We start from the raw sequence: 241,047 nt of genomic DNA on the forward strand, positions 1-241,047 counted from the left end.
GGGATCCAGGTCACACTATAAGAACTTAATCTGGAGAACATGGACCGTATTTTCCCTGGCTTGGAGGGTTGGAATAAGAGTAATCATCGTCAGCATCAGACTGCACAAAATAACTGTATCCACACACCACTCCAAAATGAGGTAAGGATTGACATATATACACTAAGATGTATAAAATAGATAACTAATAAGAACCTGATGTATAAAAAATAAATAAATAAAATTAAATTTAAAAAAATAATAATAAATATTTTAAAAATGAGATAAGGGACCGTAGGACACTCAGAAATGCTAAGCGACTGGCAGTGTATTAATTCTATCAGCTACTGAGTCACTCATTCATCAAACATTTATTGAGTGCTGAATGGCAGACACTAAACATACAAGTTCTCAAAAACCTGTAATAGTGCTTCATGGAAAAGCTTTCTCCTGTGAAGCTGTTCCCATAACTGAGTTCACAAGGAGGCTAGTCAAATAGTCTGTAAACCTTGCCAGCAGGCTGAAAATCTGCTTATGGGATTACAAAACCCCAGCCAGAGCTAATGTTTAAAGGAAAACCATTCTTTACAGTCATCTCACTCTCCTTTACTATTGTTTTTTAATAGATGACTGGAGATTTCTCAAAGGATAAGGTAAAAAGAAAAGGTAAGAAGATATGGAGTGCTTTTGAAGTCTTTAAATTTTCTAAAATAAAAATGCCCTGTTATCTTCAATATAAGGAAGGAAACTAGGAATGACACATCCTTGGTAGTGCAAAAAAGGAGAGCCTTCCTTTTCCTAAATACTCCCCTCTGGCCCAACCAGCTAACAGAAGTCTTGCCAGGGAGCATGGGAAAGGCAGCAGTTCTCAACTCCTTATTGGGTCTACTTGCGTGCCTTGATCAGTTATAAAGTGGCTCACAATTAATTTAGTAATAACATGTAAAGCTCCAAAGTTTCCAAATTTTTCACTGAGTTAAAGGAATCTGAATTTTTTTCCTAAAAGAACGTCAGTCCCACTCATTTGTGCTCTGATATGCTTTCTCAGTAGCACGAGAAAGGGGTAGAGTTAGTCCTGAGAATTGAGGGCAACCTGGGCTCTGAGCACGAAGACTCGAGCAGATGCCTTGGGTGGGGGGGTTCCTCCTGAATTCATCACCAGCCCTTCCCTCTTTTACCTCCTAGGATCTGTGGTCTCCCATGGTAGAGGAGAGAGGATGGTAAGTACTTTCCCTCCCCAGGAAAGTTTTGAGAAAACAGTGCACAGCCTATGGAAAATACAAGGCCATTTACTCTGCCCCAGTGTGATCATAAAAAGCAAACCAGTGAAGAACAAAATTTCATCTCCTCGGGCAAACACTTCTGATAAAGCCAAATTCAAACTCTTATTTATCCAATGTTAACAAAGTAGGTGGCATTCCCTCTGCCAACACTAAGCAGGCTTCCATTTTTCAAACACTGGTTTCAAATTTCTCTTAAAGGAGGCAGAGAAAAAGCACATCCAACAGCTCACAGATATTTTCCAACCTGGCTGGAAATGTTCCAGCTGTACCAGTCGTTGGAAAGGGAAGGCTATGATCTCAATTGCCAGTTTTTAGCCATCTAATAAGTAAATAGCCTAGGCCCAATATTTATAGGCAGTTACACCGTGCTGTACTTGATAAATACTCCTGTGTGGCCGCCTTAAAGCAAAACAAAGGACGTTGCTGGATAACAAGGCAGCTGCAAAAATTAACGTTCGATCCCAGAGGAGAATGTAGTTTCAGGATCACAGAAGCAATCCCTGGCAAGAGAGATACCTGTTACGAAAGAGTGATGATTACTAAAAGAGCAAGAAGCCACTGCAGATATATTTAAAGCATCCTGCAATCATTTGTGAGATAAGTAACCCTGCCCGGAGTTGAGCACAGTAAGATAACTGAAAACTACAATTCCACTTTATCATCTGAGAGTCACAGCCTAAGGGAAAGAGCTGCACAAATTACAAACCTCACCTGAATCTTATATCAAAGCCATGCAATTAAACTTTCCATTGTCAGAAGCACGCTTGGTACAAAAGGGATTTTGCAAAAGGATATTGGCCCAAGCAACGGTGGAATTTGGTGGGTTAGACCTTTTTACCTAGGATCTTTTACAAAGCTCAGAGCTTCTTTTTGCAACCATTTGTAAAATCCTTTCCAGAAGCAGGAAAAATCTATATGCTAATCATACAGTTTCCAATGGGCTAGAGGTGAAGAGGAGGGCACAAATCTGACTCAGAGGGCAGAGGGACTGACATGTGAAAAGAAATGATTAAAGGATTCTAAAACGCCCAGCTCTGCTGGAGTAGCAACTAAGAGGAAATGTGATTGCCATCGGAAAGTGTCCACAGAGTGTAAACAACAGTCAGAGTCATTACTGAGCTGAATAGGGGGAATAAGTTGGGGTGAAATTAAGGACAGAGAAATTTAAACTTAATGTCTCTGATGAAAAAAGCTGCGAGATAGTGAAACGTCCCCCCAAGGGTAACCGTCCTCTCAAAGATCAGGCAATGCCGAGAACCAAATGAGCACTTCTCCAGTCCTTTGGATCAGAAAGCCCTTCGTAAAAGAGCCGGATTCGGGACTTCCCTGGTGGTGCAGTGGTTAAGACTCCATGCTCCCAATGCAGGGGGCCCGGGTTCAATCCCTGGTCCGGGAACTCGATCCCACACGCATGCCACAACTAAGAGTTTGCATGTCACAACTAAGGAGCCCTCGAGCCGCAACTAAGGAGCCAGTGAGTCGCAACTAAGACCCAAAGCAACCAAATAAATAAATATTAAAAAAAAAAAAAGAGCAGGATTCTACTTTGGGGAGAAAATAATTGTCTAAGATTCCTCTCAGAGAAGGAAAAGTATACGGTGGGAATCAAAGCAGGGAGCCAGTTTTAGAGGAAGTCAGGTAGAGGCAGAATGAAGAAGAGAGACACAGGTGACCAGCAAGCACAGAGAAGTAAAAACACCACCCTGGGTAGACGCTTCAAAAAGACAGTGGAGGACCTGCCGCCAACACAAGCTCCCACAGAGGTTCTACATTGACAGGCTGGCAGGGCATCTTCTCTAGTTCATCATCACGGCTCCATCTTTCCTTGAAGAAGCCTCAACACTTGGAGCCAATCTACTATGTGAAATGTCTGTGTCCTTAAGCTGAGAAGTAATTCTCTAAAAACTATAGTAAGCGAGTCTTTGGAATATTTCCTGTTTTGTAGTTCAAAGAGTAGTGGCTCAGAATACAATCTTGGCATCAAGCAGATTGGGGTTCAAATTTCAGCTCTGCTCTTCATCGTCTGACCATTGGCCAATTAAGACAACTTTTCCATGACCCAAACTCTCAGCTGAAGATGGGGTAATAATACAGACCTCAGGCAGCCGGTGTTCTTGAATTGCAAGAATTATGCTGGAAAACTTAAGCAGGAATTTATTGGAAGGACATTACAGAGCTCAGAGAATCAACCACAGAAGGGCTGTACCAGCACAAGCCTCCACCTGCCTCTGGCTCACGCACCCTGGGGTTCGGAGCACTCACTCAAGCTCAGGACACCTCTTCCCCTTTAAAGGAGCCACAGGGAACCCTCGCGAGGTCACCTGCGTTGCCTCAGTTGTGAAATGGGCTTTAGAAGCTGGTAAGGATGGAAAAGGATATGTATTTGAAGCACTTAGTCCAGAGTTTGACCTGGAAGAAATACCCTAAAACCCAAGTCATCATTGTTGCCAAAGCACATTTTCACGTAAGAGCCAATATGTTTGGTCAAGCAAGTGAAATCAAATATAGGTTTTTCTTGAGTCTAGGTACTTAATAAATAAGAGTATTCAATAAATACATTAATGGGTACATGCTTGGCATCCTCTTAGCATTGAAGTTAGGCATTTTAAACTCCATTAAGACACACACACACACATACACACACACATACACACTTTAATGAATCACCTGGGAAAATAATTCACATCTATGCTATCAAATAAGATGAGAAAATTCTAAGCATTTCTGTAAACAAATACTTTCTACAAAGATTCTCTTTGTAGAAAAATTCACAAGTCCAGTAGGTCACCAGGCTCCTGTATTTTCCGACAGATCACTACACTTAATGCAACTGTATACATTCGGCAGATCTGAACTGTGGCATCGAGCGAGGAAGCTGTGAACGAGATCCCGGGGCGACCCCTTGCCGAGTCAGTCCAGAGGTCCGGTCTCTGGCTGTGCCATCAGGCTGCTACATCTCTAGATCTTGGCCACCAAATCCTCTCTTTTCAAACAGTAACAGAATTACCAGGGGAGACATGAGCACAGCAGACATCTGCAGAAACTCAGAAACCCAAAGGTGAGAGACTGCTGGTTACACCTCCTCCTCCACGATTTATTCTAGACCGAGTTTCTGAGTGTCGCTTATGGCAAAAGTGTGACTTAATCACAGTTTCCCCTCCAACGATCCGCTTTTAAAATAATTGAATGTTTAATTAATTCTCCAGAGGAATCTAAAATCTGCAGTTTCTGAATTGATTAAAGAGTGAAAATGTTGCAGTTTTTCTATAGCTCTGAATTCAAACCAAGTGCCCCAAAATGCTGATGGTTAGACAGTCTAAAGGATACTTGAATTTAGAGTTGAATGTTAATTATATCTAGGGGACCACGGACGAAGACTTCTGGACAGACTCCATCCTGTTTTCCACAAGTAAGCTGTTCCTGAATTTCAAAGAAAGGGGACTAATCATAATCTTTTTGCAAAGACATGTCATTATGCATTTGAAAATGGTAGTTTGCAGTGAAATTTTAAAAAGCTACACGGGGATATTTTTAATGGGTCTTTGCTGAACTTCACCTGATAAATTTAAAATTCTACAGCAGAAAAAGAAAAACGGTATCCTGGCTCTTACCTAGCTGCAACTGAGCAATCTGACGAACAATTTCCGAGATCAATATCTCGGCTGAAATAGTGGGCAGCTCCAGGCTGATTACTTATCAAACCAGAGCGACAAGAATTAGGGCATTTTTGGGACAATCATGAGAACATTTCACATGTCACAAGGTAACACAATAGCCTCTATTCAGGTACAGATTCTGCTTGTTACAAGAAGTTACAAAACAACCTATACTTGCAGGTATCCTAATGATGGTAGAAATGGTAACATGAGGAGAAAGTGGGGAAAAGGATTATTAAGGGGCAAAATAAAGGGATTAGTTTTCTTTTCACACACCTTAATCAAAACGGGAGCGGGCAAGGAGAGTCAGATTGCGCCCAGGTCAGCAGCAGCAACAAATAGGTCACGGATGAGGTTACAATGCACCTTCAACATCTAGGTGTCCAAACACCCACAGTAATTTAGATACAATGTCATCTCTCTACTTAACAACAAACAGAATATCTTCCTAAAAATTAGCATTTTCACACAAATGTTTGAATACGTAGATTCTACTTGGAAATATTGGACTGATTGTTCTAAAAGTAAAATAATGACAGACCACAGTCTTCCACTGTACAGAGAACATCTCAGAATCACTCATACTCCAAACTTGCCCATCCCACACTGTGACAACCAGCAAGAAAGTTCTGTTTTGTTTCAGATTTCTTGGAAGAAAACTAAAACTAGCTTGGCCCCACAGTTGCCTGGATCCTCCTGGTGGATGGGACCGGGGTGGGGAGCAGGGGGTGCCCAGTGGGGCAGCGGGCAGTGGAGCATTCAGGAGAAGCTGAGGTTCCAGCAGCCAAGCAGGTCGTTGAGGAAATTAATTACCCAGCGCAGACGAAAGCAACACAAGCAAAAGGAAGAGAGACAGAGTCTCCAAAAGAGGGGGCCCGAGCTGTAAGTGCAAGAATAACAAAACCAGGTGCATCAAATTCAGGGGCTGAGAGGGAGATTTTGAAAAAGGGAAAGGAACCAGGAATCACAGGCAGAAATAGGTGGAAAGGCAGAGTTTTAAACTCGCCAAAGGGAATTTTTCACCATGTAGGTGGGGTGCTGGGAGCTGGATATGTGAAGCAAAGGTGCAACATTGGGCTGGACGATGTACAAGCTCATTCAATAAATTGCTTATCAGATAAAGTGCACTGGGAGGTGTAAGGAAGGGGGTTAATATGTTGCAAAATATCTCCTCGTTTTGCTTCCTCCCCAAATGCCACTTAGGAATTCAAGGTCAGGTTTAAATTTGCACTTTTCTTCCCCAAAGCAGATGGAAGGGCAGGATCTTCAGGGTCAGTCTGGAATGTGGCTTGTTCGGAAGTCCTGCTGTCATGCTTAAGGCAGCCCGCTTTTCCAGGGGAGACCAGCTGAGCAGGCGTTTGTCACGCAAAGAACAGAGGCAGAACAGGACCCACGGAAGGAACATTAAAAGCACAAAATCAGGCCACGTGACAATAACCGTGGCCGCGGGGAGCACTGAGGAGAAAGTGAGTCGTTATGAAAACAGGGGATGGAGTCACAAGAAGGAGGGGCACAGAGCAGCGGGTTTTGCAGACAGTCACCACAGCTACCGTGCCTGGGCTGTGTTGCAGACAGACGCTGGAAAAGGCCACATGAAACACACACACACACACACACACACACACACACACACGGACGGACGCAGAGTTCACCCTTCCAACAGACACCACAGAGCGGGAATCAAGGAGAAAAACTTTTCATAACTACGCTTTATAGCCACAAAGAAATGATCTCTATTTTAATGCCATTTTCTCTCTTTGGGAAGCCTTCCCCCAAATTAGTAGTTTGCAGTGAAATTTTAAAAAGCTACACGGGGATATTTTTAATGAGTCTTTGCTGAACTTCACCTGATAAATTAAAAATTCTACAGCAGAAAAAGAAAAACGGTATCCTGGTTGGAAAGTTGCATATTTATCCCATAAGTGCGAGCAGAAGACAAAGATACTGAATCGGAATATTGATGGTGAAGACGTTAAGTACGGATGAGATTGTCTACGGAGCAAATGTGGAGCTGATGGAACGCGGAGGAAGATAACAGCCGAAGGAGACAAAGAAGACAGAGGGATAAGAGGAAAATCAGAAAAGCGGCCCTTCGTGGAGGCCAAGGTTTCACGGAGGACAAAATATGCCTGCCGGATTAGTGACGTGAAGGTTATATTCCGATGACAAAAAGAGCAGAAGCTACTTCGGCGTGTGTTGATTATGGTGGAACGCGCGGATAAGCGGAGTAAGTGCAGACAACAAGTCTTTCAAGAAGTTGGCTGTAAAGGGAAGGCAAGCACTGGAGACAAAGGTGGAAGTGGGTTAGTTAGGTCCATAAACAATCTGAATGGATGAGACGTGGACATACGTCAGCGCTGCACAGAGGGATCCATTAAGGAAGGAAACAGTGAAGATATAAAAGAGAGAATGGATGATGGGAAACAGAACCTGCCTGAATCAGCAGACGCAGAGATCCTGACCACATGCAAGGACTGATCTCGGAGAGGAGGAGAGCGAGAAGGAAGTTGAGAATGTTCCCCTGGTGGCTGCCAGCTCCTTTGTAAAGTGAAGGGCGAGGTTACCCCACAGCTGAAGAGAGATGGGGCTGATGAACGGGAAGACTGAGGCGGGGTGGGAGCCGGAAGAGTCTTGGCAAGGACTGGGAAGCACCTGCGTCAGGGCAGCGCGGATGGATTTCCAGGTGATGCTGAAGGCCGGCTGAAGTTTGCCCACTGTGAACTGGTGGTGGTTAAAACCTACCCCACTGTAAGGTTTTCTCCAGCAGTTCTTCAGCTACCTGGGCACAGAAATGGAGAAAAGGGACAGCTAGGGTTGACGTTTCCTCTGATGAATATGACAAAGGCAGAGACGTGACTTTGGAATCTTGAGAGAGACACAGGGAAATGATGGCTCGTAGACTCTGCGTAAGACGTGGAAGAAAGTAAAGATGAAATAGGTGAATGAGCAGTGAGAAGCCTAAGCCATGAACAGTCGATGCCCACCTGAGTTTGAACTCTGGCCAGAACACGAGGAACCAGACAGGAAGTCTGGAAAGACAGGAGGCGGCAACCAGAGGGCGGGTGGCAGGCTTGTGATCCAGGGGTGGGGGAAGTGTTGGGTGTTCTCAGCTCCAGGCCGTGGCTCAGGGAGTGGAGGGAGGTGATGTGGAGGAGAAAGCTGCGGAGAAAGGAAGTCGAGAAAACGGGGGTCAAGGTGTGGGGGAGGCCATGTGTGTATAGGTGATGTGACAGCAGGAATCAGGGTGAAGGAGCACCCTTCGACCAACATAAATTCACTAGTGAGTGAGTGAGAGAGACAGCGAGAAGGAAGGGAGGCAAGCAGAGTGAAAGGTGTGTTTTGCTCAACGAAGCCTGATTTTCAACGAGACTGTGGAAGTTGTACAGAAACACCAGTGGAGGACGAGGAGGGAGCCAACTCTGCCTCTAATCCCAGAGGCACAGGGACCAGGAAAAATGCGCAGCCTCCTCCTCCTGCCCAAAAGAGGTGCATCCTCAAGGGAACCCCAAAGTCTCAGCCCCCACCTCCCTGGGCCACCTCCCCTGGTCCTTCCAAGTCTACCGTGTCACTCTGCGCTGTTTCAAAGGTTGCATTTTTTGGTTAGCGCAACTCTGAAGTTAAAGCAGTTATTCTAGCAACATAATCTCAGAAGCAAATCTGAATAACATTCCACTTTGTTGGAAAAGTCTAGATCTGAGTTTAACTTTTTAAGGAAGACTTTCAAGGAAAACTCACCAGAAACTCGTGTTCACAACCTCCCCAGTTGGCGTGTTTGGATTTGGTGCTTGGTGTGTCTGTAACAGCATCCTTTCACACTTCCGCATCTCCACAGTTACAGGGTCTTAGTCGTGAGTCATAATGAACTCTTCTTTGGTGAGTGGGAGTAAGATTTGCACGTGAACCTGAGACACTAAATTATTAATAGCCTCCTAAGGCTTTGGATTTTTGCTGTGATGCCTGTAGTGCTTTCATAAACGTTTAAGGTCATTACAATGAAATGTAGGCTCAAAATATAAAACTTTTAAAGCTATTCTTCCCACTCCAGTTTCAATATTTTTCAAGATAAGGAAAACACTAACAATAAAAGGCCCTTTTGAGCTGCTCTTGGGGTAAATATTGAGGCAATGAACTTAGTAATACTTTTAAAATGCTATGGCATGGTACTGAAAAAGAATAAGCTCTGAACATTTTGTTTTCACTCTATGGCATTTATAGCTCATCAGCATGACTTCCTTGACAGTTGGTGTTAGCATTAAACCAATTCTACTGAAGAAAAGTGAAAAATTGAAACGACTGTGAGATTGCCCCCAGAAGACATGCAGTTTTACTGGTTATTGCCTACTTGTTTTCTCTAGGTTCATTGCGGGAGACAGTGCAAGAAATATTCATGAGAAACTTGGATCACAAAGAAGAAAAGTCTTTGCAAAATGCTGAAGAATTTGTCATTGAAAGGCAAGGGGCGGGGAGATGGAGGAAGTCAGTCATAACTGTTACCTTCAAGGGTGAGAATGAAAATAGAAAGGGTCCAAAGGAAACTCGGCCCTAAGAAGGGATTTCCAGAAGAGACGTAGGTTATTTACAAGTTTTTAATGGATTTCCAGTTGTGAAAGAGTAAAAAGAAATAAAACAGGTAAGGATGAACAGGCACGCTCTCTGTCAAAGAAAAGTAACCAAAAGCGTATTTGCTTCAAAAGAAATAGCTCTGCATCTGCTAGAGGAGGAATGACACGAAGTGAGAACATTCAGAGAAGTCATAGAGGAAAAAAACAAAGAAAATGAGAATCCTAGGTCTGCAGTGGTGGGAATCCTTCTGCAGGAGAAAGGAATGCAAAGGGTGTGAATTAGAGAATGGCTATGAGAATGTGAGATGAAATTCAAGGCAGGACCTCAGAGCCAATATGGGAAAGAGGAGGGGGGTTCATAGGAATCTAGAGGTTGTGACAGTCACACAGTCAAGGAGACAGCAGGATGTGTAGCAGGAAGACCTAAACCAGATACCGCGTCTACACACACTCAGAGAGACGGTGAGAGCAGACCACAGAGCTCAGGTATGCTTTTTAAGCCAACGTTTCGAAAATTATAATATTGAGTATGAAAAGATAAAGTGTGAAGTAACTGGCGTCAGGGCTCATCCCAGTGGTTCTGTGAATTTGCTGGGGCTGTCGTAATAAAGTACCACAAATAGGTGGCTTAAGGAACAGAAATGTGTGAATACTACTCAGCCATAGAAAAGAGTGAAATCTTGCTATTTATGACAACATGGATGGACCTAGAAGGCATTATGCTAAGTGAAGGAAGTCAGACAGAGAAAGACAAATCCTGTGTGATCTCACTTACATGTAGAATCTAAAGAACAACAACAACAAAAGAACAAATATAACTCAACAGAAACAGTCGTAGATACAGAGAACAGATAGGTGGTTGCCAGCGGGAGCGTGTGGGTGGGTTGGGTAGAGAAGAAATAGGTGAGGGAGATTAAGAGGTGCAAACTTCCAGTCGCAAAATAAACGAGTCGCAGGTATGAACTGTACAGGGTGGGGAATATGGTCGATAACTACATAGTATCTTTGTACGGTGACATTTCTTAACTAGACTTATTGTGGTGATCAGTTTGAAATGTATAGAAATATCAAATCACTATGTTGTGTACCAGGAACTAACATAGTGTTGTAGGTCAATTAGACTTCAAAAACAAACAAACAAACAAATTCATAGAAAAAGAGATCAGATTTGTGGTTACCAGAGGGTGGAGGGGGGGGGAGGGAGAATTGGATGAAGGTGGTCAGAAGGTACAAACTTCCTGTTATAAGATAAATAAGTACTAGGAATATAAGGTACAACAGGACAAATATACTTAACACTGCTGTGTGTTACATAGGAAACTTACTGAGAGTAAACCCTAAGAGTTCTCATCCCAAGGAAAAAATATTTTTTTCTAGTTCTTTAATTTTGTCTCTATGAGAAGATGGATGTCCACTGTACTTATTGTGATAATCACCTCGTGATGTACGAAGTCAAACCACTCTGCTGTACCCCTTAAACTTATACAGTGCTGTCTGTCAATGACATCTCAATAAAACTGGAAGAAAAAAAGACCCATTTACTGAACATGAACTCACAATCTTATCAAAAGAAGCTAACATCTAAACAGTGATTTTCCTTTGACTTTCAAACAGGACTGACAACTTTCTGTGGCCAAACATATCAGACATTAAAGCAGTATCTTTGTAGCAAGGCTTTTCTTTTTTTTAATGTTTTTATGACATTTATTTCTAGATCCTTTAAAGCAATTTATTATTTTATTACTGTTTTTATATAAATTTTCCTTGCTTAACTGAAGCATAGTTTGGCCAGAGTAAACCTTTGACAAACGTTTATTAAAAAACAAAGTCCTTACCCCCTTGGTAACCATAAGTTTGTTTTCTAAGCCTGCGTCTGTTTCTGTTTTTAAATTAGGAGGTTGGCATTAACATATACACACTACTATATATAAAATAGATAACCAACAAGGACCTAATATATAGCACAGAGAACTCTACTCAATATTCCATAATAAGCTCTATGGCAAAAGAATCTGAAAAAGAATAGATACATGTATATGCATAATGGAATCATTTTCCTGTACACCTGAAACTGACACAATATTGTAAATCAACTATACTCCAATAAAAAATTTAAAAATTTTTTTAAAAAATGAAGACCTAATTCTCTGGGGAAAACATCTCTGGGGACAACATCTATTGTCTCCAATTTCTCCTATGTTGTTTACAGAAAAGGGAAAGAAATATGAATAAAACTGCATAAAAACAAACCAAAAATCCCAGAAATTTACTTTCTCACAGCCGTAGAGGCTGGAAGTCTTAGATCCAGGAGTCGGCAGGGCTCGTCCTCCGGAGGCTGTGAGGGACTGCCCTCGGCCTCTGTCCTGGGCTTGCATGGACATCTTCTCTCCGTGTCCCTTCACGTGGGGTCCTTCCTGTGTGCATGTCTGTGTCTACATTTCCCCTTTTTCTGAGGACACTTGCCACATTGGATCAGGGGACCTCGTGGGTGACCTCATCCTAACTTACCCAATTTCATCAGCCACAATCCTTTTTCCAAATCAGCGCACATGCTCAGGCGCTGGGGGTAAGGACTTCAGCCTGTGGACTTCAACGGGGACACACGGTGGGCAGCAGGGTCACCAGCATAGGCCCAGCAATCGTGGGATTTCTGTGTAACCCAGATGTCATCTGGGGTCTCCTGCTCCTTGACATTGAAACACAGTCCTATTGGACTCCCATTCTTGCCCGGTGGATATTCACCCCCTCTCTAGTACGAGGGGCTTTTCCGGGTGGTGGGGCATCTATTGTCAAGACCCACTGTGGTTTCCGGCCCCTGCTCCGTGTGTTCTCACCCTGCACAGCCATGACCCTGAGGGCCGTACACGCCTTACTTCCGTGATATCCGCCAGAATCACGTGGAATAGATGAGCCCCACTCACCAAGCCTTTGTGAGGGGAATGGACACATGAAAAATCTGAAGGTCATTGAAGGGGACCAAGCAGGGCATAGAGGCCACACACGCAAACAACCTAAAATCACCTGCCGACCTTCCTGCAGCGAAGAGCCCTTTGGACGCATCTGCCACCAGGCTTCCCCGCCAGGGTTGCGTCTTCCTGGGGCCTGGCCAACCCTCAAGCAAGCCTTATGCCTCCTGCAGTCCTCTGAGAGCAGGCGTGATTCCCCGAGGAAGAGGGAGAACCTGCTCCTCTCTCGGTCACATCTGTCACCTTGTCCCCAGAGCAGGGCCACCCGTGTGCCCCTGTGTGGCTGTAGCCCTTGTGATCACAGCTCTCAGCTCCCCTTTGGAGCCGCTCTCTCCACAAGGCTCATCCATGGGGAGTCCCTGTATCAAATCAAAGATGCATCCCAGCCGCCCCTCTATCCCTCCTTCCCTTTCCGCAGGGCTCAAGGCAAAACGCCTCCACTCACTTCAGGCCCATAAACTTCCTACAGCCCAGCGTGTGAGTTCAGACTTGTCTCAATCCCAGAATATATTTGGATAGGGACTTCCATTTCATTTGTTTATTAAACTTCCTGACATGGGAGTTCTGGCAATGAAAAACAAGAAAATTTCTGTCAGAACTGAAAGAAATTGAAAATGTAAGAGAAGTGATCTAGGGGAGTGAGAATCTGTGCTTTCAACATGTCAGAAAACAGGGGAACTGATTAAAATACGATATATAGAAAACGCTCAAAGGAAAGCAAGCACAAAGTCAAAGATTTGAAAGAGCCGAGTAAATACTCCCAACTGCTAGGATATTCATCAAGTACAAGCTAGGAAAAAACAAAGGTAAAATACTGGAGTGAAATGTCAAAAGACAACATCCAAGAGACAATTTGGTCAACAGAGTCAAAACAGGTAAGAGAAGAGGAGAAATGGAGCAAGATTAAAGACATTTCCTACATTTTGAGTATGCAAGAGGAGACAGGGTGAGAGTAGGCTTAGGAACTAAAAACAGATGGAAGTTTAGCCAGGAGAAAAGGGGGACAAAAGGAGCACGGCATAGACTTGTTTCCAGAACAAGTCTAGAAAGGACTGATTCTGAGGGCAGTGGTGGATCCTGGGGTGCACCCCACATCCCCTCAATGAAGCATCTTAAGCACTGGGGATGCTGTGGGCCTTCAGGGATTGCCGCAGACAGAAAGAGGGCCTTACCTGGGCTCACACACCTTCCCAGGGCAGCCCGCAGCTGGTGACAGTCTAGGTCGGGGCAGACAACCCTAAGGGCCCTGCTAGTTCCACAGCCCCCTGAAGGCCCTAGGCCCTAGGTCCTCACGGCTCCTCCCCTGCCATGTCCTGCTTTCTCCTCTCCTTTTCTATGTGTTGGTACTAAAAGCATTCCTTAATTGATACCCTGCCCATGAAACTCCATCTCAGAGTCTGCTTTCCTGGGAATCCAACTTGTCATCCAAGATATCTATTCTTAGCAATTCATTTGCTTTTTCAGATGAATTTATATGAGACCTTGAAAATGAATGATGTCATAGTCTGTCTGGACTGCTATAAATAAAATACCATAAACTAGGTAGCTTATGGACCACAGAAATTCATTCTTCATAGTTCTGGAGCCTGGGAAGTCCAAAACCCAGGTGCCACAGACTGGGTGTCTTGGTGAGACCCAGCTTCCTCATAGACAGCATCTTCTCGCTGTGTCCTCACGTGGTGGAAGGGGCCTCATTTATAAGGGCACTAATTCATTCATGAGGGCTCCAGCCTCATGACCTAATTATCTCCCAAGGGCCCCACCTCAAAGTACTATCACACTGGGGATTAGGTTTTCAAAGAGTGAAATTTGGGGAACACAAACGTTCAATCTCCAGCAAGTAGTATGGAAAAGATGCTAAGCAGGGGAAGAAATCCTGCTTTGTTCTTTGAAACTTCAAGAACTGTCTGGGAAAACCTGGTTTTTAATGTCATATGCAAGAAAAGTCAATAGTTTAAAGAAACAAGTGTATTATAAATAAAGAGTTAAAGAGAGAAAGGAAAGGCAATTCTCACTTGAGGCCACTAACACTGTTGATAAATTCCTTATATGAGTCTTATTGTAAAGCCTGGTGTGTTTGGCAGAAATATGATGGACAAGGCACAATATTGTGCCATAAAGAGACGATAGCTGCCTAGTGATTTAAGAGAAATAAAGAAGCAAGATAGAGAAGGGTCTATGTTATATGCCAGGGGGATGTATTAAACCCGCAACAGTGAGCAGCCATGATCCACAAGAGGAGCAAAGAGAGAGATGAAGGGAAAGTCCTGGTGAAGTTTAGGTCCTTAGTCTTAGTCTATCTATAAGCCCTGCAAAGAAGAAGGATCTCCAATGTTGGCTCGGGAGAAACAGTAGGTTTTGCAAAAGAGCTTTCATTTGAAGACACTCTCAAAGAAGGGGTGGGTAACATAACTAGAAAACAGTTTTACACTGAAGAAGCAATTTCTGGGGCGAACTTTCTCTTCCATGGTTGGTTCTGCCTACTATTAAAAAAGTGTGTCGGGACTTCCCTGGTGGCACAGTGATTAAGAATCTGCCTGCCAATGCAGGGGACATGGGTTCAAGCCCTAGTCTGGGAAGATCCCACATGCCATGGAGCAACTAAGCCCATGCGCCACAAATACTGAGCCTGCACTCTAGAGCCCACGAGCCACAACTACTGAGCCCGTGTGCTACAACTACTGAAGCCCATGCACCTAGAGCCTGTGCTCTGCAACAAGAGAAGCCACTGCAATGAGAAGCTCGCACACCACAACAAAGAGTAGCCCCTGCTCGCTGCAACTAGAGAAACCCCGCATGCAGCAACGAAGACCCAATGCAGCCAAATATAAAAAAAAAAAAGTGTGCCATATCAATGGCAAATTAAAGCGTGCTATAATATTGTATTAATTAGCATGAAAAGTAGTCAATGACATAATGAAAGAAAATTTCAAAACTGCATGCTAGTGACCTCATTAACATGAAATACTGTGTCTCCATGTGTGCATTTATGTACGCAGTTATCACTGGGTAATGGAACGTTGAAGGATATTTTATATACTTTTGTACTGGTTGAATTTCCTGTGACATCATACACAATCCATACAATGTTTAATACTGAGTAAATGATGAAATCAAGGAAGATGACAAAAAAGAATCAGTCTTGGGCCAAAGACTTTCCTGTATAATAGAAATGTGAAAACCGTTACGTGCAGAAAAGAAGAATTTGTGAAACATGGTAAAACATAAAAGGACAGAAGTTAAGAAAATCGCAACATTTTTAGATGGGAAAAAATTAAATGTTTGAGAAACGGGAACTGTTGGGAGACAGTTCTCCATGGAATGCTTGCACTCCTGCACTGCCTAAGCCTTCTGAGTGAAGGCCAGGTTTGGAGAGGGAACAGCCTGAAAGCTGTTCCTCCAGAGAGGTTTAGAAACGGATCTCAACAGGGACATCCCGGGGCAGCAAAGATAAAGCCCAGTACTTCCACCCAGAGACTTTGGCTAACAGTCCAGGATAATGAGAAATCTCCCTCTCTCCAGGGGGGAGAATGGGCGGTCGTCCCAGCAACCCCATTTAGCTCAGAATCTCCTCGTTGGGGATCTGCTCCTGGGATGTACTCTCACTGATTGCGTAGGTACCATTGGGCCCTCGTCACATCACATCACTGTGGGGACAGGGATGCAGGAACTAGTACGTAATGCCTCACTGACTGCTGATTTGCTGTGAGTAATAAATGGTCTGTGTCTCTGACTTTGGGGTCTTGTATCCTGCTGTCAGGACACTATATATATAAAGCCGGGACAGGCCAACTTGTCATCTTTCAAGAAGAGTAAAATCTTAGACCCAAGTGTAAATTATGTTATTTCCTTTGGTGTTGGGAAAAGAACCGTAAATATTTTGAATTTAATAACACTCTGATAATCAAATGGGAGCCCTGATAGTTGAAGACCCCGTGCAGATTTCAGGGCACAAGTTCAGTGACTCATAACCTTAAACTCAAATATGATGGACGTTGGTAGCTTTACGTCGTTCAGATGGGATACATCCCTTACCGAGTTCCTGCTCAATAAATAGCTGCCAGATTTGACGCTTACGTGCAGAAATACAAATTGCACATTTATGCGTCTACATTCATAGGATCATTGTGCTTCTCTTCAGCCTTCCTGTCTGCTCTCACTGGATGTGGCTTATTTTACTTTGTCCCCACCCTTCCTGCCCAATGCTTGCCCACCATCTTTTCACCGTGTTGTGAATGTTGCCTCACGTTTTTGGCACCTTCCCTTGCTCTGAGTTTTGAGATGTTCCTATGCTTTATTTGTCTGCGAGGCGTGTTTTTTCATCCCTAAAGTTTATCAGTTTTGTCCTGTTTCTCAGAAGGGCAAACAACAGCCAAGAGCCACCACTGACTGAAGGGAGGCAGGGCTGTCTGTCTGTCCACCAGGCAGCCCCCTTTCACTCTCTCCGATGACCTTGTTCCAAAGACTCCCTGGACCTTCAGGTTTCTCTCAGGTGCCCCACGAGATAGGGGCATATATTGGGAACTTGAATTAAACGTCAAGAATAGCTCTCCTGATAGTGCTCTGAAAAGGTTCCAGATACCCTGGCAGTGAAACCAAACAGTTGAATTCTCTTTACCTTCTTCATGTTTGGTCAAGCTGCTCCCTCTCAATTGCTAGTTTTTCAATTTGCAGTCTTATTGTTCATTATCAGAACAAACATTTTTGATTGCTTTATTCAAAAGGTCCACATCAAAATATGCTCTAAAGATGTTTCCGGGAAAATGGACTATTGTTGCTTAAATGCACACTTACCGGAGAGCTCTTAAGAATGCCTAGTAAGTGCCTACATTTACATAAGATTCATTTGCATCATAATTACTGCACTTTGAATGCCTTTCTTTTTCTTTCTTAGTGTTAGTTTCTTAACCTCTTCTCTTCGCTGCATTCTTTAAGACCTCAGCACTCTCCCTGTGTCAGTGCTAAGACTTGGGTGGAGTCTTCAGGAGATAATATTGCCTTGTCTCTAGGACGAGGGTGGGTGCTCTTGTCTAGCGGGGACGTCTTGCACGTCTGAGTCTCACCCTACCCACGCTAAATATTCTAAAACAAAGTCTTCCCTCTTTTGTTCTGCTACTTAGTTTAACCCTCTGCTGCACAGTAGAGAAAGGAAGAGGGATGGAGAGGAGAGGTGAGTCCCTGAAGGCAGGAAGGAAACCTGTCTTAGAAGAACAGGTGTGTGCAAGAGATATTATCTACATCAAGATAATTCAGGGAACTTTCTTTGAAATATCTATTCGGATTAGGCTGAGACAGGTTTTTCCGAGGCACACCTTGAGTTGCCCAGTCGCAAAAATTTCCCCTTCTCCAATGCACCACAGAGAGGAGAGAAGTGGAGGGAAACAGGCATCTTGGAGGCTATGGTCCAGGGTTGGGATTGGCAAAGTACTGGAAACCTGAATTGAGATGTCAGGGCATCAGGTCCTAGCTGAGAGTTAAATAAATACATCTCCAAGTTCACCTGGACTTGGCTTAGGGACCAGCAAAAGAGAGGAAATAGTGAAGGGTGATGACGAAATTCAAGTGCCTTTGTGAGGTCTGGGTTGGGATAAGATCAGGTGGGGCCTTGAGGCAGGAAGGATGTGGTAAATGACGCAGAGGCAGGGCTCTGGGGACAACCAGAGCGGGTATGGGGGAGGGAGGCTGGCAGGCGGGAATCTTCATCCTGCTTTGTTGCTGCTACACTCATTTCTTTCCCTCTAGCTCTCCTTCTTACAATTACTCCTTCAGCAAACAATCACAGAGCATGTAGGATGCCCGAGACATTGTACCAGGCAACATGCAAATCAGATATTCCTACCTTAGTAATTACCCTGTTACAGGGGATCGCGGTCTAGGCCTCCATTTCCTAAACTATGTGTAAAGCATCGTAATGGTTTCCATAAGCTACAAATAAATATTTTCTGACATTTTGTTTCTGTAGTCGAAGAAGTTTGGGAAAAGCCTATAATATGCCACTGCTGGATAATCACATTGTATATCTGCACGGGAAAGGCGCTGACATATCCAGCAATACAGAAATTTTTCAAATCATTATTTCATCAATGTTTGATCACAGAATTCAAAAGTATGAGAACTCAAAGTATGAGAACTTTGTTTCTCAGAACAATTTGTAATATTTTAAACGAGGGGTATTCTTCGAACATATTTTCAATGGTGATTTAAAGTCTTTGTCTAGTAAGTCCTCTGGACTCCTCGGGGACAGTTTCTACTGACTGCTTTTCGTCCTGTGAGCTAGGCTTGGCTCACAGGTGGGCACCTTCAGACAGAGAGAGCTCTGAGTCAGGTCAAATAAAGGCCAGCTTGAGATGGGGCTGTTCGGTGAGGCGCTGGACAAGTTGGGAAGTGACAGTTCTCTGGGGACGGGGCTCCAAGGCAGTTCTGGCCCCTCCAGGGGTGGCAAGTCTCCTGGAGTTCACAGCTCCCCTGGTTGTGAGCTGTTGGTTTTCAGGGCTACAGCAGACCTTGGAGAGGGTGTGGAATGAGGGCAAGTTAAAATGTCACAAGTCTTCCTGGTTTTTTGAGGTTCTGCCATTTTTCTTGAATAAACACTCCTTGGTTAGTTACAAGCCTGTGGCTAATTTCCAGAGTTCTGAAAAAGTGGATTTTGACAGTTTTTGCCAGTGTTCCTACTGCTTTCACGGACGAGCAGATCTTCAGAGGTCCTGACGCCACCATTCCTTGAATGCACTTTTTGGATGCCACTGTGCCTTTATTTTTGTTGCCCCCCCATGCTAGGAATGCCCTTGTCTTCTGTTTACGCTGCTTGGAAATTTGTCATTTGGATGTCAGATGTCTCATGCTCAGTGTAGCCTTCACCGACCTCCTTTTCTTCCTCCCTCCCGGGCAGGATTACTTATGCCCCGTATGACTTGTTCATGCATTTTACAGCAGTCATCACGCAGCCTTGAGCAGAGCTGTTGCACTATACACTCAGTTCTGGATGCTATGAACCACGTGCCCAGGGCGCACGGCTTACAGACATCTCGAAGTCGCCCGTGGAGTTACACAGTGAACCATCCACGTGGCCACACCTGGGTGCCTTGCGTCCATCACCACCAGCTAACACGAAACACTTAAGACAGAAGTAAGGTCTAGCTCAAAGTTGTTCACCTAAGATTAAATCTAGAACTTCTCTAAAGTACATACTTAATCATTTTTAAATGAATGAACGAAGACATTTATGTGGAAGACAATTTTTCCAAGGACCAGGGCGGAGGGGATGGTTTTGGGGATGATTCAAGTGCATTACATTTATCGTGCACTTTCTATTATTATTACATTGTAATATATAATGAAATGATTATACAACTCACCACAATGCTGACAGGAGGTGGAGCTCAGGCGGTAATGCGAGTGATGGGGAGCAGCTGTAAATACAGATGAAGCTTCTCTCACTCGCCAGTTGCTCACCTCCTGCTGTGCGGCCCGGTTCCTAACAGGTCACGGACCGGTACCAGTCCGTGGCCCCGGGGGTTGGGGACCCCTGTTACAGATCATAGATAGACTCTTCCTCAGAAAAACTTATCATGTAGGATATAAACAAGAAATAAAAAATAAGTGAACTAAATAGAGACCTATACTGCCATGGGTTAGGAATAAAATTCCCATTATTTCCACAGCAAGGGAGAAGGATTAGCAAATTCATGCATTAACCTTCTGTTTATTATGGGATTTCTACTTAATTCATGCTTTAGGCCTTAATTATACACGTTTCCATATGTCTTATTAAGAAATCCTTAGGCTGCGAGAAACAGAAGCTGCCTAGAGGTGGCTGAAGTAATGAGCAATTTTTGTAAGGAATCAGAGGTATTTCACAGAAACCAAATGAACAACTTGACCAGGGCCCCTGAGGAGACAAAGTCAGAACTAGAAGGTCCACAGCTAAGGTCACTCCTCCCTCTCTGAGACCATGCTCTCGGATTCTCGTTTCTCTTCTCTGCACATCTGCACATCTGCTTTCTTCTTTTCTTTCTAACAAAGACCTACTTTGTTCTAGGGCAGCATGCAGAAGGTCACCACAGCCGAGGCTTCAAATACTCTGTTAAAGCATCTCATCAAAACTAACCAGAGTTGCTGAGTCCCTGTTTTGAATTCCTACGAGAGTGAATCTGCGGGACAAGCCTGGATCAAGGGGGAACCACTTGGCTACGTGGCTGTGCTCGGGGGCAGGGTTATGTGGCTCACTTGCTAGCGACTTGGCCACGTCTGTGGGAGCTGGCTCACTGGAAGGAAACGGGCAGTGGGGACGGGGCTGCAGGTGATGGGAGTTTACCTGGATCGACACCTTTATTCGTCTGTTAGGGCTGCCATCACAGAATACCACTGACTGGGTGGCTTAAACAACAGAAATTTATTTTCTCACAGTTTCAGAAGGTAGAAATCCAAGATCAAGATGCCAGCAGGGTGGGTTCAGGTGAGACCTCTCTTCCTGGCTTGCAGACAGCTTCCTTCTTGCTAATCACTTGGCCTTTCCTCTGTGTGCCCTCGGAGAGAAACCTGGGTTGCCTCTTCTTCTTATAAGGATACCAGTCCTACTGGATTAGGGCCCCACCCTTATGACCTCAGTTAACTTTAATTATTTCCTTAAAGGTCCTATCTCCAAATATGGGGGTTAGGGCTTCAACATATGAATTTCAGAAAGACACAATTCAGTCCGTAACAGCATCCCACAAGGTACCCACTATGCCATCGAAAATGATATCAGATTTTAATGTCCAAGCGTAATGCAATGGCCACTAATGGACTAGAATTGTTAAAGTCTTGTTAAAGAATAATTCATGAATTATGTTTCCTTCTACATGGCCAATAACCTCATATATATGTATGGAGAATATGTGGTCATGTATATGCAATTCTCAATTATCCATACTAATGAAGATGTAGAGTGTATATTCAGATGACTGAGAAATGAAAAGTACTGTGGCAACTGCTCTATTCTAGTAATCAAATGTCCTATAGGAAGGAACAGTACCATTTGGAGAACATAGGGCATAACTTTGCTGTGCCTTTCTTTTCTTAATTGAGTAGGAAGAGCTGCCCTACTGGAGTCACGTAGCTCTCTCCATCCTGTTTTACTGAGTAAGGGAGAGGGTAGCACAGAAAGCATGAAAATGGGCCTCAAAATGACAGAAGTGGGACTTCCCTGGTGGCACAGTGGTTAAGAATCCACCTGCCAATGCAGGGGACATGGGTTTGAGCCCTGGTCCGGGAAGATCCCACATGCCGCGGAGCAACTAAGCCCGTGTATCACAACTACAGAGCCTGCGCTCTAGAGCCTGTGAGCCACAACTACTGAGCCCACATGCTGCAACTACTGAATCCCACACGCCTAGAAGCCCGTGCTCCGCAACAAGAGAAGCCACCTCAATGAGAAACCCATGCACCAAAATGAAAAGTAGTCCCCACTCGCCATAACTAGAGAAAGCCTGCGAGCAGCAACAAAGACCCAACACAGCCAATAAATAAATAAATAAATATTAAAAAAATAAAAACAGTAAACTGATTTAAAAAAAAAAAAAAGACAGAAGTGAGTAGACCTGGCAGAAAATGAAGAGGACTCTTTATGGGATGCAGAGGTCAATTTAAACACATTGTACTTATCGTACCACTCAGAGGATTGTATCTGAGCTTTAATGGGGGCAATACCATCCCCCTCTAAACAAGTGCTGCTCCACTCTGTCTCTGAAATCCATTCACTCAAAGCCAAAGACTTATTCAGATACCACTTGGGTGCCGCTCTGAAAGCAAACATCCTAATATCGTCTCCGGAGCTTAGGGATACTGTTCTGCTCCCGGGAAACACTTCTATGCCCTTTCGGTCCTCAGGAAGCTAGTAATCCGGAAACACAGTTAAATCTTGAGTCATTCAGAGCCTGCCCTGCGGAGTGCTACCCTGCCTCCGCTGTGCCCATTCTCTGCCAAAACAAGGGAAGGAAACTAACACAGACCGAGCACCTGCTGTGCAGCAGCAATACGTCATCTTACCTACTCAGTTCACTCTCATTTCATGTAAAGCTACTACTAGTCAGACAACTCCTTCAAATACAGAAAATAAGAAATGACTAAAATCTAACATATATGTCAGTAAATTACTATTTATAACTTTTATGGTCTAGAGCTCTAGCGTACATGAAGTGTAGAGTCGTGGTTGGGAATAAGGGCTCAGGAGTGCAAATGTCAAGGTCCAAACCCCAGCTCTACCACTTCCTGGCCGTGTAACCTCAGACAAATCACTTAAGCTCTCTGTGCTTCAGTGTTCATTATCAAAACGGGGATAATAGTAAGGTCTACTTCATAGGATTGTTGGGAGGAATAATGAACAAATGTAAATGCTTGCAGAATATATGGCACATAGTGCTATGTTCGTTTTGCTCTCATTTCAATTTCTGTTACTTCCATGTTAGCTACTATGGCAGGCAGACTCTGAGAGGGTCTCCGCCATCCCCACTTCCCGTATTCACACCCTGAATAATCCCTTCCCTTTGAGTATAGCTGGGACCTGGGCGTTGCTTCTAACCAATGAAATACAGCAAAGGTGATGGATGTCACTCTTATGATCAGATTAATAAAACTGAGCTCCCTACGTTGCTGGCAGACTCTACAGCCTTGTTGGCTTGCATTAATGATGCAAACTTCCACACTGGAAAGGCGCACATGGCAAGGAGTTGAGGGCAGTGCCAGCCAACAACCAAGTGGGAAACCATGTCCCCAGTCCAACAGCCCCGGGAGCTCAGGAGCAAATCCTTCCCCAGTGGAGCATTCAGATGAGACCCCAGCCCTGGCCAACACCTTGACTGCAGCCTGTCAGAGACCCTGAAGCAGAGGCTCCACCTAAGCTGTGCCCAGGTTCCTAGCCCAAAGAAACTGCATTAAGAAGTGTGGACTGTTTTAAGCCACTGCATTTTGTGGTAGTTTGTTTTGCAGCAGTGGATAGCTAATATACCTCAATAGTGCAAAACACAAAGTGATTGCTCAGATAAATATTCATTCTCTCTCCCTTCTCAGTTATAGTTATATGTATATTTTCTAATGTGATTTCTGCCTGGAAATCATTCTTTAAAGCATTGGTGATTAAAACACACTGCTCCAAGTTGGCTTATATCTCTTGTGGTAACTGTTATTTTCTTGCTTTGATTCAGTTTCTTCAACAATACTAACAACTCCTCAGGAAGTACCTACATGTGGCATTACCCATATTATCTAATCAGTTTTCACAAAAACCCTGAAAGGTAAGTGTCATCACCTCCCTGTCACAGGTCAGGACGCTGGTCTTCTGAAAGAGTAAACCCCTTTTCCAGGGCTATAACTAGATGCTCTAAATTCTCCAAAAAAGAAACAAAAGGAAAAGCCACCCAGGTTTATGCTCATAGCTGCTCTCAAGATAAATACAATTTGCATACAGAGAGTGCGTAAAAACCTCCAAGGTGCAATTTCTCTTCTTTCTTCATTTCTTTCACCTAGAAAATCCTCATGCATCAATGAGGATTCAATCTGTCCTTCTCCGCATATCACTGCAATCAGGCAATGCTCTTGCTGAAGCGGAGTGATATCTACTAGGTGTCCTGTGTCAGAGGACATCTTCAGACACAACTCTATCTGAAGAAAACTAGCACCAGCTCAGAGTCGGGCCAACCGCTATCATTACAATATGCAAAGAAGCCTCCAAAACAGTTTTTCTGTCTAAGTTAATGCTTAGGCAGAAACAGAGCTGAGATTTATGCCCACAAATATCAAATTCAAAATTATGGTTCCCATGACAGTCATAACTTACCCTCAAGCACACAGGTAGTATTTTTAGTTGTTAGGTTATAGTGGGAATGCTGCAGCCAAAAATATACGTGTGATGTGTTCAGATTACAGCTAATACAAGACTGGTTAATGGAGAGCTCCTTTACCCTAAAGTTGTTTATCTTTACATGTAAGCTGATTCACTGCAGTGTGATTTTGGCACTTAAAGAAATGTGCGTTTCAAATTCAAGGGGGCCATAATGACTTGCAAATTTAAATTAGTTAGAGCTTAAAACAGGCAGTGTCTGAGCTCAGCACTCAACGACAGGTAGTGGGAATAAGGTAACCTCAGAGCACATTCAAATATTTAAGTTAAGGAGACTCAGGCAGAAAGACTAGTCTTGTTTATACGGTAGGAAGAAGCCTCGAGGTTAAAATAAACCACACATATTAAATGGTACACATAGAATATGCACATTATACTTTGTGTCCTAATGATCCAGTTACACGCATGCAAGTCTTCCTCTAAATACATTCACACATTTACAGTCATTCTTGAAAAACAGTAGAAAGTGGATATGAACATTTAATCTTGAAAACTAGCATGTCATCGTATGTCTGGGCCTGAAAATAAATTTGGAAGAAGAAACAGGATACAAGACAAAAGGAAGCCTTATATATTTAGCCTTCCCCTTCTGTTTGGATTTCTCACGTACCAGTGGCTACTTGGGGAAAATGGCTTGGCTTCAGTGGATGGTTAAATTATCTGAGTCCATCTCAGACAGTGCTGTAGAATGTGCCCGAGACACAGCACTTTGGGGCTTTTTATCCTTATAGAAATGCAGATTTCTGAAACAGTGTTTGGATATCCAAATTCTTCTTTGTCCATAAATACTACATGATCATACATGCAAAGATAATCAAACTAGGCTCACACACAGACATAGCAGGGTTTTTTTTCTTCACTCAGAATTTGAACTATGTGAAAACACTGAGCTCTGGAAGGGAACGAGAAGAGATCACTCAGGAGTGATAGAAAGATCTGGAATATTTTAAATGAACAGGAAGCATGGAGGGGGTAACTTAAAATGAGCATTTTAATTGGTTTTCCCTTCAGCTGTGAATCCCCAATTATCAAAATCCTGGGTTTCAGAACATAAAAGGTTGTTTAAAATGAACCAGACTTCTGAGATTGGATCCACACGGTAAACTAATCACATGCGCGCACCTGTTTTCCAAAGGTGCATTAGATGAAAGACGTATTTTAAAGCAGTGGTTCTCAAGGTGTGGTTCCCAGAACAGCAGCTTCAGCCTCACCTTGGAACGTATTAGAAACACAAATTTCTCCAGCCTCTTCTTGCATCTACTGAAATACTGCACATCTACTGAAATACTGGAGGGCAGGGCCCAGAAATCTGTGTTTTAACAAGACCTCCAGGTGACGCTGATGCAGGCTAAAGTTTGAGAACCCCTGATTTAAAAAAAATAAATAAATCCAGAGTAGCCCTGAAACATAAGAGAGAGTACCATCCGCAGACAAACGTGTTGAGATGTTTCTGATACAGAAGACAGACTGGATGGACGCTGAAAGCAACAGTAACAAGAGAAAACTGCACATCTTATCACATGCGGGAGAAAATGTCTGCTAGGGCAGCAGCAGTTCAGGGAAAGGATTATCTTATCAAAGAAAAGTGGTGCGAGTGGGGTTTGGGAATGGGGGAGGAGGGTGGGGAGCGTGTGGTGATTAATCCGGTGGTCGCCTCGGCACACCCGGCCAGGGCTGACCACTCCCCTGTGTCCCTCCCTCAACCCACTGTTGCCAAGCATCAGGCAGCGGTGGCCTTTACCAGTTATAGTGGAGGGTTTGGGTTGTACCAGTGAAGCAGCGCTGGGCCCCAGCTGGCTGCTAATGGGAAAGATAAGTGTCCCACACCAAGGACAGGCGGCTGCCTCCCCCCAGCAATCATCATTGACAAGACAAGGTCATCTCTACAGGTAGGCAAGCAGGGATTCTTAAAGAACAAGAATTAGAATCACTTGAAGAAAACCAACACCACGAGAGGAGAACCAAACTCAATAAGCAGAGGACCTAATAAAAATAGTAGAAATGAGCTAATAGAGCAATCAGAAGAGAATTTCAGACTCAGTTGTGTTTATCAGGGATGGCAAACGGCTTTGCTTAATAGAAAATCCAACTGAATCTTAGAGGTTTCTTTTTTTGTCATATAGAGAGTAGGATGGAGGGGGTAGCCCGAGGCTAATGTAGCTATTCGGTGATGACTTCAAGGATGTGTGATCTTTCCGTCTTTCTGCTTTGCCACCTTAAAGAGTGCCTTTAGTCCTAATGGTCACAAGACAGCTGCTGAGACCCCAGACCACATAGCTGCATCCAATGAATGAAAAAGAAGGAAGTAAAGAAGACAGCACCAACAGACTTGGCCAGAATTATATTTCATAACCTCAGCCAGGTGCGAGGTTTTATAAATTACAACACCTAGAATAGAGAGACCAAGGTTGTAAACCTACAGAGTACCTGCCACATAAGTATAATTATTATATTCGGAAAGATTTAAGAAGATATTGCATCTGCGAAAATTTTATATGTAATTGACAAAATTAAAAACTCAGTCAATGGACTCAATAGCAGAACGGACAGAGCCAAGTAGTAAATTAGTGAGTTAGGAAATCAAAGGGAAGAATGTTAGAAAAACTCCCAGAGCTGAAGTCTTTAGAAAGACTCTGAATTTCAAGCAGGAAAATTGAAAACTATTCTTGGAGGAATTTCAGAACACCAAAGATCAAATGAAAAAAATCAGAAAAGCTTCTACAGATACAAAGCAGGTTGCTTATTCATGTTAGCTGCGAATAAGTTCCCTCCATTGTCTGTCCCTCTGCTCTGCAATCACAAGTTAGCAACGCAGCCCCCCAGTCCAGGACTACATGGGTTGATTAAAGATTTCCACCTTCAAGCAGATGGCTGCAACAGTACGGTTAATACCTAGATCCTACGTGAGCTCTGCATAGGATAGGAAACAAAGAGCAAGTGAACCCTTTCGCTGATCTCTATCGTGCGGTCTTTCCTTTACTGAGTCAAAACCATAAAATTATGACATGAACCAGAGAGATGTAGGTAGCTCTATGTTTAGCAGACATTAAAGCAAACAAAAGTACACAACATGGCAGGGAAAAAAAGGCAATAAAAAGATGTAACAGATTTGTAACAGACTAAAAGAAATTAGATATTGCAATATTAATATTAGAAATAATAAAATGTAAAGAAAGAAGCATTTGCTGGCTTTAAAAAGGAACACATTTTTATATTTATAGAAGATACAAACCACAAGGAATATATAACAGTAGTAAACTTTTGTGTACTTATAAACACAACTGTGAAACCTATAAAGCAAAAGCTTATAGTAAAATAAGAAATGTGAGAGTTTGATATATCTCTCTAAGAAATAGACCAAGGAGACCCAAAAGAAGGTAATAAAGTTGATCTAATTTATATTAGTTCTCGTTCTCTCTCTCTCTCGTTCTCACTCCATTTCTCGCTCTCACTCTCTCTATATAAATAAAAGCTAATGCACTGGAAAGGCCAATAAAATAAGCAAAATTTGGAGAAGAAAATAAAAGACACAAAATAAACAGCATTAGAAATTAGAATGTAGCATGTCTTGCATATAGACAAGATTTTTCTTTTATTATGAGAAGATAATTTTGCTCCAATAAACCTAAAAATCTAGATCTCATAGATGATTCCCAAGGGAAAAAACTGACTCAAAACTACACTGAAAACCTTAAAATATCAAAAGCCGTATGGAAATTTTAAGATAAAAAAAACCCCTAAAGTATACCAGGACTAGGATGATTTTAAGGCAAGAAAAGAATAGATCAAGAAAAGAATAGTTCATTTCTACACCACATAAACCAGTCTAGAGTGTAAAAAAAAAATATGAGAAAGTTGGCAGCTAATTTTGACACCAAAGCTAGAAAACACAATACAAATTAAAATGCAGGTTTATATCACTTGATGAACAGGCCAGAGCAAGGGGAACCTTCCAGCTTTTGCCATTGGTCTGGATTTGGCAAAGGCTAAGACATAGAACATGTGACTTGGGGAGCGAGTGAAGCATGAAAGGAACTTCTGGGGATATGAACCTGGGCAGTTTATCCTCCTGTGTTTCCAGCGCTGATTTTCCAGCAAAATGAAAATAATAACAATAGTGACGATGATAACTCCTCGAGTTTGGAGACCATTACCCGTCCTCACAGAGTTATACGTGAATGTTGGGCCCCTAACAAAGAAGGAATTTTCCAAACACAAATACGGCTTTCCATTAAGCAGGCAGATTCAGACCTTGAACTCAGCCTAGAGTCCATATTACAGCAAATCATTTGCAGATGTCTGTGAGTCGGGGATGTGTCTAGGAAGGAGTGATGACAGCCTTCTCTGGGATGCATCACCTAGTTGGGCTCGTCCAGCGACAGTCTAGGCCTCCAGGTATGGCCTCAGAGCTGGGAGTTGTCCTGGCAGGGCTGCAGCACACAGCAGCTGCCTGGAGAACAGATTCAGAGCACGGACAGCTGTTTGGCTCAGAGAGCGGCAGATAGGAAGAACCCTCTGCCTGCCGCCAAAGTCAGCTGGGATATCTGCTATCCTTGCAGATATCAGGTCTCTATTAAATATGTAATTTCAGGGCTAAAATGAAAACTGAAACGAACCCACAATTTTTTGGAACAGTCTTCAAACATTCCAATCATAGCCGTGCTTGTTTTAATACAGCCGGCCATCTTCTGAGGCTCAAAAGGAATTTCCTCTGAGCAGGAAAAGTCTGAAAGGGAGTTCTTCAAAGATCCTTGGGGAAAAACTCTGTTTGCTAGCAGGAAAGGCAAGTTCAAGATGCCTCAGAGACCACACTGATGAAAAAATACTCTCACCTGTCAGGGCAAGGGGAGGTCATCCTGGGTCGCAGTTTGAGTTAGAACTCTTGCTCAAAACTCAAAGAGCAAGAAGACCATTAAAGACATCACCTTCCGCAACAAGGACCCAAGAACACACATCCACACACGGAATTCGTTACGTGTGTGTGCACGTATGTTAGTGCAGGGATGATGTCCAAAATATTTCACTGCTCTCACGGCATAGGATGACCATGCCTCCTGGTGTGTCTGGAACGAAAGGGGTTTCCAGGGACATGGGCCTTTTGGTGCTAAAACTGGGACCGGCCACGGGGGGTTAGATCACCCTGTGTCAGGGCGCTAACCACCCGGAACAGATGCCTGCTCTACACAACCCATGTGGCCTTACTGGTGCCATATCTGACTTCTCATCCTTAGGATCGGAGGATCTGAGCTCTGGGCAACGTGCAGTCCTGGGTTCAGTTCCCCAGATTTCTCACGCTTTCTCCTGCCTCCGTGCCTTTGCACAAACTCTTCCCTCCACCTAGAAAATCCCTGTAACTTCCTGCAAGAAGACTTCGTCACCCTTCAAAGACGGAACGGGTCCATCTCTGAAGATTTTCCCTAGGACTCTAGACTTTCTCCTATATCCAGAATGTGAGGGAAAAGGGGAGGCAGAAAGAATTCCACGGAAGCAAGGTTGCTCCTATCAATTCACTCATCAACGAGGAAGCATCGCTGAACATCTCTCCAATTGCCCACTCCCCAAATCCTGAATCAAAAATCTCTTCATCACAGTCGGTAACATTCTCCAGGGAGCCACTAAAAGCTATTATGGGCTTCTGTTCCTGCTGCCAGGGCCTGAGGCAGGGTGGAAAAGAATCTGAACCCGATGATTTGAGGTCCAGTAATGAAGACCCGCTGTTTCTGCAGGTCTGGGCCCCAGCCCTGCTCATAAGAAAAATCGTTTTCATTCAGATTAGATTACATCACGTTGTCTCTGAGCAAACAACTGGCGTATGTCCTTGAGAGATGCAGTCAGTTACGGAGGCTCCGGTGACCAGAGCCCTCCCGGGTCCGGGGATTGAGCCAGACCTGGAAGGACTTGGTGGCCCCTCCCCCGCTCCCAAGGCCCCGCCCTCCCAAGGCCAGCTAGAGTCTGCAGGCCCCGGGGAAGAAGCAGAGGTGAACACTGTCCTTCTGGGGAAGGACGCAGACGCAGATGTTCCTGCAGCCACAGGAAGAAGGCGGGATTGTGACCTGAAGATAGAACCAGGTCAGGGTTGGGGGAAGGCCCACAGGGACTGGATCAATTAGGGTCCCAGCAGGAAACAAATGGCCCACTGCAGAGCAGGGAAATTCAGAGAGTTTAATAAAAGGTGTGTTTACAAAGGCGTGGGCAGGGCGTAGGGAAACCAGAGATCAGTGCGACTCCCCGGGCTGGCCAGGCAGGTGTTACCACCCTTGGGTGAAGGGAGGGTGCGGTTACCAGAACCCAGAGACAGAGTGCTGAGTGAAGGGAGACAGCCACGTGACAGGGGGTGACACCAGACACCTGGTCGCACAAAGCAGAGTGGAGAAACGCAGGGAAGGTCTGCAGGGCAAACCGAAGGTGTCCGGCACTTGGACACACAGGGTGAAAGGCTGGGTCTGTGGTCCTTTCCTTCAAAGGTACAGAGAAAGTTGCAGACTACTTCGAACTTGAATCTTGGTCCTTTTCTTAAAATTTTATTTATTTATTTATTTATTTATCCATGGGGGCACACGGGCTATCCCAGTTCCCCAGCCAGGGATCGAACCCATGCCCCCTGCACTGGGAGCGTGGAGTCTTAACCACTGGACCACCAGGGCAGTCCAGAATCTTGGTACTTATAATCTCTGTTAAAAAGCATCAGAGAGACCGCCAAGGTGAATATCCTGGCTCTACCGGGAACTAACCGTGTCACCCGTGGCAAGTTCTCCCCATTTCTAAGACCTGGCTCACCCACCTATCAATAGGCACAATAATAATACTTATTCAAGACTGGTTGAGATTCAGCAAAGCATCCCCCATAGTGAACGGTGCTTAATCAATGTTAACACTAATTTTCCGGTTATCGCTGTGACTGTGTTTTGATAAATATTCCATATGCTATGTCATCTGATGTTTTCCTATTGAAAAGGCTAAAGGGCCAAGGGAACAAGGAGGAAAGTAACAGAGGCTTCTCTGCCCCGTTCTCTCTGGCACCAAGAGAAAGAGGAGTGGCTGGGTGACCGGATGTGCTAAGACACAGAGGCCATCGAGGCAGGCGAGAGGCCCAGAATGTCAGGCACCAGAGGGGATATTTGCAGAGGCATTGTAAGGCCCAGCTTTCCAACCGACTCTCGTAGGTTCAAGCATCTAACCCCCAGGAAAGGGCTGGGAGGCTCACACATCCCTGTTATACTTAAAAAGGGAAATAGACCAGAGAAATGAAATTGAATTTATGTACAACAATCTATGCATTATGCAATGACATGAAAACTCTACAGCAATTCAGTGGTGATCTTAGCACATGTCTGGGAAGACAGGAAAGAAGACAGGAAACTTCTGACAACAACAAAAAGTCACCGTCTGCACGAACTTTCTTTTATGTAACGACTTGGGAGAAATGTCATTTAACTGTTCCCTATAGTTTGGAAGCACAGGATTTTCTCCTCTATATCCCACCATAAGTATAATCTTTTAGGACCTACTGTATAGCACAGGGAACTCTACTCAATACTCTGTAATGACCTATGCAAGAAAAGACTCTAAAGAAGTGTGGATATATGTACACGTATAACGGATTCACTTTGCTATACACCTGAAACTAACACAACATTGTAAATCAACTCTACTCCAATCAAAATTTTTTTTAAAAGTATAATCTTTTATAGTAAAACTTCCTGTTTTGACAAACTGACGTAGCTAAGTTAAAAACAGAGAATGAGTACTGGCCAGCTGCTAGCATTCTGTGGGTCCACAGATCACTTCATTCAGCGTCGGAGAACAAGGCAGATGCAGAGAAAGCAGAACAGAATTTCTGCCAGGAGATTAAGCATGAACTGAGAGCACACAAAGAACTAACACCAAGGACATGCGTGCCGCGAGCCCTGGGCTTAACATTTTAGTCTTTGATATCTTAACTGTTTTGATTCCAGAAACTTAAGCGGACATTGGTAAGTTGTATGCTTTTTTTTTTTTTTTTTTGGATGGTTGGTTTTGGACTTTTGGCTTCTTTAAAATAGCAGCTTCGTTGAAATAGAATTCACAAAGCATACAATTCACCCACTTAAAGTGTACAATTCAGTGGTTTCACAGGAATGTGCAACCATCCCCGTTGTCAATTACATTGTCATCACCTCAAAAAAAAAAAAAAAATCCCATCCCCTTTAAATATCACTACTTTGCCTCCACAACTATGCCTCTCCCCAGCCACAGACAACCACTGGTCTATGGTCTGTGTATACAGATTTACCTGTTCTGGCCATTTCATATAAATGGAATAATATAACATGAGCTCCATTGTGACTGTCCTCTTTCACTTAGCATAATGTTTTCAAGTGTATCTGTGTTGTAGCATGTATCAGTGCTTCACTTCTTTCTACGGCAGAATAACATTCCATTAAATGGATATCCCACATTGTGTTTACCCATTCATCAGCTAACGGACGTTTGGGTTGTTTCCACGTTTTGGCTGAGATGAATAGTACTGCTATAAACATTCATGTATGAGTTTTATTATGGATATATGTCTTCATTTCTTTTGGGTAGATTTCTAGGAGTGGAATTGCTGGGTCATATGGCAACTCTATGCTTAGCAATTTGAGAAACAACCAGGCTGTTTTCCAAAGTGGCTGCACCATTTTACATTACTATGACTCCTTCGTTTTTTTCTACCACTCTTAGAATGGTTACGATGGTAATCAACCTAACAGCTAAGTGAAAGTACAAAATACTGGGCTGGCGTCTATGCCAGTCACATCCACAGACAATTCTTCTCCGGAATGAAGATTCTATTCTCATTTCCCCACCCATTCCCATTGACCAGCGAGTCACTGTGAATCTTATGAAGATTCAAATAAGAACTGTGTAGTCCTTTGTAGTATCTCTGTGAGATGAATTCATCTTATTTATTTTATTTTCAAAAAACAAGTGAGGGTGCTTCCCTGGTGGCACAGTGGTTAACAATCCGCCTGCCAATGCAGGGGACACGGGTTCGAGCCCTGGTCCGGGAAGATCCCACATGCCGCGGAGCAACTAAGCTCATGTGCCACAACTACTGAGCCTGCGCTCTAGAGCCCGCGAGCCACAACTACTGAAGACCCCGTGCCACAACTACTGAAGCCTGCATGCCTAGAGCCCGTGCTCTGCAACAAGAGAAGCCACCACAATGAGAAGCCCACGCACCGCAACAAAGAGTAGCCCCTGCTCACCGCAACTAGAGAAAGCCCGTGTGCAGCAACGAAGACCCAACGCAGCCAAAAATAAAATAAACAAATAAATTTATAAAAAAAAAAAACCAAGTGAGATAGGCAGGAAGGGCATGACTATCTCCACTAAACTAATCAGGAAACAAAAAGAGGGGAACATTTATAACCTGTCCTAAGACACATTTCAGTGATGATGCCAGGGATAGTATCACATATTTCAATCTCTTCCCTCCAGTAGGAAAGATGATATTAACATAAATCATAGCAATGCAAGATGTATGTGCTACCAGTCAAATGGGTGACAAGAGCCAAAATGTAGTAAGAGTTTGTAAAAAGTGATAGCAGTTGGAAAGGTACTGGGGAAAAAGGAGGAAGATACAAGGAAGATTTCCTGGAGGAGAAGAGAAGGTGGTACTGAGCTGGGCCTTGGAGGACACATAGGAGTTTGAATGGGTTGAGGTTGGTTGAAGACACTGCTGGCTTACATAGCAGCAAGACCCACAACTTGGAAAATAAAAGCAGAGTCAGGGAACGTTGGGTAGTCCAGTTTGAGAGGAAAATATTCCCTCATGTTTAGTTGAGCAGTAATGGGTGATGGGTTTGAATACAGATATCAGTAAAAGAATCTGGTCTCTATTCAGTAGGCAGTTGAGAAAAATCAGCAAATTTTTCTTACAGGATTTTCGCCATCAATGTGGTGCTTTAATGACACTATTATGGCAGTACCGTATGGGGAAAAAAGTAAAAGGATTGGTAATGGGAGTAGAAAAGCTAGTTAAAAGACGATCAAAACAGACCAAGTGTAAGATAACGAATGCCTATATCAGAGGTTCTCAACCAGGAGGTGTTCTGTCCCCCAGGAGATATCTGCAATGTCTGGGGACATTTCTGGTTGTCACACAGTGTGGAGCACTCCTGGCTTCCATTGGGTGGGGACCAGGGGTGCAGCTGAACATCCTACAATGCACAGAACACCCTACAACAAAGAGCCATCTCTCCCACAATGTCAGTGGTGACAAGGCTGAGAAAACCTGGTCTGAATCAAGGTAGGGGCAGTGAAAATAGAAGCAAATGACAGATAACAGAATTATCTTCATGGAAGACGTTATAGGATTTGATGATGAACTGAGTCTGGAGGCAACAGAGAGGGAGCAGGTGGTGTGTAACTTTATGATTGACAAAATTATAATAGCAAAAGCAAAACTGTTTCAGGAGGGAATTCCCTGGCAGTCCAGTGGTCAGGACTCCATGCTTTCACTATGCAGGGCCCACGTTCCATCCCTGGCTGGGGAACTAAGATCCCACAAGCCACGTAGCCAAAAAAAAAAAAAAAAAAAAAAAAAAAATGTTTTAAGAAATTCCCTGGTGGCGCAGTGGTTAAGAATCTGCCTGCCAATGCAGGGGACACGGGTTCGAGCCCTGGTCTGGGAAGATCCCACATGCCGCAGAGCAACTAAGCCCGTGAGCCACAACTACTGAGCCTGCGCGTCTGGAGCCTGTGCTCCGCAACAGGAGAGGCCGTGACAGTGAGAGGCCCGCGCACCGCGATGAAGAGTGGCCCCCGCTCGCCGCAACTGGAGAAAGCCCTCGCACAGAAACGAAGACCCAACACAGCCAAAAATAAATAAATTTATAAAAAAAAAAAAGAAATTCATAGGAGAAAGGAAGAGTGTATTGAATATGTTTTTATCTTCTCATTATCCCTTTCTTTGCAAACAACCTCCTTCTCAAACTGTAATGTGATTTGGGTGGGGAAGATCACACCCTCAACCCAGTCCAAGTGGTACTTTCCTGACCTAAGTCTAGCCAATCAGAATCCACCATAGACTCGGTCTTCCCAATGGTTCTCCAGATGGGGAGGTGACCCAAGCAGACCAATCAGAGCTCTTCCCGGAATTCTACACATCACACCTGAAGCCAGAATTAAATTAAACAAAGGCAAGCAGAACAGAGCAAGGAGAGAGATAAGACGCAGAGACAGAAACAGAATTTAGGTGATATCATTCGAGCTCCTGGATCTGAGTGTGCCTGAAATACGAGATTTAGATTTCCCAGTTAGATTAAGCCAATACATTTCCTATTTGGCTTAAGCTAGTTTGTGTTGGATTATTACCTCAAATAGAAAACAGCTAATAACAAGAGGATGAGATTAGTTTTCAATGTGTTAACAGATGGAAAATTCATTAAATAGGTTATAAGTGGGGGAGCAGCTAGAATTTAAAGGACTGGGTTAGGTTAGGAGCTATATTCTGGAAATTATTTCTTTACAGGTGACAGTTAGATGCCAGAATGGTTGTGATCCTTTCGAAATAGGCCAAAGCAAAGAAATAAGACTTGGCATTTATTTTATAATTTATAATAAAATAAAAGGAATTTGAGTTACTGTTTAAGAAGTCTAAATTTTTAAATGGTGGTCATTCAGAAATAGTAATCCTAGTAAAAATATTGGAAACAAGTAATCTGTGAGTTATTTTGAACTATTTGTAGTTTCACCACATGAAGAATAGCTTTAAGTTTGTTTGATTCTGGCCTATCAGTGTGGTAATCATTTGCCTATTTGTTCTTAGATCTCTTTCCTCTGCTTCCCTTGCTCTGTTTGTACCACAGAGGGTTGACTTCTGCAAAACACACTGCCCAGGTTCTTTGCCAGTTGGCTTCTGGTCAGTTTGGCCAGTAAGAGTCATTGGCAGGGGTGTGGGGTATGGCAGGTGGGGAGAAGCCAGAGCTCGCCTCCCCTTCTTTCCCTGCTTTGGCCAGTATTTCTGGCAGTGGCTGTGCCTCTTCCACAGCCCCGGCTTCCCCCAGGCAGCTCAACCTTGGTGGCCCCCATTCTTGCCAAGCCACCCCCTCTCTTTGTCCCTCCAGCCCTGGAGCTGCTGGCGACGTCTTGCTGTTACTAATCTCTGGCCTCACCATTTGCCGTTTGCCCTTTAACTCTTCCGACACCCTTGTAACCAGTACCCCACGTTAAATCCTTTCTATTAAACTGCCTGGTTTGGGTTCTTTTTTCCTCACAGTACTCTGACCCTTCATTGCCTAGTATCTTAGTCAGTTCAGGCTGCTACAACAAACATACCATAGACTGAGTAGCTTAAAAGACAAACATTTATTTCTTGCAGTTTCTGGAGGCTATAAGTCTAAGATCAAAGTGCCAGCGTGGTCAGGTTCCTGGCGAGGGCCCTCTTCCTGGTTTACAGGCAGCTGCCTTCTTGCTGTGTCCTCACCTGGTGGAGAGAGACATCCTGTCTCTCTTGTGTTTCTTATAAGACCACTAATCCCATTAATGGGGGCTCCACCTTCCTGGCCTATTTACCTCCAAAGGCCCCACTTCCAAATACCATCACCCTGGGGGTTAGGGCCTCATTATGTGAATTTGGGGCAGGGGCCAGCAACATTCCTTCCATAGCACTTAGTCTCCAATTCAAATCGCCAGAACTGCGGTGTGAATGGGGGGGGGGAACAAAAGGAGCCCATTGGCAATTTTTGACTTCAGTTACATAAGACGTACAAAACTATTGTGTTGCTGATGAGGGATATAAAATATAGTTCATAAAGAGCATGAAATGTAAAGTCATATACGAACAAGATAAAAGTGTGAAATGGCAGAGACCTAAGTTTCAGAGTTCAGAGGAGGGAGCGAGGGATGGGAATCGCAGCATCAAGAGAAGGCTGAGTGGAGGGGGGAAGACCAGGGCTGCTCTCCAGAGAGAGGATGGACCACAGGGCAGCGGACCGCAGAGCCACAGACAGTGTCGTGCGGGGAAAGGGTGGAGCGCTGCCAAGAAGCAGGAACGAGCACGGTGTGTTCATGGCCGGAGGCACTGACGGGTAAACTGGTTCAAATGAGCAAGGAAAGGTCACAGTGCAGAGGGCCTTCAATAGCAGCCGAGCACTGCGGGGTCTGAGGGGTCCGGCCCAGGAAAACTGACGGAGCGACGGTGTCCTTTTGATCAAGGCTGTAGCCCCTTTTTCATCTAGCTAATGGAACACAGAACAAAGATTCCGGAAGCTGGCTTTTATTCCCACTTCCTGACCCACTGTATAACCTTGAAATCTCAGACTTTAGGTCTCAGTTGCCTAATTGCAGAGGAGTCAATAAGATGTAAGAGTCATCCAAAAGTTAAGATTTCTGTTGTTTTTCGGAGGGCAAAGTATTTCTCAGATATTTACTCTGCACCTAACCTTGTGCTAAACCTAAGATTACAAGGTCAGATTTATTTTTTTCCAATGCCAAATGTACTGCTTCATAGTAAAGAAAGTGACTCGATGTTGTGGAACAGTAACCAGAAAGAAGGGGGTTTTCCCCAGCACCGAGTTCTGAATTGAGTGGTTGCTCTGACCTTAAAAAAAAACAGACCGGAAGAAATGAAGCAATGATTTAACATAGTCTATTACTTGCTTTTGAAAAGTGAAAGTACACATAAACCCAAGAAATAGCATGTCATTCAAAATCTGATGTTTTTCTGAGAATGAAAGTGGAAAGAAACATTAATGCAAAGATTAAAAATTATTTTGGAATTTATAAGTGGGTTAACTTGACAGGTGGCTGATGAAATAAAATTCTACATCCCAATTTATATTAAGGTGAATTTGTTTTGTCATGTGTTATTATAATTCCCATTACAAAAGCTAGTAATCATTCTGCTGTTATCTCCACTTTTATTGTGAGAAGAACCTGCAAAAGCAAAATCTTAGCTCTTATCCAGTACCAGGAAGGAACTGCAAGTCAGAACAAACAAAAGACTTAATTATAGCCTTGACGTGAAAGCAGGAATAGCACGCGTGGAACTGAAATCTTACCCAAGGCAAATTATTTAAAAGGTGGGGAGGAGGAAATTAAAGAAGTGAACTGCAATTTTAGCTTTTGGAACAAGAAATCAAACTTCACGTCTAACCTCCTGTAAATTGATACTGGTAAAAAAAATTGATTGGCACTTTGAGTCTTTCAAAGGATTTTCCACCGATTTTGAGTTGGTTTTGTTAACTTCCCCCAAAAACAGTATTTCAGTGCTGATAATAAAAGGATTACGCTAGCTATCGTCAATATAACTTTATGAAATAAAGACAAATGTGAATTGAGCACAGTTTACAAAACTGTGTAATTTCACTTACGACTTAAGCTGGGAGTAAAGGGCTCTCAATAGAAATAAGCCTCTTAACGGAAGGCAAGTCAAAACTTACTAGAGTCCCACGGTTGTGTCCTTGGGTAAAACGAGCAGGCCAGGAGGTGAGGAAACAGGAGTCCACCGGGCGGTTCCAGCTCTGAATAACGACAGGGCACAGCACACCACGCCGGCTTAGTTGTGGCACCTGCACACGATGAGGATTCGGAGCACTTTCCCGAGTTTAACGTGATTTTCAGCTAACCCTTAATTGTTAAGGCGTTACAGCTGCTGTGTCATCCCTGCTAGAATTGCTCTATAGGCTCTTTTCAGCACCTGTTTTGCATTTACTGTTAGTATTAGGAGACAACACAAATGTAAAATGAGACTACTACTTCTGAAAGGTGCATGTATACATTTGTTATCAAACATTTTTTTTTGTTGTTGTTGTTATCAAACATTTTTAACCACACACACACACAAGGAGAATGATTTCTTAATGCTGCATAGATGAGACCAGCTCTTTGAGTTGGGAAGGTCAAAAATTGTAAACACAACACAGGAACGGCTACAGAGAAACTCATGCATCGGTCCGTGAGCAATTTCATAAAAACCTTGAAAAGAGAAGAAAGCACCATTTTTCCCATGGGCACTTCTCTGCTGGGGAAGAGGATTTGTCTCCATGACCACTGTACACCCCTACACCTCCTAAAAAGCCTGCACCCCAACGTTACTTAGGTGGCCAGACCTGCTGCCGGCCCGACCTCACGGCTCACGGAAAGGCTGCAGCAGCGAAGCTGGGGAAGTCCCGGCAGCCGGGGGCCCCTTTGCTGCCCATCGCATCGCAGCCTCGGTCCCAGGCAGGCTGCTTGTGCTGGGAAAGCCCTGGGCACTCACCTTTTCACATTCCTGCGTTTTCTCTAAAAATGACATCACTCCTTACGTGAACGGGTTTACCCTGAGCATGTGCAGAGAATTCACAGGAACATTTTGATCTCTGCTGATTGGAGTGGAGGTTTGTGAAACCACAGAGCCTCCGCTGTCAAAGCCGGCATCTCCCGTGTCGGTGCTCAGAGCAGGTCGTTCCCGTCACAGTATTAAAACATTGATGTATGGGCCAGGATGTAGCTATGAGATCCACGTACAGGCCACTTTGAGCTCTCCTCTCTCATCCGTCTCTGGAGGGACAAGAAAATGCCTGCAGGCTGACCGCTGGGTAGAGGCACGGACCTGTGGGGCTGTTGACGGCACGTCTGCGAGGGTAACTAAGTTCCGCTCCGGCCAGGCTGACCTGACGACCCACAGCTCCGTTAGCCCCGTGCCAGCGACCACCTTGGTGACGACGCCCAGGTGTAGGTGTGTAACTGATCATCCGCCGAGGGAAGGCTCGGAAACCCTCTGATACCGAAACTCCCCAGTGGCCGGCTGGCCTCCTCAGGCCTGGAGCTGATGTTATCTTGTTTTAGCCCTGATGTTTCAATTCCTTCTTTAACATGAAAGCACAGGGGATCAATGGGAGCTTTGAAAATCTGTTCGTGGCAAGATTTATCAACTCTAGTCCGTTTCATCGTCACTGGAGAAGAGATTAGCAAGTATACCTTCCAACATGAACAATCTAGCAAAGAAGGGAGTTAAAATTAACCGCTTAACAGGGGCATGACGTTAAAGGAAAACATGAAGGCCTGCAGTGGCTATTCGGGATCTAATTTTTTTTTATATGGGTGACAAAAGATAATAGAGAATGATGTCAGTAGCTAAAAGGGGATACACCGTAACTGAGAAAGGAAGCCATAACACAGCTGATATCTGAAAGTAAATGGACTTGTGATCCTTAAAAATAAAATTAAAATTCTCATACAAGAAAACACTATGGTGAGAGGTCTCAAAGATTTTTTTCTGTTCTTACTGTAGTAGATAAAAGGCAGTGTATGTCTTACAAGAGAGAAATCAATGCACAGGACACCAAGAGGGTTGAGAATTGTTAAAGGTTACACAGCAAGGCTGTTCTTGATTTCTCGACAGCAAATTTCTCGACACCACCCTAACCATATTACTGCACAGTTGCTTTAGACGTCATTTTACACGTGAGCATGTTTTCTTCCGTTGCCAAAGAAACAAAAGATTCTGCTAGATATATTGGAGCAGGTTTAGGTATTAGAGGAAAAAAATAATCTCTCACTGTTTGCTGTAGTTGACTTAATGCCCTGTGGTCTTTTTTCTTAATGCTACACGCCACTAAAATGTGTTACTTTGCACCTTCTTTGAATCCAGTTGAAAGCCAGCAGAAGGTTTCTTTCCCAACAACCTTGATCGGCTCTTTTTCTGATCTCTAACTCTGTGATGGATGAGGTATAATTTTTAACACAAAAATTGTATGGCCGACTATGAGGATAGAAGAAAGAAACAGGTGTTGGGGTGATAGAAAGACACAGACAATCAAGTTAGACATGAAACACCATTTCCACTTTTTTTTCTGACTTGAAAGCCAAGAAAGAAGCTTGCTCCCTGCAGAGAGATTTTTTTTTTCTTTTTTTTTTCTGCAGAGAGATTTTGAAGATGCAAATGCAAAGTTGGGGATTTCAGACTAAAACTGACTCTCCATCACAGAAAGATGCATGCGTTTTATGGCTTTTGGAGAAGATTAAGAGAGATGGGTATTTGAGAAAGGCCTGCGAAGGATATGAATTGTTCAGATAGAAGAGTGCAAGTGTAGCAAATTCTTCTACTCTCTGTGAACAGCATGGAAAGACATACATAATAGTATCTGTGGACTTAAAAGGCACTCTAAAGATTTATGACTTAAAATGAACGTAAAATATGAGTCTAGCAATGTCTGCTTTTTTGCAAGCTACTGCAGGGTTTGCTTTGCAAATGCATTTGATCTGGAGAAATGGCACTTGGTAATTTATCCACTGGCGTAATAGATGATCCAACATTCATTTAGCTCCTTTCCCCACACTGCTAACAAAATGTATTATGATTTAGTAAAATTACCTGGTATTTGGAGCAGGGGGCTATGGAGATTCGAGGTAAGAACGGGTTCTATTAAAGAATGGTGTCTTCTAGGAAATAATCTTGCCTTAGGGTGATATAAAACGAACAACCAGCGAAGGCAGCTACAGAATATCTCATATTTGTTTGTTCGGTTTTTTTTTTTTTTTGTCCGGCTGAGCCCAGCAACACTTGTTGGCTGGCGTTATCAGTACACACACACAACTGTATTGCATTTCCCTTGGTTTTGCTCTCATCTTATTTAATATTCCTTCATAACTTTTCACTTAAAACACAGTGAGGATACGTAGAAAGAAAATCATACGGGTGCATAAATAATTCATATGCACCTGAAGGCCTAAATATCATGCTAGACAAAAACAAGTAGTAAGAAAGGTGAACAAGAAGTTAAATTTAAATGCTGTTAAAAAAAAAAAAATTCCGGTGGAAAGCTGACTGAAGGAGTCTGAAAACTAATAACAAATGACACTGCTCGCTCCATGAGGATGCATGTAACCTCATTCCTTGGCCCACATAATAGTAATTGAACTAATTAATCAGGGATTGCCTTGAACTTGAATAACTTTTTGGAAGATTGTTCATGTTAAGGTACTGAACTGTCAGCTCAATTCAAAGAGGTTTCCAACTCTATTTACATAGGATTCTTCTTTACCTTCTAGGAAAATATTCTGAACTCTGCCCAGGCTTCATAGGAGCACTTGTTTAAAACATAAAAGTACTTTGAGGGAGAAAATAATTGAATAGGCTTAGCTTGGCGATACTTAACAAAGCATGTGACCATGTTGCATATATTTCTATAGAGTGGTAGTATTTAGTAGTTTACTGTCCTGTAACTATTGAAACATGTACAAAACTAGAAAACAAAAACAGTACACAGTAATCTAAAACCTCAAGAAAATTTAAGTGCACAGACATGAAAGCCAAATGACCTTCTTATTTATTAGTGTTACACTTCCCTGTGTACATATGTCCTTTTATTCTATATAATGATAGATTAATGATGATAAGAATAATGATTAACATTCATTTACTACTTATTGTGTGTCAGGCCCTATGCTAAGGAAAAGATTAAGTAATCTTAAAAGATTTATCCCATTTATCCTCCCAGTAGCCCTAGGAGTTACCTCCAATTTACAGATGAGGGAAGCTAGGTAAGAAACTTGTTCAAGGTGACAAAGCAGGTAAGTGATGGAGCTGTAGTCTAGCAGTCTGAATCCTGAAAATATTCTCTTAAATGTTATGTTATCTTCTGGGCTCATCAAAGAAGAAACTGTCACTGGCCCTATTGTTATGAAGCAAAATTAGGTATGTGTTGAGTCTGTCTTAGCTCCTCACTGATGGATCTACTGAACGGAAAGAACTTCAGTTTTAAGATGGTTTCACCTCTCAAGCAATTGTCTCAAGATATGGATATCAAAGATTATGAAACTACAATGGCCTGTGTCATCATTATCTCCCAAACATATAATATCATTTGTTTTTATTCAACAAGAATTTGTCGATCACCTATTAGGTACATAATAGGCTTTTTAAAAATAGTAGGAAGGATGGCACAGGCGATAAATTACACAGATATTTCATCTAGGTAGACATCTTTCAGCAAATTTTATTGATATGTATGGGCTCACCTTCATTTACCAAATAATCAATGCTATTAACGACAGAATTCTCTGGAATCCAGATCCACAAGACTTTCCCTCTGCCTTCAACCTTTCTTCCTTCCTCATAATGAAAGGTGCCTTTAACCAAGGAAAAGGGAGATGGTTTGCAAGTGACTGAAAGTTGACCTTCTTATCTAGAATTTCCTTCCCTGTGATGGCTTTGGTTTGTCTCTTCATCACCTTTGGTTTGGGGAATAAAAAATCAAGGCGATACAGTTGCAGTTCCAAAATCACCCCAGACTCCTCACAGTACTGGAGGGTCAGTGGGGCACCAACTGGCCTGGCCTAAAGGAAGTGAAGAGTAGAAGGAGAGAGAGGGGGCAAAGGCAGCCTGGATATGGCCCAGCTCTGCAATCTCTCTATCCCGTTCAGGGGCAAATGCTTTATGTTAGTCCTCCTGTGCTCTCTCAAGGATGAAAATATTCTTCCTAGAGAATCCTTGCTTTATAAGAGTAGTTGCTATTCTAAAGCAGAAACTGGAAGTGTATTTGGGAAGGAAGGGGTGGGAAAAGGAAAGGGGTATTATTCCCCTTAAAAAAAAGCAGTAAGGCATCGGAGGAAATCTGAAAATAAATACATCTTACACACACACACACCAACAAGACCACGTTAAAAACTGCTTAAACCATTCCCCAAAGTAGGACAATCTATGGATTCTAAGATTTCTTGTTAACCGATGTCCGTTCACTTCTTTGGGAAGGATCGAGGAAAGTAATAGATTCTCTTTGTTCTATTCCAATCCTGTTGATGGTGGATGCTTGAGATTATATTTTGATTTTTCAGAATGAATGTATTTCTGACCAGGTTCTGGAAGCTTCAGAATAACAGGGCAGTTTTCTAAGAAAGGCACTTGTAAACTCTTAGGAAAACGACTGAACCTTCTCTCATGGAAATGGGCTTTCATACACATGCATTAATAGTTAGTCCAAAATACCAATCCCTCCTAAGAAAATTCATCTAAGAGAAACAATATCTCTAACAGAATCTTCCTGTGCTTTTTACATACTATACCATCATACTCTTGAAGTTGGAGGTAAAGCAGAGGTCGTCCAAGCAGGAGTCTCCTCTAAAACTCCCTAAGAAGTAATCACTTGCTAAACACCATCTGGACAGGAAATTCTACCTTCATAGATAACCGTTTCTTTCTTATTCTGAAATTGAGTCTGTCTTCCTTCACAATTCCACTCGTAAGTACTAGATTGACCTCTTGGAACATCCGAAACTTCTACTCTCTCTGCCACACAAGGGTCCCTTAACATCTGAAGACAGTTATGGACACATAAGCCCTTTCTGTCTCCCTGTTTGCAGAGAAAAGAACATAGGATTTGGGCTCAGTCCTAGATTCAAACCTGGCTGTGCCGTTTCCCACTTACACGGACCTGGATGTAACATTACATGTCTCTAAGCTTCAGTTTCTGTATGAAAAGGTACAAGAAATAATACCCATCTCAGACGGATTCCATACGTTCAATGTATGCAAAGTGCCTGACACGGGAGGTCCTGAATTAGCTGTGACTAGAATAACCATTATACTGTGCCTTTAAGCTCCTCTGTCCATTCCAGTGGTTCTCCTGACACAACGGAGCTGAGCTGCATTTCAAATGTGCCAAAATACCATCATTTTCTCTGGGTGTCCTGGTCGTGGTGTATGTGAGAAAGAAAGCACCATATTCATTTTCATGTTCTCTCCTGTGTACTGCGGTCGTTTTTAGAATTAAAGAAACTCTCTCTCCCTTGTAATATAAATACTCTTTCATTATCAGCATTTAAACAACTTCTGTTAGTAATAAAGGATCCTCTAAGAGAAATATGTTAGTTCCTCACAGCGTTTTAGTCCTTCGGCCCTAAGAGTGGCCCAGGAAGGCTTTTATTTACCCACTTGTATTCTACAAATATTATCATGTTCTGGGGTCACCATGGTGTCAAAAACAAGTTAAGGAAGCTCTGCAGTAGAACTTATCAATACCTGTCTTGGTGTGTGATAATAGAATTAACTAAATATTATACTCCAGAAGGCTAAGAAGAGTAGAATGAATTATATTTTCCATTTGTCCTAGACCTGATACTTCTATTATTGAAATTCAAAATGATACCTGAGTTTTGGGAGAGCCACATCAGACTGTTAACTAATATTGACCTTGCAGATAATAAAAACTTCTAGCAAAAACATAGATTCATTCATTCATTCAAAAACTATTTTTGGTCTACTTATTCTGTACATTATTCTAAGTACCAGGGACATGGCTTTGAACAAGATCAATAAGATTCTTTCCCTCTTAAAATTAGAAAAATAATAAAACTTTTAACTGAAGTCAATGGTATCTATAATATAAACTGAATTTTAAAAATAGAGAAAAAAAAGAACTCCCAAATTGCTGCCCTGGCTCATTTCTGGTCAGGCAGAGCCCAAATCAGAGCCCAAATGGAATGGGAATAAATTACTTTAAAAAATAATCACCTAGTATTTTTCCTCTTCATTTAATATAAATAAATGCACACTAGGCTGCCGACATGGCTGGTATTCTTCCGGCTACTATGTGTTATAAGATACACCATCTACCCCTACTTCTCCAGCCACACGTTTATAATTTTCATATAATGGACACAATTTGGGATAGCTTTCTCCTGGCAACTGCTAGTGGTTCTTTTGATAGAACAAAACAGAATTGAGGCCGACAACCTGTCTTGATTTCACTCTTCATGATATGATTCTTGTATACCTTTGTATGTGGTATTGTGACAGGTAGGTAGGTTGTGACACAGTGGCAAACTCCAAAATCTCAGTGGCTTAAAGCACACATTTTACTTGTTTCTTGTTCATGCTCTATTTCTATTGCAGGTTGGAAGCAGGACTCTGCCTTTGATAATCCCTCAGGGGTCCCAGTGGCTGAGAGGCTGCCATCTCAAATATTGTGAATTTCCAAGCAAGAGGAAAACCGGATGTGGTGGAGTAGACACTGCCCTGTGGAGCTTTCACTTTCTGTAGCAGAGGAATGACCTGCCACACCTAATTCCAAGGGCACAGGAAATACAACCTAATTCCAAGTGCACAGGAAATACAAGCCATGTGTTGAAAAAGAGACAGCGTGGAATTTGCAAACCACCATAATGATCACCACAGGAGCACAAGTCACTAATTATTTTCTTCTCTCCCAAAGCAATATGACTTTCAGGTGTTCAGAATCCTACTTTGACATTTATGCTAATATGATCAATTGGTACAATCTATAATAGTGCATTAAATTTAGGAAATTCTTATGTTTCCTGGCAGATGTCATCATACATCTTGAATATATTCTTTAATTAGACATTTCACTTTTTCAGTGTCAAAGTAGTATATCATTTTATACTTTTGTAATAGAGTGATATTCATGTAAAATACTTAGGTCTCTGAGGGGTATGAAGAAGTTTAGAATGATATGGGCTTCTCACCTAGGGTTGAAATTTTCTCAAATGCTAAAATGACATTAATTAACTGTGATTTTTAAAAATGTATAAAGCAATCTGTATACCTGATTCACTTTGTTATAAAGCAGAAACTAACACACCATTGTAAAGCAATTATACTCCAATAAAGATGTTTTAAAAATAAATAAATAAATAAATAATAAAAGGTACAGATTTTCTGACCATAATTCAATAAATTAACACTAAAATTGAAGAGCCAAGGAGAACAATAAAAATAAAAAGCTAAAAAAAAAGCCATCTGGAATTTTTCTAATATACCTTCAGCTATAATCCATCTCATCTATATTTTCATGAGAAAAAAATATGAGACGTTCATGGTTTTTCAGTGAATGAGGCTGTAGGGATTACTTGACTGTGGATGATTTGGGTTGGCCTGAATGTGACAGTGGCAAGCATTTTTGTGGAACTCTCCTGCTCAGTGCTGTATACAGTACTGCTGGAGTCCTTACAAACGGAAGCACTATCCAGAACTTAGTTTGTGAAGAAGTGTCTGGCCAATAGGCTATTCCAGCTTATCTTTCTTTTTAAAAAATTCTGTTGCAAATAACATTGTGTTTTCTTGATACCATTCACCTCTAAAGAACCTGATTTTGATCTCCTTTCCCTTTCCTACAGGCTTTCTGGCTGACGCCTGTTTTATTTGTGTTGATTCTCTATTGCTTTGCACCTTTGATAGGAGTGAATATTTTTCTCTTATTCTTTGTTTAATACAGAAGGCTGCACTTCCTATACTATCCTCTGTTACTTGAATGAATTTCAAACAGTCTTTCAGAACTCCCACATGGGGATGACAATAAAAGTAGTAATTATACAAACACATGGAGGCTAAATAATATGTTACTAAATAACCAAGAGATCACTGAAGAAATTACAGAGGAAATCAAAAAGTACCTAGAAACAAACGACAATGAAAACACGATGACCCAAAACCTATGGGACGCAGCAAAAGCATTTCTAAAAGGGAAGTTTATAGCAATACAATCCTACCTCAAGAAACAACAAACATCTCAAATAAACAACCTAACCTTACTCCTAAAGCATCTAGAGAAAGAACAAACAAAACCCTAAGTTAGTAGAAGGAAAGAAATCATAAAGATCAGAGCAGAAATAAATGAAATAGAAACAAAGAAAACAATAGCAAAGATCAATAAAACTAAAAGCTGGTTCTTTGAGAAGATAAACAAAATTAATAAAGCTTTAGCCAGACTCATCAAGAAAAAAAGGAGAGGCTACAAATCAGTAAAATTAGAAATGAAAAAGAAGTTACAAATGACACCATAGAAATACAAAGGATCATAAGAGAGTACTACAAGCAACGATATGCCAATAAAATGGACATCCTGGATGAAATGGACAAATTCTTAGAAAAGTACAACCTTCCAAGACTGAGCCAAGAATAAATAGAAAATATGAACAGACCAATCACAAGTAATGAAATTGAAACTGTGATTAAAAATCTTCCAACAAACAAAAGTCCAGGACCAGATGGCTTCACAGATGAATTCTATCAAACATTTAGAGAAGAGCTAACACCTATCCTTCTCAAACTCTTCTAAACTATCGCAGAGGAAGGAACACTCCCAAACTCATTCTACGAGGCTACCATCACTCTGATACCAAAACCAGACAAAGATATCACAAAAAGAGAAAATTACAGGCCAATATCACTGATGAACATAGACGCAAAAATCCTCAACAAAATACTAGCAAACAGAATCCAACAACACATTAAAAGTATCATACACCATGATCAAGTGGGATTTACTCCAGGGATGCAAGGATTCTTCAATATATGCAAATCAATGTGATATACCATATTAAAAAATTAAACAATAAAAACCATATGATCATCTCAATAGATGCAGAAAAAGCTTTTGGCAAAATTCAACACCCATTTGTGATAAAACTCTCCAGAAAGTGGGCACAGAGGGAACCTACCTCAGCATAATAAAGGCCATATATGACAAACCCACAGCAAACATTATTCTCAATTGTGAAAAACTGAAAGCATTTCCTCTAACATAAGGAATAAGACAAGGGTGTCCACTCTCACCACTATTATTCAACATAGTTTTGGAAGTCCTAGCCATGGCAATCAGAGAAAGAAAAGGAATCCAAATTGGAAAAGAAGAAGTAAAACTGTCACTGTTTGCAGATGACATGATATTATACACAGAAAATCCTAAAGATGCCACCAGAAAACTACTAGAGCTAATCAATGAATTTGGTAAAGTTGCAAGATACAAAATTAATACACAGACAACTCTTGCATTCCTATATACTAACAATGAAAGGGCAGAAAGAGAAATTAAGGAAACAGTCCCATTTACCATTGCAACAAAAAGAATAAAATATCTAGGAGTAAACCTACCTAAGGAGGCAAAAGACCTGTACTCAGAAAACTATAAAACACTGATGAAAGGAATCAAAGATGACATAAACAGATGGAGAGATACACCACATTCTTGGATTGGAAGAATCAATATTGTGATAATGACTATACTACCCAAAGCAATCTACAGATTCAATGCAATCCCTCTCAAGTTACCAATGGCATTTTTCACAGAATTAGAACAAAAATTTTTACAATTTGTATGGAAACACAAAAGACCCTGAATAGCCAAAGCAATCTTGAGAAAGAAAAACGGAGCTGGAGGAATCAGGCTCCCAGACTTCAGACTATACTACAAAGCTACAGTAATCAAGACAGTATGGTACTGGCACAAAAACAGAAATATAGATCAATGGAACAGGATAGAAAGCCCAGAGATAAACCCACACACATATGGTCACCTAATTTACAACAAAGGAGGCAAGAACACACAATGGAGAAAAGACAGCCTCTTCAATAAGTGGTGCTGGGAAATCTGGACAGCTACATGTAAAAGAATGAAATTAGAACGCTCCCTAACACCATACACAAAAATAAACTCAAAATGGATTAGAGACCTAAATGTAAGGCCAGACACTATAAAACTCTTAGAGGAAAGCATAGGCAGAACACTCTTTGACATAAACCACAGCAACATCTTTTCTGACCCACCTCCTAGAGTAATGAAAATTAAAACAAAAATAAACAAATGGGACCTAATGAAACTTAAAAGCTTTTGTACAGCAAAGGAGACCATAAACAAGATAAAAAGACAACCCTCAGAATGGGAGAAAATATTTGCAAACAAAGCAACTGAAGAAGGATTATCCCCAAAATATATTGAGCAGCTCATACAGCTCAATATCAAAAAAACAAACAACCCAATCAAAAAATGGGCAGAAGACCTAAGTAGACATTTCTCCAAAGAAGACATACAGATGGCCAACAAACACATGAAAATACGCTCAGCATCACTAATCAGAGAAATGTAAATCAAAACTGCAATGAGGTAACACCTCACATGGGTTAGAATGGCCATCACCAAAAAATCTACAAACAATAAATGCTGGAGAGGGTGTGGAGAAAAGGGAACCCTCTTGCACTGTTGGTGGGAATGTAAATTTATGCAGCTACTATGGAAAACAGTATGGAGGTTCCTTAAAAAACTAAAGGTAGAACTACCATATGACCCAGCAATCCCACTACTAGGCATATACCCAGAGAAAACCATAGTTCAAAAAGACACATGCACCCCAATGTTCATTGCAGCACTATTTACAATAGCCAGGTCATGGAAGCAACCTAAATGTCCATCGACAGAGGAATGGATAAAGAAGATGTGGTACATATATACAATGGAATATTACTCAGCCATAAAAAGGAATGAAATTGGGTCATTTGTAGAGACATGGATGGACCTAGAGAGTGTCATACAGAGTGAAGTCAGAAAGAGAAAAGCAAATATCATATATTAATGCATATATGTGGAATCTAGAAAAATGGTACAGGTGATCTTAGTTGCAAAGCAGAAACAGAGACACAGACGCAGAGAACAAATGTATGGATACCAAGAGGGAAAGGGGTGGGGTGGAAGGAATTGGGAGACTGGGATTGACACATATACATTATTGATACTATGTATAAAATGGACAACTGATGGGAACATGCTGTTAGCACAGGGAACTTACCTAGTGCACTGTGGTAACCTAAATGGGAGGGAAGTCCAAAAGGGAGCGGATATCTGTATACGTATGATATCTGATACATTTTGTTGTGCAGTGGAGGCTAACACAACATTGTAAAGCAACCATACTCCAATAAAAATTAATTTTAAAAAAGTAGTCAGTAATTGTTGATGAAAGCTTTGTAACTTCTGCATTGCATAACAGGATTGAATTGGGAGGAACAAAAGTGGGGCCCCCATGCTCCTTTGTATTCTGAGAGAGCTTACAGGAAGTACAGGTAGAGTCTGAGTCTGTTATTCTCCCAATTTAGCAAATGCAATGCAAGACCCAACCTGATAAAAATTAACAAGATGATTTGACAAACTGAATCTTTAGACAACTAGGAAGTATTATCTATGACTGATAGGTCTGGTGTTGTGTCTCTGAGATTATAGGGTGTTTAGATGTGCCAAAACTGAGTTAGTTGGAAAAGATTTACCTGTATTGCATTCAGTATTGCCAGAAAGTCTCCATAAATTATCCATTTTCTAAATATTTATTTATTTGTTTGTTTGTATGTTTATTTTTGGCTGTGTTGGGTCTCCACTGCTGCGCACGGGCTTTCTCTAGTTGTGGCGAGCTGGGCTACTCTTCGTTGCGGTGCACGGGCTTCTCACTGAGGTGGCTTCTCTTGTTGCCGAGCAGGGATGCTAGACGTGCAGGCTTCAGTAGTTGTGGCACGTGGGCTCAGTAGTTGTGGCACAGAGGCCCTAGAGCACAGGCTCAGTAGTTGTGGCGCACAGGCTCAGTTGCTCCGTGGCATGGGGGATCTTCCTGGAACAGGGCTCAAACCCATATCCCCTGCATTGGCAGGCGGATTCTTACCCACTGCACCACCAGGGAAGCCCCTCCATTGTTTACTATAAAATTTTTATAATGTTTTGAAGGCTCAGGTTAGAAATACTTACCTGTTGGCAGCATAAGCTGAATCTAATGTTTTGTTCAACTTTTTTATTTATTACCTACCCCCTTAGTTTTGATGTAATTTACAAAGATACTAAAGTACAAAAAGAAAACAATAATTGAGAAAATTCAGGATATAAGAAAAATATGAATGAGAAAATTAAGGCTATGACAGCCATCAAAACCAAGAATCACACACACAAAAAAAGTGATCTTGGAGCCAGATCTCTGACTGTGTATTACTAAGATTTGCACCAAAATTGCCAAAATAATGAAGCTTATTAAGTCACATTACTCTCCCTAAAAATTCTTCTTCATAGTATAATACTTAAGAGAAAGAGAGAGAGAGAGAGATAAGTTCACAATGTAGTCAAATTTTCTAATCTTTTCCTTTGCGATTTGCGATTTTTGTATTTTAATGAAGAAATTCTTCCAAGGTCATAAGGATAATCTCTCCATCTGCTTCTAAAATGCTTAAAGTTCTACCTTTCACACATAAGCCCTTGATTCATTTGGGTATTTGTGTTGTTTTTTTTTTTAATGTTGTGAAACAGAGATTCACTTTCATTCTTTTTCTACATGGAAAAATCAATTATCCCTAGTCATTCTAGTTGAGGGAAAATGAGTGGGAAAGTAAAATGACCACTGTGGCCAGACTGAGACAATTCAGTACCAATATCTGGATTCCAACCTCAGTGAAGCGTGGAGAACACTGGTGCTGTAACCCTGGCAGAGACACAGGCTGCTCAGAACGATCGCCTTGACTCAGAACTTGGGGTTTTAGCCTTTCCAGCACCCTCACACATAATAAAGCTTCCTTATTTGGAGCTTCACTAATTCAGAATTGTTAGCATTCAGTTACTCTGTTGAAGTTTAACTCTACCAAGAATAACGACAGAGATTGCAAACAATCTTAGGCGTATAAAGAAGGATGTTCACAAGAAAGAAAACTATCTTCAAGGACTTCAAAAGAACCTGTTTGTTTACAATGTTATGCTTAAATATATGTTTAAGTCAGTCCACCTCTTATGAACTTCTACTAAGCAATCATCATGTTTTTACACATTGATAGAAAGAAATAATAGTTTTTAGACTAATTTGAAGTAGCTTTTTTCCCAGAGTCATATCATGTTTTTAAATAGAAGCAAATACACTGCAATACTGTTTAATGAGTTCAATAAAATGGAAAATAATCCTTTAGTTACACTGGTAATCACATGTTTTACTCAAAGGAATTAATTTTGAGGAAGACAATTAAGATGAAACAGAAATGTCAAAACTTGTCAAATTGTGTGATTTACTAATCATTCACCCATATTAGTTTTATTGATTTTATTTTATATGCTATGTGGTTGAATTATCTAATGTGTAACAAATTACCCCAAAACTTGGCAGAGTAGCACAAAGCAACAAACATTCGTTATCTCGCACGGTTCCTGAGATTTAGAACTCTGGATGGCACCCTTGGGTTCTGGCTCAGCTGCCACTTGAACTGCCGTCACGGAAGGTTCAGCTGTGGGAAGATCTCCTTCCAAGCTCACTTACCTGTTCGTTGGCAGGCCTGGGTTCTCGCTGGCTGTGGGTCTCAGTTCCTTGTCACAGGGGCCCCTCCAGAGCTGCCTGAGTGTCCTCTCCCGAGACGACCTACTTCCCCAGAACGAGGGAGCCAAAAGAGGAGTGTGAGCTAAAACCCGAGGACGTGCCATCACTCCTGCTGTTCTAGGGCCACACAGACCAACCCTGCTACAAAGTAAGAGGGGATTACATGGTGGGGGGTGAAGTAGGAGGCGGGAAAGATTGGAAGCCATTCTGGTGGCTTTGCTGTTACACTGTGTTATTTTAAAAAAGAATATAGAAAAAAAAAGGGAAAAAACACAAATATAGGGAGCAGGAGATGTCCATTCCAATAGAAGGCTCAGAAATATCCCCATATATATAAAAACATAGTACACACAAGAGCGGCACTTATAGGGACTTCCCTGGGCTAGCGGTTAGGATTCGGGCGTTCACTGTAGTGGCCCAGGTTCAAGCCCTAGTCGGGAAAGATGCTGCAAGGCACGTGGTACGGCCAAAAAAAAAAAAAAAAATCTCCGAGGAAAAGAGTGGCATTTATATATACTTCTGGGTATTCAATTATGCTTCTTACATGCTTTGGGGGCTTCTATTTCAATCCATTGGTCTATTGTGGCATCATCATTATTCCGGTTTTGATTACCAGACCATTAGAACATATTGCAATATCTGGTAGGGAAAAAAAACACAAAAGAAAATATTAAACTAGAACAAAATTACAATTTTTTAAAAACTGGCTTTTATTTTTATGCTAAAATAATTGAGCTTACCTTCCTCCCCTTGCAGATTCATTAATGTCAAAGAAGTGGCTATCAACAATTGATGAAAAACAGAAAATACTTTTAACAACTTGGGAAAGGAATGCAGGATAATGAAGCTACATAATCATAGAGGAAATGTGGAGGGGACACGTGAACAATTGGTTCCCAAGGGGAAGGCAGCAGCTACATGTCTGGGGAAAGGTGACACAGACATGTAGACCTTGGAAGAAAAAAACGGATGATCGCCAAGGTATTCAACTGTAGCTGAACCTTAATATATTGGCTTAGTAACTTTTTGTTTATGTTGTGTGGGTTTTTTTTTTTTTTTAATATTTCTATATTTGGCTGTGCCGGGTCTTAGTTGCGGCACGCGGGATCTAGTTCCCTGACCAGGGATCCAACCTGGACCCCCCCAGCCGTGGGAGCGTGGAGTCTTAACCACAGGACCACCAGGGAAGTCCCCTGTCTGTGGTCCTGATTTTGCAATTTGCATGTCCACACAGAGCAACGTGGCATGAGCGGCCAACTGTAAATCAAGGATACCTGCTTTCTCATTCTCCTGGCCACCATCGCCCTTTACACCTGTGTCATTCGTCGTGTAATAACTCCTATGACAACCCCAAGCCTCAGGGGTGTAACGCAGTGGAGGCTAAGTTCTTACTTGGCCCCAGTCCAGAACGAGTGCAGTAGGAAGAAGAGGGGGACTCTTCCAGCCCACTGACCTTGTCTTCCCCTGAACTCTGTCCATCTGACGACGGGCAGAGGACTGTGTGCGCTGATGATCAGGGGCCGGGCCTGCAAGTGGTGTACGTAATTTCCATTGGCCAGAACGCAGTCACGTGACCCCCGTGCGAGGGTCTGGGAAACGCACTGAAGCCGTGCTTCCGGAAGAACCGGGCGGAGTTCGGCGAACACACAGTGGTCCCTGCCTAGCACCCCCACTGCCCCCTGGGGGATGCGGATGCGAGCTCCGCTGAAACCCCGCCCGCAAAACTCTAGCGTTCAGTCCTTCCATCTTTCATTTTCTTGTACTTCATGCCTTGAAACGGCTATTCTTCGAATTTGTAGAAATAAGAAGGAACTTTACTACCCAATGAGTTTTTAAAAATTCTTACTGGAGTATAGTTGCTATACAATGTTGTGTTAGTTTCTGCTGTACAGTAGAGTGAATCAGCTAAACGTATACACCTATCCCCTCTTTTTTGGATTTCCTTCCCATTTAGGTCAGCACAGAGCACTGAGTAGAGTTCCCTGTGCTCTACAGTAGGTTCTCATTAGTTATCTATTTTATACAGAGTATAGTGTATATATGTCAATCCCAATCTCCCGATTCCTCCCACCCCCTCTTCCCGCCTTGGTTTGAGCTGGGTGGTGGACGGTAGGTCTAAATGAAGGCGGGGGGCTAGTCTGGAGCTGCTGTGAGTGGTCGGGTGAGGCTGTGCTGCTCTGAAACCACAGGGCTCATACTGCAGGGGGTCAGTCAATGCAGGTTGATGGAAACGCTAAGTGGTAAAGTTCCTCTTTTAACTCACTGATGCTAAAGCATGAGAATGCAGATTTTAAATGATGGACAGTTGTTTTAAATGCCTGCTTGTATGCAGGTGTGAATTCTTATTCCCAGCACCTTCTCTCCGTGCAATCAACATTTTTAAAAACCTTTGAAGTAAAACAATCTGCACTTTAAAATTTCCATATAGAATACAATGAATTCAATAAACGGTCACTTGAGACTGAAGAAAAGAGAAAGGTAATGAGAAATTCTGATTTCTAATGCTGAGATTTCAAAATTAAAGAAGCAAAATAAAATTTAAAACCTCAGATGCAACAGATTTGAACTATTGATATTTTCCCCCTTGATTGATTTGCTTTTGTTATTAAGCATTAAATGACTCACGAAATCAGACATCATATACTCCTTTGCAATCATTTATTTAACTGACCTATTTCTAGGCAAGAGACACAGTTCAAGTCGCCTGGTAGACTTCACAAGAGGAACTGGTGATTGAAATTTTATTTAATGTTGAATTAAGGAATTGTAATAAATTATTTCCTCTTGCTAACACATCTGATTTAAGATTCTCTCAATCCTTAGCTTAAGCAATTGAGGATTTTCCTTAGATTGCATTGATGGATTATTAACCTCCTGTTTTCTCAACTTTGGTTAAAAATAATTCTAATTTGTTGCACAATTCTAGTTCTAGTTTACTTTTTCTCTTTTCTGTGCTCCCAGATTGCTGCTCCCCCAATTTTTTGTTTCAATTTTTTTCTTTTCTTAACATACATTATACGTAAAGAGCTTCATGGGTAGCTATGCTCATTAGCGTCTCCTTCCTTCCTTCCTCCCTCCCTCCTTCCCTCTCTCCCTCCCTCCTTTCCTTTCCTTTCCTTTCTTTCCTTTTGAACATAAGGCATCGACTAGAGTGAATCATGGCAGTGAAACTCTTGATAAGTTCATGATGTCAGCCATTATGGCATAACACTGAATGACAGGTACCCAGAAAAAGAGTGTTTTCACACAATTCTAATAGTAAAAAGGGATATTTGAAAATAGTTATAAAATAGAACGTTAAATTTTTAATTAAAGGTAGTAGTGAGAAGAACGGCCAAGCAAAAGAAACACTTCCTTTTTTTTTTTTTTAATTTATTTATTTGTTTTTATTTGTGGCTGCTTTGGTCTTTGTTGCTGTGCGCGGGCTTGCTCTAGTTGCGGCGAGCAGGGGCTACTCTTCGTTGTGGTGCGTGGGCTTCTCATTGCAGTGGCTTCCCTTGTTGCGGAGCACGGGCTCTAGGTGCGCGAGCTTCAGTAGTTGCGGCACGCGGGCTCAGTAGTTGTGGCTTGCGGGCTCTAGAGCACAAGCTCAGTAGTTGTGGCACACGGGCTTAGTTGCTCCGTGGCATGTGGGATCTTCCCGGACCAGGGCTCGAACCCATGTCCCCTGCATTGGCAGGCGGATTCTTAACCACTGCGCCACCAGGGAAGTCCAGAAACACTTTCTATTACCATTAATCATTCCATTTGGATTTCCCAGGCTGTAAGCTCCGTAAGAGCAGGACTTTGTGTCCTCAGTCTGGCACAGTCACTCAACATGTGTTGCATGAATGTATCAATGAAATCATATGTGAACGGTGAGGCTTATTATATACCCTCAAACGTTTCAAATACAACCAGAATCCTTTCCATGTTGAGATATGAAAATTTGTGCATAGTGTGTAAGAAGAAAGTTATACAAATGCTTTTAATACTGCGAATAGATTGTCTTTTTTAAAAAAGAAAGAAAACTGGACAGTCATAATATTTGCAGGGCCTAGTACACTGGTTGATGTTCTCTGATCCGTGCTGATGGAAAACTGTCAAATCACAATGAAAATGTCTCCTTGTGATGAAAACAGTTTCATTTCTGGAGTCAATCTGCTACCTGCTCCTTTTCTGATTTAGAAAATTTTAAAAGAAAACAAAAATGTGTTGGATTTCAACCATCTTATTAAAAATTGTGTCCACAAAAGAACAATGCAGGAACAGCACTGCTTTCGTTCACCTTCCCCAGGTTCACGAAGTCATCCCCGTGACTGTAGCTCCTTTTCTAGAGCACAAGCCACGGTGATGCGTTGTCCCTATATCTGTAGCTCCCGCCCATTTGTAAGCTCCCCAGAGGCCAGGAGCAAGGTCCTCAATTCGAGTCCCTGGTATAATGCCTGGCATATGGTAGGCACTCATATTTTTAAGCAAAAAGTAAGTTGGTGGCATAAAATTGAAATTTGTTCTTAATCTTTTTTAAAAATAAAACCCCCAAATTCGCTTACTCTTGGAGGTAATCCTGAGATCAACTTGGTTATTTGTTAAAATGTTAAGCAGTCTGCCTAATAGCTGTTTGTAGATGGGCCCAGCTGTTGCGTTTTGTTTTGTCCTGTCTTCCCATCAGATTGCTGTCAGTGAGGTGCTCATAAGCACCGCTCTGAATGTAATGGGTAAGCAGACACCAGGACATATTCACTTGCTCCGTGAGTCTGAAAAGTGCCTAGTACAGGTATTACATGCCCTTGAATGCAGCAGCTGTCCAGCAGACAGAAATTGCCTGAACTGAAGAAAAGCGCTGGCTTCTCTTCCTTCAGTCTACTTTTAGGAAAATAAATATATGTGCATTCTTAACATTATCTGGTAACGGGAGGCGAGAGGCTCTAAGCTGAACCACGTGGACCCCAGGCTCTCTGTTGCTCTCAATCCACAGCCACTGTGGTCTGTTTGCCTCCCTTTCCTGTCGTCCTTAAGATTATTTCTAAAATCCTTGGTTTAGCCATCGTGCACCGTGGACCGCTCACGCCAGCCGTAGGACTTCTTTCTGTTCCTTTATCCCCCTCAGCCACCTCCTTGGCTGGGCGATACCTACTCCTCCATCGGTCTGCTCTTCACGGAGGCCCTCTGTGATCCACCGGATTAGGTGGCATGAGGCGCCTCCGCTGCATCGTGTACTGAATCTGAAGTGGGTCTCATCATAACACACCTTACATAATTTACTGTCCGCCTTCCTTCTGGGCCTCTAAGCTCTGTGAAAGCACGGGGATCTTCCCGGCTCATCCAGCACCGTGTCTCCAGCGCCCACGCTCAGTGTACGACGACTTAATTAAATTGAACAAATGATTCATGTCTTCAACTTGATATAGGAGCTTCCACCGAGTAAAGGAAACCTTAGATTGGGAGTTTGTAGAAATGGGTTCAAATCTTATTCGCAGCACGGTGTGTTCTAAGGCCAGTTTCTTTGACCCTGGTCCCCCTCTTCCAACAAAGCAAGTAAAATAGCTTAATTTAGTTTGCCCCATCACAGTTTGTGAAGCTGAGACAGTCTTGCACTATGATAAACTCAGCAGAGGTACTTTGGTCCCCTGAAGATGACCGTTATGCATGCAACGTGGCTGTAAAGACCAGCAATCAAACAACAGTCCTTCCCTCGGGGCAGGGCAAGGGCTGTCCTCGAGGCACAGCGGGGACTGTCCTGCAGCTCTGCCTCTGGGGCCACACTGCCCGGACTCCGCCAGCTACTGACCAGAGTGGGTATCTGTCTGCTGTTTCCCCAGAGTCCACGCAAGACAGAATCATTTCTATTATTTTATTTGTGAACTCTACCCATTATTGCTCAGCGCCAGGACAACCGAAATGTACCTTTGTGGGTCTCTGTGATTCCCATTTAAAGTCTAATGAGGTCAGTCAAAAGTGAGGCCAAATTCACCATTTATTATTTATCATTTGTATCCAGCTTCCCAAAAGAGGAGAACAGGCGTTTAAATCATACCCCAAGAACAGGAAAGATCAGGGTAACTGGAGTGGTGGATAGTAGGGGTTAGGGCTCAAGCAGGTGACACACGGGGTAAATGGGACATCGACTACAGGCCCTTGATCAGGAGTGTTTCATCCCTCTGTTTTCTTGCTCTTTCTCTTGGAGATGCAAGAATATTTCTTTTTAGACGTCAAAAGAAAAAACAAAAGTACTTCGTAGTTCCTGACCTGTAGGTCGATGCAGAAGAACTGGTGTTTCTTCTTAGGTTTCCTCCTTTCCAGTTACTCACGTCTTGGTTCAATAATTAAAATACACCCGCTGGATGAATCACATGGTGGGACGATATATGTAATGGAAACTCAGCCATATCCAATTGGTAAGAGTAACAAACAACTCAGCCAACGTGTCTATGGTCCTCGGTACTCAGGAAAAGGCTTGTTCTCAAAGTCTGTGCCCCACAATGAGCGTGAATGTTCATCAGTCAGCTCCTGTCCTCCGAGACTCTCCAGTCTCTGTAGATGGGATTTGTGCTGAAGATTTTTGTTTGCTTTTTAAAACGCAGGAAAAGAAAATCTTGTAGGTTTTTCACCATAACCTACCTAATGTGACCTATTAAGTCATCCCCTTGGCTATGGATCTCCGTTTTATTTTGCTGACTTCACCCTGTCTTCCTGGTTCCCACCTCTTTCTTAACTCTTGGTTTTTAAAAAGTGAAAAACTTAATAACCACAAAGCCAGGAACAACCAAGAAACCACAGCCTTATTTTTAGACAACACATAAATCATCCCGAAAAAGGTCTCTATCCTAAGGATTTCCCCAGATGTAGATTCTACAATTCCCTCTGTATTTTTAGTTCAAGAGTCACAAAACCCAAAGTTTGTATTCTTTGTCATTCAAAAAAGAAACTTGCACCCAAAGTGTGAAATTAATGGCCAGCTTTTGCTGTTGTTGTCATTTATCATCTCTGGGAGCAGGATTATGATCTTGAGAAACAGTAACTACCTTTCTATTTTACTCATGTGAGCTATGTGCAAACCAAAGAACTCTGGTCTTTAAAAAATGTTCCATATATTAACTAACTTATTTTTTTTGCCTTAGAAACATTCTGTGTTGTACCAGTGGGATTCCATTACTGGGATGGGTGTGGGGAAGATGGAGTATTCATCGTTTAAAAAAAATTGTTAAAAAAGTAAGTTAACTTATATATAGTACCTGTTAAACATTCACTTTATGTTCACCTAGACACGAACATAAATCACAAAATTAGAGCATAATTCATAAAACTAGATATTCTGTCAGGTGGCCAAAACCTGTATTGTTCATGGAAGCTTGAACCTAAACATTATAGAAGCTTGAACCTAAAACATTAAATAGATAAATATGACATATAATAGGTCAGTTATTTCTAAAGTGTAGTAAAGTTGGGGTTAAAAGAGATGATTAAGTAGAATGTGAATTTTAAAAATTTTGATAGTTATGCATTAATTTTAATAAGTGTAGAAAAATTAATACCACAATCCTGTGATTTTACTAGTATCATTGTTTAGTACAAAGCTAAACTTAACTTTATAAAAGTATATAATTTTAATGAAAAATATTAAGCAATAATATATGTACTACTCTAGGTATGACTAAAGATGGCATAAACAGTACCAAGATGAATAAAGTTCAGGAAACACTAACACAGGTAACTCACTAGTATTGGTACCACATGTACTATATGACTTAAGTGTTACAAAACTGAAATCAACTTATCATAGAAAGTGTGGTCATTTGGCTCACCTGTTACTACATTTACATAGCATCATTAGGGAAATAACAGTTCCTTAACATTTTGTTCTTAGGCTTTTTCCACTTAATTACTCTATTCAGTCAATGAATATGGTGAATCTTTGAATACGTATTAAGCGTCTACTATGTTCAAGGCCTCTGATGGGTAATTTCCAGGAATATAGAAATCTTTTAAAGACACACCACTTTCTTTCTTTAAATTTTTTTGATAAGGTTTATTTTGAAAAGTAACACTTTCATGATCAATAATTTAGATAAGAAAGAGGAATATTGAGAAGATTCCCAACAATCCCACTATTGAAACAGAGATCAAAATGTTAGTGGGTTATTTCCTTATAGGCTTTTTTAAAAGAAAATATATTATTTATTTTATTAACGAGTTAGAACCGGAATGCACTTACTTTTGTATCATATTTTCCCCCACTTACTGTTTCCATTCTCCCATGCTACTAAATATTTTCTAAAACATGATTTGAAGGACCAAATACACCATTTAACTCTTCACCTACCAATACATGTGGCTTAGTCCTAGCCAATAAAAGTGATCAGAAGGAATGTTCACCGCTCCAGGCCTGGCTCTTAAAACACATCACAGAGGATCCTGCACCTGCTCTCTTTTTCCCTAAATTGCCAGCTAGATGCAAAGAATCCAGTGGAGGACTTGGGTTCCGCAGGGGATGGGAGATCCACTGAATGGGAAAAGCCTGGATCCCTACTGGGCTGGGAGGGGCGGAGTCCCTTCGGTCCCCGCAACCCGCAGAGAGGATGGGGCTGTGATGTGATACATTTTCATTGTATGAAGCCCCTGAAGTTGTGGGGTTGTTTGTCATAGCAATCAGTCTACCCTCATTCATTGATGTTCTTCCTCAAAGTCTTAAAATCTTCCAAACTCCTGTTCCCTGGTTTGGCAGCACCTTTTCTATGGGCCTTATTTTGACTTTTTCAGTTTGCTTAATCTCAGCTGAAGCCGTTTTATCTGGTCATCAACTGGATGTGCGAACGTACTTTATTTCACTTACTGCCACTTCTCAAACCTAAGCAGGAGAACAGGTTGCTGCGCATGATTTTGCCCTAGAAGACGAATGTTCTACTGAGGACTTATTTAAGAAGGTCCTGCAGGATCTTCTCCTTCTCCACCATCCATCTCGTTTTCTAACACTCTGTACCAAAAAGTCCATGGAACCTACAATCTTTAGGATGTACTTAGCATAGGTATGCTTCAGTATCTCATTTGAGGCCATTATACTTCCAGGACACAATGTAAGGTGACCACTAGAGGTTTTTGCTCCAGGGGTGATATCGTTGAACTTATATTTTAGAAAAATAATAGTAGTGGTAGGTAGAATGGTTTTAAGAAATAGGAGATTAAACGATGGGAACATGGTAAAGAAACTGCAAAGAAATGTGAATCATAGCAGTGGGAACAGATGCAAAAGCAAACATCAGTGATGGGGTGGTCCTGACTTGTTAATGATGAAATCTGGAAGGAAAAGTGGAAGAAACTGTGAAAGATGTCTTAGAAATTTCTTTTTTAAGTGTCAGTGGCTAAATCAGGAGCCTAGGAAGAATAGATGATTTGGTGGGAAAATAAATGAATTCCACTTAACGGAGCTGAAACCTTGTGAATGGGTCAGTCCACACAAAGATTCAAAACTGAGGAAAAGAAAAAGAACTAGAACTGAATTCTAAACAATGCTGTCTTTTTTTTTTTTAAATAACCCATTAACTTTAATTAATTAATTAATTAATTAATTTTTGGCTGTGTTGGGTCTTCGTTTCTGTGCGAGGGCTTTCTCTAGTTGTGGCAAGCGGGGGCCACTCTTCATCGCGGTGCGTGGGCCTCTCACTATCGCGGCCTCTCTTGTTGCGGAGCACAGGCTCCAGATGCGCAGGCTCAGTAGTTGTGGCTCACGGGCCCAGTTGCTCCGCGGCATGTGGGATCTTCCCAGACCAGGGCTCGAACCCGTGTCCCCTGCATTAGCAGGCAGATTCTCAACCACTGCGCCACCAGGGAAGCCCAATGTTGTCTTTTTAGATAGCAGAATTTGTGATGAGACTGACAGTGAGTGGCCCGAGAGACAGGAAAACAACCAAGCGCCCAGAAGCCAAGGGATGAGAAAATTTCAGTAACAGTTCTACTATACTGTTTAACCCGTCCATTAACTTAGTATTTTTTTATTTCTGGAAATTAGGTCTTTTCTCAATTTTACTCATATTTTCAGAGCTCTCTTTTCACTTCTTGAAGTGTATTAAATGTGATTATATTCTGTGTCTGGTAATTCTAACTGCTAAGTTTTTCAGGCAGCCTATTTTGTAGAATATTATTTCCCACCCAGGGCTTTGGGAGTTTAGTGATTTTCAACTGTGAGTGACCCATCTTCTTAGGGACACAGGAACAGGACATTTTTCAAAGCCTGAGGTGATGAGAGTTCTTTCAAAAAGGATTCACATTTGCTGTTCAGATGCCTTGTGACACCATTAGTCTGGGATCACTTTAAGTTCTTGGTTTGAGGTTTTTCTAAGCATCCAGGTTGTGTGAATTCTGACTGCAAACCAGGGTCAGGGCCACATTATGATGACTAGTTTCCTAGTTGGATGGTGTGGGGTATGTGTAGAGGGACGTTTCTCTTCAGGGTGAGAGGAGTGGGTTCACTCTAGTTCTCTCTCACCTTGGGGATGGAACCCTTCAGGGATCCTAGTTTTTGAGGTCCTATTAGGCTTTCCACTTTGGGGTGGACCCTGAATTTGTTTTCTGTTCCTAAATCCTTGAACTCAGGATGTAAAAGATACTCAGGCACCCTAGGTTTGGCCAAAGCCCTAAGGCAAAAGCCAGCTTCCGTACTCAGCTTACCTTGTCTGTTCAGTCTTTGACCTTAGTATTTATTTTCTTGTTACCCATGGACGCATTTAGAAAGATTGCAGAGGTATTTCACCTGGCACTTCCAGTTGTTTTCATCAGCTCAGGTGGCCCCGCACCTAAACTGCCACTGTTACTTGGGAGATTCTATCTCCAAGTACAGGTAGTTCCACTTGAGAATATAGTGTACACATGAAAATCTAAAGCAAATTGCCGAGTATTCACTTACACACTTTCTTTAAATAACGTGTGCTGCCAGAGCCTTTAAAGAGTTTGTTTTACAGGTTATTAATTTAACTACTTACAAAGAGCCTGGAAGCAGCACAACAACTTCAATGATTTGGAACCATAATAGTTGAAGCATAGTCAAAATATACCCATATTCTGACCTATTCTAACCACCTCCACGGTCAGAATCCTCGTCCAGGCTACCATGAGCCCCTGTCTGGATGATGAAAATAGCCTTCTAACTGGTCCTTGCTTTTATTGTTGTTCCTTTCCTTACCAAACCCAGAAGCCAGAGGCTGTGGTCCTACTTGGATGTGAGTTAGATCAGGCCACCCCACCCACACTTCCTCAGCCAAAGCTCTCCTCTCCTCCTTGCTTTTCCTAAAACAAGCAGGAATGTTCTTGCCTTTGTATCTGCTGCCCTTTCAGCCTGAAGCCACCTCCGCTCAGGTAGCCATTCGCCCTGTTCCCTCAGCCCTTCAGGTCTTGTCCAGATATTATCCCCTCAATGCGACCATCTCAGACTCTTTAAAACTGAAACCTTCCCTCACTCCTATCCGCATTCCAAATCCCACTTCCGTCCTTGATTTCTTTCCACAGTATTTATCTTCTACTACACCACCTAAGTAAATGAGTTATTCTTGTAAGCTCTTAGGATAATTCTTGGCACATAAGTGATATACCAGCATCGATAACGATACATAATCATTTACATACCTTGTTTATTGTCTGACTCCATGACCACAAGGATTTCTGCTCCTCTAGTTTACTGCTGTTTCCCATCATTTAAAACAATGGCTAGCACACGATACATGCTCCAAACACTGTTGAATAAATAGAAATATCTATAAATATACAATAAAAGATCATAAAAAGGGATTGTTAAAAATCTTTTTACAGGGACTTCCCTGGTGGTGCAGTGGTTAAGAATCCGCCTGCCAGTGCAGGGGACACGGGTTCGAAGCCCTGGTCCGGGAAGATCCCACGTGCCGCGGGGCAACTAAGCCCATGCGCCACAACTACTGAGCCCGTGTGCCACAACTACTGAAGGCTGTGTGCCTAGAGCCCATACTTCGCAACAAGAGAAACCACTGCAATGAGAAGCCTGCGCACCGCAACAAAGAGTAGCCCCCGCTCGCCACAACTAGAGAAGGCCCCTGTGCAGCAACGAACACCCAACGCAGCCAAAAATAAATTTAAAAAAAAAATTAAAAAAAAATCTTTTTACGTAGTTTTAGAAATAGAAGCCATCCCATAAGACCAAGACCTCAAAGACCGTTCTCCAAAAAAAAAAAAAAGGAATTAAAATTCAAATTTCAAAACTCTTTGCAATATGCCAAAAGGTACATTTATCTAAACGACAGTATTGTTTTATGCAAAAAGATCTATTTCGCACTGCCTTGACCGATAGCTCTAAGAATACCACACTTCACTAAGTCTCGATTTGCATACAGGTACCACAATAACACCCATGCGTATCATATATCCTCACAAGTGAAAAGTCACAAACCAAAGTTTTTAAATGACAGTATTTTGAGCTCCTGTGAAGATCAGCACTCTGGGCCCACATCTCCCAGGTGTGGCCCTCCAAGTAGTGATTAACATAGAGCCACACGTTCAAATAAAGAGAAAATGTACTGTTCATTGTTCAGTCTAAAAAGATGAAATTTCTGGGCATCAGCAAGGTGAAGAATGACATCGTTGGAAAACATAAGGCTTAGAATGACCAGATATCTACTCCCAGGCCAGCCTCTAATTCCTGGATCATTTAGGATAATCTCCCTGCATATACCCAGCATACACCTCAGTTTCATTCGTCTGCAACTTTGCTTATCTCCTTTGAAGAGTCAGAAAAGGCTTCTAGGCATAGTCAATTACTAAAAATAACCCAATCTTATTATAACTAGTCAAAACCATTCAGAAGATGGTGCAAAGCGCTTCTTTGTCGTTCCCATCATGTGCCTTTTGGGCTGCAGGTTGCCTTGGACGAGCAGGAGAACGTTCCCTCCTCCTTGGCCCCTTTCTCCTGCTGCACACCTCTTCAGACCTCCCTGCAGAGACCCTGCTCATCCAGCTACACCTATTGTGGTCCAGCCAGAGAGAGGTTCGGCAAAATGCATCACCTAGAATCTCACGTTCTTTAATATGGGAACCTGATACCTTCAAGAGAAACCAGCCTCTGTTTTGCTAATACGGTTGGCAGTCTGCTGACAGTGGGTTCTATGTCCTGAAAATACTTGGAAAAAAGAAAATTCCAGGAAGTTTCAAAAAGCAAAACTTGAATTTGTCACACTAATGGGAACTATTTAAATAGCATTTACATTGTACTTAACAACTATTTACATAGTATTTACATTGTATTGGGTATTATAAGCAACCTAGAGATGATTTAAAGTATAAAGAAAGATGTGCATAGGTTATATGTGAATATATATCATTTTACACAAGGGACTTGAGCATACCCGGATTTTGGTCCGAGGGGTCCTGGAACCAATCCCCCTCAGATAACGAGGGACAACTGTACTGATAATCTCTAGGAGCATAACTTTGATGCAACAGAGGTGGAAAAGAAAGAAGCTCTGCCAGTAAGAGGCACCAAGAACCCACCTATCATACATAAAAATGAGAGTTGGCTAGACTCTCATTTCTAATTTCCCTTCAAGTATTAAAATTTCATGAAATTAGAGTATGAAATTCACTGGAGAAAGACTCAAGTTCTCAGCAGAGTGTGGTTAAATGACAGGAAAACAGTCTTCAAAAGTGAAATTTGTCAAGGTATTACTGTAAGTCCTATGACAGTTTGTGCATATAAACTTCCACATCAGTGGGCAGATAGGTAGTTTCAGTTTATTATCGAGGAATTACAGCACTCATTTTGGTCAGATAAAAATGTAGAATGGTGCACCCTCCTTCCCCAGCCCCTAAATGAGGGCAAAGCCACCTACTTCTAAAATACTTTTGCAAAACATTTAGATATTATCGCCTTTTAAGATCTATTGATTCAAAATGATTAAAGCATGGGGAAGAAAAGTACCTCAACCTCTATACACATTATCAAGTCATACAAAGACACTGAAACTCATAAAGATTAGGGCAAACTGAGATAAAGAATTTCATAGCTGAGGTGACGTGGGGACGGTGACTTGCTTCGGTTTCTAAGATTTTTATTTTTTAGCGACAGAAGTACCTGATATAATTTTTATTAGCTATAAAAAAGATTGGGGTATTTTTAGTAATGCACTGTACCTAGAAACCTTCTCAGACATCTCAAAAGAGAAATAACAGAATTGCATACAAACAAAGAAACTGAGGTATAGACGGCAGAGAGCTTATGCAGAGAGTTTACCCTAAATGATCTGAGAATCAGAGGCTGAACAGGAAGTAGATACCTGGTAATTCCAAATCTTTTATTTTCCAACTCTGCCATACTGCATCTTGCTAAGGCCTGGAAAGTTCACCATTTTTTTAATTTGCATTTTTAAAATTAATTTTTATCGGAGTGTAGTTGCTTTACAATGTTGTGTTAGTTTCTGCTGTACAACAAAGTGAATCAGCCGTATGTATACATCTATCCCCTCTTTTTTGGATTTCCTTCCCATTTAGGTCACCACAGAGCACTGAGTAGAGTTCCCTGTGCTATACAGTAGGTTCTCATTAGTTATGTATTTTATACATAGTAGTGTGTATATGTCAGTCCCAATCTCCCAATTCATGCCCCTCCCCCCGCCCGGTATTGTCTGTTCTCTACGTCTGTGTGTCTATTTCTGCTTTGCAAATAAGTTCATCTGTATCATTTTTCTAGATTCCACACCGGAAAGTTCATCTTTTCTTCAGTTATCTTCTAACAACTGAGCAAAGAACAAGAACATTTTCTCTTCCTGTACATATATGCAGTATATCTTCTATCACACAATGCTTCTAAACTTGCTTAAACCATAGAGGGAGCATGTGAAACACAGCACATGTCAACTATGCTTTCACTCCTTCTCCCCCAACACAGCAGGTCCTGTGTGCTAGGCACTGTGAACGTCTGGGAAGATGACATCAAATAAGGACATGGCCTGATGGGGGTGACAGACCACTAGTAAGCAATAACAAAGCTGAGCCCTACATGCCATGACCGATGTGAACAGGGGGCTCGGACAGCATAGGGCAGGGCTGGGGTCTGAAGAGAACGGAGGAATCTGGAGGAACTGATGTATAAACTGATTCTGAAGGATGCTTGGCAGTTTGGTGGCAGGTAATTGGTGTTGAAACTAAGACAGTGTTCTGGGTAAGGGAATAACCTGTGTGAAGGCCTAGAAGGGATAGAGAAGTTGGTCCATTCCAGAAACAGAGAGAAGGTCAACGTAGCTGCAGTTTAGGTTGGAAAAGAGGACTCGTGGCCCCGCTGAGCCTGTGGAAGTAGCAGAGCCTGGCTCGCAAAGGTCTTTGGAATAAATTGAGAGGCTTGGGCTTAATTCTGAGAGCAATGGGAAGTTGCTGAAGGGGTTCCAAACAAGAGTGTTAGGAGACAATGTGTTTCAGTCGTCGCTTAAATAAATGGCCAAGTCAGAAGAGCACTTCTGAAATATGGGAGTCTGAAAACAGTACAGACTCCTGGAGAGGCAGTGTTCCACGGCGTTCAATCTAAAAGAGCTTTTTTTAAAAAAAAATAAATTATTTATTTATTTTTGGCTGCGTTGGGTCTTCGTTGCTGCTCGCAGGCTTTCTCTAGTTGCAGCGAGTGGGGGCTACTCTTCATTGTGGTACACGGGCTTCTCACTGCGGTGGCTTCTCTTGTTGCAGAGCATGGGCTCTAGGTGTGCAGGCTTCAGTAGTTGTGGCACGAGGGCTTCAGTAGTTGTGGTGCACGGGCTCAGCAGTTGTGGCTTGCAGGCTCTAGGGTGCAGACTCAGTAGTTGTTAAAAGGGTTTTAAAATAAGCATTTCTGCCATCACAACAGTATAGGAGACCATTAACCTCATCAAATGGAAGCCCTAGTGACAACAGTCTTTATTCCAGATGAGCACAACTCAGGAATTATCCATCTCTTTAAGCTTATTACAGAAATAGTAATCCATGCCAGAAAAAAAAAGTATAGAGGCAGAATTTGACTTGGTTGTATTCTACACAAGAGTGTAAATTTAAAAGTCTCAACCATCTATTAACATCACAGGACAATCAGAATTTCAGAATTGGAAGGGGTGTTCAAGATTCTTTGGCCCAACACCTTCATTTCAGAGTTGAAGACAGTGTACAGAGTATTTCTTTGCAAGATAATCAGAAATGAGCAATTACTTAAGATCTGGATTCCTTTTGAAAGACTTCAGCATATCATAATGGTAACCGAAATACTACAAATAATAAATGGAATAACGAGTATTCTGATTTCCAGTGTTGTTCTTAAGCCTCCAAAGACCCTGACCTCCTAGGATTCACAGCCTTGTGTGGCCCCCTTCCACACGGCACCAGACCACAGCTTCTGGACCCCTGTCTCTCTCTCTCTCTTTCCCTCCCTCCCTCTCCCAGATCTTGTTCCCTGCAGGAAGCCAGCTGCCTTGTCCTGAGCAGCTCTGAGACAAGGAACTGAAGTGTCCCTCAGTAACCCGTGAGGCCTGCCTGCTGGCCTGGGGAGTGAACTTGGAAGCAGGTTCCTCCAGGCCCACCTGACAACCTGACAACAACCTCAGGAGAGACCCTGGGCCACAGCCACCCAGCTGAGCCACTCCTGGATTCCCGACCCTCAGAACTGCATGAAACAGTAAAAGTTTGTTGCTTTAAAATGCTACATTTGGGGGTAATTTGTTATGCAGTAAGAGATAACTAATAAACACTGTCCAAAATTAATATATTCTTAACAAACTTAAACTATAACAAAATTTAAATAGCAATTATTTTCTAAACGATATAATACTTTTTTTTTTTTTTTTGGCCGTGTGGCTTTCGGAATCTTAGTTCCCTGACCAGGGATCGAACCTGGGCCCCAGGCAGTGAAAGCACCAAGTCCTAACCACTGGACCAACAGGGAATTCCCTATAATACATTCTTAACTTAAAAATACTATCACGGATGTCCTTCTTTGAAAAGAGGTGATCAAATGGTTTACAGAATAGGCACTAGGATATTTAACCAATAATTTATAGGTCACTGAGGCTAATTTAACCTGAGCTCTTAACAATCACATATAGTTAAAACTGAACTTTGGTTGCTGACAGTACTTGCCCATGGCTATGTGTTCCCATTTCAATACAATTTAATTCCTTCCTTCCTTTCTTTCTTCCTTTTTTGGAAATCTCAGTAGACACAATAATCTGAATTTAAATTAAAAGTATCACTTCCTTCTTGGTCCTGAGTAACCCTAGTAGGATTCAAAGTGAGGGGAAATAACGGTCTACCAGCTGATGGTGATAACCACGATACCTAAAATAATCACCTTTCTAATTCAACAAAACCCCCAAAGTTTTATCCTTGGAAGGAGAAGCTCCAGGTAAGGAGGACCAGCAGTTGATAAAGTCCTGGCCTCTCTTCTAAGTTTCATCTTCTGTTTATATCCTCAATCCAATTATTCATTATTTCACCAAAAAATATTTATTGAACCCTTTCTACAAACGGGATACAAGGATGAACTGGACGGACAAGGCTCCGTCTTCACATACCTTATGTAATTATCAGGGAGGAAGAGGTAGAGCACCCAGCAGGGTACCAGTCCCAGTGTGTTGGTGGGGAGGGCCCTGGGGGATGGGAGGGATTCGGGAGGAAGCATGGGAAAGCTTTTGTGTCACTTCAGGCAAAAAGAATCCCCCCACCCGGAAGCAAAGGGAGTTCAAGACACACTTAGAAACTCAGATGTTCAGCTTGGCTGCAGGATAAAGAAGGAAGGGAGGAGTGGTTAGATCCCCAGAGCGGGCATCTCACCTCTAAACAGCAGCCCCGGCAAGGGCGCAGCTCCTCGTGGTGGGTTCCCCTCGGACAGAGCAGGCAGGGGAAGAATTTAAAACCAACAAATCTTGAGGCCCTGACCTTTTGCATCCTAAGAACACATTTATATTCCGGGCCCAGAAGGCTAGCCCAGCTTGGCAAGGAGTATGGACGCAGCGACACGAATTCTGAGACTAGAAATCTAATCTCTAAAAATCCGATTTCTCTAGAAATCTAGTCTGCTTTGAATCCCAGCTTGAGAACAATAGTGACGCCAGCCCCGCTCACGGGCAGTAAATGCAGTAACACGCGCTAAGTATCCTGCACACACCAGGCCTTCAAAAGAATTATCTTTCCCCCGTTACTTTGGAGGCCCCAGCTGAAGACACCACGTCACCATCTGCCACATGAGACCCCATAACCTGACAGAGGACAAGGCTCTCTTGGCCGTCCCGTGTCCCTCCAGTTAAGTTCTGGTCTCAACCCTCTTTCCCAGCGAACCCCGGGTTAGACAAACCAGAAGTATTCCCCTACAACAATCCCTGTCATATGGTAACTGTAGTATTCATTAAGAAAAAACGAATTACACCCAGACACACTGAGACTTGCCCCATCACTCTATCTGTACTTTATATTTGCATATGTACTTGACCTCCATTATTCCTTTTGATGATATTGTGAGGTGAGTATTGCAATCACTGTTGGGCAGATAAGAGCCCAAGGTTCAGAGAGGTTAAGTGACTGACCATGAACTAAGCTTTGGATGCGCGTAGCTCCTCATTTTCTAAAGAGTTGGGTCAACTCTGCTGAGGCTGCCTCCTTGCAAATGCTGCAACAGGCTTGTATTTTATACTTTTGAGTTTCTTTTAAACATTGTTAGGACTCAGAGGAGCCTGGGCTTTTACAACCATATACCCACTGGTCAATTTCTAATTCTGTGTCCTTTCACACGTATTTTAAGTTCTCTGTGCAAAACTTAAAGGGGGTGGCAGGGTCATCTCTCAATACCATTTCTGCCCAAGAATCCTTCTGATTGCCTTAGGGAGTGATAAGGACCACTTTCAATTTGCACACCTGCCCGACTATGCTCATAAAAGTAAAAATAAAGCTTCCTATTTTCTTAATAATCAAAAACTGTCTCCTCTGTGCAAATGAGACCACAAACAGAAGGTTTCATTACTCCTGGTGGACTTCAGCTGCTGATTTCAAATGGAATTATTCCCTCAAGTAATCGGAGTAAGATCCCTTGAAGGTCACCTCCTCCAAGCCCAGTCTCTGTCTAGGGACGTCTGCTTTGTAAAGGAGTCCTCCCCACTGTGAACAGCCCAAGTTGGGTCCACAAATGAACTTGTTCCTGCTTTCCAGAGTTAGCTAAATAAACATTTCCCCAAGCACCCTTTCCTTTCACTGTTTCTCTGAAGGTGGTGCACAGATGAGCTGGGTCAGAATCACCTGGGTACAGGTGATGCCTGGGTCCCCACATGGACCTGAATTGACCCAGGAGTGGGGCAGTAGCTTTCTACATTACCCAGCCGGTTCATACTTTATCAATTAAATTAAAGTCCAGGTCTTTTTCATCAAAAAAAAAAAAAGGTCTTCGGCAGTCTCCCTCGTCCTATGTGAAAAGCAACTGGTTTTGATTTAAGTAGTTGATAAAAATGCTGAGTCAGACAGTGACTTGTATTCAACCCATGACAGCCCTCCAGGTGCTGTATGTATTGGGCTTACATGCATTACTCTGCACAATTATCCAGCCAAGAACAGACCTGAATGGCTGAATATCGTCAGCCATCCTACACTTCCCCCTATTGTTCACTGGCAACATTTTGTGGGAATTCTGAAATGATGGCATCTACAGAAATCCCCAATATACTAGGTAGTGTAACTCAAACCATGAAGCACATTGGAGTTGGTCTGGTACAATTCTTTATCTATCCTGATGATGCAAATTCTCTATTTCATTCTAGAAATTTAAATAACCGGGTTTCACTTGTTTTAAAGTACCTGCAGATAAGAGACAATATTAAGGAAGAAGGATCAACTTTTACCATCCTAAAACTTAGGAGAAGATATTAAACATTCTGTTCAACTTGAATTAGGCAGATACGAGGTCACACTGATAACGTAATCACGTGCACCTAGCAATAGAAGCGACTGACATCTTTGTTGGGAGATATGGGCACAAAAATTATTTCCTCCGGCTGGGGCATCTGGCTAAACATTTCTCAATACCCTTTCCTGTGTAATGTAGGTCTCAGGCAGAAAGGCTTTTGAAAAACAGAAATCAAGGAACCTCCATCAAGCGGCAAAAATCGGGTCTGAAGGAGGCGACGAGGGTGGAGTATTTTTTTTTTTTTTGAGTGTTGTTTTACAAACCCCGAAATCCTCGGTCCTAGGAATAGAAACTTAGCCCTTGAACAAGGTTGGTATTGCTTATTCTCACTAGGTTGGCTTTCTTCTAATTAGCTCAAGAGACAGCGACGTACTACCCGCTTTCCAAGTAGAGCTCCTGGGGTCCGGTGATATTTGCACATCACACCTGGGCCTTTCGGTTACAAATCCGGCTCCTTAAAGAGCCGTGTGAAGAAGCGAGCACAATCAATAAGGAAAAATCCTCCCAGCTATAAATCAGCCACGTGGAGCTGCGGCAACGGCCGCCGCGACTTCCTGGTTTCCTTTCCGCCCGCCCCGCTGCGGGGGCCGGGGGGCCGGGGGGCCGGGGGGCTGGCGTTAAGGCCTGAGTTACGGCCCCAAAGGACAATAAAAGTTGGGGACCCGGGCAGCTTTAAGGGCTGAGCGGTGGGGCCGAGGCTGAGGACAGACCTGGGGAGAGTGTAAGTTAGTCGCATGGTAGCAGGACCTGGAGGGGTCGAGGACAGCGGCGGGGAAAGGGCTGCGGACCGGCCGGGGGCCGCCCGGCGCGGGCGTGGGGGCGGGAGCGGCCCGGGGAGGGAGGGGAGAGCGGGGGTGGGGCGGCCCGCCAGGCGAGGGGAGTTCCGGATCGGAGGCGGGGAGGGCGGCCGCCGGGCGGCGGGGGCGGGAGGAGGAGGCGAGCGCGGAGGGGGAAGGAGGGAGGGGAGAGCGGTGGCGGCGGCTGCGCCCGGCTGTGCGCCTCTCGCCGCCGGAGGAAGATGAGGCTGAAGATCGGGCTCCTCTTACGCAGTTTGCTGGTGGTGGGCAGCTTCCTGGTGCTGGTGGTCCTCTGGTCCTCCCTATCCCCGCGGCCGGACGAGCCGAGCCCGCTGAACAGGATGAGGGTGAGTGACCCGCCCGCCCCCTCCGGCGGCGGCGACCTGCAACTTGTTTTGTTCGCGCGCCTGGCGGGGGCGGGGGCGGCGGGTCGGGCGCGGGCTCCGCAGGTGGCGCGGCGGGCGGGTGGGGGCCCCGAACGCCGCGTCCGCCCCGGCCCCTCCCCGCCCCGCGCTGCGGCGGGGGCTCGGCGGCCGCCCTCCGCACCTGGAACGCGGGCTGGAGGAGAGAAGGGCCGGGCCAGGACCGCCGCGGCGGCGGCCGGGGACGCGGGGCTGGTCCGGGCTGCGGCCTGTGGCGCGCGCATGCCTGACGGAGGCGAGGGGCCGCGGCCGCCGCCACCGCCGGTGCGGACCAGGCCCCTGGGTCCGGCCGCCCCCGCGCGTCCGGGGCGCCCCCCTCCGCCCGGTCTCGGGCGCCCCCGGCTGCCAGCCCGGGTGGGAACGCGCGGCCCCGCCCCCGGCTCCGCGGAGAGCGCCGCCCCATCGGCTTCGGCGCCGAGACAGGCGATGCGCGGCCGAGGCCTCGCCCAGGACCGGCCTCCCTCCCCCTCCCTTTCCCGCTCCCCCCTCCCCTTCCTGGCGGCCGCCCTCGCCCGCCTGCGGACCCCCGCCCCGGAGCCCCCTCCACCGGCCGCTCCGTCGGGCCGGAGCCCGCCCCTCCTCTCCTCTCCCCTCTCCCCCCCCACCCCCCCCCGGTTGCAGCCGGGCCGCAGGGCTGCCAAACTAACTTGTGCGGTCGCCGCCCGCGCCGAGGGCTCCTCCGGACGCGCTGTCCGCCGCCCGACTCTCCCGGTCGGTGGGGCTCTGTCGGCGCCCCGGGACGTGGGTGACCGGACCCCGGGCTGCGGCCCCGCTGACCCGGCCGCGCCCCCGGCCCGACCTGCCCGCCGTTACGGCCGCGCCCCTCCTTCCCCTGGGACGCGGGAGCCGGGGCCTCGGGGGCTGGGGAGCTGTGCCGCTTCCAGCGCCTTGTGCAAGCAGCGTCTGCATTGCATCCGAGGGGTCGCCTTTATTAACTTTCCTTTTGGAAAGTTAGCGTCTGGAAGTAGAGGGAGAAGGCGTCCTTTCAACACTAAGAATCGTAGGAAGAGATTTCCTTATCTGCGCCTGCCCCTGTGATGAGGGAAGGTTTACTCTTGAGATTTACTCTGAAGTTTTAGTGTGTATTTGAAGACGTGACGGCACTGGAATCTCTTTATAACGTATGGGGTGGATTCCCCTCTAAGTCATCTAAATTAATGGTAATAAAAAGTACCCAGTTTTCCTTTTGAATGTGTTTGTGGTTTTAAGTCCCTCAGCTCTCATGGAGTGATGGTGACCTCTTTATGATTTTGCTTCAAAATGACTTATTGACAAAGGACGACTGAATATTGCAGTTGTTTGAAAGCATTTGTGATCAAATGGCCTTTTACCGAGAGCTAATAAAGACGTAAAGATGCCATTTCCTGGGGGAAGAAATTGAGGAAAGAGTGACAGAACTAGCCATATTCAGAATGTCCTGCAGTTCAGATGACAAGTCTTCTAAAGGGGTGATGGAGCGTCAGCCCCAATGCCTATTTCCTCTGAAATATTATATTAGTGCTGATACAAGTACTGAACCACGAGCTCATTTAATAGCTGTAGGAGGTGGTTATAACTTGATTTTTGGTCCAACTTATTGGATAAAGTTTGTCGGTGGGTCCAGGGTAATTTCTGTCATTTGCCAAAGACTGAAGCTAGCTTATTAAGACTTTCAAACAATTAACATTAAGAAGAATGCTTTATGTATGTGGAGAGCCAAACCCTTTTATTAAGTTTGCGGGTAAATATTAACTAAGCAAGTTAAGGTATAGCTTATAAATCATAAGAGCATAAATAAGGGACTATTGCCTCCCTTTAATAAAAGCTAACCTAAATGTTTGTGAAATACAGCAGTAGAAGGGCATCTCCTTTCGGGAAAATTCTGACTCTTTGATTATGATTACACATACTCCACCCACTGTGAAACACCTGCCTCTCCTTAACACTAATCCATGTATAGGGCTTTTTTGGATTCTGATAAATGGCCTGAGATAGTCTAGGACAATCCCATTTACCAAGTACAGGTTATGCTTCTACTCTAGCACGCTGGTCCTGGTGGGTCCGCCCTGTACAGCTTTTTGCCTCATACTTTCAGTGTTCCAGGCACAAAAGTCTGCCGTAGCCTGGTGCTTTTTTTTTCCCTGGACTACTTCCTCCTTTAGATCTGCCCAGCAAAGTGCGTCACCTATGGTCAAGACAAGAGGAACACATTTCTTTTCGCTTTCCCATCTCCGGGCCTCTTGCTGTTTCTCTGATGTGCATGATGTGAAAAGTGATCTTACCGTTCAAATTGTACTCTGTTGGATACTATTTGATTTATTCAACAAACATTTTTGAGTACCTCCCATGTCCCGGTGCTAGTTGTTAAGGAAGTACTCCTTGCTCCTAAACTCGTGGCTCTTGTAGGCTAGTGGGTCAAAAATCACATTAATCAAGATTTCACAAATGTGTAAATAAAAATTGTGCCACCACATGCTATGAAAAAAAAAAAACCCACAGGGGGTGAAAAAATGGAGGAACTTGGTCATAAAAGCCTGACCTGAAGAAATGGCTTTTGAGTTGAAATCTGAAGATTTGAAGAAGAGTCATTGTTGATCTGGGTATGGGAGGGGGACACCCCTGAGAGGGAGAAGTATGTGCAAAGGCCCTGAGGTAGCAGGTAGCATGGTGAGCTGAGGAAGTGGAAGAAGGCCAGCGTGATTAGAAGATGGAGGGCGAGGGTTCAAAGAGACCATGCCAGGAATCAGGTCTTTAGAGCAGCCATTAACTCCAAGGATGGAGCTCGTCGAAGGATTTTTAAGTAGGGGAGAGGTGGGCTGAGATTTGTGCTTTGAAAAGACCACTCTAGCTGAATTGGTTTAGAGCCAGAGCAGATAGGAATCCTGTTGGAGGTTATGATAGCCCAGGTGGAACGTGATGTTGATGGCATTGGCAGGGTGACGGTGGAAGGAGAGAAAAGTCAGTTGGTTCAAGAGCTATTAAACGAAGATGCAGAGGCACCAGGACTAGGTGTCTGCATGTGGGAGTGAAGGAAAAGGAAGGTGTCCAGAGGCACCCGATAGGTGGTAGAAGGATGACAGATTGTTTATTACATGGAAGGTTCTGAAGACAAAATCCATACATTCTGATGTTATGTTTTATGGTTATAATGGGAAGGCTTATCATCTTAGGCTTTGTCCTCTGAATATTTTAAGGTCAGCATTTATTAAAACCATCTGTTTAGCACTTGCAAAGTGTAGACAGTTCCTTTAATTAATAAATTATAGCATCTCCCAGACCATTTCTCCCGGGTTTCGGCGCTGAGTGTTCAATGTTGAATCATTAGCCTCTGCAAATAAAGGTCTGGAATGGAGATGTTGCAAGACCTTCAGTGGCTCTTTAATAGCAAATTCAGTACTCGTGAGAAGCTGCATGTAAACCGGCAGCTCTCTGTATGTGCAAATGTTACTTGACTCAGACTATTAATGCCACTTAGGCTCAGAGCATCCGTAGTAGGACTAATTCAAGAACCATTGCTAGATGGAGAGGTTTTATGTGATAAGCTAAGACCAGTGTAAAGGAACACTGCTTAATGAGGCTGTGACTGAATTGATCACCCAGTCAGTCAGGTTCTACCTTAACAAAGCCTTTTATCTCAGCGATGATTGGCTGCAACCAGAAAAGCTCTGCCCTTGACCACGAGATTTCTGTTTCAAATGGAAGCTCGTTTATTAGGGATGGAGCTATCACTTAGAAGAAATGTAGTGTCTTAAGAGGTCACTGTTGTTTCGGTTCCCCAAGTGAAATGCCCTGGGATTAGTTTTTGTTCCATTTTGCTGTCCTCCCCCACCCTTGCAGTGAAAAAACTCCCTTATTACCAAGTCTAAGAAATTTGGGCTCCATAGGCCTCCTGAAATTAATGCTGAGTTTTGCATACACGTGTGTTCTTCTGGGCGGCTGAGAAGCAGAAGCTTTCACGTTTCTTAAAGGTACCTGCGAAGCTTAAAGGTACCTGCGAAGCTTAAAGGTACCTGCGAAGCACTGAGTCCTTGGGAGACAGAATGCCTGTTTCCTGCCCATGGAATTTCTCCCTCGTCTTCCATGGTGCTGAAGCACTCATTACACCCTGGAAATGCAAACATTCCTGAGAACTGCTGTATCTGTCGATTCTGTGGAAGTGTTTCCCATCCAGTGTTGGAAGGTCAGGCATCAATCCTGTTACTACCACCACCCCCCCTCCCCCACTGAGAATACCAAGATGGTCTCAAGGAAAAGTCCCTGTTCTAAAGGGATCCCATCCTAGTTGAAAAAAAGGATGCAGCGCCCACATGGCCTGGGTTCCTTCCCCATCCTTACTCTGGTAGCTGGGTAAGGAAACCTCGCTATGGGAACTGTCACAGGACGTTTCCTTAGCAGGTGGCGAAGGCTGAGAATAGCCATTCAGGGAGTGCACAATTATTAGTAAAGAAAGAATGGAAACTGTCGAGCTGTTGAATCTGGGTAACTGTTTTGTGATGGGGCCGGCTTCATGGAATGGGAGATAAGGTGTGGGCTTCGATCTGTTACTAGTGAATTAGAGACAGGGAGAAAGAAGGTAACGCATCGTGAATGAACATCACGGTTCTGAGCCTGGGCCATTTGTAAACAGAATATTTGTAACTTCTAACTTGATTTGTTAAAAAAAGGTTGGTCAGCAAGATTTGAACAGCTGTTGAATATTGGAACATGGTTGTGATTATTCAGCTCCAATCTCGACGATTGTCTTTGTTCATATTTTAGATTCTAATTTTCATCCCTGAGGAATGAATGTACAATCTGACAGAAGGAGAAAAGCAGTGAAATCAAGAATTTAAAATTTCTAGAGTAGAACGGACACAGCCTGAGACTATGAAAGGAATGATTTTATGGTTGGAGTTTGTGTGGTGGAAGAGGGAAGGGTGAGAAGGTAGAATATGTGTTAACAATGTGGACAGAATTCTGTGAGAATTGGGAGAGATGTATTTGTACTGTAAACATGGCAGTCATTCAGTCAACAGACGTTTCGATATCCGTCGAGTGTTTACTAAGCACGATCCATGGCTCTAGGCGTCGGAGAGGCTATGCAGTAGAGGAAGTAGAAAGCTTTGGCGTAAGGAAGATGCTACTCAGGTCATGACCTACTAACCACACAGAAGGTGTGGAACTGGAAGTTGGAAAAGTACGTTGGGGCCCTATTTTGAAGGTACTGAATGGCAGGCTGAGGAAGTGGGTTGGGGTTTTACTGATTCAGCAGTAAGAGCAGCTTTTTGGAAGCTTTTGAAATGGAGTTAGGGAGTGGTGACGTTCAACTGCTGATTCCCTGCTTCAAAGATTTCAAACACCTGTTGCCTACGAAGTACCATCTACTGCTCTAGACATTGGAGGTACTATAAAGTAGTAAAAAACGCTGTGATAACAGATAACATCTGTGAATCCTTTGTGCCAGGTCAGCATTCTGCGTGTGTGGTGTTAATTGTAGCAGTAACCCTCTCATGCGGTCTGATGTAATCCTCACTGAGTTACAGAGCCTTGAACCCTGCCCAAGGTCATTTACACAGTCAGTCTCAGGTGTCCTGACTTCTGCTGTGCCCTCTGACCTCCCGCAGATTTTAACAACACAGATGAGCTCGTGTGGCCCCCATTGAAGGGGGCCGCAGAGACGCTGGAGAGGTCATTTCACACAGAGAGAAGCATGTGAGGCGGTGCAGGATGAGTGGAGGGACAGGGGCCCAGGACCCCGCGGGGAAGGCGGGGAAGGTGATGGCTGAGCTGAGTCCCGGATGTAGCTCTCAGGGAAGAGCCTCGCCGGCCGAGGGGACAGGCAGGTTTGCCCTGAGGGTGGAGGAGGCCGGAATGCATGAGAAACAGAAAGAAGGCCATCGTGGTGGTGGTGGGAGCTGAGCCGGGTGCGTCTGGAGGGAGGGCAGTCCTTGATGAGCTGGCAGGTGTAAGCAGGGGATGCTCTGGGTTGGGTGATAAATTATGTGGTCATCGCACCGGGCATGGTCCTAGATAAACAACACGAGTGATTACCTTTTCGCCACAGGTTTGCAGGCCAGATGCACAAACAACAGTTGCAGGGGGTGAGAGGAGGGTCGTACTAGCTACTGGGTCCCCGGGTCACAGGGGAAGCAGCATCCGGCCGCGGGGTGGGGTGCGGTCAGAGCGGTCCCCGGGAGGGCAGGGCGGAGGGTGAGCGCGGGGACAGGGCCTGGGCACGCAGAAGCAGGAAAGGGCCTGGAGGGATGGAAGAGAGCCCGGCGAGAGAAACGGAATCTGAGCCCTGAGACGCTGAATACTGTGCATGGTTCAGGCTGGCTCCGAGGAGGGATCCGGGAGCAGTGCCCAGGCCAGATTTCCGTGAGGAGAGACATGTCCCCGTAGCTCGTGCTGAGCCTAAACCAGGAGGGGGGCCAAGAAAGTGAATATGCGGGGAGAGAGAGACGGTGACGGTAGACTTAGCGGTGCGGCTGGTGGGAGGAGGAGCTCTGCTGGCTGGAATGGGCCGGGAGGATGCTGAAGCCTCAGCAGGAGCAGAACCGTCTGAGGCGGCAGTTCTCAGCCTTGAGCAGGAATCAGAGTCGCCCAGAGAATGTCTTAAAGCCCGGGTCGTCCGGCCTCCTGCCCGCGCTTTCTGATTCAGGAGGTCTGGGGCGGGGCAGAGAATTGGCGCTGCTAACTGTTCCCAGGTGACGCTGCTGCCGGCCCGGGGACCAGACTTCACGAAGTGCTGGTCTAGAGCACACGTAGCGCTGGGGTCCGTGAGACAGAGCATTTGTGCGGTTTGGGCATAAAGTGCGTAGAGGCCACAGGCCAGTGGAGTGGAGGTGTCTGCCGGGTAGATGGAGCCCGGAACGGGCATCAGAGCTGGATGCGAAGTGTGAGCTCCTGGGCAGGGGCCCAGCTCCAGTCTGGGGCCTGGGTACTGGAGTGGTGGCTTAGGGTGTGGACGTGGGCATGAAAGAGGAACGGGGGAAATGCCGGCAGCAGGAGAGATGAAAGAGGGTTCAGGCAGAAGTCAGATGACTTGGGGAGTCTTGCCCGACCACCAGCAATTCCAAGTGCTGCAGCATTTGAGCAAGAACTGATGAGAACGAAGGATGTAGTGAGCGGGCGGCCGTGGAAGCAGGAACACCTGCCGCTGCGCCGCCCCCTGGCACCTGGGGTAGAGGAGGGCCTGCAGCGCGTCTCGGTAAATGCGATGCCCAGAAACACTGGCTCAGGTAAAAAAAGAAGTTCAAGTGGTGAACACTCATCTTCCCTGGGGGAAAACTACAAATCGAGAAAGGGTTTTATTAGAGAGCCATGAGTACCGAAGAGGACTTCCCACATTGGGGTTATCTCTGTTCTGCCTTAATTAGGCCTCTAACCCCCACCCCGTGTGTGTATAGAGACACATGTGTCCATGTATTTTAAGCTGAACCACAGTCATGTAATTTTGATAATATAGACTGTATATACTATACACATTGTATTAAAATATGATAATACATATTAGGCACTTGGGGCATTCTTTTAGTCTGAAATCCAGTTAACTTGGAAAGCTGTGATTAGAACAATATTTTAATATTTGAAGTTGGGAAAGTAATTTTATCCTGAGAATATTAGGCAATTTTTAGTTTTTAATAATACATTAATTTGGCTGATGTGTAACTAAAGGAAGAAACAATAGCAAAACTGTAGGCTTAGCATTTCAGTGATGTTAGTTGTTTTTTTTTGGTTTTTTTTTAATGTCTGTATTATTTTAAATTTTTATTTATTTATTTATTTTTGGCTGTGTTGGGTCTTCATTTCTGTGCGAGGGCTTTCTCTAGTTGCGGCAAGTGGGGGCCACTCTTCGTCGCGGTGCGCAGGCCTCTCACTATCGCGGCCTCTCTTGTTGCGGAACGCAGGCTCAGTAGTTGTGGCTCACAGGCCTAGTTGCTCCGGGGCATGTGGGATCCTCCCAGACCAGGGCTCGAACCCATGTCCCCTGCATTGGCAGGCAGATTCTCAACCACTGCGCCACCAGGGAAGCCCCAGTGATGTTAGTTTTTTGAAATGAGGTCTACGGTTTAATTCTGGTTCAGTGCTATGGTCCCAAAAGCAACCCTGAGACAAGTTGGAACTGCACTTACCCAGGGCTTCGGTCTTTTTTGGAGAGGGGAGAAGTAACTTGCAGTTGCTTCATTTGCTAAGAATCCTGAATATGTCAAAATGAGAAATGTTCTCATTTTTGCTCCATTATAAATTCCCTTCTGGGCTCCCCGGCCTTTGTAGTGTTTTAAAGTGTGGCTCTCGAGAAGCATTTAAACATGCCAGTCGGGATGCCTGATCCAGCTCACTGAGTGTAAGAACGGCTCCGCCGAAACTGGAGGAAAACCTTAACTTTGCATTATCTAATTAGGTTTGTAGAGTTGCTGTAGAACAGCCTGGTTTCCGAAGTTTAGAAGGTACAATTAGCTGCAGTATTACATCAGTACCAACGGGCCTGCTAAGGGGCTTCTGTGCCAAGCAATTGGAATATGTTATTACCAAGGATGTTTTAAACTGGGTGAATTAAAATTAAATCACATACTATTGGGAGCAGTTCTGTATGAAAATAGAATAGCAGAGATGACCTCATCTCTTTTTTTTTCCCATCTTCAATCTTTTATTGAGTCCCTGGGTTTAAGAGTACATTTGGGCCTCAGGCAGATGCTGTTCTCCTCAGTAGTAAACTACATGTTCAGTGATTATCCGGCTTACACATAGTTTTAGCATCTGTAGTTCTTATCTTTATAAACTATTTTATAAGGTGCTTTAGGATTGAGGTATTCACTGGTCATGTGTACACCTTATGAAAAGAGTTGGTATTTAAAGAGTAAGTATGTCTTAGAGAAACATTAAGTGAGAAGTTGCCAAAACTTCTTTGTCACTCTTATGAGACGGTGGGAGTGCCAGCATTTTTATTTACGAGATTGTCTGTAATTATCCTTTGACTGTTGATTTTCCCTTTTGATAAAAATACCAGAAGAAGAAGAAAACCCTGTGAGAAGACACTCTGATGAGTGTGAGCAAGGCTGGCAAGTAGCCTCACGAGGGTGTGAATGTCTGACTCTTCCAGCCGGAACCCTTCATTTCGAACCAACCCAGCTTCTGAGTCCAGCTACTGGAGTGAGACAGTAGCCTCAGGTTCTTAGTGCAGGTCAAGAGACACTTCTGAACAGTTTTACAGAATTTTAAGAATTACACTTGTTGAGAAGTGACATCGTAACATGAACGCAATATCTTTATGCTTCTGTGAGAACTTTTTTGATAAATTCTTTAGAAAGACTAAACAGAAAAAAAAAGATAGAATAAGTTACAATAGTATGTTAACAAAGTCCCTGGTTATGCTATTTGAATGTGCTCTAGGGGTTCTTTATTTGTCAGCATTTACTATGGTACTTCAAATAATTTTATTCTGCTGAATTTAAAGTAAGTATTTCGTATACATATTATTAACAGCTCTTATTGGAAAAATAGTTCCCTTATAACCCCAGCAGAAACCAAAGTGTTCCATATAATTGAGTCATGTGAGCCTCATTTTGCCAGAATATATCAAAGATACCTGGATAAAGATGTCCAGATACAGAAAATCAGAAGGGAGATTCCACTGCTCTTTAGATTTATGGTTCATTAGGCACTTACATAAACGTTTCAAAAATGACTTAGGAAAGACCTAGTGGGGTTAAGTCAATTAAGATATTTTTGTTTGCTTGATTGTTTAATGCTGCTAAGAAAAACATGTTTGTGATGGGAAATATTTGCCTAGAAAAATTTATCCTGTAATATATTATACTGGACTGGAGTTGTTGGTCAGTAATGGCCCGTGTACCTGAGAAATCAAAGGTTGACTTTATACAGCCACTTGAAAACTTGTCTTAGACATTTTCTACAATTCTCGGCTTCTTAGGTGTAGGTTTTAATTCTGCTTACTTGGGGTGATTTAAATCCAACCCCTTTCTCCCAATATTTCATCTTGCAGTTTAATATTTTACCATGCAATTCTTATTAGACAATTTGATCATCATACTTCTTAAAATTTAACTAATCTGACAGAAGTAGCCTTTTAGTCTCTAGTACAGCAAGGTGTCCCATGTAAGTCTTAGTATTTGTTACCTTGACAATCTGTAGGATTTTACATCTTTTCTTTTAAAAGAAAGTGTTTAAAACCCCCTATTCAAAAATCTGCTAACTCTTGCCAGGGTGTTTAAAATGAATAAAAAAATCCATTAGATTTTTTGGCAAATAAGCTCTCAATTATACAGAACAAATGACTACAAAGTGCTTTTTAGAGTAATGGAATGGAAATGACTAAAATCTCATTAATTTACACATGCAGATTTTTCTACTCTGGTAGAGGGTTTAGTGTTTTAAGCTAAAAGATCACTGTCAAGATTGGAAATTTTGATCACTTAAAATATATAATTACATTTTAGCATTTAAGCAAAGGATTGATAGAATGGGGAAATACAGGCATGCGGTTTCATTAACTTGCTCTGTGTGATGATGGACTCGGGGAAATTCAAAGTCCAGTATTTATCAAAGAAATCTGGGGAGGACTTCCCTGGTGGCGCAGTGGTTGAGAATCCGCCTGCCAATGCAGGGGACACGGGTTCAAGCCCTGGTCCGGGAAGATCCCACATGCCGCGGAGCAACTAAGCCTGTGTGCCACAACTACTGAGCCTGCGCTCTAGAGCCTGCGAGCCACAACTATTGAGCGCATGCACTGCAGCTACTGAAGCCCGCGTGCTCTAGGGCCCGTGTGCCGCAACTACTGAGCCTGTGTGCTGCAACTACTGAAGCCTGCACACCTAGAGGCCGTGCTCTGCAAGGAGAGAAGCCACCGCAATGAGAAGCCCACACACCGCAATGAAGAGTAGCCCCCGCTCTCCGCAACTAGAGAAAGCCCGCACGCAGCAAGGAAGACCCAGTGCAGCCAAAGAAAATAAAAATTAAATTAAAAAAAAAAAAAAGTCTGCAGGAGAGTGTTTCTATTGTGGTGGCCAATTAAAATAAATTTGCTTGCAGTCCACGGAGATCTTAGTGGGTAGTCAAGAGAAAAATACTTTTAGCAAATAGTTTTCTAAAATTCTCTATTCTAAAAATGTGCTAAAAGAGGATGCTTTCCAAGTACCTTGGTATTTTAAAGGAATACATTTTCTGTATGAAATTGAGATAACTCTTACTCTTCTTTTTGTAGTTAGCATTTAGACTCCAAACCATGGCACATGTAACTTCTATTTTAAAATAAACGTAGAGCACACGTAAGCACAGTTGTTAACCTCGAAAACTTTGAAGAGCGACATCAAACCTGCAAAGATGATAGAGCCCCAAATGCCAGGCTTTCCCCAGGTTCTGCTTGCTTCCCAGCTTGAGAAAAGAAGCGCTGGCGTGGCCTGAAGTATGGGTCAGAGGGCGTGTGTTCTACACGGGTATTCTCAGATTCCCTCTCCAGCGTCCCCTTTGAAATCTGAGGAAGGCTTTAATGAACGTGGTTTCGTTTTCCTTTCCATGAGTTACTGCCGCAGGAGGAGTGCCAGCCTGTACCTGTGACTGAATGGAAGAAAATTGCAGCCAGAGTCTAATAAATAGTTTCACAGTGTACAGTCCTGTTTCCTAAGAGGCAGTTGTCATCCTTGATCTCTGCTCAGTTAACTGGTAACACTAAGAGAAAAGTAAATGCTAAAATCTTTGTTCTATGTTGGCAAAAATCACTTCTTGAAGATAAAGTGAGTCGCTTGCAACCTGTGTTCTGATTTGCATCTCCTTCTTTAACTTAAATAACAGGTACTTGTGTTTGAAAGCAAACATCTCATGTGTAGTGACTTATGGCTTAGAAGGATAGATACAATGCAGAAGGAGTAGCCAAAAGGAAATTGTCGTGACAGTTAAGGAATAGATGATTTTTAATATTACAGAAAAGCAAACTTAAGGTAACAGCAAAGGTAATATATTTGTGTTTGTTCAGTATTTTTGTTTCCTAATGAATTGCCATACCTTTCCTACAGTTTTTTCAGTTCTTCATGAAAACTGAAATCTGTTCAACTACTTTTTCCTCCCTTGGGACAGGGCATTTCCTTCTCTGGTTATGAGACATTTATGGAGTGGTTGGTCTGTGTCTGTGGGTCCCAGTGGGTACCAAATGTGACAATAATTCCTTCAAGGTTAAAAACGTCAGTCATATATTTTATTGACCACAGAGTAGCTAGAAGAATCCAGCCTGCCATTTGGGCACCCAGCATGTTGCCTCTGAATGGTGAGGCCAGCAGCTTACTCAGAATTTTTTTTAACACACAGAGGTTGCATTTTCTGAAAATACCCAATTCTTTTAAGTTAAAGATAACTGAACCTTCACAGTCCTCTGTTCTACCCATAACTCTTGTGATGAGTCAGTGCTAATGAAAAAATAAAATTTCATTTTTAAAATTAGAGACAATGAAATGAACCTTTCTCTCTTTTTTTAACCTTTTTGCTCTGTTACTGCTGTGCACCGTCTCCCCACCACTCTTACATGCCTCACAAGATGCTCTAAGAAGCTGTTTCATCTTGTGAACTATTGACTTGGAATGGAAGTAACATTAGGGATTTGGTTTTCTTGTAGGAGATTCCTTTCTGCCAAAGGACTGCAGATTTTCCTTGGTTGGCATGGGCTTAAAATTTTAAATTGCCTTATATATGCTGTGACAAAATTCGAATCAAATTTAAATTACTAAGTGGAGCGTGCAACATTACTTGATAACATTTTTGAAAAAAAATTTTAAACCATGCTATTGGTACTTTGACATGTTAATACCCTGCAAGTGGAAGTTTCATTCGACTTCTCTCCATTCCCACCATCTCTCATCAGGTGACAAAGTATCCATCCACTTGTCAGAGTCCTTAGGTGGTAAAAAAAAAAAAAAAAAAAAAAAAAAAGATCAGAAAATGTGCAGTGCCGTATTAAGCCAGGTCCCTGATTTATTTCTAGTGCCTTCCATTTAGATACATATTTGATTTACTTACTTCCTAAATCCATGGGCCAGTTCTGCTACTCCTAGCTGTTTTTATTTAGGATATCACAGGTGTACGTTTAAAAACATATTTGTAATAGATGACTGACACCCAGAAAAGTAAAGCAACAAACAAAACCAGCAGGCTTTGACTGGTTTGTGGTGAAGCAGAAAGCCAGAGGAATCTGCGTTCCGATCTGCTCGCCACCACTCGGAATCCCCTTTGCCCGCCCAGAGAATGTCCAGTGTGTTCAGGGAGTGGACGGCGGGTCCATCGGGGGCCCCTGGGGTGTTGAAAGGACCCATCTCTTAAGATGCCAGACTTACTGCTGCAGCGAAGGTTAGTGAGTCTCAGAAAGAAAGGTGGGAAAACTCAGTTTGGGGAGGGAAAGCTAGTGTCCTGTGGGATTTATACGACTACAGTTACTTCTCTGAGAGACTTCCCTGAGGTTCTAAGGGTACTGGGCCTGCATCTATATGATTCATAAGCCTGCGTAAATGCTTCCTGTCTGGGTGGTGTAAGGAATTAAAATGTATTGGATATTTGGCCCAAGCAGAAGAGACCTGAAGCCCAGGAATACTCAAGTTAGAATTTCGCCCTGTAGGCCAGTCACCAGGAGGTAGTGGAGGTCACGTCTGTGCTGCGGGGAGGTTTACTTCCTGGTGCAGCCTCAGAGCCTACCCGTCTCCTGATCGTCTCCTGATCGTCTCCTGATCGCAACGCTTCTGTCCTGTAAACTGTGTGCCAGGCAAGTAAGGACAAGCCCTGTTTAGGGCCCAGACATTCAGCAGCCTGGTGGTTTTGAAATAATCTGATACTTCACTGGTGGTTTCTTCTGACTCTGTCACTGAGATTATGAAAAACCCAAATCAGTGCAGAATTTATGAGAAAAGATTCCTAGGGAAGGCGCGTTGAAGTGGATTACAGCGTTCCTTCCCGGGCTTGGGGCAGGGCAGAGAGTGTGAGGCAGGAGATGTGGGAAGACGCGCCACGGAAAGGGGAGGCGTTCTGCTGCGGCTCAGGGTCCGGGGCGCGACCTCGAGCCTGGGCCGTGACGGGGGGAGGGGAAGGACGGCCCCCCCCCGCCCCCGCCCCCGCCCACGTCCGTGTTGATAACTATGGATGTTAATCCCCGCGAATACTGAATATCCTGGGGGAATTCTGCTGATGCTTAATTTACCTCCTGGCTCTTAGAGCAGGAAGCTCCGCAAGACAAGCTGGCGATTGAAAGCGAAAGCTGACATCAATCCGTCCATCACATGGTAAAAGTGGCACGTGGACCCTGACGTGGGTTGAAAGCCCGTGCAAACACTGTCACCAGCACTGGTGGTCTTGGCCTGGGGACGGCTGCTCCCAGCCCCCTTTCCCTCGGCCGGGAAGTAGACCCAGGATCTGCCCCAGCGCTGCCCTTGGGCTTCCGTCAGGTCTCCTGTGTCGGAGCCCCCGGGGCCGGCTTAACCTGCAGTGTCGCACATTTGTTCTCTCTTCCTTCCTTCCCTTCCTCCTCCTTGGAAGAGCATAATAATTCCTGTGTCGCTGCGAGAGTGCTTAAAAGAATGATAATACTTACATTATGCAAATTTGTTATGAATTCCTTATTTTGAATGATCAGTGAAAAGGGGATGAGTATCCTAGACTTTAGACTTCTGCCTTAAAAGTTATGCCCTTTGGTGAACTCATATTCTAAAATGGGGAGGGAGGAAAACGCTATCATTTATCTACTTCTGAGTCACACTTTTCTCCTGAAGGAAACGTATGTTCACGTACCCACATTTTCACCGTAAGCAGCTTCGCTGTAGACTTCTTTGCCGCATAACAACTGGCCGTCAGGCAGTTTTACCGTGAATGAGAAAATAACTGGTTGGCAGTTTTTGGTTTGATGGTTTGGTTTCAACTGGTTGAAATGTGGTAGCAGTTCTTCCCGTTAGGACCACGTTGGTGGTCTTAAGCCGACAGAGGCCGACGATTTGCCCTGAGAGATGGCTTCTTACTTTGATGCACACCACGGTTGACACGAGATACAACCAGTTATTTGAGCAGTATTGCCATGGTCTACACACATTTTTAATATACTCAGATATTTTGTATTTCACAGTAAAGTCTTTCTAATTTAGTTATTCACTTGTCACGTTTCACTGTCTTTTTTCATGCCACTCTTGGGGTTTTTTGCTATTTTTGTTGTTTTTTGTTATTTTATGTTCTACTGCAAAATGGCCAATTAGCTATGAGGCAAAAATGTTTGCAGCAGAAGTACCTAGAACCATACATTTACTGTAGAAAATATAAAAATGTGAAAGAAAATAGGAAACTAAAAATCACCTGTAATCCATCTTGCTCAAAGCTAATTATTATGATCTGTCTGGTGTATTCCTTGCTCACTTTTAAGCGTTTATAGGCAAAGACCTTATATGTACTACTTTGTGGATTGCCTTTTTTTAATTTTACTGTAGAAATATTTTAATTTATATATTGTTTCTAGGATATATACTGTTTTGTAAGGTAATCTTTTAGCACTTGGTCATTTTAGCGTGGAGGTGATTTAAGGAAAGAGGACATTAGGGAAAAAAGAAGTCCCAGTATGCTGGGAATTGCAGACCCTACACTGTCTTGTGCATCACATTTGCAAAGTTGTTTTTCCACCTGCCCCTTCCAAAAAAAAAAAAAAAAGGCATCGATATGATTCTGAGTTGTGTTGGATGGTTTATAAAAGTTGCTGTTTAAGCTAATTTTGGGTGCGTCCTGGCTAACCCAGCGGTTAAATGGAGCTGGACGAGCAGCTGGTCTGTGCGGGACACTCATCCCACGTCTCTCATACTCTCCCCAGCACCATCCACACTAGTTTTGAGTTGTGGCTGCTGAACGCTCTGAGCGTTTAAACCTCTACTTAGTGAATGAGTAGTAAGAAATCGAAGTCACTGCCCTGGGGTTAATTATGAGGCTTAGTAAAGACATTGTTAGCTTTACTAACCCTGATCCTATTGTCTCTGAGCTGTGAACACTAATTTTTCTTTTTACTGATTCAGCTCTGCTGCTTCTGGATCTTTGTCAAATACTCTTCTCTATATTAGGAACATTTAAAAATGAGAATTATGCCCTTTTAATCCTTGCATAGTTGGACTACACCTTTCACCGTGCAGTGATAAGGCTCTTCTTTTCTATGACCTTATATGACCTATGACCTTATCTTATTTTAAGCACACACATACATTTTGTTTATTTGTGTGTGTGTATGTGTGTATGTATGTATATATATATATATATATATATATATATATATATATATATATAAATATATATATATAAATAAAATAATAGGTCAGCACTGTCTCTCCTTACCCAGAATTCTAGTCTGAAAATGGATTGGTGAGCATTAAATACTAATCAGGAACGTTTATTGAATTCTTACTATGCCCCGCTCTAGGCTTGTCCACATTCTCTATTTAATCCTCTGACATTTTACAGATGAGGAAATTTGTGGCTTAGGGAAATTAAATGCCTTGCCCGAGGTCACTGGCCTTGTAAGTAGTGGAACCAGAGTTCAAATCCAGCCCACCCTCTCCGGTGGGATCCAGTACCACCCAGTGGCACTTCCTGAACTGTGTACTGTGAACCAAGATGTACTAGCAGGAGTTACTTCCAAGATTTCTTGGGCCAATAAGGCTGAGAACTGTTTCATGTTATATCAACCCTTAGAGGCTCACAGTGTGCATAGGATTGTTAAAAGCTCTGAAAAGTCCCATAGGAAGTAAACTTAAAGATTTCATCTCGTCTTTCACAAAGGGACCTGGTCACTGACTCAGTCTCTAGAGAATGCTGGCATCCGGAGAGTACAGGCTGCTGGAGCTGGATCCAAGTGACAGAGCTCCCAGGGGACCAGAGGGCCAGTGCCCGTCCTCCAGGAAGGACCCCTCCTCCAGGGAGCACTCGGCACTCGGGCTTGCCCCTGTGTTGCTTTCCGGGGGGACACAACTCCCTGATCTTGCTGCATTATTCAGCCAACATGATTTCAGTTCTGTTGTAAATTCTCATACACAGCATGTATTTCACAATTACAGAAAAATCCTACCGATCAGTTCAAAGAGGTTTCTTAGAACAGCCATGCTTGGCCGTCACCGACGTCTTGCCCCATTGCCTGAGCAGCCCAATGAGTCTAAGTATTTATATTTAAGAATTTCTTTTATCCAGGGAATCCCAGCATAAGTGGTTCTTTGACTTGGGTTGTGAGACAAATGGTTTTAAGTATAACCCATATTAGATTGCTATTCATGTGGAATTAGATGTCCAGTGTATAAATTATGTTTCAGCTACTGGAAGCTCATTTCATATCATGAAAATATCAAAGCAGGTCCCCTAAACCAAATAAACTGCTTTTACAGACATTTTACAGGCACAGAAAATCAAAGATGCATCATATTTGTTTTGTGGATAAATTTTTCTGCACAGGCAAGGTTGAGTGAAGCTTCTAATTTTAAAATATGAGTCTAATAAGGTTCACACTGAAAGTACTACCTTTTCTTTTGGAAACTCCCTGCAGTAATCATGGATAGTCTTCCTTTGCTCCGGGGAACTTCTGTGTACAAAATTAACATCATCTGTCTTGAGCACTTTCACTGCGTATTCAGTGTGCATAATGCCTCCGGATGTCTTTGAGACAGAGGATTCCTGCCACCGTCCCAGCCTTCCCTGGGGAAATGGGGGAGGGCAGATCAGAGGTTCAAGTGTCAGTGGGCCCCCCTGGTTGCATGTGAATGTGAAGCCATGGTGATTAGCTATTTGGGGTCTATATCAAAATACAGATTTGACTACTGTAACAGAAATCTAAAAATTTAGGGGTTTTCCTCCTACATAAATACCCAGACTGACCGGCCATCCTTCGTGGTCCTGCGTGACATCATTGGGATCTGTGCCCCTTCTGCCTTGTTGCTGTGTCATTCCCTCGTGGTCTAGAATGGATCCCTGCAGCGGGAAGGATGGAAACAGAGAGGGCTTGCTGCTCCATCTGTAGTATCACCTTCAGCTACATTCCACGGGCCAAATAGCCTCACTCTGAGGGATGTTGGAAATGTATCTTTATTCTGGGTGGCCACATGCCTGGATAGAGCTCTGAGGTTAGGAGGTGGTTAATTATGAGAGGGAAGAAGAGAAAGGAAATTGGAAATAGTGGTCTTTGCCACAGAGTAATAGCATGTAAGTTTTTTAATGGTAAAGTTGTAAATCAGGGATCAAAAGCCCCTTGTCACTCAACCTTTGGCTCTACCTAACTTCCCCTTCCCTGGAAAGATCACCTTGGTTTTGGTATCTGGTGTACGTTTGGTCTTCTTACCCAAACTTAAAATCTGTGACTCTTTGTATCACTTGATTAACTGTTGGTTCTGAGACTCTCAGGCTTGTCTGCTAAGCTCACATCAAGAGGAGAAAGTTTTAAGTTCCTCTTATGCACCTGTAACCAACAAGCGGTACTTTTAACATAGTGTTATCACATTGAATTACTGTGGTAATTAATTTTATCACATCAAAATCCTGTTCTTTTGTTTGTTAGATTGTTAATACATTAAATGGTTTCTTGGTCTTTTTTTCTGCTAACGGGATCAGTCCCCCCTCCCTGCATCAGGAGGGATACTTTATCCACTGTCAGAAACGTGGGGAGGATGAAAGGGAGAGGTGGGAGTGTCAGAATTTAGCAGCTCACAGGAGGGGAGGGCCCGGCAGTTGGGGTTCAGATCTCAGGGGTGGCCTGGTGAGGGCCCTGGCCTGTTGTATCTCTAGAACGTCATGAGGCTGTTTTGGGGGTCAGGGCTGGGTGGGATAAATGCTGGAATCTGGAACCACACCAGCTGCCGTGGTGAAGGGCCTTTACTCGGAGAGCAAGCAAAGGAGGGATCTCTTCTGCCAGCCTTCCTGCCGCCCTCGAGCGCTTCCTGTTGGCAAAGCCTAAAGGGAGAAGAGTTTGTAGAGGTCCTGACGCCAGGGTGGAATAGAGCAGGGAGGGTTGGAGCCGAGAAGACAGTAGTTTAATGACCAGCACGGTACTTCCTGGATATAAAGTCTTCCTTTGGGACCTTGCTGCTGGAAGGGTTTGGGCCAAACAGCGCTGAGAGAGAAATCAGGGAGTAGGTCTGCACTGGCCCCGAGGTGGATCTGACTTGCCAGTGAGACAAGAATAGGCTGTCTTTTCCAGGTGCCCTACCTGCATGCACACGTCTCGCGCTGTCCCACACCTGGACCCCGGTGTGTTTACGCGAGAGAGCCCACCTCCCTCCTTGCAGCCTCAGAGTTAAGGATGCAGCTTGGAGTTTCCTTTCTTTCCTTTCGAAACCTGTTATGAAGCTACTATTTATACATCTCCTTGAGTCTTTCTTGAGTTTATTTCCAGGGTCTGTGGCTCATTTAAAAACGACTTGAACTTTGTCGGTGTCTGGCATTTTGCTGGGCCTTGAAACAGAGATGATGAGGCTGCAGGCTCCGCCCCCAGGGAGGTAACAGCCTAGTTTGTGGGACAAGGTGAATGTGAAGAAACGAATATCACACGCTCAGTATTAAAATAGAATGAACTGTGCCTGGAAAGTGGAAACGAGAGGCTCGTGGAGGAGAGTTGACTTCGGGGCTCATCCGCAGAGGTGGGACTTGGGCGGGCGGGATGGGGAAGGGCAGCAGGCAAGAGACTCGGCCTCGGGGGGGGGGGGAAGGAAGTCGTTGCGAAGCTGGCACGTGCCCTGTACGTACTTTACGTTACGGAGAAGCGTTACTCAGTTGTCCTGAAAGCGTCCTCGTTTCGGCTTTAAGGGGATCTTCTTGTTTCAGAATTTTGAGTTTGACAGGCCTCCTCCCTCCCACCCTGTCCGTTAAGATTTTCTGTCCTTCAGCCGTACTCTTGCTGAGATGTTCACTTTTATAAGCAAGAGTCCTGTTATTTTTTCCTTATCTTCAAGCTGATGCTGTCTCATCCCGTTTTCATATTAGTTTCCGCACCCCCCGCCCCAGAAGAGTTTCTAGTTTCCATATGTGGGACCTGTCTTGATGGGTATCAGAATCTCCAGACACTGAAAGCTGCCCCAGCTGCCATGCCTCGGGGAGGGGGCACTTCTGTACGTGCAGGTGAGCTCCTGAGTTGTCGTCAGTGCCTTGAAAGGCAGCAGAGTTAAATTGCAGGGGGGCAACCAAAGGGCGTCTGCCTAAACCTTTCTCCCTCCGTGTTCCTCTTTGTGACAGTGTTTAACGTCATCCTCTGCATAACATTCTGTTTCAAAGGGACCTGAAACCACCTCCTGGTGTCTGCCCCTGTCCCACGGACACAGCTGACGGGAGCAGAGGTATCTAAGCTAGATCACTTACAGCCTCGGTCCTGGGACCTTTGAGTCACGTGGCATTGTCTGCTAGAGGTGGTCTGTTAGGCACAGCACCACGGTCAGCTCCTTAAACATCAAACATACAGGGCAGAGGTTGGGGAGGAAAACCTGGAAGTCTTTCTGAGGAAACCAGTCATCAGAGAAAGGAATGGGGTGGACTTTCTCCCCAGAAGCAGAGGTGAAAGAGGTTATAGAGAAGGACAGGCACAGGAGACAATTCTCCTTCTGCCTGAGAACCTTCTGACTTCCCCAAGACCTACCTGTTCTTCCTGCAGATTAGGTTCTGTGACATTTGCCTGCATCCTTATAATAAATGCCATTTTGCTTAAGCTAACTTACATGGGCTTCTGTAACTTTTATACACAAAGAGTAACATGCGCCCCATACAGAAATAATCTTCTGCTTCAAGCCAAATGAATTACTGTCATGGCAATTATATATATAAACCAGAGAAGGTTTCTGGGCAGGACTCTCAAATCCCAGACAGGAAGTTGCTCCTCAGCCCCCATGTCTTCTGTTGCTGCCTCTTGTCTTTTTCTCTCCCCAGACCTCACCTTTGGGTCTGAGTTGTGGCCATCAAGGAAGATGAAGTGTGTTTTTGTACAAGAGTATAATCTGTTTTTCTATAATTTTTTAAGATGTCTGTCTGGCTTTCTGTTGATCTTTTTTGACAAAGAATCATTAACTGTGATATATAGTATGACTATATATAATATGAAATTTGTAGAGATTTCTGTTTAAATGAATGATAACCCAGAAGGCAACAAAGTAGAAGAAAGGAATTACCTCCCAAATTGTTGGCAGTTAGTAAATAGTGCTAATGAGTAGTGCATTTGCTTTAACTATAATCTCAAAAATTAATTTTTTTTTTTCTGGTTAAGAAAGCGTATCATATTTAGTTGGTTCCTAAAGAATATGCACTTAATGAATTGGGAATAAATCTGTCATTTACTGGGGAGGTGTCCGAGTGGCTTATAAAATCAGATGATTGTACCAAAGCTGTAGACTATTAAGTTTTAAAGACGAGGCTAAACATGTTCAGTTGTTAACAGTATTCATCATTTATTGCTGTATTTACTCTGAGTTTTTGGCTAATATATAAATTTTGTTCACAGGCTATGTAGTTACGGAATTTTATAGTGAAAGCAGTTAGACTTAGTTTTCAGCTTTCTTATTTGTAAATGGATTTAAGGTCTTTTTGATAGTCTAGGAACCAATTAAATATTTCTTTAACGGTTCAACTAATTGCTTCATGACTTTATTATTTATTTTACTGTATTTGCTTAGGGTACAGAGTATTAAAAGCCTTAAGAGCTAATAGAAGGTTAAAGAAGCTAATGATGTAAACTAATTGGAGTCCTTATTGTCAGATTTAATATAACTTTTTAATACACAGTATTTATAGAGGCATGTTTTGTACATGCCTTGAGTTTAGTTCACTTATCAAGTTGGAAAGTCTGTCTTACTACCCAGGGTTGGTAAATACCATATTGCAACTTTTAGAAAATATTTGGAAAGTTTGGGGAACTTTTTTTCTCAGCACTTTCATAATCGCAGTAATAGTCTGTGGCTTTGAGTGTAAATTTAAGGATTCATTATGGTTAGAAACAAGGGAGAGATGATGTTTGCTGACAATAAAATGAAACTGATACTAGGTTTTGAATCTAAGCACTTTTGTGGAGGTAGTTTCATGTGAGCCTTTGATTAGGATTTTATCTTATAAAAGATAAATGTAATCTGGCTTTTAGCCGTGGGTGCGTCCAGACCGAATCTTGACAATGTCCTCTCTATCTTTTGTTGCTGCTGAAGAGACCAGTGAAAGGTTGTGTGAACCTGAGAACTTCCGGCTTAGTTTTCCTCAGCTAAATTTCAGCCCAGAATCAGTGGTTAAGGGGCAGGTGCTAATTTTCAGTGCCCATTTAATACTAAAAACTCAATTCATTCATAAGATTCGGTTTCACATACACGTGAAGTATTTATAAAGCCATTTCTTTCCTTTAATTTCAAGACCAAAATACAAAGTGTGCCTCTGGGATTTGGAATTATGTGTTGGGCTTGATGAAGTGTCATTCAACAAGTCTGCCATACCTCTTATACTTTATTTTTACTTGTTCAGCCTCTTCCCTAAGTATTTGTGACCAACTTTAGTTATTTCTTAAAGGGCATTTAAAACCGTCTGTCAGACGGGTAAGCAGAACAGTCTTCCAAGGATTGAAGGGGGTCTGAGTGACCAGCTCAAGTTCTAGGCTAACCTTGCAGTGAGTTTTGTATTTGGACCAGTTCTCTGGATCTAATGCAATTCCATTCATTCCAGAATTTAAATTTACATGCTTGAGCCGGTTCTCCTTAGGATCATTCTGCAGAGGAACAAAAGTAGCACAGAATGCCCCTCACTTCCCAGGGCCTCCAGCATCTATGAGTGTAAGCCAGAAACATATTTTCTTCTCTAGGGACACTGGGTCTGAAGATAAATCATTTCTCAGTGTAGGAGCAGAGTCGCCTTACCCTGATGAATCTCTGGACAGTCTGATCACCATTACGAATTTTGTTCCATTCCGTGCTTACTATGAGTGTGGTTAGTGAGATGGGGAAGGGAACTTCGGCTTGATGTACTCAGATGTGTGGTCTCTTAGACAGTAGACAGACACGAGATCTGGTGTGGAGTTCAAAGAAGCTTTCAAAAATGTCATGTGGTATTTAATAATGTCATATGGAAAAAATACATATCACCATGTGGCTTCTATTGTCATTTTAATTTAAACCTGAAAACTAAAATGTGCCTCTTATTGATGTTATACATTCAAAAGTGTAGCTGCCTTCAAGTTATATGGAAATTAATAATAACCCTAACTACTCACTTTACTTGCTTTCAGATATGAATGAGATACTTACAGTTATTTGATAGTTCCCTAATTAATAAGAAAAAATTAACCTTTGCACAATGCATGACATTAAGTTATATATATAATTACATTGCAGTTTCCTAGTTCTATTTTAATAATGGAGGGAGTCTGGAGTTGGAATGTATTTAACTAAGGCATTTGATGTATTCCACAAGATCTAAAAACAGCTTGGAGTTTGGAGCAGGCGTAGGCACTGTTAGTTGGTAATATGAGGATTGTTGTTTGGTTGTCATGAAAACAAATTAGTTTAGCACTTAGGGTGCTGTAGTGTAGTAAACCTAACCTCAGAGCCGTTTCCATATTTGGACTTTGCTTTTTGAACATTATCTTCATTTCTGTTGTTTAAATATCAGATTGATGCATATCCAAGTTGGGTTCTTTGCCCAACATCCAGAGGTAGAGGTAAATTTGAGAGGTATGTGTATTTCAGAGGAAGTGAAATTTTTAGATTCTCTTTTATTTTATTTTTTTGCAGGGAAACAGAAGGAACTATATCATTTGAGATTGTCAAGATACGGGTAGTAGGGATCTGATTCCATGACTTCCTTCTTTTTATAAGTTCTGTAAAGTAACCCCAGAGTCTCAGATTCTTATCACTGAAATCATATTCCTGTCTTAAACACAACAATTCTGCTATGCAGGATTTCTGTAACCTGAGCTTTTATAAATTTATACTGCATCTGGAGCCTATCATAACATGCTCTCTTAGAACAGGAAAGAAATTTCATGCATATAAAGCAAGGGAAGGCGTAGGGATGGCTTTGATAAACCCTGGACCAGCTTCTATGAAAAAAGTAATTCATTTCGTAATCAACTTAATTCCAAAATGTGAAAAAGACCTTTCTCTTCTTTCTGAAATCTTATCCTGTAAAGGGATAGAAAATGGTACTACTTGTCACCAGAGATATTCCTATTTTGTTTCAAGCTTAGACGCCATAGTACCTAATGTGATCGAATATTAAAAAAAAAAAAAAGAGTCTCGCCACCGTTCCTTCTCGTCCGGGGATTAATTGTGCCATCACAGTGTCCACACACATGGGGGTGGTGGGACCTGGGCTGTCCTCCACCTCTGGGACATCCTGGCCACCACACCTCACCAGGCACCCTGCGCCCAGACCCAGGAGCGCGGGGACGTGCAGGCCGGGTGGAGGGAGGACGGGAGACGGAAGGAGGGGCAGGGTTTTGGAGCTACCCTCCCGGTTGCCAGGTAATTGGGGCAAATCACATAACCTTTCAGAGCCTCACCCTCCTGATCTGTGAGATGGGGATCCTACCACCCTCAGCGGGCTGCCCAGAGGGTTAACCGTAGCTTAATGCACGGTTACCCCTTACGATTCCTGGCTGGGGGAAGGAAGCCCAGGACCCTGCATGTGAGGAAGGAAAGGGGCACAGTAAGGCGTGGTCTCCAGGAATAAACCCTGATTTCCATACCAACAGGGGACAGGTGACAAGTCCTGTGATGGAAGTAGCATGTTGTAGTAATTGAGGCCAGAGCCAGGCTGCCTGAGTTCAAATGCCAGCTCTGCCGCTTACTTGCTTTAGAACTTCGGGCAAGTTGTTGGACCTCAGTGACTGAATATTCGGGACCCCGGTAGTGCCTCTTTCTGGGAATTGTTAGTATACGTAAGGTTCTTAGGACACTGCCTGGAACGTAGGGACCACCTGCTAAACTAGATGCTGCTCCTGACGATGGTGTGATATTCCTACCCCGTTCATCAGCATGGCCATTGTCCCCGTCATCAGAAGGTGACGGTGACGTCATTCTCATCTTCATCATAGACTCTGCCTGGTGCCTCGCACAGCCCAGATGCCCGATATCCTTCAGCCCCTCCTAATGGTCACCCACCACGTAGACACTGTCCTACACAGGAGATTGAAACCTGCCTCATCTGTTTTCTACCCACGTTTACTTCTAACGAAAAAAAAAAGTTCTTGAGGATGTGTAAGTCTTAAGTTTGGTTATCTTCCTTCTATTTTGGGCAAATGGGGAGGTGGCGATAGGGTGGAGGGTAGGATGGAACAGATCAGAATCTGCAATGAGCCACTTGCTGAAAGGAGATGAGAATCATGGCTCTGTAATAATAGCGAATTATCATACGTGACAGTAAGGCACTGAAAGAGTCATCATGTTCCTTCTGAATCAACAGAAGTTAAAATTTATCTGGAATAGTTTTGGCATTTTATCAATTTCAAATTCTTGGAAGATTTAGCAGTCCAGGTAGAGAATACAGAAGTCTCAGTTGCTGCAAACATTCATAACCCAAAGAACTCTTTCCTTAACGATTTAGATAAATGAGGGGTTTTTATGAAGCTAAGGAAATTATTCAAATTCTATTTGTACACGGAGGAAGTCATTTAGCTAACCAGTTATATTTCTAACTTCTGTCGCAGCCCTTTGGAATTAGTCATATCACGTTCCACTGAAAGGCACTCACCTTTTTGCAACATGACAATTTTATGGCAAGAGAACGAAATGTCGGCCCTTTCCCTTACAGAGAGCCACATTTCTCCTTGATTATTTAAGGCCGAAAGAAAGCCACTCAGGTTAATTGTTTTCAGACCATTTTCAGTTATCTGCATGTGTTATCTGTGTTGCCCTGTTCTAAACCACTTTGTTCTTGGAAGCGCTTTCTAAAATCTATAGGTTTCTACACTTTAAGAAAGGGAAAATATGAGTATCTCACTTGACATACTATCGTTTTTTCCTGGGGAATCCTAATTACTACAGTAGTATCAGAGAGCTGACAACCTCCTACATGTTTTAAGGTTCCAAGTGCAAGACCTAGTTATCTGAATAGCGTATATTCTCTTCTCACTAACAGACGTTTTAGTCCTTTTTAAATTAATGCTGTCTGGTCTGTAGAGGACGCTAAGGGGTGAGAGGTGCCTGTGTCCTCATTAAGGATCTTGCAGCAAATTTATTTTGTAGGATATAGTTGTTTCCCTTTTTTTAGTACAGAGATTCTATAATTCTGAAATTCTATATTATAGAGTGTGTTGAATGTCGCTCTTTATTTCAGTGAAACAAAAGTAATGTTCTCAATGAGAAAGGGATTAGAATAGCATTTCTCAAATATCGCTTTTGAACCTCAGCTTAAAAGAGAGAGATGTATCACAAAAGCTTAAGAGGAAGAGAGAATATTTATGGGACAGCAACTGCGTGCTAGGATGACACTAGGTGTTTTCATAGAGCATTTAATTCTCACAATAAACCTTCAAGATCTGTGATATTATCCATCTCAAATAAATTTGTTCAGATTAAGTATGTTGCCTAATGGCTTTGTAAATTATTGTTTTGACTTCGTTTTAATGTCTTTAAAGTTCAGAGCCAAATTATTTTACTTACTTTTAGCAACTGTGTATAATGCCTTTTAGAATGAAGCTCGTGCTTACCTTTTTTCCCCTTGACTTTACTGCCTTCATTTCTCTTTTCTGCCTGATATTTTAAAGCTTTTTATTTTATTTATTTTTAATTTGGCCGCACTGCACGGCCTGTGGGATCTTAGTTCCCCAACCAAGGACTGAACCCAGGCCCTGGCAGTGAAAGCGCGAGTCCTAACCACTGGACCGCCAGGGAACCCCCTCTGCCTGCTATTTTAAAAATTGTATTTTTCTGGTATGTCTTTAGGTAGACCGCCTCCTATCCTTTTCAGTAAAAAGTAGGATTATTAAATTAACTTATTCACTATTTACAAATTTGGCCAAAGTCACACAGGTAGGATATGGAAGAGCCTGATATTAATATGATTAATTGCAAAATACTTGCCATTCTCAATGCACTTTGCGCCCTTGTGGAATCCAAATAAAAATAAAGAAAAATCCTTAAGTGCTTTGAATGCATTCACAGCTATTGTAGGACTAGGGATACAATCTATTTTGAGCAAAGAGGACTGGGTTAAATTCTATCTCTCTATTTTGAGCAAAGAGGACTGGGTTAAATTCTATCTCTATATTGAGCCAAACTGGGAAGTCATTTTCAGTCTATGGGATTCAGTTCAACATTGCACTAAGTTAACGGAAACGCTTGCTCCCATTCAGAGCAGACGACCAGCCGATGGTATCAGAGAGGAACTCTTAGGAAGAGCACCCTTTTCCTGGTAACTGCAGACTGTGTGCTACAGCCTCCCATGTTAATTGTCCTGCAGGGCCTAGGAATGCTCCAGCCGGCCTGTGCAGATCCCGCAAACATCTTTTCGTCAACTCGCACTCTGATGCCATTTTGCTGCTTTACCTAATAGGAAGGCAGAGGACTGTCAGATCTCTATCTCTCAGCGTTTTTTTTTTTTTTTTCTTTATTGAAGTATTTTATTTCCAAGTTGTTGTTGTTGGTTGGTGTTTTGTTTGTTTTTTTAAAATTTTTATTGGAGCATAGCTGCTTTACAATGTTGTGTTAGTTCTACTGTACAGCAAAGTGAATCAGCTGTACGTATACATATATCCCCTCTTTTTTTGAGTTTTGAGAAAAGTGACAGTCTGCCTGAGTTTATACTTCTAAAGAGAGAAAGAGAGGAAAGAGTCTCTCTGAGAGGAAACACAGCAGATCCTATCTTGGTGAATTGTTAGGAAGTCTAATTTTCAAGTTCATAATATCCATTGATTTTTCTTCTTTCTGATGGTTATCGCTGTTCCATAGCGCCCTTGATAATTGTATGATACCAGTTGTCTTTATTTTGCCAAAGGGCAGCAACTCTTCCGTGTTTCTGAGAACCTGAGAAGCAGACGCTCTTTAAGGCTTTTTTCCTGGTCTCTCCCCAGTGTGAGGCGTGGGGCTGGCGCTGAGCGGGCCTTGCAGACGTTCTCCGAAAGGCAAGCACAGGTGGGTGGGTGCAGCCCTGTACCAGACGTTACACAAGGCACACCCACCGCACCTACTTCTCCCCGAGCTTGGTGGGCCGCCGAGGAAGGAGAGCCTAGTGTGGGGCTGCACCTCCCGAGGGGCTGGGCACCCGCTTTGTGTCCCCTTCTTTCCTGCCCTTCTGCCCCTGGGGACTGAGCCTCCTCTCCTCTGTGGTCTGCACGGACTGGCGTCCATCTCCCCACGGCCCGTGCAGCCCTCTTGCATCGGCCCCCTGCCTTCCAGAGAGGTGCCCTGCCCTCTGCCTTTCTCTTCCCGGTTACGGGTTTCCTCCTTGTACCTTGTCTTTGGTTTAAGTGGGTTCTCAGGAGGTGGAAAGGCGAATGTGTCCAGCCTTGCCATCTCAAGCCAAACCTTACTGTGGCTTTGGATGGATAGGATTTCACATTTTCTTCTGTAATCAGACCTACAGATGATTCCTTTTGAGTGCTACCCCTCTGGTACTACGTTTAGAAACTTATTCCGTTTAAGATCATGTTTTCTTTCAGTGCTTCCATGAATTCTTTCTTACATTTAAATCTTAGTTATTAATTTCCAGAACTTACTTTTGTGTGTGGAATAGTTTAGAGATCTACTCTTTGTCCAAACGGTTCACCGATTGCTCCAGTATCCTTTATTAAATACTCCAAAGTTTTGACGTACCACCTTTATTAATAAATACGAAATTCTTACATACGTTTGAGTCTGTGTCTGAACTTCGTTTCATTGATCTGTCTCTTGTCCACGCTGGTGCCAAACCTTTAATTGTTGTGCTTTCAGAGTCCATCTTAGTATCTACGGGGCAAGCCTCTCCCCACCCTGCTGCACCACTGTTCACAACACTCTGAGCTGCGGCTGCCTCCCCTCTTCTCTTCTTTTTTTTTTTTTTTTTAAATTGAACCATCTTTTTCTCTTTATTTATTTATTTATTTATTTATTTATTATGGCTGTGTTGGGTCTTCGTTTCTGTGTGAGGGCTTTCACTAGTTGCGGCAAGTGGGGGCCACTCTTCATCGCGGTGCGCGGGCCCCTCACTGTCGCGGCCTCTCTTGTTGCGGAGCACGGGCTCCAGACGCGCAGGCTCAGTAGTTGTGGCGCACGGGCTTAGTTGCTCCGCGGCATGTGGGATCCTCCCAGACCAGGGCTCGAACCCGTGTCACCTGCACTAGCAGGCAGACTCCCAACCACTGCGCCACCAGGGAAGCCCCCCTCTTCTCTTCTGTAGAAGAAAGGTTTGCGGCGTCGCACCTTTTGAGCGGGGTTGCTACGGATCAGCCCATCTCTCAGCTCTTCTGGGTGCCTTCCCAGGGGCAGGAGGGAGAGTGGGACTTCTGTGTCACACGCATCCCCTCTCCACCCAGGTTTCGTTCTCACTCATTCCCAGAACTAGGATTGAAAAACCCGAATCCTCTCCGATTCTGTGAACGTTTTTGCGTAGTTACTTGGAGCCAAAAGGAAAATTGCCCCTTAGGCGGGCTCGGCACTGCAGGCGTTCCCACCCCCGGCCCCGCGGTCCTTCCCCGCATCCCACCGCCCTCCCATCTCTGGCAGCCTCGCCCTCCTTGGCCACTGTGCCCCCGGGAGGGTGCAGGCGGCCTAAGGCCCCTCGGGTTGGGTGCCTTTCCCACCCCGACCCGCCAGCCCATCCTTGGCTTCCCTCCCGGGGCCCCCGCACAGAAAGTTCCTGACCTTGTGTGCCTCTGTGCTCAGGCAGAGCTGGGCACCTAGCGATTCAAGAAGTACTTATTTAATTACACTTCCACAGAAACACCACAGCGTAAACATGGCTCCTTCCAGCCAGAGGAATGAGTGCTTGTTTCCTGGCAGGAAGGATGCCAGCAAACCTCCGCTTTGGCGTCTCGGTGGGCTTAGCGCCTGTGTACGAGGAGATAGAATTTCAACATCCGGAGCTCACGTTCGTTGATGGTTTCGTGAACACACTTAGAGCAAAGTAAAACATGGTCACCCCTGCACAAATATCAGAAGACAAGGAGAGCAGAAAATCACTTTTACTTTCTTTTTCCTCTTACGTCTGCTGTTTTAGTCCCATCCTTCTTTTTGATTCTTCAAAAAGCTAAAATGTTAAAAATGAACCGGTTTCTATGGAAGATACTTGACCGAAACTCTATTCTGGTACTGTCCACCAGAAAAATAAATGCAGGTCTCATATATAATGTAGAATTTCTAGCAGCCACAGTAAAAAGTTTTAACCCAGGTGAAATTAATTTTAACATAATTAACTCAATATATCCAAAGTCATGTCTCAGCATGTAGTCAACATAAAAAAAATATTGAGCTTCTTTAATTTCTTCATTGCCTTTGAAATCTGGTGTGTATTTTATACTTAGAGCACGTCTCACTTTGGACCAGCCGCGTTTCACGTGCTCAGTAGCCACATGTGAGATCATCTTCTAAATTTTGGATTATCTTACTTTGTCCTTCTATTGAAAGTAACTGTTTCTAGGAGTTCTTAGCTAGGGGTGCCTCTAGAACCACCTGGAAACTTTCTCAGAATGTGCATTCCTGTCTGTACTCTCATTAGGATCTGGTATGGTAAAAAACTGTGTGTGAGCCTGGGCATGTGTGTTTTGAAAAAAGGTACATAGGCGATTCTGACAAATACCTTTAATTAAAAACCACTGAGCTAGTCCAGTTTCTTCATTTTACCTATGACTAAACACATCCAGCATGACCAGCTTTCCCAGGGAGAGTAAGGGTACACACCTGAGTCTTCCAGTAACAAACCTGGCATCCTTGCTGTACCATGCTCCTTGCTCTTGCCAACATACATGTAAGGAAGGGTACGGATACTGTACGTAGATCTTCAGTAACAACAGAGGGACCGGCAGCAAAGGGGGTCTTCAGATTATTCTTCTGGTTGCCAGGAAATTAAATGTACGACACCATAGTGGTATGCGTTCCAGTGCACATGCACGCGCGCACACACACACACACACACACACACACGCACTGTTTATGTGCTCTTGTTAATGGAAGTTTCATTGTGATGGACATGACTGGGTGGATTTTATATGACCTTCCATTCTCCTGATGTCTTTTAGACATTAGCATTAGTCTATAGCATCGTGGATTGCTGTTTTGAAACTGCTTTTAAAAATCGGTATCAAAATTGCCATCAGTCTATCGAAATTATTTTAATGCATCTCTAGTCATCATGACCTAATATAAAAGTTCTTCAGCCTCTCAGTTTTCAAAGTGTGAGAAACACATTCCGCTTGAGTTTTCCAGGTTAAATTTCCGTATCTTGAAACGAGTGACAGAACTGCCAGATACCAGCAGACCATATGGTTGACTGCTCTGTGATTTTATGGAATTCTCTACCAGGTGTGAGTCACATGGCTTTCTTTTCTTTCTTTCACATAGAACTGACAAGGGCAGCCCATGTACTCCACAGAAAGATAATAAATCTCAGGTCATCCAGAGGTAATGCCAGGATTATTTCAGATGAGTTGAAGATTAGGGAGCAAACTCTTTGCTAAAAAGCAAAATCAGTGTTAAAATAACACTAATTCTGTATGACGTAACTAGAAGGATTATCTGACAGTTTTATTTAAGGCAAGTGAATTTAATAATTAACTATTTTCCTAGTTCTTTGATCGACATCCTTATTAAAAATCAGTAGAAGTCTGTCTACAGAAATTGCAAGTAATTAACAAGGCCTATGAAATAAAATAATGGTATTCTTAGTGCCCTGCAAGTTCCAGAGTGTTTAAGCAGCCTTTTAACAGTAATCAGGATGGTTATATGGCTCCAAGTTGAAAGAGTCTTGAGTCTAGATTATCCAGACTATCTTTGCAAAAAAAGACTTTTTAAAGAGAGCTTTCGGGTTCACAGTAAAATTGAGAGGAAGGCACAGAGTTTTCTAGTAGACCCCCAGCACCCCCCCACGCACGGCCGCCCCCGCCATCGGCATCCCCACCAGGCGGTACCTCTGCTGTATCCGATGAACCTGCCCCGACAGGTCATCACCCCCCGAGTCCGTAGTTCCCCTTGGGGTTCACTCTTGGTGTTGTACGTTCTGCAGATTTGCACAAATGCATAATGACATGTCTCCATCGTTACGGTATCACGGGGTTGTTTTCACTGCCCAGAAAGTCCTCTCTGCTCCACTTGTTCATCCCCTCAGCCCCCTGCCAGGCAACCACTGATCGTTTTACTGTCTCCATAGTTTTGCCTGTAACTCTTTTTTTTTTTTAATTAATTAATTTATTTTATTTTTGGCTGCGTTGGGTCCTCGTTGCTGCGCACGGGCTTTCTCTAGTTGCGGTGAGTGGGGGCTACTCTTTGTTGTGGTGCGTGGGCCTCTCATTGCAGTGGCTTCTCTTGTTGCGGAGCACCGGCTCTAGGCGCGTGGGCTTCAGTAGTTGTGGCACGTGGGCTCAGTAGCTGTGGCTCGCGGGCTGTAGAGTGCAGGCTCAATAGTTGTGGTGCATGGGCTTAGTTGCTCCGGGGCATGTGGGATCTTCCTGGACTGGGGATCGAACCCGTGTCCCCTGCGTTGGCAGGTGGGTTCTTAATCACTGCGCCTCCAGGGAAGCCCCGTCTGTAACTCTTTACAAGTGAAAAATTCAGACTGAGACCCAAAGACATCAAGGGATTAACTCCATGTCGCCCAGGGACTCCTCGCCTGCCCCTGTCTTCTGACTCACCTCCCTTTTTCATGGGCTATGATGGCCTTCTGTTGTTGCAATGCCCTAGTATATGGAGATGTGCTGATTTGCTCTAACAAAATGATTAAAAACATTGTGAGATCTGACTACTGGACTCAACACACAATAGAGTAAAGACGAGCAGCGTGGCTTCAGTGTTTCGGAGTTCCGTCTGTATGTCCTTCTGTCTGCCTGTCCTTCTGTCTGTCTACTACTGGGCATTAGAGAGTGATTATTTCTTCAGGAGTACATTTCATATGACTGAGTACAATAACCAAATTTTAAAAATAACGTTTTATGGAAAATACTAAGACCTGGGACCACAACCCTGCTTTCCCTTTTAACATACTTGATCCCTTCAGGAAAAATTCCACTTTGGAAAGTGAATGTAATATAATAAATAATGCACTGGGTTATATATGGGTAGAGTATGGGTTGCTCTTAATTGACTTCTAATATATTAAATATTTGAGAAAAATGTACATATTTGTTAATAATTTTAAGTTGACCAAACGATAAACAGAAGACTCCTTATTTGGAATGCTCTGATGTGTTTTTAGTATTCAAGGTGCTTAATCGAAATAAGAAGAAATATGATTTCTCTTTTTACGTTCTCCACCTATCCGGCGGCATTTTTCTTTTGATGCCGGACAGTGTTTTTATTGCACAATTAAAACTGACACACCTGATCCTAAACTCCGTGTGCTGTTCAGGTGCCCCGAGTGAGGACCTGCCCCCCGTAAATTAGGGGTTTGTTAACCAATGCCATTTCAGAATGTTAAGGAGAAGTGGGCTGAAAGCCAGCAAGAAAAAGCTATGGCGATGTTTGCAAAACTGGTCAGACAGTGTTACAGTTGAGCTGTGATGGACAAACAGGAATAATCACCGTTGTCTGAGAAGAGTCTCAGCTTGATATTTTTATTACGCACTGTACTTCACAATCAAATAAAGGAGACTGTTTGCACACATCCTTAAAACTATAATCTGATAGCTGTATGGTGATGATTTCTTAGTAATTTTTGAAGGTCTGCCAACCAAAAAACTTGTAATAAAACTCAGTCTTATGAAATTAAAGATTAAATTGAACAATACAACTGTCCCGATAAATATTAAAGCACTGACATGCATGCAGCACACCAAATCTAGTTGTTTTTATCAACTTTAGTTTTAAAAAGTCTTTCGTCTCCTTGAATGAATTGCATGAACAGCCTTTCCTATTATTACTAAGAAGAATTCTTCATAATTCTTTATAGCAAGTTTGATTTTAGACTAAGCGTTTTTAGATACGTTCAAATGGATTCTTCCACTATGCATTTCCGAGATGTTGACCCCTGCGCTTTGCAAATGTTCTGTATTTCACTTCATAAAGTTAATACAGGGGCTTTTCTACCGCTCCAGGCAAATTTGGTAAACCTCAAACAATCTCTGGTTCGCAGAAAAGATCGGGATGCCTCTGAAAATAACACACAACCCAACGTTATTTATATTTTTTTGCAAGACACAGCTAAGATGCAATCATTAGACTGTCTCCTTTAACCTTGATATTTTAGAAGAAGTTCAAGTGTTGTTCCTTTAAAGAATAAAGTTCAGTTCACAAGACAGGATAAGTACAAAGCTCTTGAAAACTCCAGAAGAGTCCACGTCATGATACGTATCACAGCCTTTGGATTTTGAGAAGCTGAGAAGCTTTATGCTGAGAAGTCATCAACTTGTGTTTTGACCCAGATCACTGTGTAAAGGGGGCAGTGGCTTCAGGCTTCTTATCTCTAAGCATCTTGCCCCCGGGACACAGAGTGTGCTCCAGGGGAGAGAGCAGGATCTCAGCTTGAGGGAGAGGAGTCTGCAGGGGACTGAGGGCCCTGAGAAAACAACCAGACTGTGAGAAACCTTCAAAGGGAAAAGGAACGGGCAGACCCAGATGCTCCCTAAGGCAGAGGAAAATGCCGGTTACGTGCACACGTTTTGTGTGCTCTCCATAGAGCGTTTCCTTGCTCCCAAACTCACAGCTCTGTGGGTTTTTTTCATTCTGTTCTTCCAGCCCCAGTAGTTGTCCAGCATTTTCCAGAACGTTACTCCACACCTCTGCCATACCAGAGGCCACACCGGCACATCCTGGCCCCCAGCCTGAGGCCGTACTTAGGGGAACGCTCACTGCCTGAGTCGTGGCCACGTGCCGGTGCCCGGAGCCAAGCTGTGGTTTGGACGCTGCGCCTGTTCCCTCTGTGACCGAATCGTCACTGCCTGCCGGCTCCTCCTCACCCCCAGACTCAGCTCCTTGAAGGCAGATGCTGTGACCCTGGTCTCTGTTCTCTGCTGGGAACACGGTGGGCCCACAGAGAAAGTTAGTTGAAGTTGCAAATCCAGCCGTCCGAGAGGTTCTGAGTTAGTCCCGTCAAATTTCTGTTTCTCTCATTTGAATCCACTTCAGCCCTAGGGGCACTGGTTAGGTAAGGATGAGAGCTGCCAGCTGGGCGGGGGCCCATCGCTCACCCCAACACCTGAGGACGTCCTAGGCATGGGGCGTCCCTTCCAGGAGCATTCTAACAGTCCCTGGGGCACTGGACCCCTGGGCTCCTAGAGAAAGTCTAGAGTTGGTCCAAGGGCTGGGATTACAGCTCCAGCAGCAGTGATATTGGTGTTTTTCTCTAGCTGTAAAAACTGTAAGTCTATATTTAAAACGACAAGCAAAACAAACCAACCCCCAAAAATAAAATAAAATAAAGCCCGTGTGTGAATCTGTTTCTCTGGACGATCTTACAAAGGCAATAAAATTAAAACATGCCAGAGTCTTCGTTGTATGAGAAGGATAAAAGTACATGAAAATGAAGTTGATACGAAAAATTCAGTAAGTAAGGTCCTTTAATTATAGAAAATTTAATGGTCCTTTAGGTTTAGCTATCGTGGATAGGGTCTCAAGACTTCTCCAGGCATGGGATACTGTAAAACTACCTTTTTGAATTAACTAAGGAGCTCATTTCTGGTAAATGAAATGTTAGAATATAGAACCATATAAAAACCACAATTCTGTCAGTTATTTTTGAAACTGTTATTTCAATTGCATCTTCACAAACATTCAGATCCTTGAAACTGGCTTTAATGATTACTGAGAATGATGTCCGTATGTTGTTTCCATGTCAGATGGTTCAGTAGGTTAACTCTTCCCTCCATTAATATTTTTTCAGCCACTGATTTACGTTAGCAAACACTTTCTTCATACAACGTGCCGGGGTAAACTTAAATCTTGTAGCTGATCAACAATTCCAAGTCAGTACAATCTAAATGCACGAAATGTTTTATACATCCTCCTTTAGTCAAAATATATCGTTTTTATTTCACGTGGCAGTAGTCCATTAATTTGCCCTACTTATAACTAGTAAGTATCTGACATCTTTAAGAATGTAAGGTTGAAGTGAAAAGCATGTTTTACTTTGTGCATTTTAAAACAGTTTTCCACAAAAGAAAAAAGCAAATCAAAATTTCCCTGTGCAGCTTTCTTATTTGAAGTGGATTTAATATCTGCTTCACCCAGAGACTTGAGTGTCAGAGTTGTCTATATTTCTTTGCCTTAAGTGATAGGAGGTGGTGGTTTAGCTGTTTGTATTTTTCCTTAAATCTTCATACCCATATTTATCCATATGCTGTACTTAACGACACACAGTGAGGGTGGAATTTAATATGCCTCGTACTTCTGTGTAGATCTGGGGAGGCACGGATATTCTGCAGCCTGACTTCACTCAGACACTCTTTAAGGACTGGGCTGATCAACTTGCCGCCTTGCTTATGGAAGACAGTCCCTACTAATAGGTGCTCCATCTTAAGGGAAAAACTACTAAGGGTGCCAACAGTTGTTTATAAAATACCATCGTAAAGCCATCAGGCTCCAGAGAGCTGGCTGATTAAATTTCATAATAACCTTCATTTCTCTGACTGAGTCAATTCATTAAATTTTCTCCTGGCTTCTGGAGACAAGGTAGGAAAACAGATTAAATTCCTATCCCTTATGCTATCTGTTGGGCTTGGCAGAGTTTCTTAAAAAGTTTAAATGATAGTAAAGATAGATGGTTTATCCTCAAATCTTAGCATAGATGTTTTCTGTAGATTAGAAGTCATTTCATTTGTGAATGAGAAATGGCTTCTGATATTTTTTAAAGAATGAATCTTATTCAACTGCTCCAGGCTTAGAAGAGATTGTTGGAATTTGGGGTTGGGTGGTGGTTTTATTCCAAGTACTTTTCTAATTGAATAAATATGAGAAGTTTTTCTGAAAGCTAAAAAGCTTTATCTTAAAGTAAATTTGAGAGGATTTTTTAAATTATGGAGAACTATAATTACAGAATTATAGTATCACATTTACCTAAAATTCTCTGTGAATATTTTGTTTCCTTTGCTATAGAAACAACACCCAGCAATAGCCGTTGTGAAGGGGGTGTGTGTGTGTGCACACGCTCACGCACGCGTGCACGCGCACACACACATGCACGCATGTTTTTTTAGTGGAGGGCTGTTTGAAGGAAATTCTGTAATGTACTCTAAAGAGCAACTCTGGCAATTTTCTCAGCCACTTAGATTTCCTGTTTCCTTTTATTTTGAGCATTACTGTTCACATTGTGTTGGTTGTAGGATGGATAATATACAGTGCAAATAGTAGTAAAATAATAGTAAAATTTATGTTCAGAGTCAATTGTAAATATTAAAATGGTTTTAGTAGAGAGTGAAAAGCGTATGTGTTCTAAATTTTGGCAGTTGCCCAATGCCCTGATCCATCCATCCATCCATCCATCCATCCCTCCATCCATCCATCCATCCCTCCACTCATTCATTCAATTCTTTTTTTTTTTTAGTTTATTTATTATGTATTTATTATTTATTTTTGACTGTGTTGGGTCTTCATTTCTGTGCGAGGGCTTTCTCTAGTTGTGGCAAGCGGGGGCCACTCTTCATCGCGGTGCGCGGGCCTCTCACTATCGCGGCCTCTCTTGTTGCGGAGCACAGGCTCCAGATGCGCAGGCTCAGTAGTTGTGGCTCACGGGCCCAGTTGCTCCGCGGCATGTGGGATCTTCCCAGACCAGGGCTCGAACCCGTGTCCCCTGCATTGGCAGGCAGACTCTCAACCACTGCGCCACCAGGGAAGCCCCATCATTCATTTAATTCTACAAGCACTTACTGACCCCTGCTGTTTCCAGTCCTGTGCTACATGCTCCGTGTGCAGAGATGAATGAGTCATGGTCCCCCCACTTAAGCAGCCACCAGCTTCCAGATGCTTGGTCATTTCGGTGGTTTTATTTCTTTTCATCCACATCTGTCTTCCTGGAGATCTGCTAGGTACTAGGGATATAGCAGTAAAAGGACAGGAATAATCTCTTCTTTTATGAAGTTAATCTCCAGCCCAGTAATAGAAGTCAACATGAATGAAATAGAGAAGCAACAAATATTGAGCTGAACTTTTCAAATAGAGTAGAACTGTCAGTCAAATTAGTACACAGACATGATCCTTTGGTGAGAAGCTAATTAACATGTGAAATGGAAGTAGAAGGTTTTTTAAAAAGTAGACTATTTTTTAGAGCAGTTGTAGGTTCACAGCAAAACTGAGGGGAAGGTACAGAGATTTCTCATATAACCCCTGCCCCACACGTGCATAGACTTTCCCATTATCAGCATCCCTCACCAGAGTGGTACAGCTGTTATAATTGATGAACCTATAGTGACATATACTAATCAATGAAAATCCATAATTTGTATTAGGGTTCACTCTTGGTGTTGTACCTTCTATGGGTTTGGACAAATGTATAATGACTACTGTTACTGTATCATACAGAATATTTTCACTGTCCTAAAAATTCCTCTGTGTTCTACTTAGTCATCCCTCCATCCCCTTTAACCCCTGTAAACCAGTGATATTTTTACTGTCTTCATAGTTTTGCCTTTTCCAGAATGTCACATAGTTGGAATCACAGCCTTTTCAGATTGGCTTCTTTCACTTAGTACTATGCATTCTAAGGTTCTTCCATGTCTTTTCATGGCTTGATAGCTCATTTCTTTTTAGCACTGAGTAACAGTTCTTAGTTCAGATGTATCACGGTAGATTTATCCATTCACCTACTGAAGGACATCTTGGCTGCTGCCAAGTTTTGGCAGCTAGGAATAAAGCTGCTATAAATATCCATGTGCAGGTTTTTGTGTGAACATAAGTTTTCAACTCCTGGGTAAATACCAAGGCGTATGGTTGCTGGATCGTATGGTAAGAGTATGTTTAGGTTTGTAAGAAAATGCCAAACTGTCTTTGCGTTCCCACCGGCAGAGAATGAGAGTTCCCGTTGCTCCACACCCTCACCAGCATTTGATATTGTCAGTGTTCTGGACTCTGGTCATTCTAACAGCCGTGTCGTGGGATCCCATTGTTTTAATTTGCATTTCCCTGATGACATAAGATGTTATGTGCTTGTTTGCTATCTGTGTGTCTTCTTTGGTGGGATGCCTGTTAAGGTCTTTAGCCGGTTTTTTATTTTAGTTGGGGAGGGTTATTTTTTTAGGAGACTAATTGGAGTTGTGGAACTACCAAGGGAGATGACAAAACCAGATTCTAAAATAGCAGTTTCTAGGCTCAGTCTTGGGAGATTCTTAGCATTTGACTTTTGGAGAACTTTAATATTTCAGTAGATTAACTATTAAATAGTTATTCAATTAACTGTTTTAACTTTATTTGGAAAAGGTAGAAGTCAGATACCAGTTTTATGTTTTTATATCTATAGTTTTTTTTGATGAATTCAGATAATAATTCAAATGATAATAATAATTGAGTACTAAAAAATACAGGTCTACTAATGAGAAGGGTTGAATTCTTTTTTGGGGGAATAACATTTTGCTTAATTGGGATTCACAGTTAGTACTCCCTGTCGTCACAATCAGTTGCAAATATTTACCTGTTAGCGCTGATCTGCAGTGAGCTCCAGCTCTGACTCAAATGTTGGCAGGTGCTGCGGTCACACCAGGCTTCCCTGTATAGGCAGGGACTTTATTCACTTGCAGTTAGCTCAGTGGCGTTCATTTTATTCATATTTATTCCACCGCACCCACTCTTTAATTACTACCGTTCAGAGAGATTGATCTGGTGAGAGAGACACCTGAACTGAAGCAGGAATCATAAACGGGGCAGGCCCTTTGTTTTCCTCACTCCATGCTCTATAGAGCCGCCCCTCAAACCGTCAGTGGTGACAGAACACGCTTGTTTGTTTTTTATTTTTATGCAGTCACAAACCAGTACCTCTGTGCCATGCAATGGAAGTGAATTAACAGAAAAATGGAAATTTGAAAAACATACACAATGCAAACCCGAGTTAGATTCAGAAGACATACAGTTAAGCTGTCAGATTGCTTTAAAGTTTCTAGGTGCTGCCTTTTCCCTTCTTTACCCGCCTCCTTGTGGGTCCAGAACACGACCCCTCAGAGTCTCGTGTCCTGCCCCTCAGCACACGCTCAGCGGTCACGTAAACATCCGCGTGATGCGGCGTGTGTTTCACAGAGAATTCCGCATCATCTTAGCGATCTGTACACCGTACCTCCGTTTGGTATTGATTTGTTTTTAAGCCAGCTAATTTTTAAAGTTGGGGGTATGAAACAGTGAAAACTTACGTGCTGAGCACCTCCTTAGAAATTGTGAACTTCCCCTCCCCCTTATAACCTATCACATTTAAGCAGGACTTTTCTGTAAACTCCCCTCATTTGATCCTTTTGACAGCTCTGTGAGGTTAGACACATTACTTCCCCCATTTTAAAAGTGAGCTAACGCGATTTACCTGGGATAATATAGCTAATTACGGGAAGACATGGGCTGGAAACTGGAATTCCCATCTCCTATTTTAGAGCTGAGACTAACCCCCTTCTATCCCTGACCTCCAATGTTTTAAATAAAATTGCTACTAAGGTCAAAGGGCCAGACTGCTAGTTTCTGGCTCTGGATCTTTTTTGGCCATAGTAGTGTAAATTTCTTCACAGTGAGAAACTTCCTCAAAAAAATCCAAAAAACAAACATAAAAACCCCATCTCAGCACTTCTCTAAATCAGTTCCAGGAACCACTTGTACTTAGATGGAGCTTCCTAAGGGTAAGCAGCCCTCTTGTTTCAACAAGGTGAGCACTTTGAAAGCTGCCTAAGGAGTGAGTTGGAGAGTTTTTGAGCTTTGATACTGACCGTAATCAAAAAGTCAGATCAGGCAGTGTCTGTATTCTGCACTTGTGTTTCAAATGTCCTTCCACCTCTTTTTAATCTGTATCCTGCCCTGTTCTAACCCATGTTAAGTGTTCAATAAATTTGGTGAATAAATTAAGTAGTAGTTTTTTTAAATTAGTACAGTAAGATTTCTAAGCTTGAATTACATTAGTAGTTTAACGTTGATCTAAGAAAAGCAGGTGATACTAGTTCTCATATAAAACAATTCTGTGATCTAGAGTGAGGTATTCAACAGTAAAAACATTGCTATTAAATTTAAAAATTGCACAATGCATTCTGTTGTATATGCGTTCTTTAGGAATTCCTTTACTTCACTTTTGGAGTAAAACTAACTCCCTTAAATGAGACCCCTAGTCCCAAATTTGTCAAACTAAATGATTATCAGAATCATTTCAAAAACATTAAAATGTTACTTTCCCTTAAATTTTTTATAATGAAAATTGTCTTCAAGTATAAAAGAAGTTGAAAGGATAGTACAGTGAACATCCATCCATATGAACACCTCTTAGACTCAACAGTTAATAATATTCTGACAAACTTGCTTTCTCCCCCTCCCTCCCCTCCCCTTCCCACTGTATACACAGACCTCTCTCCGTGGGTCTCGGCTTGATCTGATTTAGGTGAAACCTTTTCGGTAAGAATACTTCTTCATTGTCATGTGTACTTCATGTTAAAGCACATTAGGAGGCAGAGGATGCTAGATCGTTCCATCATGAATGGTGCTGTGTGATCACTCGTTCATGGTGGTAACTGCCAGATGGGTCTCTTTTTCGTAAACAGCAGATGTGCAGGAGCAACGCTTTGGCACCACGTGAACGCTCCCCTGCAGGCTGTCTTCACCTGAAGGTTTCAGCATCCTTCGGTCCCTGCCAGAGTCCACTGTTTCCTCCACAGACTCAGCTGGCATTCTTCTGTAAAGGGGACCATTCCCTCAGCCACTGTGGCTGGCCCGTAGCTCCTTCTAAAAAGCAGGGGTGAATGCTTATTGCTTTCTCTTTAATTGCTATGTTTGGAGTAGGTGTCACTAAATCAAACCTTCCCCTCATTTTTTCAGTTCCACTCTTCTTTCTGACACAACCAGATTGACTCACCTTCTGATTTCCTGCCTCAGACCCAGAATCAGCCATTTCTCCAAACAGCCCCAGTTCCTTGTCGTGAAGGATGGTATTTAGAAGTCAAGAGCTAACGTTAGGTGCCCTCTTTCTACTTCTAGGTCATTTCTTCTAGGCCCTTTCAGTATTCTCAGAGCAAGGAAACATGTGGATTTCTTTTCATCGTGAGTTCATATTGATACTTCCAATTTAAATGTAACAAACTTTTTGAGCATTTTTATGTCTTATTTTGAAAATCTTGCTTCTTACTAATGTATTTACTTACTTCCTTCATATATACATGTTTAAAATTACAATGTCGATATTACTACTAAGAAAGCAACCCTGAGGTTGAAGATTTCTTTGCAGTTCTTTGTGTACCTGAGGAGTTTTAGAAAATACAAGTTTCTATACCCCCAGATCTTTTGAATCAGAGTCTTGGGGGGATATTAGTGTCAGCTGGTAGGTTTGTATTTTACAAATAAATCCGTGCTCTCCTGTCCTGGTCAGTCTTGGGATTTCTGGAATGTGGGAGATCTGTTTGCTTTGGGTAATATTTCCCCCTTTTTTTTTTTTTTTTTTTTTAAACATTTATATTAACATATTTCCATACATATTTCCATACAAATACAAATATGATTTTTAGAAATTTCATGTAATGTCTGAAACATTTATATTAACATATTTCCATACATATTTCCATACAAATACAAATATAAGATTTTTAGAAATTTCATGTAATGTCTGAAACATTTATATTAACATGTTTCCATACAAATAACCCAATGAAAGTTTAGTATTAGTTGTTTTGTTTGTTTTTTTATACTGCAGGTTCTTATTAGGCATCAGTTTTATACACATCAGTGTATACATGTCAATCCCAATCGCCCAATTCAGCACACCACCATCCCCACCCCACCGCAGTTTTCCCCCCTTGGTGTCCATATGTCCATTCTCTACATCTGTGTCTCAACTTCTGCCCTGCAAACTGGCTCATCTGTACCATTTTTCTAGGTTCCGCATACATGCATTAATATACGATATTTGTTTTTCTCTTTCTGACTTACTTCACTCTGTATGACAGTCTCTAGATCCATCCACGTCTCAACAAATGACTCAATTTCGTTCCTTTTTATGGCTGAGTAATATTCCATTGTATATATGTACCACATCTTCTTTATCCATTTGTCTGTTGATGGGCATTTAGGTTGCTTCCATGACCTGGCTATTGTAAATAGTGCTGCAATGAACATTCGGGTGCATGTGTCTTTTTGAATTACGGTTTTCTCTGGGTATATGCCCAGTAGTGGGATTGCTGGGTCATATGGTAATTCTATTTTTAGTTTTTTAAGGAACCTCCATATTGTTCTCCATAGTGGCTGTATCAATTTACATTCCCACCAACAGTGCAAGAGGGTTCCCTTTTCACCACACCCTCTCCAGCATTTGTTGTTTGTAGATTTTCTGATGATGCCCATTCTAACAGGAGTGAGGTGATACCTCATTGTAGTTTTGATTTGCATTTCTCTAATAATTAGTGATGTTGAGCATCTTTTCATGTGCTTCGTGGCCGTCTGTATGTCTTCTTTGGAGAAATGTCTATTTAGGTCTTCTGCCCATTTTTGGATTGGGGTGTTTGTTTCTTTGATATTGAGCTGAATGAGCTGTTTATATATTTTGGAGATTAATCCTTTGTCCGTTGATTCATTTGCAAATATTTTCTCCCATTCTGAGGGTTGTCTTTTCGTCTTGTTTATGGTTTCCTTTGCTGTGCAAAAGCTTTGAAGTTTCATTAGGTCCCACTTGTTTATTTTTGTTTTTATTTCCATGACTCTAGGAGGTGGATCAAAAAAGATCTTGCTGTGATTTATGTCAAAGAGTGTTCTTCCTATGTTTTCCTCTAAGAGTTTTATAGTGTCCAGTCTTATATTTAGGTCTCTAATCCATTTTGAGTTTATTTTTGTGTATGGTGTTAGGGAGTATTCTAATTTCATTCTTTTACATGTAGCTGTCCAGTTTTCCCAGCACCACTTATTGAAGAGACTGTCTTTTCTCCATTGTATATCTTTGCCTCCTTTGTCATAGATTAGTTGACCATAGGTGCGTGGGTTAATCTCTGGGCTTTCTATCTTGTTCCATTGATCTATGTTTCTGTTTTTGTGCCAGTACCATATTGTCTTGATTACTGTAGCTTTGTAGTATAGTCTGAAGTCAGGGAGTCTGATTCCTCCAGCTCCATTTTTTTGCCTCAAGACTGCTTTGGCTATTCGGGGTCTTTTGTGTCTCCATACAAATTTTAAGATGATTTGTTCTAGCTCCGTAAAAAATGCCATTGGTAATTTGATAGGGATTGCATTGAATCTGTAGATTGCTTTGGGTAGTATACTCATTTTCACAATGTTGATTCTTCCAATCCAAGAACATGGTATATCTCTCCATCTGTTGGTATCATCTTTAATTTCTTTCATCAGTGTCTTATAGTTTTCTGCATACAGGTCTTTTGTCTCCCTAGGTAGGTTTATTCCTAGGTATTTTATTCTTTTTGTTGCAATGGTAAATGGGAGTGTTTCCATAACTTCTCTTTCAGATTTTTCATCATTAGTGTATAGGAATGCAAGAGATTTCTGTGCATTAATTTTGTATCCTGCAACTTTACCATATTCATTAATTAGCTCTAGCAGTTTTCTGGTGGCAGTTTTAGGATTCTCTATGTATAGTATCATGTCATCCGCAAACAGTGACAGTTTTATTTCTTCTTTTCCAATTTGTATTCCTTTTATTTCTTTTTCTTCTCTGATTGCCGTGGCTAGGACTTCCAAAACTATGTTGAATAATAGTGGTGAGAGTGGACATCCTTGTCTCGTTCCTGATCTTAGAGGAAATGCTTTCAGTTTTTCACCATTGAGAATGATGTTTGCTGTGGGTTTGTCATATATGGCCTTTATTATGTTGAGGTAGGTTCCCTCTATGCCCACTTTCTGGAGAGTTTTTATCAGAAATGGGTGTTGAATTTTGTCAAAAGCTTTTTCTGCATCTATTGAGATGATCATATGGTTTTTATTCTTCAATTTGTTAATATGGTGTATCACATTGATTGATTTGCGTATATTGAAGAATCCTTGCATCCCTGGGATAAATCCCACTTGATCGTGGTGTATGATCCTTTTAATGTGTTGTTGGATTCTGTTTGCTAGTATTTTGTTGAGGATTTTTGCATCTATATTCATCAGTGATATTGGTCTGTAATTTTCTTTTTTTGTAGTGTCTTTGTCTGGTTTTGGTATCAGGGTGATGGTGGCCTCATAGAATGAGTTTGGGAGTGTTCCTTCCTCTGCAATTTTTTGGAAGAGTTTGAGAAGGATGGGTGTTAGCTCTTCTCTAAATGTTTGATAGAATTCACCTGTGAAGCCATCTGGTCCTGGACTTTTGTTTGTTGGAAGATTTTTAATCACAGTTTCAATTTCATTACTTGTGATTGGTCTGTTCATATTTTCTATTTCTTCCTGGTTCAGTCTTGGAAGGTTATACCTTTCTAAGAATTTGTCCATTTCTTCCAGGTTGTCCATTTTATTGGCATAAAGTTGCTTGTAGTAGTCTCTTAGGATGCTTTGTATTTCTGCAGTGTCTGTTGTAACTTCTCCTTTTTCATTTCTGATTTTATTGATTTGAGTCCTCTCCCTCTTTTTCTTGATGAGTCTGGCTAATGGTTTATCAATTTTGTTTATCTTCTCAAAGAACCAACTTTTAGTTTTATTGATCTTTGCTATTGTTTTCTTTGTTTCTATTTCATTTATTTCTGCTCTGATCTTTATGATTTCTTTCCTTCTGCTAACTTTGGGTTTTGTTTGTTCTTCTTTCTCTAGTTTCTTTAAGTGTAAGGTTAGATTGTTTACTTGAGCTTTTTCTTGTTTCTTTAGGTAGGCTTGTATAGCTATAAACTTCCCTCTTAGAACTGCTTTTGCTGCATCCCATAGGTTTTGGGTCGTCGTGTTTTCATTGTCATTTGTCTCTAGGTATTTTTTGATTTCCTCTTTGATTTCTTCAGTGATCTCTTGGTTATTTAGTAACGTATTGTTTAGCCTCCATGTGTTTGTCCTTTTTACGTTTTTTTCCCTGTAATTCATTTCTAATCTCATAGCGTTGTGGTCAGAAAAGATGCTTGATATGATTTCAATTTTCTTAAATTTACTGAGGCTTGATTTGTGACCCAAGATGTGATCTATCTTGGAGAATGTTCCGTGCGCACTTGAGAAGAACGTGTAATCTGCTGTTTTTGGATGGAATGTCCGATATATATCAATTAAATCTATCTGGTCTATTGTGTCATTTAAAGCTTCTGTTTCCTTATTTATTTTCATTTTGGATGATCTGTCCATTGGTGTAAGTGAGGTGTTAAAGTCCCCCACTATTATTGTGTTACTGTCGATTTCCTCTTTTATAGCTGTTAGCAGTTGCCTTATGTATTGAGGTGCTCCTATGTTGGGTGCATATATATTTATAATTGTTATATCTTCTTCTTGGATTGATCCCTGGATCATTATGTAGTGTCCTTCCTTGTCTCTTGTAACATTCTTTAATTTAAAGTCTATTTTATCTGATATGAGTATAGCTACTCCAGCTTTCTTTTGATTTCCATTTGCATGGAATATCTTTTTCCATCCCATCACTTTCAGTCTGTATGTGTCCCTAGGTCTAAAGTGGGTCTCTTGTAGACAGCATATATATGGGTCTTGTTTTTGTATCCATTCAGCCAGTCTATGTCTTTTGGTTGGGGCATTTAATCCATTCACGTTTAAGGTAATTATCGATATGTATGTTCCTATGACCATTTTCTTAATTGTTTTGGGTTTGTTTTTGTAGGTCCTTTTCTTCTCTTGTGTTTCCCACTTAGAGAAGTTCCTTTAGCATTTGTTGTAGAGCTGGTTTGGTGGTGCTGAATTCTCTTAGCTTTTGCTTGTCTGTAAAGCTTTTGATTTCTCCATCAAATCTAAATGAGATCCTTGCCGGGTAGAGTAATCTTGGTTGTAGGTTCTTCCCTTTCATCACTTTAAGTATATCATGCCACTCCCTTCTGGCTTGCAGAGTTTCTGCTGAGAAATCAGCTGTTAACCTTATGGGAGTTCCCTTGTATGTTATTTGTCGTTTTTCCCTTGCTGCTTTCAATAATTTTTCTTTGTCTTTAATTTTTGCCACTTTGATTACTATGTGTCTCGGTGTGTTTCTCCTTGGGTTTATCCTGTATGGGACTCTCTGCGCTTCCTGGACTTGGGTGGCTATTTCCTTTCCCATGTTAGGGAAGTTTTCGACTATAATCTCTTCAAATATTTTCTCTGGTCCTTTCTCTCTCTCTTCTCCTTCTGGGACCCCTATAATGCGAATGTTGTTGCGTTTAATGTTATCCCAGAGGTCTCTTAGGCTGTCTTCATTTCTTTTCATTCTTTTTTCTTTAGTCTGTTCCGCAGCAGTGAATTCCATCATTCTGTCTTCCAGGTCACTTATCCGTTCTTCTGCCTCAGTTATTCTGCTATTGATTCCTTCTAGTGTAGTTTTCATTTCAGTTATTGTATTGTTCATCTCTGTTTGTTTGTTCTTTAATTCTTCTAGGTCTTTGTTAATCATTTCTTGCATCTTCTCAATCTTTGCCTCCATTCTTATTCCAAGGTCCTGGATCATCTTCACTATCATTATTCTGAATTCTTTTTCTGGAAGGTTGCCTATCTCCACTTCATTTAGTTGTTTTTCTGGGGTTTTTTCTTGTTCCTTCATCTGGTACATAGCCCTCTGCCTTTTCATCTTCTCTATCTTTCTGTAACTGTCTATTTCCCCCCTTTTTATTCCTCCTGAGACATTTTTATAATTTGATTACTGTATAATGTAATCGCTGGATAATTGGCACAGAGAGAAAAATGTAAAGACACGGGAAAGGGATTGCCTGGGAAACATAAGAAAGGTCAGGAATTTGGTGGGAGTTGTGCAGGGAGCTTAGGAGCAACTGCCTTGAGCAGTAACTTTCCGTATGTTCAGAACCTGTTCTCTACAGCCTCTTCCCTACAGTTCTTTAGAGGTCTTGAAGCAGTAATCCGTCTTGAGGAACATTTTAATATCTACTTAATAACAGCCTAACATTTATTGCATATGCGGTGTTGCCTGGCCCTCGGTGTTTCTGTGCATTACCTCACCCCCTCCTTGCAGTGACTCTGTACTTGCTTGCTATTATTCCAACTTTATAGGGGAGGAAACTGACTTAAATACTGTGGTCTCTGCTTGCTGAATGGCTTCTTCAGGAAAATACCAGGTTTCTCTTCTTGGAGGTTGGGTTCTCCAGGAAGCGGGCTCTGATCTGGGGTCTGTGCAGGGCTCTGTTACCGGGGCTCTGGGGGCAGCGGCTTTGGGAGGGAGGGGCTGGCCCAGCTGCACCAGGCTGAGCTGTGACGGGGGTTCTAGAAGTCCTGGCCCTCACAGACACGGAGCCCTGGATCACAGGTGTCCATCCCGTGGAGAGAGGGAGGCTGGGCCTGGGACCGCTGCCTGGACGGTCACTCTGGGCCGCCCCGTCCCGCAAGGAGCCTTGGCCTTGGGTGAGGCAGTCTCGTGGCCGCCGCAGCAGCAGGGGTCCCCGAGGAGGTCTGGCTGCCGGGACCATCCTGCGCCCGGCCACCCGCAGCTGGGGTCAGGGGTCCTGGGGGTTCTCACAGCACCTACCACATCGCCAGTAAATTTGCTGTGGTTTCTCCAAAACAAACCATTCTGGACAAAGACTTTTTTTTTTTCTGTGACTATCCGTTTCTTATTTTTCCTATTGAAGATGTATGTTAAAAGAAGTCAAAAAAGATTGCTCTTGTGTCACTCATCGTAACCCTAAAGGCTTTCTTTTAACCCAATTTTATCAGCCTTGAACCCTTGCCTTGTAGGATACTGGCCGGGCCAAGTGTTTACGTGCAGGCAGCCTGTTACTGTTGTTTGCAAACTTCAGGTGTTTAGCTTCTCTAATCCAGTCCGCAAAAGTTTGTTCCCTCTATAACCATGCTTGAAAGTTTCTCGAAGAAGTCAGTGCCAGAGACAGCCTTATGCTGATGCAAACTAGAGACCCCGGAATCCCAGACCCCTCTCTCAACCTTCATCCTGTGTCTTCCGATGAAGAAGGTGACTCGCTTTTGCTTCACAGAGACCCCCTTCCGGCTTTTCGCTTGGGCTGAAATAGGGTGTCGCTGACCCCCTGGTGTTCCTCTCCCTGGTTCGGGGGACTCAGTGCTCTCAGCAAAGGACAGTCCTGATGGTTTCCTTTGAATTAGGTCAGGCTGCGCGTCGTAAGTTCACTTGCTTTGAGGCTATGTCTGTCTTCGTTTTTATTGGAGGATCTTCTTTTTTAAATTTTTTTTACATCTTTGTTGGAGTATAATTGCTTTACAATGGTGTGTTAGTTTCTGCTGTATAACAAAGTGAATCAGCTATACGTATACATATATCCCCATATCCCCTCCCTCTTGCGTCTCCCTCCCACCCTCCCTATCCCACCCCTCTAGGTGGTCACTGAGCTGATCTCCCTGTGCTATGCAGCTGCTTCCCACTAGCTATCTATTTTACATTTGGTAGTGTATATATGTCCATGCCACTCTCTCACTTTGTCTCAGCTTAACCCTTCCCCCTCCCCATGTCCTCAAGTCCATTCTCTACATCTGCATCTTTATTCCTGCCCTGCCCCTAGGTTCATCAGTACCACTTTTCTAGATTCCATATATATGAGTTAGCATACGGTATTTGTTTTTCTCTCTCTGACTTACTTCACTGTGTGTGACAGACTCTATATCCATCCACCTCATTACAAATAACTCAATTTCGTTCCTTTTTATGGCTGAGTAATATTCCATTGTATAAATGTGCCACATCTTCTTTATCCATTCATCTGTCGATGGACACTTAGGTTGCTTCCATGTCCTGGCTATTGTAAATAGTGCTTGCAATGAACATTGTGGTAGATGACTCTTTTTGAATTATGGTTTTCTCAGGGTATATGCCCAGTAGTGGGATTGCTGGGTCATATGGTAGTTCTATTCTTACTTTTTTAAGGAACCTCCATACTGTTCTCCATAGTGGCTGTATCAATTTACATTCCCACCAACAGTGCGGGAGGGTTCCCTTTTCTACTGGAGGATTTTGAAATACATACTTACAGTATGTTTGTTCTAGAGTTTTTAAAACTTAATCTTATTTCTCAGTACACAAAATTTTGACACCCAGCAACATAATTTGTTGGCTTTATAATATTCTCTAAACTGGAAATGAGGTGTCTTAAAATTATATGTATGTCATATACTTTAGTATGTGGTTAAAAGACAATATAATAAAAAAATGACCTCAAAGTTAATGGTAAAATCCAACTACTCCTTTTAATTCCTAATTTCTAATTTACCATGTGTGTCTACTGCTTTGGAGAGAAAGTAAGATACAGACTTTTAACTTCTTTAATTTTTTTAATTTAAATTTAAAAATTTAACTCCCCTTTAAAGAAGTATCTTAAGATGATGTAACTGGGAGCAGGTATAAGAACAAAGTGTAGTGAAGTATTTATTTGTTCTTATTTTAAAAAGAAGCATCTTCACATTAAGTGCTGTGCAGTGCAGGACGTGGGCTGCTACCTCATGACTGTCTTGTTTTAGAAGATATGACATAATTCTCTCCTTTGCTTTTAAGTGATTGATAATTGATGATTGATTAATAATTGAATTCACCACATTCTGTTTTTTGTGCTTTATTAAAACATTTGCTAAAGCTGGGGTGTTTTGTTTTTGTTTTAATGCTGCCTAAAGTTTGGCTGTGTCCTCAAATGAAGAATATTCCTAGCTGTGCCCTGTGTGTGAACTTTTAGCTTAATCCTTCTGTGGTTATAAGTATTATTTCTCTGAGCCTTCTATCAGCTCTGCTTGTTGTGTATTCTCTCTGATTTATCACTAAATCATGTATGGCAACCTCTTTGGCAATCAACAAACTTTAGAGCTTACTGTGATATACAGCCTCCTTACAGAAAAAAAATCTCAAGTTATTATATGAACTGTTTTCTAATGAGTCAGTTTTTGTCAGTAAATAATTTTTAAAACAAGTTTAAAAGGAAGCTTAACAATTTTTAAAAACCTTATACTAACATATGTTCAATACAGGAACTAAGGAAAACCAAGACATAAGAAATATATCATCTACAATCTCACCACCAGAGACAACTACTACTTTTAACTTTCTTTCCTTCTAGTCATTTCTATGCTTTTCTTTTTGTAAAAAGAGAGCATATGGTGTAAGCAGTATGCATAATCAATGTATGTCTCCTAGTTTTAAAAAACTAACATTATATCATAAGGACTTTCCACAAGAATTATTTTTCTTAAACATTTTTATAGTTAAGTACTATTCAGTTGTGTAAGTGCAGCATTAATTTTCTTGACTAGTCTTCATTATAGACATTCTGTTTGTTTCTAGTATATTTGCTGGTATATGTTGCACTGAACATTTATGCATAATATCCTTTCTGTAATTAGAGTTATGCCCCTAGAATACATCCCACTTTTGAAATTTTGTAGTCAGAAGGAGGGAATGTTTTTAAGGATTTTGATACATACAGCTTAGATGGTTCTACAAAAAAGTCTACCGAAGTCACACTGTTTGTACTTTTTTTTCTCTCCTGAGGAGAGGGTGCGAGATCTTTGTGACCCTAAGAAGTTTAAGAACCACTGATGTATGTTTATAAAAAGAGATTTTATGTTTCTCAGGTTCATCACTGCCTTTTAGCTTTCTAGAAGGCTAGCAACACACATTGCCCAAAGTAGATGTGCAAGAAATTTGGTGAAAATAGGGTCTTGGTGAGACCTCCATGTGATCGAAACCGAGGCTCTGTTTCAGGAAAACAGGAGTAAGGTGACTCGGGCAGTGGAAATGCTGTAACTCTTTCTCAGTGTCAATCTGGAAAACCTTATTGTATTTACTTCATATTTGTCAGTGGCAGACAAATAGAAGATTTCTGAAAACCATTCTGTGTTTCTGTGAAATCAGAATAGGTCCTGTGTGCCAAAGTGAGCAACTGAAAATAATTTATATTTTTCTCTGTAGAAATAAAGTCACATGAGATGAGTATATATTCCATTTTCTTACATCCTGATAGTCAACCTAGGCTAGTGGGCCCCATAGCAAGTTACTACTACTTTTTGAAGTGTTAATTGGATTTCTGGAAGATTACTTCTATGAAAACAGCCCTGTCTGAACTATTTATTACTAATTCTAGTTAATAGCATTGTATTGGTTTGAAACTAAAGGAAATTTTTTTTTTTGTGGCCTTGCTGCGTGGCCTGCGGGATCTTAGTTCCCCGACCAGGAATGGAACTCGCACCCTTGGCAGTGAAAGTGTGGAGTCCTGACCCCTGGACTGCTGAGGAAGTCCGGAAATTTTTACTGAAATGAATGTACTGAAATTGACAGTGATTCTAAGGGCTGTATTTTACTTTTTGCATTTCAAAAATCTTGATACTTATCAATTTGTATAGTTAAAAGGTATGAAAAACTTGTGGATGCCTCCCTCCCAGGAGACAGTAAAGTGGTCCAGAACGTGGGCTCTGGCGTCAGAGACCCTGGGTCTGTGTCCCGCCCCTGCCACCCCCAGAGTGTGTGGCTTTCAGCAAACCCCTCAGACCCTGTGCCTTGGTTTTCCCATCTGCAGAATGGGACAGTGGTGTTACCCAGCTCCGAGGGTGATGGTGAGGATGGCAGGAGACAGGTGCTCTTACATCGTCAGGGTCCTGCCCCCTCCTCACCCTGTCTCATCTTTGTGGTCATCGCCTTGGAAATCAGCTTTCAATAAAACACTTGGGTGAGAAATTGGTTTACCGCTGTGGGTTCTTCTTTTTTTTTTTTTTTTTTATAAATTTATTTATTTGTTTTTGTCTGCCTTGGGTCTTCGCTGCTGCACGCCGGCTTTCTCTAGTTGCAGTGAGTGGGGGCTACTCTTCCTTGCGGTGCACGGGTTTCTCATTGCAGTGGCTTCTCTTGTTGTGAAGCACGGGCTCTAGGCATGCGGGCTTCAGTAGCTGTGGCTTGCGGGCTCATTAGTTGTGGCTCACAGGCTCTAGAGCGCAGGGTCAGTAGCTGTGGCGTGCGGGCTTAGTTGCTCCACGGCATGTGGCATCTTCCCAGACCAGGGCTCAAACCCGTGTCCCCTGCATTGGCAGGCAGATTCTTAACCACTGCGCCACCAGGGAAGCCCTGGTTCTTCTTTTTTTTAAGATTTTTTATTGATTGATTGATTGCTTGCTATGTTGGGTCTTCGTTTCTATGCTAGGGCTTTCTCTAGTTGCGGCAAGCGGGGGCCACTCTTCATCGCGGTGCGCGGGCCTCTCACTGTCACGGCCTCTCCTGTTGCGGAGCACAGGCTCCAGACGTGCAGGCTCAGCAGTTGTGGCCCATAGGCCAAGTTGCTCCACGGCATGTGGGATCCCCCCAGACCAGTGCCCGAACCCGTGTCCTCTGCATTGGCAGGCAGACTCCCAACCACTGCGCCACCAGGGAAGCCCCTGTGGGTTCTTTTTAATTCCTTTTTTCACTCTAAGCCTTTGGAGGCTCTGTGTGAACTTTGCTGCCTTGGGCTGTGCTTTGTCTGACACTTGGCTGCTGTCTTCTTCTCGTACCTCCTTTCCTTCATTTGTAGATACCAAGATAAATGTCTTGCTCACCTTCGAAGTACCAAGTAAAGGAAAGAAATTTCCTTCTTTCAACCTGAATGACTTAGGGCCACCAGAAGATTATGGCAAATAAAACCAAAGTACCTGGGGAGACTTGACGGTCCCCAGTACCACGCAGATTATTTGCCAGCATTCTTCCGATCATCGCGAAGGGCTGTCAGACTTGGTGGCGCTCGCGTGTGACCGGCCGAGGTTGGCTGGGGTGTGTCAGAAAAGCGTCCCTGACGGACCCGCTTCTCCCCGTGGTGGCGAGGTGCTTCCCCTTCCTCACCAGCAGCTGTGGCCCTGCTTCCCACAGAGCCAAGAAGTCGCTCAAATCACTTGTGCGGTGTTCTAGAAAGATGCACTGAGTACCTACCGTCTACACACAGATAACCATCCCGGCCCCCCCCCGCCCCCCGCTCTTTGTGCTGGAGCCACAGTGAGTCCCTGGGGGGCTCTGTAGGACTCTCCCCTCCTCTTTCGACCTCGTCCTGCATAAGCCCTCCTTCTCAGGGAGCCTTCCCTAACTTCGCAGGCTAGACCAGCCCTCACGTGGCACCTCATCTGTGCGATGACTTGATTGCCTGTCTCCCCCCGGAAGGAGAGCTCCCCAGTAGCAGGGGTGCGTTTGCACCGCTGTGTCCCTGGGGCCGGCAGAGTAGGGGCTCAGCACATACTCGACAGCCCATCAGCCGGCCGCTTCCGAGGAATGTCTAGGGCAGAACACGAGGACCACAGGGTGCCCCTAGCACCGGGATGACGAAACAGTGGTCTCTCTCCATCTGCGGGTGGGGAGGAGATAACCGTGGGGAGCCCCGAGGCCTCGGGACCCAGGCTCCTGGGCCTCAGCCGGTGTCGTCGTGTGTCCCGAAGCCGGTGAGTGGGTTCTGCTGCAAAACCGAGCCACCCCTCCGGCCTTGGGGTTCTCGTTAGTTTAACAACACGCCTAGTTTTTAGCCCTGTTGATGACTCCTTTCTTGAAATTCTCTCCTGCATTGCTTTCCCTGGCATTTTATTTCTAAACTGGTTTCTTACTAGTCTGAAAATATCTGGGCCCCTCTCCCCATTCAGATGCTCCCTCAGAGTCCTCTCTCCGGATTTCAGCTCTGCGCTGGCCTGCTCCCCACAAGGCGCCCGCACTTCGCAGGATGCCGCCAGAACCTCTCGGCCTTTAAGAGGCACCGCCAGCATCTCAGCTCCTGCCACCTCCCCACCGGTCCTCTCCACTCCTTACACCAAGCCATTTGCATTCCCTGAAGAGTCCCTGCGTTTTTTATGCTTTGGTGCCTTTGCCTCGGTCTAGAAAGGCTGCCAGGCCCCACTCTTCCCCCGCCATCTCACAATCCTTCCCACCACTCCTGGGATGGGGAGCGTTTGCAAACCCAGGTCATGCCGCTTCCGGCTTCCCTTCCCCTGTGAAGAAGCCTGGGCCGCCTTCTAACACGTCAGAGAGCGCCTGGTGGGTAGCAGACCTATAATAAATACTTGGATAACTAGAAGGACAGTTTTTACCTTTCTTTTTTTTTTTTTAGTTCTTTTACCTTTTAATGACGCATATAAATATTAACCTGAATGCCAAATACCACTCATGATAAACTAGAGGATCCCTGGATAAGCATTCCCTCTTGAGAGCAGGCCTCTTGTAGCTGAAAAGTAAAAGGTCAGAAAGTTTATTACATGAGTAACCCTGATCTACTCTGAGGGTATTTTTCTTTCTCACATAGTTACAATTCCTTGTCACCCCTCCCAAAATGGATTTCTTGTCGACATGGTAGTAAATGGTACTCCACGCTTTGAAATGATACATCTGCCCTGAAAATGTTGAGGTATTTTCTTTCCTGAGGTGATTCTTTTTTCAGATTTGCAAGAGAAGATTATCTTACACCAATCGCAGTGTATGTGTGGTAAAGCCCCACATTGCCGTGCTGTTTTATGAGCTGTTACTTCGGGGCAAAGCCAGGGAGAACTGGAGGAAAGGCTGTTTGATGCACTTCCCTCTGCAAAGTAGCAGCACTCCACGTGGGAGTGATGTGCTCATTCTAGAACTTCTCCCCCGGAGAGATAATAGGACATTGCTTTCTCAGCTTTCACGAGGGTATTACAGACGTTCTCTCCTGACACAGATACCACGTTTGACCTCGTTCTGCTCTCCCTTAGTAAAATGTTTTCCTTAACGTCCTAAGAATTATTGATGATCCTCTTGGTGACATAATTTCCAAGAAAGTTTTCAGGAAGATTTGGAAATCATTAGTGCTTTCACTGGCATCACCAGATGTGAAGGAGAATTAAGAGTTAAACTGTTTGGCTTCGACTGGTATTAGATTATGAAGTGTGTTGTTATACTGGAAACAAGAATCAAAGGGTAGGATTAAATAAGCATGTGCCTGGATTTAAAAAAGAAAAAAGAAGTTTTAACAGCATGGTCCCCAGGTACGGATGTAGGGCTCGCTCTTTTAAAATATTTTAAAGATGATCTGGAAAAGAGAGTGGAGCACGTGTCAGCTCCTCTAGGTAAGAAAGTGGAGTTGATTGGCCCAGGCTGAGAGAGGGTCCCAGAGTACGTGGGTGGGCAGGTGGGCAGAGGAGGGCCAGGCGGGGGCTCATCTTTCACCAGTTCAGCTCTCAGTGGGCCCTCCGGTCTCCACCTGACAGAATGCTGCGATTGTTCCTTCAAAGGGTCTGTTCAGCAGGGTTAATTTCTTGCATCTTATCCTACCAAGCTGTTCGGCTTTTAAATGTATATTACCACTCTCCATCACATACATAATATATATGCATACATAAATTATTCATGTGTTTAAAAATCTTCGCAGGTTTTAATTTACCATCTTTCTCTCTTTGCTTTGATCTTTTTCTCCTCACTCTTTCCCCAAGACTTTTCTTATTTTTAGACAGGTCATTTTGTAGGAATAATGTGGTAGGATATTTATTATGAAATGGTGACAATTTAAAAAAAATTTTTAGAATGAAAATACCACTTAGGAACTCTCTTTTTAAAATTCAGTAATTGCTTAGCTCCCAAACACAGAGAGTTACCCACTCTATCCTTTTATGGTTTCTAAGAGGTATTCTAATCCACCTTTCATTACCTGTGGGAGACGGGGCTTTTAAGTGACATCGGTGTGCCTTGTTCTTACAGCCCTGTCTCGACATCTGTGCTGTTACCACTGAAATGATGGCATAAACTTTGGCAAATATAGCTTCGTCACCTTTTGAAATCTGCTACAAAATGATTTATTGATTTTGTTTTTTTGTTTGTTTTGGCCGCGCCGTGCGGGATCTTAGTTCCCTGACCAGGGATCAAACCCATGCCCCCTGCATTGGGAGCACGGAGTCTTAACCACTGGACCACGTAAGAAGTCCCGATTTATTGATCAGTTGTTTAGTACCTATGTTTGATTCTTAAAATTCAGTTCGAATCAGCTAGAGATTTAATACTAAGTATTCACAATAATAAATATTGTTTTAAACCTGTAAATTATATATATGACTCCGTTAATGAGCTAAGGCATGAAAAATAAAAGTTATTTGGATTTCGTCAAGGTGTTTACATTACATGTTTCATAGACCTCTTGGTTAGTTGTCTATGATAATAACTTTGATCTGGGCCATTAAACAGTCTCAGAAATAAAAGCTTTTTGTAAAAGGATAACCAGTTTGTTATTTTCCTATTTGTAGACATTAACGTATATTTTGGTCCTTTATCTGCCCATTTCTTCTTTTAATGTATTCCCTCTTGAGTACTATCTGGTCGTTTTCTGACCTGATTTAGAATCTCTAGCTTATTTCTGTTTTGAAAACAAGGACCAAATTTAGCAGGAGACCATGGGCAAGATAAATTGCACTAGAGGCTCAGACTAACACCAGCAGGTTTACTTTCTTGTGTTTAAATGAAGTACTCGTTTTCCATAAAATAACAAATTTCACTTGCAGACATGATTTATTCAGATCTGAAGAAGAGAAACTAAAAAAAGGATTATTCAAATTTTAGATTTGTAGGGAAAGTAATGTTTTCAGTCATCTCATTTGGATTCTCAAAATGCTAACTTAAACCAAGTCCAGCAGTGGCATAAGACAGTGGATGCAAAGCCAGTTTATATTCCAGCAAATAAATAGGTGATGTGACCCCCCCCAGATGTTACCCATTTGCTCAGTCCATGAAGAAGCACGCATTGAGCACCTACTGTCTACACACAGATAACCGTCCTCCGAGAGCCCTCGTCTGACTGGGGAGAAACATGTGAACAGATCCTAAGGGAATTTGGGAAGAACAGTGTTAGAAATATTTGGGACCTGGGAGAATTGGTGGGGGGGGGGGCATTCAAAACTGCTGGCTTGAACTGCTGGTGCTTAATGATAATTTCACATTTACAAAATAGAACATTAGACATTATAGTGTTAATGCAGAGAAGGATCTTGTGTGAAATCTCCCTTTTTCCAGTTGTAATTTGAATTTATATGTTGAAAATGGAAAGTTTTTATTACTAAGGAATTTGCAGTTTACCCTGATACCTTTTTAAAAATGCAATGCATTGACATAGTTATTAAAAAGTAACTTTTATCATAATTTTAACCAATTTGATCACTTATTTTAGTTTGGTTAAACTAAGTTTTGTTTTAAAGTGTACCATATGCTTCTGAGGAAACGTGATAGATTTTATTACCCACGCTTACTAATATCCCTGTCAACCACTTTTAAACTATACCTAATCACTGGAGTAATCTAGAGTTGAGAGAGATCAAACTTAAAAATTAGAATTTTTTTAATATTTCAGAAGTCTTTCTTTTTAGTATTGCCTCTCATCTGTGAGACAGTTTAAATAAATGTATATCCTATAATGAAATTCTTACTTGTCCATTAAGTTTGGGTTCTGGTGAGATAAAGGTAATATTTCTTGTCAGTTAAAGAGTGATTTTCCTAAACCCTGAATGAAGAGGTGCACCCACAAACACAAGAAGAAAAGTGTACCCACATACAGTGTCCAATGGTATGAGTGATGTTAAATATTAGAAACGTACTGAAGTATTTACTTGAACCAGAGAAAACGATGGAAATTGGACACTGGCTAATTTATAACTTGGGATACTGTCAGTGCATAATTGTTATCCAAAGGTGGAACATAATGAAACTGACGTTGCAGTGTTTTTATAAATACTGGTGGGGAGAAAGCTGCTTAACTCTTGTTTTGTTTCTTGGATGATGTTAAACGCTGGAAGGGGTCAGTGTTTCCCACTCCCAGCATCCAGATTTCATCATTGACCTGGCGGAAAAGCCTTGAATGGATTAGAAACAGCTGGGATGAAGTGCTTGCCTTTGCCTTCTGCTTAAAAAGGGAACTTGCAGCCTCCAGAGGGAGCGGACTAAAGGATGCTAGACAACATCAACTGAGAGCCCGCTCCAGGCCTCAGAAAATGTAGCTAATTTTAGATAACCTTCACGAGGTTGTCTTCAATAACTCACATAGTTGGTTGCCCCAAAATAGTTGAGACTTTTCTACTGACTATGTAGTATTTTACGTACAGACTGAAAGTTTCTCATTATATAAGTCAGGCAGATCGCAAATTTATCTCCAGAAAATCATTGTGCCAGTGCAGATGGACACTTCCTTTAAGAGTACCATGTGATATGCACAAAAATACAAATCTACAAATCTCGACTAGCCGCACAACTATGAGATTTATCAGGAGGCTCTTTTATAATGGAAATCTCCTTTATTAACATGAATAAGTATTCAAAAATGTGGTATAGCCACTTTTTAGGAGGACACCTATATTTTTTAATATGTATTTAATTAATTAATTTACTTATTTTTTGGCTGCATTGGGTCTTAGTTACGACAGGCGGGGTCTTCGTTGCAGCATGCAGGATCTTTAATTGCAGCACGCGGGCTCTTCATTGAGGTGCGTGGGCGTCTCTCCAGTTGTGGCCTGCGGGTTCTCTCTCTGGAGTTGTGTCGCGCGGGTTCCAGGGCACGTGAGCTCTTCGTCGCGGCACCACGCGGGCTCTCTAGTTGTGGTGCGCAGGCTCAGGATTTGTGGCGCGCGGGCTTAGTTGCCCCGTGGCACGTGGGATCTTAGTTCCCCGACCAGGGATCCAGCCCACGTCCCCCCTGCATTGGAAGGTGGATTCTTCACCACTGGGCCACCAGGAAGTCCAGAGGACACCTATTAACTTCAGTATTACAAAATACAGGACAGATCTGTATCATATACTGCCTTTCATGTATTGCTCATCTGATTAAGGAGGAGTGGCATTTAATTGACTCTGAACCTGGTAGGAGGTTCAAGTGCAGCGCTGCCTTTCCCATCGGTGACTGGCTGCCAGTATCAGCAGCTCTGACGTAACAGGAGCTCCAGACAGTCCAGGGGTACACTGTCCCTAGGGTAAGCCTCGGTCCCCCTGGCTTACTGTGTAGTAGCCTGTGACTGGTGGTTACCTGCCCAGGTCGAGCCTGTGGCGTCAGGGTTGCTGACCTGCGTTCCTCTCGGTGGAGCAGTTACGGTGATGTCAGGTGTGCTGCTTTCTCCACGCTCTTCCCTTTTGGTTTGTATCCTGGCCTGGTGCTTGGCATCCCTACTGAGTCCGTCCGTTTCTGTGGGCAGATAATCCTTCTGTCGGGATGTAATGCTTTTTCTCACTGATAAGCCAGACCCTCCTCCATTTCCAGTTCTGCCGTAACTGCTAACAGAGGCATTGCCATTGGTCTCAAAATGTACTTGAATAGGGTCCTTTTCCATAAGGGAGGACATCCTACGTATTCAAGGACTGGTGAGTCCTCTGTTTCATCTTGAGTGTATCCATTTCAAGCCCTGATGAAGCAGGCAGATTACTTGACACTCCCCTCCCCCCGCCCACCATGCCCCAGAAGGGCCGCCGACGCCCAGGGCAGTGCGGTCGACTCTCAGGCCTCTGAAAGGAGCCAGAGTGGGTGGTCTTCCTGAGCACAGGATGTCAGCAGGGGCTGGGCCAACTCAGGATCCAGCTGTAGTGACCAGAGAGAAACCGGCTGCCGAGGCTGGAGCACCCCACCCATGCCTACATCCTGCCGCACGCTGGGGAGAGTCTGGGGACACCCCGCCCACAGGCTCACCCCGTTTCTTCTGAACTTCGTTGCCTGTTCTCACCCCTCCCTCCCTGCTGTCTTGTGCTCCTCCTAGGTGAGTGAGTGATTGATTGAGTGCAGCTGGAGAAGGGATGCAGATCGGATTTGTCTAATTTATCAAGAGGGTCTTTAAGCTGTAGAATTAAATTTGACCTGTTACCTTGTAGACTCTGTGGCTCAGGCAGAATGACAACCAAATGGCGAGCAGGTGTTAGTGGCGGCCACGTCCCAAAGCAAAGCTGGTTTCTCAAGAGATCTGGTGGCTGCAGAAGCTCTTCATTATGAGCTTAGCTTTCTAGGCTCACCTCGAATTTCAGATCCAAGCCTGTGTTACTTTCCTTTGCTCTAAATTCCTTTGTATTCGTATCATTTCTACCGAGGCATGACCATCTTGGAAAGATATCGTGCGTAAGGGTGATTTGGGGTCGAGGGGGAAACTTGGTAAATTGTAAGATGGAAAGTGAGTAGTCTGACCCGCTTCCTGATAATCCCGTATTTCCATCTGGTGATTAGTGTTTCTGTTTTTCAGTACATTTCCACCTTTACAAACATACCGATCTTAGAAGATGATCTCCCGATTCTGTTTTCCATTTCTAGTCAATAGTGATCCATTGATTTTGACTGTTAAGGAAATCAGCTCGTGCTTATGAAGGTATCTTAACACCAGCAAGTCACAAAGGCAGCTGCTGACTCTCATTCCCTCCCAGGAAGAAGGAGCCTGTAGTTCTCCCTCTCCGGGGAGTTGAGTATTACACTACTTTACAGTCATCCTTTGAATCATATAACATGACGATTGGACGTGATTATTCTTAATTGACTTGGGGTTAGACAGACAATTCTCGTATTTGGTTTTGCCTTCAGATTTAATGACATGGAGGCTTTGAGAAGTGAGCAAATTCAATTTTTCTGGTGTCTGTTATACAGCGTTATTAAGAATACAGCACTGTGCACAGAATATAAAGTTAGGTCCTCCTCTCTTCAGAGAATATAAAGTATCGCTAGGAAGCTTCCGTCTCATCAAGCCCCTCTTGCCCTGTCCGTGTTCTCCCTTTCCCTCTCAGACTCTGTCTCATAAGTCAGGCAGATATTGTAGGATTCATGCATTTATTCAGTATATACTTACTGAGGATTGCGTGCATTGGGGTGCAGTGGTGCATCCCATGGACGTGGTCCCTCCCCTTCCACGGAACTTCCAGTCTAGTGCAGGGATTGGGGGCAAATCCATCCCCATTAGCCTGTCTTTGTAAGCAAGGTTTTGTGGGAACACAGCTGTACCCATTCGGTTACGTAGTCTCTGGCTGCTCTGGGCACTCTAATGGCATCTCGAGTAACTGCAGCAGAGACCCTGAGGTCCCTAGCAGGGAGTGTTTCCTGCTCCTGCCCCAGGGGGTGAGGTGGAGCGATGAGTGCAGGCCGGAGCCGGAAAAGCTCTGGGCAGAGTGTCTGCTCTCCTGAGGGAAGAGGGCCGGCGTGGAGCCTGGAAGCAGGGGAAGGGACGTGTTCATACTTGAATTTCAGGGAAGTCACACCGGCTGCTGTGCAGAACAGTAATGACGAGAGACAGTGAGTGCACGCACGCGTTGGAAGGAGAAGCACTAACGCCCGGGGTTCCGGCGCACGGGCTCTGCCTGGATGCGCGTTTCAGCCTTGCCTTGTACTGATCCTGACGTTAGGTCACTTCTCTGTTGGCTCTTCTGTCTGTGCAGTGGGGGTGGCAATCACAGAACCTAACTCTTGGCATTGAATAGGCTGATACGCGTGAAGCACTCAGAACACAGTGTTTGCAGTCGTCACTGTTATTCCTATTCTAGTCTTCCTGTTAAGAGGGCAGAGTGGCCTTGGCAGTGTTGGCCAAAAATTAATCAATCTAAGAAAGAAATGGAAAAAATTTTTTGAGCCAAATTTGAGGATTATAACCCAGGAAGAGCATCTCAGAAAGCTCTGAGACCTGTTCTCCCTGTTAGAAGTCAAGGCACAGGTATATAAGTTTTTTGAGACAGAGGGCTGTACATCCAATGACGTATTGTTGACAGTTTACATGATCCAGATCTAAGTGCCATCGTGGTGGGTCACGTGAGCCCTTACAAGGCAAGAAGGAATGCTATCTTTTAAGGCGTTGTCGTGTTGATGCTGGGAGAATGTTGTTCTTGGTGGTTGAGCAGGTATTTCTGCCGATGGGGGAGGTTTGGTTGATGCATAATGCAGACACACAGCGCGCAGTGGGGGAGAGAGGAGGCCAAGGGGCAGAGAAGAACTTCTGTGTTGAAATATTTCTTGTCTTGCCATAGAATACGAATCTCATTTCACAGCAGTGAGGGTATCGAGAAAGTGGCCGGATTCAGGAGCTACGCAAGGCAGTAGGATTGACAGGAGTCAGGGATTGATAGGCTGTCAGAACAAGAGGCTGGGGATGAAACGTAGGACTGGTGTTTGATCCGTCGAGCGGGCAGTGGTTCCCATCCCCGAGGTGGGGAGGACAGTAATGGAAACGGGTGTGTGACGTGGGGTAAGTGGTAAGTTCATTCTGGGGTCTTTTCAATTTAGCTGCCAGGTTGATTCAAGCAGAAACGTTGAGGGAAGCAGTTGACTGTGGGTCCGGAGATGAGAAGTGAGATGTGGGCTGAGGAGACGGGGGTAGGAAAGATCAAATGAACCTGCACCTCGCTCGGGAGAGGAGATGCCAGAGCGAGGAGGAGTGACAGGCAGGCCCCTAACAGATCTACAGAGAAGTCCAAGAGGCAAAGGTTAGGGAACTCCCAGGTGGTCCAGTGGTTAGGACTCGGAGCTCTCACTGCCGAGGGCCTGGGTTCGATCCCTGGTCAGGAAACTTAAGATCCCACAAGCCTCGCGGCCAAAAAGAGTCAAAGGTTAGACAAAGGGAAGATCGAAACAATTTTTGGAGGAAGATGAGCACGAAGTTCGAATCCATGAAACGTTCTCTTGTTGAGGTGGGTGAGTTTGAGAAACATTTAAATTCGCAAGTCTCACATCAGACCCCACCCACCTAAACCACAGCACGTCTCTCACGATTTGGGTACCTGATTTCACGTACTCCCATGTTCCGCGTTCTTCCAGTAAGCCGTTTTCCCCCAGTGGAATATTAGGCACTACAGCGGATGCTCTGTTGACCTTCGGTGACCTGTGCAGTGTACTTTTCTGTCCCTTTTCTGTCCCTTTTCTGTCCCCTCATTCTTTACCTACCCCGTTACTGCTTCACTGGAGCCTTGATGTGAAAGGTTGAAGTGGGGGGACCATGTCTTCCTCCTTTTTTGTGGGGTACTTGGTTCAACATCAACAACTTGAGTCCAGTATCTGAGAGTTTTATAATGACCTCTCTATTTTAATTTGTTTATTACAACACTGCGGTTGTAGAGTATAATTTTGGAAAGAGCCAGGAGATAAGTGGAGAAGAGGACACTTTCCCATCACCGGAATCACCTCCAGCTTTTCTGCGCCTACCTCCTTGTGACAGAGACGTGCTTGGCTTCCTCTCCTCAGGATGGGTCAATTCCCACCAGAGCCCTCAGCGCTTCGGGACACGGATCTCGGGCAAGGCTGCTTCCTGCCTCCAGACTAGCCCTACTCTGACCCTTAGAGCTCACAGGTTAGACTTCAGCTATGTCCCTGCTACTCGACTCAGGTGTGCGGTGGTCAGAAGCCTGATCCAGAAGGCTTATCCACCTGTACCTGGACAAAGGCATCACATTAGATGGTTAGGCGAAGTGCTGCATCTTATGTTTAGTTTTGTGCTACAGGAGGAAAATTGTGGAGAAACTTTGAAATGGACCAAAAAGATTATGGGGTGCATTATCCAACTCGGCTTTCTGTGTTATCTCACCCTTTCATTATCTCTGAGCTGTTTTACCATCCTGGAAATGATAGAAAACTGCTAGTAATGCACAGGCGTCTTGTCCATTGAAAAGGCAGTCATGTACTGTGGAATGCAATTGGTTACTGCTCTCTGGATATTGACCAGTTTTACCAGTTTTGCCTCTATTTGTAAATTCTTTGCAGTATTCTTGATGTTTATATATTTGTCTGTTCTTTGGATTCACCTTTGAACTGGTTGTAACGTCTTACGGTTCCTTTTAAAATTAATCGGTCAATTAAAATCTGTGTCCCACGTTCAGAAAAAAATTCTTGTTATACATACACACGTATGTTCATACCTGCATGTAATATCTCTAGGAAGATTCACAAGGAAGCGCTGGCTGTGTGCACCTCTGCGGAAGGGAACGTAGGAAAACTTGCCTTTCACTATACGCCCTTGGCGATCCTTTGAATTTTGTATCACATGCTTATAGTATTACCTAAACAAAGAGATAAACTTGTTAAATTCCTTTTTGAACTCTCTCAAGTCAATCCTTAGCTGGCCGCTACCACAACTTCAACATGGACTAAATTCACATTTGAATTAGCTGACTTTCCAAAGAGACCTTTTCGTCTCTAGATAAACTACTGGCAGCCGGCAGCCTGCGTGTCAGCGTCACACCTGGAGCCTTACTTCTGCACTCTTGTACGTTTTTTACTTTATTTTTCGAGACAGCTCTAACACTGTAGAAACATGTCAGTGGGAGGGTACTGATTCTTTCGTGAATCTCTTAAGGAACCAGGGGGTCTTGGCGTGAGGCGGGCGGCAGACCAGCCGGCCGCCTGCGGTTCTGGTTCTGACCTCTCACCTCGCCCCGGCCCAGCTGCACACTCTCTCTCTTGCCTCCTCCGCTGGTTATAGCTGGAGGTGCTCCCTTTAAGCCAGAGGAGCTCAAGCCTGGTGCATGTTGAAATCGCCTGGAGAGCTTTTAAAATTCTGCTGCCCCAACCAATTAAATCACAGTGTCTGAGGGGTGGGACGCGGACATCAGTATACTTACAGCCATGGAGGTGAGGCTGATGTTGAGAAACAAGGCGGTGTGCACTGATTCAGGAAAGACTTCACATGTGACACCCCAGAAACAAAAGCACTCACGATTTCTTTTTTTTTTTTAAATATTTGTTTATTTATTTATTTATTTTTGGCTGCATTGGGTCTTCGTTGCTGCGCGTGGGCTTTCTCTAGTGGCAGCGAGCGGGGGCTACTCTTCGTTGCGGTGCGCAGGCTTCTCATTGAGGTGACTTCTCTTCTTGCGGAGCATGGGCTCTAGGCGCGCGGGCTTCACTAGTTGTGGCTCGTGGGCTCTAGAGCGCAGGCTCAGTAGTTGTGGTACACGGGCTTCAATAGTTGTGGCTCTCAGGCTCTGGAGCGCAGGCTCAGTAGTTGTGGCATGCGGGCTCAGTAGTTGCGGCACACGGGCTTCGTTGCTCTTTGGCATGTGGGATCTTCCCGGACCAGGGCTTGAACCCGTGTCCCCTGCATGGGCAGGCGGATTCCCAACCACTGCGCCACCAGGGACACCCTGCACTCAGGACTTCTGACGGGAAGATCTGTGCAGGGGATGAGGAAAGGGAGACACCCCTCCCAGAATACCCGTACACACAGAGTCTGTTTCCTTGGGACGCCTCTGGAACATGGCCAACTTAGGTACTGGGTGTGGTTTAAAAGCCCCAGCTAACTCGGTTACAGTCACCAGAGCTTTTTTTTTTTATATAGTTTGGAACTCAGCTAAACTTTCACTGAGCAGGAAATACCTAATGGGGGCTGTTGAGTGCATATCCCAGCCCTGTTCCTCTGGCATTTGGAGCATGAAGCCAGCCTCGGGGTGGGTGACGCCTGACACCACTGCCACCATGTGGCTGTGTGACCGACAAAACATCCTATTCCTCGTACACCAGATAACTGGGAAAACCACACTGTACAACAGGACCTGTTAAGTGCCTGCTTTAGTCACAGGTCCTAGAACCTCATTGCTCTGACCTGTAACAGTGTGCTTTGGGACTTCCCTGGCGGTCCAGTGGTTAAGACTCCGTGGTTCCACTGCAAGGGCCATGGGTTCGATCCCTGGTCGGGGAACTAAGATCCCACAGGCTGCACAGCGCAGCCAGAAAATTAGGGAAAAAGAAAGAAAAGAACAATGTGCTTTATTAAGGGGTCTTTGATAGAGAGTCGTGTTTATAAGGGGAGAAGTAAAAAAATGCATCCACCCCTTCGTTTTGGAACGGTTAGGCAAGGAAGTAGTCTCTTCTTGGTTCCCCCTGGGAAAGGTACCTTCTAATGGGGGCCCTGATTCATGGCCTGCTTCTGTTTCATATTTCAAACCATTTGATTGTTGCCTCAGCTATTTTGAAAACATGAAAATTGGTGTCATAAACTCTGCTGTGGTTGCCTTCATGTACTCACTGTATATCCCCCTCCCTTTTGTGTAGGAAGACAGAGCTGTTAATAACCCCATGCCTGACCGAGGGGGCAATGGACTAGCTCCTGGGGATGACAGATTCAAACCCGTGGTGCCCTGGCCTCATGTTGAAGGAGTAGAAGTGGACTTAGAGTCTATTAGAAGAAAAAACAAGGCCAATCATGAACAAGAGCGCCATGCTGGAGGAGATAACCAGAAAGACATAATGCAGAGGCAGTATCTCACATTTAAGCCTCAGACTTTCACGTACCGTGATCCTGTGCTCCGCCCAGGGGTCCTCGGTAACTTTGAACCCAAAGAGCCCGAGCCTCACGGAGTGGTTGGTGGCCCTGGAGAGAAAGCCAAGCCGTTGGTTTTGGGACCAGAATTCAAACATGCAGTTCAAGCCAGCATTAAAGAGTTTGGATTTAACATGGTGGCGAGTGACATGATCTCCCTGGACCGCAGCGTCAGTGACTTACGACAAGAAGAGTAAGCACAACCCCTCCCCTTTCTGACCTGGGCGCGCGTTTCCAGAGATGCCTAGACTTAACTTAGATGGTTAGGGTGCAAAGCATATTTGTGCCTTCACTGCAAGGGAATAAGAGGGCCTATGGTCCACGAAGTGGCCACAAGGGGGAGATCTCCCCACTTGTGTTATTTCACTGAGGGTGTGGCGTATAAAATTCTGGGGTCTCCTCTACCGGTGCTGCTCAAAGTGTGGTCCCCGGACGAGCACCGGTCTGAACTTTCTGTTCCCGGTCCGCAGAGAGAAAACGAGCTTGTACCAGGCCGTGAAGTAACTATTGCTATGAAGTGCTTTACGTTCACCTGACAATGTTTGAATAACACCAGAGCCTTCTCTCTTGGTGCGTTGTTTTTCCTTCTGCACCAAGCTCCTTGTCTTGCTGTGGGACAGTAAACAGGAACGCTGCTCGGGACGCTTCTGGAACTAGCTGGTTGTTTGCCTTCTTCCTTTTTTACCCTCGGCACTGAAGCTGGGAACGGAAGCCCCCGAGTATGTACTGTACACAAGGCGCCTTCCGACAGATGAGACCGTAGCCCTCACGTTCAAGCCCTTTTCGTGTAGTGAGATTTAAAACAAAGGGTTTCCAACTCCTGACTTTTGATAATGGTGATTATTGAATGAACTCAAAGCTTTTTCTCTTTCAGTTTACTCAGTAACTGATTCTACTCAGAGGGTCTAAGCAGCTTCCATTAGCTTCCACTGTGCGGGTGCACGTTTTATTCACTGCTACTAGAAAACTTTCCAGATGTGTCCCCTGTGACGGGTGGTTAACGCAGTCCTTGTTTTGAGAAGTGCACACAGCAGGCGCGCGCACACACACGGTCCCCACGGCAGCAGCCTTTATGACCCTGCAGTCGAATTCTGGACCTACCAGAGGGCTACTCCAGAGACTTTGGACCTTCCTATATTGATTTGATAGGAGTGAGAGGTGGGGGTGCCTGAAATATGCAGAGAAGAAAGAAAGAGAAGCAGTAGAGAACCAGGGTGGTGAGGGACATAACCTCTAGTACAGAGGAGAATTGGAGCATCTCGGGGGACTGTGAAGGGAGAGTGTGGGAGCAGTTATTCCTGGTCAACGTAGAGACTTGCCTGGTCGCAGATTTGCCATATTTAGAAAGAAAAAAAAAAAAAATAGAAGATGCTCAGTCAGATTTACTTTCAGTTAAACACTGGAGAATGTTTAGTATAAGTATGTCCCAAATAGTGTTTGGAATATACTTACACATTACAAATACTTGTGGTTTATCTGAAATCCAAATTTAACCATGCATCCTGTACTGTATCTGGCAGCCTCCCTAGGCAGGGGCTGAGGTGGTTGTCATAGAGCGAGAATTGCCGTGCATGGACGCTTTAGGACCCCAGACGGGATCTGCCGTCCTCCCTGGAGTGCCTCCCAGTTCCCCGAGACAGTCTCAGGCCGTGCGTCTGTCCCAGGGGGGTTCTCGGAGGACCTCTCGATGGCCTTCTCCTCACCGTGATGGGGAAGGAAAGGGTGGGGGGGAGAGTCTACCACTGACTCTCTGCTACAGGCCAGGACTTCCTGCAAGTGACCTAATTTGATTCTCACAAGCAAACTGCAAGAGCGTTCCCACGTGTGAATGTGAAGTCTGAGGCTTAGCGCTGTGACTTCTCTGTATCTGCCCAGCGAGATGGCAGAGCTGTGGTCCTACCCCGGTGGCCCGGTTAGAAAGGGCTTCTCCCTCCTCGGCCCCACCCCTTCCAGGACAGTGTGGCCCCAGGCAGGGTTGCCGTCCCCGGGTGAGCTCAGCGTGGACACGGAGATTTTAGCACAGGAATTACTTATAAAAGATACACATGTAAAACACCAGTTTTAAAATCACTTTAAAATCTAGCTCACTCTTCGGTATAAGAAATGTGCTAAGATATAAAGTACCAATAGAAAACCAACAAGGACCTAGTGTATAGCACAGGGAACTATATACTCAGTATCTTGAAATAACCGATAATGGAAGAGAATCTGAAAAAGAATAGATATATTCGTATGTATGTATATATATATATGTACATATGTGAGTGAATCACTTTGCTGTACACCTGAAACATTGTAAATCAACTATAATTTAAAAAAAGGAAGAAAGAAACATGCCAAGAAAATCAAAGGCATACGTGCATACACGGCGGAGCAGCGCCCAGGACTAGCGTGGTCCTCGGTGCCTCCCCCTCCCGCGCCCCTCACATCCTTCTGTCCCCCAGGCCTCTTCTTCCTGCCACCACGCTCCGTCCCCGTCCACCCTTCCACCTCCCCTGTCACCAGCCATGGCCACGCCACTGTCGTTTCTCCTAGAACCCCGCCAGCGCCTCCTGCCTGTTCACACCTAGCCCGGGGAACGTCATTCTTTGCCTTCCCAGAGCACCTAGAATAAAACGTTCCGGGCCTGCCCACCTCGCCCTGGCCACGCGCCTTCTCCTGGGGCGTTTGCACGTCCCCCCCCCCCCCCCCGCGCTCCCTCACCTCTGTGGGCTTTTTCCTTCCTCTGTGGCCCCTTCCCAACCCTCAGGCTCCATCAGACTCTCTGGCCTGCTTTATTTTCCATTACTCCTCTCTGGCCATTTCATTCCTAGTATCTCTCAAATTTTATAATTAGACATTGGTTAATTTAGCTGTCTATTGACTGTCTTTCTTACTAGATGATAAGGTCCCAAGAGCAAGGAATTTGTCTGTTTTCTTCACCAGCTACTTCCAGTAAGTGACACCCAGGAGCTTGGCCGTGCCCAGTGGTGAACATCTGCCGAGAGAGTGAATGAATGAGTGAGTGAATGAAGGAGTGAATGAAGGAGTCTGCTGGGATCAGACCTTGGCTCCATTACCAGACGCGAGATCTCAGACCAGCTCCTTACCCTCCCTAACCCTCAGTTACCTGATCCGTCACGTGGCTCCACTAATACCTATACCCCCTGGATTGGCATTGGGATTAAAGGACATCATAGACTAAAAGTCGCACCACACGCCTGGGGGTTAGAAACTTAAGTATTAGTGGCTGTTTCTTTTTTAATTGCCGTGGCACTTTCTTCAGGTCACAGTTTGTCTAACCTTGAATGTTTCTGTAACTATGCAGCTTTGAGGTCCTCTGTTGCTTTTTGGAAAATGTGGATTCCCCCCACACCGCTGTGTCTGCATCATCTTGCATCTCCTCGCACCTCCCTTGATGGCAAAGCCTTCGTCCCCTTTGATGATTTCAGACACGCCAGGCGCCTCTGAAGCTCCCACCTCTCTGGGTCTTGTTCTCCTACAGTCGTCTTTCTTCCTGCCTTTTGCTGTCTTTCCTAACTGCATTCCCCCCCAACCCATCGCCTTCCTTCTTTTCTTCTTTCCTCTAATCTTCCTTCCTTCCTCCTGCCATGCCTTTACATAGGCTGATCATTTCTTTGTTCTTTTCTCTGGCATAACTGGAGCAGCGCTTAGAAATAAGATTATTGCATGTTCCTGCAAGGATCGTGTCCCCAGTCAGATAAAAGGACCGAGGCTATCTTAGCAAATGATCCTAAACCCCTTTCGAAAATTCTATGCTAGTGAGAAAACTTTTGTTTATACTCAAAATATGCAAACATACTCCCAGAAGATTTTTTTAACTGAATCCAGATTATTTTTTAAATTTAATTCTTTCTCACCCTTTTTTAAAAAAATGGGATAGGCTTCTTTCCTGTTTGAACACTGTAAAATTCAGTGTAGACTCGTAAATAATTTCTAAGTTGAGTTATTCATAATTGAGAATGTGGTCAATCTTAAGAATTTTCTCCAAAATAAAAAGGTCAACAGCAAATAAAGCACTGCTAAGTTTCACGTAGTATCTGATGTGCATATTAGCACTTTTCTGCTCTACCAGCAAAGTGAAAGCATCCCACGGGCCCACCTCACACGCACGCCCTCCCTCACACTCGGTCCCCATGGAGAGCATACTGCACAGGGCTTGAACCTCCGCAGCTGTGGGATCTAGGCCTGATTAGCCTGCTCTCTTGCCTCTGTCACGCATAATGAGCCACCTGCCACGCTTGGAAACCCAGCTTTGAGCTGTTTGTCCAGTTACAACATCGGCCCCTGGCTCACTCGCTCATTCTTGTGGCCGTTCCCTCCGTCCTTTTGGATGAAAAGCAGGACAGAACTGCCCAGCTGCCAGTGTGACTCAGGCTCACGTCTGTTGCAGCTTTGAATCACATCCCCAGGCTGAGTCATTTACTGGCTGTTGATCGCTCATTAGGAGGGTGAGTAACAGTGTTTGGAGGGAACTGGAGGCCTCCTTCTTTTCTAAAGGCTTGAGCCAAGAATGACCTCACCTGCCTTCGCACTTGTTTTCTATTAAAAAAAATACATGATTTTCTGCCCAGTTCAACGGAGATGGAGTATCTCCAATAAACGAGGCACTGTGCTAGCCCATCAGGGATGCAGCAATAAGAAAGTACAGTCCCTGCCTTCAAGGGGCTCGCCATCTACCCCTGGGGAGAGGGGAAAGGTTACCGTGACGTAAGAGCCTGAAGAAGGAGAGGGGGGCCGTGTCGAGTTACAGGGAAGTCAGGAAAGGATTCATGGGGGGAGCACTAGGGACAGGCCTGACGATGAGGAGGTTTCCCAGGAGGAGGTTACAGGTGTAGAGGGCAGGACGGTAGGCGTGGGCCGGGAGGAAATCCGGTGCCGTGGCTTACGTGGATGGAGCAGTGAGTGCAGAGACGTAGAGACACAGCTGGTAGGACAGAGAGGGTGGCGTTTGCAGGCCCCCAGTGCCGCTCTTCATAGTCTGCACTGAATGCGGTGCAGGGAAGACCTACTGAAGGGGTACCGAGAGAACGTGAGGAGTGTCAGGCTGCTGGGGTGTCCGGAGCGGGCGGAGGGTGGGGGCCTGACCTGGTAGAGGGTCCGTAGCGTCACAGTAGGAACTTGAGTGAAGGCCCCAGAACCAGACAGGAGACTCGGGGAGAACAAGAGTTAGAACCGGAGGCGCTGGCACCTGATGGAGGGGAAGGAGGAATGAGACATCAGTACGAGGCTTTGAAGCTTAGAAACAGGAAGAAGGCCACCACTGACCAAGGAGGGGGGAGGTTCAGAACAAGCTGCTCTGCCCAGAGCACCTGTGCCCTAGACCTGGGCCTCGGGCAAGTCCCGCCTCCCCCGTGCTGAGCCCCGCAGGGGGCTGAGCCCATTTATGGGAAGTGCTCTTGGTGGTTACATTAGATTTTCTTCTAATAAAGCATAGGATTTTATTTCCTTTACTGTGAACTAACGGCTGATGCAAATATATGGAAATTATTCTTGCCCTTTTTCTGCCCAAGAAGGCAGACAACCAGGGGTATATAATCCAAGCTATTTTGTTTCAAACAAATGAATTAAATATTTTGACTTGTTGAACAAATTCCTCTGCTTCTACTGTTTAACCTTTCCTCCTGCCTACACTGCTATTGCATTTCTGTTTTGTAGAAAGCTATCTCAGTTGCATTGACAGAGCGAAATAATAGATGTTAAAGTGCTTCAAAAACTCTAAAAGCTATGCAAATGTTAATATGATTGTTAATAACTTTGTTAAGCTTGTCTGTGGGAAACTGAGGTGTTTTTTTAAAGATATTATACACTGACATTCCTGCCTTATACACTAGGTAATTCTCTTCTTAACCTGATACCAGAATACTGATATTTAATTTTATTTAAGGTAGTTATGGTCATGAGCTTTTTTCATTCTCCGTCTGTGTTAAGGGTTCTCTTTGATACCTTTGTGTAGAATATAGTAATATAATTTATCAAATAGTTGCTATTTTCAAAATAGGCTGTAGGGTTCTTTTCTAATTTCAGTTTCTATACATTGTGACCCATGGGTTTCAATTAACACTGACTAAAAGGTAAGGAGCCGCTCGTAAGAGGTTAAAACAAATTATTAGAATTATCTGTAAATCATGTACACACGTGTATGTGAATCACGTATGTGCACATGAACTTCAGTGCTGCGTCCTAGTTTCTGTTAGCACAATGAGCGCTGGTTCTATACAACGCCGTCCAAACGACACGGGTCACGACCATTGACATGCGCTCCTTTCCTCTCTTGGATTACCCAAAGCACGGCTCATTTTTCAGACTGCAGTTTGGCAGCCGTAGAGCTAATCTGCAGGAAGCACATTTGAAATTGGTTTCAGGTGACCCACAGTGGACACGCTGCTGCTTTTACACCCAGAAAGTATTGCTTTCTAACTGGCCTGAAAGTGTTTCCTCTTGGGAGCCACTTTTTGTGAGTTCAGAGGTTTTCCACATGAACTTTAAAAATAAATCGTGTTCTGATACTTAGTTTCTCTTCTTCTTTCTCTTCTAAACATACACGTCTGAACACACGCACGCGCACACACACACACTGCACTTTGGGATTTTCTCAATGATGGGGGCACAGCCGATTTTTGTTCAAGGTCCTGGCTGACCACAGGAGACGTATTTAGCCCAATGGGAATTACTGGAGCTATCGGGGTAACTTAGGTCACCCCAGTTTGCACAGCAGTTTAGAGGGGTGCCTCCGGAAACTGGACATGGAGGTCATCTGCTGCTCCAGGCTACCGTTAGCAGGGTAGCAGCAACCTCGAACCTCCCCTGCCAGCAGCCTGCGGGGGTGGTTCCCGTCCCCAGGGGGGACGTTCCTGTCCTGCCGAGACCCCGTGTGGTTACTGAGGTCCCTCCCACGAACATAGCTTCATCTCCCCACACACCCCGCCCACCACGTCACAAAAGGACAGGGTTTGCCTGGTAAAAGTATAACCCCAGGTGCTTGATTTGTTTTTGCACAGCTCTCCACCCCCAACCGGGAGTTTACAGTAAGTCCCTGGAGGCTGGCTATGTGCGTGGAGGCACCGCGAGGTACCTCGTTACATTCCACCCCAAAGACAGACAGTGTCAGGGAGACCTTGACTCTTTCTTTCCCTCCAGGGTGAGTTTCCCACCCATCCAGAGCTCTGACATGGAGATGAAGGGGGAGTTTTGGTACCCTTTCCTACTGGAGCATCTGAGATTTGGAGCTGACGGTCATTTCAGAGTGTTTGGTCATTGTCCTCTGCTAAAAAGTCACCAATCCCTCAGCAGGGAGCGTCTGAACTGCTACAGTGCCCGGTGGACGTCAGGCACGGGCCCTTCCACCCGGAGGCTGGCACGACCCCCGGTGCTTCGGCCACCGGACCGTCAGATTCAGCCTGGTCCCTCGCTGTGTCCCCTCTGCGTAGGGCCCTCGGGTGTTTGGTAAACAGGGAAGTGGTCCTGGGGGGGTCCTCCATTTCCTCCTGCGTGGTGATGTTTGGAGGTGGGCCGGAAGTTGTCTCACAGTTAAAGTGACCGCCAGGACAGTGTACTTACGAAGATCCGGAGAAGAAGTCTTTCTCTCTAGCGCCAGGAACGGGGTGAGGGCCTCAGGACACCGGCGCTGCACTGTGCTGGGCGACGTGGACCCGAGGGGTCCCCGAGAAGCCAAGCGGAACGTGATGGAGGAGAAAGGCTGTCCTGGACCACCTTTTAGTTCTGGTATCGCTGCCCTGCGCTAGAAGAGAATATCTCCCAGCACCTGCACAAGGAGAAGATGAGCCCCCGGGCTTCAAGGCTGCGCGGACGCAAGGGATGGGCTGTGATGAAACTGCACGTTGGTAGCGGTTTTAACCGATTGACTTTGGTTTCCTTAGGGCCCTGGTCCCCATGCGCCCTGGGTTTCCAGTGGTCTGGTCCTAGCCCTGTTGTTCTTTTAAGTCCTCTTCCTTCCTTCCTTCCTCCATTCCTTCCTTCCTCCCTTCCTTCCTTCCTTTCTTTTTTTCTTCTTCTTTTTTCTCTTTCTTTCTGCATGATTTTACAAAACAGAAGGCCTTCCAGGGGAAAAAATGTGTATGGCATTGGAGCAGAAGTGCCCCTATTGCAGTGAGTCAAAGCCAAACACCCAGCGAGGCGCTGCCCACACTTAAGAAGCATCATCTACCTGAAGCGGGCTATTTTTAGGCCACGCATAAACCAACAGTTAAGGAAGAGAAGCCCGTTTGTTCTGGAAGCACAGTAGCAGCCACCACCAGCTGGGCCCGGGGCGAGTACGTAGGCATTTTTACTGACGAGGCTGCAGGAGAGAAGGCCAGCCACGCGAGGGGGTGTAGGTGAGGTGGGACCAGGCAGGCAGGGGCTGCCCAGAGAGCAAGAGAACAGCCGTCTTGGGGGCCTGCCGTGCAGCGGGGCAGTTCTGACCGCTCCCCCTCCGGGCGGGCGGGTCCCTGGGGAGAGCTGTGAGGCGGGTCAGCAGCACCATTTCCTCTCAAGCAGGGCCTGGGGGAGGAGCAATAGGAATAACGCGTGTGACTCCCTGGGTGCGCTTCTCAGTAAGTCCATCACCTTTGCTCACTTTAAGCCAAATATGTTAAAAATGCACTTAGTATCACGAATAGAATTGCTCTTTTGTCATCCTTGCAACGTATAAGAGGAACAAGCTAATTACATGAGTTAAAATGATATAAAAACACAGTTTACATTCAGTAATATCTTTTAGTTCATCACTGGGAAATGGCCAGGGTTTTGCGTTCCTCTTCGCGGAATCCCAGGGGAGCGTCCGCTGTCCCAAACGTAGCCAGTGTGGAGGAGACTGTCATTTTTTAATAACCCAGTAACTCACTGTAGAATGAGCACTGCCGTTTCAATCAGAAGCAAAACACCCGCACCTTCTGCAGAAAGGCAAGTCCCAGTGAGCAAACCAGAGCCGGGACAAAAAAGGGCTCTGGAGACAGATCTGAGCACCTGAGCTCCAGGTCCCTAAGACCCTGGGGATGCGCCACGGTCCCCGCAGACACAGGAGCTGGGGGGGGGGGGGGTCTCCCGCGAACGACGGGACCGCCCCGCGCTTGCGCCGCGTTTCGCGGGGCAGGCGCTCCCCCCAGCGGCGGACGCGCTCGGTGCAGGCCTGCAGGGGCTTCTCCTCGGAGAGCGGGGAGCAGGAGGGGCTCCAGGGAGCCCGCAAACTCCGTCCTGCCAGCTGTCCTTGCAGGCCGTGTGAACGCCGGCTGACCGGGGAAGCAGCATCGGGTGTTCTCTTTCAAGGCACAGGGGTCTCAGAAGGGTCTGTCCTGAGCACAGGATGAAGCCACCTCGGCTGGGGTCTGGCTGCCCGTGTCAGCGCGGCGCAGCCTCGGCTGGGGCCGAGCGCGGGCTGGGACGGTGCCGTGACCGCAGGACCCCAGGCTCCAGCCCCGGGGCGCTCACTTAACGCTTCTTCGTGCGGTGGGGATGCTTCTCGGCCGCCTTGCCTGAGGTCCACGCCTGTCTTTTACTCCCGGGTGATGAGCTGCCGCCGCGATGCCGCTTCTCCGTTCCGTACTTCTCCGTGGCCGCGGCTGGTGAAGACGGGGTGCCCCGCCAGTGGCGGCGAGGATCTGCGGCATCCCCGGCCACCTGCTGAGCACCTGCTGTGTGTCTGGCAGTGTGCTCCGTTCTCGGACACACTGCCTCCCATCCTCATAACCGGGCGGACACAGCGTTATTATTATTATTTTCCCTCTGGATTTGTAGGGGATGGAACTGAGGCTCCGAAGCAGAGAACTTGAAGGTCACATTAACTAGAAGATTCGGGCGGCGGGACCCCGGTTCGGGCTTCCACACCGCATCGCCTTGTTAGTGACGCTAAACCGGTGGCCCGGGGCGGCAGGGACGGGGGTGGAGGTGGATATTACAGTATATACATCACGTTAACTGTTTGAAAGAGGAGAACAGAAAGTTGGAAAAAGGTAAAAGGCAAAGGCTTTATATGTCATCACTGCAGAATCCTTTCCTGCTTCTAAGCCGCGTTTTCTCCGTCTCGGCACTACTGACGGTCTCTGTCAGGCCGACTGTCCTGTGCCTTGTAGGATGTTCAGCCTCATCTCTGGACTCTGCCCACCCAACCGATGCCTGTGGCACACACCGCCCCTCCCTGTCCTTAACTGTGACAGCCCAGAATGTCTCCAGACTGTGCCACATGGCCCTGTAGGGCAGAATCCCCCCGGTTGATAATCCCCACTGCTCTAAGGGGCCAGACAAGGTAACGTTGGCCAGAGGTGCCGAGCAGGGGTGGAGGGTGTGTAACACAATGGAAAGAACAGAGATGGGACTTAGAACGTTGTGGGGACAGCAGGCACAGATCGGTTGAACCGCCAAATAAATAAAGGTAAAGTGAAGTTAGGTATTAGCAGTGAGGGTTTTGTGATGGGTCTCAGGCTACATACATCATGGCAGAACATCTGAACATTATCAGTGGTGTTTCAGTAATCATTCATGGATACATGGTCTCTCTCTCTCTCTCTCTCTCTCTTAATATAACAAACACTGGGGGTGGAATGGAGAGAGCCGCCCGTCATCCCACTGTAAAAAGGCCCTATCCTGCCCTTTACCTCGTCCACTTTTCAGTCAATGGGGGCCACTGATGGCACTTTCAGAATTTGGTGCATATTTATCTGAGCTTTATTCTAAGTTATTCAACCCATTCCCTTGAATTATCCCTTATTTCCATTCCCTTTCCTTCTAATCGGGAGAATTACTAATACTTGTGAGTGAAATTATTCTAAGTAACAAGAAAAATATTGATAATGCTTATATTCTTGACCTCTGAAGATAATTTTGTACCGTGTACTTATCTGGATCATTGTAGAAATTGATATTTTAGTTACATATCAGCAAGTATCAGAATGAATTATGTGAAAGTAAAACATGTAACAGCACACATGTTTAACGGCTTGGCCTGTTCATAGCCTATAGACCAGCAATTCTTCACCTTCTTGGTCAGGCCCCCTTTACATGCTTAAAAATTATCGATAGCCCCAAATTATTAAGGTTTTCTTATATGGGCTATATCTATCACAATTTACCATACTGAAATTAAAACAGAAGTTTTAAATTCAAATAAGAAAAAGAAGAAAAACCTATTACATGTTAACATATTTTATGAAAAATAACTAAATTTTCCCAAAAAATGGTCTGATAAGAGTAGAATTGCCCTGGATTTTTTCCAGTGCCTTGAATGTCTGGTTTATAGAAGATTGCTGAATTCTGCGTTCAGTCTGTGCCCATATGCTGTCTTGGATGAAGAAAATCTGGCCTCGCACAGACTTGTAATTGGAAAAAGGAGAAGTGCTTTCAAGCTCCTTTTCAGATAGTTGTAGATATTCTTCGTTGATACTACACCAAAACACAACAAGTGGTAGTTTTTTAAAAGTAATTGCCACATAGAATCTGAATCCCTCAGGAGACCCTCCCCTACCCGGTTGTTAGTCGGTCTCGCCCTTAGACGGGCCTTCTATCTATCTATCTATCTATCTATCTATCTATCTATCTATTTATTTATTTATTTATTTATGGCTGTGGTGGGTCTTCGTTTCTGTGCAAGGGCTTCTCTAGTTGTGGCAAGCGGGGGCCTCTCATTATCGCGGCCTCTCTTGTTGCGGAGCACGGCCTCCAGACGCGCAGGCTCAGTAATTGTGGCTCACGGGCCTAGTTGCTCCACGGCATGTGGGATCTTCCCAGACCAGGGCTCGAACCCGTGTCCCCTGCATTGGCAGGCAGATTCTCAACCACTGCGCCACCAGGGAAGCCCTAGACGGGCCTCCTGCTCTTAGGTGATGTTGTAGCATCGTGTGTTGGTCATCTGGAATATACCGGTTTCCTGAGCAATGCAGATCTTCCAAATGCTGACAATTTCATTGTAGGGTAAGCACAACAAAGCCCCACTTGTTAATATCATCATCGATCTCATCAGAAAAGTCTTCAACTCCTGGGATGCTGTCATAATTCCAAGAGTCTTAAGTTTTGCTTGAATGTTCAAGTTTTATCATCGGCAACGAATGATGTCAGTTGTTTTCCTTGAAGTGACAGGCTCCCTTCATCTGTGTTTGAGAAAATGCCAAATCACCAAGTCTGACTGGCCTCGGTTTGTCTGCGGGTCCTTTCAAGTGCAGCGGCGTTCTCTGAGGGACTCGGCGGGTTCGCCGGGAGCTCTGCCGCGTGGTGTTCATCCTCGAGATGACCGCTGTCCTCAGTAGGAGCAGAAATCCTTTCTGCACACTTCCCATCTGTCTCACAGAACGCTAAAGCATGTTCTCAGGGGTGAGATGTAGTACAAATTATAAATCCTCCCCAAGGAGGACTCACCCCTCCATCCAGGGCACGCGGTGTCAGCAGCATCAGCTGTACGCTGGGTGTGGCAGGTGAGGAGCATCACGACCACAGGAACCTCCTGGTGCCGTTACCTTGGTTTGCCCTGAGGCACCAGCGATTTTACCCACCTTTGCTTTCCTGCCATCAGATTAAAGATCAACATAGTAAAAAGGTACTAAGGTCTTAATATTATCATGAAAATATTTTGACCTAACCAAAAAGTGTCTTGGGGGCCCCAGGGATCTGTGGACAATACTTTGTGAACCACTGTTAACAGATTTTTAGAATAAACTAGATGAATAATGAAAATAATGAGACTTCAAAAAAAATTGTCATCCTCTAGTTTGATCATTGACAAATACAATGACATTTTATAAAGTTCAAGGAGACCTTTTATACCTGATTCATTGGTAATTTCACCAGATTCTAGGGTTACCAGTGATTTAGATAATTAAATGCTTACTTAATCCAAAATTTAATTGAACTCTATTTTAATTAACTGATAAATAAGAACTTGATTTTATATTACCAAAGTGCTAGAACATCTACAAAAGGGTAGGTGACCTGATAGCATGAATGAGATCCTATCTCTACACTAATTACATAGGACTAAGGGATAAAGTAATAGCCAAAAAAAAAGAAAAAAAAAAAAGAAAAAAGACCAGCTTTACTATTCTTGGGACGGCAGTATTTTTAAATGGTATGATGCAATCAGCCTCCAAATTTGGAGTAGTTTACCGTCATCATAATAATTTAAATGATTCAGAAAAGGAACTCGTGAGAGAAAACGGATTCAGACCCCAAGGTTCAAAGTTCAACAGTTTATTAGTTGGGTACTTTGTTAAATCAATATTTTGTATTGATCACAACTTCAGGAATTCATAGCACAGTGCACACGAGTTGTCTATATTTTCTAAATTCTAGAGATAATATATAAATTATCGTATAATTTATCATATAAATGTATCATAAAATGAGGTCAGTAGTATTAACATGATGAAAATGTTTGGTCAGACATGATTCAGGTGACCTAAGTTAGCTTCCAAACTGCTCACTCATTGGTTGGGGACATCTGTAAAGCTAGTCCATGCAACACCTTCCCCCTAAGCAAATTAACAGACAAAAAATGGTACTTTATCATCTGCAGTTTTTATATAGACAAAAAAAATTAAGTTTTGGAGTTAAAATTAGTCTTAGGACCAAGTTTTTAATGAGGGAACTATAGCAACCTGAGGACATGCCATGCATTGATTATTTTCACCCCCTCTTCCATTTAAAAAAAAGTCTTCTATATAATACCTGAGTAGTCAGAAGGCACTTATTATGTCTATTCTAATGATTGCAAAACTTTGAGCAGATATACAATGGAATCAGAAGAATGCACTCAAAGCCAAAGTAACGAAGACTAAGACGTGAGTGGTTATGATACAGGACAGAATGTCATCGATAAGACAGAGCCGACCCTGCGGGACGACCGAATTGTCTTCTTTGTCCCATCTGTGTCCCCTATAAAGTGTAACGTGCGGATGACACAGCTCTGTCCTGACAGGGCGGGAGTTCTCAGAGGACACACCGCCCCACAGTCCTCTCTGAGTCCTGTTTCCTCATCTGTCAAGAGAGGGGGTCGTCAGTGTTTTTAGCTCGTTTCCTGCACAGAATTGTCAGAATCCTCTCTGCCAGCGGCTTCCTAGGGAGCACCTCTGCTCTGGTTCTCGCATCTCCTTGAAACCCCCCGGCTCCTCCGTCTGGTTTGGAAACCCCTCGACTAGGCATCCACCAAGGTCTTTTCCGTTTTCAAAGTACTTTTTTCTACGTTTCTACATCCTCCCCTGGGTCTTCCTCACGTTCCTCTAGATGCAAAGCCAAGTAGAACCAGCCAGCAAGCAGCTGGTGTGCAGCTGTTATCACTCCAGCTGAGCCGAGTGTGGGTACCGCCTCCTTCTGCCCCCGGGGGCCCTGAGGCCCTACCAGGTGTGACAGCTCTTCTTGGAAAGTCACAATAGATGCAAGATCCAGGCAGAGGCACGTGCTGCATCGATTCCAGCCCTGCAGCAACATGACACTGTCCTGCCCTGGCGGGGGGGACCTCAGGCCGGCGGCCAGGACCCCAGGCTCACCCTTCTTTGGTTTCCACAGAAGGAGGAAGGGGACCAGGACGGATGAACCAGGAGACAATCAGCCATTCCGTGTCACCAAGACCAACCCTGCCAGCATTTCCGGGACGGGATCCTGTTGGGAGAGCAGCCCGTGTTACCCTTCCTGCGGGCCAGCCCCAGGGGTGGAGGAAGCCCATTTTGCCACATCGACCAAGAAAGGGGTCCCCTCTCTCCCCTTCCAGAGGCAGCTACTGTTTGGTGAATATTTGTCGTGTTCTTTGCGCATACGAAGTGTATACGTATATTCATGGTTTTTAGAGCATGAAAGACTTGCTTTGTGTGCTAAACGCTCATCGCTCCCTGCCCTTCCTCGTGTGGCTTATGCTTGAGCCTCACCAGCCTCTTCCCCGTGATGTGACACGGTTAGCAGACCACCAGTCACAGTGGATGGGAACCAGGGCCCGAGATCCCACTTTCGCCATCACACGGCAGCTTTCACAGGGAATGGCATGGGCACTTCAGGAACCGTGCTCGTCATCTGTTGAATATTCCATTGACTCGGAATTCTAGAGCCACAGGGGGCCGGAGAGGTCACTGCTCCTTCATTTCGTGGACAGGGAACCCGAAATCCAGAGCAGGCACGTCTGCCGGGTGACCCGCCACAGGAGGCGTGCTGTTCCCCCGGGCCTGTCTCCACATGCGTAGAAGCCCAGGCAGGTCTGCTCGTCAGAGTCGTGTAAGCTTGTTATCTGTGCTCTGTGTTTATGCAACGTCTTCGCAGTAATAAAATGTTCTACTTAGGAACAAAAGGGGAGTATCTTTTTATTTATTTATTTCACATCTTTATTGGAGTATAATTGCTTTACAATGGTGTGTTAGTTTCTGCTGTATAACAAAGTGAATCAGCTATACGTATACATATATCCGCATATCTCCTCCCTCTTGCGTCTCCTTCCCACCCTCCCTATCCCACCCCTCTAGGTGGTCACAAACCACCGAGCTGATCTCCCTGTGCTATGCGGCTGCTTCTCACCAGCCATCGGTTTTACATTCGGTAGTGTATATATGTCCATGCCACTCTCTCACTTCGTCCCAGCTTCCCCTTCCCCCTCCCCGTGTCCTCAAGTCCATTCTCTACGTCTGCGTAAAAGGGGAGTATCTTATCAATTGCAAAGTGACTGTCTTTAACTGTAGGCACTGAAAATCCCGACTCTTTGCAGCAAGGGCCTCTGCTTGTATCTAAGTTGGAAGAAGCCGTTGCAGGGAGAGCAGAGGGCCAGGTGGGTGTGGTCCCCGAGCAGAGGGTCGGTGTTAAGGGACCCGGCAGACCCACCCATGACGTGCAACCCTCACCCGAGTGCTGAGGAGATTCTGCGAAGGAGCTTTTCCCTAAACTGTCTGTAGACCTCCCGGATGGCAAATCTCCACAGCTGAGGGGTGTCGAAGCTGGCAGCCCCCCACCCAGTGGGCTCTGCAGTGGCCCTGCCCTGGAGTGGCTCGGGCAGCGAGCTGGGCCTGAGCCCAAGGAGGAGGGGCCACGGGTGCCTGGGAGCCCCAGGCCCACGAATGCAGAGAGGCGGGGCTGAGAGGGGTCAGAAGAGCCTCTTCTGGCAAATGTGGGTGATAGTACTCGGCTCATAAAGAGATTGTGAGCATTAAATGTGATAAAGAACGTCAAAGGCATGTGGCACAATCAGTAACGTGAGCCCCACTTGTCGGAGGTCACCCCCGCCTGGTGTGGCAGAGACCCTACAAAAGCTCTCGCTCTGCGAGGGTCTCTCTTCGCACTAGGTGTGTGTTCAGCCTCATCCTTAGGGCGCATCACCCTCACCGTCACATAAGAGGTAGCAGTCACCCTGCTACAGAAGAGGAAGACGTCCTTAATGTCAACATCAGATGAAGAACTACTTACTGGGAGGTGTGGGGCGATTGAAACTATGATTTGCATCGTTAGGAGAAGGGCAGAAAGAATTAAGATAGATCAGGGCTCTGGGGTGTAGTATGTGAACAAACACTTCATAATAATAAACACCTTTGTCATTTCTAAAAACACACATCTGTTTTCCAAGTTACCCCTGTATTTCTTCTGACTCTGAGCTTCTTTGGACCCTATACTGTCATCTAAGCAAGAGACCATATTGTCCTTTGAAAGGGTAGGTTTGCCAGTGACACAGGCTCATTTCTCTGTTCCAACCGCTGCTAAGTGCTGAAAATCTCTCTCTCTCTCTCTCTCTCTGTCTCTCTCGCTCTCTTTTCTTGATCTCTCAATCTCTTTTTCTCTTCTTTCGGCAGCTTCCTGCAGTTTTCAGAGCACATTTTTATACAAAGCATCCCTGAATATCTTACAGAATGTTCCCAGCTTACCGTGACTTTTTATGACCCTACTGGTTAAAGTTTCATTCTCTGGTCTAGTAATTGTTTTTCCAAGCATAAATTTAATTTTAATGGAGAGAATGTAATTCAGTCTCTACCTCTTACACCCTGCAGGTTGTTTTGACAGCCAGAAGCGTTTGCCCGTAGATAGAAATCCACCCCCCCCATGCTTCCCCTTTGTAGTGGGCAGTCCAGAGTGACAGGCTTCACAGCTGGCCGCTGACATGTAGCTTCTGTGCGTGTGCATTTTGATGGGCAGTCAGTTCTCATCATTCACAGGGGTGAGGCTCATAAAGTCCCTGCGGACACAGGGTCGGGGATACAGAAGCGTCACTGCCGGAGGAAACGCAGGGAGAGGTGCTCACACGCCTCTGGCACCTTTGCATCACTGATCTGTGCGTCACCTTGTCTTATGTGTGTTTCTATTTAAAGGCACCTTATTTAGTGTGCTGTCGCGTCGTAACGTTGGATCCACGGCCAGCAGCCCTAGGACTCATGCCTGCAGGAAGCCTGTCTGACACACACGCTTTCTCTATCAGGCTCAGCACAAACTCGCACACATAGGAGCCCCACACAGCACTGCAGCCCAACCTCGGGGGCCACGTTAAACAGCGAAATCAGCAACCAAAAGCACAAAATAAGAAATAAGTAGACTAAACAGACGCTGTAAAGGACATGTTTACAGTACCAGAGTAAGAGCGTCGTCCTGTGCCCACCTGTTCACATTTCCCTGCCCTGCACGTGTTCTCAAATGACCACAAACATGTCCCAAGTACTGATTTTCAGTTACAAATACGTTTTAGAGAGGAAGCAAATTAACAGACAGAACCCACGAATAATAAGGAGCCACTGTGTTTTTGTATATTTGAGTATAGAGTGCAGGTTAATCACAGAAATATTTAGTATAGAGTTAGTGGACAAAGCGCCCAATATCCCATTATAGTAAATGCAAATCTTCGTAACACTGAAAAATGGTAATTCTAATAGACCAAATATTTTTACTTGTTAATCTACGCCAGAAAGAAAATCTGACAGTGGCTTTTAGAAATGTCAAGACCAAAAAGCGTAGACTATTAAGATTTTCCATTCAAAGAACAGAAATAAACTGACCTGGTTGTGATTCAGTGTACCCTGCCTCATTCATCTTTCTTTTCTGCCTCCCACCCCTCCTTTCCCGCCCCTCCCCCCATACCTCCTTTACTGTCTTCTTGCTAAAGGGGCTTAGGAAGGAGCTGGAATCATGCCGGGACGGGCTCACAGAGGCTGCTGCAGTCAGCGCAGGGGCCGTGAACCAGGAGGTGTCCTGCACTGTTCAGAATATTTATTAGATTTAGTGCTGAAATAGTCTCTGTTGATGAGCAGACCTAACCTGAGTTTCTCAGGTACCGGTGACCGTGGAAAAGGGGTAGTACCTTACTCTCAGGCCCCAGTGCATCACTCACCCACGTGGTTGGATGCTGTATTGAGTCTGTTTAATTTCCTAGAAACTAGCCTAGACTTTTTATCAGGAACACTTATTAATTTCAGATTTTATCTCCCCTCCTCCTCAAGAGAAGTGATTGATTGAAATTCTTTCCAGTAGCACATAAACAAAGACCATCCCACCTGACACTTACTTCAGCCTTCATTTCAGAGGAGCACAGCACAGTCTAATGGGCCATGGCCATGAAGTCAGCTGTCATAACGCAGGAAAAGGGATGGACAGCTTTTGAGAAGGGAAAGTTGCAGGCATGGTGCTGGGAAGGTTTCACATACCAGCGGGATCCAGTAAAACTACAGATATCGCCCCCAGCTGATTGTGGGCAAGTTATTTTTTTTTTCAAATAATTTTTAAAAATATTTATTTATTTATTCATTTTGGCTACGCCGGGTCTTAGTTGCGGCATGCGGGATCTAGTTCCCCAACCAGGGATCGAACCCGGGCACCCTGCATTGGGAGTGAGGAGTCTTGCCCACTGGACCACCAGGGAAGTCCCGTGGGCAAATTATTTACAAAAGTCCTGTGCAGAAAAGAGCAAGATAACGTACATGTGTGCATATTTCTAGAACCGGAAAATACAAAATGTTAATGAAATGTACTTTGAAGTATAGCCACTAGTTTTTAACAATTCTGCAGAGGTACAGGAAAGTACTGTTATTGGCAGTATGTAAGGCTATGGATCCTTTCATGGAGAAATGTTTAAAATTAAAGTGGGAATACTTTGGAGGTAAATACAGTGAAACTTGTTTCCTTTCAGCTGTGACAGTAACCCTTATGGCTGTCTGTGCTCCCCAGAAGAGAGACTTAACAGACTGGCATCACCTTCAGAAAACGAGACTTTACATAGCCACAGGGTTCAATTAAATTGCTCCTCTGAGGTCTTGAGTTTAGCAGCTTAGGGGAAAAAAATGCCTAATATATTTTTTAATGACAGTGTTTTGTGAATAGAAATTGCAGGGAGAAAATGGTTTCTGCATCCTACTGTCTTAGGAAATGAGGAAGCTGCAGAAACGGCTTCCTTGCTCACGAAGGCCTTAGTATAAAAGGTCATCGTGGGGTTGGGTGCTATGAAGCTCATCTCCGGGTGGCAGACACCGGGCAAGCACGGTGGGCCCGTGGCCAGGCCTGTCAGAGGGGCTCAGAGTGTGGGAACTGGGGGTCGGCGTATGTGTTAAACCAGTGATGTCCGCTTAGGGTATTGAGAGGAATTTAAAAGGCAAGCCTTTTTACCCCTGAGCAACATAATTGAACACATCTCAATTGCTGCAAAATGTATACAATTTTTAAAAACTGCTTCAGAATATTTAGGATTGATTTCTGAGAATTTGGGTGGATTTTGAAGAAGTATAATTTTTCTACCACATGAAATACTTCCTGTCTAAAAATGCTGATAATTAAACATACTTATTCAGGAATGCTGGAAACACTATCCTGGCACTTGGAAGAGCTGGCTTTCCTGTTTCGATTTATAAACCTCCACGAGCTGGCAGCCGGCCCTCACACGAGATTTCTTCCCCCCGAGCTCTCACATCTCTGTGTGTGCGTCCCGTTCCCCCCCTGGGCAGGGTGTCTGCTCTGGGGACTGCCGTCCTCCTGCACCCCGTTCTGTGTCGCCCCCTGCTCTACCAGTGTAACAGGGTGATGGGATTCGATGGCATAATTAACCAGCTGGTATCAGGAGGGAAAAATGGCAGCAGTGAAACACAGGCACCTGCAGTCTAATTTGCAAATCTGTCCAATATCCTACTATTGAATCAAAATGCAAATGGGTATAAATAGTAATGTTTTTATAAAATGTGCCCCCCGCTGCTTAGAAACGATGCAGTGGGGCAAAGCCGCCCACTGGGTGAATGCCTTGGGAAACGGGGAACTCCAGGTCTGGGAAGCCTTCATGGGATGGTTTTAGTTAGAAAAGAGGTACCAGGACAAGACCTCTTGCCCAGGGGTTAGATGCTTGTGAATCTTTCAAAGCTACCAAGTGATGTTCTGTTCCCTTGTAGTTGTCTTTAAGTAGCCATTTTATTCCTAAGTATTCTGAAAGAGGAAAGTATATATATTGAATAGAAAACTTAGAAGAAGAAAATAAAAATCACCTCGCAGCCAGGCTGGAGTTTCTACACAGATGCGCCATGCAGGGAGGACCACGTTCCTTCACGGGTCCCCTGCCTGCGGTGACGTTGCTGTGATGGCCGAGCTGCTGGCTCTGTGTTTGTGCCACACGGGGATTATTCAGCAGGACGGATCCCCGTGGACCAGCCAGAACAAAGGATTAGTAACCCTTGCCTCGTGCCTGGTGGCGTTTCCTTGATTCTTCTCACCGTCCAACACACCCCTGGTCCTCCCCGTTGCTCCGTCAGCTGCCACCCAACACAGATCAGATTCGTGTTGCCGTTTCCCTTTTTTCTTTCCTTTTTGGTAATCGTCTCCCGTGTGTGTGGCCCATCTGCACACCTATTACAAACCCAGGGCCTCTGAGGAGAAAAGTTAACAAATTGATGAGTCACCTCACTTGTGATCTCACAGCTGTTCAGTCCTTGAGTTCCTTTGCCAGAGTTTAATGAACTACAGTGTTTTCCAAAGTGGTGGTTGGAGATTTCCTGGCATCTGTCTGCCTCCTTCAGGGTGAGAATGAACATCCCCTGTCGCTAACTTACCTTTACAATAACATCCCATCTCTGAGCGTAACCCTTTCGATAACTAACTTCAGCTTACTTTTGGTGATTCACTAAGTTCTGGAAGATTTGATTTTCCAGAAAATTACAGTGAAGCAAAGATGTAAGGGAGAAGATAATTCAGTTAATATAGGAAAAGAAGGAGACTACTTTAATGATTTCTAGAAACAATATTACCCACTTCCTCTTCCACAATATTTATTAAACATCACATATGTATCAATTATACTACATGCTAAACTGGCAACATGTCTTTTTAATACCTTTATGAGGGTAAATCGCTAAACATACTGCATATAGTCTTATAGCCCCAGAATTGTTCTGCGAATTAATAAATGCTAACTGTTGTACATTATGTACTCTTTTTCACATCTGTATTCAGAGTTTTATAGTTGAGTCTTCACAAAATGATCTAGTATATATATATCCTCATTTTGCTATAGGAACATTAGTATCAGCCAGTGTTTAAGACCTTCCATAAATAAATGTTCTACGGCCTATATTGATAACTCCTTTAATACCTAACAATTCTCTGGTGGGGAAATTATTTGCTCAGTCCAGCCTAAAGTCACCATGCTGCCCTGTAAGTTTATATCTTTTTTTCCATCATTACCAGGGTCAGAATCTGCCTTTGGAAATATGGGTCCTCCATGTGGTCAAGGTGACTTCCTTGTTGAAATCAGAGCACACGGAGAAGGCATATAATCACTCAGGGATGAAAACGGATTTTTTCACTGAAACATGATTCAGTAAACATTTTTTTTCACATCTTTATTGCAGTATAATTGCTTGACAATGTTGTGTTAGTTTCTGCTTTATAACAAAGTGAATCAGCTATACGTATACATATATCCCCATATCCCCTCCCTCTTGCGTCTCCCTCCCACCCTCCCTATCCCACCCCTCTAGGTGGTCACAAAGCGCCGAGCTGATCTCCCTGTGCTATGCAGCTGCTTCCCACTAGCTATCTGTTTTACATTTGGTAGTGTATATATGTCAGTGCCACTCTCTCACTTCGTCCCAGCTTACCCTTCCCCGCCCCGTGTCCTCAAGTCCATTCTCTGTGTCTACGTCTTAATTCCTGTCCTGCCCCTAGGTGTATCAGTACTGCTTTTTTAGATTCCGTATATATGTGTTAGCATATGGTATCTATTTTTCTCTTTCTGACTTACTTCACTCTGTATGACAGATTCTAGGTCCATCCACCTCACTACAAATACTCAGTAAACATTTTAAGGAATGTTTGCAAAGTGTGATCTTCAAATCAGTGTTGAACTTAAATTCCCAACTTGGTCTCCGCACAACTGTCACACTGACTTGTGTTTTGGTGCAGTGCCATTGGTCTCCACTGACAGCCTCCAGGAAGACAGCCCAGGGAAGCTCATCACTGCGTTTACCATAAGGAGGCCCCCTAGAAAAAAAACCCCAGCTGGTCTTCACGCCAAGAATGTTGTCCTCTTTCCGAACAACTGGTTTGTTAAACACAGTCCTGACCCGGTTTCCCTGCTAGAAAATTCAAGCCAAATTGTGGCCCATCCATTCGAAGTATGGGGCGGCGGTGGGGTGCGAGCCCACCCTGCTGCCCAGCTCAGGGGGTGCCGTCCGAGTGTCTTCTCTGTGAATGGTGCCCCAGGACTGTGCACGCAGGACCCCTTGGCCCTCTCATTTGCACTTTTAAAATCTTGTTTTTGCTTCCTCTTTTTTCTTCTCATTCTTTCTTTATCCATCTTTTCCCCCTCCTATTTTAGAGTTTTGTAATATTGTTGTATTCTGTGTGTCTTTGTAAGCTGCTAGAAGTCCTTTGGAATGGTGCAGCATTCCAAAGTGCAGTGGAATTCCAATGGTGCAGTGGAATAAGGTGCCGCATAAATTAATGTCAGAGAAAAACAAATACCGTATGCCAACGCATATATATGGAATCTGAAAAAAAACAATGGTACTGATGAACCTAGTTGCAGGGCAGGAATAAAGAGGCAGACATAGAGAATGGACTTGAGGACACAGGGTGGGAGGGGGAAGCTGGGGCGAAGTGAGAGTAGCATTGACATATATACACTACTGAATGTAAAGTAGTTGGCTAGTGGGAAGCAGCTGCATAGCACAGGGAGATCAGCTCGGTGCTTTGTGACCACCTAGAGGGGTGGGATAGGGAGGGTGGGAGGGAGGCTCAAGAGGAAGGGATATGGGGACATGTGTATGCAGATGGCTGATTCACTTTGTTGTGCAACAGAAACTAACACGGTATTGTGAAGCAATTATACTCCAATATGAAGTTCTGTTAAAAAATAAAATAAAATAAAAGTAAGTTACAGATGCAAACCTGTATTGGTTCATGCCCCTAGCGTCGTTTACATCCATGCCGTAGCACCCAGATCCCTGCACCTGGTAGTGGTGGTTGTCTCAGCTTAGATATATTGGTGTTTAAGCTGGTGCTTCTGTAAAGTCAGAATATGGCATGAAAGCTCGTGTGCGAAATGAGAGTCCAATATAGCTAGAAGCATATGGCTTCCACTGTGAAATATTCTTTCTCTTTTCCCAGGGAGTTTTGGAGAAATGTACAAGAACATTTGTCCAGTACTAGGATTCCCTGCCAGATTTTTTCCCTAAATTGTGGTTTGACATTTCAGATCATTAAGTGGACACATCTGTCCGAGTATGTTTTCCTTTTCAAAAAAAAAAAAAAAGATCATTTGAAGACAGCTACCCAGCAACAGAGTCAGCATTCTTAGTTTGCCCTGATGCAGTTGGCACTCTCAGCCCTGGGATCAGGCACAAATCACTCCACAGAGCTGAGTGCGGCCGTCTGTTCGTGGCTGTATATCCCCTGGGTGTTGAGCAAAAATAAGGAATTCATTTTCCTGTTTGTTTTTAAGCATATATTGGTGAGTAATTCTTGGTAAATCTGTGGTTTAGGGGAAAGAATCTTAAAGGCTTCGTTTCTAAATCTTGCCTCTGTCACTAGCTGTGACTTTGAGCAAATCATGTGGTCTAGCGGGGCCCCCGCAGGACTATTCAGGTATGATCGTGTATGTACCACACAAGCTAGTGGAACTGCATTTCCTCAGCCTGGGATGAACTGGGATCACAGTAACTAATACGAAAAATACCGCTTATTTGGCTCAAACATTATCCACTGTGCTAGAATTTTACGTCCCTCAGATTCTTCCCAGTCAGCTCTGGAGCCAGCTGTTGAACACCCTGGGAACGAATCTTCCCGGACTTCTTCATGCAGGGGGCTTCCTGTTGCTGCCTACCAGCCAGGGCTCCCCAAACCCTTGGCCCGAGGTCCCTGATGCCACTCCCGTCCCCACCACAGGGACAGAGTCTCCCCGTGGAGCCACTCTGGCACCTGCCACCTGTGAAGTACCCATCTTCGTGGAGAGCGTGCCCTTCACACTTGCTTGGCTTGTCAGGACACTAAGTAAGCCAGAGCATCGGTGGGGCGGCAGAGATGGAGCTGCTCTCGAAGCCGTCCTCCAAGGTTCCCGCCCCAGGGTTTTTGTACACGATCCACGGTTGCTGCAGAGGCCAACAACCGTGTAACCTTAGGAAGCCGCTGGCTGTTTGGAGCTGTGAATTCCAACTGCGCTGTGACTGAGGGTCACTGACAGCTGAGCTGCCATGGGTAAGGACTGGACAGCTGTCCCCCACTACTTGTGGGGATGCCAGGAAACTGCCTACCAGAGGAGGCTAGGGGAAATGGAGATAGGACAGATACAAGCTTTTCAGAGAGCCCGGGGCCACAGGAGGCCACCAGCGATCTGGGCAGATAACGGTCCTGCTGCTTGTTCTGTGAAATACGTAAAGCAGTGGGTTTTGTAGCTTCCTGCCTTAGGAATCAGCCATGATGAGCTAGAGAATTTCTGGTCCAAGTCATTCTGCTCTGGTAGGAATTTCCCCTTTTTCTCCAACACATTGGTCACTTGGACGTGAAACAAACCTGAGCCCCTCAACTCTCTGCCCCAGAAGATGAAGTTGAGATGCAGCTACCCGCTTGGAACCAGGGCACTTGCTTAAAAGCTTGCACACGTGGCCAGCGTGTGGTTTTTAGTTTAGATTGAGCTGACTGGGAGTGTGGACCTGATAGAGATTACAGGCGTGATGAGCTAAAGCCACCCATCGTCCCTGCCTTCATACCGTTCTGGTTTCTTGCCTCCCAATTGTGGCACCACATGGAGCGTGCTAGAGCGAGCATGGCAGACACCGTGCTTCCTCAGTTACTGAGTTTCATCCTGAAAAACTTTTGCATAACCAACCATTAATCCTGTGTTCATTGATTTTGACTTTCAACCCCAATGGAGCACAAGTTAAAGATTTCTTATTCTCCTTTTCATTAGTATTTAATTCATTAATGAAGAAAATGTGTGGTATTCTATGATGTAGTACAGCATTGTGAAGAGGAGTATTCCTAGAAAAATTTTTGAAATCAAATCAACCAATATGTATTGAATATTAACATAATATATGAAAACACTGTTCCAGCTATGAGCAGAACTTGTGGTGATTAGCTGACATTTTCATCTTGGAGGAAGCATGGCTTCTGTTAATACAGACTTAATTTTGACCTTCAAGGGAAGACTGACTGATAAGAAGGATTGATAAGAACATTGGGAAAAAATAACTAGAGCATCCTAGAGTTTCTAATAATCAAGGAAAGGGATACAAGCTCTTCAAGGGATAGAGGTAGAGTTTTGAGAAAATGATTAAATACAGAATAATTTTTCATGCTTCAATTTTATGTGCCCAGTCAAAAGAAAGAATATATTATCAAGAAGGGAATAGTCTACCTGGGGGTGAGAACAGGGGACCCAAAGAAGAGACGTGGTCATTGCACCCACAGCTATCCATGGGAGAGGTGGCCTGAGTCTGAATTTAGTCTGTTCAGCAATCCCTATTGTGGAAGAGCATGCATGGAGCTTTCAAAACCAGCAAGATGATCAGATCTCAGGCCTGCCAAGCAACCTTCCAACTGTAACCAGTTTTTCATAGTCTGCTGAATTAGATATTATTTATTGATAAAGCTTAAATACATAAAGGCTTTATATCAAACTAAAGATGTTAAAAAAAACCTAGCTGGGACAGAGAAAATGGAAGGAAATTGTTAATAGGCATGTCATTTTCGGTTATGACATCCATTTTTGACCTTTTAAGTTATAGAAAGGTCACTATGAAAATTCGTCATTCCTGTCTTCTGATACAAGCACCTGGCACCACATAGGTGCCCTGGAAATATTCTGTAAAAATTACTTTTAAGAAAAACTCTGCAGGATAAACAAGGTCCTCCTGTAGAGCACAGGGAACCATAGTCAATATCCTGTGATAAACCGTAATGGAAAAGAATATGGAAAAGAACGTATATATATGTATAAGTGAATCACTTTGCTGTACACCTGGAACGAACACAACATTGTACATCAGCTATAAGTACGCGCGGCCGGAGAGTTCTGCAGTAACTAGCGCGGGGCACGATGCCCTAAGCTCTCTTGGAAGATGAAGTGCCAGAAAGGAGAAACTACCCAAAAGTCTGTAACAGAACCCATCCGTTTCAAGGTGGCATCGTGTCTCCGTTGGCCCTCCTTCTTCCTGGAGCTTATTACAGATTTTATGGCAGTAAAGTGAGAGAAATGCTGCAGAACGGGGGTCTGACCTCAGCACAGGGTGCTTCTCTCAGGACTGAGTCTCCTGGTCCAGGCTCTGCGTCGTCATCGGCACTTGTCACCCGCGCGCTCTCCCGGCGCAAATGCCCGCCTGCCGTGTACGTCCCCCTCCGGCTGCTCCCGTGCCCCAGGGGCTCTCGCCCTTTCTCCTGCAGCGTCGGGGCGACAGGAGGGTGGCGTGTCCTCGAGGTGTTGGCGGCAGTTTGGCCGGTACCCGCCATCCCTGCCACCCACTCCTGGCTCCCAGGTGTCCTGACCTTGCTCACCTGCTGCCCCCCAGCCTGCGGGCCCCTCCCCACGCCTGCCCCCCTGTGGGCGCTCATCTCCCCTCCGGCTCTCACGGGTAGCGGGCATCCTCTGAGGCCGCGGGCCAGGCTCCGGCTTAAGCCGTCCACCCCGTCGCTTCCCTGCACGTCGCCTTACTCCTTACGTGGTGGCTCCTGGCAGCCCTGGTTCTTAACTCTGCTGCTGACAGCAGGTGGAAACGTCTACGCTCTCTGGCTCCATCGAGAGCCAAGGAGACGGCACAGGAGAGGTGGGAAGGGCCTGCCTAGCTCCCCCCCTGCCCGCGTGCCCACAACATCGTCTCCACCCCATGCTGCAGCCTCCCCGCTGGGCCTCTCCCCTAAAGTTCAGACAGGGAGGCCGGGCTTGAGCCCCTCCTTCCATCTGCTTTTATCCTGGTCTATCGACTATCTGCTCTATTTTGGTCTTCCTCCAGATTTCCCCCCTCTCCTGCTAGAAGAGCATCTGTCTCCACCTGCCATACGGACTGACTGATTCTTGACAGTAGCTCAAAATAGTTGGACTGCGGGGTGGAGAGTGGACATTACGCAGAGGAGAAAACACGTCTAGAGGCATTTCAAAACTACCCTTAGAGCAATTCAGTAAATATTTATCGAGCGACTGCTCTGTGTTAGATGGTGGTGAGCAAAGCAGATGAGGTTCCTCTCCTTAATGAGCTTAGCTTACAGTCTCGAGCCTTTTGTAGGAAGGATTCCAGGCAAGGGCGGGTGTAGAGATTGATGCATAAGGATGATCATGGTCACGTTGTAGAGCCAACGGAAATGTCCATAAGGAAAAGGTCACATGAATTATGGAACAGCCAGGAGTTCCCTGGTGGCCTAGTGGTTAGGATTCTGGGCTTTCACTGCCAAGGCCGGGGTTCAGTCCCTGGTTGGGGAATTGAGATCCCACAAGCCACGTGGTGCAGCCAAAAACATTTATTAATTAAAAAAAAATTATGGGACAGCCATACTTTGCAATGTTGTGCAATAGTTACAAAGAATTAGATAACAGGATAAATCTATACATACTCACATGAAAGAAGAATCTATACATACTCACCTGAATATATCTGTATATATATACAGACATACATTTATATGCCTGCATGAACATAAAATGTCTACACAACAACTAGTAACAATGATTTCCTCTAGGAGGTGAGATTTGTTGGGGAGAGGGAAGGGGGGCAGCTTTTACCTTTACTTTATACACTTCTATATTGTTTGGATTTTGTACAACAAAGTGTGTATTGCTTTTGTAATTTTTTTCAGTTTTATTTAAATTTTTTATACAAATTTTAAAGGTAACTTCATTTGTGGTAATTACAAAATATTGGCTATATTCCCCATGTTGTACAGTACATCATTGGGCCTATTTATCTTATACCCAACAATTTGTACTTCCCTGCCCCCAATATTGCCCCTCACCCGCACTGGTACCCACTAGTTTGTTCTCTATATCTATGAGTCTTCTTCTTTTTGTTATATACACATAGTTTGTTGTATTTTGTAGGTTCCACATGTAAGTCATATCATATGGTATTTGTCTTTCTCTGACTTATTTCACTTAGCATAATGCCTTCCAAGTCCATCCATGTTGCTGCAAATGGCAGAATTTCATTCTTTTTTATGGCTCAGTACTATTCAATTGTAGGTATGTATGTATGTATATGTATATGTGTGTGTGTATATATATATATATACTGCTTCTTCTTTAATCATTCACCTGTTGATGGACACTTAGGTTTCTTCCATATGTTGGCAATTGTAAGTAATGCTGCTATGAACATTGGGGTGCATGTATCTTTTCAAATTAGTGTTTTTGTTTTTTTCAGACATATACCCAGGAGTGGAATTGCTGGGGTGTATGGTAGTTCTATTTTCAGTTTTTTGAGAAATCTCCATACTGTTTTCCACAGTGGCTGCACCAATTTACATTCCCACCGACAGTGTACAGGGGTTCCCTTTTCTCCGCATCCTCGCCAACATTTGTTATTTATGTTCTTTTTGTTGATAGCCATCCTGACAGGTGTGAGGTGATATCTCTTCATGGTTTTGATTTGCATTTCCCTCATGATTAGTGATGTTGGTCATCTTTTCATGTGCCTGTTGGCCATCTGCATTTCCTCTTTGGAAGAATGTCTCTATTCAGTTCTTCTGCCCATTTTTTAATTGGGTTGTTTGTTTTTCTTGATGTTGAGTTATATGAACTGTTTATATATGTTGGATATTAACCCCTTATCAGTCATATCATTTGCAAATATTTTCTCTCGTTCATTAGGTTGTCTTTTCGTTTTGTCAGTGGTTTCCTTTGCTGTGCAAAAGCTTTTAATTTTAATTAGGTCTCATTTGTTTATTTTTGCTTTTATTTCCCTTACTTTAAGAGATGGACTTGAAAAAAAATATTGCTTGGTATATTGCTTTGTTTGGTAATTTTTAAGACAAAGAAAATAGGAAAAATACATACCAAGAGTTGTCGTTACTGGCACATAACCTAGTTTACATCTTTGGAGTTATTTCCAAACCGTACAGAGGTGAGGGAAGATGGAGAAATTGGGAACACACTCTCTTACAGCTCTTGTCCCCTTGTCCTGTAGGAATGCAAGGTAGCACGTCCAGACCTTCCGATGGACGGTCTGCCCAAGCAGTCCCTGGGACAGGAAGGTGTCCCCTGTGGGCCCCCTCTCGTCTTCACTTTCCCCCTTCCTCCCCTCCTCCATTCCCTCTGTTTCCAACTCCTCGAAGTCTCCCATTCAAGGTCCTTATCTGGTTCATTTCCCCAAGCTGTCATCTTTTGCCTTAGAAATCAGCAAGTTCCAAATCTCCTTCCATGACTTAAATATTTTCACCAATTCTGGTGTCTGTTGTAAATCAAAATCTGTGTCTTTCCCATCCAGTTCTGCTTCTTTAGGCCCAGTGCTTAGACTCAGGGAAGAAAATTATTGCCTGAATCTCCATCAGAGCGTTTGCTTGTTTTTGCAGTTTCGGGGAGGGAGATCATTTGTCCCTACCCTTCCAAAATTAGACGTACCTGCCCAGGTTAGTTTCTCTCCAGAAATAATCACATCTTCTTTCAAAATCTGCATCCCTCCACTGCTGTATTTTTTAACTTGGTACTCTGAAAGAGCATGTGGCCCCTCCCAACCTTGGAAAGCCCTCTTTGTTGCTGAAGGCTACCATGCCCCCACCCCCTTCCCCATTCCTGGGTTATCTCCAGGCCACAAAGGGCAGGGAAGAGGGGGAGGGGAGAGAGCTCCCATCACATAATAATAAGCTCGATGTGTGCCTTGTATTGACATTATATTCAATGTCAGTATCAGTTCTTAGACCTTAGATCAATTCTTAGCCATTCATAGATAGGTATAGCTAGTATTTTTTCTTTTTCTTTCATTTTACTTTTAACAAGATTTCTTGTAAACCCAAGACAGCCAGGTTTATGTCCTGGCTTCATTACTTTCTAGCTGAGTGATCTTAGGCAGTCATTTATCCCTGACCTCAGTCCCCTCATCTGTAAAATGGGGACATTAATAGTACTAACCTCATAGTGATGTGGGGAGGTTAGATAAGTTAATAAAAGTAAAGCACAGAGAATAGTGCCTGACACATAATAAGTATATGCTGGTATTTGCAGTTATACTGCAAATGCCCTTTTTTGTAACTTTTCCTCTTCAGTTTTTTTCATGTTTTAATTCTACCTTCCAAAGATATAGATCTTCCGTCTATTCATTTTTTATCTGAATCCCATGCACACAATTAATTCACTGTGTGCTTTTATCTTTTCCTCCCCACTTCTTTGGTGTCAGTACTTTTTAAATCATCCTTCTGGTCTCACCCTCGCCTCATGGCTCCAGGACGCCTTCCTGCCCACCTGTCTTGAGGTTGAATGAGGGCCACCTGTCAAAGCACCATGGTTTCCCCACTGTCACACGCAGAGAAAGTGCAGACGTTTGCTCCGTGTCTCGCGGTGGGCTTCACAAGGGCAGAGACTATGTCTGCTCCGTGATGCTGAGCTAGTGCCTAGCTCAGAACGTAGCAGGTACTTACTACTCCTTTAACAAGAAAATGCAGATGTAAGAAATAAGATTGAATGGATTCCAGACTCAGTCTGTATTTCTATAAAAACAACCTCTAAGAACACAGACAATTGAGAACTACGTTGAAAGGGAAATAAACACCCGGAGAAAACATTGTTTGCATCTCTATTGGGCCAGGTCCTATTTTAAATAATGGTGGTATAGGTTATCAAGCTGATAATGTTAATTGCTGCTTTTATGGTTTTAAATTTAATCTTGGGAACAAGCTTTTTTACTCCTCCATGAAAAACTTTGGGATTAAAAAAAAAATCTTTCCCTTCCACTTACCAAGGAGAAGGTAATAGGCACCAGATGCTAGTTCTGAAAGCTAACTCCTGCAGAAAGAACATGGGTCTCAGATTGTTCTCATCCGTCTGTCGTGTTCTTACTGTCTTGTTCTTCTCCCATAACCGAACAGAAAAAAGTGGGTGTGTGTGTGTACATACACACATATGTGTGTATACACATATGCTTGTATATGCATAATATCCACACAACTGTACCTCATTATCCACCGGGGGATAGGTTCCAGGACCCCTTCGGATACCAAAATCCATCCGTGGATACTCAAGTCCCTTATATAAAATGGCATGGTATTTACTTATAACCTATACACACCACCCTCCTGTATACTTTCAATCGATTATTTATAATACCTAATACAAGATAAGCACTATGTAAATAGTTGCCATGGCAAATTCAAATTTTGCTTTTTGGAACTTTATGGAATTTTTTTCCAATATTTTTGATCCACGGTTGGTTGAATCTTAAGATGCAGAACTGGCAGATATGGAGGGCCGACTGTGGCGGGGGCAGGGGGGTTCTCTCCAACCAGAAAAAGGTTTCTGGCAACTTTATTCCTGCTACAGTTATTTGAAGTAATTTTGCATAAAACAGTTAAAGACCCTTCTTTAGTCAAGTTAATAACTCTAAACACTATTAGAACTTTGTTTATTCATCCAACAGTTAATTTTGGAATGTCTCTCGTATGCTGCACTTCAGCCCATTTGATGTTTTTCTGAATGTTTTAGCCATATTAGAACAGGACAGCTTTCAAACACAGTTATACAGTGGTTTATTCACAGCAAGTGAAATAAATCCCTTGCACCAGAAGCTCAAGTTTTAAAGCAGAAAATAAACTGGGGTTGAAGTCATGGAAAACAAACCTTAATACCATCCCCAGATGAGAAGTATAAATTCACAAATTAGTTCTCTTTGTCACAATAAGTGCCGGTTGGTGAAGAAGTAGCTTGAATATGAGTAACTTCATCTCATAGCAGCTTCTCTCTTCTACCTTGGGTTTCTGTGAAAATATAAAATGTATTTCATTCACTTACCTTAGTTAAGTCAATAATATTTCATCCAATCAGAAAACGTAGTCATAGTAAGTTTGGAACCAAACACTGCAGATTGCCTCTGAATAAATATGATGAAATGTTCCTTTTGCAGATGCAAGTATTGGCATTATGATGAGAACCTGCTGACGGCCAGCATCGTCATCGTCTTCCACAACGAAGGGTGGTCCACCCTCATGAGGACAGTTCACAGCGTAATTAAAAGGACTCCAAGGAAATACTTAGCAGAAATTGTGTTAATTGATGATTTCAGTAGCAAAGGTAATGGCTATGGAATCGACATTTTGTCTATAAAATAATTATAAGCAATTGCAAAAAGGTGATCTCAAAATAGTCTTCAGAAGTTAATAATTAGCACCTATTGATAGCATCTATTATCAACAAGTTGGCACTATGCTAAGCATTGTATGTGAATTATTTTGTTTCGTTCTGACGGTAAGCCTTGTGATACATATTGTTCATCTTCATTTTGCACTTGAGGCTCAGAGATGTTAAGTAACTTGCCAGCGGTGACAGAGGTAGTCATTAACAGCTGCATCCAAATCTATAGGCTCATAAGTCTGTGTATTTAACCACAGTCTTATACTATACCAATTCTGTGGGCATTGGGTTTTATAAAAATTTAATCGTAGAGGTAATTTGTTGAATGACTGAAAAAAATGCAATGGCATGTATATTGTAATGCCACCCAAAGCTCCGTCCAAATCTATATACTGAAACCTATATACCTGTTTAATAGCTTGTATTTTGCATTTCAATGTATTTTGAATTTGACCAGAAACCATGGACTTATTTATAAAAGAAAGTACCTACTAAAGCTTATTTTGTTCTAGATTTGATTTAAGATATTGAATAGAAGGAAATTGTGTTTTATTTTTTACTCTCTTTATGGAGCAAGCTCTAACACATTTAGGGAGACATCGGTTAGTCTTGGTTCAACTTGGCTAGAGAGAGATGGAGCAGTGATTTTCCAGATAAGTGGGGTTTTTTAAGTTAAAATTTTTTTCTTCAAATAGATCCATTATTGTAAGCTGAATATATCTTCTTAATGACGTAAATATCAAAAGATAGATAATGCTATAGCTCAGACCCCAAAGCAGCATGTAATTATGCTCCTAAAACCCAAGTCTGGGCAGTTATTTATTCTTCTTTGCTTGTCCTAAAACTGAGTTGAAACCTTTGAAAACTGACCAAAGAGCACAGACCACTCAATAACAACAGGATATCTGCTTTTTGGCAAATGAGTTTTGCAGAGAGTTTTTGTATATAAGTAGTGATACAACTGGATATAATGTTAGAAAAGAAGTCAGAACATGGGCAGCATAAAAATACCATTCAAAATGGCTTTACAAGAGCTTCCTCCAAAACTTAATTTAGAACTCTTGCAGTCTGGATAAACCTCTGCTGTTTTTGGAAGGACACAACCAGAATCTTGATCTTGTATACGTATATTAGCATGGAGAGAAACAGAAATATGACCTACCACTTTCTTCAACTAATCATTTTTAATTACAGCAGGGAATGTATAACTTTAAATTTTCAGTCATCAAATGCCTTTAGCTTAGACATCTTGGTTGCAATTTTCTACAACGGGATCATTTTCATTAAGAATATTATTCCTGTCTCAAATAAATATTTGAAAATATGTTTTTAAGTGATACTGTTGGTGCCAACAATGTTTTAGATTTAGCAAAACTTAAGTCTACAAAAATAACTTGGAGAAATCCCATGTCTATGATTGTACTGATTTTAAGAACCACTATGTTATTAATACAAGTTAAAAAGCTCAGAATAGTCTTTAAAAAAAAAAAAAGTGAAGATACACCAAAAGGTGTTTCCCATTCTAAAATCTTGCTTTCTTGCTTGGCCTGAGGAAAGAACACAATTGGGGGCTTAAGTTTTTTGTCCAGTTTAATTTTTTTGTGATCAGTGCTTCTGTTGTTACAAATCTCTAACAGCCTCTTGTGACACATTTTAAAAGCAATTACATATAGGGTCTGCTTAGCTTACAGCGTGGGGAGGGTCGTTGATTGGGGCTACTCTTGGACAGAAGTACAGAAGGTCTTTAATTACTCTTCCCAATTTCAAAACACCCTTGAACATCTGTCAGTCCTATCCTCAGTAAAACTATACAGCATTTGGTAAATCTGACTTAAGTGAAAACTTGGATTGTTTTCTTTCCCCAATATATTCAGTAATTAAAACTCTGAGTTATAATTTTTCTTTTAAAGACAAAATACTTAACTAATTTATATAAAGCCTCACAAAAGAGCTGGCTGCTCAGAACCTTTGGGTTTCTGGAAGCTACAATGTCCTCAAAACGGAAGGGTCTGGGGCCTTTGAACAGAGAACACTCCTCTCCACCTGTGCATCGGGCAAAGGGCTACACAGACCACGTGTCCTCCTTGCAGCACTCAGGGAAGGAAGCTGCGGGAGCACTTCCGCTCACAAGTGCACGTCATTTCCGCCTGCTTCTCATTGGCCACAGCAAGTCAGGTGGCCCAGCGTGCAGTCCGGGCTGGGGCTGCGGAGGATTGATCACCCCCTAGCAGGGGCCGTGTTCGTTCGGGGCACTGATCTATCCACTGTAGTGAGACCCAAGGGCAGCCAAAGTCATCTTAACTAGAATCTAAATTTAAAGAGCACACCATCAACTCATTTCTGGCCGTAACAATTTATTTTAGATATATTTAGATCACATATCCAAAAAAGTACCTAATGCAAGTCAGAAAAAAAAAACTTAGGACTGTACAGAACTAAAAAAAAGAGGAAGGTAAGAGCTTTTTTTAAAAAAAACAACAGCAACAAAAAACCCTTATATTGAAGGGAAAATCATCAAGACTTTCTGGGGAAACATTGTAATTCAGCATGAGAATTTTATTTATAAGTCTCATTACAACTGGACACCAAAGTAGAGAATGGAAAATTTTTTCTTCTCAATTTTGAATACCCATGTGTGGGTATCTTGCTAATTATAAGCTCCTTAAAAACGAGTAAAGTATTAAGTGTACAGCCTGATTTGCCCATTTAACCACTGGCTCATTACTAAATACAGCTGTTTTGGGGGTTGTTTTTGTATTCATGGGCCAAAATTTTAAACAACTTAAAAATAATTTTTGTGTCTTCAAGAAACATCTTTAAGGATCCAGGAATTAGTTGTGGCTGTGATGAGTCAGTTTCATTGGCTCATAGTGATGCAAACAAAAACTGTTCTCTTGCAACTAGGAAGCCAAGATGGAAAGTTTGGCAAATGTATCTTGTTTTTATAACATAAAATTTTCTCTACCAAACTGCAAACATATATATGTGTGTGTGTGTGTGTGTGTGTGTGTGTGTGTGTGTGTGTGTATATATATATATATATATATATATACACACACATATATACACACGCATATGTGTGGAAATGATATATGTATTTATTATATAAATATGTAAAGATTTATTTATAAATATATACATATACACACATATATATATACAGACACTTGATGCTTAAAATACAGAGAAAATGGGATCTTTTATTGTTACTTGCCAACTGAATGGGAACTATATTCATCACCACACCGAGACTACTCCCTTCAACACTGATTGTAGTAGAAAGATGGCTCAGAAACAAATATTAACCTATACCCTGTGTGAATCCCGAAGGCCATGTAATGTTATTTATAGGCAGTACATCTTCAGAAATCCTGAACCATTGCTTCTTCCAAAAGCAGAAAACTATTGTGCCTGAAAGCTTCTAGATATGATATTAACATTTGATTTTTTTAAGTTTTCATGTCAGTTGGCATAGTCATCATTTATTTGTTTAGAGAGAGGTTTGATAATTCTCAGGCTACCTAGTTCTCCGTAGGTATATTAAGCTCAAAATTTAACTCAATTAATACACTTCACCTTACTTCCCTATACGTTTAACATTCAATGTGGTCTGTGTAAAATTACCGAGTACTCAAAGGACCTGTTGCCTATCCTCATTTCTTGAGAAAAATAATACTTTAAATGGGGACTTCCCTGGTGGCGCAGTGGTTAAGAATCCGCCTGCCAGTGCAGGGGACACGGGTTCGAGCCCTGGTCTGGGAAGATCCCATATGCTGCAGGGCAACTAAGCCCGTGCGCCACAACTACTGAGCCTGTGCTCCAGAGCCCACGAACCACAACTGCTGAGCCCGTGCGCTGCAACTACTGAAGCCCTCGCGCCTAGAGCCCGTGCTCTGCAACAAGAGAAGCCACCGCAATGAGAAGCCCACGCACCGCAATGAAGAGTAGCCCCCGCTCAACACAACTAGAGAAAGCCCGCACACAGCAGTGAAGACCCAACACAGCCAAAAATAAATTAATTAGTTAATTTTAAAAAATAGTTTAAGTGGTTTATTAGCCATAAATATAATTTATAATGTTGACTGAATTTTTTATTCATAGAACACTTAAAAGAAAAACTGGATGACTATATTAAGCTGTGGAATGGCCTAGTCAAAGTATTTCGAAATGAGAGAAGAGAAGGTTTAATTCAGGCACGAAGTATCGGTGCCCAGAAGGCTAAACTTGGACAGGTAGGACACATTTGATATGTATTATGTCAGCATTTTGGATTTGGTCACTAAAAGATCGTCTACATTTTTAAGTACCCATCTAATTTTTAATTTTTTAGAATTGAAAATGCTACCTTAAACAGATAACTTATATATCAAAATTGACTCTAACGCCAGTTTATATTAGCATCTAATTTTAAATTGTACGTGATATATGTCGTGCTGTATATGAGTTTTCTTTCACCCTGCCTCTTTTTTTTTTTCAGGTTTTGATATACCTCGATGCCCACTGTGAGGTGGCGGTTAACTGGTACGCACCACTCGTAGCTCCCATATCTAAGGACAGGTAACATTACCTTGCTTTTTTTCTTTCCTGGTTGAAAAGTTAAACCCCATCCTAGAAGGACAAATAATGTTCCCATTCTTCTGATTCCAGTTCCATTCAGTGCATCAAGTTGTATGTTGAGTATTATTTTTTAGTTAGTTGTTTCCCTGGGTGGATCTAGGTGGCTACTTGGGGCTGATTCATATGCGGGCAGTTAGACATTTGGGATAAGCCTAGGGCATCTCACTCAGAATCTTCTTCCTCTGGCTACAAAAGCTTTGCTCTAAGAGTAATATTAATTGTTCCCGCACACTGTGGTAACATTCTAAAGACTTGAAGGAGCATGCTTTGGAATTCTGCCTGTGGGTTGTTTTATGCCCTTTGAAGTGATTATTTTACACAGTAAGGGCCAGCTCTTACCTGTGGCAAGACCTTGGGTTCCCATAGGACCTTTAAAGTTTAGAAGTAGACAACTAGCCTATGGAAATATGGTGATCACCAATTTACAGAAGGTCTGAAACAGTAGACGGGCAGCACCAGTTTTCTAGTTCCCAAAGCCTTCCTTGCTTTTAGTCCAGAATCCTGACTATTTCAGAATCAGGAAGAAATAAGACATGTCCCTGTGGCAATGGCCTGAGTCAGAGGAAGAACTTTTGGAGGATTTTATCATCAGAGCATCTATCAGACACGATTTCCACGTGCTGTCTGATTTAATCCTCACAGCAACCCTGCAAGATAGATATTATTGCCTCCTTTGTACTACAGAGGATGCTGAGGCTGAGAGAAATTAATTAGTTTGCCCCAAATCTGACAGCTTATAAACTACCCAACTGAGATCTCTCCGGGACACCTTCCACCGCATACTTAGAAATCCGAGAATCATAAGGAGAGATAACCAGGCTTCACCTGTCCTGGTGAAAGCTGGCAGTCCTCGGGGTGGTGAGGGAGGCCATACCACAGGGACCCTCCACTCGCCCATGGGAGTCCACTGTCTGGACGGAATAAAGTACCTTTCCCCTGTATCGAAATTCTAAGCCCCATTGATTTTCCCCTTCTCCTTGGTTTCTAAACATCTAAAAAGCACCTTAACATGGCTGTAAAAAACTATAATCTCCATTTTAGGATATGCATTTTAAAATTCTTTTCTGATAAAATGAACGTTGGAACAAGCAGGATACCGATTATCTTTGTAGAGCTGGCTCTACACCTGATTGGTCATATAGTTCTAGCATTTTCATGAAGCCCACGTAAAAGGTATAAGATTTTTTTGCTCCAAATTCTCAGGCCACTATTTATGTTCTTCAGCAGGTTTTGAGGGATTTTTTTTTCCTTGTTTTTTTAAAAAGCAGGAATACAATACAGTACTTTTTTTTTTTTTTTTGCAATAAAAGAAAAGCTGTTTTTTCCCAATAAAAACAAGTAGGAAAAGAAAATCAAGTAAATGTACAGAAACAGATTTTCATAGTCACTGCTTCCAAAGAAGTAGAAAGCAGCAAAGAGTTGGGAGCACTGCTGAACATGTAGCAGGTATTATCTTTCTACACACACACTCATTTTTAATGGAGGGGTAAGGAGGGAAAATAACAGGCAGGGAAATCTGATAAATAATGAGAAGTTACCAAGAGAGTGTTGCCTGTAGGACCACAGTGAAAATGAGGAAATCTTATTAAGTTCAAGTTCATGGCTCTTTGTCCCTGACATGTGTCTGTGAGCCCAGGGACATCTCCTCTCGCCTTCCCTTAAGAAAACAGCCTCCTTGACTTTTCAAAGCATTCATTCACTTCCCATTAGATATGAAAATCCCCTAGTGGGGGAGAAAAAAAGGCAAACCCACAGTAACAAGAGAGAATCTAGTTAGGCATGCTCAACTAGTCAGTTTTGGGTTCTTAAATGCTTTTTCATTTTCTGTAAATGTTTCAGAACCACATGCACTGTGCCTCTGATAGATTACATAGATGGGAATGATTATTCCATTGAGCCACAGCAAGGTGGGGATGAAGATGGTTTTGCCAGAGGGGCCTGGGACTGGAGTTTGCTATGGAAACGTATTCCTCTAAGCCACAAGGAAAAGGCCAAAAGAAAACATAAAACTGAACCTTATCGGTAAAGATTACTCCTTCCTTTTCTTACGTGGAACGTTTACCTAAGTACTTTTCTTTTTTTCCTTCCCCATGTACTCGTGTAAACATGTGGGTCCCTACACGCCCTTGCATTTCATCTTCGCTGCCATCATCAACACAATACAGAACCACTTGCACGGTGCCGATTATAGATGTCATAAATGGCAACACTTATGAAATTGTACCCCAAGGGGGTGGTGACGAAGATGGGTATGCCCGAGGAGCATGGGATTGGAGTATGCTCTGGAAACGGGTGCCTCTGACCCCTCGAGAGAAGAGAATGAGAAAGACAAAAACTGAACCATATCGGTAATCACTAAATCACTTACCTGTTTCTCTTTTCTCCAGTTGCTGCTAACCTATTAACCTCTTGCCAAGCTAAAAAAGAAAAAAAAAAAAGAAACTTGTTTTTAAAACTGTAGATGCTGTCTCAGATTCTGAAAGGGTTTCTTTCTTTCTGCTGTTTCAGAGGTTTAAACTCACACCTGCTTCTTTGTGGTTGCTTTTTCCTTAAAAGCAAGCTCCGTTTGGGGGTGAGCATGCTTTATGGCATTAATTCCAAATACAGGTGAAAAAAAGAAAATCTTTGCCATCATGTCCTAGTAGACTAGACATGAAATTTTGTTCTTTTGATGATTATGTCATTCTGTAAGTTTAAAATGCTCACATTGCTTACGACCCAAGTTTTATATCCACTTTGATGCCTTGTGGGTAGTGTTGACAATGAAAGACAGTAACAAGAGGTTTTTTTTCCTTCCTTTTGTTTTATATGCTAACTCTTAAATACTAATTTCATCCCAGTTAAATCTGATGAATAAAAATACATGACTTTGGGAAATGTTACATAGAATCTTTTATTACTTCATTTTCAGAAGAGCACTTGATGAAAAGGAAACTTCATTCCAAAATCTTCCTTTTTCTCCCTTCTTGTGGCTCTTCAAATAGAACAACTTGTGCCACTCTCTCTTTGGTCTTTTCACTGGAATATTTTACCATCTTTCAGAAGAGTGACCCCAAATGAAATGTTTGCGTAAATGCTAATGTAGACTTCTAAATGTGTCTGATTTTATTTTTCTGATCTTATGGTTCTGCTTTTGGTCTCTCTCTTCCTGTTACGCTACTGATGATGTTAAAACTCAATTTGGGGAAGGTGTCTCCAACGTCATGCAAAAAGCTGGTGGGATTTGGGCGTGTCGTGATACCAGGATACTGAAATGGCAAACATAAGGAAATTATACAACTTTCAGCTTTATTTGACATTTTCCAAATTTCTCTTTGAAGTTCTTTTTCAAAAATTGTCCAGGAATCTACTGCTTACCCACTTACCCTGACTCACAAATAATTCTGGGAGAAAAAACATAAGGGGTAATAACTACAGTTCTATTTCTACCAATCCCATGGGCTAGTAAAGAAAATGTTTTAAATGTGGTAGAAAATTTTAAGGAAGGTTTCTCTTTAAGTTACTCACTGATTTCCATGTTAAGATACATTTTCAAATATGTACTGAGATAAGTGGGAATATATTTAAAGATCAAAAAGACATAGTTACAATAGAGTAATGTTAAATGACAGTTAAATAAATGTGGCATGAAAGTATAACTGAAAACGCAATAGGGCTGTTTCTCCTCTAAGAAGAAAAGCCTTCTGAGAGAATGACTTTCCCCTGATGTGACTTCCCTTTAATATTGAAAATATTTCTTGCTTCATTATCTTTTTAATTAATATATTTATTTATTTATTTTTGGCCGTGTTGGGTCGTCGTTGCTGCACGCAGGCTTTCTCTAGTTGCGGCGAGTGGGAGCTACTCCTCGTTGCGGTGCACGGGCTTCTCATTGCGGTGGCTTCTGTTGTTGCGGAGCATGGGCTCTAGGCACACGGGCTTCAGTAGTTGTGGCACGTGGGCTCAGTAGTTGTGGCTCGCGGACTCTAGAGCGCAGGCTCAGTAGTTGTGGCGCACAGGCTTAGTTGCTCCTCGGCATGTGGGATCTTCCCGGACCAGGGCTCGAACCCATGTCCCCTGCATTGGCAGGTGGATTCTCAACCACTGCGCCACCAGGGAAGTCCCTTGCTTCATTATTTAATATTTAATGAGTGCTTACTATGTGCCAGGCGCTATTTTCTGGGGATAAATTTTAAAGAGATGTGTTCCCTCGTGCCACTTAACATGTAGTGGGTGAGACAGAAATTAAACAGTTAACTGCAGGAATAACTGGAGCAGCAAGTGTGACGAGTGGTGAGAAGAAAAGCTCACGGAAAGTGTCTTGAAAGTGACGCTGAGGCCGAGCCCTGAGGGATGAGAAGTCGGCCCTGTGGAGGAGGAGGGAGGGCCATTCAGGAGACTGTGGCATAGCCAGGGCCCTGGGACAGGAGGGGGTTGGGCAGAGCAGGGAGGCATTGCCTGCTGCCTGCTGGGGCTTAGATGGGGCAGGAGAGAGCGGAGGACACAGTCGGGGTTCCTGTGCCTGGTCTAGGATGGCAGCAGTGACGCTAGGAAGAAGTGGGTTCAAGATGTGTGTTGATGGTAGAATCAGTAGGAGTTGGTGATAGACTGAATATCAGGTGTGCTGATGAAGAGGCTCTAATGGAGGGATCTACCTAAGAATCGAATGCAGTGATAATTCACTGTTCCCAGGGGAGGGGGAACAGGGTGAAAATTATTCCTAACGGTGCGAGTGGCTTGCCCTAAAAAGCTATCAAGTCTTTTTTTCTCTTGTCCCTAAAAAGTACCCAATTCAAGGTCCTACTCAAGAAGGACCACAGATCACCCTTTGGCAGCCCTGCCTCCTGACACAGTAAATAGCTGTGTCTAATGCTCCTGTGTCATTTCTGTGCTATATTTGCAAACTCTGAATGAACCGTGGCTGTTCTACCATGATTTACGCCCTTATTTGGCAAACCACTGAGCTATAAAATTAAAAAATGAGAGACTACTTCCATGGTGTATGGTTTCACTCATCCCAGAATGACTCATAAATCATTTCAGGAACATTTAGCAGACCACGGCTGTATGGCTCAGTATTTTTAGGAGTGAAAGAGAAAATTCTATTTTAACTAAGTCTCAAGGCTTAATTTTTAAATAAACAAAGGAACCAAGGCGCCCTCTAATGGCGAAATGATGTAATGCTCTAATTTGTAACGAACTGTAACAGGATTTCAGTTAGAAATTATAGTAAATTCATAAGGAATTATGAACACATTGTTTCATGAAGGCTTTATAATTTCTTAATGTTTGGCCATCAGTTTTGTCTCTTCTATGCACTACTTATACTGTATTCCATAAAGGCTTGTTATCTGTTGTTGAAGGGGTATTGGGGGTTTGTCTTTAAAAGTTATTTCAGCGTTTCTTTTTCTTAGGTCCCCAGCCATGGCTGGAGGATTATTCGCCATTGAACGAGACTTCTTCTTTGAGCTGGGTCTCTACGATCCAGGCCTCCAGATTTGGGGTGGTGAAAACTTTGAGATCTCATACAAGGTAACATTTCATTGAAACAAATGCAGTTTTCTAAGCAGTTATGGATTCTTGTGACATTCAGATAAGACTGGTTTCTTTGGGAAAAAAAAAAACGAAAAACCTGTTTAATGCATTTCTCTAAATTATAAAGAAAGACTAACAAAAATATTTGCCTTTTGGGAAAACTAAGGCAAAAATGCAAGCTCCAAACTTACTACATACGTAGATGGCTCAGCTAAAAATGGAGGCCAGCGAGCTTCAGAAGTAAAAATACCTCCTCTCCTTCCCCTCCCACCCCACCCCCAAAAGCCTTCTGTACCTCGGAGCCTTTTGTGATAGGAGCCCTTGCGGGAATCAGCAGGTGTGGGGCTCCATTTGACCATCCACTGCTGAAGCTCGCCTTCATCACCGCAGGACAGGATGCTTCAGGTCAGAGGTAGTGATCGTGTGTCCAACAGTGATCGTGTGTCCTCACACTGACCCTGGAGCTGCCTTCCTGCAGCACCCACCCCTGCCCCCCGCCACTTCCCCAAAAGAAAGAAGTATTTTCCAGTTAGAGTTGAACACATAGGCGTTACCTCTTGTCTTAAATGTCCGGTGCTCAGCACTGGGAGGGACAGAAGAGGAGAAGCTCGGTCCTCGCTGTCAAGGAACTTACAGCCGATGAGAGATGAGAATTACGCTTACATTCGTAGTACGATCAGAAGGTAGACCGACATTCAGGTGGTGTGATTCAGAGGCAGCCCATGCTGGGGGACGTTTTCGAGGCAAAACCAGGAAGACGGGCCGAGCTAAGGGGGAGCAGAACGGGGAAAGGCGCAGGGCGGGCACGGGGCCCACCGTCTGGCAGAAGCCGACAGCATGAATCCGACGGGCGTCCAGGAAGATGGCGTGGGCAGGGGCGCCAGGTCCACAGTGAGGAGAGCCTTCAGTGCTGGGCTGAGAGACTGTTGCTTAATCTGACAGGCAGTGGAGACCCATCGGAGAGACTAAGCAGGGGACAGCATGACCCAGAGCTGCCCTTCAGCCAGCCTAATCTCCTGCTATAAATAAGGGAGCCTGAGTAGAGGCAAGCGGAGGCGAAGGAGCCGCCGGTTAGGCGGGTATGGTAACAACCCCCCAGGTGGGAGGAAGCGTGTTAGCGCTGGGAGAGATGAAGAGCGTTGGGACGCAGGAGTCTGCGTGGCTCTGCGGGGCCTCAGGACGGGCCCCTGGGTGCCCTGTGCGCCTGCGTTACCCAGCGGCCTCTTTGTTAGCATGTGAGCTTGAGAAACAAGAAGTTATCGTAGGCTCTGTTTAGCTGGTGAATTCCCCGTAGACCCTGTGTCTAATTTAGACTTTAGGTTTACGTTTACAGGACAGATTGGGCGTTTGAGACAGCTGCCACGTGTGTCTTTCCTGACAGATCTGGCAGTGCGGTGGCAAGTTACTGTTTGTCCCTTGTTCCCGTGTCGGGCACATCTACCGTCTTGAGGGCTGGCAGGGGAACCCTCCGCCCGTCTATGTCGGGTCTTCTCCTACCCTAAAGGTGAGTCTTCCGGTTAAAAGTGGGGGGCTAGGGAGCTGACACGTATGTGCCACGTGGCCACTTAACGCCAGCTCGCTGGCCAGGCGACATCTTTTTTTTTTTTTTTTTAATTTATTTATTTATTTATTTATTTATTTATTTATTTATTTATTTATTTTTGGCTGTGTTGGGTCTTCGTTTCTGTGCGAGGGCTTTCTCTAGTTGCGGCGAGCGGGGGCCACTCTTCATCGCGGTGCGCGGGCCTCTCACTGTCGCGGCCTCTCTTGCTGCGGAGCACAGGCTCCAGACGCGCAGGCTCAGTAGTTGTGGCTCACGGGCCCAGTTGCTCCGCGGCATGTGGGATCCTCCCAGACCAGGGCTCGAAGCCGTGTCCCCTGCATTGGCAGGCAGACTCTCAACCACTGCGCCACCAGGGAAGCTCCAGGCAACATCTTTGAAGCAATCACGCAGGTTCTCTATTTTCACTTAGACTAGACTTATTCGTCAAACTTCTTATTGTTTTCTAGGATTATTCCTTGTATCCCACTCTGATTAGAATTCCATTATTGAATGGTTTTGAATGTTCTCCGTCAAGATATCTCAGACTTTAGAACTCCACTCGATATTCTGTAATGGCCTATATGGGAAAAGGATCTAAAAGAAAGAGTGGAAATATATGTATAACTGATTCACTTTGCTGTACACCTGAAAGTAGCACAACATTGTAAATCAACTACATTTCAGTAAAAATTTTTTTAAAAAATGATAACTCAAATTTTTAAAACCTGACACCATGTAGGAGAGTCGTTGAAAGGGAAATACCAACGTCTATTATTCCCACGTGAGTGAAACACTATTTTTGTTTGGTTTTTAAAAAGTAAAGTAATTATAATAGAAGTTTGTGTAGTAAACAAAATCACATTTTTCAACAGTGCTTGCAAAAGGTGAATGAATAACTTTTGTCCCTCAAACCAGGGACAAACCAGGAGAGCTTCACACAGAGGCCACAGCCCCAGTGCCGGCAGAACGATGGCCTCTCTCTTTGATGGAACAACTTAGAAGCCCTTTGTTTGGGCGACTTTCATAGACTCTAAGAGCATATGACTGTGGTGCCTTTCATTTTCTGGAGCCCTTAACCAAGTCAAAAGCAGAAGGAAGTCTATTTTTGGCTATGGATGCGACTCAGGACCGTTCCCCAAAGCGAGTAGATAACAGAAGCAGAGACTAGGCTTTAAGAACCAACACAGCCCTCTAACCGACCAAATTTTCTTAGAAGTGGCCAAACGGAGCCCCGCTAGGACAGGGGACGAGATTTAAATCTCCGCAGTAAGACGGAGATAGCCGCCAGTGAACACTGGGCCCGACGGCGTTGCAGGAAGATAGCCGCCCTTGGAATCCGCCCCACAACCACGAAGAACTGATGGAAAGTCAGGTCGGTTCAGGAAGGCCGGTGCTACAAGCAAACGGAAAAGAGACGAGAGGGAGACACTCATCGCTGTCAGATGAACCAGCCAGCGCAGCCTTCACCAGCGCCTTCTGTCCTCCGCTTCTGCCCGTCCCCTCCACCCTCCAGGGCTCTTCCTCCAGCCGGTGGTCTTCTCTGAGCTGCAGACCTTTACGGTCTTCTAGACCGTCTTCTTTAGCCGTCTTCTAGAACACCTCTCTCTCTCTCTCTTTTTTTTTTTTTTTGGTAGCACCACGTGGCATGCAGGATCTTAGTTCCCTGACCAGGGATCGAACCCGAGCCCTTGGCAGCGAAAGTGCAGAGTCCTATCCACTGGACCTCCAGGGAAGTCCCTAGAACCCTCCTCTTAGATGGCCCTCAGATGTTTCAGACCTGGCCTCTTCAGAGCTGAGCTTTTAACTTTCCCTCAGAGGCGGCTCTCTACCCTCCGTCCCACCCCTCAGGCCACCTCCACTCCCTGTCCTGTTATTCGCCTCAAACCTGAATCTGATGTCTGCTGCCTGCGAGGACCCTTCGGACGGCCGTCAGCTAATGGGTGACGTGCAAAGCCCTTGGAAACGATCAGTCGTATCACTAATAGCTCACACTTCGTGAGTGCTTAGTGTGTGCAAATCTAAATACTTCGCACTGATTAACTTCTTAATTAGCCTCATCTTAAAATGAGGAAACCGAGGCAGCTTTTGTCTCAGCGAATCCTGCATTCCCGCTGTGGTGATGGACCTCTTTCAGGACTCCACATGCACCATGATTTGTCATATATTTGCACTGCTCTTTGCCCCGGGTCCCAGTCCCGCCTGACTGACAGCTCCTTCGGGACTGAGCCGTCCCCGCCCTCTCCATCCCAAATAATTAAATGCTCCTCCTTTTTGTTGCCGTAACCTTAGGCGTGTGCACTTAATTCGTCATGTTCACGAGTACCTGGAAGACACGGACTGTGTCTAACTTTGGGTGGATTTGCAAGAATTCAAAATATTTAGCAATAATGTTGTGTGCTTTTAGGAGGCTGCCGCTTAAAACTTTCTGAGCCCACGGGCTTTTGCAGAAACATGCCCACGGCCAGGCGTGCACCCCTTTGATAGTTGTCTTGTAGCCAAGAGAAAATTTAACCTGAACACTAGACGTTCCTGCTCTGCGGCCAGAGGGCCAAACCCAGCCTTTTTCAGTAAATAAAGTTGTGTCGGAACCCAGCTCTGCCGTTTGTTCGCGTGCTCCCTGTGCTGCTTTCTCACTGTAGCAGCAGAGGTGAGTAGATGCAACAGAAACTGGATGGCCACTCAGCTGAAAAGACTGACTCCCGGGCCCTTTATAAAGTTCGCTGCCCCGTGATGTCCAAGCGCAAGGGCCTCGCTGGATCTGTGCCACGTCCATCGCATCAATTCACGCCTACGAGCGCTCATTCAGTGAAACAGTAGAAGTTAGATCTTTGTCAGTTCTCACACGTCAACTTACATGATTGTTCTTCAGTTGCTTTTCAAAATGCACCCCCTGGGGAAACTATCCACTTAATTCTGGGCTACAGTGCAGTGGTTCAGGTGTAGCTGTTACAAGATGGGCAGAGCCACTTGCAGAAATGTGCTTGTTGTTTTCCCCAGTGGTTTCTGATGTGAGACCCCTCCCCCCGCACGTGCCAGCAGCATGGTCCTCAGAGAGGAGATTGTTGAGGGGTCGGGGGGTGCCCGGTGCCAGCCAGCCAGCCTGTCTCACCAGCCCTCTGTGCTCAGCTCCATCAGCAGGAAAGAATGGATTATCTTAGAGTGTGGGACCTTCAGCGCAGTGACACCAGATTCTGTGTCCGTCACTCTGGTTGAACACGCGTGACAGGGACATGTCAGAGTCACGAGCTTGCTTGCATTTGTGTCATTAAGTATCGGGTCCTATTGAAACAAATTTGTCATATTTCGTATGTCGAAGAGAGGCTGTTTATGACAGTACAAATATTTTTGGTTTTTATAATGACGTTAATTTTCTTTTTCCCAGAATTACGTCAGAGTTGTAGAGGTCTGGTGGGATGAGTATAAAGACTACTTCTATGCCAGTCGCCCTGAATCAAAGGCACTACCATATGGGGATATATCAGAGCTGAAGAAATTTCGAGAAGATCACAACTGCAAAAGTTTCAAATGGTTCATGGAAGAAATAGCTTATGATATCACCTCACACTACCCTCTGCCGCCCAAAAATGTCGAATGGGGAGAAGTGAGTATCAGCCGGGGGTCAGATCTCAAAGTGTGTGTGTATGGAGACTGAGCTTGGGAGAAAGCAGAGGGAGATGGGAATGTTGGAGGAGAGAGGAGAATTCTTGGGGGAAAGTTTGGTGAAAAGCTGTTAACCTCCCAGCCTTTCCACTGGACAGTTCCCCTGCACCGACCTCCCGCCCCAAGTCCCTCCTGTCTGCTCCGCTCGGGACGCTCTCCGCTCCCTTCAGCTCCTGCCTTTCCCCACCCCTCGCTCGACTCCCTTCCTCGGCGAACTCCTACCTACCCTACTGCTGTCCACGTGGAGATTGCCCACAGTGAAAAGCCTTTCTATGCTTCCCCGCTCCATCCCGAGACTCAGGCCTGCCATCCTCTCGTAACTCGGAATCACTGTCTGTAAGGGCCCCGGGGCCCTGCTCACTGCCATGTCCCAGTGACCTACGCGGAGGCCCCATGTGCAATTGGCACCCGGACAGTGAGGGTAACTGAAAACAGTGAAAACCAAAGGCCTTGATCTGTGTTGCTTTGTCTTTGTTTCTTCAAACTTGCCTCTGTAGCCTCCTTTCTGAATGCACCCACCCTTGTGCCTTATCTGCTGCCCTGTAGGTGCATTAAACACACCATGAACTTTCAAGCCCACAAGACCTTGCTTAGTTATGTTTTCAGGAAATAGTGGTTGAGGGCCTACGAGGTGCTGGTCACTCTTCTAGACAGAAAATGTGACAAGCAAGGACCTTCTCCTCAGGGACCGTGCATGCTAGTGGGGCAGAGAGAGAAACAGAAAACAAAGAGTGTAGTGACAGATGGCGGAAAAGGCTATGAAGGAAATAGACAGCTGCTGTTTGAGGGGACTCAGGGACCCGGTAAGGGAGGCTTCTCGGAGGAGGTGACGGTGGGTCTGAGATCTGAATGTGAGGAACCAGCGAATCAGAGAGCCGGGAAAGGGTGCTCCGGGTAAGGATGACGGTGTGCCTGCCGGCTGTGAGCCGGGAAAGGCTCTGCGTGTTTGATAATTAGACAAGAGGAGGTGCAATGAGGCGCAGGGGCAGGTGGAAAGAGCAACCGTCCTCCTGAGAGTGGGAGACCACAGGAGGGCTTTAAACAGAAAGGTGATGGGATTCCATTTATGCTGTGTTTTCACTCACCCTACAGTGGGGCCTGAGAGTGGAAGCAAGGATGCGGGTTAGGAAGCAGTGGGGCGGTTCCAGGGAGAAGTGATGGTGGCTGGGACGGGGTGGTGACAGTGGAGGTGGCGGGACGCAGGCCCCGTCAGGGTGCTTAGTTCATCTGGAGGCAGCGCCCCGACGGGCAGGGCAGTGGAGGGTGTGGGCCAGCAGGACAGCTGGTTTGGTTTTATTTGAGTATCGGGTTGGGTGGCCGCCAGGGTGGGGAGGTCAGCAGAGGGGGCAGCTGGGGAGGGGCCCAGAGGGACCAGGGGGGCACGAAGAGCCCAGCGCCCCGCTGGGCCGTCCAGATCTCAGGCCCAGAAAGGAGGCCACATGTGCATCTAAAGACGTTTATTTGGATCCAGCAGCAGGTAGATTGTTTCATGGGACGGAATGAGAAAAATACAGAGGAAAGAGGCTGGATCTGTCCCTAAGGAGCCCCAGCACTTAGCGTTTGGGTAGAAGGATACCCACGCTCGCGCTCTCTCTCGCTCTCTCTTGCTCTCTCTCGCTCTCTCTCGCTCTCTCTCTCTCTCTCGCGCTCTCTCTCGCTCTCTCTGCGCCTCTGTCTTAACTCCCAACTAGACCGAAGCCCCTGGGGGTCCGGACCGCCTTTTGGTTCTCTTTCGCTCTGGAGAGCACCTAATCAGCACACTGCCTTGTGCGTGGAAGGGATGGATTCTCCTGGAGAGCTTTTGCCCAGTAGAGGCTTCAGAGTCCCCCCTGCACGTGCTGAGGGCTCTCAGATGCCCCCCCTTCAACCCAAATCTCTGTCCCAGAGCCCAGACTAGGGTGTGTGAGGCTGGACGCCCCCCCACCCCGCCAACCACCCCCCGTGCTGACGGCTCAGGCCCCAGACTCTGGCGCCTTCGTTGACGCCTCTCCTCTCACACTGCACACCCAGTTCCCGAAACCGACCTCCCTCGCCCTGCTCTAAGCCGCCACGTCTCCCACTGAGACGAGCCCTGCCTGCCCCCGGTTAGCTGTCAACGCGGCCGCCGGGCCGCGTCGCTCCTCGCGCCGAGCCCCGCGAGGAGGCCCCGGGCACGGCGAGGTGGGGGGCAGAGCCCTTCCTGGGGGCCCCGCTGCTACTCCCCGCCACACTGCAGGCCGGCCGGCCTCCCGCCTCGTCCTCCTCCCGCGGGCCTGCGCCGGCCTTGCCCTTCCCTCCCCCGGGATGCTTTGCCTGGGGAAGCAGGGGGAGCGTCTGCAGGCACGGCCAGGCCTTCTGTGCGCCTCGTGCCCCCCCGACACTCCCCCCCCCAACTTGCTCATCTGTCTCTTCTCCTCGGCTCTCACTTGCCGCTTTCTGACGTGTCTGTTACGGTTTTGCTTATATTCGGGCTTGCCCTCCTAGAGCGTCAGCTCCCTGGGGCGAGGATCCGATCCATTTCGTGCCCTGGCGCATCAGAGCCTCCAGCGTGCCTGACGCAGCGCTCACGTAATAGCTGACGAATAAATAAAAGCGTGAGCCAGTGAACAGATGGAACGTTCCATCCTCCCTTTACAGTCTCACCCTGAACACGTGTTCGGTTTAACCCTCCCCACTCTGGGCCCTGCACCTCACAAGCCACTTCTGCACCCTCCCTGCAGCTTCCAGGGTGAACCCCTGCCCTGTCCTCTCCCGGGGGCCGCCTCCAGCACCGCCCGCATCCTCTCTACAGACCGCAGGGCCTCCGACCCCGACTGGCTTCTCCTCTGAAGCTCTTACCGTCCTGGGTGCTCAGTCAGTGTTTGCCGACTGAAGGAATGAATAAAGCATTTTATCCAAATACAGGAGTAATTTATAATTGAGATATAAATCTGTAATATTTCCAATAAGGAAAAAGTTGTGGGTTTTTTGTCTTTTGTTTTTTACAAAATGCGCATTTCAAACATGGAAACGCGTGTTTGCTGCCCACCTGCGACATCCATAGTCAGAGAGCAGCCTCACTGCCCAGGCCCCTGGGGGCTGCTGCCAGGAGTGGGAGCCTTACCTCCCAAGTTCACTCTGGCCTAGACCCGGGGGCCAGTGTCTGTGACCGCCATGGTCAGCTCCCTTTGTTCTATTTCCTTCTCATTCACGTGAATGATCCTGAATCTGAAATGGTACTAATGGTATCTTTTTATTTTTTTCTTCTGTGGTATTTTGTCAAAATCTAGAGGTCAAGACCCTCCGTTGGAATGAGCTCATTCCAGTGTTGACTTCAAGACTTAAGTGATTTCAGAGGTGACTGTGGCTCCGAGCTCCTCAAGGCCTGACAGGACAGTAGGGACCCGGTTAACTCGAAGCTCTCTGATGCCACGTGAGAGCTTATTAGAGTCTAAACTGTCGCCTTCCCTGTGGTTCTCTGTTCATGTTTTTTAGATCAGAGGCTTTGAAACTGTGTACTGCATTGACAGCATGGGGAAGACAAACGGAGGCTTTGTTGAGCTGGGCCCCTGCCACAGGATGGGCGGGAATCAGGTAAACAGCCGGGCTTTGCGATTAATTCCTTCGGCGCTGGAAGCAGCTGGGCTGACTGGGCACGGGGTTTCGCCTGGTTTTCCATTTGGTGACTGTGATTGTTTGGTAAAGTAAAACATTCTGTGAAAAACTGACAGTGCTAAAACGTTTACTTAAATGAGGGGATAAGAGCAGTCCTGGTTTTCATGTAAGCAACCAGAATCTAGAATTTATGTCCAATGTAGATTAGAATATATTCTTGCATGAGTGTGTAACTATGTAAGCCTAGCTCCCTAACAGTATTATTTGCAGATACTGTTCAGTACCCACATCTTCCCCCCAGTAGGCTGGGATGCTTCTGCCAATCATGTATATTTCACTAGTATATTCTCTTACTTCCTTATGTGAGTATTTTTCTTGTCTCTGATTTACATTGTGAAACATTTTCAGGTCTGTTTCCACTTTCTTACATTGTTGGTTCAAATTCATATGTTAATGACCCATTCTGTATCCAAGAGGCTAAAGAACATAATCCTTTATGAGTTAGAAGGGGTCTTTACTACCATCCAAATGAATAATTCCTGTCTTTGGACTTACAGTTCTGGACATACAGAAACATGGTAGAGAAATAGGATAGTCATTGAGCTGAATTATAGGAGTTAAGTTTCTTTCTCTCTTTCTTTTTATTTAACAGCTTTTCCGAATCAACGAAGCCAATCAACTCATGCAGTATGACCAGTGTTTGACGAAGGGCCCTGATGGATCCAAAATTATGATTACACACTGTAATCTGAATGAATTGAAGGAATGGCAGTACTTCAAGGTAATCTGTGTTTCAGTTCTGAAATACATGCTATTTCATTTTAATAACACCTACCGTGTGGAATTTAGACGTATAAACCTTAAAACCTGCATTCACGCTGACTTGCATGTCCGTCTCACTCACTCATTTGTTTTCCTGGGCACTAGTGACTCATTGTTCCACACTGAAGCATCACTTTTATCCTCTGGTGTAGTATTGTCATGGAAGGAGGCCACCTGGAGTCCCTGCAGACCCACTGCTCATTTATCAACACAGGAAAACCAGTGTTCCCTGAGGCAGTCATCACCATTGTTCTAATATCAAAATCCGATCTTTTTAATCCAAAAGAGTCATTCATTAAAATGACGTATATAATGTGTAAGTATACCTACGTATGACACATAGAAAATATTGCGTTTATTTTTGCATTTTATTTTATTAACTTTTAAAATATTGCTGCCTGTTGTCCAGCAGGTGGGGATAGAGACGAACAAATAACGTGTTGGACTCTAGGCCTTCAAAGCTTCTCATCATGGCTGCTTGCTAAATGCAACAGGATACATGTCGCCTGTTGCTTGTTTTAAAGGTCATGTTTAGTTTCTCACTTGACTCTGCGGGAGCAGTTTTTCTGTTTCAGCTGTGAATATTCAGAGTTCTGTGCCAGGTTGAGGATTCCAACATAATAATGGTTTTCTGAATAATTTTCAAAGTCTAGACTTGGCTAAAATAAATCAATTTATTATGAAACAAAAAGCTGGGGAAGCTGCCCCAGATTGAAAGAACCTGGCAGCCCTGAACTTTCTTTACGCATCTTGTGTTCGCTGTCATGTCCTCCCTGTCAGCAAACACTTGTTTGCCACATAGTGATGATGTTACGACCCAGCTGAATATTTCCAGTTACCATTGTGCATAGATAATTACTATGAAGTGGTAAGTATGTGTCAGTTGCTGATATTTTTCTTATAACAAGTTAGGAAGGAGAAGATGAACATAAATCCCAGAGAAGAGAACATTTATTTACACAAAGAAAGATGAATAATAGCAATAAAGGCTAGGGGTGAGTAAGGACAATATTAGTAAACTAGTAAAAGAAGGTTAGCAGATGCAAAACGACACAAGAAGAAGTGGATAAGAATGGAATGTACATATTTTAGATATTTTAAAGGGCACAGCACTGAATATCCGTTTGTGCATCAGACATTACTAAATATTCACTGGGGCCCTTCAAAAAATATCTAAAGCCCATCATACTATAATGGCAGAGAAGGAAAAAAATGCAGAAGTAAAAATAAGCAAAATGCCATAGGACAGCAAAAGAGAGATTAATAGGAGGAGTTATTTCTGATGAGTTTCATGTAGGAAGTATCACTGTACCAGGTCTTGAGGTATAAAAAGGCTTTTCATGGATAATAAATGAGAAAACGGGTGAGCAGAGGCGTGGCATCAAAGTGTAGAGAATTCTAGGAACTGCGTTTGGTCTGGTTCCCTAAGTTGTTCTCCATGGGAAAGAGCATGGAACTTTGTTTTGTGGGCTTTAGGGAGTGACTGACATTAGTTAAGGATCACAGTGATAGGAAACAGTGGATACTTCTGGGAAGATAATTCTGGAAATATTGTCAGGTATGGACTGGTGAGCAGGAGGCCAGCTCGGTCAGTGGTTCTCACTCTGCCCCATCTCTGGACCCCCCTTTTACATCCTTACAAACCACTGACACGCTCCCCAGACAGATTTGTTATAGAGGTTACAGCTAACGGTATTTCCTGAGTTGGGAATTAAACTTGAGAATTGTTGTATTTATGTATGTATTCACGTAAATGTAACAATCATAACCATATTACATGTTAATATAAATAACACTTTTATAATCCCCCCAAAAGTGAGAAGAGTGGCATTGTTCTATAGTTTCACGAACGCCTTTAATGTCTGGTTTAATAGATTCTTATTCCGCTTCTGCGTTTAGTTTGATGCGATATGTTGTTTTAGTTGCGTATTTGAGGAAAATCCGGCCTCACATACACGTGCAGTTGGAAAACGAGGGGTAATTTAATAGCCTTTTCAGATAATTGAGGCTGTTCTTCTTCAGTGCTACACAAGTGTGTAAGTGGTAGTTTCTTAAAAGCTTTGCAATGTAGAATCTGGAATCCTATCAGTGAACATTTTGTTCTTTGTTGCATTAAACCCACTGGTCTGTCTTACACCGGAGTGGATCTTTTGTAACATCACACATTCGCTGCTCATTTGGAAAACATTGGCTCACTAAGTCATGTAGATCTTCCAAATGATGGCACATTTCATCATACAATGCCAAATAAATCACAAATATAACCACTGATTTCATCAGAAAAGTCTTTAAATCTTGTGCAGCTGTCAAGTTCATGGTAATGGATACAAGTTTTCTAAAACTCGAATTTTTGCTTGAAAACTCAAATTTTATCAATGGCAACAGATACTGTCAGCTTTATATTGTTGTTTTTTCCTTGAAGTGATGGGCTCACTTTATTTTCTGGAAAATGTCTACCCAGTCCCAAGTTTGCATAATTGTAATCTGCCTGCAGGTTGTCCTTTCAAGTCAGAATGACATCCCACGAGAGAAGGAGCTCGTTCAACCCTCGGGTCCCGACAACTGCTCATGTGCTATCCACTCTTCCCATACTATCTCATAGGGTCAAGATTTAACAAAACTAATACATGGACACCAGGGGGGAAAGGGTGGCGGGTGCACTGGGAGATTAGGATTGACAAATATACACCGCTGAGTATGGAGTAGATATCTAGTGAGAGCCTGCCATATAGCGCAGGGAGCTCTACTCGGTGCTCTGTGGTGACCTGGATGGGTGGGAGGGAGGTCCAGAAGGGAGGGGATATGTGTATACACATGGCTGACTCACTTCGCTGTGCGGCAGGAGCTAGCACAACACTGTGAAGCAACTATACCCCAATTAAAAAAATAATAAATATTTTAAAAATTAATTAAAAAACTTAAAAATAGGAGACGATCTACATCCCAGGGCCATTCATTATGAGGATTAAATGAATTAATACACGTAGAGCGTCTGGTATGCGTCTACCTGGCATAGAGCAAGTGCTCAATAAATGTTAAACGTTATTATCATTAAAAAAAAAAAACCAAACTGGGCTTCCCTGGTGGCGCAGTGGTTGAGAATCCGCCTGCCGATGCAGGGGACACGGGTTCGAGCCCTGGTCCGGGAAGATCCCATGTGCCGCGGAGCAGCTGGGCCCGTGAGCCACAACTACTGAGCCTGCGCGTCTGGAGCCTGTGCTCCGCAACAAGAGAGGCCGCGACAGTGAGAGGCCCGCGCACCGCGATGAAGAGTGGCCCCCGCTCGCCGCCAACTAGAGAAAGCCCTCGCACGGAAACGAAGACCCAACACAGCCAAAAATAAATAAATAAATTAAAAAAAAAAAACAAAAAACCTAATAACGTTTTTACTGCCTTGTCAAGGGCGTTCTCAAGTGAAACTGGCTTTTTTTTCTTTTTTAATTGTGAGGGTGCATCCATGGAGAACATGACTGCGTGATTGATGCTACGGCCCCAGCACGTTCACCCAGCATGGCTTTTGCGCCATCAGTATAAGTGTCCATACAATGAAGAAGGCAGATGGAGCTCTTTGTATTATTATGAAATCGTTTCGACCTTACAGACCCAATCTTAGCTAGTCTGACGACCACACTCTGAACAGCCCTGAGCTGTACTGAAGGAACCTCCAGCAGGTGACCAGGGCTCGACCAAGGCAAGGGCAGTGGGGAGGGGAAAGGATGCAAGCCCAAGCCACTGCAGATGTCCGTCCTCAGCCAGCGACTTGGAGGAAGGAAGGAGGGAAATGCAGCCTGAGCTGTGCTGTCCTGAGCACGGGAAAGCTGGTATCGTCATTAGTAGGATAGGAGCTAGAGGAGCAGGTTTGGAGGGGAAGATGATGAATTTAAGTTTGTATGTATTGAATTGGAGGTACCAGCAGTACATCATGACTGAACAATAACAGGATGTAGAAGACTGACGATCAAGAGAAACACAGACTCTGGGGTGTGCCTGGTTCGTGCCTGCCCGATTCGCTTGAATAGTCTTCTTATGAAAGCCAGGCTGTGACTTTGTCTAATGTCAGTGATATCACACAGTGCAAATGTAACACTGTGTTTCCCTGTGTTTTCCAGAACCTGCACAGACTGACTCACATTCCTTCCAGAAAGTGCTTGGATCGCTCGGAGGTCCTCCATCAAGTGTTCATCTCCGACTGCGACTCCAGCAAAATGACTCAAAAGTGGGAAATAAATAACATCCATAGTGTTTAGAAGGAATGAAAGAAACCAATAACCTACCTACTGACACGTAAATTTATACAGGACTGAAAACCTCCTGAAACCTGCTGCAACTATTGTACAGCTCCAAACCCAGAGGCTCTTGAGGAGTCTGAGGACATTGATAAACTGTGATTTTACGATAACATTATCATCTGCAGTTACTGTTTACAAAACTGCTTTTACCTTAAACTTTGTAGATGTTTACATCTTTTTTTTGTTTTGTTTTAAGATGATGTTGGTAATCTGTGCATTTAGCTCTGTTTTATTTAGAACAGAGTAAAAAGCATTGTTGTCTTTTTGGGATTACACTCAGGGGTCTGAAAGGCAGTTTGATTGTTTTTTTTTTTTTTTAACACACTTGAAAAAAGGTTGGAGTAACCAGATCGTCATATGTAACTTGGTGATTATCAACCTGTTGTATCTTTATTTAATTTTACATCTTTTTGAAGCACTGCCACAGGTTATTAGCCAAGGTGGCCTTCCTTCACAGTCATGCTGCTTTTTTGAAAGGTGAATTTCAACACATTTAGTGCCTCTTTTCATTTCTTGGTATATTTCAAGAGCTTTTGATGCAATTTGTAGGATGTTGATGGAATTGTCACCTGTCTGAGGAATACTTTTACCACTCAGAACTGAATTAATGTGCTACCATTTGCTCTGAAATCGAATGTTGTATTGCTTGAAAAAAGAAATGACAAGATGGAACATCCAAAGCTATTCCGTAGGGTTTGAAGACTGTATGGCATTAACTCCCCTATTTGCTGGCATTCCCAGTGTCCTCTGTCAGTACCAACTCCTAAGGCAGCAGAGGGTCTACTAACTAGAGAAAAATGTCCCCTGACATTGGGGATTGACTTTTCCCCATTCCCTGTCACCATAGAAAACTATAAATAACTAACTCTCAGTTTTGAAACCTTGAAGAGGGGGTAACAAAAACAACAAAACACCACTGTAAACACATCAAAGGTTTGTTCTGACCGAGGTGAGAATTTCCAAACCCTTGTTGGATTAAGCCTTACAAGACTACTGTGTGTTACAACCTAAGCTGTGCGATTTATGAAGCCAAGGGTGAATAGACGTTTCATTTATATCTTCATGAAATTCCCTGCACAGTTTTTAAATTTTAAAAAAGGCTATTTAAAAATATAGTTCATTAACAAATATGAATTCTGTTAGATTATCTGTTAGTTCCCTAGTGTTTCTTATTTTTTTTTTTGAAAGCATATTTCTATTAGTATTTTTCCAGTGAAAAGAAGACTTGTTTGAATTTACACATTTATTAAGATAGTACCTACTAGAAGAAAACCAAATACTCCAAGTTGTCAATAGATTTTAATTGCTAAATAGTCTTTTATTACCTACAAGGTTAAATGCTATGTCGAATGCAAAACAAATTTTTTTTAAAATGATGAGGTAGGGAATGGCAAGTAAATTAAGCATTTTTGATCCTGTAATCATATCAATGAAAGGAATTCACAAACTACTACCAGAGGGAAATATATTTAATTAAAGCCTAAAAAAGAAAAGGGAAAAAAAACCTACATTTGTTTAAAAAAAAAGCCTACAGATTTGTTTCTTCCAAGCTTAGCTCTTAACTTCAGAGAGTCAAAGTTCAACATCCTAAACAGAGTTTTATTTATAATTTTTGAATTGCCAATTTGTATTTTGCTACTGATCTCTGATCAACCATTTGAACTTTCATTCATCTCTAGGGATGTTTAAAAAGGAATACATTTATATGATTATATAACTGCAAAATAAATCAACTATAAATAAGAAACTAAGAGAATTGGTACTTTAATTACTTGTGTGTTTGCAAAAAGGCTCCATTTTCTTTGTTGAATAGATTATAACCTTGTTAACTATGCATAGGCCTAAGAAAGGTGGCACATAAACTGTGCATGTAAATTTTAAATGGGTATTTTGTGCAATTCGTTAAGATACTCTATAAAAAATGATTCTATATATTGAAATCAGAAACCTTACCAAACACGAAAACACATCAGAAGCTGCTGCCATAATGACTATTTTCTACTGTAGGCTGCTTTGGAAATAATTCCCATATCCTTGCTTTGTAAGTTGATAATATCACTATGCATTTCTACACATTTTATAAATTTGATTTATGCAGATTTTGATACACTGTATGTTTCTGTAGAAATTGTATAAATATTCAAAATTTTATTAGGGATAAATTTGAGAAGTTTATGTATATCTTAATTCTGGGTTGCTTGTTTTTTAGGTGAGAAAAAAATAAAATACTGTATTTTAATCCATGGGTTTTTTTAGTACTTGCAATCATTTCTATATCTAAACACCGCATATTTGAAATAATTACTTGATTTTACTGTTTACAAGATACACTAACATAATAGTTAAAATATCATAGACCACAGTTATATGCTGAGTATGTGCTTGAGTGTTGGTTAGAATTCTGCTTAGAATGTGTTTAGAATACTCAGAGCTTACCTATCTAAGAAGGAAACATAAAGGTTTTGCCCCTGGTTGTCTATGTATAGAAAAATTTTAAAAATCACTTACCAATTACAAAAAACAACCCAGCAACGTATATCTTCCTTGGCAGTGTATTCTACTATATCATTGCCCGTTGAAAGCAAAAATTTAAGTCAAAATTCTTTACAACCTGATAGATCAAGTGAGTAGAAAGAAGGGAAGCCTACCAACATGAAGTGAGAACTGGGCCGTAGGACCCTGTAGCACAACCCACGACATCTCAGGAGAAGGTACGGCTGCCAGCTTTCCAGTGAGGGGCCATGTTGGTCTGGGAAGCTCGGCTGTTGTCATGGCTTCATTTCTCAGCTGCTGTGCCGAGAAACGTGGAAAAGTGACAGAGCACCAGACTGAAGTGAATGGGGGCTCATTTATCTCCTAAGAGATAGCCTTTCACAGGGATCTGGGAATATGTTTCATCATTTCTGGACAGACTGTAATTGGGGAAAAACAGCCACTTAAAATTCAGTGGAGAACATGACAAGTACCTGACCTGAGCCAGAGGGCTAATAGGCCAGTAACTGGGTATGTGAATATTAACCCATGTGAAAGCACTTTTAGAAGTACCGAGCACTATGAGAATGCATATTATTCATTAGAATCTGTTGCCAAAAAATGGACAAAAGTCAGAATGATTTGGGGGGACCACTGTCCCTGGGAGCAGAGATTAACAGAAGGGCTGTTTCTAAACTAAATTCGATAATTGCTTTGCCAATCTCCTTTTTCAGATTTTGAGGACTTCCCCAGCGGTCCAGTGGTTAAGGCTCTGCGCTTCCAATGCAGGGGGCGTGGGTTCGATCCCTGGTTGGGGAACTAAGATCCCACATGCTGTGCGGTGCGACCAAAAATAAAACTTTTTAATTAAAAAAAAAAAAAAAAAAAAGACTTTGAAATGCCTGTAACTGTGGTTGGTGGGTTTTGGTTTTGTAAGCGGATCAGGCCTTGGGCCCGCGTCTGAGCAGAGGTGGCATAAGGGCGCCTTAATTTTCATAACAGAATGATATTACAATCTGCTCATCTGAATAGTATAGTATGGTGCACTTGTCTGCATTCGAATCCCTGTTCCATTACAAATTACCTGTGTGACCCTGGCAAGTTAGTGATGCTTCTCTATGCCTCAGTTTCCCCATTTGTAAAAGGGGGGAAATAATAGTCCTGTTTTATAGGATTTTTATTAGGCTTGTGTGGGTTAACATACATGAAGTGCTTAGAATAGTTCCCAGCATATAATCAGGGTAATATAAATGGTAGCTATTGTTACCTGGTTTCAAAGTCTTAAAATCAGTCTTTAATCAGAAGAACTAAGACAGCTACACTGCAGACCCTCTATAAAGGCTATGTGTGTGTGTACCTGTGTTTCATATGTGAGATATCATTACCTCCACTTTCCAAGTGAAGAATTTAAGCTCATAAGTTAAGCATAAACACTGGGGGTGAAATGGTTATCCATAAGAGAGTAATTGTTATCTCTACCTCACACCGTTCATGTGTAGAACGTAGTTTTCAGTGGTCGAATTTATAATTTAACCTTTGGATAGAACTAAGTGCATCTGGAAGAATGTCTAAGATAGAACATTCTTTAAATTATCTTTAAACGAAATTTCTCTTGGGCTTTTGATATGAGCAAATAAACTCCAGCTGTCTTAATGATTAAATGCCCAGAACAAAACTAAAACTTTCAGTAGAAAATAGAGATGAATAGACTTCCTCATCTGGCCATAGCATAGTAATTGTTACTGCCCTAAACAGAATGCTGCTGTCCTAAACAGCTATAAAACTGAACAAAATATATGCAGCAGCTGTTTTCAGGAATTGGGTAACAGGCAAAGCAGACTGTGATAATTTGAGAGAAAGGAAGCACACAGGGTGAACCCTGGTTCAGCATGTCTGTCTGCCTGGAGAACTTTTCCCACCACGGTACAGGAAAGTGGAGCTCAAACCCTGGTGATTTGGCCGAGCTGAAGAGGATGCAGACAGCTGGAATTGACAGGGCAGGTCACTGGAGGGGGCTGCACTTGAAAACCAGGAGACGTGTACAGCAATTTTTATAGCACTGCCATTTATAACAGCAAAAGCTCCAGGAACAACCTAACGACCCATCAACAGGAGAGTGGATCATTTGTGGTATAATCACATGACAGAATGTTACAAGGCAGTGAAGGTGAATGAACTGGTTAAAAACAAGCCAGTAGGGTAGTGTTGAGTGAAAAGGGCAATTCCCAGAAGACTTCATTCAACAAATACGTTTTGTAAAATCAAAAGCAACTAAAACGTACAGTAAGTCACGCATTTATATGTGATCAAATATACGTGGATAAAATGTGATTGAATAAGAGGTTAACTTATAGTTACCAGAGAAGAAAGGGAAGAGGGGAGAGACAAATTAGGGGTATGGGGTTAACAAACTACTAGACGTAAGAATAGATAAGCAACAAGGATTTACTGTATAGCACAAATTATACCCAATATCTTGTAATAACCTATAATGGAGTATGATCTGCAAAAAGACTGAATCACTATGCTATACACCTGAAATTAACACAATATTGTAAATCAACTATACTTCAATTAAAAAGGTTAAATAACTTGTCCAAATTCCCAAATTTAGTACCGGAGTCAAGGACATAACTCCAGTACTCAGTATCCCCAGAGCCCTGTGGGAGGAATGTCTATTGTACTTTCCACATAATTAGTTTTCCTGTCCACCTAAACTGTTAAGAATCTCAGAAGTGAATCTGGTACTCTTATCATAGCAAATATATTATTAACACATACATATTGTTTTGCATACTTTTAGCTAACATTTATTATTCACTATTTCTTGCCACTAGGATGTCTTAGATGTATTGTCTCATTTAATGCTCAAAAAAAAAAAATTCTGATTTTAACACCTGAGGAAACTGAAAGGTTACACACGAGGTCTGATGTTACCAAACTGATAAGAAACAGCCCTATTCAAACTGATCTGATTCCCAGTGTAAGCTCATCAGCTCACTCTTAATTTCTTTCATAACTTCGTTTTTCCTTTTGTATGTCTGTATTTTATATAGTTTGTTCTTTGTATAAGCCATCTCACCTTTATTGCAAAAATGTAGAGAATCAAAGAATAACACATGAATGTATGAATTACAATTTTGCTTTCTCTTACCTACTGCGCTAGGGCACTGTCCTAGTTGACTGCTATGTCTTCCTGAAGAAAGGAGACTGGACCAGTTCTGAAATGTGATGCTACATACTGCTTAAAAGGTTTTTTTTTTTTCCTTTTAATGTGACACTAATGGTGCTCCTGAGCCACTATTCTATAGACATGTTAACTCCCAGGATGAGGCTAAGAGAGGTCTGCGCTAAGTCCTGAAGAACAAAGGCTCAGGAGCCCAATATTCCATTAAGACCTCAGAGACAATGTCTATATTTACCTTTACAACAGGATAAGAAGTTAGATGAGTTTCCAATCAGGGCGAGAAGGGTTTCTAGACAACTAGGAAAATAATGCTTAGCGGGGAGGCCTGTACTTAAACTTTTACCAACAGCCCTAACTCAAGTAAATGTTATTAATAATCCTACATTTACCTACACTAATTTATAGAAGTGGCAAACTGGTGACCCTTGACAGAATCTTACCTACAGACATGTTTTCTCTGAGCCTGACATTTGAATTCATTGCCAATATTTACAATTCAGATTTCACATTTTTTAAATATCTAGAATTCTGGTTCCACTTGAAAATTTGGGAGATTTGGGAATCCTAGACCCACACATCCAGCAACAGGACTGAGCTAAACAATCGCTGTCCCCTTTATCCTGGGCATTTATGTTTACAAATGTTTATAGGACAGCTACTCTTTCTGGCACGAGGTGTACAAAAATGGCTTATTGCTAGAGAAAGATGTTTTATTTTTAAAAGGACTGGATCTTGTGCATCGGCAAAACAGGCCCTTTAGCTTTCTTCTTGCTATTCCCCAAGAAATAAAATCATTACTGCTTTGTAAACATTTTTAGTGGCATACGTAGTAATAGAAAGTCAGCTTTAAGATAATGCTATGTTTGGCTAAGACAAACTTATGGTTTAGTACTTACAGTAAATGATGCTGTTAAAGAGCAAAACACAAAAAGGCATACTGTCCCATATTGAGCAAGTCTGCAAGTTACATAAGGGACCTCAGGATCTTCTAACACAGCTTTTATAGATTAAAAGACCAAAAGTAGTGGCTACCATCCGGAAAGAAATTTGAGGCCCTACTTCAGTTCTTGCACCAAAATAAATTCCAGAAGGATCAAAGATTTAATTAAATAATAATAAAAAGGAAGAAAGCAAAGACAATTTTTATAATCTTTGAGTGGGAAAGGCCTCCCAAGGCCACTAGAGAATAAATTTGCCTACATAAAAACAAATCTTTGCATGAAAACAAGCATCATAAACAAAGTCAAAAGACAACATAGAAAATAATATTTACAAGGCATGTCACAAAGGGTCATTTTCCTTATTTCCCACAAATTACTAATAAGACCAATGAGACAGAAGACCACAGGAAACACTAATGGCTCTTTAACATAAAAATATGCAGAATTCATAATAGGAGGAACCATTTTTTATATAAGAGAATAGCAAAGATTACAAAGTTTGAGAATGATAATGTTGCTGAGATGAGGAAATAGACATTCATTGCTGTGGAGTATACATTAGTAAAACTTCTGAGAGCAATTTTGGCAGGTTTCAGCAAGTTAACAGCACGAGAGCAGGTTCTGGCATATACCAAGTACAGGTTTTAGCTATTATAATTAGCACAATTTTAAATGCACAAACTTATTTCAAGAATTTTTTGAAATCATACAAGGATATTCATGGCAATGTTGTTCTTAAAGCAAAAAAACCACAACCATAACTATCTTTAAGGAACTGGTTAAATTGTGATCTATTCAATGGGCTACTATGCAGATGGCTATTTAAGTGAAATGTGGCAGCTCTGTTGTGCTAAGAGAAGAATCTAAAATGATGAGAATTAAGGGGCAGAACAACATATATAATAAGCTTCCTTTTGTGCAACATTGATATATATGCACATACGACTATTGTGCTTCAGCCTCTCTTGAAGGGTAAATTATTACATTACTGGAGTTGCCTCCTGGGAGAACCTGGTAGTTGGAAATCAAGGTTGTAAACTACCCACTATATAGCCCTTTTACATTTTATACCATCAAGATATGACTTATTTTTAAAAAGAAAAGGGGGGGCAGGTGGTTTTCATAAACACACCCCCAAGTACTGGCTGGCCTGGGAGAGAACCTGATTCTTACCCCTATTTCAGAGCTTTCCAACATAACCACTCCTTGAGGTCATTTAGTCCTGAAAACAAGGGTATTTTAAATTTTGATCCACACTTAGAGAAAATATCAAATATGAGGACTCATCTCAAATGCTGAGATTATGGAACAACCCTTGATTTAAAAAAATGAGTCACTCTTAGACATTTAAACTATATTTCATTTAAAGAACAGAATGAAAGCAAACACAAAAACTCCCAAAAAGAAAGGTGACAAGGAACCAGATAGGTCTGCTTCATGGGTCTAAGTTATAGATACAGAAATCCTTAAGAAACAGACTCTATTTCAATTTTAAAAACTCCTATTTAATATCTTTTCTATGCATTAAGTACTGTTGTAAATACTTAACATTCTCATTTAATCATTAAAGCACTGCGAAGTAGGTACTGACACCCTACACAGATAGAAATAAGCCCAGAGGTAAAGTCCATAGAGCTAGCATTTGGCAGAGCTGGGGAACTGGGATCCAGACCTAGGTGTGTCTCTAAAACACCTTACCCCCAATTTTTTAGCATTAAGTCACCTAACACCAGGAAATATTTTTTAAATACATAAGCTAGTTTTCATTTTATGATCAGCAAAAGCCCCAAAACAACAACTGTGATATTAATGGAGGGCAATCTCTAAGAGGTCTGAAGATTCTACTTGAGTCCATCTGCTTTGGGAATTATGCTAATACCTTACCTTCCATTTAACAACTTTGGTTAGTATTTCCTGTGTCAGAAATAATTCCAAATATGGCATAAGATAGACAACCAAGGCTCCCATGGTTGGGTAATAAGAATTTTGGCTTCTATTTTTAATACTTGATAGGTAACCAAGATTGTCAGGTTTAACTATGAAACTATCAACAAACAGGTTTCTTCTATAATCTCTTAGACAACAGATGGCTAACTTTCACTAATAACTTGATAACTATTTACAATAGCTATCTAAATTCAAATACAAGCAACTGCTTCCTCAAATGAGCATTTCCTAGTAACTGCTTTCACCTGTAAATAAATATCCTAGTAAATCTTGCCTAACTACAGTCATGGAAAATCACAACAACCATCTGAAAAGCTTTCTTGGGTTAGTTAACGAGAATTCTAGGCTTAAGACCACACTGATTTTTAAGATTTAACTCAAAATTCACTCTGGTATTCTACCCCAAACTAGATCATTATCAACAGAAAATGTAACCCTGCTCCTATTGTTTTTAAAAGTTTATGTGTTTTTAGGTATGGATTCACTGTATGAGCTCCTCTGCCTCGTATTAAAAAGAAAGTTTCTCTCAAAATAAAATGTCAGCTAAAAAAAATGGAACAAGTTAGCTAACAAATGAACATAAATGTCAAGAACAAACCTTGCTCATTTTATAAAACTGCATAAATTTTTTAAGTTCATTAAATTCCACTGCTGCTTTTTAAAGAACACTTTGTAAATATGAATAATATGGGCATGTGTGACTTTTAAACAAACGTTATACTGAATCAACCATGTCTGAGAACTATTAGGCAGAAAAACAAAGAAAAGTTGACATGGTTCCAGACCATGGCTTTTAAAGCAAAAGCTAATTGAGCATATACGACAAAGACAATAGAAATAATATACATAATTTTATTACAAAAATTTTTTTTTTAAAAAACAGAATGCAACATTCTTATTCTAGAAAACCCCAAATTCACTATTGGTACTAATTTCTATGAGTTTGCTGTGCTACCATACACAAGTCAAGAAGTTAAAGAAACCATTAAATATTCAGAAACATTCAACATCAGAAGCTTTAAAATCTAACTGTATGTAGTAGCCCCTCAAAAAGCTACAACCTGCACTTTTAAAAAAGTATTTTCTCTACAAAGAATCTTGTCAGCTATACAAAAATCTGTACAGTTTTTATACTGAAGCTAATATTGAGCTGCACTTGAATTCACATTCTTAGCAGAACCATTGCCTGAGCACACACGCACACTCCACACGCATCATTACAGGATAGCCTTTTATTCCTCGTCTTCATCCTCTTCCTCCTCGTCTTCATCTTCTTCCTCCTCTTCCTCTTCCTCCTCATCTTCTGGTTCATTCTTCTTCTTGGAGCCTGTTGGCCTGCCAGGGCCCTTCTTTCCCGCTTCACTCTTGCCCTTGGCACGGTATGCGGCAATATCCTGAAATATTGTCAAAAACATAAAATCGTCATCCGGTGTCATTACTCAACCATGAAAACCACGAAGTTGTAAACAATCTAAGATTATTGGCCAATAACCCTGATGCCCGTCTAAAACTTGGTTTTGAGATCATTTGTTCCCTCCAGGCCTTAGAAAGCTAATGATGTAAAATGATGGGGGTGTATCAGGTTGATGTCTGCCAGTACTTTCGCTACCGTTATCTGTTAGCGGCACAGAGCCTGTCCCCTGCCTTCACCTTTTACATACACCTACAAAAAACATTTAGCCCTCCATCCTTCTCAGCTAAGAGATGCATTTTACCCCAAATACATCTGAATGCAGCAACCTCCCAGGGCTACAAACACCGGCTGCCGACCAAAGAAAGGAGGTGCCAATTAGCTTATACTCCCGCGTCCAACTCTCATTAGACCTTTTCAAAGCAAAGCTGACAACCATTAACAGAGAACCGCGGAAGGTTCCCCACTTGCTAGTCAGGGAAAACTGACTACAGCTTCTGCCTATTAACATACAGCTTCTACCTGCGTCTAACACGCTCATTTAGAAACCGTCGACCAGATTTCAACCTTGCCTCCAGAAAATTCAGACAACACACCTTTTCGTATTTCTCCTTTAGCTTAGCTGCTTTCTGTTCATACGGTTGTTTGTCTTTGGCTGACTGCTCAGACCACATTTCACCCAATTTTTTGGCAGTATCGCCAATGGATAAGCCAGGGTGTTCGCTCTTGATCTTTGGGCGATGTTCGGAGCAAAACAGGAAGAAGGCAGATCTGAAAGGAAGGAACAGAGCTGTAATGACCTGAATGAAAAACCATGCGGGCAATTCAGTTGACTGAAAAAAACAAAACAAAAAAACTTACGGAGGCCTTTTAGGCGCATTGGGATCCTTTTTCTTTCCCTTCTTGTCACCTTTGGGAGGAACGTAATTCTTCATCTCCCTGTCATAGCGAGCTTTGTCACTTTTTGCCATATCTTCAAACTTGGATTTTTCCTTGGCAGACATGGTCTGTGGGCATGAAAGCAGCAGTGAAAATGCAACACTGTAAACCGACATCCAGCCCCGAAAAGGCAGGGTTCTCTTCAGGGCCACATTTGCCTCCGTCGTCTTAAAATACACCGGCACCCCGAAGTCCTGTGCCTCAGACTCTGAATAAACACACTGGGGCCAGTCGGCGGCGGAGGCAAGTTCAAAGTCACGGCCACCTGCCCGCGTGAGGACCCTCGCGCTCACCTTCCATCTCTCGGAACATTTCTTGGAGAACTCGGCGAAGTTGACCGAGGAGTCGGGGTGTTTCTTCTTGTGCTCCTCCCGGCAGGTCTGCACGAAGAAGGCGTACGAGGACATCTTGCCCCGCGGCTTGTTGGGGTCGCCCTTCCCCATGATGCTGCTGCGGCGGCGGCGGCGCGTCCACCTGGCGGGAGAGCGCGGCGGGCGCTGGCGGGCGGGGCGCCTTCCCGCCCAAAAGCCGCCGCCCCCCACCCCCCGGGCCCGCCGCCCCCGCCCGGCCCTTCCTGACAGGAAAGCCCCCGGCTTCCACGCCGCGAGCCGTGCTCCGAGCTGCCGCCTCGGGCCCCGCGTTCAAAACACTCCCGAGACGGGCCCGGCCGAGCTTCCCGCCTCCGCAGTCCGGCCCGCCCGGCCCGCACCCGGATCCCGCCCGCGGGGCGAGCCCCGAGGGCCGCAGGCGCCCGGGCCGGCCGTGAGGGAAGGGGGCCGGCCGGCCACGCACCCCAGGCCCGGAGCCGGCTCTTGCCTGGCGGTAGCTTTTCCTCAGAGTACCGCGCAGCGGCCGGGTCCGACCGCGAGGCTGCTAAACGCGGCTCCGGCGTGAACTGGTATGTGGCTAACGCAATCCTCCGTCTCTTGTTTTGCAGACTTCTCCGCGCCACGGCAACTTGACGAGCCGGGCCACAGGCCACACCCGCCACCGCTCCGATTGGCCCTGGGGATTATTCAAACTCGGAGAGGCCCCGCCCCCTCGCCACGGCGGCTTCCGAATGGCCGGTGTGCCGCCAGGCTCGTCCCCCCGGCCGCAGCCTAGCAGGTTCGGTGGGTCGCCCGGGTAGTTAACTCCTAGACCCGTTAGAACCGGTCAGGAGAGGAATGTGCTGCTCGATCCTGATTGGCGGCCGGAAGAGGGTTTGAAAAATGGCGGGCCTAGCGCTGATTGGCTGGGGCGGGCGGCGGGGGGCGTGGTTGGCCCGTGGAGAAGCCCCGCCAGATTTAAAAATACCGTGTCGCGAGTCCGCGGGCTGGTCTCCGGGGTCGACGGCGCTCTGTTTGCGGGCGCTGAAGGGGCAGAAGCGGCTCGCCCCGCCGACCCCGACGGCGGACCAGGTCCTGTTTGTCCCCCGCCCCAGCGCGGCCCACAGCCCCGGCTCCCGGAGCGGTGGTCGCCGCCCCGTCCGGAGAATAACAAATACGGAGGCTGAGGAGCCTGCGCTGCGGCCGACGGCCGGCGCCGCCGGGTGTCGCTGAGGCTGGGGTAGGACCCGAGGAAGATAGGTGGCGGGGACCGGGGAGGGGCGGAGGGAGCCATTCCCGTCCCCATGGGGGTACCGCACGCCCGCGAAGCAGGGCGCCTTCCGCCCACGGAGTCCCCGAGGGGCCACTCCTCCCTCCCCCTTTGTCCCGGCATCAAATCCCGGGGTAAACAGCCGCCCGCGGGCGGCGGGGCGGGGCGGCCGACGTCTTCCCGGTCCCGCCCCTGCATCCGGGCTCCGATCCCGGGCCGAGGTCCCGGGGCCGGGCCCACACCCCATCCTCCACCCCTCCCTCCACCCCTCAGTTCCCTCCACCTGAGCGCTGCGACGCCCCTCCCCCCCCGAGGCCAGCCCGCTGTCACCGCAGTGGTCACTGTCTGGTCCCCGCAACGCGATCGTTTTTAAAACCTTTTCCCTATCAAAGATTCCCTTAGAGACTCGCGTGAAAGCTCCGCACCCCCCGTTGCATTTATGCGCCAAGCTGCGCTCCGCGGCGTTTCCAGGCTCCTCCGAGCCCAGGTTAAGAATCTTGGCTTTAGTGTCTGGTGAGAGCGCAGCCGAGCGACCTTAGCTTACTGCTTCCAGGCGTCACCAGCCGCCTTTCCCGGGGTAGGAGGACGTTGACTGACATCTTATGCTATTTCTGTGTTGTGTTTAGTTTTGAGGGTTATTTTTTCCTCTTGGCCCATATGTTAACAGTGACAGTTGGTTTCAACAGATTTTAAATATTCTTGCTTTTCTCAGTAAGTTCGCTGGCATTTGTTAGACTGTGTGCTCCTATTTGGTTTTGATACGGTGATCATACTCGCTAGAACCTCAGTTCCAGCAGCTATTTTTCTAGATTTACTAATTAAAAACTAGGTTTTTGCAAACGGAAATGGATGTTAGTTGCACAATATTGTGCATGTCCTCAATACCATTGAATTTTAAAATAAACTTGAAAAGTAAGGCATCAGTGATCTGTTCATTGCTATTTGAATAATGTATGATTTGTTTTTTCCATTTGGATTTTTGTGTGCTTTTATAGCACGGTTGTAACTGTGATCTTATTTGAGAATAGGGTCATTGCAGATGTAATTAGTTAAGATGAGGTCATACTGGAGCCGGGTAGGCCCCTAATCTAATATGGTAGGTGTCCTTGTTAAAAGGGTTTGTTTGGCCATAGAGACAAGCATGGAGGTAAGATGATGTGAAAAGACACAGGGAGAAAATGGCCATCTACAAGCTAAGGAGAAGGGCCTGGAATAGATTTTTCCCATACAACCATCAGGAGGAGCCAACCCCACTGACACCAATTTCCATTCTTTATTCCATCGCAGCAGAGAACAGGAAAACATTTCTATATTTAATCTGCATTTACCCTCCATGCCAAGACTCCACTCTGCTGTACTTCCTGACCTAAAAGTAACATTGAGATGCACAGTGAAGTCATAAATGAAATAAGGCTTAAGTGAGATCTAGACAGTGGTTGGTTATAGAACAACTTTTTTTTTTTAAAATGGAAACTATATACAGAATCTGGTAGCACACACAAAAAAATCTAATCCCAAAGGTTGTTCAGAAAAAATGGATTAAATATACAAGAGGCCTAGTTCACTATTATGAATTACTTGGTATATTCATTATGTCATAACTAATATGACTTTATCAGAAAACTGAAATGTCCTATGAAGAGGTAGTACTAAAGGTGTTTCTCATTGTGCCACTAATCCTGTTACGGTTCTAAATGGGAAAATAAGATTGTATTTCTAAAGAAAAAAAAAAAAGGTTGTACTCAACTTTAAAGCCATTTCTTTTCAGAAACATATCAATTTCATATATTCTAAAACTAATTTTCCAAATTTATTTTTATTAGAATACTGCATCTTCCTAAAAGATGATAAAGGGGAAAGGGTTTATGTTTCTCATAAAAAATGTGTAAATTAAAATCCAACAAGGGCTGTGATTTTGAACAGTACACTTAACATTTCTAGACTTTTGATTGACAAACTGTAAAATGACATTTGGGGGATAATCTCTAAGTTTTATGATTCTATAATTCTGCGAATATGTGATCATAATGTGAGGAAATATTTTAATTTTAGCAGTTGTTAGGTGGTCAAGAGATTATAATTAAAATTTAAAAGATAAATAATTTGTTTCCAGGAAATCCTTTGGTTATAAGTACCAATAAGTGTGAGCCCAGCTACTTCAAAACAGTATTTGATGAAGTAAGAGTTCTATAGCTACTCAAATGTAATAAACTATATAGAACAAACTTTAGATTACACACTATTGCTCAGTCATCTTCGTCTTCTAGTAAAATGATCTTACCAGGGTTTTTCCCCCTAGGCGATACCAATATATCACTTTATTTGCCGAACTTTGCCTGAGTTCAGCATCTCACAAACTGTAACAGCATAGATATTTAGCAATAAATTAATTATGAGCTAAGATCGAAGTTGTTTCCAAAGTAGATCCCCTATCCTATAAGTATAAATAGCTGTTCTGTAGATAAACTGGAATTTATCTATAGCAATGTCAACCTGGCAGGACTGTGTAGAAATAATCTGGGTTGTGCTACCTGTTGAAATTCATATCATTTATCCAGTCAGTTATCCTAAAAATTTGTACTTTTCATAATCATCAAATCATACTGGAAAACCATGAGGGGAAGAAAATATATACATTTTTTGTAACCTCCCCTCATACACACAAAGCAGTAAATGATAAGTTCTCAATAATTATTGATTGATTAACTCATATAGTTAGTCAAAATTAAGTATACTTTCCGTACGGTAAGTTGCATATAAAATTATTATTGTTCTCTCAAGGTGCATAGTTAGTGTAAAAAACGGAAAGCCGTTAATTGCTCTGCACACATATTAGTTTCTGAAAGATGAATCTTACATTGGAGTTTAATATTTTCAAGTTGTTTGAAAGGCAGAGGAGAAGGAAAAGCACACTCAAGTGTCATCACATGGGCACAGCCATTTGTGAGTAGACCACTGGTTCTGAGGCCTAACTGTTAAGAGTCACATTAGTGATGCAGCTCAACAGTAAAATTTTTTTTTTAATAATTCATTTTATTTTAAATTTATTTATTTTTTATTTATTTATGGCTGTGTTGGGTCTTCGTTTCTGTGCGAGGGCTTTCTCTAGTTGTGGCAAGCGGGGACCACTCTTCATCGCGGTGCGCGGGCCTCTCACCATCGCGGCCTCTCTTGTTGCGGAGCACAGGCTGCAGACGCACAGGCTCAGTAGTTGTGGCTCACGGGTCCAGTTGCTCCGCGGCATGTGGGATCCTCCCAGACCAGGGCTCGAACCCGTGTCCCCTGCATTGGCAGGCAGATTCTCAACCACTGCGCCACCAGGGAAGCCCAACAGTAAATTTTTGAAGAAATGAAAATGCAGGTAAAGAAAAAACAAAAGCCTCTCGTTCTGCTGCTGGCATTTTCAACAAAAAACGATAAGAAAACGAAGGTATTTTGTTTTTCTTCAAAAAAAACCCACAACTATTATTTTTGTGAATCAGTGTGAACTAAATGTCCACCAAAAGAGCAGAAATGAATCTTTGATAGTCTTTCAGGGCTAAGGAGACAGAGACCACCAAGACCTAAAGCAAAAGCGCATGTGACAATGTCTAAGGATCAGGAATGAGCCAGATGTGAACTGGGTCTTACTAAGACTGCACCACACAGCCTGGGTACATACAGCTCAGTCCCGCATTGGATTGAGATAATCAGTCCCTTATCCTTCCACCTATTAGAGGGGTTGGTTCTGCCCTACAGAGAGGAAAGCTCAAATCCTCTCTAGGAGAAGAGGTCATCTGGAGCACATCATAATAAAAAATGTGAAAACTAAAGACAGAAAACATCTTAGGAACCAGAGGAAAAAGACAGTAAATTTTAAAAAGCAACAATAAGCCTGAATGCTGACTCTTCAACAGAACTATGAAATCCAGAAGACCACAGAAGGACATCCTTAAATTACTAAAGAAAAAAACCAAACTGCTAACCTCAAGTTCTATATCCAGGGAAAAAGCTTTCAAGAATTAAGGCAAAATAAAGATGTTTTCAGACAAGAAAAAGCTGAGAATTCATTCCCTCAGTCCTGCTTAAGGAAAATGATCCTAAATCCTCAGGAGGAGAAAAAGAACACAGGCAAGGGTAATTATGTAAATTATTTGTTTAAAACAGAATAATAATGTCTTGGGCGTTTTTATAACATGTAGAAGTAGATAGGAGAAACAAATGGAGTTAAATTGTAAGCATCTTTTGTTGTTCAGAAAATGATAAAAGTAATCATTTGTATTAAGCTGTAATATGCCTAGCATGATGTACATACTTTGATTGGGGTCCTAGTTACACAGGTATGTGTATATATACACTTATATACGTACACATGTAGGTATGTGCATGTGCAAAAATTCATCCTCCTGTATGTAGGATACCAGGTCTTGAATAAGTCTATGCTTAAAAAGCCAATGACTAGTGGCTACTAAGCATATGAAAATATGTTTAACATCATTAATCATTAGGAAAATGCAAATTAAACCCGCAGTAAGATATCATCTCACACCCACTGGGATGGCTATAAGCAAAAAGAAAATAGCAAGTGTTGGTGAAGATGTGGAAAAATTGGAACACTCATGCATCACTGATGGGAATATAAAATAGTACAGTCACTATGGAAAACAGTTTGGCAGTTTCTCAAGATTTAAACATATTTACCCAGCAATTCCAGTCCTAGGATCTATCCAAGAGAAAGGAAAACCTATGTCCACAAAAATAACTTGTATATGAATATAGCAGCCTTACTTGTAATAGCCCAAAGCTAGAAACAATCCCAATGTCCACTAACTGATGAATAAATAAACAAAAATGTGGTGTATCCATACACTGGAATACTATTCATCAGTAAAAAAGAATCAAGGGGGAAAAGGGACAAACACTGATAAAAGCTATAACATAGATGAACCCTTAAAAACATTATGCTAAGTCAAGCAAGACACAAAAGACAACATATTGTATGATTCCATCTATATGAAATTTCTAGAAAAGGCAAATATATGTATAGACACAGAAAGCTAAAGAGAGATGCCCTAGGGCTGGAGGTGGGAGCCCGGCTGTGACAGCACAGAGGCACAACAGAACTTTTTTCAGATGATGGAAATGTTCTGGAACTGGCTTGTGGTGATGGTTGCACAACTGTATAGATTAACTGAAAATCACTGAACTGTACACTTATAACGGGTAAGTTTGTGATATGTAAAATATGCCTCAGTAAAGCTTTTTTTTTTTTTTAAGGCTAATGACTTATTTTTCTGCTTGCAGAGTACTGAATCCAAAATAGTCAAGAACAATTTAAACTTTAACAATAAGAGCTGCAGAATACAGTATGAAAATAGAGGCATCATTTGAGAGGGAGCGAATACTACTCTTCTATTTTAGGAAACAGTAGTTAGAGTCAGCAGCTATTGAATTGTATAATAGCATTGTTAATTTGGCCCATATTTAGCTGAATATCTATTGCTTTCATACAGGAGGAAAATAATTCTGTTGTAAGTTTTTTTGAAAATTTTTTTTGTCTACTTTTTTGTAGGTGTTTCCAGTTAAAGTAAATTTGTGATATATTAATACTGTGCTGACCTTATATCTAACCAATGACAGTTTTAAGTTTGGTGATGACTAAAAATTGTAAATTCTGGTGTAAATACTCATAAGGGTGAAATGTTTACAACTTTGCCCCCTAAATAATTTTGATTCTATGCTTAGTAGTTTGATGGTATTTAAAAATATGTTTGCAAACAATATGAGATTTTTCAGATGTACTTTAAAAAATATCCATCTAAATTCAAAGTCTAGAATTCTAATTAGACTAAAACAATGCACTTATGCAGAGTTAAAGATTGGACTAATTAGCAAAGAAGAAAGAGTATTTACTCTGTGCCTGGTAGGACAAGCTGAAAGTTAAAAGGACAATAAAAATTGAATTGATCTTACTTTGTGGAAAACTGTCATTCTAGGAATTTCTGTAACCAGTTCTCTCGACAATGATCCCACCTTTGTACAGACACAGCAGTACTCTGTCTATTCAGTAACCTCTAAGCCTGTCTCATTCCCACATTTTTTTGTGTTCTTTTTTGAGAGGGGGGTGGCAGGGTGAGGGTTGGTCTGAAGGATCTTGGGAATGGAGTGAATGTAACATAGAATCTGCGTCTGCTCTCCCTGCTGAGTAGGAAATCAAAAGAAAGTCTATTCTCAAAAATCAAAAACAGAAGTCAGTGAGGTAACGCCACACAAATGTGAAATACTCTTAATGTGGATAAGATTTAACCAAAAGAATCGGTATTTCTCGATCTTTTCTCCTGCACAAGATCCCTGGCATCGTACTTTCATGAGTCTGGATTCATTTTCAGGTTCTAACGCCAATCTTCCAGTGCCAGTCCTGCTTCCCAACCTGCACACCCCTCTCACCACTGCAGCTTCCTGAAACACAGTCGCTTCATAAAAACCTTAAACCTGCGCGCCTCCAAAATGTCTGTATTATGTCTAAAGCAAGTGAGAGAAGAAGACACTGTAAAAACACACGTGCTGATTTATGACACAAGAGATGAGCCAAGGAGAAGACAGAAGACGCAGGAAGGTGATTGTGACAAGCAGTAATGATAAGGGCGGATCATGGGCCAGGTTGCACAAAGTGGTAGCTGTATACTGAGGGACATTAGGTTTTATAAAATTTATGGCTAATGCCATATGTATTTAACAATAGAATGTGATACACGATACCATTTATTTAACAAACATAGTGTATGCTGTGTGCCAGCCACTGTTCTAAGTGCTCTAAAAATATCTAATCCTCCTAAAGCCAATGAGATAGAAATACTAGTGTTATCTTCACTTTTACAGAGGAAGTCACTGAGGCAAAGAGAATTAGTTACTTGCCTGAGGTCACAGTATCAGCCAGTATCCAGTCAGGAAAAGAAAAGCCACTTAGGGTATTTCAGAAGGAATGTTATTACGTCTATTTTTGACGGAATCCCTACAGAAGGACTGGAGGAGCAAAAGGGAGAGAGAGTGTCGCTCTCCAGAGGTTACCGGGATCAAAGCCAGCATCCCTGCCCTCGGGACGTGAAACAGAAAGCAGTGTCATCCAAAACCCACAAATGTGTGCTTCTGAGGTTTTTGGAACTTAACTGTTGGCGTTACTGGAACTATCTCTGCTAGCTGCTTTGCAGGAAGCCAGCAGCCTTCGGGGACCCCCGTTCCTGGAGCCATCATAGAGGAGCACGGTGCTGCCGAGGCTGCTGGAGCCCGAAGACAGGAGCAGTGCCTTCCACCCTCCTCCTGCCCACTGATCTGTCAGCAGAACCAAACTGGCGACCTCCTGGCAAGTGAGTCTGGGACATGTCCTTTAGGGTTCCAGAACCCTTTAGGGTTCCAGAATCCAGAGGAGAGAGTAGAGAGAGAAAGGAACTGACTCAGACAACAGACAACCTGCACAGTCAAACAACTGGCAAGTGGCCAAGCTTGAATCTCAAGCAGTCTGGTTCCCGAGTCCGTGCTCTCAACTACTACGTTGTGCTATGGCACTAGGATGTACTGTAACAAGAGTATTTCATACATTTTAAATTAACATCTGATCATAAATGTCAATTAGCAGCAAAGAAATTGTAGGACTTGTATACATTAAATATTCCACAAATATTTAGCAAGTTCCTACTTTGTGCCAGGCGCTGTTCTACTAGAAATACATTGAAAGGGAGGGGAAAAAGAGAACAGAAAAGAGGGAAGAGAGCTCCTTTCTCCCTATTTCAGATTGAACAAAATTCTCTGGGAAAGATTCCAGCTGGCTTGGCTTGAATCATGGGCCCACCCACTGGACCAAGCACTTTAGCTGCTGGGTGGGTATTGGGGAAATAACCTAGTGGAAATGCCCTTTATAATCCTGAGACAAGGATTTGAGTGCAGGTAGTTTATCTGGAGGATTCAGGAAACACCAGTAGGAGGTGGGGAAGTGAGACAAAGAAGGGAAGGCAGTAAATAAAGGGTGCCTTATTAAGCCAGCTACCATTGGTAATGCCTGGAGCATAATCCCACGGGAAAACTGGGAAATGGTATGAAACACATGCCTCAAAGCTACCTACCTGAGGGGCAAGAGAGCTGGGGTATCTGTACAACAGACCCTGTCAGTCATTAGGTGAGAGCTGCTGAGATGAGAGCCTGATAATTCCCTGCACTTCCGAATTGCCCTGACCCCAGGGACAGGGCTGCCTTCCATTCTTGGGAGAAAGCCCTCGGGCAAAGATACAGATACCGATGGCAGGAAAGCAGCCTGAGGAATTGAAGTGGTGAAGGCCAGAGAGTTACCTGCGAGGATCTGAAGGGTCTACTGCACTTAATTTCTTCATCAGATAAAAATTTCCTCTACACAGAGTTGTTATGATTTCAAAGGAAATAATGCCTGGAAAGAGTTTTATGAAGTAGAAAGTCTAATACAAACAATTATTGTTTGGAAGTTTCTTGAAGGTAAGGAATGTGTATCATGTTTTGTATCTCTCCTAGGACCTTGCACAGTGCTGTATATATGTCATAGGCTCAAATATTCACCCAGTGAATTTGTCAATTTAATTAATAACTACATATTCCCTTTAGGTTTACAAAAGGTGGACTTATTTTTAAACTGTCATTAAGATCAATAACTCATTTCTGCTAACTTCTGAAAGAATTTTTCACGTTTCAGGAGTTTTAAGTAACGTGGTCTTGTTCTAGTCCTTCTGTTATTGTTCTTAAATCTAGACAGTGGTAGATAACTCTATTAATCACCTACCCAATAACCATTCTCCTGTTCCTTCTTATATTAAAAAATACCTTGATTATAATAAATAGGGTATTCATAGATTGTTGCTGGTTCAGGTCAATCATGAGAATGCTACTCTGAACAGCATGGGGGAAAGTCAGGAAAATCACAGGCACCGACCCTGACACTGATGAACTCCTGAGGCATCACCAGTCTTCTATTACTTCAGAAAAATAAATGCCCAACAATACTGTTAAGCAGGTATTCTGTTTTATGCAGCCAGTGATTCATAACTTTTTAAATAACTTTTTTCCCCTCTTTTTGCATAGCAATCCCAGGACAAGTCGTTTTATTTCTGGAGTAAATTATTTAAGATAGTAACTTATCAGGACACACAGATGAGCAGTAAGTGGTTAGACACACTAGTCGTAATCCTTCTGCGTTCCCCTCTGACTAAGGCAAGCTCACAGGATTCCCCACAGCTCTCTTCCTGTGCTCTCCCTGCAGTATTCACTTTGATATTTTAAAACTTAGGTCTCAAGAAGCTCAGCAGGGCTCTGTCACAGAAAGTGGTAGTGAGGTGATGACCTTTCAGGTACCAGTTAATGTAGCATAATTAGTCACCATGCTCTCCTCTGCCCAGCTTCTTGGCTTGGCTCCACCACATTCAAAACATACGTTCTCTGTTCTCCCTCCAGAATATATTTTGAATCTCTACTTATCTCCGTCTCTGCAATAATCACACAAGTTCAAGCTGCAATAATTTCTTACCCAGAATACAGCAATAGACTCTGGTCTCCCTAATTCCAGGAACTCTTGGCCTTAACAATCCTTCCTCCACGGAATAGCGAGAATGATCTTCTCAAAACATAAGTCAGATCAATTGCTTCCCAGCATAAAACTTTTCAGTGGCCTACCATTTCACACAAAATAAAATCCAACACCTTGGACTTCCCTGGTGGCTCTGTGGTTAAGAATCCACCTGCCAACGCAGGGGACATGGGTTTGAGCCCTGGTCTAGGAAGATCCCCCATACCATGGAGCAACTAAGCCCGTGAGCCACAACTACTGAGCCTGCGCTCTAGAGCCCGCAGGCCACAACTACTGAACCTGTGTGCCACAACTACTGAAGCCCGCGTGCCTAGAGCCCATGCTCTGCAATAAGAGAAGCCACTGCAATGAGAAGCCCATGCACTGCAACGAAGAGTAGCCCCCGCTCACTGCATCTAGAGAAAGCCCGTGTGCCACAACAAAGACCCAACACAGCCAGAAATAAATAAATAATCTTTTAAAAAAAAGAAATCCAACACCTTACCATTGCACACAATGCCCTGCATCGTCTGCCCTCTTCCTGTCTCTAACATCAACCCCCATGGCTCCCTGTCCCTCACGCCATAGTTACATAGACTATCTTTCAGCTCCTTAAACACCAAATCTTGTGCCTCGAGGCCTATGCACAAGCTATTCCTTCTGCCTAGAAGACTTTTACCTTCTTTCTCATCATAGGTGGCTCCTTCACTTCAGGTTTAAGCTTAAATATAAAGTTGCTGCCCAAATTTCTCTCATAACAGTTATCACACTCATCACTAACTGTAATAATATGTGTATCTGTTTGCTTATTAGTTTAGGGGGCCTATCCTCAGCTAGACCCCAACTGGGCAGAGATGGTTTCTTTTCTTCTCCTTTAACACAGCACTTGGTACATGAGTGCTTGTAAATTTCAATTAAATGAATTAATCAATGAAGTAATAGTACTGATTTGACTTGAAAGCAATCCCCAGAATCCAAACTAGATTTTTTTTTTTTTTTGTCCTTCCATGTAAAAGAGGGATGTGTGATTGCAGCTTTCAGCATTATGATAAACTAAGTACTTGGGTATTTTTGTGTTCTAAGAATTATTTCCTGAGTAAATTATTCTTTTTAATGCATTACTAGGATGGCAGAAAATGGGGGAAATATCTAAGGAATTCCCCTCTGCCAAAATAAGGGCCAGGGTAGGGGGAGACCCCAACCATGAGCTAAGCTCAGGAGTGGTAGCTTTTAGGGCTAAGTAAACCTGAGGCCCAGGTCAGCCCTGAGAACAAATGCCCAGGGCAGCAGTTTAATGTGTGACCCTAACCTGTAGGCTCACAACAAGGAAGGGAAACTAACTGGAGCCAATATTAACTCAGGCCTTTTGAAGAAACTAAAAAGCATATTGGTAGCACACTTTGTTTCTTCACAGAAACGTATGAGAATCCTCAGTTGGGAAAACATCCCAATTTAATGTTGCAGAAAAATCACAGATCAAATTAAGTACAAAATCAAAGATGACCAAGCAAATGAAGAAGCAAGCCACTGTTGAACAAACCCAAGGAATTCAGATATTGCAGTCACTAGATTTGGAATATAAAAATCCTTAATAGGAAAAAGGACAAAATTATAAAGATGAAGAAGTAACAGGTGTCTATTAGGAACGGCAAGAAAGATTTGAAAATTAACCAACTGGATCTTCCAGACATAAAAAACATAATTGTTGACATATTAATGAATGGGCTAAACAGATTAGATAGAGCTGAAAACAAAATTAAACTGGAAGATGTTACTAAGAAGTTACCTAGAATGAAGCACAGAAGAAGGACATGAAAAATATTTAAAAATGAAGTTGAGAAACATTGGAAATAGAACAATGTTTATCACTATTCCAATATGTTTAATGACTTCTAGAAAAAAAGGGACAGAGAAAAACAAGGAATGGTACTATTTTAATATTGTAGGTGAATTTTTTATAATGAAAAATATGAATTCAAAGTTAAGAAGCACAAAATAACTCAAGTAGTTTAATAAAAATAAACCAACAACAAATACTGCAAGTTGAATTTGCAGAATATCAAAGATAAATGATTTAAAAAGAAGCTAGAGAGAAAAGACAGTTTCTCTATGAAGGAAGACAGACTTCTCAATAGCAACAGTGGGAGCCCAAAGACAGTGAAATAATACCTGTCAAGTGCTGAAGGAAAATGACTGTCATCCTAGAACTGTGTGCACCCAGCAAAATGATCTTGCAATATAAGTGCAAATAAAAATATTTTAAGATTAAAGAAAGCTGTGAGACTCAACAGACTAGCCCTAACAGGACTTCTAAAGTAAGTACTACTGAAGAAGGAAAATAACCCTAGAAGTACAGTATGAATACAAGAAGGACTAGTTAGCATTAAAGCAAAGAAAAAAGAGTTGCCAATATGAGAAAAGAAAGACAGGAAATAGAAAATAACCAGTTAGAACACAGAGAGAAACGTGAAAAATATAGAAAAGAGCATCAGAGATAAATGTGACAAAGTGAAAAAGTCTAGCTTCATGTACCTTGAGTTCCAGAAGATGGAGAGAGAAAATGGAGGAAAGATAATTGAAGACGTAATAGCCAAGAATTTTGCACAACTGATAAAAGACACCCATAGATTTAAAAACACACAGGGAATTCCCTAGCAGTGGCTAGGGCTCTGCGCTTCCACTGCAGGGGGCATGGGTTTGAGGGTTGGATCCCTGGTCAGGGAACTAAGGTCCCGCATGCCATGGGGCACGTCCAAATAAATAAATAGTAAATAAATAAAATAAAAACAGTTGTGCCTTACCAAAAAATAAATAAAAATAAAAAATAAAAACAAAAACCCCTCAACCTAAGCCTCACACCTTATACAAAAATTAACTCAAAATGGATAATGGACTTCAACGTAAAATGGAAAACTATAAAATTTTTAGAAAAACAAAAAAAACACAGGAGAAAATCTTTGGGATCCAGAGCTAAGGAAAGAGTTCTTAGACATAACACCAAAAGCACAGTCCATAAAAGGAAAAACTGATAAGTCAGACCTCATGAAAACTAAAAGATTTTCTCTGTGAAAAACATTGAGAGGATGAAAAGACAAGTTACACACTGGGAGAAAATATTTGCAAACCACATGTCTGGGAAAGGCCTAATGTCTATATTATATAAAGAACTCTCAAAACTCAACAGTAAAAAAAAAAAATCCAATTAGAACAATGAACAAAAGAGATGAACAAACACATACCAAAGCAGGTACAGTATATGCATGGTAAATCAGCAGATGAAGAGATGTTCAATATGATTAGCCATTAGGGAAATGCACATTAAAACCACAATGACATATCACTACACACTTATCAGAATGGCTAAAATAAAATTAGTGACAACACCCAATGGTGGAAAAAATACAGGGAAGCTGTATCAATCACTTATCCATTGTTGCTGGCAATATAAAATGGTACAGCCACTCTGGGAAACAGTTTGCAGTTCTTAAAAACCTAAGCATGAAACTACATACAGCCCAGCAACTGCACACCTGGGAATCTATCCCAGAAAAATGAAGTCTTTATGTTCACACAAGAACCTGTACATGAATGTTTACAGCAGCATTGTTCGTAATTGCCCCAAAATGGAAACAACCCAGATGTCCTTCATCAGGTGAATGACTAAACAGACTGCTTTACATCGGTACTGTGGAATACTACTCAGCAATAAAAAGGAGCAGATTATTGACACATGCAACAACCTGGGTGAATCTCCAGAGTACTGTGTTGAGTTAAAAAAAAAAAATCCAAAAACTTACATACTGTGTAATTTCATGTATTTTTATATATTTTGTTTTGAAATGACAAAAATTATAGAAATGGAGAACAGCTTAGTGGTTTCCTGGGATTAAAGAGGGGGTGGGGTCAAGAGGGACATGGGTGTGGCTATAAAAGGGAACATGAAGGACTTCTGTGGTGATTGAAATATTCTGAATCTTGACTGTCAATTCTGGGCTGTGATATTGAACTATAGTTTTGCAAGAGGAAACTGGGTAAAATGTACACAGGATCTCTATAATGTGCCTCACAAATGTATGACAATCTGCAATTATCTCAAAAAGTTTTATTTTAAAAATTATAATAACGAGCTAATGGAGGGGGAAATGGAACAATAAAAAATATTTAATTGGTTTTTTAAAAAGGCAAGAAAGAAGAACATGAACAAAGATGCAACAAATGCAAAACACACAGCAAGATGGTAGTTTAAAATTCAAGTGCATTATTAAATATACTAAATAATTCGATTGAAAGACAAAGATTGTCAGACTTATTACATAAGCAAAACCCAATCCTCTGCTGTTTAAACAAGATACGCCATAAATATGGCACAGAAAAAGTGAAAGTAAAAGAATGGAAAATGATGTATCATAAAAACATTAACCAAAGAAATCTAGTATAGCTACCCTAATATCAAACAAAGTCAAATTTGTGTCCGTTATTACTAGAGACAAAGAACATTTCTCAAAAGAATCAACATATCAAGAGAATATAACTAAAGTCCCTACATATTAAAAGATAAGAAGTATTATGGTCAATCAACTGGAAAATTTAGGCCAAATAGACAAATTCCTTGAAAAACATGCCTTAACAAAACTGACAGGTGAAGAAATAGAATATCTGAATGGTCCTTCATCTATTAATAACCTTAGCCTGTACTTAACCTTCCCATGAAGAAAACTCCAGGCACATATTTTTTTCACCAGTAAAGTCTAGCAAGCATTTAGGAAGTTCACAAACTCTTTCAGAGAATACAAAAAGAGGAAACATTTTTGAACTTCTGTTATGAAGTAAACAGAACCTTGGTACTAGAGTTGCCCAATTAAAACTAACTTCATATAAGCAGTGAACACTTTTTAGTATAAAATATTGCACAGGATATACTTATACTAAAAATTACTCATTGTTTATTTGAAATTCAAATTTAACTGGGTGTCCCACACTTTTATTTGCTAAATCTAGCTACTGTATTGGTAACAATACCTGATAAGGACTTTACAAGAAAAGTAAATTACAGGCCAGTGTCTTATGAACCTACAGGCAGTAATCCTGAACAAAATATTGATAAATCCAGCAACGTAGAAAAAGGATAACATGATGACCAATTTGGTAGTCTTCCAGAAATGCAAGATTAGTTTAACACTCAAAAATATCAGTCATTGTGATTTGCTACATTAATGGACTGAAAAGAAAAAAATCATAAAATCATCTCCAAATGCAGAAAAAGCATTTCATGAAATGCAACACCCATTTATGATTTTTAAAATTTTTAGCAAAGTAATAATACAAGAGAACATCCTTAATCTAATATATCTCCAAAAACCCTACAGAAAACATTGTATTTAATGTGAAATGTTGAAGTAAGTTTTCCCCTGAAATTGGGAATGAGACAAGGAGATCCACTATCACACTTGTACTCAATCATGTATTGGAGGTGTTGGTCGGTGTAATAAAGCATTCCCTTCTTTTCCCCTTGCCCCCTCCATAAGTAAAAGAACTGGAAAGAAAGCAACAGTGTAATATGTAAAGTAATATATATGTATAATATAAAGTAAAATTTTAAATATTCTTTAAAAATCCAAATTCATCTGTAGATTCAGTGAGATCGCAATATAATTCCCAGCACATTTTTAAAGAATTTGACAAGCTGATCCCAAAATTTATGTAGAAATGTAATAGGCCAAGAAAAGCTGGTAATATTAAAGTAGAATGAAGTTGGAAGACACACTATCATATATCAAGATGATTATTAAATGGCAATAGCTAAGCAGTGTGGTATTGGTGAAAAGATAGACATATAGATCAATGGAACAGAAAAGGCCTACATATATAAAATGCCTTGATTTATGACAAAAGAATCACTGCAGTGCAATGGGGATAGGATGACATTTTTTAAAATAAATGGTGCTAGATTGAGTATCCTCATAGACAAAAATTAAATTGAAGTACTTCACATCATACACAAATATCAATTCTAGGTGGATTGCAGTTCTAAATGTAAAAAGTAAAACAGGAGCCTCTAGAAGATAACAGAGGACAATACCTTCATGACCTTGCCATAGGCAAAAAAATTTTTAAATAAGACAGAAAAAGCATTAATCACATAGAAAAACATTGATAAACAAGATTTATGAAAATTAAGAACTTCTGTTCATCAAAGTGTGCAATTACAGTTGTGAAAAGCCAAGCCCCAGAGGGAGAAAAGATATTTGCAGTACAAATATACCCAACAAAGATCTCATATCCAGAAAATATGAGGAACTCCTACAAATCAATAAGAAAAAGACGTCATTTTTTTAATGTTCAAAAAGACTTGCACAGACATTTCACAAAGATTTTTTCCAAACGGCCAATAAAGCTGTGAAAATATGCTCCACAGCTGTAAGAGAAATGTAACTTAAAACCATAATGAGATACCTCTATATATCACCATATGGATAAAATTTTAAAAACTGATCATATCAAAATGTCAACAAGGATGCTGAGCATCTAACTCTCAGACTCTGGTGGTCAGAACCACTTTGAGAACTCATTTGACTGCATCTACTAAAGCTGATCGTAGACATAATTATGTCCCAGAAATTCTACTCCTAGGTCTATGCCCTCAGAAATGCTTATGTATATGTAAACATAGTCCCATAAACATATATTGGAATGTTTATAATGGCATTTTTTGGTAATAGCTAAAAAATCACTCATAGGGAGTCGGAGTGAATCGTCTAAGTGGAGAGTTAGGAAAGGAACTTGGGTGTGCGCAGCCCAGCCACTTCTTTTCCCTTTTCTCCTAGGAGCAAGCTGCTTTCAGGAAACATGCATTCTGTTCTCTGCCTCCATGCCTTCTTTTTCAAAGTCCAGTGTGGGTGTGGCCTTTGGTTGAAAGGTTAGCTCTCTGATTCTGGGGTTTTCGAATTCAGTTGCCTGCTGTACAAGTCAATTCTCTATATATCAGAAATAAGGGAATATTGAGTCTCCATATATGATGTCTATTGTTTCCCTATTGCTTCATATTATTTAATGGGCCCCTTCAAGGTCCCCAAATCTGGTGCATTGGCCAAAATCATCACGAAATAAGACAAAAAGTGAGGTGGATGGAGACCAAACACGCAGAGACTGAGACTTCTGGAGTGAGCTTGGAATGTAGCTTGAAGTTTTTGAGCCCAAACCATATGAATTCTTGACCTTGGCCTTTGAGGCTCATACTCTGTAATGTGGTAGATGTTTACACTCACACAGTTTGCTTTTAACTGCCGTGCTCTCTGAGGGTGTCTTTAACTCTTAGGTCATGTGGGTCTTTCACTTTGGTGGGCTACTGAAATTTATGGTAATAGGCAAATAGCTGTTTTTATAAGAGCCCTGCTAACCATAGCAAGCATGTATGAGTCCCAGCAAAGAAAATGCCTCTAACAAGCAAATAACCTCCAGCAAAGACAGGTGGGCCTTGCTGGCTGGCCTGAGCAAGTGAAGCCTCAGCTTCACAGGTCAAGCTAGGCTCAGCAAACTTATAAGACCTTCAGAGGCCTCAGTAAAGGGAAGGCCAAGAGGACCTTAGCAGACAGGAGTCTTAGCAGACAGCAGCACCTTTGCCCACGTGTGGATGTGCAGCCCCCCACAAATCAGCTGATTTCTACAGCCTGTGGAAACCCTAATAAACAAGGACATGATTGTAGGCGAAAGAGTCTTCCCCTATACTGACCCATCAGACATGAGAGGCAGTCAATTATTTGCTGCTTATACTGTATTTTTTCAGCTGGGTCTACAGTCAAGGACATATCCTGCACCCAAGTTTCATGTGTGTTATAAAGGACTTATGTTTGAACTTCTAGCTTCAAATTGTCACTGCGAGGCCTAGTTCGACAATGTGGATAGGCATATCTAAATCCTACCCATTTGTATTTTATTTTTGTCTACCTACAGGGCCAAAGGAGGAAACTATTCAGTACTAACCTCCTGGATTCATGTGGCTTGTCCACAGGCTCTTGAGAGTCACTCATTACCTATTAGGTTGACTTTAATTCTTTGATTCCATTTGTTCTGACCATGGCTTTATCTGCCATGCTACAGTCAAATTGTAGCTTCATTTATAGGAAGGGAGAGGACTTATATTAATAAATAATGGGAGTTCTTATTATAAAGACTATGCCATCTTTTTGAGTTGGAGTTAGAGAAGTAACTCAATGAAATGATTACAAATCCAAAGGTTAAAAAGGCAATTTAAAAGACTGCTTAGAATATTGTCTCTAGGAATCAGATGTGCTTAGAAAGTCAAGGAGAAGCTAGGGTGACTTGAAAAGTATGCTTCAGTCTTGTCTTCTGAACAGTAATAATAGTATAGAGACAAAATAAGGAAGATGGGAGACTTCTCTGGTGGTGCAGTGGTTAAGAATCCGCCTGCCAATGCAGGGGACATGGGTTCGAGCCCTGGTCCAGGAAGATCTCACATGCCACGGAGCAACTAAGCCTGTGCGCCATAACTACTGAGCCTGTTCTCTAGAGCCCACAAGCCACAACTACTGACGCCCGTGCGCCTAGAGCCTGTGCTCCACAACAGGAGAAGTCACCGCAATGAGAAGCCTGTGCACCACAACGAAGAGTAGCCCCCACTTGCCGCAACTAGAAGAAGCCCGCACACAACAACGAAGACCCAATGCAGCCAAAAATAAATAAATAAATAATTTTTTTTAAAAAATAAGGAAGATGGGCTGATTGCACTGGAGGAAGAGAGAGGTTTCCTTAGGAGACTATCTGACCTCTTGGAGAGACAGCTTCTGGGGGAAGAGACTAGGAAGATGCAAAATGGAAAAATGAGATCTTGAATTCCAGGATAGACAAGTATAAGAGAGAAATGGAGATGCACTTGGATCTAAGTGTTCTTAAAACTTTATAAAATGGGGAAACACCTTCACTGTTATTAGATCAGAAAATGACTGTGGCCCAAAGAAATCTGACAGAGGAAGAAAGGCAAGATCTCAAAGGGGCAGACTGGAATGACTCCCCAAAAGGAATCAGGATCTAGAGAACTGAGATGCAGTTTCTAAGGGCATAGATTGACTTTGTAAGGGCAATTAGGGAAGCACTTCTTAAAGACTGGGGCTTGACTTGCAGGGAATTTAATTTTTCTTTGGGAACTTGACAATGGGAGGTTGTTCATATTCAAATGTGGTTTTATTACTGAAGTATCTTTATGTTTTAATTTGAAGTCAGTAAAGAGTCTCTGCTTACTATGGTCACAATGTGCCTAGATAGAATTCGAGGTAGGAAATAGAAGAGAGAGTGAATTTTCAGCCTTGGGCACAGAATAGACCTTGGGAGGGATTGGATTAATGTCATGTTTTGATCCATTTCAGAGCCTTCTGTGGGAACAGACCTACACCACACACTTTGTGATCTAGGAGAAATCACAAAGGGGTGGTGATGAATATTGAGAGGGGGACAGACTTCTGAAAGTGGGAGCAAAATTACCCTGGTTGAATGCTGAGCTCCTCCCGAAGAGGACAACCCCATGCCCAGAGGACTCTGGGCTTAAGGTCTAAGCACAGTGGACCAACAGAAGGAAACCCACAGAATGGCCAGTAGGGGAGGGGAAATGATTCCTTACCCCACTCAGTTCCCTCACTCACTCCTGCCCCGAGGAGGTGGGATGACTTATCTGGTGAGTCGGAAAGAAACTGGGTATTCCTCTTCCAGCCCCTCCTCCGTCCGTCTTGGGAGCCAGCCTGCCTCAGACTGCACACATTCTGCTCTGTTCTCTGCCATGTGGCAAAGGAAAGGCAGTCTGTGGTTTTCCAGCTCACCTGTGATTTGACGCAGTTCATTGTTATTGCCTACAGAGGGGGACTGCATTCCTCAATATTAGCTTTATCAGTAATAAAGGAGATCCTATGGTTCTCTACCAGCCCTATTTTTTGGTGGTCTTTATAAATAGATTCAAGATTCAGATGAGGAGTACCGGTACTATCTACTTGCTTCCATCGAATTTCTAAGAGGCTGGTTTCAGAGATAAGATGACTCCAGTGTAGTGCTTGAGGGATGAATAGATGGATGGCATAAAAGCAAGGGATGACAGTTGCCAAAGAAGGAAATAGCACACGCAAGAGCACAGATGCTTTTGACAGCGTGGTGTGTTCTGGGTGGCTCAGTAATGCAGAAGCGTGGAGGGCAAGGTGAGAAGTGGCAGAAAGGGGCTATAGAGCTAGGCAGGGGCCAACTTTGGAAGGGCTCAGACTTTATCCTGTAGGTGATGGGAAACAGCGGGGTGGGGAGAGAATGGAAGAAGTGTTTCGAGCATAGGACATACTGGGAGGTGTAGAACCGGAGATAAATGCTCACTACCCTTCTAAGGAGCTTGACTATTAAGGCAGTGAGAGAGATTAGATAAATATCTAGACTGCCTCTTAGAGTTAAGGGGAGGATTGGCTTGTATGGGGTGTTGTTTTAACATGTGAGAAACTTGAGCAACTTGCAGGTTGTAGGAAAAGACTGAAGATGTAGGATGGAGGGGAAGATAACTAATGGGACAAAACACTTAGGGAGGTGAGAGGTAATAACGTCTAGGATACAAATAAAAGGATTCTTCTCTCTTCCACCAGAGAAGCCAAGTTTTGTTAGAATACAGATTTGTTGGTAAGCACAGGTAACAAATTTCTGACTATTAGTATCAATTTTCTTGTTAAATAGCAGGTTGGTCTTTGGGTGAAAATGAGGAGATAGATGGTGGAATGGGAGGCCAGAGACATTTCAATACTCTTGAGTACTAACAATTCAGTCCTCGCTAGGGATGGGCAGAAGGACCTGCAGTGAAACACTGTGGAGGAACAGTGGTCACTAGGCCTGGACTGAACAAGAGCTGAGTTTTGCCAAGCAGATGAGAAGGAAGGTTTTCAAGAGAATTGAAAATATTGAAAGTGGCTTAAGTGACAGAACATAGGATATGAATAGAAGAGTAACTGAAGAATGTTAATTCCTCATTGTAGCCACACCCTGAAGTCACTGTTGCTGGATATAGGAGTGACACTTTCTCTAGTGGGACTGAGAAGGTGCCAATGGCGAAGAAAAAAAAAAAGACTTTATTTATTTATGTTTGCTTATCAGAACAGTATCTAATTCACCCTCATTCTTTTTTTTTTTTAAACAAAAAGAGGCCTTTTATGAACCAGATATAGCACCCACATTAAAGGTAACACAGCATTAAAACAAATGTAGCAAGAACTATTGGTATTATAATCAAAAATTCACAGAAACACACAAATAGTCCACACAACCTCTCATAGGAGTCTGTCGTGAACAAACATAAAATATATCCTATCAGTAGGCATGACTTAGAAATCTGATTATATACTTTGTGGCAAAACTTCAAAAATTTCCTGCACAATTAGGGAAGTGGTCCATAAGAGACCACCCTCACATCTGACACCAGCTTCAGAGTTCACAGTTTCCAAGACCCCTGTTAGGTTTGATAATATATTTGAAGGATGCAGTGAACTCACTGTAAGTGGTTGTATTCACACTTATGGTTTATTACAGCAAAGGGATACGGATTAAAATCAGCCAAAGGAATTGGTGCACAGGGCAGAGTCCAGAAAAAGTCCAAATGTGCAGCTTCCAGTTGTCCTGTCCCAGTGGAGTCACGGACCGCATTACTTTCCCAGAAACAATGTGCAATGACACACACAGAATATTGCCAACTAGGGAAGCTTATCTGAGTCTTGGTTTCCAGAGCTTTTATTGGGACTCAGTTATGTAGACATGGTTGACAGCCCTCATGGCTGATTTTTAGTCTCCATCCCCTCTGGACGTAGAGAGAATACTATGTGGCCCAAGGCCCCCAGGTAAACAAACCTACTCTTCCTAGAGATTACCTCCCAGGACATGAGGGCAAAGACCAGACCAGTGAGGTTAATTCTTTTTTTTTTTTTAATAAATTTATTTATTTACTTATTTCTTTTTGGCGGCATTGGGTCTTCGTTGCTGCGCGCAGGCCTTCTCTAGTTGCAGTGAGCAGGGGCTACTCTTCGTGGCGGTGCGCAGGCTTCTCATTGCGGTGGCTTCTCGTCGCAGAGCATGGGCTCTAGGCATGCAGGCTTCAGTAGTTGCAGCACGTGGGCTCAGTAGTTGTGGCTCACAGGCTCTAGAGCGCTGGCTCAGTAGTTGTGGTGCACGGGCTTAGTTGCTCCGCAGCATGTGGGATCTTCCTGGACCAGGGGTCGAACCCATGTCCCCTGCATTGGCAGGCAGATTCTTAACCACTGCGCCACCAGGGAAGCCCAGGTTAATTCTTTACTACGCATCCCCAAAAGGTCAAAATACTCAGTTCTCTGATTATATTCTTATAAAAAGTAGGCATTAATAACCTATTGTCTGGCTCCCAGCTACCTGAGTCTTATGTTTATTACTTCTTTGTGATTTTACTTCATAGCTAGGATTGTTTCATTAAGTTTTTCAAATTCATGTTGAAATGTTGAGTTATAAATTTAATTTGTTTTATGGTAACAATTTCCCAGTAAATTTTCATCTTCTGTAAGAAAATTGTTTTACTCTGTTTCACAGTTTCTTACTGTATTTTTGAGTAGCTATTGTGCATATGATTTTCATAATCCTCATATGTGGATGAGTTGAATTTTCCTAGACTATTATCAGGAGGTGGAAAGAAGGGCCAGGATAGCTTTACAGAACTAATCTCTCGTGGGCTCTCTCCTCCATTGCTATAGCAAAAGAGTTACTTCCTTAAAATATGGCAACTCTGTGAAATCACATTTCCTCTGCCTCTCAGTACCTAACCTGGCTCTGAAAAGCTTCTGCACACAGTTCTCAATTTCCTGATTCATTCACAGGCTGCAGGGACCAAGGCTTTGCCTTCCAAAATAATATCACTTTTATAAAGTTGTTTTACTGGTGCTTTCTAAGATCTGCTATCTCTGATTAGGCACTTTCTATCCTTCTCTCTCTCTCCCTCTTGGGTATTTGGACCCTATTCAATCTCATATCTTTCCCAAAATGTTTTCTTGAATTCCTACGTACACTTGCTGCACCGTGCTTCTGGTCTCAGTTGCCTACTACAGTGTTCACATGTAATTTTGGAGCCTTGGGGTTTTGTTAGTCAGCTGTTTGCTGAAAATTCAGTTTCCATGAACTTATTTTCATTCTCCTTGTTGCTGTGGATAGATTTCAAGAAAAGGAATAAGAAGAACTAAGCAGATCCCATGTTCTTATAGAATGATGATATAATTAATTTTTCTCCCATGTTCTCAAAAGAAATGAAGAAATTCTCTGGAAGTACTATGATTGTTGGCTTTAGATAATGAACAAGAATGTTCTGGTTATCACCAGCCTAATTAGAGCCAATTATATAGATGTTCACACCTACTCTGACATTAAGGCTATGTCTAGAAGATAATGTGACAAAGTAGTTTAATGGAAAATCATATAAGGCCTACAGTGTAGATTAAAAAATTTTAATTCAAGAGGCTCAGAGAGAAGCAGCATTTTATTCTGACATGCTAAAAAGAAAACAGTTAGTAAAAAGTTTCTCCTGAACCCAGGAAACTAGAGCATTGTACGGGAATGTTTAAGAAGGTCTTATTGGATCTTATCATAATCCAGTTGGATTATGGATGAGATGTCCCAAAAATTCTTGTTTTGATCCTGGGGATATAAAGCTATGTTCAACCTATTTTTGAAGATTAATACCATTCCAAATTGGTAGTCAGCCACAGATAGTTTTGTATTTGTAGAGCAAGCTCCAGCATTACCTGGGAACTACCTCTGCATTTTGTATGCCTCACGTTCTGGTGAGAAGAAAATCATGGTGGAAGCAGCAGAGATGGGCTGACCAAGATGTTAGACTCAAAACACTATTAGGTTGCAGATGTTGTTTTAACATAAACAGTACTAGTCATAGTCATAAACAAGCAACTTAAGAAAGGTGAGACAAAAGCTGAGCATTTGGCAGTCACTTGGATCTAGGCATGAGTCCAATACACATTAAGGAGGGTAACCCTAGTGAAACATCCCCCACTCTGTGACAGGACCCCCAAGAAGCATAGGCCAAAAGTGGGGATATGGACTATAATCATTTGTTTGACTCAGAAATCCTCAAGCATGGGTTCAGGACTATTGGAACCCTTAACGACCTGAAAGAAGGCAATGAAACTCCTCTTTGGAAGAAGAGAACATGATCCAATGCCTCAAATTATTTCCATAATTAAGTTTTCAAATAAAATGAATAGCAAACAATCAAAGATAATGGGATGAAAGAAGAGTCAAGAATTAGCCAGCACCAACAAAAACAACAGACAAAAAGACTTGATAACAAACATAGTCTTTATACCACTATGCTTGTTATGTTCATGGAAATAAGTCAAGCTTATAAATTTTGTCAAGGAACTGGAAACCATAAAAAATGACATTTAAGATTTGGAAAATAACCAAATGGGAATTATAAAACTAGAAAATAGAATAGTTAAAGGTATAAAAACTATGGGTAAATTTTAGAGCAGATTAGGCTCACCTAAAGAGAGAATGACTGACTGCAAGATAGGTTAAAAGAAACATCCCAAATGAGGGAAGGAGAGACAAAATTAAAAATAAAAAATATTGAAGATAGAGCAAGAGACATGGAGGATACACTGGGATGGCCTAATATATATATCAAACTGGAGTTCCAGAAATGAATGAGAGAATAAGGACCCAGACAATATGTGAAGAGATAATGCCTGAAAATTTCTGAGAATTGATTAAAGATGTTAATCTATAAGAAGCCCAATGAAGTACAAGCAGGATTTTAAAAAATAAAAGGCATTTTACTTTATGTGAAACCGTAGAAAATCAAAGACAGAAAAAAAATTTTAAAAGAAGCCAGAAAAAAAAAAAAGGTGATTCTCAAAGGAACTTTGCATTTTCTAGAAAGAGGGCAAAGTAAAGATTAATACTGGGCTAAAAAAAGTAAAGAAAACATATTATAAGTTTTAGGGTCAAAAGAATAGAAAAAGAGTGTATAATTTCCAAACTAATTGGGGGGAAGTGGGATTATAAAAAAAAATCCAAAAGAAAACAAAAAAAGGAGAATAAAAATGTAGAGTAGGCACAACAAATATAAAGCACAAAAAGTGAAGGATTAATATGTTTGGGTTTAAATATATTGAAATATATTAGTAATTACATAACTATAAATAGACTAAATGCCCTAGTTAAAACACAAAGATTATCAGGCCAGATTTAAAAAGAAAACATGCAAAACCACATGTTTTAGAAACATACCTAAGACATCAGGATACAGAAAGGCTGAAAGTAAAAAGATGGAAAAATATATCATGCAAACACTAAGTAAAAGACAGGTGTTGTAACTATATTGATAGCAACCAGACAGAATAGAATTTAAGGCTAAAATCATTACAGAGATTATGAAGGTCACTACAGAATGTTAAAATGTTCAGTTCTGGGTTTACATAAGAGTTTTTAATTTGTATAAATAATATGGTCTTAACATATGCAGAGGAAAAATTGACAGAACTAAGAAGAGAAATAAATCTACAAGCTAAGTGGGATATTTTAATTTAGTAATTAGTTGGAACAAGGAGACAAAAAGTCTGTAAGGATACATAAGACTGATTAGTCCATTTAATAATACCCGATGGACATAAATAGAACACTGACCTAAGCACAATATAAATTGTTTTCAAGTAGATACAGAATATTTTAAAAAATCAACCATATTCTTGGTTAAAAAGCAAACCTCGTTAAATTTTAGTGGACTTAGAGATACGAGACCATCTGTATATGTTTGGAAATTAAGACGTCTCCATCCAAATAATTTAGGCATCAAAAATAATCATGAAGGAATTTAGATAATATTATGATGTGTGGGATGCAGACAAAATAGCATTCATAGGGAAATGTATAGCTTCTAATGAACATATTTGTAAAGAAATTAGTAAAAGAATAGCAAAATAAACAAAGTAGAAGGAAATAATAAAAGAGAAGAACTGAAATAGAAAAAAAATACCATAGAAACCATGAACAAAACTAAAATCAGTCCTTTGAAAGGTCTAATAAAACTGATAAAAACACTCTGGTGAGAAGGTAATATAGAAAAGTATCTTCATGACTTTGAAGGTACTAAGATACTAAGGAACTATTAAGTCACAAAAATGACCAGTCATAAAAGAAAAGATTGATATATTTTTTTCCACAGTAAAAGACTTTAGGGACTTCCCTGGTGGTGCAGTGGTTAGGACTCCACACTCCTGATGCAGCGGGCCGGGGTTCGATCCCTGGTCAGGGAACTAGATCCCACATGCATGCTGCAACTAAGAGTTTGCATGCCACAACTAAGGAGCCCAAGTGCCGCAACTAAGACTTGGTGCAACCAACTTAAATAAATATTAAAAAAAAAATTAAAAGACTTTAACCAAAAGTCACCACCACAGCCAAAAGGCAAGTGATAGAGTAGGAAAGATATTTGGAATACATAACTTCGAGAAATGGCTCTTATTCAGAATATATAAAGAACTACAAATCAATAGAAAAAGTCACAAACCCAGCAGAAGAACAGCTGAAGTCCGAAATAGAAGCTTCCAAAGAGGAAAGCCCAAAGACCAATTAACATATAACCTCGTTAGTAATCAGGAATACTCAGTGTAAAATCACAATGAGATACCAGACAAATCCACTGGATCGTTTAAAAAAAAAAAAAAAGTCTTGTGGAAGTGTCAAAGTTTGGAAGTACCCAGTAAAGTTGCAGCTATGCATACTCTATGACTCAGCAATTCTGTTCCTAAATACCTGTCCTATTAAACTGTAAGCACAGAGGTATCAGGGCACATGTACAAGAATGATCATGGCAAGGTTGCTTTTAATATCCCTAAACTGGAAACAACCCCTATGTCCATCAACAATAAAATGGTTAAATAAAGTGTATTTTATTCATTCACAATGAAAAGAGCTAGTTAAGCGAGGTACAAGCATATCTTCAAGACAGGGAAGAAGCCAGAGAAAACAATAACAAAGTACACGATTCCACTTAAATAAAGTTCAAAAACACACAAAAAACTAAAAAGTCTTTTTAGAGTTCATAATTGTGCGGTAAAATTATAAAGAAAAGGCAGGTGGTGAATACCCGAAATCAGGATAGCTGCTGCTGGCCGGGAGAGGGGTTAGATGGAGGAGGAGCACATGCGGTCACTCAGGGCTGTCAATCAAGGCCAGCGGCACAACTGGTGGGACCCAATGCAAAAATCTTTTTTCTTTCTTCCGTCTTGTCTCTCTCGACCTGTCATGGTGTTTTCTAATTTGCTATTTAACGTCGCTCTCCCTTGGGTATAGCGATTCCTATTGGTCAAAGGCAGACCCTCACAGGCGCCCGCCGCCTGACCCGCAGCTCAGCGTGGGGCGGAGAGAGGGAGGGACTGCGCACCACAGCGGTCACTCCCTGCGTCAGCGCGGAGTGCTCAGGTCAGTGCAGAGATGGGAAAGGAGAGATCCGCCAGAACCCAGAAATTCAAAGATGAACGGTTAAGAATTTCATGATGATGATGATCACTGAACCACAAGCAGAGTGGAGAGAGTAAGGGGTCGGAAGGGGTGGGCTTCTGAGCCTCTGCCCTGTGCCTCTGCGCTGTTTGCATGCCCAGAAAGCTGGCCCTGTTGACAATGTTCTATTTCTTGACCTGGGTAGTAGTTATATAGATGCTTGTTTTACCAGAACTGCTTAAATTGGACATTTATGTTTTGTGCACTTTTTTGGTGTGCTTGCTGTATTTTAAACTAGGTAAAAGAAAGCATGGTATAAAACAGCATGATCCTTAGCTGCAGTAAAATAGAATTATTCATGTATAGACATGTATATACTGGTATATGCATATAACTGTTTTTCTAGAAGGAAACACAGAACTTGTTAACATTGGTTGCTTTTAGGGACACGGATTTGGGGAGATGAAATAGGCTTTTATTTTTCATATTGAAACTTTTTGTATTATTTGAATTTACCATCATGTTCATGTGAAGATTATGTACTAATTTGCATATTTTGAAATTAATTTCTTTAATTGCTTATTTTGCAATAAAACCAGAAAAGTTCAATCATATTAAAAGCCTTAGAGGGAAGAAAGGCAGGGGAAAATGCTTTTTAAAGAATATTTTGAACCCTTTCAGAAAGCAAAGAATATTTTGATGATGTCAAAAACACTCTTATAATTTAGGTTTCATAAATCATTTTCCATATTGTCTATTGTGAGGTAAATTTACCATGCAGCTAATGGATGTAAGCTTCAGAGTCCCTTAAAAGGCTTGTATCTAATTTTACATTCATAATTCTGTATATTTTTCTTAAAGACCCCTCAGGTTATATAAACTTGAAGCTCCCCAAAACCTGATTCCAACCTTGACTGTGAATTATACTTAGAGCAAGAAATTATTACCGGCCCTGAATATGAGGAGTTTTAGACATAAACAATGATCCATGGTTGTTAAGAAAATTTCTTTTTAGGGAGGACGGATTCACTGAAGAGATACTTTAAATCTCAAATTTACATGTCACCTACTCCAGGAATGTTTTCTACTTGTCAGAGGTGAATCATTTCCTTCTGTGTGCTAAATCTGTACTTTTCCTCTAATTTTATTGAGGTATATGTCTTTGTCTAGGCTACTATAAGAAATAAATACCATAGAGTAGGTGGCTTATAAACAAAAGAAATTTATTTCTTACAGTTCTGGAGGGTGGGAAGTTCAAGATCAAGGTGATGACAGGTTCATGGCTGGTGAGTGTCCACTTTCTGGTTGATAGATGGGCATCTTCTCCCATGGATGGCAGGAGGAGTGAGGTTGCTCCCTAGAGCCTCTTTTCTGAGGGCACTAATCCCATTCCTGAGGGCTCCACCCTCATGGCCTAATCACCTCCCAAAGACCCTACCTTCAAATATTATCACGCGAGGATTAGGTTTCAACATATGAATTTTGTGGGGACACAAACATTCAGTCTATAGCATGTATCATGTGCTTGTTAAGCTACCTGTCTCCCCTATTAGACTGTGAGCTCCAAAATGGCTAGGACCCTCTCCCAATTATTTTTGTATCCCCAGAGCCTAGAAAAGATCCTAGTATGCAATAAATGAGTGACTGAAACTTCTGAAAACACTGTATTGTCTGTAAAGGAAGCATAGCCACAATTCATCACTTTAGTAAAATTCATATGAAATTGATATATAACTATACTGTACATGAACTGATTTGATCACATTTGCAGAAGGTAGACTATAAACTTTTTTTTTTTTAGACTATAAACTTTTAAGGGCAAGAACCAAACAATTTTAAATTATATAAAATTACAAAAAAATATGAATATCCCAATGTTTGCCTTATACTGTTTTTAACAAACAAAAACTTACAAATGGAAACCACCTTTTAGCCATTCCCAGATACCATCCATTGGCCTCTCTAAGAGATGACCACCACCTTGAAGCTGGTGTGTGTCCATTCTATCCATATAGTCTCATTTTTACTATTTAAGAAAATATATCTATAAACAATAGGTAGTATCATTCTGCGTTTTAATACTTTAAGCCAACAATATCTAAATACACATATGATGTGAGCCACATGTGTAGTTTTAAATGTTATAGTAGGCACATTTTGAAAAATAGAAACAGGTAAATTTTAATGTTTTATTTAACCCAGTATAGCCAAAATATAATCATTTGAACATGTAATCAATATAAAAATTGTTACTAAGCTAATCAATATTCTTTTAAAAAAGTCTGGTACTAAGTCTTTGAAATCCTGCTGGTAGTTTATACATACCGGCACATCACAGTTCAGATGCTAAATTTAGATTTCATAAAATTTAAGTTGAAAAAATAGATTCCTATCCAAGTTGTTCCAAACATATTTAAAAGTTTTCCAATAACTGAAATCAGTTTTAAAAATTTAAATGAATTAAAATTAACAATTCAGTTTTTCAGTCACAATAACCACATTTCGAGTGCTCAATATCCACATAAGACTAGCAGACACACTGTTGGAAAGTGCAGCTTTAAAAGATAACACAAATACTCACCATTCAGCATCTTTCTTTTGCCCACTACATTTTTTTTTCTTTCTTTGCTATATCCTAAAACATAAGTGCACAGATGGACTGAATGGCTTTGAATTTCAGGGCAGATGACAGTTTATATTTTTAAAAAATCATCTATCAATAAGTTTACTCAGTAAATATAAAAGAACTTTCAAAACACCCTACTGCTTTCTATCTTTGTTTAAACAATGGGCTTGTTAAACAGGATATACGTACTGATAAATAATGACGCGCTGCAATTAGCAAAGGCGCAGCCTTCGTACCAGCCTCTCCCAACCTTCCACCCCGCCCTCCACACGCACGCACCCACACGTACACA

At 43.0% G+C, this 241,047-nt stretch overlaps 2 protein-coding genes and 1 long non-coding RNA gene across 13 annotated transcripts; 1 reads left to right on the plus strand and 2 right to left on the minus strand.

Moving 5' to 3' along the window:
* Positions 1-36,679: 36,679 nt before the first annotated feature.
* Positions 36,680-74,484, minus strand: LOC132368157 (uncharacterized). Of its 3 annotated transcripts, none has more exons than XR_009503926.1 (6): positions 74,329-74,484; positions 64,987-65,093; positions 53,936-54,030; positions 53,335-53,433; positions 38,730-38,810; positions 36,680-36,772 (listed from the first exon to the last, which is right to left on the minus strand). It is a non-coding gene; the product is annotated as an uncharacterized LOC132368157 (long non-coding RNA). The 3 variants fall into 3 exon arrangements; XR_009503927.1 differs by having other exon boundaries at positions 53,335-53,436; XR_009503928.1 differs by lacking the exons at positions 36,680-36,772; positions 38,730-38,810 and adding an exon at positions 51,402-51,687.
* On the plus strand, positions 73,879-211,155 carry GALNT7 (polypeptide N-acetylgalactosaminyltransferase 7). 8 transcript variants are annotated; one of them, XM_059926757.1, is made up of 13 exons: positions 73,879-74,003; positions 74,333-74,426; positions 141,646-142,106; positions 174,352-174,518; positions 178,680-178,810; positions 179,056-179,135; positions 181,035-181,217; positions 184,589-184,706; positions 186,091-186,213; positions 189,635-189,853; positions 193,366-193,464; positions 194,138-194,266; positions 210,431-211,154. In XM_059926757.1, the coding sequence occupies exons 2-13, from the start codon at positions 74,421-74,423 to the stop codon at positions 210,620-210,622; spliced, it is 1,908 nt and encodes a 635-aa protein (XP_059782740.1). In that variant the 5' UTR covers positions 73,879-74,003; positions 74,333-74,420; the 3' UTR covers positions 210,623-211,154. The 8 variants fall into 8 exon arrangements, with proteins under 8 accessions (XP_059782740.1, XP_059782741.1, XP_059782736.1 ...); XM_059926758.1 differs by lacking the exon at positions 74,333-74,426 and having other exon boundaries at positions 210,431-211,155; XM_059926753.1 differs by lacking the exons at positions 73,879-74,003; positions 181,035-181,217 and adding an exon at positions 181,361-181,543 and having other exon boundaries at positions 74,244-74,426; positions 210,431-211,155.
* On the minus strand, positions 205,338-210,448 carry HMGB2 (high mobility group box 2). 2 transcript variants are annotated; one of them, XM_059926767.1, is made up of 5 exons: positions 210,310-210,448; positions 209,787-209,967; positions 209,416-209,561; positions 209,151-209,325; positions 205,338-208,537 (listed from the first exon to the last, which is right to left on the minus strand). In XM_059926767.1, exons 2-5 carry the CDS (start codon positions 209,934-209,936, stop codon positions 208,376-208,378), a joined length of 633 nt encoding a protein of 210 aa, XP_059782750.1. In that variant the 5' UTR covers positions 209,937-209,967; positions 210,310-210,448; the 3' UTR covers positions 205,338-208,375. The 2 variants fall into 2 exon arrangements, with proteins under 2 accessions (XP_059782750.1, XP_059782751.1); XM_059926768.1 differs by having other exon boundaries at positions 210,286-210,448.
* Positions 211,156-241,047: the final 29,892 nt, after the last annotated feature.

The sequence above is a fragment of the Balaenoptera ricei genome, chromosome 6, assembly GCF_028023285.1.
Source record: "Balaenoptera ricei isolate mBalRic1 chromosome 6, mBalRic1.hap2, whole genome shotgun sequence".
Classification (NCBI taxonomy): domain Eukaryota; kingdom Metazoa; phylum Chordata; class Mammalia; order Artiodactyla; family Balaenopteridae; genus Balaenoptera; species Balaenoptera ricei.

Coding starts and splice junctions, on each gene's coding strand:
- GALNT7 (XM_059926753.1), top strand. CDS start 74,301: ATGAGGCTGAAGATCGGGCTCCTCTTACGCAGTTTGCTGGTGGTGGGC. Junction 74,427..141,645: donor GCCCGCTGAACAGGATGAGG/GTGAGTGACCCG, acceptor CCTTTTGTGTAG/GAAGACAGAGCTGTTAATAA. Junction 186,214..189,634: donor GGTCTTCTCCTACCCTAAAG/GTGAGTCTTCCG, acceptor TCTTTTTCCCAG/AATTACGTCAGAGTTGTAGA.
- HMGB2 (XM_059926767.1), bottom strand. CDS start 209,936: ATGGGGAAGGGCGACCCCAACAAGCCGCGGGGCAAGATGTCCTCGTAC. Junction 209,562..209,786: donor AATGTTCCGAGAGATGGAAG/GTGAGCGCGAGG, acceptor TCATGCCCACAG/ACCATGTCTGCCAAGGAAAA. Junction 208,538..209,150: donor TAAAGGAGAAATACGAAAAG/GTGTGTTGTCTG, acceptor ACAATATTTCAG/GATATTGCCGCATACCGTGC.